Consider the following 230,267-nt stretch of genomic DNA (forward strand, 5'->3'; position numbering starts at 1 on the left):
CAGCTCTGTTTTACTTTTGCAGCAGAACTTCTAAGCCATAACGTCAAACACGGCCCCCATGCATCTTCTGGTAAAGATAAACTGTCCGCTCACAAACCCGCTGACCTCGCCGCAAATTCAGGTGGCGGTGCCAGTATTGAGGAAGCCTCAGTGGCTGGTATTGAGAGGGAAGAGAGGCAAACGGAAAAGCACTGGGCTGGGAATCGATCGCGGGGAGGACAGAAGGCCGATGCAATCAAGGCAGCCAAATGAAGCGGACTAAAAAAGCAGCTGAGCCAGCAGAAAGAGTGTCATTTGGAACCCAACGCCTTCGACCAAACACCCGCCTGCAAAGGCAACAAAGCTTCACGCATCGCAGGATTCCTCCCAAAGTTTATCTCTGGCAAGCACATGCGCTTTCCTCATAGTTGCTCTCAGCCTGTGCCCAGCCTGTATTTATTAATAAGAGCCCCTGAGACAGAGATGGATGAGCTCCATTTTGATTTCAATGCTATTTTGTTTCAGGGCTAAAGGACCTCAGCAGGAATGGAAGTAATGTCTCCATTAAATAATAACAACCCTGAGGTCGTTTGCTTGTTGATGTCGTTTGGGTTTTGTAATTTGTGAGCATTGGCCTCTTTGCATGTTTGAGGGACCATAAACGTCGCTACAATGGTGCTAGCGTTTCTCTTCTGGAATGTCAGGCACATTATTCTTCAAACTCACGTTTTTTTTTCGCAGTGCTTTCTTTATGGTGGTTCCTTCAAGTAGGGTGAGGTCACAACTTTCATTTTTGTCCAATGAAAGCAGGGAGGCGTTGTTGTTGTGGACAGTAGAAGTTGCTGTAAAATGAAACATGCCAACCAAACTGAACAGGCAAAAAGAGCCAAAGTCGGCTCCCCTGGTTTAAATAATACTGCTCGTTTTCTTTGTGAGACCTCTGATGGCTGCCCAAAAACGCTGCTATGCTGTTTTCCTGTTAAATCTCCTGCCCGCTGGCTCCATTGTGTACACGCCTCATCTGGGAGCACAGTTGGAGATTTTTGTGAGCTATGTGTGCGCCACTGAGATTCCAGGTGACCTTCACAATTTGCATGTGCGGGGAAACCACAGAGTTTGCTGTAGGACCAAACCTGACCCTTTGTAGGAAGCCCCATTGTTGTTTTGACATTTTCTACGGAAAATTCTTTAAGCCAGATGGATGACTAATAGTAATAAAAAAAAATAAAAAACTGTCACTAATTTTAACTTAGTACCTCACACTTGGCAAGCTTTTTCCATGGGGGAAAATCTGTCACTTTGGCCTGTGACAACTGCTGTCAGGACATCCAGTGACAGTACGTTTAGTACTAACACACAAGAGCAGCACGCAAAGTTGAATTTAAGCATGGGGAAAATTTGACTTCTTGTCTCGGAGTTGCAAAAATATGCAATTCGCATGTACCCGTACTCCCACAAGAAGGACATTCTTCATGTGGTGCCAGCTTAAACAAATCCTAACTGTGTGTTTCATTTCCCTTCACGAAGGCTTTTTGATGGGATGCCACTTTGCTGCAAGGAGGAAATTAAAGCAAGGGGGTAGGAACATAAGGTTTATCCGATTTCAAGTTCAGAATGGGCACTTTTCGGCCCAATCAGAAAGCATAAAGACAGATTGTATTATTTAAGATTTGGTTGGTTGCCCCAGCCTTCATTCCATCACCGTGGGGTAAGCCCGCTTTTCTGCCCGTTTGTCTGCCCCAGCCCTGTTTGATCAGCGCTCTTGCTTTGCAGCGCCTCATTCTCAATCAGTGATTCTGGCTTTGATTTGTCTGCCTGATGTTGCCCCTTATACACCCAGGTGTTTCTCATCAGGAGTTTACCGCTCACCTAAACCTTTCCATACGTGAAGGTGCCCTTTTTTCCCCCACAGCTCAGGTTTCGGCTTAACGGGGCTGATGAACCTCGGACAGAAAGAAAACTCCTCTCTCTCTCTCTCTATCTGACCTGGAAAAAAAATATTAGCATGAAAATAAGAGACAACATTACTCAGTTGGCTCAGAACAATTGCTAATGGTCCGCACATTACGATCTCAAGTGTTATTATGCTGAGCAGACCCATGCAGATTTGGTTATTGTGCAAATGCCCGGTAGACACTCAGCGTATTAGTACACTTGCCAGTATTGCAAAGCCTGGCTGGATTTTCCGTTTTAACAGCTCTTGGACCCCAGGGTTAGGAAAAGCATCCTGTCCTTTTCATTGGTGCACCTGGAACGGTTTTATTTGGCGCTGCTGGAAATTGTTGGTGCTGCAAAATGAAAGGGGACATTTGTGGGGCACTGATGAAATGAGTCTCTTGGCCAAATGTTATTGTGAGCAATACCAGAGCACTTCTATTATGACCCTCAAAAGCGACTATTTTCGATGACTCCATATGGTTACATGTTCATTGTCAGGCCGGGTTGTTCCCAGCACAATTGAAAATATAAAGCTGCAGGCCATCCTTGAGATTTGAGCCGCGTCTGTTGTTAACGCTGACGTGTATTCAGGATGTCATGTCTTGACACATTCACCTCTCAAGTGTGGCCGGTTTTTGGAGTACCGTCAGTTTTTTTTTTTGCTTTGTGATTTTTTTTTCAAACTGCTGTTTCCTGTCCCACCATGAGTGTCATTCGATTAACTGTAGAAAATATATCTTGGAATACAGCTACAAAGTATTTGTGCGCACATGTTGGGCACACATGTGGTTTCAGTTTCAAACGCGTCTCCTTTTATGTATATTGCTCCTTGTTCATCCTCACACGCACACTTGTGTTTTTGTTCCGTCTAAAATCTGCTCCCACTCCACCAGGACCATCACTAGCCCAATGACCCGCACGCCATCAGTATAACTAAGCGTATTTAGTGAATTTAGAGCCGAATAGATTATGCATTCAGTATGACTTGGCCTTCTCCACTCGAAGCATTTTAGTTGCTCTATATGAAAGTCTCGACAGGAAGTATAAAGTCCTGAGCGGCCGTGACGTTTCAGTCAAGGCAATTACCATCAATCACACAAGATTCTTTGTCACGGCGGCCTGGAATTGATTCCTGTACTTGGGAGTGCTTTGACAGTGACATAGAACCCTGCCCTGGCCCACGAGCAGGAACTTACAAAGATGAAAGATCCCATTGGACCTAATGGGGGCCGTGTTCCCAAGTGTAATGCACGGTCATTGTCTGTCATTATGCCCTTGAAGAGCCGATGAACTGCTGCTCCGACACGGGCCATTTCGTGGCATTAGAATTTCGCTCATAGCTTCCATCTGCAGATGTCGTGAAGCAGCCAGCTGAAGATTAACTTTTGATCTTGATGGAGGGACTCGAACGGGAATGCTTCTTTCATTTCACCCCATTAGTGCTCTCGCAAGGAGTGTATGAGCACACATCATAATCACCTGTTTCCAAGTTTCTTCCTGTGAGTGTTTACAGTTCCAGTCCAGGGAATTGTCAGATCCTTCTTCGCCGCGTTTCCTCGGCATGTAGAATACCACAACACCTCGTAGGTGCTTGCTAATTAGCTTCCTGACCTTTGGGGCCATGGGTCACTGGTTCATCCACCCTCAAGGGAGCCTGGTGATATTTTAAGGAGTTTTTATTTTGGATACTTAAAGCAGAGAAATACCCCCGAGGGCCCAGCAGAGGACCTTCATAAAAGCACCGCCTGGGTCATCTAATGACGGGTGATTAATATCAAGATGGATATTATCAAGGACTTTTCTGACGAACTCCTCACCCTCCAAAATGCTCAAAGGAAATTCTATTTCATTATCCAGAGTCCTTCAAAAACGTTCTGAGCTTCAAATTTGTCCACTTTGGAAAATTGCATCAGGTTGCTCTTGGACTGTGGCGGCTCAGGGGAGCAAAGAGATAATAGCTTACCACAACCTAATCGTCTTCCAGAAACTTTTGTGTACGAGGCCCCTGCAGCAATGCATGCCTCGATACACTTAGAGATAATTGAGTTTTACTGGGCCATCTCTGTGAGCTTCGATTGCCCTCAGAGGTGGCCTTGCAATGGTCTTGGTTTGTTAATTAACTGCTGACATTGACCACTGGCTTAAATTATATATAGCAACATCTCATTAGAATGTCATTGTGATGGATAAATGATAGCTTTCACAACAAGCCCAGTCTCAGAAACCTTGTTTTTATCAACTGCTACCTGTACCTAAAACACGCATATAATTCACATTCCAGTTCCCAGCCAGGTGCGATATATTGGTGGTCTCGGAACAAGTGCACTCTTCACCCCTGCTGCGTTGTTTGAACATGCAGATGACCCGCCACATTGTTAAACTCAGGTGCAGGACGTGAACGCACACCTTATGATTTACTCTACCTCCGGTGTGGAGCTTGCGGCCAAGGCGGCTGTGGCTCATACCACGATATTAACGCAGACATTTGTCAACCATTGAGTCATGTGGGAAATGTGCACTCAGGAGTGAGGAGGAGAGATAGCTTAATTTGTGGTAACCTTGATGGTTGCGCTTGGATGCATCTTAATGTAATGATAGCACGTGTTGTATGAAGGCCTGGTCACTATCCTAGCCACTGGAATTGAAAACTCTGATCTGGTTTCCATATTTGGTACTCTCGTAGATCCATTTTGCAGCAGAATTGTCAAAGGTGTTACTTAAATCTACCCAAGATATACGTTCTAAAATCGCTTGGTCTCATGTCTTGCATCCCTTGGGGCGGCGTGGCTCAGTGCTCGAGAGGTTGTCTCCCAACCCATTGGTTGTGGGTTCGATTCCATGCTATTGTGAACAGGTCGAAGTATCCTTGAGCAACATACTGAACCCCCCAGTTGATCCTGATGCTGCGTCATCAGTCGGTGAATGAGTAAAGCACTTTGAGAGCCTTGTAAGGTGGAAAAGTGCTATACAAATGAAGTACCATTTACCATCTACCTGAACAGCTTACAATAACGAACAAGACCTTTTCATTTTTCCAACCCGCCGCAACAAGTGAACTGATGACCCTCCGGCCACATACTTGTCTTTAACCTTTAGGGCACACTTCAATGTGCATCACCTCAACTGTTATTTATGACCATGCTACGCCCAACACGGATTGCAATTTTCCTGAAAATGGTCGTCTTTTGCAATATTTTGCCACAGGCCGTTCGCCAGGCACGACCGCCAAGCTGGGGGTTTGCCTCCCGCTGTTCCTAAATCCACGTGTTAAGCATCTGCGCTTTGCACAGTGAGCAGGGCCAGCCGAGGTTTACGGAGTGCATGAAGCATCAGGAGGGCCACACAGACAGTAATTTGCTCGCTCCAATCCTGACTGATAGGTTCACTTTATTGCCGCGGCCGCTGAGTGCTGAAGTCCCCTTGAGGGACACATACCTATCGGCATGATGGATGGAGACTTGACTCACAACGGCACCACTGTTCACTTTGGGGGTTAACAAAGAAAGTTTTTAACTGCGCTACTGGGCCAGCAGACTTGCATTTTACAGTGAGTGCTTGCAACTGTTTCCTCCTGTCTGTTCTTCGCTGTGCTCGGACGCCGGCCACTTAAGAAGTTTGGAAAGTGTGAAAGTAAGTGGAAGGTGCTAAGTTGTCAAGCAGCCATCAGGCAGCAGGGTGGATGTAATGAGCTCTGTGTGTGTAAGCCGGCCCCATTTTTACTGTGTTTGTTGAGTTCGACAAGGGGGGGAGAACATTTTCCCTAAACGTCGGAAGCAAAAAATTGCTTTTTCGGGGTTAAATTAGCTGTACCGCTGAGGCTAGGGTTAAGTTAAAGCTTGACAATTGGCTTTGAAGCAGGACATATTTTGCAAATCAGTTGTCATCATGAATGTAATACAGTTTTGTTTTTTTTCCATGGTCTTTGAATGTTAGGTCGTTGCATGTGTTTGAAAAGGTATCGATTCATACGAGGTGGTCGGGTTTATAGCGGTCAACCCCTGATGGATCGTGCTGTTTGGCTCCAAAGCATGTCAGCCGGCCTGATGGATGCTCGGCTTGGGTAGCATGTTAGTATTGATAAGCAGGGATCGAGGGATTCTGTGCTCAAACATGCCCACGTATTGATTAGCCAATGCAGATGAAGTGTGAGGGTCAGACTGGGCCCTCGAGGGTCCGCTGATATATCGGAATGAATGTCAACCAAGGTTGCATTGAGTCATGTCTTTGTGTGCGTGGTCTTCGTTCATGTTAAAATGTTTTAAGTAGGGGTGTCAGGCGATTAAAATTTTTAATCATAATTAATCGCATGACTTAAATAATTAAACCACGATTAATCACAAAAATTTACATCTGTTCTAAATGTATAATAAAATATACAGTATTTTTTTTTCCAAAGTTTTCATACTATTAACATAAAAGTGGAAAAAAAATGTCAAACTAATAGAAATATGGCTGCATCTTTTAGTCATACAGTAGTTTCATAATAATTCTTAAAATTGAAAAAAATGTACTGTACTGTAATAAACGAGTGTGATTGATTTGTGTTTAGGTCATTTTTCTGCCAGATGAAGATGTCATAATTGCATTTGTAAGACGTTTGTGACAGTTGCATTTTTCTTTTCATATTAAGAGCTATCTAATCTTTAAGATGAAGTAACTTGTGAAATTCTGCACATTTTAAAAATTGTAAAATGCAATTTGACCGCAGTCTCCACAAATAAATGCATTATTATTAAATGACTGCTAAATTTTGACGTGGACGTATCTGCTGCGTTGCGACTGGAATTTCCCGCAGTGTAGGTTTACCAAGTAAGGGGTGATCATTAATCACACATTAAAAAAAAAATTGTGGCGTTAAAGGAACTTTAAATTAACTCAAAATTAACACACTCATTTTGACAGCCCTACTTTTAAGTGATTGTTTCTGACTTAGCTTATGAAGACCTGTGCTCAATAACGAATGACACCCAACATTTAATAAGCCCGTGTTTTGCGGCCACGAGCTATGCAAAAACACACCTAAAACAACAGCTTTGAAACACCCTTGGCTAACTTTTTCAGCTCTTTTTAAGATGTTTTGCATAAGACACCTGCCTTGACTGCCTCTCGTTATCTCGGCCTCCAGATCTTCAGTGTCCATTTCCCCTTGATATTCATTCTGTAATTGCTAATATCCTCCTCAACACTAATGTCACCTCTTTTTTTCCTGTGAGTTTTGTCGCTGCGATGCAATTAATCTTATCTCGGCAATCCTCCGGGCCGCACCGCCCCGCAGGCGCTCGTCATTTGATCCCGGTGAGCTCACAGTCTGGCCTGTCGTCGCCGGAGAGGAAAGGTTAATAGACTTTCCAGTGAATACAGTTCCTCTTTGGCTCGGCCACGATAGACATGCAGCAAGCTGCAACCGTTTGGCAATATTGTGACAGCCGGTGTTTGTTAAAGTAGCCGCTCTGGTCGACGCTCGGGATACTCGATCCTTAGCTTTCATTAATCACTGTAAATTAATTTTTTGACGAAAAGAACCAGGAACCTGCATTGTGTCATGTTTTATTGCATCTTCAGACTTTCTGAGATAACGCCGTGTACCTAAAACATGATTCTCACACTTGAGAGCAACCGATCATGTCTTCATGGCTGTCCAACAGTAAATGAAAACAAGGAGCAATTTCCTGAATCCCAATTAGCAGAAAATTGGTGCTGTCTCTCTTTGAGTGGGAGGAAAGTTGGCTTGTGGGAGGGGAGGGGGGTTTATCGTAGGGTCTTCTTAGGAGAAAGTCCGAGGATTGTTTCATGAATAAGATTGACTGATGTGATAACCAAACCTGACGTGAACATCAGGAAACCATTTCTCGTGATATTTGTTTCTATTTGACGATAAAGCGGACGCATCTTCTATCAGCGTTATCAGGCTGTTTAATAGCTCTTGTCAGTTGTCAGCACCATCCCCACATATACTTCACACTGCACTTAACGCTAGGCCAGAAGGTGCATATCTACGGGTATTATCATAAACCCTGAGACTGTCTCCTAAAAGTGTTTATTCTATACTCCTCAGTTGACGTACTCTTGAGTGGCATTTCCAGTGTTCCAGAACGGAGATGTGACGAGCGGCCTCGCGGAATAGTTGATAAAGCTCTTTGCTTAGATGCTACAGTTTTATTTTGACAGGCTTGCCTGCATTATATGTTCTTGTATGGCAAGAAATTTATTGCTTGTTTAAAGGGGCTTAATGAAACAAAAACTGTATGGTTTGTTTTAAACTACTATTTATCTTCATAACGTAAGACCATCATTTTTTTTTCTCTAAATGTAACCAAGCACTGATGGCTTAAATATCATCATAAAATAAACTTGGTGGTAGCTGCCATGAGAACGTTTTATAACAGCAAGAGCAGACGTTGTAGGAAATTGATAGCCATGAGCTTCATTCAGGAAAGCAGGCGTTCATCCCAACTTTTACAGTACAACTTAATTTTGGCGCAATTCTACCAAAAGGTTTGTTCCATTGTCATTTGTACAAGTCCACTGTGTCTACACTGATATCGACCACGTGACCACGATGCCATTGATCTTTAAATGAACTCTAATGGAGAATAGACACGAGTTGTAATGGATGTGGGTTTTTGACAAGGTTCAGTGCCTCGGGACGTGCTGCTCTGCACGTGCGCCCGTGATCGATTTTGCCTCCAAGGGCTTGACTATTGATGGTGGTGGTGTTGACGACCCGGGTCAAGGCTGGGGGGTAACTTGGGCAATATTGGTTTTGGTTTGCCATCGACTCGTCATGGGTGTTAAGGCATCTATAGATAGTATTCGTTGACGTCATGGGATCGCGAGTCGGCCTCTTCTGGTGGGTCAACTTTCCAGCGGACTCAGCTGTGTTTCTATTGTGTTTATAGCAAATGTTGTTTTGTTTTTGATGAATGTCACCCTTAGTTTCCTCGAACGTTACTTGTGTAAGCACGACGTATGCGGAAGGTTTAGCTCATTCCATGCAGTGGTTGAAACGTTTGATTAGTGGATTACAAATATTTGCCAATATTACTGCCCGGACCGGACTACATGGCAACATCATGTATTCGCTGAGGTCGGATGGGTCCATCCCAAAACACGTCATTCTTTATTTTGCTTCTCAGCAAAAATTGTGCAACGAGTTTTAACACTATGCAACACTAATAATAATAATAATAATAATAATAATAAGAAGAATAATAGTAATAATAATATACAAAAAATTCTGTGTGCATCAGGGCAATGATGCTGGAGATGCTTCTTTATGTTGCTCGTGTTTGCTTTAACCCATTTTGGCCAGGAGCGAATTGCAGTGGGATCTTATAACTTTTACCACGCTTTTCAAAAATGTTCCTTGTTCCTAACCCTAAACATGACTTTAAACTTCAAACGTGGAAGAAAACCGAAAAAAAAACATTAACATTCATTAGTCGTTTGAGCTTTTTCTATGTTTCTATGCTTTTGGCCAGTAAATTGTGCTCTTTTGTCCATTCAATATTAAAAGATGTTTTGGTATTTTCTCTTGCACTGCTGCCTTTTTTTTTTTTTTGCTTGCTTGCATGTGGCGCTTTGTTTACATTTATTGAACCAATTATACAGTATACTAGATTTTTAACTCACTCTTGGCCATCCCAGACCAGTTGACAAACGTGGAACGGGGCGGAGCCGATGTTGGGTCACATAAACTCAATGCGGCTGAAAAGGCGGACAAACCAGCGTCCGGCTCAGGGTTGTGCAGGACGCAGGACACATCACTGAAAATCCAGACGTGTGGCCAGCCAGTATTAAGCACCACTTAGATTGAATACATGACTGCCTTTTTAATGACTTTCTGCGGATCAAATAATCGTCAAGATCTTACCATGAACATCTTATTTTGTTCTCCTGGCATTGAAGCCGCAGCAGCAACCCGAATGTTCCTTATTTGCCTCAAAATCATTCTTTCTGTAGCTGATTGTGTCGGCCTGTTGTTCCTTGCTGATAAGATTCAGTTTTCTATCAAGCCATCCATCTAATTGTCTGTCTGCCTGCCTGCCTGCCTCCGTCCGTCACCACTGCGTTCTATTGTTATTCATTCCAGGCAGGACAAACATGACACGCTGACCTCCAGGGCATTAGAAACCTTTCAAGCTAAGAAAACGCAGGGGAAATAGACGGTGACCCTTTTTACCTGCAGCTCATCGGACGCCACTGTTTCAATGCAACATGTCATTGTGGCGTTTAAAAAGAACGGAATGGCAGTTCGCTCTCACCGGTAGCCTCAACTTCCACAAAACAGGACAATAGCGAGATCAGCCCCACCCCAAGTGGAAAACCGTTTTCAACATCACTGAGTGTGAGGCCCCATCTGATCCTCCCCTTGGAGGTTAATGTATAATCACACACACGCAAGTTTTCTTTCCAGATCTTAAAGACACGGGAGGAGCTTGACCTGGATTTGCGACTCTTTAAGGCTGTTGAGTCTTATACTTTTTTTTCTTTCTTTCTTTTTTTTTTTAAGTAGGATTGGCAAGTTTCTTAAAAAGCTCTCCACAAAAGGTGTCTTGATTTCTTGGAAGGTAATTTCATGGCTGCTTTCCTGCAGACAGGTATCAGACACAGTGCCCCATTATCAAGGCCAGGGGGTGGGAGGTATTAAGCCTGCTAGTGTGTAGCCAGGTCGAAAGCTCTCGAGTATATGTGGTCTACGTGCAATGTAGTCGGAATGTCAGCAGGTCTGGAGCGCATTGTGGACTATGTATCACGTTGCTCTGTGGCCGCTGTCACCATATTAAAGAACAAAGGGGTGTTTATGTCTACCTGACTAATTTAGTTTTTATTCATGTTGCACCTCACTTCACGGCTCCTTCACCTCATTCCCTTTGGATTACTTTAGCATTTGTCTTCCATCTTACTATATAAGGCTCTCGCGAATTTGAGGCCCCTTTCAAATCGTGCCTCGAACTCTCCCAAATGAGTTCCCCTTTCTCTCCCCGAGCCATTTAAACAGTGGGAAAGGTTAATTGCTTGAAAGACCTGCACTGTTATTTCAGCTGATTCCAGGAGGGCCCACATTTGTTACCAAACCTGGATGACTTTAATGCAAATAAACGCTATGTCATCCTCCATGTTTCGTACACAGGACAAAATGGTGGACTGTATTCTAGAGTTAGAACTGCTATTCCCTCCACATGAGTGACGGGAGCATGTGCAGAAACCTGCACTAATCCCAAATGACCAAACTGCTTACAGTATTGTCACCCCATGAAGGCTATTAGCGCCATAGCTGCGGCTCAGATCCGGGTCGATTGTGGCTTTACTTAGCAGCAACAGGAACAGGAGGATGTTTGTGGGGGGATCACAGATCCAAAACAGAGAGGGGGTGGTTACCTGTGAAGTCTTTGTGAGACATCTACAGAATTAGTTTTGTCTTCTAGGAACAAATTCTCCAAATGGTAAAAAGTGTCACTCACCCTCAGCAGGACATTAACTCATTCACTCCCAGCCATTTTCACAGAAGCAACCCCGTTCGCTCCCGGCCGTTTTACTGGATTTTGACTGATTTTGCAAGGCCCACAGAATATTGTGTTCTATTGCTATAAAAGCATGGAACCTAACAAAAGAAAGATTAAAGTCTCTTCTTTCATCAGGAAAAAAAGTATGTTTCTATCTGTTTCCGTTTTGCAGCAATTAGCATTAGAAGAGAGCTAAGTTTCATCAGTTTTCACAAATCTATTTAAAATTGTAAGTGAGCTTTTTTTCTCTTTGGCCCTGGTTGATCTCCTTTGCTCTGCTGCCACCTGTGTAATAACTACCATTTCTGCAACCGTTCTTTGCAGTTTAGAGGCTGCATCAAAGCCTTCTGTATGCTCTAGCATAAAAAAAAAAACAAAACAAAAACATAAATACGTCTTTGGGACACTTAGAACACTGAAAAAAACGTATTTACACGTTATTGGGAGTAAATGAGTTAAAAGCCACATGCCACATACCAAATGGACTCAATGTCATTTAAGTGGGAACAGAAAAATGTCCGCTTTAGATGACAACCATGAGTGACTTCCAAACTGTATCTATCAAATCAAATGTGAAGCAAGCCCACAATGCGCAGCAGCTGCAGTCTGGAACAACTAGAGGTAGTACAATATTCCTCCTGCTGGAGTCTTATCAGATAGACTTGCCTCCGATGTCAAATCCAATCATTAAAACGACCTTCAAAGTCTTTTCTTGGCCTTGTTTTCGTCCCCATCTGTCTTTAGGATAACACACATGTTCGCACTTTTTCAATGCTGTAGTTTTTTTTGGGGTGAGTGGGTGTTTTTACAGCATAACAGGAACGAAAGACGATTTTTATCAACAGGTAGTGTCTTTTGTCAGTGAATCTTAGCTGTAGTTTATTTCTACATCCATTAGTCTCGAGCGAAACACATGAAGCATGAGGGGCGTCGGGGAGGCGAGCGCGGTCAAACAAATGACCCGGCGAGAGCCGTTGCTTGCGCTCACACTGATTGAGCGCGAGAGGCGGCGTGTGGCATTCTTTATACCGGTCATGTTAAGGCGGAGGTGGCGTATTCAAACACATTATGGATCGGAGAGATGGGGGTTGGGAGTGGGGGTTGGCGTCGCTAAATGCATTAAAGAGTCGACGAGGACGCAGGAGTTCAGCGTTTCGAAACGCATTATTGCGGGGGAACGAGGGCGTGCTTAAATCGTGTTGATGGGGGGCGGAGAGAGACTGTGCTGGGGTCAAGAGAGTTTCTGTTTAATTTCAGTGAGGTGTGTATGCGCTTTGTCGGCCCTCTGAGTGCTGACTGAGTTTTGACATGCATATACAAGCTTACCGTCTCAATGGCACACATACTGTACATGCAGGAACTTTTTTCTCAAGGTCTCCAATAGAAGCCGCTCATTGGTGGACTGTGACCCTGCCAATAAAGCCCGCCGTGAAAGATTAAGCTCAAACCTAGCAAAACACTTCAGCACTTGTTCCCCACTACTTCATCCTGGCACCGAGTCCAGCCCAATTAACCTTACAAGAAGAGACTTTTCAAGCTTGCATCTCCGAGGCAGCGGGGCTACTACCTCTTCCCCGCTGAATTCCTCTTTGCCTGACAACAAAACACCTTGAAGTCGAAGAGGAGGACCCCTCTGCACTCCTGTGGCGGTACTTTGGTTGAATCTTTTCAATCAAACAGGTTGACTTTGCATGGCTAATTAAGTCCTCATCCTTGACGAGCTGTCTGACTTCTCGGGCAAGCGCCTTACCCGGTCCGGGGCTTACATCCCCACGGGGACCACTGGCCAGACGGATTGTTGTCCATCTGGAATAGGATTAGCAGCGCGCCAGGGGCCCATGGCCCTCAGCTCCTGATCCTTTGTTTGAGTCTGAAGTGTTGAGTTGGATGGGGCCAAGCACAGAGGATTGAGGTAATCCCCCAACCTCTTCGGGAGGATGGAACCCACCCACCCAACTGCAACCAACAGTAAACCATAAAATGCTGCAGACCACCAACCACCGTCAGACCCACTGTTGACTCATCACAACACAGCAGGTAGAGGGCTAAAGTGGGGGACCCCCCCTGCCCCCGACATGGAGTGATGTGTGTTGGACGGATAATTTCCACTCACCCTAATCAAAACATGCTGTTCCTGGCCAAGCTTAAACGACAGGAGGATTTAACTGCCGCTTGCGACCACCACCCAGCCCACTGTCTTCTTGTTTTTTTTTACACCCAGTGCTGATATTCATGTAAAAAAAAAAAAAATGTAGATAAGATGAATTTCAAAATTCTGACAAAATCTTAAATTCCGAGTCGGAGCATGTAGATGTTGTGCGTCTCCTGTACACGGCAGATGAGCTGAAATGAAAGCATCCCTTCGTGTTTTGTCACGTCGTAAGTTTTGCCCCGGCAAATTGTTGTTTCGGGTAATCCTCCGTACAGATGAGGAAAGATGAGTTGATCACAAATAGCTGCGCTGCCGAGGCAGAACTTGTCAAGTGTGCAATGTTCCACCACAAAAGAAGGCATTTTGTTTGATTTAAAAGGCTACACCCTTTTTAAGGGATTAGGGAGCAAAAACAGCACAATTCCACCGACTTCTAAGGTCGTCCCTGTGTATAGCTTCTGTGCATTACTGCTTTATGAGGTTGTCTCTTGTTTGTTGGACCAACACTTCAACTATTAATCAGGCTTAAAAGTTGCACCGTAAGGCTTGTGTGTTGTGACCTGACCTCTCCCATGGTGCACCTGTGTATCGGCCTCCAGCCAATAGCAACAGGCCGTCTTTCTTTCATCACCATGTGACACAAGCACACCAGATTAGAGCGGAATCCCGCCAAAAACAACTCTGCTGAGCCCAGGGATAATCCAGAGCCCAAACATCAGAGGGGAGCAGGCGGACACTGCTTCATGTAGAGATGCGTCACTATTGTCCCACCTCGGCGACACAGGAAAAACAGGATGTGATGCTTGAGGTGACGGGGGAGTAACAGTCCCATTAGCTTGGACAAAAACGGGGTTGGTGTCGGAGCCAACAATATAGCACGCCATTATGCGTCACTCAACTTTGTGCTACTTTTGATGTAGCACTATGCAAAAAAAAAATAAAAAATCAAATTCACAGAACCTGTCCCTTACGCAATATCTTCAATGTGGGAACTCTGAATGTTCATTTCCAACAAGTTTACGCCCCGCTGCCGCACTGTACTGTGTGTGTGGAGTGCGTTATATCATATAATTGAGTACGTGTGCAGCTAACTGCCCGGTTTCTCACCAGCAGGACCTGCGGCTTTTCATTTATCTTTAAAGCTGCTCGACTTGCATCAACTCCCTCAGATTCCAACATTGACGGGCTGAAGAAAAGGAGCCTCCGACCGGTGAGGAATGAGACTGATCCTTTGCCAAGCAGTCTCAGCAAGGGGGAACATTGTTGTTCCAGAGAATGTTCCCCATTTTGTAAGGATGCTAGAAATGAAGATAAAACCACCTGTTGAAATCAGATGGAAAATAAAGTTTGATAGTGTGAAAATTCCATATCTGGCCAAGACGCACTTCCATCTACTTTACAAGACTGTAAAGACCAATGGAGTGTTTCATATGCCATAGTGGCATCAAGGCACCAAGTGCACAAGTATTTGAAGTGTTAGTGTAAATGCAGTAGCCGTGAGAACAATGGTGTCTGCGTTTGGATTTAGCCTTAACTGTGCAATTCTGAAGTCTGCCAGCAAGCTCAGTGGCAAGGAGGTGCCATTTACGACGTTTTAACCGCGTTCTCCTCGCGTAAAAGAAGGGCATAAAAGCAAGCACGCTACAGTTTCCACACGCAATTGACTTCTCATTTGGTGCCTGGTTAATTTGTAAAGACTTGTGAGAGGCCAGTTTATTTCACGAGGGCAACCGCAAAATTGTCCTGGATTGAGAGGATGGAGCTAACAGAATTATAACAAGTTGCTACTGTCGATGCGACATTACTTTCTTTGTACAGCCTATTTGGGGAATGTGTAATTCCCTGTCTGGTTTATCCATACGTCGACCTGTATTTTAAATGCATGATATCAACATAATAGTGTCAAAAACATTGTGCAAACTTTGTCAAAAAGTATTGTGAAGGAGGTAAATGTATTCTGTTTGTATCCAAGAGAGCAGACTATCAAAATGTCAATGTTTGGTTTGGCCTGTGACGAATGTAAAAGCTTTGGCAAAGGTTTGCGCTATGTTGAATGATCTTGCAACCCAGCTTGTTGCTTGATTTCCAAAACTTCCCCCCACATGTGAGGAAGACTTTTCAGTATCTGGCCGACAACGCTGCTCACCAGCCAAGTGTGAAAGATAATTGGCCACCTCGGAGCTTTTAATGGAGCCGCTCTGATGGAGTCATTTGCTCGCACCACTTTGCATTTCATCATTCCCCGTCTGTCAATTAGACTTGATTTACAAGGCGTCCGAGGTACAGCCAATGTGAAGCATCAATTTGTGCCGCGGCTGATTGCGCCGGAGTGAGGGGAGATGGCGGGATATATCATTCATTAACACGGCAGAATGTCCTTCAATTATCCCGCGTCGGATTGAAGTGAGTCATCCGGGTCATTAGTCTTATCAGAAGCTCTCTCAGGTATGGAGTCAGAGTCGTGCACTGCGGCATAGATTTTTCAACTATTTTCTGCTTCAGTACAGGCGGGACTCATCGCTCATGAAGTTTGTGTTGACACAGATGGTTTGCATCCACCTTTGGGCCCCGCATGAAGGCTTTAACAGACTGGAAAAGAAGAGCATGTGACTGTTTATTCTTTTTCTCTTTCAGTTACACGACGCAAGGTCTTAAAAGTGACAGACAAAAGCCAGGCAGAGGTGATAACGTGTTAATGAGCACCCCTTGGATAACAAATAAAAGGACGTAATCACGCTATTAAAAATGGGCGCGATGACGCCGTTGATGAGTGATGTCTTTTTAAAGACGGGAGTTGACAAACGGTGCGATGCAAGTATTTTCCCTTGGAAGCGTCTGCAGCCGCAAATCACGGCGAGAACGCATTGAGGTTTCCTCGCCAAAACGCATCATTTATGTTATTTGTTTTCAAAAGGAGATGACATTCAGCAACTATAAGATGGAATACATAATCAAATCTTTCCAAGGCTTACTGCGACATGGCAGGGATGGATGTAAACGTCTTCAAGGTCACTTCATCTTTTATTATTTGCAGATGACTGGTGTTGCTTGTAATTTTTTTGTACTGCAATGCAATACCGACGCATGCGGCGCTCACTTCCTCAGTTGGAGCAATTCAATCCGACGTATTGGCCAGCACACTCAAGAGGCGCTCGGCCGTGATGAGAAATGATAGGATTTCCATACGGCCGCGTTATCGTCTTTCAAACTGAATGGACCTCATGCATGCGGCAGCGTTGAGACCTCAAATGGAGGCGACCGTCAAACAGAAACTGATGTGCAACACACTTTCATTGTATGTAGTTCAGACTCAGCAGGTGGAATGTTCTACCATACAAATAGAACTTTCCAGGGAGGGAAAATGGAGGAAAATACGATTTAATTGGCAAGAACATCAACAGCATTAGTTCCATCGCTTCTCCACCATGCCATCAAATGTCTGCCATTGAAATTCTTTAGCACTTTGATTTTTAAAGCTCTTTCGAGACCTCTCAGAGGTCCTTTTCAATCTGACGCTGGGTGGGTGGAGATGGGAGGCAATGGGTGAGGCTTTGCCGATTCCTCCAAGGGCCCATAAGCTCTTAAATTTGACTCTGAAGAGGGAATAATGAGCTTCTCTGCTGTTGTCTCTGCCTCTCTAAACCTCCTTTCACAGCCAGTATGTTCTTGCATTGACACATACGTTGGCTTTTAAAGGACTCTAGGATTAGGCCGCACCCCCGTTCCTTATAAGTTCCAATTGGTTCTTTCCGCATCAGTTGATGAGCCTCCTTTGGACTCCCACATCTCGGCAGTCTTTTATCTCGTAGTTTGAAGTTGCTTAGTCACTCGGTGCATTGTGTTTGCTTGTTAGTTGCTCTCATTAAAATATCTTTGTGAAAAATATGCGGGTTGCCAAGCACCCAGAAAATAGGCTTTTTATTTAAATGTCTGCAAATGTTATGAAACCTACCGAGTCTGACACAACCTAGGTCAGGTCAAGACAATTGTTTGGATTCTTTTTCCTGGTCACTGATTGCTAGGCAGAGTTCAAAGAGCTCATCTGACCCATAGACCAACGAAAACAATTGGCCAAGTAGACGAGACATATTTATTCTAACATATTGATATCTCTTTTGAAATTAAAAACACCTTCAGCCTGTAATGCAGAGTCACCACTGTCATTTATTGTGATGGTATCTAACCCTTCACCTCTACCAACGTCAGCAACAAGTTGCAGCTGGAAGTCTTCCAACTTGTGAATCAGTGTGTGTGTGTGTGTTACCATCACATTTCCCTCACATCCTGTAAATGCTTCCCGATTACCACCGTCATCTCGCACACGTGTGCGTGAGCCAGAGATCCCCACGGGGGACGTCCAGCCGGGCCCAGAAGACACAGATGAAAATGCAGTGAATAAATTCACCTCGGCAACTTCCTCATCCATTGAGTCACTGCTCCAGATGGTTCACTGCACAAGCAACGCGCTTCCACTTTGATTTAATATTGTGGTAATGCTTCTGAGTGGATGCGCACACGGGATGTGCCAAATTCAGTGGTAAAGGAGATTATCCTGTGCATGACGGGGTTATGTGACCCCATTGTAAACGCGGAGGCTGACCTTTGAACTCTCGGGAAAACGATGAAACCTCCCATTTCCCTCTGTTAGATCTCATGGCATACAGAAGAAATCTTACAAGACTCTTTGAGGCATACTTTCCAAGAGATTAAGTCATTTTAATTTTGTTAATTAATATGCACCATTTCCAAAAGTGACTTTGTGCAAGTCTCTGATTAGCTAAAAATTGTCTTGCAAGAAAGGGTTTTTGCAGTTCCACCTTTTGCTAATACATACAATTATCTGCCTTCTTTCTTTAATTATATTTGTGTGTGCAAGTGGATTTCTCCCCTGGAGTTAATGGGAATAAGAGAGGGCATAAATTAGCGACCCAAAGTTGAGCTTTCACATGCTTCTACACTGAATATGTGTGGGTGTAACTGGTTGAGAGTTGAGACATTTACTTTTTTATCAGGATAATTGCTCAACCATATGTTTCCCCCCCCCTTGTCTACAAGTGCAGGTAAATGTTTGCATGCGGCCGGTTTGGTCGCTGATGTATTAGGTGATACGCCCGCTCGTCAGCAGACACATGCGATGCGTGATGAAAAAAAATCCAGACTTACACAATTACCTCCTGGACCCTCACTCCCTCCCTGGTCAGTCATAGTCACTCATTTTTGTTATCCCATTCCGCCCCCTCCCTTGTTGCCGATGGCGTAATCGGAGCAGGATACATCCTGGTGCGCATACCGGTGTCCGAGCCAATCACTCACGTCTTTTCCGCACCTTCTGACACAGAAAGCTGCCTTGTGGCCTGAGTTGATCATAACTTCTTTCACTGTATACTTTGCTGCTGGTCTTCCTCTGGTGTCATTCCACCTTTTTCCCGGATGTGTCTTTTTCTGATGCGTGACCTGCTGTAACCCAAATTTAGAGGTTTAGCAAGGGTGAGTGAGCAGGATGTGGCGTAAAGGAAGTGGAGGACTGCTCGTACCTTGAACCTGATGAGGTGTTATGGAGGGTATGATTTAAGATGGGTGGGTTTCCGGTTGCAGAGGTGAAAGGTGATAGGACAGCTCGGGTGGGACGTTTCCGATTCTTTGTCATGTAGTGTCTTGTTACGTAATCATTTTTTTTCTGAATTGCCACCAAATGAAGACATATTGAGTGCATACAGATTTTGACACGCATAATCCCACCCGGTCCACCACGTTCTCATAAACAGGGTGTCTGGTATCCTCTCCTATTTTTACTAGCGGGCGCTGAAAGCCTCTGGAAGCCCCTCGTCAATGCCCATCTCGTTCCCCCCGCCAGCACAGTGTCACCATTTATTAAGTCGTCATTACTCAGGCCCGCCTCGGCCCGCTGGAGGGTGTCTGAAATGGACGGGTGAGAATAGGTCGGCCTGTTGCCGCGCTCCCTAAAGGGCAAGCCCGCTAAAGGCGTGTTGCAGCAGATCGATGCAGGTAGCCGAGCAGCCATTAGCCGGGATAATGCAGACAGATAGGGGGAGGCAGAGGTCGATGGATGGAGAGGACACTTTCATATGTCTGTCTGCACATCGCCTTGTTTTGGGTAAACAGCCAAAAAGGCTTTTTGGACTGAAAGGGTGATGAGATATGAGAGGTGATGGACACCATGGTGGTGGAAACCAATGTTACAAAGGAAAATGCTGAAAGACTTTTGACAGCCTTAACAAAAAGTTTGATGATTCTGGCAAAATTCTAATTGGGAAATCTTTGGATACTTTGATTCAGGTAGTGGGGCTACCAAAACATGATGGTACCCTTAGGAGGAGGCTTGGTCCTTTCCCGTTGTTTTCTTTAGACCGTCTCGAGGTGTGCCAGTTGACACATCAGCACCCATGTTTATCAAAGCTTTTATCACCTCAACACCGCAACCCAAGCATCCACCCCCACTGCACGGGAAGGAAGCAGGAGGTGCCCACACGCATACGCGCAAGTATACCAACCACTTGCGGGGACGTCTGTGGGTGTTGGTTTCGTGGACCCGCAATCCCTCATGTGAATGACTTTCCCCAAGACGGGGTCTGTCACAGACAGGTTGACTACCAACATGTTTTCACAAGCCAATATAAAACTGAATAATCAAATTGGATGAAACTCCCAATGCTCATGCAGAGTACTTTTTATATTGTCACAAGGTTTGTCCGCTTACTTCCCTTCCTTTTCAGAGGTCCACGTGCATCTCTAAAAATAAAATCCCTTTCAAAGAAAGCGGAAAATGCTGAGCATGTCATGACTGAAACAAAAAAAAAAAACACGAGGAAATGTGGGCAAATGAGACAAGGCGATTCATGTTAGTGTTTCATCGTCGCTCTCAAGTTATCCCGCCCCCGTCGCTCTCTCTCCCATCTCTCACTCCCCTCCCCTCCCTTTGCTCTCTCTCTCTTCCTCTCTCGCTCCAGCAGTCTGCTGGAGCTCCACGCCAGGATTAGAAGATTGCCGCCAGTGTCTGCTCATAGGAAAAAGGACAGAAGACTCGAAAAAAAATCGGGAATATAAGACAGCCTTCACTTGACACATTTTGGTAGTTCAAGTCTTTCCCAAGTGTCCTGCGAATACCTCACCTGGGGCGTAGATTGATCACCACAGGGACTACCGTCTGGACCTCCATACGGAGAGCCATGTGAGCTGCACCCCACCTCAAACTGTCCAACACTCCTAAGGTAAAGGGAGCACACCTTGGATTCTTGCCTTTCTCTGGATCCTTCACTTGCGTACGCGCCGAGAGGGATTCTCCGGGCTCGTCGCTGTGCCCCTTGGAGCCACTCGTCTTGGGGTGCTGGTAGGGCTGTGAGTGCCCCCCTGGTCTGGAGGCCAGCCGGCAGCACTCCAGCACCATGGATTACCTGTTCGGCGTTGTGGTGCTGCTGTCCTGGGCGGTGCAGCCGGGAAGTGGACTTGAGCCCAAGCACAATGTGCCCAGGCTAAAGCTGTCATATAAGGGTAAGCCCGTTCTCGTTTCACCATCCAATCTCCTGGTTAATGCGTGACCTTAGCAGAACAAGGCTGGTCTAGTCTCTTTTTCTTGCCCACGGGCACTCTTTCATTCTTTTCTTTTCATCTATTTTTTGCTCACAAGAATTTTTCCCTCCTCTAATTCTGCGTGGCTATTTCAGTCGCTGGTTACCTCCAAGAACATCTCCCATTAACTTCTCTGTTACTTTGCCTCTCTCTTGCTTAGAATTTGCTATTCACATTACAAATGTCCAGATTGGTTCCATATGCTGAAGTAGAGTTCTTGCCTGAAGTTAAATGTATATATTGGCCCCTGTCCTCACTGTGCCGCCCTGTTAAGTGCCCTGGACAACCAGTAGAGCCTTTCTTCCATTAAATAAGGTTTCAGTGTTGACGCAGAGCCATTCTTTAAATCAAAGCTGTGCCCAGAATGGCAGAATATTTTGACTAAATACATTTACCATAGTTTTATTTTTAATGTTGAGTTGTGCATGTACGTAGACGGCAAACGTGTCATTGCCTCCTGCTGCGTTATTTTGTGGGGCGGCTGCCGAGTGCTGTTTCTTCCGACCCTCGTGCCTCCTCCCTCCCGCTAAAATCCCGCTCTTTCCAATAGCAAACTTTTCCTCTTTGCTCGGAATAATAACATTTTCGGCATACTTTTGAGAGGTTAGGAGGGAGGTTGTTGTGGTTCTCGCCCTAAAACATGCTCCAGAGAGTGTGGTCTCTTTATTTTAGTCTCTCTCGTAAAATGTTTCCCTGGAAAATTTATGATCAATCGCCGTCAATTTGCAAGTGACAACAGGATTTTGTGGTAGAAGGTTGCCTTGTGTGCTCGACTGTGCAGACCAAAGTTTTGGTCCCTGGGATAATTTTGCTCTAGTTGAGAAATATATTTAGAAATCTTACGAAGGGGGTGAATGTGATGTTTGCCACTCTAATTGATGTTCTATCTTTGGCCGACTTGTTTGCTGTAACTTATGTTTAGCGGCCTGCTATATGACATGTTTCATCCTTCCGACGAAGCCCAGGTTGTAATTTTGGTGTGATATATTTCCCATTATCACAGTTTGCGTCCACTCTCACCCTGTGCTTGGGCCCCAATTCTCAGTAGGCAGAGACGAGATGACGACTTTTATTGAGTCTATATAATCGCGGGTGGTACAAAGTGGGCGGTCGCCAAGGTGAAGTCTGTGCGGCTTGATTGGAAGAGAAGGAGCCGATTCCTGACAGTGGACAGTGATCAGTTGCGCGCTGTAGAGATGTACATGAAGCGTTACCTGGGCAACCGAAGCCTGGAAAGCTGAAGAATGAAGGGCTTCAAGCGTGCATCTCAGAGGACGCAAATAAATCTGCCAGGACTCACCTGATCCGAGTCAGACCTCCCCTGGGTGCCATAGTGGGGGCCAGCCTGCAGGCGTGATGAGGGGAAAAATGTCATCCCTCCCTCAGCCATCTGTGTGAAGAATGCTAGAATGGTACTACTCAAGAGGAATACACTGTCATCCAGTATCTGTATTAAGTGCACGAGTGATGAATTAGAGAGTACAACCTCTTTGTTCATGTGCGATGGGACTTGACACACTCCCTGGTGACTTGCCAGCATGTTTTTTTTTTGTGTGTGTGTGTAAAAAAAAAAAAAAAAAAGTGTCCGGTCTTATAATTAGACACCTGGTTGTGTGCGTGTGCATCTGCCAACAAATCTGTCGTTGATTGTGTGCATCGGCGCTTGCGTTGTCTGGAGCCCCACAGGTGTCTCAAGGCGCTCTTGATGCCTGTCACAGGACTGGAGGAAGGGTTGCTGGCACGAATTGGCAGCAAGACGGTCACAGACGGAAGCGAGGCTGGCCGCGGAGTGAGGTGTCACTCATCCCTTCTTCCTGCATAGTAATTAAGTCAAATAAACGACAAGGCGGAATCCTCTCGAGCGAGACGACCACACGGGTGCTGAGTGATGCCTCAGCACGGTGGATGGAATAAGCGGGGCCTGTGATTTTGGGACTGTCAAATAAACAAGCCAGCACACGAAGAGAGACCGGCCGACAACACCCATTCAGGGAGTTGGACAGCGTCTCTGATTTAGCTCATGTGGAAAGGACGCGGTGACGAGCAGGCAGTTGGCCGCGCAGGATGGCCGACAGATAAAATGAGCCCTCGCGGGACAGCTGGCGCAGCAAGTGCAGAGTGAATGATTTCCCAGAGGGGCCAGTTGGGACGTTGGGAAAAAAAAAATGGCCCCGCTTCTCAGACAGGAAGATCGCAGGAGTTAATGATTTTCTCTCTTCGTGGAATAAATACTTTTACTTCTGCTGACAAGTACACGAGGGAGGTGAATGGAGAAAGCCAACTCCAAGCGAAGTTGATCTTGGGGATAGTAAAGATAATCATGGGCTTCCTGCTGTAATTAGTGACGGGTAGGTGAGGATGGAGGTTGGAATAGAAAGACGGCTCTGAGCTTAAACCCTTTCTCGTTCAGTGTGCCAACAGTAACAACCTCGACATACTAATTATTGTTAAGAAAAATGTGCAGCAGTTCATCCTAATGATAACAAAATTGTAACGCTAAGTCCTCAAACTAAGGGAACCTCACTCCATCCGCTTTGCTGCACATGTGGACAACATTGCTCTATTTACAACAAAATGTAGGCTTGAAATCTTCTTCTTTTCTTCCTCTTTGGAAAAGTGCATCATTACTTTTTGTGACTTTTGGTTGCGCACGCATGCTTCTAAAAGCAACAATGCTTTGCTCCCACGGTTCGATGCACTCGTGCATTCCTCAACACAATGCCTGCACAAGCCTCTTGCACGGCGAGCAGCTACCAGGAGGAACACTGACTCCTATAGGTCAAGCTGTGTATATGTGCATAATAGAAAAGCAGTGTGACCCCCTAGTGATCCCAAGACTAAAACACTTTGGGAACCTGATAATTTCTGTCAGCTTGGGTAATTATGGAGTCCACTGTGAAGTGAAGAAGGCTGGGAATCTGGATCAGACTTGCAGAGCTTCAAATAGACTCTCGGTGTGGAACCGCATTCACTGTAGTCTGGACTCCATAATAAGCCTGTCTCTGTGATTTGGTCCTCGTCGGCCCCAAAAAGAGTCGAGCGTACGTTTTGGGCTCCCGGCTAATCAGCGAGCATCTTCTGTCTGTCTCCTCCCGTCTACCCTACCGTGCCGGATGTGGATAATTACAAGGTGTTCATATTCACCAGCTTTGGAGACGCCGGCCTCCGTGTCATTCCTCTCGGCGGAGCTCCTCCTCCGCACAAACCACAATCACGCCGAATTTAAGTACAATCTTAAAGCATGTTTTGACTTCAGTCTCCTTGATACGCTTCACTGTCCTCTTGAGCGACCCTCATTTTTAAACATTCCATGAGACCAAGCCCATGTTTTGCCGCGGCTTTGTTGTATTTATTTGAAACATGCTCAGTGTTAAACCCAAAATATATCACGGTCCCACTCTGATTCACTCGTGTGTGTTTGGCGAGCATGTGCCACATATTCAACAAGAATCTACTCGCGATGACTAAGAGAAGCAATGTGGAGCCCAGTGGAAGCGCATTATTTGGAAGTGTGCAAAGTGGTTTATTTTGGTCCACAGGGAATGGCTTGCATCTTAATTCATGCCAAACAATTTTTGGGGGAATGCTCCCATGAGAATTTTTAGGTTTTCGATCACCTGAAAATATTATATGTCTGTTTTGTACTCAAAATTAACTGCATTAATTTTTGTACAAAGATCCTGCTACTAGTTAGCAATTTGGTATTCATACATTTCATAAAATAATTACTTTTTGTGTAGTTTGTACACTAATAATTATTTGCATTGATTCATTAAAAAAAAATAAAATAAAAATGCTTGAAGCCCGACTGCTTGAATGGTGCCGATTTGCATCAACAACCAGGATGCGGGCTGGGCGTTCGCCGTGACAATATCGCGCAGAACGAACGAGACCGCCCGACGAGTCGCTCGGAGACCATCCACCTCGCCGCCGTCTTTGCATCTGCCGTGAGGCGCTCGGGTTACGGCCGAGGTGCAGATTTGCTGAACCGCGGATATGAACGGGTTCTGCCACCTGCTCAGGCTCGTCAGTCACAGCGGAGAGGAGGGCGCACCGCTCGGTCCCAGTAGAATCGGGTTACAAATTAGTGGACGACGGATTGATGGAGAACACGAGGACACATGCTTGATGGGAGGAAAAAGTTCAACTGCTTTTTCGTGGCGAATACTTGACTTCTTCGTCAAGCGTTTGATTCCATGCTCGGCTACATTCAATGCAAAGATAGCTTTCGGAATTTGGTGTTCGTACCTGCTTCCAATTGGGCCTCATTTGAACAAACTTCCTAGAACAGGGTTCACAAATTCTGGTCCTCGGGAGTCCTGTAGGTTTTAGATGTTTCCCCCTACCAACACACCTGATACTGAAGATCAGGATCGTTATCAGGCATGCTGATGAGCTGATTATATGAATTAGGTGTGCTAGTAGGTGGAAACATCTCAAACCTGCAGGACTCCAGACCTCGAGGATCGGAATTGGTGTACCCTGCCTTAGGAAGGTGCTCCCAAAATACGTGTTTCAAACCAAAATCCTACCTCATCCTTCAGACTTTTTTGTGCATCCTGTCATGAGATGGGTCCACCAAATCTGTGCTGCTCAGTAAAAAAAAAAATTGGTCTAACAAAGTACCAGCCCTTCAGTTCACTTAAATCCAAAATGGCATCTTTCCTGTTCGGTTTTAGGCATGGGTCCTTGAGACTTTTTGGGGTGTCCTTTCATGATAGATGGTTCCACCAAATTCCATGTTGCTCAGTGAGACTGGTGGAGGGGGCTGATTTTTTTTTCTTCCCTTTTTCTTAAGTCCCTAACAAGATACTAGACTTGCAAAATTGTGCAGAATGGCTTCTTCAAACCAAAACTGCAGACTTCCTGTGCAATTGTGGGCATGAGTCCTTGAGTCTTTTTCATGCGTCCTGTTATGCTAGTATGCATGTCCACCCAATTATGTGTCATTTTCCGAAACTGCTGTCCATGGCTACCTTCGAACTTTCTATGTTTTCCTGTTTGAATTAATTAGCGTGTGTTGCTATTTTGTCTCTCTGGGGCGCCGAGCGCCATTGTGTTCGCCATCCACACTTTGCCCTCTCGCTTTCTGCAGCCTCGCCTCATTAGTCTGGAATAAAATGTCAGTGGCGACACGAAGCAGACACACGTGACCGCGCTTGTAACCGCAGCCTCCGCGTTTGATTCATCTGCAGAGCAGCTCCACGCCACGCCGGCATTTGCATACAAGCTGTGTGTGTTAAATGAGAAGCAGAGAGTGTGCGTGTCGCATGAACGTTTAGCGGCGTGCACGTGCGGGCTCGCTGCGGTGGGCGCCTTCGGGCCTCCAGCCTGTCTGTGGTCGGCGCGCTCGCTGTGGTCCCGCCGCGCAGTGACAGGAGGAGACGCACTAATCAAATGCTTCCATATTCAACCACTATTTACAACGTGTGTGTGTCTGGGTGTGTGCTTGCCTGCATTTTTCAGTTCCTCTCCTGTTGAGTTGTCTCTCGTTTGCCCGTATTTGCCACACCAACGAATACTTGGTGTAGTGCAATACAGTATGAATGCAGTGTAAAACATTATACACTATACTGAAGGTGGTGTTCCTAATGTTGTGGCCATCCCATTCATGAGTATGGGAGTGAACTAAATACAGTAATAGGAACATCACTCAACTTTTTGAAATAAACTCAAAAAAACATACAGAATTACTTTTACTTGTATGTTAGTACGATTAAATTATATATTTTTTCCAATAATGGAATTCTGTGGTAATACAGTAAGAGGAAATAATCAAAAAATTATACAGTGAAATCTAAAATTAAAGTCAAATCGTTGTTTTGAAAGTAAAAACGTGTAAAGTGAAAAAAAAATAACTGCATAAAAAACAGAGTGAAAGCATTAAGTAAAATAAAATATTTAAAGTAGTAAACTAATACAGTGATAAATAAAACATAAAAAGGAAAATGTAATTGAAAAATAAAAATGTTTTTAAAACGGGGGAAATATGTGAATAACAGTGAAATAATAATCAAAAAATTATACAGTGAAATCTAAAATTCAAGTGAAATAGTTATTATGAAAGTAAAATTATGTAAAGTGACAAAAATAACTACAAATAAAAATGTAATACAGTGAAAGCATTAAGTAAAGTAAAAATATTTAAATTTAAAGTAATACAGTGATGAATAAAACATAAAAAGGAAAATCAAATAATACAAGACAAACGTTTTTAAAAGGGGAAAATCTGTGAATAACAGCAAAGTAAAATCTACATAAAATAAAAGTATTGTTAAAAATAGAATTAAAAAAACATAAAAATTAAATTAAAAAATAAAAATATTTTTAAAGGGGGAAAAATATGTGAATAACAGTGAAATCAAAACTCCACAAAATAAAGTAAAAGTAGTTTTAAAAAATAGAATTAAAAAAAAAAAAAAAAGATGGGAAAGAATTAGATGGGAAAGCATTATTTAAAAATTGTTTTATCGTAACCGGAAATTGATTTTGTATTTTGCATCACACAAATGAATATGATCATTAAAAAATAAAAACATACAGTAATCAGTAATTTCCTTGGCAACTGGCGTGAACTACTCGATATTATTATTATTATTTAATTTTATTTTTTTTGCCAATTATTAGAAAGTGTGTCACAACCAATGCATTGTAAGTGCACTTGCTTTTAACTGCGTGTGCAAATGGAACGCTGTGGGCCGAAGGTTTCATTTCTTTTGTTCCGCTCTTCACTCGTCCAAGCCCTCGAGCCCTGATGAGCGAGCTCGCCGTTTCGGCACGCTGACATTCGACACACGCTTGAGCTGCTCTTGGAAAGTCCAACACTCCAAAAATATGAGAACCATTTCAAATGTGGCAACAGAGACGAGAGTTGTGTGCAAACTGTCATCTTTGTACCTGGCACCTGGTCGTGTTGTTCCCCGCGTCGCCACGGCAACAGGCCCACACCTGCTACTGTGCTCTTGCAGGGAAGGCGAGAGGAAGAAAAGCCAGAGAGGGAGGAGAACTTTGTGTGGATATCCTTGAGCTTAGGATAATATTTGAACACATTGTGGAGCGCCGCATTCATTTTCCATGCCTCCTTTTTTTTTTTTTTTTTTTTTGCCGCCTTCCTGCACCTGCGTTTTGAGCCCCGAGTCTCGGCGAACACACACCGAGAAGAAAAGGAAAGGGCGGAGTTGGAACACGCCAAACAAAACGTTCAAGAACGACACATCTTTGCTTTTATAAAGATCAAATCGCGCTTGAAGGACGCCAACTCCCTTTTTTCCATCCTCATCAAGACACTCCTTTCACGTGATTGAGTCGTACCACTCAAAATGTCACAAATATTCCATATGAAGGCCTTTATGGGATCTGATGCAGTATCCGTCGTCTTATTTGTTGTTTTCAGAAATTCCACACACAAGAAGAGTCCGGTCGCTTGCATGACCTGGTGACCCACATTTGGATTTTACATTCAAATAAGTTCATAATGACTTGGGCAGTTAGTTATGTTATTAGGCTAACAATACGTTTGTGTGGCGTGATGACGTATCTGACAAAAAGATGAAGGGGATCACACTGAAATGAAAACGTGAATAAACGTAAAATACAAACGTAATATGAACATTCAAAATAATTTACAAGCATATAAAGCAATTGTGAAAATATATACAAATATTGTACATCACAAAAAAATAAATAAATTGTGAAACATCTTTAATTTCTGATACTGAGAAAGTTCTAACAATAAAACTTCTATTTCAAGAATTTATGATTTATTTATAAATGAGGGAAAAGGTTTTTACATGAATAATTCTGTAATGTGAAAATATGTAAAGTTGTATATGTCGAGTGTAAAGGCTTAATAATATAATATGACACAAATAACACAAGTTGTAATTTCAAGTCTATTTTTTTATTTTAATTTATTTTATAATAATGGTCTGAATATTTTACAAAAATAAAATGGTAATTTCAAGTAAATTATTAAAGGGAAACTTGACTCATTGAACAATTTTCAGGAATGAAAGCTAATATTTTGTCCAGAATGAATTTGATAACTTCATTATTTTTCATGTAGAATTAATACATTTAAAAAGTAATTTTTCTACTTACTGTCGACTGATGATGACATCACCTGTGCTGACCTGACCAATCATGGCTCACCTGTTTTCTGGGTTTGTGCATTTTTAAATGTACAAATTGTACATAAAAATAATTACCACATTAATTATAGACAAAATATTAACTTTTTACTGCAGAAAATGGCTCAATGAGTCAAGTATCCCTTTAAAGGAGAAAACAAGACACAAAAATCAAACTAAAATTCATCGAAAAATGTACCCGTTTGTTGAACCCCATGCCGCCATTCCACACGATAACGCACACACTCACGCAGCTGAGCTCCTGTGACGTCGTAAAAAGAAAACAAAAAAGTGAAATCCCGCCTGTGGCTCGTCTTTGATTACGGCGCGGCATGTGGGTGTCGACGCCTGTTTGGCAAATGGACGATCGTCCTCCAATTCATTGTTTGCTCTTCAGTCAAGTGCGTGTGTGTGATTTGAGAATAGAACAATGGAACAACAACACTGTGGTTCACACTCAATGTCAACCATGTGCGTGTTTTGCTACTGTTTTTTTTTTTTTTTTTTTTTTTTTTGCACTCTCAATTAAGTACGTCAGAAGGTAAAAGATGTGACACAAACACGCACACACTTGTATAGAGTTCATAGGTGAGTGTGTGACTTTGAAGCTGCTGAGTGTGCACTTGCCGCTCCAAGAGTTTGCGCTGCGTAAGCAAAAATGCCGATTGGATGAGACTGGAACAAACTTTGTGTGTGTGTTTGTAGTTTTGTAAACATGCACAAGAGCTCGACTTGTCTTCTGGTGCGAACGTTGAGTGTAGTGTGTCCATGTTTAGGTTGGAGGTCACTTTCTCCTATTTTGACTTTCTCCAAACACAATAGAAACACTGTTGCAATTGCTACGACGTTAGCGTTAGCATCGCAGCTAACTGGATGGAAGGGAGGTTTTGCTGGTATGCTTCAGATTTAATGGATTGTTTTCCCGTTTTATAGATAGACATAGACGATGGTTACGACTGCTGTGAGTATTGTTCTATGTCTACTGTTTACTGAAATGTTTGTGGCTTATAAAAGGATATCGACACTGCGGCATTAATGTTGTTTTTTAGCGTGTATATGGTATTTTGTATTGTGTGTAGCATTAAGCTAGTGGACTTTCCGAAATTAGGTTTTTGTTTTAAACACACAAAATCTTTAGTTTAATGCAGTGGTGTCTAAACTACGGCCCGGGGGCCATTTGCGGCCCGCCGTCCATTTTTCAGTGGCCCGCAACATATGCTAAAAATGGCATTTGACTCAGTTCAAATAAAATAAACAAAACACAAATGTTTGGAGATGGTCAAAGTAAGAAGGGAGGGTATCGAAAAACAGGTGCCATTAAAGTTTATTTTAGTTAACTAAAACTAATAAAAGAACTAAAACTAAAATTCAAAAAACAATATTGTTACAGGTATAAAATAAAAACGAAAATGCTTTTTAAAAAATGAAAACTAACTGAAACTACATTTTATGTTTACAAAACTAACCAAAACTAACTATAATTATAGCAAACATGTCCTTCGTTAAACCGGAATAATGACGTTTGAAAAGTCGTGACGTCAGTGAAGTGACGTCATCTAGCAGCAGCCAATAGAAAAGCACCAAAAGATGACGTCACTCCCATGGTGTGTTTTAAATATTGCGCACAAGTAATACACATTAAAAAAATAATAATTAAAAAAAAAAAAAAAACTAATACTAATACTGAAACTAACAAACATTTTTTAAAGAACTAAACTACTAAAAACTAACAGAACCACCCTGAAAACTAATAAAAAACAACTAAAATGAAAAATTCCAAAACTATAATAACCCTACTGCCATATTACAAATAAATTGTTTTATATACTGTAGCATTTTTCTAAACATGCAAAAGCACAAAAAAAATTATTTGTACAATTTTTCGGACGAAACACAATTTCTCTTGATAACATTATGTGGCCCTTGTGTCCTTCTGATTTTCTGTATGTGGCCCTCAAATGAAAAAGTTTGGACACCTCTGGTTCAATGGTTTTTGTGTTGCCTTCATTAATCAGCCCTTTTAGTTCAGTTTTCCGGCTCTTTATTTCACATGCACATGTCCACTTCTCGCGGTTCATTCTCTACTACTTACTGTTCTAGAAAGTTTCTTTTTGAAGAATTTTTCACTGTCTGGCAAACATTTTTGCTTGCAATTGATTTTTTTTTTCCCATCACAAAATTTGGACTTAATTGTTTTCTTTCATTGGATGGCGATAACATGCGCCACTCCCACTTCCTGCCGCATCTTTCCCATCGTGAAACCCAAGACGATCTCCTCGGGTTCCGTTGACTGGAAATGGCATTTCCTTCCACTTCCTCCCTCCGACTCATTTCCTGTGTGTACATCAATGACCACAGCGTCCTTCAGCTGAGTGTCGGTGCGCATGGAATGTCCATTGTGGGAGAAAAAGCCACAAACGCACACGCAAGCCCACACACATACGCTCAAGTCATCTGCGCTGGAGTACAAGCCCTCTTACACGCACACACACATGAGCTGCAAGCACCTTTCCGGGGTGATCCACCTCCTCCATCGTCCTCCAGCGTGCTCTTGACGGTCGTCTGGCGTAACGTGGACGCAGATGTCCAAGTGGGTGCAGATGGGCCCTACAGCGGCCCGTCAATCACGCGGCCATGCGCATTTGGAAATGCGTGCGTGTGCGTGCCATTCTTCCATACGTGACGCTGATGATGATGGATGATGTTTCGCTGCAGAATCAAAAGCAGGCGCAAGCCACTACGCTTATTTGATTTATTCAGGCAAGCTCGGGTTTTTGATGTTGACATCGCAGGGCACGATCAGGAACCACATTTGGTTGCCAGCCAGGCAGCTTGCAAAGGGTTAAAAAAGTGAACTGATTTTTTTTTTTCGTATTATTATTATTATTATTATTATTATTATTATTATTATTATTATTATTATTTTATTTATTTACTTATTTAGTTATTTATTTTTATGGTCGATGTGTTGTGGGGGAGATTTTTTTTTATTTCTTCAATCCTAAAAAGAGTTCATTTTTAAATGAATATGATTCATCTTCTGACTCTGTTATATGGTTTGTGTGCTGTGTAAAACATGAAACTCTCAATGTATTTAAAAAAAAATACTTTATCCAAGTTTTTTCGTTTTTTTGTTTTTTTCAATATATATATATATATATATAAAGGATTTTTATAGTAGTTTTCCCCCCCAATGTTTCTCAAAGGACAGCCACAATGTGCGATTTTTAATAAAATATGATTTAACAAATGGGGTATATGCCACGGAAGAGGCGGGACTGTTTTTGCACATCAGTTTGGTTCCGGTTCGGTTTGTGACGTGTGGGTTGCGTCAAAATACTTGTGCTTCCAACTTTGTGCCCCTCGGTTGCGCGTTTGCAACTTGGACCGGAACCAAACTGATGTGCAAAATCACGTCCCGTCTCTTCCGTGGCATATACCCCAGTTAATGTCGTATCTCACCTTACAGAAGGCTGGCATGTTTCACTCCCAACTTTTTGCTGCTGATACCTGAAGAAGGTAGTGATGGACAAATGAAGCTTCATGAAACACTTGTGATTTTTTTGACTCCTCTAGGTGGCACTCACGCATTTAAAGATGCAGTGAAAGTCGATCAATTTCCATTGTACTAGCTATTGTCTTTAAAAAAAAAAAAAAAAAAACTTCTCAAAGTGTAAAAAGTTATTGCAAGTGCTTCATGAAGCTTCATTTTCCCATCGCTATCTGAAGGAGACAAACTTAGTGAACATAGTAGTAAATTTATTATGAAGCCTATCCAAATATAATGCAATAAATACAAAATGATAATATCATTGGTTATTATTCAGATTTTCTTTGTTAATTGAGTGTAGTATTAGTGTTTATTTGAGGGTATAAACATCCACGCTTGACATGAATTGACTCTCCATAATTAGTTGGTGAAGTAGATTCAAAACGTTGATGCATAATGTATTTTTGCGACACTTGCATGCACTCCAGTCATTTCTTGTGTTGTCTGAAGGTTTCTTTTGTTCATCAAATCCTCTCCACGCTCGGCCAGCCTCGTCTTTTAAAATGTTAATTGAATGCTATGTAATAATGTTGTGTCACGCCGAGCATTCAGTCACGCTCTGCTTTGTCTTCATTTGCATAATGCCGCCTTTACACACACATACACACAGAATGATTGTGTATGAATTATTCAAGCAATCACACAGATGAACACACTGAACCGTGATTGGGCCTTGCTGGGATGTGACAGACCGTACCTGACTGCTGTGTGTCACCACTGGTGATTGAAGGCTAATATTGAAAACGTCAACGATTCGCCATTAGCTGCTTGAAAGGCACGTTTGGGACTTTTCATATTTAATAGAATGCAATCTAAAGCATAATTCTACTTGCTTTGTGTTTGCAGAGATGTTAGAGTCCAGCAACCTGGTGAGCTTTGCGGGGCTGTCCAACAGCTCCGGCTACGACACCTTCCTGCTGGACGAGGAGCGAGGCAGGCTGCTGGTCGGCGCCGAGGACCACATTTTCTCCTTCGACCTCGTCAACATCAACAGAGACCGCAAACAGGTACCCGACGTACTGGACTGTACTCAACTCAGGACGATTACACAAAAACATAACTTTGCCCTTAAAGTCTGCTCGCTTAATCGTAACACGCTATTGAAAACATTATGGATGGGGCTAATGAATTGCATCTATATGTTGGTCTTTGGAAGACTTTAACACTTTTCCTGCCGTCAACGTTAATTAACGTTCATGGAAATCCCGACGAATACCGCCATTGACGTTAATTGACGTCAACTCCTTTTTTTGTTTTCGTTTTGTTTTGTTTATTCAATGGGCAGCGCAACATCTTGGGCAGCTCTGGTTTCATGAATGAGCTGAAAAAATCTAAACACCCACTAACTATGGCCAGCAGATGACAGCTTTGTATCTCTTTACAATGTGATCCCCTGGACCAAATGACATGACAACATGGCGGAACTTAGGAAATACGTTTTCAAGGATGTCATGAATGATAAAAGCTTTTGTCACATTTAATATTATTCACAGAGCGTCACTAAACACAAAATATTAGTATCAAAGTCACTGTACTAAAGAAAATGTATCTTTTCTCCTTATTTTTTCCATTATAGCTTGGTCACTCAAATAGCCTTTTTTCAAATAGTGATTACAAAAGAACGTAATAAGATCGAATCACACTTTTTTTTTCCTTATAATTAAAGAATGGAATTCAATCTTTCATATGGCAACCAACCATGTTTATGTAGTCATAGCACACAATATTCTGTTTGCCTTGAAAGGTGAGTGAAAATGCTCGAAATCGGCTGGCACTCTCGGGGTTGTCTTTTTGGCAGTAAAAGAGTTACACATAACAATAAAAGCACATGATAAAGATGAGGGCTATTTTATGGGGAGGCTGGAACAAGTTGTGGCATTTTCACTCATTTTAGTAGAGGAAGATGATTTGAGCCTTAAAGTCTCTTCCACTTCCTCCGTAATTCCATGAACCCACCTGCTGGAGATTAACAGTCATTTTATCTGATTTCAGCCACTGGAGTAGATCAGACCGACACTTTTATTTCATTTTTGCCTGTAGGCTGCACGTTGATGAACAGGGGAATGAAACAAGTGTACTTCCTTTCCTCTTTCTCTTTCTAGTTGTCATCTGTGCGCCATTACAATTGAAATGTCCAGAAATTTGCAATGCAGATTCTCAACTCAGCTGAAAGCCTGCTTGGATAAAACGGCTTCTCTGCCATTTGTTGGCCACCTAATTAGATAATTTGGCATCTTGTAGCAATGAAAAATGAAATGAATTGAAGGCGAGATATACGGATATGCATGGAGATGGTCACCAATCATCACCAAGATGCAGTAATAGTAGTCCTTCAAATAATGTATTCTTTCAAATGCATTATTTTATATTATTTGTTGATATTTGCTATGTGAATAAGAAACTGTCGGAATATTCTTCTTTTTATATCTGATAGTAACATGCCTCAGCATTCAACACACATAGCTATGCTACGCTAATATGCTAGGCCATGTGCAAACAATTTTCGGTTTCTCTAAGTACATAAAGAGTCGGCTAACATCTCACTCGCGGCCTGTTTATAATCTGTGTGTTTATAATTCATGTGCACACATATGGATTTGCCAAGAGAACAATTTGAATGCATTATTCATACTTTGTATATTGTCTCTTCCGAGGCGCTCGCTCGCTCGCTCGTCTCTTCTCACGTCAGACGCCAGGCTGCAGCAAAGTGCACCCATATGTTACACTTGGGTATAGAAACTTTCATAACAAGCATGCATACTGTACGCACTGCGTGTATGAGGAGATTTTTCGGAGGTCTAACAGAAAGCAAACAAGCTCAGCTTGAACTCCAAATTTTTCTTGAATTATACAAACGTGACTCACGGCGTTCCTGTTTCATGAAACATTCAAGCGCTCCCTCCTTCCGTCCTTTCTTCCTTCCCTCCCCGTCTTGTCTTTCGCTCTCTTTTTTCGCTCCACTTTGGGCGCCGAGTGACTTTGTGCACTTTGTCATTTGCTCAGATCGCGTGGCCCGCCACCCCCTCCAAGCGGGACGAGTGCAAGTGGGCGGGGAAGGACCTCGGGGTAAGTCGTCTTTTGGCTTCTTTTGCCCACCGCAATGAAACGTCTGCCTTGTCATTTGCCCGCTTTGATTTGGGCTTTCAAGTGCGCTTCCGGGACACAACATTAGGTACACACTACACAAGCGCTTTGGATGGAGAAATAAAACGACACCTTTTCCAAAGATGCTCACGATTCATCGGGGTTATTTTTGTGGCGGGTTAAGACAGAGCTGTTTGTAATCATTGGTCCCAAATAATCATAGCAATCATTCACGACTAATGCAATCATACACTGATCAGTCAGTCAGTCAGTAAAAATTCAACCCGATTGTTTTTAAACATTTTTTTCTTGCATTTGATCATTTTTTGGATATTTTTTTTTTTTTATGTCAATAGGAAAACGATAATTATAATCATATAAATTATAAAGGGGCGAGTGTTTTTTTTTTATGAGAAAAAATATTTTTTAATTAAAAGAAAATAGTAATATGGTCAGTGAGTGTATATTTTGGAAAACTGATTTTCATATAAATGTTGACAGAAATTAAAAATGACATAATTGAAATAAGTGGCCAGCAAGTGTCTTTATTTTAATAAAAAATTATCATCATCATCATCATCATATGAAATGGGACCAGTGAATGTATTTGTGTGCAAAAATGTTTATTCAAAAACATATTCAAATACAAATTATGACATGGCCAGTGAGTTTACATTTTGGAAAAGGATGATTTTATTTTTATCACTTTTATTTTGGTTTTAAGATCTAAGTAAAATAAAGATTCCAAACAAATAATACACAAAAGCCACGCATTGTATAAAATATGTTTTGTGTTATTTCAATGAAAAATAAGTTATTTAAATTTTTTAAAAAAAAGCGTAACAATTATCATCATAATTCTGTGGGAAAAAAAATCACCCCTCACAAATACTGTACTGTAACGCCAAAATCAAATTGATGCAACATTGTATTTGGTAGTTTTGTTTTTTCATTTTTAAGTTTTTTCATATAGTATGTTGTTAGCCTGATAGCATAATTGCCCAAGTCGTATTTTATTTTATTTTTTTTTTAAAACAGGAAAAGAAATTCAACAAACAAAAGTGTCTTTGCCTGGATTTAACTTTTACGGACCACCATACCATCACTACAATGACTGAAGTCTACACAGCCTTCAATTTAAAAAAAATAATAAAAATTTAGCAAGCCAAAAAAAATAATGTAATTGCAATTCAAAAATGACTTAAGCAATTATGCTACTAGTTTAACAATATTTCATTTTTATTATGTGGATGCGTGAACAAAGCCCTGTTTCCATGCATGACCACAATAAGTCAAAGCATGTACTTATCAAGCACTAAGTTTTTTTTGTACGTTTGATTTGAGAATAATTACATCTCCCTTTTTGTGTATCGTGCATGTGTGTATAATTCATACAAGTGTCACAAGTGATGTGGTATAGTTCAAGCTAGTGCAGCAAAACAGATGTTGTTTGTCAGTATTTAAATGACGAGAGGACGTTGCACGCATGCACTCCCACGCAAGTTATTTATCGCTTTTGTTTGCGTGCGCTTGTTTCAAGTGGGAGTGTGTTATTCCACTCACAAGTCCGACCAACACATTTACAGGCGCTGGCTTTGTTTGCGTCGTGTGTTTGGATAGCTCGTCTCGCTGTGCGCGAACGTGATCTTAATTTCACGCCTGGTTCGCGCGTCATCCGCCGTTACTTTGGGCTTCAAAGCTCACGTCGGAGAAAAGTTGTCGGCACCTCTGCGGCCGCTTGCGCCGTCGTCTGTTAGCGAAGCGATGAGGCGTTTGTGTGCCGCCTCAAAATGTGTACCCTTGAGAGGCGGCCAGCGAGAGCAGATGGAGCGGAACGCACCAGCCAGGCCTCCATCGGGACAATACTCCCAATGTTCACACTTTTCCAAAAACAATCCTGGACCGGCAGAACAGCTGCGGAAAATTGAGAGTGCTCATCCCAATATATACAAAATGATTCCCCTTAATAGGACATTTTCATATACTGTAGACCGTCAAGTCATTCCATGAGGATTTGAAATTCCCAATCAAAATAATGGAAACTTCCATCATTGTCAAACTTTTAAATTGTGTCCACATCATGTTTGAAGCAACGACTTAGCCTAGTTGAGTGGAAAATAAGTTCAACTGCTTTGGATGCAAATGAAGGGGAATAGGTTCCCCCCTAAAAATCCACAAATGCCGAACAGTGATTTCAGTTGAAAATATTTTAATTCAGACAAATTTTCATTGAACTAAATCTGTTTTCATGAATGGCTTAAGTGTAAATACTGTATCTGTCTGTACTGTATATCCACCTCCAAGACGGATTGACTCGTTTTTGGTCAGGACTGCCTCCCACGTCGCTAATGAGTCCAACCTGAAGACAGCTGCGTCAAATTTTTAGAGGGGTCGATTTTGAGCGCTCTAGGGGAGGTTTGACTTTTAAACGACGGCGTGAGCATGATGTCGTGTGCAGTAGGAAACACAGAGGGGGAAATCATTAAAGTGTAGGCTGTATGTTCTGCACTATATGCACGGATGAGGTCAGCCACAATTCACCAAGTAAGATCTCAGTAGTGATCCTCTGGGTGAACTGGCCAAACGTTTAGTGCACTAGTCGCTGGTTAAAATGTAAAAAAAAAAATGTCAGTCTTGCAGTGGAAGATTTTTTTTTTTTCCCCATTCATTCATTGTTTACTTTGAGCTGTGGCTAGCACCACATAGCTAAATGGCAACAGAGACATATTCTTTTTCCTTCCAATGCTAATGTATTCTGTCTGTCCATCAAAAGATTTCCAGTCTCATGTTCACACTTTTTTTTATTAATGACCTACAAAGTTCAAATGACCTTAAGGAATCTGTGGGTAGTACACAATTACCTGAATGATACACACACGAACCTATCATTACTAATCTTGGGCTAACCTCTAGCATCATCCAGTTAGTTAAAAAAACAACAACAACGCCAGCAGGCCAGTCTATTCTTTTTCTTTTAAAAACTACCACATTGTGTCCATCTTAAAGTTGTGTTTCCAAGCATCTTATCAAATATTCACTCTTTGTTTACAGGAACACTGTATGTGATGCAAAGACAAATGACCATTAGCAACTTGTGGCTAGCACCCAGCTAGCATTTTAGCTAAAAGATCAGCAAATGGGGAATGCTACTTTTAGTCCTAGTTGTTTACAAAACTAGCACATTCTTTTTTTTTTTCCTTCTTTTTTTTTTCTTTTCTAAGAATTGGTGCCATATAGATGAATGACCATTAGCAACTTGTGGCGAGCTCCGAGTTAACTCTGTCCCTCAAAAATGATAAAACAGGGAACGCAAACATAATATTGTGCATTTAAAACATCCTGTCTGACTAAAATTTTCACTTTACAAGAATTGGTGTCATGTACAAAGATAAGCAACCACTATATGGAAACATGGCTAACACCATGTTAGCGTTATTGCTTTAAAAAAAGGACATGCAACGCTAGCCTAATTCTGTCCAACGCTAACATAAAACGGTTGCGGTTGAAAGTGTTCTGTCTCCACATCTAGACCCTGAAGGCTTCCTTGTGCACTTTAAACAAACGGTCCTGTGGTCGGTTTCTGTTACCATTCAGAGACTGGTGCTAGCGTTCATGCAAAGCTAAGGCGGCTGTCTGTCTATATTTACATTACAGATGTTGTATTTTCATAAACGAGGGCGAATAAGTACAACCTGAATGTCTTGAACACATGTGCCCAAATGTTCTGCATTAATAACTTTCCTCGAACGACAGTCCTGCTGATTAGCATGGCGCTAAACGGCCTTGCGCCGTTGGGAATGTCTCTGTGTGCTCTAGCGCCAAGCCAAATACCCCCAACATGTGGAATATTCCCCATCTGAAGTGCCTGATTTCTCTCACAGGTGGGATTTGCTTAAAAGGGAGCGGAAATTTCAGGACTATTATTTTTTTCTTTCTTGGAAAGTTAACACACACACACACACTCTTGAACGGAATCCCACCTGAGTGTTTTAGGCCTCTGCATATTCTATATTAGGCTCCATTTTCTAACGTCACGCTCGTTTCAATTAGCCTCCATGTTGTTTTTAGAAAGGGTGATATTTTATGACTTGAAAATGTTCCCTGTTGCGCCATTTGCAGAAAGAGTGCTCCAACTTCATCCGCGTGCTCCAACCCTACAACCAGACCCACTTGTTTGTCTGCGGCACTGGAGCCTTCCATCCCATCTGCTCTTACCTGGAAATGGGCAAGAAAGCCGAGGTATTACAATACAATAGAATACATATTAATCAAGTCGTTTCCTGATATTTCATCAATTGCACTTATTGACGCTTTCCTTCCACAGGACAACATCTTCCGGCTGGCCTCGCTTTTCGAGAACGGCCGCGGTAAAAGCCCCTACGACCCCAAAATGCTCTCGGCGTCGCTCTTAATCGGTGAGTCGGGTTTTCGAGTGACGATGGCGAACCGAGAAGTCCCTAACCGCCGCTCTTTTTCCTCACCAGACGGGGAGCTCTACTCGGGCACGTCGGCCGACTTCATGGGTCGGGACTTTGCCATTTTTCGAACGCTGGGGGATCAGCATCCCGTCAGGACGGAGCAGCACGACTCCAGGTGGCTCAACGGTAAGCAAAGCGGAAACAGAAGCCGGCATCAGGAGGATTATTGTCCGTTATCTCTCAGCATCGTGAACCTTTTCCTCGAGCCGTGGCAGACCCCCCCCCTCCCCTCCCTCCCGTCTTTTTACTTTCCCACACTGCTAATCCACTCTCAGCTGTTTTCCTGTTGTGGGGTCAAATTGCACTTCTTCTTCTTCACTGCCTTCAACGATCATACACTCCAGAAGCTTCTGCACCGCTGATGACATATTGTCCTGACGTTAATCCTCCATCCATCTTTCACCCCGTAATGGTGGGGATTACGGAAGTAGAGGATATTGAATTTGCCATTTATCAACGGAGGGTTCGCATGTCACAAGAGGGAAGGGATCAGTCCAACTACAGGTGCTGAAAATAAAAATAAAAACAGCCCGCTTTTTGCCTTTATGGAGCGCTTGTTAAAGTCGTTTTGCATTTTACTGTATGGTCAAATCTTTTCATATGAAAAAGTCATCTCTCATTGTGCAATTTCCCTCTGTGCCTTCCAGTTTGTAATTCCACGCAGCGAACTGCGCGACCTCGGCCTGTAATTTATGAAAGTGTCGATTTAATGGCGCGTATTCGCTACGGGGGCTTGATTCATCGCAGAGGTCTCGCACCTTCCTCCAGCAGGGGCCTATAAATCCACGTCCCATTTGAAGAGTCCGCCGCTCGCCCGCCCCGCCCGTCTTTTTTCACAGCTCCTCTGAATCCTCGGAGAGGCGTAACATGGCACCGCTTGTTTCGTTCCAGCGCGCCACGCCGGCCGCTTACGAGCGGAAATCTCCGGCCCTGGACTTTGATTTCCTCCCACTCTTTAAATGGAAGGTACAGGGCGCAATCACAACCATGTGTCTTTTGAGTGGATGTGGTTTTTAGCAAGGATTTGGAAAGGGGGATCACTTTCAGAGGTGTAAAATGGAGGTGAACTGCGTCCCTGGAACAGAGCTGGCCTTGTTTGACTCCTTCTAATGGCCGCTTTGTTCACTTTTTCCACGTTCAGACCCGAGATTCGTCGGCATGCACTTGGTCCCGGAGAGCGACAACCCCGAGGACGACAAGATCTTCCTGTTCTTCAAAGAGAACGCCATGGATGGCGAGCATACGGGCAAGGCCACCATCGCCCGGATAGGACAACTGTGTAAGGTAACAAAACGGAGTCAACACGGCGTCTGCGTCAACATTTGCCCTTTGACCTTTCAAAGAACTTGCAGTTGAATGTTCCTGCGGGAACCCGGACAGTTCTCGGGACTGTTTCAAATTACCTCGCGAACACCATCCCGTAAAAAAATAAAATAAAAAATGCACATATACTCATGACTTGGACGTTTTTACAGTTTCAAAATTCCCTCATGACCCTTCAAGGACAACATCTGCAAATGTGGTGGGAACCAGTGTTAATTTCGTCAACGAAAACTAAAACAAAGATTATTTTGTCAACACATATTTTTCACCAGACTAAAACTAGACTAGACTAAAACCCTCCTTCATAAACAATAACTGGGACTAAATCACGATGCATTTTTGTCGACTAATGAAGATGAGACGGAAATGTACTTCACGTAATAAAACCTGGACTAAAATCTATGGACATTTTAGTTCATGAGCAAAAACGAGACGAAAATTATCTGATTTTGTAAAATCTTGTCTCTGCTAATTTGTCACCGTGACACTGTCATGTGACGCATAGTGACACACCCGCTTTCAAAACTGCAGCTAACGAGTGCAAAACGGACAACCACATGGAACAGACAGAAGGTTACAAAAAAATAAGTAAATTATAGTTATAACTTATCATTGATCCAACGGCGAAAACATTCCAACAATGTTAATGCGACCACTAACATATGCTGGCTAACTTACTAGCTCATAGCATGGAGCCATAGTAGCCACTGTAATTATGGGTGAAGTTGTTTTTCATCAAAAAGATTAGAGAAAATTGTCTGTGAAATAGTTTTAGATCCAAAATCTTCACCATAATTTGCTATCAAAAAAAAATTACAGGGGAAAAAAATATTGTCCTGACAAAAACTAGACTAAAATGTTGACAGTTTTTGTTGACTAAAACGAGATGAATAAAATTGTTTTCTTGGACTAAAATAAAGACTAAAATGGTAGTTTTGTAGTTGACTAAAAATGGACTAAATAAAAACGGGATGACTCACGAGCATGATTGAAACTGGACTAAAGCTGAGACTAAATTTAATAATGGTGGATAAAATTAACACTAGTGGGAACACAGATAGTTCTACAGCATGTACAATTTCCCAGTTCCAAGATTCGCACAAAATTATTTCATTGAACAAGCAGTGGTAAATCTAAATCTATTTTAGTAGACATGAACACACAAACTTTGTGTATTTTGGTGATCAAATTTCAGTCAAATGAGCATGAAAATGTTTGTGTGCAGAACGACATGGGAGGCCACCGCAGCCTGGTCAACAAATGGACCACCTTCCTCAAGGCCCGGCTCATGTGTTCCGTGCCGGGCGTCAACGGCATCGACACGCATTTCGATGAGCTGCGTGAGTTTCCCCACGTCAAGAAAAATGCCGGGGAAAATTCTTCAAGAAAACATTTTCACGTCTTTGTGTTGCCGTTTTCAGAGGACGTTTTCTTAATGAGCTCCAAGGACCCCAAGAATCCGCTCATCTACGCCGTTTTCACCACGTCCAGGTATACATTCCGGATCTTCTCCCTCCACAAGGAGGCGCAAACTCCCCACACGCACGTTCATGATTTACATGTTATTGAAAACCTTGTAGAATTTTGCTTGTATATTTCACACTGAGTGTTTGTTTTGTTGATGTGTTGCTAGGCGACCAGTAGGAACTGACATTTTTTGGACAAAATATTTCCAGAAGGATTCTTCACATTCTTTTAACCCATCCACTAATTCACTTACAGGCAGGAGATCCCGGTTTGTCTGCACCCCCCCGCAATCAGATTAGAAGCAAATATGAATAGCCCAGCTGGTTGTACTTAGCGTCATGCACTCATTTGCATATGTCGGAAACAGGAGTCCAAACACTTACGATCAATCCCCGCTAATGATACAATGCGGACCGGCGGCAGCGGCGGATGGCTTTTGTCAGTTTTCTGGCTTGTATTCAAGATGAGCGGTCAAGACGCACACACAAACACGCACGCGAGCGCACATTAAATTCAATTAAGGGGCACTGGGGAGTACAAGAGACTTAATTGGTTTTCTAAGCGGCCAGTTTCCCGAGATGAATAGAGCGCAGCTTCTTTTAATATGGCTGCTTAATGGGGCGCCGCCATTGATAGATCAATGTTTGATTGTGTGTGTGGAATTTCTGCACAAACAGATGTTACAGATGTTCCTCTCAAGCAAAGGCGCCTTTTGCTTTAATTGAATTTCCGTTGAATTAGCACCTCGGCGCGCCCGTCCATTCGTCTTCCGCGCTTTGCCGACTCGACGCGCACTCGGACGCAACTTGGAAACAAAAGAAGGACGCCGCAACGTTTGCGTTCCTGACATCAAATTTGATGGACGACGTCCACGGGAAGAAACCACATTTGGAATATTCCCATTCCGACACGCAGCGTCTTCTTGGATAACCTGGGTCGGACCGTAAATTCGCAAGCAGCGCTTCCACTTTGTTTTGTTTTTTTATAAGATTGATTGATCTCACGGCTTTCTGGAGCAAGTGGAAGCCACCGCCACGACTTCCAGGGATGCTCTGGAAAGTTCCAGGCCAAGATTCCAGTTCGCAAAAACCTGGAAGCAATCAGAGACGTTCCGATCCGTCGCTGTTTTGTCTCCTGTATTCACCGCGGCGCTTTCTCCCCTTGCAGCAACATCTTCAAAGGCTCGGCGGTGTGCATGTACAACATGGCCGACATCCGGAGGGTCTTCCTGGGCCCCTACGCCCACAGGGACGGACCCACATACCAGTGGGTGCCCTTCCAAGGCAGGGTGCCTTACCCACGGCCTGGAACTGTGAGTATCTTGTCTAGAATGCGAACATTTTATACGTGAAAAGATATTACATAAAAATATATAAAAAATATATAAAATATATAAATAAAACATATATATATATATATATATATATATATATATATATTAGGGGTGTGAATTGCCTAGTACCTGACGATTCGATTCGTATCACGATTCACAGGTCACGATTCGATTCGATACCGATTAATCCCGATACGAATTTATAAGTCGATTGTTGCGATTTTTTTTCATTCAAATTTAGAAAATACTAATCAGTAAGCTTGTAGAGTGTAAGATTTATATGAAAATGTATTATTTATTGATCTGAAATTTCAGTCTTATAGAGGTTGTAATCTGTTTCATGTTTGAACAGCATTAAAATAAAATATTAAGGCTTAATGTTAATGTTAACATTCTTCCATGCTCAAGGTGTGAATCCTAAAAAAAAAAAAAAAAAAAAAAAAAAAAAATCGATTTTGCCTATTATTGAATCGATTCGAGAATCGCGCGATGTAGTATCGCGATATATCGCCGAATCGATTTTTTTTAACACCCCTAATATATATATATATATATATATATAAAGACATTGGCTGAGCATTTTAGCCAATCAGAAGCTAGAAGAAAGCCATTTTAGGAAAAGGCTAAATTATAATAATCAAAAAAAGTGAGTGATCATGTGTGCTATATCGGGGTGTCAGGCGATTAAAATTTGTAATCGTAATTAATCCCATGACTTCAAAAGTTAACTCACGATTAATCACTAATTTTATATCTGTTCTCAGTGTACAATAAAATGTTCATTCTCTTGTTAACATAAAAGTGGGGGAAAAAATAAATAGAAATCTAGATGCAACTTTTAGTCATTGATACAGTAATTTCATAATAATTCCAAAAATTGAGTTAAAATGAAAAAGATGTACTGTAAAAAACGAGTGTGATACTGATTTGTGTTGTCATTTTTCTGCCACTAGATGGCATAATTGCATTTGTAAGACATTGCTGACAGCTCAATACACTTTTCTTTTCATATTAAGAGATATAAACTCTTTAACATGAAGTAACTTGTGAAACTGTGCACATTTTTAAAATTATAAAATACAACTTGACCCCAGTCTCCACAAATATATGCATTATTATTACATTTATTACTGCTAAATTTTGACGTGAACATGCCAGCTGCATCGCGACTGAAATTCCCCCACTAAAGGCTTTCCAAATAAGGGGCGGCCATTAATTATGCGTTAAAAAAATTAGTGGCATTAAAGGAACTTTAAATTAACTCAAAATTAACATACTGATTTTGACATCCCTAGTGCTAAACTTGACGAGACTCTACAAAATCCTTAACCTGACTCCAAAAACTTCCAAACTTCTTGAAAAACGTCTTCCTGCGTCTCGCCCTCAGTGCCCGAGCAAAACATTCGGTGGCTTCGACTCCACCAAAGACCTCCCGGACGACGTGATCACGTTCGCCCGGGGCCACCCGGCCATGTACAACCCGGTGCACCCCATCGGCGGGCGCCCCATCATGGTGCGCACCGACGTGGATTACCAGTTCTCGCAGCTGGTGGTGGACCGCGTGGAGGCCGAGGACGGCCAATACGACGTCATGTTCATCGGCACGGGTATGATCAACATCGTAGTTGCCATATGTCATCAAATGGTGACGAGAAAAGCAAGTGGGGGTGGTTCAAATACAATGATGATGATTTCCTTGTAGATGTGGGCACCGTGCTCAAGGTGGTGACCATCCCCAGGGAGAGTTGGCATGACCTGGAAGAAGTTGTGTTGGAAGAAATGACCGTTTTCAGGGTAGGATTTATAAATAATAGGGGTGTCAGGCGATTAAATATTTTAATTGTAATTAATTGCATGACTTCAATAGTTAACTCACGATTATTTGCACATGTTATATCTATTATAAATGTGCAATAAAATGTATGATATTTTTTTCTACATTTCCATACTCTTCTAAATATAAAATTGGGGGAAAAAAAAATCTTAAACTAGAAAAATTGTCTGAATCTTTTAGTCGATACAGTAATTCCATAATCATAAAATTTTGTTAAAATTAAAAGATGTGCTGTACTGTAAAAACGAGTGTGAAATTGATTTATGTAAGGTCATTTTTCTGCCACTAGATGGCACAAATGCATTGTTGACAGCTCAATGCAATCTAATCTTGTGAAATTCTGCACATTTTTAAAATTGTAAAAATGTAGCAGTAATTATATATATATATATATATATATATATATATATATATATATTACATAATTACTGCTACATTTTGACGTGGCCTTAAAGGAACTTTAAATTAACTCAAAATTAACGCAGTAATTTTGACAACCCTAATAAATAATAATTGTTGCGAAGCCGTGTATATTGAATGACAATGTGTATTGTTTTATCTCAGGAGCCGACCACCATCACCGCAATGGAGTTGTCAACCAAGCAGGTAAATTGCACAAAGTCCGATTGAATTGTCTGTTGCAAAAAAAAAAGGCAAAAATCCTTCTGAGTTGATCATGTAATATTCACAAAAAGTCCCATGGACCTATGCCCAAATATAAACAGGAAGTTGGCCATCTAGGTTTCAGGCAGCCATTCTGTAGGGAAATTCCATGAAAAAGAAGCCTTGAGAGTATAAAATAAAATAAATAAAATACAAATAAAAATATCTGCCCCCTTTTCACTAGCTTGACTGATTGACACAAAATGGGGTAGACATGACCATCATAGCAAGAGGCACAAAATTGAACAGGATGTCAGCCATTTTGATCAGAAGCGGCCATTTTGGGTCCACTTCCTGGGAAATTCTTACTACAACAGCCGCAATCTCGTTTTTTCAAATCAATAGCAGAATTCTGCTGAGAACTACATAAATACTCAGCCACCATTCTTGCCTCCTCCGTCCCACAGCAACAGTTGTATTTGGGCTCGTCGTTGGGCGTGTCGCAGATGTCCCTGCACCGCTGCGAGGTGTACGGGAAGGCCTGCGCCGAGTGCTGCCTGGCCCGGGACCCGTACTGCGCCTGGGACGGCACCGAGTGCTCCAGATACTTCCCCACCGCCAAGAGGTACCGGATCAGCTCGCTTTCCACACCACACTTGGGAGTTATCAGCGCCACAGGAAAAAGTGCTACAAACGCAAAGCACGGCCAGAACATCTCGGTACTTGTAATGAGGTGTTGGGACATTGCACAGGAGCATCCTGACATTCTTCTGCTCTGCAAAGAAATCACAATGAGAAGCAGATGGGGCCAAGGAAGGCACAAAAGTGTGCAATTGCAAAAAGATCAGTAGAAATTTGAAGAACAAATATAGTAAAATAAGAAAATTATTTCTTTAAATAAGCAAAATTATCTGCCAACAGAATGAGAAAATTTTACTTAAATTTACCTGTAAGATTTTGAAAAACAAGAAAATATTAGCCCCCTATCAATGACTGCGGTCTTGAAAATAGTATTTTTAGACTCAAAGCAACCAATACTGACTCTTTTTCACGGTATAATATATCAAAATATTTTTCTTAAAATACAGACTTCATTTTGACAAACTTAGCCTGAGTGTCGAGCAAGTAAGTAACGTCCCATTTTTATCATCTGTGGTATGACCCAGTCAGGGATTGAACCCACAACCTCCTAGCCTGAGGGTAGACACGCTACCACTAGACCACTGAACTGGTGGTATAAAAGAGGAAAAATTAGATTAGTAAATAATGAAACGAAACACTACAATGATTTTTAATGACCATGTATAGTAAGGCGTGTTTTTTTTTTTTTTTTTTTTTTAAACGACCATGTATACTAAGGCGTTTTTTTTTTTAATAAAAAAAATACGACCATACATAGTAAGGCGTGTTTTGTTTTTTGTTTTTTTGTTTTTTTGTTTTTTTAAACGACCATGTATATATAGTATGGCGTTTTAAAAAACAAACAAAAAAAATGACCATGTATAGTAAGGCGTTTTTGTTGTTGTTGTTGTTGTTGTTGTTGTTTTTAAAAAAACGACCATGTATAGTAAGACGTTTTTTTTTTTTTTTTACCAACCACGTATAGTCAGGCTTTTTTTTTTTTTTGTTAAAAAAAAACGACCATGTATACTAAAGCGTGTTTTTTTTTTTTTTTTTTTTTTTTTTTTTTTAAACGACCATGTATAGTAAGGCATTTATTTTTTTTTTTTAAACGAAAGGCGTCTTTTTTGTTTAAAAAAAAAAAACGACCATGTATACTAAGGCTTTTTTTTTTTTTTTTTTTTTTTTAAACGACCATGTATAGTAGGGGTGTGAATTGCCTAGTACCTGACGATTCGATTCGTATCACGATTCACAGGTCACGATTCGATTCGATACCGATTAATCCCGATACGAATTTCGTCGATTGTTGCGATTTTTTTTCATTCAAATTTAGAAAATACTAATCAGTAAGCTTGTAGAGTGTAAGATTTATATGAAAATGTATTATTTATTGATCTGAAATTTCAGTCTTATAGAGGTTGTAATCTGTTTCATGTTTGAACAGCATTAAAATAAAATATTAAGGCTTAATGTTAATGTTAACATTCTTCCATGCTCAAGGTGTGAATCCTAAAAAAAAAAAAAAAAAAAAAAAAAAAAATCGATTTTGCCTATTATTGAATCGATTCGAGAATCGCGCGATGTAGTATCGCGATATATCGCCGAATCGATTTTTTTTTAACACCCCTAATGTATAGTAAGGCGTTTTATTTATTTATTTATTTATTTTAACGACCATGTATAGTAAGGCGTGTTTTTTTTTTTTTTATGTTTAAAAAAAAACGACCATGTATACTAAGGCGTTTTTTTTTTTTTTTTTTTTTTTTTAAACGACCATGTATAGTAAGGCTTTTTTTTTTTAAACGACCATGTATATAGTAAGGCATTTGTTTTAAAAAACGACCATGTATACTAAGGCGTTTTTTTGTTGTTGTTGTTGTTTTGTTTTGTTTTTAAAAACGACCATGTTTAGTAAGGCGTTTTTTTTTTGTTTTTTTGTTTTTTTTTTAAAACCCGACCACATATAGTCAGGCTTTTTTTTGTTTTTTTTGTTTTTTCAAGGCCCTGCTCAGTGGTCTAGTGGTAGAGTGTCCAACCAATGACTGGGAGGTCGTGGGTTCAATCCCCCGGCCGGGTCACACCAAAGACTATAGAAATAAACGACCGATATAGTAAGCCTTTTTTTTTTTTTTTTTTTTTGTTAAAAAAAAAACGACCATGTATACTAAGGCGGGTTTTTTTTTGTTTTTTTTTTAAACGACTATGTATAGTAAGGCATTTCTTTTAAAACGACCATGTATAGTCAGGCGTGTTTTTTGTTTTTTTTTTTGTTAAAAAAAAAACGACCATGTATACTAAGGCGTTTTTTTTTTTTTTTTTTTTTTTAAACGAAAAAAAAAAAACGACCATGTATACTAAGGCTTTTTTTTTTTTTTTTTTTTTTAACGACCATGTATAGTAAGGCGTTTTTTTTTGTTTTTTTTTAAATGACCATATATAGTAAGGCATTTCCTTTAAAACGACCATGTATAGTCAGGCGTGTTATTTTTTATTTATTTATTTTTATTTTTTTTTAAACGACCATGTATAGTAAGGCATTTGTTTTAAAAAACGACCATGTATAGTAAGGCGTTTTTTTTTTTTTTTTTTTTTTTTAAGAAAAAAAACAAAAAAAAACGACCATGTATAGTAAGCCGTTTTATTTATTTATTTATTTATTTATTTAAACGACCATGTATAGTAAGGCGTGTTTTTGTTTTTTTTAAACGAAAAAAAACAAAAACGACCATGTATACTAAGGCGTTTTTTTTTGTTTTGTTTTTTTTAAACGACCATGTATAGTAAGGCATTTGTTTTAAAAAACGACCATGTATGCTAAGGCATTTTTTTGTTGTTGTTGTTGTTTTGTTTTGTTTTAAAAACGACCATGTTTAGTAAGGCGTTTTTTTTTTTTTTTTTTTTTTAAACCCAACCACATATAGTAAGGCTTTTTTTTTTTTTTTCTTTTTACAAGGAACTGCTCAGTGGTCTAGTGGTAGAATGTCCACCCTATGACTGGAAGGTCGTGGGTTCAATCCCCTGGCCGGGTCACACCAAAGACTATAGAAACGACCATGGAAATAGTAAAAAAGTAAGGCGTCTTTTTTGTTAAAAAAAAAAACAAAAAACGACCATGTATACTAAGGCTTTTTTTTTTTTTTTTTAAACCATGTATAGTAAGGCGTTTTATTTATTTATTTATTTTTTTAAACGACCATGTATAGTAAGGCGTGTTTTTTTTTTTTTTGTTCAAAAAAAACGACCATGTATACTAAGGCGTTTTTTTGTTTTTTTTTTTTGTTTGTTTTTTTAAACGACCATGTATACTAAGGCGTTTTTTTGTTGTTGTTGTTTTTTTGTTTTTTTTAAACGACCATGTTTAGTAAGGCGTTTTTTGTTTTTTTTTTTTGTTTTTTTTAAAACCCGACCACATATAGTCAGGCTTTTTTTTGTTTTTTTGTTTCTTCAAGGACCTGCTCAGTGGTCTAGTGGTAGAATGTCCACCCTATGACTGGGAGGTCGTGGGTTCAATCCCCTGGCCGGGTCACACCAAAGACTATAGAAATTAGAAATAAACGACCATGTATACTAAGGCGTTTTTTTTGTTGTTGTTGTTGTTGTTTTTTAAAAAACGACCATGTATAGTAAGGTGTGTTTTTTTTTTTTTTAACGAAAAAAAAGACACCTTACTATAGTAAGGCGTCTTTTTTGTTTAAAAAAAAACGACCATGTATACTAAGGCGTTTTTTTTTTTTTTGTTTTTTAAACGACCATGTATAGTAAGGCGTTTTTTTGTTGTTGTTGTTTTTTTTTTTTTTAAAAACGACCATGTTTAGTAAGGCGTTTTTTTTTTTTTTGTTGTTTTTTTTTAAAACCCGACCACATATAGTCAGGCTTTTTTTTGTTTTTTTCTTTCTTCAAGGACCTGCTCAGTGGTCTAGTGGTAGAATGTCCGCCCTATGACTGGGAGGTCGTGAGTTCAATCCCCTGGCCGGGTCACACCAAAGACTATAGAAATTAGAAATAAACGACCATGTATACTAAGGCGTTTTTTTTGTTGTTGTTGTTGTTGTTTTTTAAAAAACGACCATGTATAGTAAGGTGTGTTTTTTTTTTTTTTTACGAAAAAAAAGACACCTTACTATAGTAAGGCGTCTTTTTTGTTTAAAAAAAAACGACCATGTATACTAAGGCGTTTTTTTTTTTTTTTTGTTTTTTAAACGACCATGTATAGTAAGGCGTTTTATTCATTTATTTATTTTTTTAAACGACCATGTATAGTAAGGCGTGTTTTTTTTTTTTTTTTTTTTTAAACGACCATGTATACTAAGGCTTTTTTTTTTTTTTTAAACGACCATGTAAGGCATTTGTTTTAAAAAAACAACCATGTATAGTAAGGCGTTTTTTTTTGTTTTTTTTTGTTTTTTTTTTGTTTTTTTTTGTTTTTTTAGAAAAAAAACGACAATGTATACTACGGCGTTTTTTTTTTTTGTTTTTTTTTTTAAACGACCATGTTTAGTAAAGCGTTTTTTTTTTTGTTTTTTTTTTTAAAACCCGACCACATATAGTCAGGCTTTTTTTTGTTTTTTTGTTTCTTCAAGGACCTGCTCAGTGGTCTAGTGGTAGAATGTCCGCCCTATGACTGGGAGGTCGTGAGTTCAATCCCCTGGCCGGGTCACACCAAAGACTATAGAAATTAGAAATAAACGACCATGTATACTAAGGCGTTTTTTTTGTTGTTGTTGTTGTTGTTTTTTAAAAAACGACCATGTATAGTAAGGTGTGTTTTTTTTTTTTTTTTACGAAAAAAAAGACACCTTACTATAGTAAGGCGTCTTTTTTGTTTAAAAAAAAACGACCATGTATACTAAGGCGTTTTTTTTGTTTGTTTGTTTTTTAAACGACCATGTATAGTAAGGCGTTTTATTCATTTATTTATTTTTTTAAACGACCATGTATAGTAAGGCGTGTTTTTTTTTTTTTTTTTTTTTAAACGACCATGTATACTAAGGCTTTTTTTTTTTTTTTTTAAACGACCATGTAAGGCATTTGTTTTAAAAAACAACCATGTATAGTAAGGCGTTTTTTTTGTTTTTTTTTGTTTTTTTTTGTTTTTTTAGAAAAAAAACGACAATGTATACTAAGGCGTTTTTTTTTTTTTTTTTTTTTTTAAACGAAAAAAAAACGCCTTACTCTTCTAGTAAGGCGTCTTTTTTTGTTAAAAAAAACAAAAAACGACCATGTATACTAAGGCTTTTTTTATTTTTTTATTTTTTTTAAACGACCATGTATAGTAAGGCATTTTTTTTTAAAACGACCATGTATAGTCAGGCGTGTTTTTTTTTTTTTTTTTTTTTTTTTTTAGAAAAAAAATGACAATGTATACTAAGGCGTTTTTTTTTTTTTTTTTGTTTTTAAACGAAAAAAAAACGCCTTACTATAGTAAGGCGTCTTTTTTGTTAAAAAAAAAAAAAAAACGGCCATGTATACTAAGGCTTTTTTTTTTTTTTTTTTTAAACGACCATGTATAGTAAGGCATTTGTTTTAAAACGACCATGTATAGTAAGGCGTGTTTTTTTTTTTTTTTTTTTAAACGACCATGTATAGTAAGGCATTTGTTTTAAAACGACCATGTATAGTAAGGCGTGTTTTTTTTTTTTTTTTTTTAAACGACCATGTATAGTAAGGCATTTTTAAAAAAAAAAAACGACCATGTATAGTAAGGCGTGTTTTTTTTTTGTTTTTTTTTAAACGAAAAAAAAGACGCCTTACTATAGTAAGGCGTCTTTTTTGTTTAAAAAAAAAACGACCATGTATACTAAGGCGTTTTTTTGTTTTTTTGTTTTTTTTTAAACGACCATGTATAGTAAGGCGTTTTATTTATTTATTTATTTTTTTAAACGACCATGTATAGTAAGGCGTGTTTTTTTTTTTTTTGTTAAAAAAAAACGACCATGTATACTAAGGCGTTTTTTTGTTTTTTGTTTTTTTTGTTTTTTTAAACGACCATGTATAGTAAGGCATTTGTTTTAAAAAACGACCATGTATAGTAAGGCGTTTTTTTTGTTTGTTTTTTTTTTGTTTTTTTAAACGACCATGTATACTAAGGCGTTTTTTTGTTGTTGTTGTTGTTTTGTTTTGTTTTAAAAACGACCATGTTTAGTAAGGCGTTTTTTTTTTTTTTTTTTTTTTTTAAACCCAACCACATATAGTAAGGCTTTTTTTTGTTTTTTTCTTTTTACAAGGACCTGCTCAGTGGTCTAGTGGTAGAATGTCCACCCTATGACTGGAAGGTCGTGGGTTCAATCCCCTGGCCGGGACACACCAAAGACTATAGAAACGAACATGGAAATAGTAAAAAAGTAAGGTGTCTTTTTTGTTAAAAAAAAAACAAAAAACGACCATGTATACTAAGGCTTTTTTTTTTTTTAAACGACCATGTATAGTAAGGCGTTTTATTTATTTATTTATTTTTTTAAACGACCATGGTGTGTTTTTTTTTGTTTTTTTTTAAATGACCATATATAGTAAGGCATTTCCTTTAAAACGACCATGTATAGTCAGGCGTGTTTTTTTTTTTTGTTTGTTTGTTTTTTAAACGACCATGTATAGTAAGGCGTTTTTTTGTTGTTGTTGTTGTTTTGTTTTGTTTTAAAAACGACCATGTTTAGTAAGGCGTTTTTTTTTTGTTTTTTTTTTAAAAACCCAACCACATATAGTAAGGCTTTTTTTTGTTTTTTTCTTTTTACAAGGACCTGCTCAGTGGTCTAGTGGTAGAATGTCCACCCTATGACTGGAAGGTCGTGGGTTCAATCCCCCGGCCGGGTCACACCAAAGACTATAGAAATAAACGACCGATATAGTAAGCCTTTTTTTTTTTTTTTTTTTTTTTTTTTTTTTTTTTTTTTTTTCTTTTTTTTTTTTTTTTAAAAACGACCATGTATACTAAGGCGTTTTTTTGTTTTTTTGTTTTTTTTTAAACGACCATGTATAGTAAGGCGTCTTATTTATTTATTTATTTTTTTAAACGACCATGTATAGTAAGGCGTGTTTTTTTTTTTTTTGTTAAAAAAAAACGACCATGTATACTAAGGCGTTTTTTTTTTTTGTTTTTTTTGGGTTTTTTTTAAACGACCATGTATACTAAGGCGTTTTTTTGTTGTTGTTGTTGTTTTTTTTTAAAACGACCATGTTTAGTAAGGCGTTTTTTTTTTTTTTTTTTTTTTTTTTTTTTTAAACCCGACCACATATAGTCAGGCTTTTTTTTGTTTTTTTGTTTCTTCAAGGACCTGCTCAGTGGTCTAGTGGTAGAATGTCCACCCTATGACTGGGAGGTCGTTGGTTCAATCCCCTGGCCGGGTCACACCAAAGACTATAGAAATTAGAAATAAACGACCATGTATACTTAGGCGTTTTTTTTGTTTTTGTTGTTGTTGTTGTTGTTTTTTTAAAAACGACCATGTATAGTAAGGCGTGTTTTTTTTTTTAAACGAAAAAAAAGACACCTTACTATAGTAAGGCGTCTTTTTTGTTTAAAAAAAAACGACCATGTATACTAAGGCGTTTTTTTTTTTTGTTTGTTTTTAAACGACCATGTATAGTAAGGCGTTTTATTCATTTATTTATTTTTTTAAACGACCATGTATAGTAAGGCGTGTTTGTTTTTTTTTTGTTAAAAAAAAAACGACCATGTATACTAAGGCTTTTTTTTTTTTTTTTAAACGACCATGTAAGGCATTTGTTTTAAAAAACAAACATGTATAGTAAGGCGTGTTTTTTTGTTTGTTTTTTTTTTAAACGAAAAAAAAAACGCCTTACTATAGTAAGGCGTCTTTTTTGTTAAAATAAAAAAAAACGACCATGTATACTAAGGCTTTTTTTATTTTTATTTTTTTTTTAAACGACCATGTATAGTAAGGCTTTTTTTTTTTTAAACGACCATGTATAATAAGGCTTTTTTTTTTTTAAACGACCATGTATAGTCAGGCGTGTTTTTTTTTTTTTTTTTTTTTTTTTAGAAAAAAAACGACAATGTATACTAAGGCGTTTTTTTTTTTTTTTTTTTTAAACGAAAAAAAAACGCCTTACTATATATAGTAAGGCGTCTTTTTTGTTAAAAAAAAAACAAAAAAACGACCATGTATACTAAGGCTTTTTTTTTTTTTTTTTTTTAAACGACCATGTATAGTAAGGCATTTTTTTAAAACGACCATGTATAGTAAGGCGTGTTTTTTTTTTGTTTTTTTTAAACGAAAAAAAAGACGCCTTACTATAGTAAGGCGTCTTTTTTGTTTAAAAAAAAAACGACCATGTATACTAAGGCGTTTTTTTTGTTTTTTTTTGTTTTTTTAAACGACCATGTATAGTAAGGCGTTTTATTTATTTATTTATTTTTTTAAACGACCATGTATAGTAAGGCATTTTTTTTTTAAACGACCATGTATAGTAAGGCGTGTTTTTTTTATTTTTTATTTTTTAAACGACCATGTATAGTAAGGCATTTTTTTTTTAAAAACGACCATGTATAGTAAGGCGTGTTTTTTTTTGTTTTTTTTTAACGAAAAAAAAGATGCCTTACTATAGTAAGGCGTCTTTTTTGTTTAAAAAAAAAACCGACCATGTATACTAAGGCGTTTTTTTTGGTTTTTTTTTTTTTAAACGACCATGTATAGTAAGGCGTTTTATTTATTTATTTATTTATTTAAACGACCATGTATAGTAAGGCGTGGTTTTTTTTTTTTTGTTAAAAAAAAACCGACCATGTATACTAAGGCGTTTTTTGTTTTTTTTTAAAACGACCATGTATAGTAAGGCATTTGTTTTAAAACGACCATGTATAGTAAGGCGTGGTTTTTTTTTTTTAAACGAAAAAAAAGACGCCTTACTATAGTAAGGCGTCTTTTTTGTTTAAAAAAAAAACGACCATGTATACTAAGGCTTTTTTTTTTTTTTTTTTTTTTTAACGACCATGTATAGTAAGGCGTTTTTTTTATTTATTTATTTTTTTAAACGACCATGTATAGTAAGGCATTTTTTTTTTAAACGACCATGTATAGTAAGGCGTGGTTTTTTTTGTTTTTTTTTTAAACGAAAAAAAAAGACGCCTTACTATAGTAAGGCGTCTTTTTTGTTTAAAAAAAAAAACGACCATGTATACTAAGGCGTTTTTTTTTTTTTGTTTTTTTTTTTAGAAAAAAAACGACAATGTATACTAAGGCGTTTTTTTTTTTTTTTTTTTTTAAACGAAAAAAAAACGCCTTACTATATATAGTAAGGCGTCTTTTTTGTTAAAAAAAAAACAAAAAAACGACCATGTATACTAAGGCTTTTTTTTTTTTTTTTTTTTAAACGACCATGTATAGTAAGGCATTTTTTTAAAACGACCATGTATAGTAAGGCGTGTTTTTTTTTTGTTTTTTTTAAACGAAAAAAAAGACGCCTTACTATAGTAAGGCGTCTTTTTTGTTTAAAAAAAAACGACCATGTATACTAAGGCGTTTTTTTTGTTTTTTTTTGTTTTTTTAAACGACCATGTATAGTAAGGCGTTTTATTTATTTATTTATTTTTTTAAACGACCATGTATAGTAAGGCATTTTTTTTTTAAACGACCATGTATAGTAAGGCGTGTTTTTTTTATTTTTTATTTTTTAAACGACCATGTATAGTAAGGCATTTTTTTTTTTAAAAACGACCATGTATAGTAAGGCGTGTTTTTTTTTGTTTTTTTTTAACGAAAAAAAAGATGCCTTACTATAGTAAGGCGTCTTTTTTGTTTAAAAAAAAAACCGACCATGTATACTAAGGCGTTTTTTTTGGTTTTTTTTTTTTTAAACGACCATGTATAGTAAGGCGTTTTATTTATTTATTTATTTATTTAAACGACCATGTATAGTAAGGCGTGTTTTTTTTTTTTTTGTTAAAAAAAAACCGACCATGTATACTAAGGCGTTTTTTGTTTTTTTTTAAAACGACCATGTATAGTAAGGCATTTGTTTTAAAACGACCATGTATAGTAAGGCGTGGTTTTTTTTTTTTAAACGAAAAAAAAGACGCCTTACTATAGTAAGGCGTCTTTTTTGTTTAAAAAAAAAACGACCATGTATACTAAGGCTTTTTTTTTTTTTTTTTTTTTTTAACGACCATGTATAGTAAGGCGTTTTTTTTATTTATTTATTTTTTTAAACGACCATGTATAGTAAGGCATTTTTTTTTTAAACGACCATGTATAGTAAGGCGTGGTTTTTTTTGTTTTTTTTTTAAACGAAAAAAAAAGACGCCTTACTATAGTAAGGCGTCTTTTTTGTTTAAAAAAAAAAACGACCATGTATACTAAGGCGTTTTTTTTTTTTTTTTTTTTTTTTAAACGACCATGTATAGTAAGGCGTTTTATTTATTTATTTATTTATTTAAACGACCATGTATAGTAAGGCGTGTTTTTTTTTTTTGTTGTTAAAAAAAAAACGACCATGTATACTAAGGCGTTTTTTTTTTTTTTTTTAAACGACCATGTATAGTAAGGCTTTTTTTTTTTTAAACGACCATGTATAGTAAGGCATTTGTTTTAAAACGACCATGTATAGTAAGGCGTGTTTTTTTTTTTTAAACGAAAAAAAAGACACCTTACTATAGTAAGGCGTCTTTTTTGTTTAAAAAAAAACCGACCATGTATACTAAGGCTTTTTTTTTTTGTTTTGTTTTTTTAAACGACCATGTATAGTAAGGCGTTTTATTTATTTATTTATTTATTTAAACGACCATGTATAGTAAGGCGTGTTTTTTTTTTTTGTTGTTAAAAAAAAAACGACCATGTATACTAAGGCGTTTTTTTTTTTTTTTTTTAACGACCATGTATAGTAAGGCTTTTTTTTTTTAAACGACCATGTATAGTAAGGCATTTGTTTTAAAACGACCATGTATAGTAAGGCGTGTTTTTCTTTTTTTTAAACGAAAAAAAAGACACCTTACTATAGTAAGGCGTCTTTTTTGTTTAAAAAAAAAACGACCATGTATACTAAGGCTTTTTTTTTTTTTTTTTTTTTAACGACCATGTATAGTAAGGCGTTTTTTTTTCCCGACAAAAAAACTACCATGTATAGTAAGGCTTTTTTTTCCGACGAAAAAACGACCATGTATAGTAAGGCTTTTTTTTCCGACAAAAAAACGACCATGTATAGTAAGGCTTTTTTTTTTCTGACAAAAAAACGACCATGTATACTAAGGCTTTTTTTTTCGACAAAAAAACGACCATGTATAGTAAGGCTTTTTATTTCGACAAAAAAACGACCATGTATAGTAAGGCGTGTTTTTTTTTGTTTTTTTTTTAAACGAAAAAAAAGATGCCTTACTATAGTAAGGCGTCTTTTTTGTTTAAAAAAAAAAACGACCATGTATACTAAGGCGTTTTTTTTTTTTTGTTTGTTTTTTTAAACGACCATGTATAGTAAGGCTTTTTTTTTAAAACGACCATGTATAGTAAGGCGTGTTTTTTTTATTTTTTATTTTTTAAACGACCATGTATAGTAAGGCATTTTTTTTTTAAACGACCATGTATAGTAAGGCGTGTTTTTTTTTGTTTTTTTTTTAAACGAAAAAAAAGATGCCTTACTATAGTAAGGCGTCTTTTTTGTTTAAAAAAAAAAACGACCATGTATACTAAGGCGTTTTTTTTTTTTTGTTTGTTTTTTTAAACGACCATGTATAGTAAGGCTTTTTTTTTAAAACGACCATGTATAGTAAGGCGTGTTTTTTTTATTTTTTATTTTTTAAACGACCATGTATAGTAAGGCATTTTTTTTTTTAAAAACCGACCATGTATACTAAGGCGTTTTTTTTTTTTTTTTTTTTTTAAACGACCATGTATAGTAAGGCGTTTTATTTATTTATTTATTTATTTAAACGACCATGTATAGTAAGGCGTGTTTTTTTTTTTTTGTTAAAAAAAAACGACCATGTATACTAAGGCGTTTTTTGGTTTTTTTTAAAACGACCATGTATAGTAAGGCATTTGTTTTAAAACGACCATGTATAGTAAGGCGTGTTTTTTTTTTTTTAAACGAAAAAAAAGACACCTTACTATAGTAAGGCGTCTTTTTTGTTTAAAAAAAAAACGACCATGTATACTAAGGCGTTTTTTTTTTTTTTTTTTTTTTAAACGACCATGTATAGTAAGGCGTTTTATTTATTTATTTATTTATTTAAACGACCATGTATAGTAAGGCGTGTTTTTTTTTTTTTGTTAAAAAAAAAACGACCATGTATACTAAGGCGTTTTTTTTTTTTTTTTTAAACGACCATGTATAGTAAGGCTTTTTTTTTTTAAACGACCATGTATAGTAAGGCATTTGTTTTAAAACGACCATGTATAGTAAGGCGTGTTTTTTTTTTTTAAACGAAAAAAAAGACACCTTACTATAGTAAGGCGTCTTTTTTGTTTAAAAAAAAAACGACCATGTATACTAAGGCTTTTTTTTTTGTTTTGTTTTTTTAAACGACCATGTATAGTAAGGCGTTTTATTTATTTATTTATTTATTTATTTAAACGACCATGTATAGTAAGGCGTGTTTTTTTTTTTTGTTGTTAAAAAAAAAACGACCATGTATACTAAGGCGTTTTTTTTTTTTTTTTTTAACGACCATGTATAGTAAGGCATTTTTTTTTTAAACGAGCATGTATAGTAAGGCATTTGTTTTAAAACGACCATGTATAGTAAGGCGTGTTTTTTTTTTTTTTTTTTTTTTTAAACGACCATGTATAGTAAGGCGTTTTATTTATTTATTTATTTTTTTAAACGACCATGTATAGTAAGGCGTGTTTTTTTTTATTTTTTATTTTTTAAACGACCATGTATAGTAAGGCATTTTTTTTTTTAAAAACGACCATTTATAGTAAGGCGTGTTTTTTTTTGTTTTTTTTTAAACGAAAAAAAAGTAAGGCGTGTTTTTTTTTTTTGTTAAAAAAAAAACGACCATGTATACTAAGGCGTTTTTTTTTTTTTTTTTTTTTTTTTTTTTTTTTAAACGACCATGTATAGTAAGGCATTTGTTTTAAAAAACAAACATGTATACTAAGGCGTTTTTTTTGTTGTTGTTGTTTTTTAAAAAACGACCATGTATAGTAAGGCTTTTTTTTTTTTAAACGACCATGTATAGTAAGGCGTGTTTTTTTTTTTTTGTTTTGTTTAAAAAAAAACGACCATGTATACTAAGGCGTTTTTTTTTTTTTTTTTTTTTTAAACGACCATGTATAGTAAGGCAGTTTTTTTTTTAAACGACCATGTATAGTAAGGCGTTTTATTCATTTATTTATTTTTTTAAACGACCATGTATAGTAAGGCGTGTTTTTTTTTTTTTTTGTTAAAAAAAAAACGACCATGTATACTAAGGCGTTTTTTTGTTTTTTTTTAAACGACCATGTATAGTAAGGCTTTTTTTTTTTAAACGACCATGTATAGTAAGGCATTTGTTTTAAAACGACCATGTATAGTAAGGCATTTGTTTTAAAAAACAAACATGTATACTAAGGCGTTTTTTTTGTTGTTGTTGTTTTTTAAAAAACGACCATGTATAGTAAGGCTTTTTTTTTTTTTTAACGACCATGTATAGTAAGGCATTTTTTTTAAAACGACCATGTATAGTGAGGCTTTTTTTTTTTAAACGACCATGTATAGTAAGGCGTGGTTTTTTTTGTTTTTTTTTTAAACGAAAAAAAAGATGCCTTACTATAGTAAGGCGTCTTTTTTGTTTAAAAAAAAAACCGACCATGTATACTAAGGCGTTTTTTTTTTTTTTTTTTTTAAACGACCATGTATAGTAAGTCGTTTTATTTATTTATTTATTTATTTAAACGACCATGTATAGTAAGGCGTGTTTTTTTTTTTTTTTGTTAAAAAAAAAACGACCATGTATACTAAGGCGTTTTTTGTTTTTTTTTAAAACGACCATGTATAGTAAGGCTTTTTTTTTTTAAACGACCATGTATAGTAAGGCATTTGTTTTAAAACGACCATGTATAGTAAGGCGTGTTTTTTTTTTTTTTAACGAAAAAAAAACGCCTTACTATAGTAAGGCGTCTTTTTTGTTAAAAAAAAAAAAAAAAAACGACCATGTATACTAAGGCTTTTTTTATTTTTTATTTTTTTTTAAACGACCATGTATAGTAAGGCATTTTTTTTTTAAACGACCATGTATAGTCAGGCGTGTTTTTTTTTTTGTTTTTTTTAAAACGACCATGTATAGTAAGGCGTGTTTTTTTTTTGTTTTTTTTTAAACGAAAAAAAAGACGCCTTACTATATATAGTAAGGCGTCTTTTTTGTTTAAAAAAAAAACGACCATGTATACTAAGGCGTGTTTTTTTTTTTGTTAAAAAAAAACGACCATGTATAGTAAGGCTTTTTTTTTTAAACGACCATGTATAGTAAGGCGTGGTTTTTTTTGTTTTGTTTTTTAAACGAAAAAAAAAGATGCCTTACTATAGTAAGGTGTCTTTTTTGTTTAAAAAAAAAAAACAACCATGTATACTAAGGCGTTTTTTTTTTTTTTTTTTTAAACGACCATGTATAGTAAGGCGTTTTATTTATTTATTTATTTATTTAAACGACCATGTATAGTAAGGCGTGTTTTTTTTTTTTGTTGTTAAAAAAAAAACGACCATGTATACTAAGGCGTTTTTTTTTGTTTTTTTTAAACGACCATGTATAGTAAGGCATTTTTTTTTTTAAACGACCATGTATAGTAAGGCGTTTTATTTATTTATTTATTTATTTATTTAAACGACCATGTATAGTAAGGCGTGTTTTTTTTTTTTTTTTGTTAAAAAAAAAACGACCATGTATACTAAGGCGTTTTTTGTTTTTTTTTTAAACGACCATGTATAGTAAGGCTTTTTTTTTTTAAACGACCATGTATAGTAAGGCATTTGTTTTAAAACGACCATGTATAGTAAGGCGTGTTTTTTTTTTTTAAACGAAAAAAAAGACACCTTACTATAGTAAGGCGTCTTTTTTGTTTAAAAAAAAACGACCATGTATACTAAGGCGTTTTTTTTTTTTTTTTTTTTTTTAAACGACCATGTATTGTAAGGCGTTTTATTCATTTATTTATTTTTTAAACGACCATGTATAGTAAGGCGTGTTTTTTTTTTTTTGTTAAAAAAAAAACGACCATGTATACTAAGGCGTTTTTTTTTTTTTTTTTTTTTTTTTTTTTAAACGACCATGTATAGTAAGGCATTTGTTTTAAAAAACAAACATGTATACTAAGGCGTTTTTTTTGTTGTTGTTGTTTTTTAAAAAACGACCATGTATAGTAAGGCATTTGTTTTAAAACGACCATGTATAGTAAGGCGTGTTTTTTTTTTTTAACGAAAAAAAAGACACCTTACTATAGTAAGGCGTCTTTTTTGTTTAAAAAAAAACGACCATGTATACTAAGGCGTTTTTTTTTTTTTTTTTTTTTAAACGACCATGTATAGTAAGGCAGTTTTTTTTTTAAACGACCATGTATAGTAAGGCGTTTTATTCATTTATTTATTTTTTTAAACGACCATGTATAGTAAGGCGTGTTTTTTTTTTTGTTAAAAAAAAAACGACCATGTATACTAAGGCGTTTTTTTATTTTTTTTATTTTATTTTTTTTAAACGACCATGTATAGTAAGGCATTTGTTTTAAAAAACAAACATGTATACTAAGGCGTTTTTTTTGTTGTTGTTGTTTTTTAAAAAACGACCATGTATAGTAAGGCATTTTTTTTAAAACGACCATGTATAGTAAGGCTTTTTTTTTTTAAACGACCATGTATAGTAAGGCGTTGTTTTTTTTGTTGTTTTTTTAAACGAAAAAAAAAGATGCCTTACTATAGTAAGGCGTCTTTTTTGTTTAAAAAAAAAACCGACCATGTATACTAAGGCGTTTTTTTTTTTTTTTTTCTTAAACGACCATGTATAGTAAGGCGTTTTATTTATTTATTTATTTATTTAAACGACCATGTATAGTAAGGCGTGTTTTTTTTTTTGTTAAAAAAAAAACGACCATGTATACTAAGGCGTTTTTTGTTTTTTTTTAAAACGACCATGTATAGTAAGGCTTTTTTTTTTATTTTTATTTTTATTTTTATTTTTTTTTTTTTTTTTTTAAGAGCTCAGAATTGTTCATTCGGTAGTCTTACCGATTCAACGTCTTGTCATCATTGCTCTTTTCTTTTTTTTTTTTTTTTTTTTTTTTTGTGTGTGTGTATGTGTGCGTGCGTTTGCGTGCGTGCGTTTGCGTGCGTGCGTGCGTTTGCGTGTGTGCGTTTGCGTGCGTTTGCGTGCGTGCGTGTGCGTGCGTGCAAATACTTATAAATTTATACTCATTCATTCACCTAAAACCTTATAAATATCCCATTACCCTTCGCCTTAACCAGGTACTTCAGAATCTTGCCAGAGTCGTGAGATTTAAATGGTCAGGAGACCAGAGAAAAGGTCAGAAAAAAAAAGAAATAAAGAGAAAAGAAAGGTAAATCAAAGTGACATCCAGCACCGACCAAACACTTCCTGCCTTCCCCATGATTACAAAATCAAAGTCTTACGCCAACCCCGGAAGCCTCTAAATTCCAGCAAATTTAGCGAGATCTCAAGAGCCCAGAGGAAAAACTAAAGAGAGGAAGGAGGGAAGGATCGATAAGGCAGAGTGAGATCAATAGAAGCCAGTACATCCAATCCATCAAAGTGAAGTCCAGCACCAACAAGACCCCTCCTGCGTGGTTACAAAACCGGAGTCTTATGCCAACCCCAGAAACCTCAAACTTCCAATAAATTGAGATCTCAAGTGACCAGAGGAAAAACTAAAGAGAGGAAGGAGGGAAGGATAGATAAAGCAAAGTGAGATCCACAGACACCAGCACCCACTGATTCAAGGGGCTGTGGGAGGGAGAGGCAACTTCTGTTTGAGTTTCAGTAGATGCTGGTGCGATGGATCTGGCATGCATAAGGACCACCACCAAAGAAAGAAGCCGTCAACCGCGGTCCAGCAAAGCGAGCACCCCCCCCCCCCCCCCCCCCCCCGGAATCCCCAGGCCGCGGCAGCACCAAGGCCACCCCCAAGCCACCCGAGCGGACACCGGTCGGCGAGCCGACCCAGACACCCGGAACACCCCCGCCCCAGCCCCGGCCCACACCCCCGAGCCCAAGGCCGCAGAACGAGGCCCAGCGGGCCCCCACAGCGCCCCACCGGTCCCCAGCCCCCATCCCCCCACGACCCCCCCGCACCCCACCCAAACCCGCCATCCACCACGACCCAGGCCCCACCACCCCCGACCCCCAAACCCCCGAACACACCCCGACCCCCAGCACCCAACCCCCCACCCACCCATACCTCCACCCCCCCCCCAAACAAGCCGCCCCCCCCCGACGGCCGCCACCCCCCCCCGCGAACCCGGCCCCCCGCGAGAACCCCCCACCCCCCCCGGAAACCGGCACCGGGCAGCAGCGCAGAGAGGGAAGATGTGCCCACCCCACCTCCAGCCGCGCGAGATTTGCACAGCGGCGGGAGGGGGGAAGCAGAGGAGGAAGCACCAGGGGAGAAGGCGGAACACCAGAACACCGAGCCCGGTGGGGAGAGGCCCCGGTCGTCACGCCAGAGTACAAGTGACACCTAACCCTGTTACTGAGTCCGCCAGCTCGCCGACTGGCGAGCTCTACCCTACACCGTGAATGTGGCCCCACCCAGTGTATATACAAGTGTGTGCGTGTGGTGCATTAAAATTGGGAGCAGGTGAGTCGGAGCAGAGGGAAAAATTTTCCCCTATTCCGACACACCCGTATCCCCCCCCAAAAAATGAATATGTATATGTGTGGTGCATTAAAAAAGGGAATGGAGGGACAAAGTGGTGGGGCAGGGACACAAATGGGGGGGACCACAGCGCTGCCAGGCACTGCAGTCCATCCCCTCTGATGGCTCCCCGCCCCAACTCACCCCTCCCCTTGGACGTGAGGTCGACCATGTATAGTCGACCATGTATAGTAAGGCATTTGTTTTAAAAAACAAACATGTATACTAAGGCGTTTTTTTTGTTGTTGTTGTTTTTTAAAAAACGACCATGTATAGTAAGGCATTTTTTTTAAAACGACCATGTATAGTAAGGCTTTTTTTTTTTAAACGACCATGTATAGTAAGGCGTTGTTTTTTTTGTTGTTTTTTTAAACGAAAAAAAAAGATGCCTTACTATAGTAAGGCGTCTTTTTTGTTTAAAAAAAAAACCGACCATGTATACTAAGGCGTTTTTTTTTTTTTTTTTCTTAAACGACCATGTATAGTAAGGCGTTTTATTTATTTATTTATTTATTTAAACGACCATGTATAGTAAGGCGTGTTTTTTTTTTTGTTAAAAAAAAAACGACCATGTATACTAAGGCGTTTTTTGTTTTTTTTTAAAACGACCATGTATAGTGAGGCTTTTTTTTTTTAAACGACCATGTATAGTAAGGCATTTGTTTTAAAACGACCATGTATAGTAAGGCGTGTTTTTTTTTTTTTTTTTGTTAAAAAAAAAACGACCATGTATACTAAGGCGTTTTTTGTTTTGTTTTGTTTTTTAAACGACTATGTATAGTAAGGCATTTCTTTTAAAACGACCATGTATAGTCAGGCGTGTTTTTTGTTTTTTTTTTTGTTAAAAAAAAAACGACCATGTATACTAAGGCGTTTTTTTTTTTTTGGGTTTTTTTAAACGAAAAAAAAACGCCTTACTATAGTAAGGCGTCTTTTTTTGTTAAAAAATAAAAAAAAAACGACCATGTATACTAAGGCTTTTTTTTTTTTTTTTTTTAAACGACCATGTATAGTAAGGCGTTTTTTTTTGTTTTTTTTTAAATGACCATATATAGTAAGGCATTTCCTTTAAAACGACCATGTATAGTCAGGCGTGTTTTTTTTTGTTTTGTTTTGTTTTTTAAACGACCATGTATAGTAAGGCATTTGTTTTAAAAAACGACAATGTATAGTAAGGCGTTTTTTTTGTTTGTTTTGTTTTTGTTTTTTTAAACGACCATGTATACTAAGGCGTTTTTTTGTTGTTGTTGTTTTGTTTTGTTTTAAAAACGACCATGTTTAGTAAGGCGTTTTTTTTTTTTTTTTGTTTTTTTTTAAAACCCGACCACATATAGTCAGGCTTTTTTTTGTTTTTTTGTTTCTTCAAGGACCTGCTCAGTGGTCTAGTGGTAGAATGTCCACCCTATGACTGGGAGGTCGTGAGTTCAATCCCATGACCGGGTCACACCAAAGACTATAGAAATTAGAAATAAACGACCATGTATACTAAGGCGTTGTTGTTGTTGTTGTTTTTTAAACGACCATGTATAGTAAGGCGTTTTATTCATTTATTTATTTTTTTAAACGACCATGTATAGTAAGGCGTGTTTTTTTTTTTTTTTAAAAACCCAACCACATATAGTAAGGCTTTTTTTTGTTTTTTTCTTTTTACAAGGACCTGCTCAGTGGTCTAGTGGTAGAATGTCCACCCTATGACTGGAAGGTCGTGGGTTCAATCCCCTGGCCGGGTCACACCAAAGACTATAGAAATGACCATGGAAATAGTAAAAAAGTAAGGCGTCTTTTTTGTTAAAAAAAAAACAAAAAACGACCATGTATACTAAGGCTATATATTTATTTTTTTTAAACGACCATGTATAGTAAGGCGTTTTATTTATTTATTTATTTTTTTAAACGACCAAGTATAGTAAGGCGTGTTTTTTTTTTTTTTTTTTTTAAACGACCATGTATAGTAAGGCATTTTTTTTTAAAAAAACGACCATGTTTTTTTTTTGTTTTTTTTTAAACGAAAAAAAAGACGCCTTACTATAGTAAGGCGTCTTTTTTGTTTAAAAAAAAAACGACTATGTATACTAAGGCGTTTTTTTGTTTTTTTGTTTTTTTTTAAACGACCATGTATAGTAAGGCGTTTTATTTATTTATTTATTTTTTTAAACGACCATGTATAGTAAGGCGTGTTTTTTTTTTTTTTGTTAAAAAAAAACGACCATGTATACTAAGGCGTTTTTTTGTTGTTGTTGTTTTTTTTTTTAAAACGACCATGTTTATTTATAGTAAGGCGTTTTTTTTTTTTTTTTTTTTTTTTTTTTTTTTAAAACCCGACCACATATAGTCAGGCTTTTTATTGTTTTTTTGTTTCTTCAAGGACCTGCTCAGTGGTCTAGTGGTAGAATGTCCACCCTATGACTGGGAGGTCGTTGGTTCAATCCCCTGGCCGGGTCACACCAAAGACTATAGAAATTAGAAATAAACGACCATGTATACTAAGGCGTTTTTTTTGTTGTTGTTGTTGTTGTTTTTTAAAAAACGACCATGTATAGTAAGGCGTGTTTTTTTTTTTTAAACGAAAAAAAAGACACCTTACTATATAGTAAGGCGTCTTTTTTGTTTAAAAAAAAACGACCATGTATACTAAGGCGTTTTTTTTTTGTTTTTGTTTTTAAACGACCATGTATAGTAAGGCGTTTTATTCATTTATTTATTTTTTTAAACGACCATGTATAGTAAGGCGTGTTTTTTTTTTTTGTTAAAAAAAAAACGACCATGTATACTAAGGCTTTTTTTTTTTTTTTAAACGACCATGTAAGGCATTTGTTTTAAAAAACAACCATGTATAGTAAGGCGTGTTTTTTTGTTTGTTTTTTTTTTAAACGAAAAAAAAACGCCTTACTATAGTAAGGCGTCTTTTTTGTTAAAAAAAAAAAAACGACCATGTATACTAAGGCTTTTTTTTTTTTTTTTTTTTAAACGACCATGTATAGTAAGGCATTTTTTTTAAAACGACCAAGTATAGTAAGGCGTGTTTTTTTTTTGTTTTTTTTTAAACGACCATGTATAGTAAGGCATTTTTTTTTAAAAAAACGACCATGTTTTTTTTTTGTTTTTTTTTAAACGAAAAAAAAACGCCTTACTATAGTAAGGCGTCTTTTTTGTTAAAAAAAAAAAAAAAACGACCATGTATACTAAGGCTTTTTTTATTTTTATTTTTTTTTTAAACGACCATGTATAGTAAGGCATTTTTTTTTTAAACGACCATGTATAGTCAGGCGTGTTTTTTTTTTTTTTTGTTTTTTTTAGAAAAAAAACGACAATGAATACTAAGGCGTTTTTTTTTTTTTTTTTTTTTTTAAACGAAAAAAAAACGCCTTACTATATATAGTAAGGCGTCTTTTTTGTTAAAAAAAAAAAAAAAAACGACCATGTATACTAAGGCTTTTTTTTTTTTTTTTTTAAACGACCATGTATAGTAAGGCATTTTTTTTAAAACGACCATGTATAGTAAGGCGTGTTTTTTTTTTTGTTTTTTTTTAAACGACCATGTATAGTAAGGCATTTTTTTTTAAAAAACGACCATGTATAGTAAGGCGTGTTTTTTTTTTGTTTTTTTTAAACGAAAAAAAAGACGCCTTACTATAGTAAGGCGTCTTTTTTGTTTAAAAAAAAAACGACCATGTATACTAAGGCGTTTTTTTTGTTTTTTTTTGTTTTTTTAAACGACCATGTATAGTAAGGCGTTTTATTTATTTATTAATTTTTTTAAACGACCATGTATAGTAAGGCGTGTTTTTTTTTTGTTAAAAAAAAACGACCATGTATACTAAGGCGTTTTTTTTTTTGTTTTTTTTTTAACGACCATGTATAGTAAGGCGTTTTTTTTATTTATTTATTTTTTTAAACGACCATGTATAGTAAGGCGTGTTTTTTTTTTTTTTTTTTAACGAAAAAAAAAGACGCCTTACTATAGTAAGGCGTCTTTTTTGTTTAAAAAAAAAAACGACCATGTATACTAAGGCGTTTTTTTTTTGTTTGTTTGTTTTTTTAAACGACCATGTATCGTAAGGCATTTTTTTTTTTAAAAACGACCATGTATAGTAAGGCGTGTTTTTTTTTGGTTTTTTTTAAACGAAAAAAAAGATGCCTTACTATAGTAAGGCGTCTTTTTTGTTTAAAAAAAAAAACGACCATGTATACTAAGGCGTTTTTTTTTTTTTTTTTTTTTAAACGACCATGTATAGTAAGGCGTTTTATTTATTTATTTATTTATTTAAACGACCATGTATAGTAAGGCGTGTTTTTTTTTTTTTTGTTAAAAAAAAACGACCATGTATACTAAGGCGTTTTTTGTTTTTTTTTAAAACGACCATGTATAGTAAGGCATTTGTTTTAAAACGACCATGTATAGTAAGGCGTGTTTTTTTTTTTTTTTTTTTAACGACCATGTATAGTAAGGCGTTTTTTTTATTTATTTATTTTTTTAAACGACCATGTATAGTAAGGCATTTTTTTTTTTAAAAACGACCATGTATAGTAAGGCGTGTTTTTTTTTGGTTTTTTTTAAACGAAAAAAAAGATGCCTTACTATAGTAAGGCGTCTTTTTTGTTTAAAAAAAAAAACGACCATGTATACTAAGGCGTTTTTTTTTTTTGTTTTTTTTTTAAACGACCATGTATAGTAAGGCGTGTTTTTTTTTTTTGTTGTTAAAAAAAAAACGACCATGTATACTATACATGGTCGTTTAAATAAATAAATAAATAAATAAAACGCCTTACTATACATGGTCGTTTAAAAAAAAAAAAAAAAACGCCTTAGTAAGGCGTGTTTTTTTGTTTTTTTGTTAAAAAAAAAACGACCATATATACTAAGGCGTTTTTTTGTTTTTTTTTAAACGACCATGTATAGTAAGGCGTTTTATTTATTTATTTATTTATTTAAACGACCATGTATAGTAAGGCGTGTTTTTTTTTTTTGTTGTTAAAAAAAACACGACCATGTATACTAAGGCGTTTTTTTTTGTTTTTTTTAAACGACCATGTATAGTAAGGCATTTTTTTTTAAACGACCATGTATAGTAAGGCGTTTTATTTATTTATTTATTTATTTAAACGACCATGTATAGTAAGGCATTTAAAAAAAAAAAAACGACCATGTATACAGGCGTATTTTTTTCGTTAAAAAAAAAACAAAAAAAACACGCCTTACTATAGTAAGGCGTCTTTTTTGTTTAAAAAAAAACGACCATGTATACTAAGGCGTTTTTTTTTGTTTTGTTTTTTTAAACGACCATGTATAGTAAGGCGTTTTATTTATTTATTTATTTTTTTAAACGACCATGTATAGTAAGGCATTTTTTTTTTAAAAAACGACCATGTATAGTAAGGCGTGTTTTTTTTTTCTTTTTTTTTAAACAAAAAAAAAGACGCCTTACTATAGTAAGGCGTCTTTTTTGTTTAAAAAAAAACGACCATGTATACTAAGGCGTTTTTTTGTTTTTTTGTTTTTTTTTAAACGACGATGTATAGTAAGGCGTTTTATTTATTTATTTATTTTTTTAAACGACCATGTATAGTAAGGCGTGTTTTTTTTTTTTGTTAAAAAAAAACGACCATGTATACTAAGGCGTTTTTTTGTTTTGTTTTTTTTTTGTTTTTTTAAACGACCATGTATACTAAGGCGTTTTTTTGTTGTTGTTGTTTTGTTTTGTTTTAAAAACGACCATGTTTAGTAAGGCGTTTTTTTTTTTTTTTTTTTTTTTTAAAACCCGACCACATATAGTCAGGCTTTTTTTTGTTTTTTTGTTTCTTCAAGGACCTGCTCAGTGGTCTAGTGGTAGAATGTCCACCCTATGACTGGGAGGTCGTGGGTTCAATCCTCTGGCCGGGTCACACCAAAGACTATAGAAATTAGAAATAAACGACCATGTATACTAAGGCGTTTTTGTTGTTGTTGTTGTTGTTGTTGTTTTTTAAAAAACGACCATGTATAGTAAGGCGTGTTTTTTTTTTTTAAACGAAAAAAAAGACACCTTACTATAGTAAGGCGTCTTTTTTGTTTAAAAAAAAACGACCATGTATACTAAGGCGTTTTTTTTTTGTTTTGTTTTTTTAAACGACCATGTATTGTAAGGCGTTTTATTCATTTATTTATTTTTTTAAACGACCATGTATAGTAAGGCGTGTTTTTTTTTTTTGTTAAAAAAAAAACGACCATGTATACTAAGGCGTTTTTTATTTTTTTTATTTTTATTTTTTTTAAACGACCATGTATAGTAAGGCATTTGTTTTAAAAAACAAACATGTATACTAAGGCGTTTTTTTTGTTGTTGTTGTTTTTTAAAAAACGACCATGTATAGTAAGGCATGTTTTTTTTTGTTTTTTTTAAACGACCATGTATAGTAAGGCATTTAAAAAAAAAAAAAACGACCATGTATACAGGCGTATTTTTTTCGCTTAAAAAAAAACAAAAAAAACACGCCTTACTTTAGTAAGGCGTCTTTTTTGTTTAAAAAAAAAACGACCATGTGTACTAAGGCGTTTTTTTTTGTTTTGTTTTTTTAAACGACCATGTATAGTAAGGCGTTTTATTTATTTATTTATTTTTTTAAACGACCATGTATAGTAAGGCGTGTTTTGTTTTTTTTTTTGTTTAAAAAAAAACGACCATGTATACTAAGGCGTTTTTTTTTTGTTTTTTTTTTAAACGACCATGTATAGTAAGGCAGGTTTTTTTTTAAACGACCATGTATAGTAAGGCGTTTTATTCATTTATTTATTTTTTTAAACAACCATGTATAGTCAGGCGTGTTTTTTTTTTTGTTAAAAAAAAAACGACCATGTATTCTAAGGCGTTTTTTTTTTTTTTTTTTTTTTTTTTTTTAAACGACCATGTATAGTAAGGCATTTGTTTTAAAAAACAAACATGTATACTAAGGCGTTTTTTTTGTTGTTGTTGTTTTTTAAAAAACGACCATGTATAGTAAGGCATTTTTTTTAAAACGACCATGTATAGTAAGGCATTTTTTTTTAAACGACCATGTATAGTAAGGCGTTGTTTTTTTTGGGTTTTTTTTAAACGAAAAAAAAAGATGCCTTACTAGCGTAAGGCATCTTTTTTTTTAAGGCGTCTTTTTTGTTTAAAAAAAAAACCGACCATGTATACTAAGGCGTTTTTTTTTTGTTTTTTTTTAAACGACCATGTATAGTAAGGCGTTTTATTTATTTATTTATTTATTTAAACGACCATGTATAGTAAGGCGTGTTTTTTTTTTTTTGTTAAAAAAAAAACGACCATGTATACTAAGGCGTTTTTTTTGTTTTTTTTAAACGACCATGTATAGTAAGGCTTTTTTTTTTTAAACGACCATGTATATAGTAAGGCGTGTTTTTTTTTTTTAAACGAAAAAAAAAGACGCCTTACTATAGTAAGGCGTCTTTTTTGTTTAAAAAAAAAAACGACCATGTATACTAAGGCTTTTTTTTTGTTTTTTGTTTTTTTAAACGACCATGTATAGTAAGGCGTTTTATTTATTTATTTATTTATTTAAACGACCATGTATAGTAAGGCGTGTTTTTTTTTTTTTTGTTAAAAAAAAAACGACCATGTATACTAAGGCGTTTTTTGTTTTTTTTTTAAACGACCATGTATAGTAAGGCTTTTTTTTTTTTAAACGACCATGTATAGTAAGGCATTTTATTTATTTATTTATTTATTTAAACGACCATGTATAGTAAGGCGTGTTTTTTTTTTTTTTGTTAAAAAAAAAACGACCATGTATACTAAGGCGTTTTTTTTTGTTTTTTTTAAACGACCATGTATAGTAAGGCGTTTTATTTTATTTTTTTTAAACGACCATGTATAGTAAGGCATTTGTTTTAAAACGACCATGTATAGTAAGGCGTGTTGTTTTTTTTTAAACGAAAAAAAAGACACCTTACTATAGTAAGGCGTCTTTTTTGTTAAAAAAAAAAACGACCATGTATACTAAGGCTTTTTTTTTTGTTTTGTTTTTTTAAACGACCATGTATAGTAAGGTGTTTTATTTATTTATTTATTTATTTAAACGACCATGTATACTAAGGCGTTTTTTTTTTTTTTTTTTAAACGACCATGTATAGTAAGGCATTTGTTTTAAAACGACCATGTATAGTAAGGCGTGTTTTTTTTTTTTTTTTTTTTTTTTTAAACGACCATGTATAGTAAGGCATTTAAAAAAAAAAAAAAACGACCATGTATACAGGCGTATTTTTTTCGTTTAAAAAAAAACAAAAAAAACACGCCTTACTATAGTAAGGCGTCTTTTTTGTTTAAAAAAAAAACGACCATGTATACTAAGGCGTTTTTTTTGTTTTGTTTTTTTAAACGACCATGTATAGTAAGGCGTGTTTTTTTTTTGTTTTGTTTAAAAAAAAACGACCATGTATACTAAGGCGTTTTTTTTTTTTTTTTTTTTTTAAACGACCATGTATATAGTAAGGCAGTTTTTTTTTTTAAACGACCATGTATAGTAAGGCGGTTTTTTTGTTTGTTTGTTTTTTAAACGACCATGTATAGTAAGGCGTTTTTTTTTTTTTTTTTTTTTAAACGACCATGTATAGTAAGGTATTTTAAAAAAGACGATCACGTATCGTAAAGCATTTTTTTTTTTTTTTAAACAACCGGGTATAGTAAGGCGTTTTTTTTTGGGTTTTTTGTTTTTTTTAAAGACCATGCGATTAGTAATTTTATTCTCCTGTTTTCTGACTCACTAAGAAGGATTTTTGCAAAGTTAAGCAAATTATAAAAAACAAAAAAAAAAACGTCACTTGAATGTAGCACAATGGTGATTGTTTATTAATAAAGATACAGATGTGCAATTTTAAAATGACGTACTATGTATTCTACAAAAGACCACTGGGGCACCCAATCCCTTCTTGCTTGGGCCCCTGGAGAATGTTGCTACGCCACTGGCAGTTGTAACCCTATTTCTGAGCAGCTCTGACTTTATTTTCATCACCTTTGGCTCACCCCTCCTTTTCATTTCTACTTTTTTACGAGAGGAACAGGAACAGTGCGGCAAAAGCTTGACGATGACATTTCTCGCTCTTGTCGTTAAAAGAAAAAAGAAAGGCGACTTTCATGGAAATGGCTCATCGGAGGCCACTGAAGGTTTACAGTGATTACATTCAGCCCCCATTTCACACGAGTGGGGAGAACAAAATGACACGTTCTAGTTGAGATCCTGCTTTGGGTAACATTGCCCCCTAGAGGCTGAAAGGCAGCAGTACAGGATTCCACTGATTGGGCTTTGTGTTGTGTCTTCACAGGCGCACTCGACGGCAGGACATCAGGAATGGAGATCCACTTTCTCAGTGCTCGGATCTTCAGCATCATGGTATGTGAGGAAAAACACACACGTTTGTAGTACTATCTTTGGGGGGCCATCCCAGTGACATAATGCATTTTCTAGCCCCTTACCCTAACCAACACCAGATGTGTACTTAGCCCATTTTTTTTTTTTTTTGCTTCACCCCCAAAGTGAACAATAGCACCCCCAAAATTTTAGTGTATATAGATATATTTTTACTGTGTTCTTTTAAACAAGCTACAAACATAGCTATAATATATATATATATATATATATATATATATATATATATATATATATATATATATATATATATATATATATATATATAACATAGTTTAAAAGTAATATAATAAACAACAAAAATACAGTATACCCCCCATTTGTTTGAAAATGGTTTGTTCCACCTTGACCCCTCCCACTTGTGCTTTTGCTTACAAGCGCAGATGAGCACATGTGGGTCCCCACAATGGTAGTTAAACTAGGAAAAACACATGTGCACACAATAAATTCTGTAGAGTCAATTTGACCAAATAGACTCAGTTTAACAGTAATATTTGCATTTGGAACAACATAAAATAAAGAATTGGAAAAAACAAAATTGCCTCAAGGTAGGAACGAACGCACAACCTTCAGCTTGGGAAACCGCCGATATACTCCCTGAGCCACGCGGCTTCTGCTTCCTGCTAGTATATCTCACGTCAGCTGGAGCTGATTCTGTGATTGCATGGAATCTTCCTAATTTCAAGACCAAAAATGATCTTTGGTCTCTTGGAGAAAAGCAAACAGTAGGAGGGGCATAGCTCAGGCGGTAGTGTGGCAGTATCCCAAGCTGAAGGTCATGAGTTCAAACCTTTAACCCTTGAGTGAGTTTTATTTTATTTATTTTTTTCAATATTTATATTTTACTCTCTTCCTAGTGTAAATCTTAGTTTACTCTAAAAGTGAGTCTATTTGGTCCCTATCTAAATAGTCAAATTTGACTCTAATAAAGTTCATTTTACACTACAAAATTTACTGTGTATGGGCCCCACAATGTAGCAAAGACAAAGGCGCGTACCCCCCCCCCCCCCCCCACACACACACACAGATGTTTGGTCTCACGTTGAGTTCCCTCCAGATGACGTTGATGGCCCGGGTGGCGGTGCAGGCAGCGGCGGCGTGGAGGACCGCGCGGTCTACGGCGTGGAGAACAGCAGCATGTTCCTGGAGTGCAGCCCCAAGTCTCAGCGGGCGCTCATCTACTGGCAGCTGCAGACGCCCGCCGGCGAACGCAAACACGAGGTGCGCGCCGATATTCGGCGTCATTTGTGCTTTTGGAGTCTTTAGTCGTCTCACTGTCCCCGCGCCGTCTTCCCCAGATCAAGATGGACGAGCGTGTCCTGCGCACGGATCAGGGCCTGCTCATCCGCAGCCTGTCCCCGTCGGACGCGGGCGTCTACCACTGCCAGGCGGTGGAGCACGGCTTCATCCAGCCGCTGCTCCGCCTCAGCCTGCAGGTCATCCCCGCCCACAGGCTGGGCGACATCCTGGCCGGGCCCGGGGCGCCGCCCGCCGGCAAGCAGCGCGTGTGGTACCGGGACTTCCTGTCCCTGCTGGACCACCCGGACCTCAACAGCGTGGAGGAGTTCTGCGACCGCGTCTGGAAGAAGGAGCGCAAGCCCAAGAAGGCGAAGGCGCCCAACGGCCAGGCGAGCCCACCGCTGCGGCCCAAAGCGCCGGCGCCCAATGCGCAGAAGCTGCAGGCCGGTCCGCCGCAGGGCAAAGCTTGGCTCCAGGTCGGAGCGGAGAATGCCAAAAGCATGCTGACGCCCAAGAACCAAGCCAAGACGCAGAGCGGTCCCAAGGGGCAGGCGGCGGCCCGGGCGGGGGCCCAGCACGCCGCCAAGTGGCGACGCGTGCAGGACAACAAGAAGGGTCGCAACAGGAGAACCCACGAGCTGCAAAGACCCCCAAGGAGCGTTTGAGCGGGGTGGGGGCACCATAAAACACCAAAAGAAGCACAAAGACGAGCACATACACACACACAAGCACGCACATTCTGTAGATTGTATCTCCAGTGTAGGATTCCGTGACCTCGCACATCAAGAAATGCGCACGAGCTGTGAATATCGGCAGCGGGAAAGCAACGTGTGAGGACGTGGCCGGTCGCCATGGATACGGCCCGGCAGACTGGTGAGCCTCCTTGTACATACCTAAGCTAGTCCACACGGTTGAAGATGGCGGACAATTCCGGAAGGAAAAAGCTCCACATTCTCCGCCGAACTGGAGCATGTGATGACCCCCGTCAAATGGAACAAACTCTCGTTTCCTGAAAAGGAGCAAAGAACATTTCATGTGGCCATGAACGCATCACATGCAGTGGGAAGCATTGTGCATGTTGTTGTCCATCCATAAGCTACTTATGTTACAGATTTTTTTCTTTTTTTTTTTTTTTTTTCCTTCACAGCATACCTGAAACAAGTAACATGATTGCGGTGTCCCCCCGTGTAACTTATTACATCCGCAACTTGTTTAGTGTACATATATACGACAAACTTCTCTGTGTGTATATACAGTACAGGAAACACCATGTGATCTTTATTTATTGCTCGTTTTGTGAAAGGGTTGCATTTATTTTTTTATATTATGCTATATTGGGGGAAACAACAGCAATTAAAAAATGTTTGGACCAACTGGCTGGAATTATGTCAAGGATTCATTTTGGGATAGATACAGAAATAGAGACGTATAAATAATAAGGCCAAGTGACGATAAGCACAATTTAGTTTGATTTTCAGTACTTTTTCCCCCTTCCACATCCATGTACATCATTCTATTACATGTAAGATACCCCCTTACACTAAGAAAACCAGTTCTAGCTGTGAATCTCTGTAAGAAATAGTGCAGACAAATGTCCAGTTAAAATAAGAAGACATGTTAAATTGCATGTGAATGCTGCATCTTTTTTTTTCTTTTTCTTTTTTAACTGTCTCAAGTGTTTTGTGTGACACTTCCCTTCAGATGTCAACAACATAAGTGATGTTAATAATATTATGAAGCTCCCACCAGACCCAAAATCTAGGACTTTTAATGTATCCCTAATGGTTTTCAGTTGGACACACTGAAAGTGACTGCAGCTGCTGTGACACAATTCTTTATGGCATGCATTCGGTTGTCTAAATAAACATCTCTGTTACCCAAAAAAATGTATCTTTTTGTCCTCATACTTATGAAAGGCGTTAATATGCTATATGTTAATTACCTTGTTTGTATTTGTATTAAAATTAGAACGTTTTAGTCAAGGAGCTCAACGCAAGATTTGCGATGCAATGTCGCCCTCGTGTGGCTACATGACACAAGTGCATCTCGTGTTTTTGAGATTCACAAATACTGTACATCCGTGATTTTCACGTTTTTCAAATCCACAAACATTTCTCGATTTTCACGTGTTTTTTAGATCCACAAACATATTTGTAATTTTCACTATCCACAGGTTCTTGATTTTCACGTCTTTTTACATTTTGTGTATGCATTTTCCTTGACGGATTATGCTTGCGACTCGTCGAATGTGCGTTTGTGGATCGTCGCGCACGCGTTTATTTTTTAGACAAACGTCACGCTGTTTCGAGATACACAATTCCTCAGACATTCACATGTGCTGCCTTCATGCGAAATTATGGTAAATACCACCAGTCGAGTTGAAAATTGCACGTGAACGCCCCCTCATGGCGTATTTTCCACTGGACAACTGGAAATTTATTTTGACACCCGAGTTGAGAGAACTATTCAAGTTTCGACATGGCGGAGAGCGCAGAAGTGAATGGCAAGAAATATTAACACTTATAAGGGCGTTATCGTCCGCTAACAAGTTGTTTTAGAATCTACATAATTACGTAGCATACACAAGTCAATGCCCTGTCCGTTACAATTCATTATTTGCCGTAATTGTTTAGTTTTACGAGCAAAGAGTACGTCAGCTTCCGTGTATATTTTTGTTGCTACAACATCAAAGCACATGAACAGAACTCGGTCGTTCCCAAGTGGTAACGTCCATCTTCCCCATAGCACATGAAAGCAGATTAAGGCCCGTTCCTCCTCCATCCACGGGGAGGCGGTGTTTTTATTTTACGCAATCGGGAAACAAAATGCAACCTTAGTTTTTTCCCCCTTGAGCTTTTTTGCCTTAGCACGAAAGACACTCTTCTTCTGTCTACGGTCACTTTAACTGAAGCGTCCACAAATCTGTGAGCGAGGCATCCAAGTTTCCCGCCGGAGCATTTATTTAACGGCCCAGTTCCTGACTCACCCACATTGTGGTGTCGTTTCCTGGTGGTGGCAGGCAGACAGGCGGCAAGTGAGACTCATCCAGGCAAGCCGACGTTATCCCGACGCTATAAACAAAAGTTAACTCAACGGTCCGCGCTCAACGACACTTTTGGCAAAAAGACATGCATATCAAGACAGGTTTGTGCGTTTGACTCGTCGATATATTACACGGAATTGACTCATTCGATGAGTTATTTTGGGTGCTCGCCGACATTGCTAGCGCCGCTAACTCAAGGAGCCTGGCTGGCTACTCCCCGCTTTGCATTCAATGGGTTACGAAACTTTGACGAGCGCGACTAGCTTAGCGCACGCTTTTATTTCTTCTGAGGAAAAATCTTCGTCAACTGAAACTCGATCTTACACACGATTTGGAATTTCGAACGTGGCGTGTTTATCACATATCGTGACGCCGCTAATAAAGCCTCGCTAACTGGGTCTCTCTTGGAGACTGTAGCAACCTCGTCGCCGTGTCAACTGCTACTTTCTCACGTGGCGTTCTCGAATGTTCGGTTGGACTATACGGTAAAATGTTTAGTTATTTTTGTGTGTGCGTGTTTGTAAGTGGTACCTGGCGACATGAGGTAACTGGGCCAATGTTTTAACCGTCAAATCTCTTATGACCTCACTCATTTTCCCTTTCCAAAGCTAAGTGGGTGACATCACCATTTTAACCTCAACTCTACGTGGTATGGGCGGTTATTTTCTTAAAATGGTGGCCTGAAAAACTGCACTTCTAAATTAGCAACTTGTTTTGACACCCAGTCGTAATTATCTGTTCATTATTTTATTTTTTTTAGTCACTTTGGTTAGCTCTAATTGGTGAATGATTTGTGTTCCTTCAGGTTCATGGGAAGCCAGTAACACTGTGTGTGAGTCAGATACCTTGTGCGACCCAGCAGTCCTCGTTGCAACCACCAACCCAGAGCCACACATCCGAAACCGCCGCCTGTCACCCGGTTCCGGCAACTGCGGAGGCGGCGGGGGAGGAGGCGGCGGCTGCATCTCTGGAGGGGAGTCCCGGCATCTCTCCCCAGACGCGGACCCAAACGGACCGGGCCACGTGCACGCCTTGGGCAGGCAAAAGGAGCGCACGGGCCTGCAGCACAAGGGCCGCAGCCTTCGCCGAGAGGTCAGCCAGAAGGGGCTCAGCCGTTTCCCGAAGGTGAACCAGAAGGAGCGGTGGGTGGAGGACAGTCTGTTGCTGCTCAGGCCCCCACCTGCCTTCCCAGTGCAGGACAGCCCCGCCAAGCTGCAGCCGGCCGTCAGCTACGCCTCCAAGGTGAAGGCCAAAACGGCGAGTGGCATTCTGGAGGACGACCGCCCCGCCATCGGCGTTCTGCTCCAGAACCAATGGGGGCTCAGTTTCATCAGCGAGACCAGGCCCGCTTCGGAGAGCGCCAACCCTCATCCCGGCGCCGCCGGCTCTCCCGCACCTCAACCTACAGACACACAGGCACCAGTAGAAGCACCACTCGCGATCCAGTCCCCTGAAGAACCCCCCAGGCCCTTCACTACCTCCACCTCTATTGCCCCTGCTCCACACCCTGAGCTGAATGAGCACAACGGGGAGCTGCTACTCAGTTGTCGCCACCTTGTGGAGGCTCTCAACTTCCACAATAGAGGTAATGGACCCACTTTTTAATAGTAGCTATCACTTTGATTCGAGAACGACTTGTGGTTTAATTTGAACTGGAAAACCAGAGTTGATGTTTGTCGAAGTCTTTGTTTAGGAAAAATGAACATGCTTGAATTTAGTTTTGTAATGTTTTCTGTTTGTTTCTCTGCAGAATGGAATGCAATCTGTAACCAACAGAAACAAGGTACATTGGCTTGAATTTTAACTTGATCACAATAAATCCAACTCCATTAAATATTCATACAAAAAATGTACATTTTATATATATATATATATATATATATATATATATATATATATATATATATATATATATATATATAATTAATTAGAGGTATCAAAATTAGTGCATTAATTTCGAGTTAATTTAAAGTTCCTTTAACGCCACTAAAAAAATGTTTTTGTTTACCGCACGCTTACTTGTTAAGTAAAAATTCCACTCGTAATGTGGTCAAAAATTAGCAGTAATACATTTATTAATAATGCATATATTTGTGGAGACTGGGGTAAATTTTTTTTTGCAATTTTAAAAATGTACAGAATTTCACAAGTTACTTCATGTTAAAGATTAGATTGCTGTTATTATGAAAAGAAAAATGCATTGAACTATCACCAATGTCTTAGAAATCCAATGATGCCATCTAGTGGCAGAAAAATGACCTCAACACAAATCAATATTACACTCGTTTTTTACAGTACAGTACACCTTTTTAATTTCAAATCAATTTTACTAATTATTATGAAATTGATGTATCAATGACTAAAGGATGCAGCCATATTTCTATTTAACTTTTTTTTTCATATTTGTGAACGAGTATGAAAACTTATAAATAATTTATATTATAAAAATTTCTTGTACATTTAGAACAGATATAAAATTTGCGATTAATTGAGTTAACTATTGAAGTTATGCGATTAATTACGATTAAAAAATTTGTGGACTACTTTTAAAAGGGGGCTCACGTTACATTTTTCTTAGCTGTTTCTCTTCTCTTTTTAGATCCAAAAAGAGTTGTGTGGTACAAGGACTTCCAGGAGCACCCGGTCTAGCAACGCATGGAACCCCAAAGCGTATCCAGATTGACACACACGAAATCAACATGCGCCTTCATGCACATTAAGACACCGAACGACGGACAATTCTTGGAGTCCCCTCTCACGCTGCACTCAGGATGATGTCTTCATGCAAAGCCACACTGAGACACTTTGGACTAACTCCTTTTTGAGATCTTACAGCAAGCAATGAACATTTGTTGTTTTTAATCGCCTTATTAAAAGTCTGCCTTAAGTAATAAGACAGTTACCCCTTTTTTGAAAGTTGTTTTAACAAACTGTCCCATGTTAAGCGTGTGGTCAATCAAGCACTTTGTTAAAGATGAATCTTATTAGTGATGGCCATACGGTGACGTTTTTTCACCCCCTCTGCAATTCCATTTGAGGTGTGGCGTCTTATACCTGCTAAAGTTTTACTGTTGATGTCTCTTCAGTTTAGAGAGGGGTGCGTTCAAAGGCACAGTAGAATTCCCCCTTTAGCCCTGTCAGATCTTAATGCTGTCCACCCCACCCAACCCCCTGTTTGTTCTGTTTCTTGTTCGCTTCCTAATCAGGTGAATGTTGCTCAAGAATTCATAAGGGAGCTCAGTGTTCAATATGTTGATTTTTGAAAAAGAATTTGGAAAAATTACACTGGAGGAGGAATGTACGTGAACAGTATTGCTTAATAAAAGTGAATAAACTTGAACTGTAGCTTTTATTGGAAATTAGTGACTGGATTAATATATTTTAACCACAATTGCAAAGGAAAACCATCAAATGAAGCAGTATACCGTGCAAGACATTTGATGTACAATAAGCCTCCCACGACTGTTCAAACACATTTTCTTGACAGGTCTCAAGTGCGCTGGAGATGAAGAGAGGCCCATTCAAGAAAAGCAAACCACTTCCTCACCACACTCGACAACTGGCTGCACTTCCCCTAAAACAACTTGATACGTGTGCAATAAATATATCAGAAGCTACCTGAGAGAAGCTTTTGCAAGCGTGCCTGTGGGAAGGAGTCCACGTTTTACCAAAACTGGAACATGAGTCAAACGTTCCCTTTCAGTGCCAGCTCTTTGCTCATTAGTCTCTCCATGTCACCTCCACTTCATCTGTTCTGTACCTGCAACACAAGCAATCCTCAGAAATGTAGAAAAGCAACCAAGTAGGACTGAAATATTTAAAAAAAAAAAAAGTGTGCGCTACCTCTGTGTGATCCACGAGTCCTCCAGCTCGGTCACTTGGCCGGATCGAAACATTTCCCAGCCCGCTTGCGCAATCATGGCGCCGTTGTCAATACAGAATCTACAGTTGTATATCAATCCAAAGTGAACTTGCATGAAATACGTTCAGGACTAGTAACGACAAACTGGTCTACCTTTCATCTGTGGCGAAAAGTTTGGCTCCTCTTTCCTTACACATGACGCCCATCATCTCCTGTAGACGCAGGTTACCTGCGAATACAACGCTCGTTTAATGTTCAAACTTTTTTTTTTTGCGCACTTCCTGACGTACTTACAACCAACACCACCAACAATGAGAACCTCTTGAGAGCCGCAGTGAGCCATGGCCCGCTCTGTGATTTCCACCAGCATTGAGAACACCGTCTCCTGAAAGAACAAACCACAAATAAGTCTCGACATAATAAATGTACTGTATAATATTTGATGACAATGTTTATAAGTCATTTTAACCTGTAGGGAGAAGCACAAGTCCTCTGCTGTACACTGACCGGATCCAAGCATTTTATTAGCAGCGTCCTATTATTATAATAGCATAACATGTGAATCATTTACTCAGTGTTCTCTTAAAAATAATTATTTCAACCAGTGACCTCAACGTAGGACAGTATCCCAGAAAATGAGACATCCATTCCTTTCACAGTATATGGCAGCTCAACAAACTGACTGCCTCTGTATAAAAGAATTAAAACGTAAGCAACGCTAAGAACTTTAACAACAAAAACAGTAGTGTGCTATCACTTACTTCTTGGCCATCTGTTCGATGTTGTAGCCTGGACTGGGATCGTTTGAAATCTGCACAGAAAAATAATTCATGTGAAGTGAAGTACACTGAAAATAAATTTGACATAACACAAACCTTGATAACTCTGGCAAATCTGTCCAAACAGTTCCCAACAGCGATGTCGATGGTCTCCCCAAATATTCTGTACCGCCGCTCAGAGTATGCAATCACCTGAACAGGAGTGAACACGCAAATGTTCAGCAATTATTTGACATGAAAACATGTTGCTGCACAACAAGATCTGGCCACAAACCTGCGTATTCCCTCCGCTGACATAAAGCACGGTGGGGTTGTTGGCTTTGGTGATGAGTCGGCCCATCTCGATGTGGCCAATGCAGTGGTTGACACCGACGAGGGGTTTGCCCCACAACTGGGCCACTGTGCGAGCCACCAGAGCCACTATGACCAAGGGGGCACCCATCCCAGGACCTGATGTGAAAGAAACCAATACAAACATCAATAACAAATCAACTTTGTTCACAATGTCAACATGCTGAGCAACCTTTAGTATACGCCACACAGTCTATGTCGGAAGGTTTTAACCCTGCTTGCTCCAGAGCCTCCTTTAAGACCGTCAGTATAACAGCGCGATGATGTCTGGCTGTGTCACTGGGCTGGAAGCCTGTTTCGAGGGGGGGACATAAAAAAAAATGTCTTAATTTAGTTAGTGCAGCGGTGGTCTTATAGTGCCATGTTAAAAAAAAAAAAAAAAAAAAAAGTATCTTGCCTTCTCCAGGAGGTGTAATGTATGTCCGTCTAGGGTTGGAAAGTACTTCTCCATCCCTGATGATCCCAATGCCAATCTTATTGGCACTGCCCTCGAATCCAATTACAACAGTCATTGCAGCTAGAAACAAACGTAAAGGAAAATAGATGAATGGTTTGTAATGAGAATTTTAACGCTTACGCTACTGTTGTTTTGCACTTCGCTATATAACGTTGACCGGGCTAAAAGGACAACAAAAAAAATACTCCACTTTCAAGATCGCTCAACTGTATATTTCATATTTCTGTATGCCTGTAAGCTTCATTTGTTGAAAAATAAATGGTAAAAAAAAAAGATTGAGTCAAAACATGAGCATACTTTACAGCTAATCACGTAGCTAATATGCTACAACGGAATGCCAAGTAGTTTATTTTGTCACCCAGGGAACTTACATGAATATCAACCAACAACTTGCTCACATTAAGCTCATTTGCTCTTTTATAAACTCACATTAGTCCAGTTTCGGTGTTTTTATTTTAATTTTTTTTAATTCACTTCCTCGACTCGTCCATGCGAAAATCCCGAGGACCCAAAAACTTAAGATTTGCCTGACTCCTTAATTTAAACAAATGTATTTACATCTTTTAAATATTCCACCCTATTTCATTGTACAGTTTATTAGTACATGAACTGGTGGTTATATATGTGCTTGTATGTGTTTTTAAAAATATAAATGGAATCGTTTGTAAAAATCTCTATCAGGCACTGAGGTGGGCAAATTGGAGGAGCACGTGGGAAAAATAGCTTAATGTAGGTGTGCGCATGCGCGGGTTTGTATGTAATATGTAAAAACTACACTAATGTAAAGACTATTTCACACATACTGCAGTATAAAACATTAACCACTTTAGCATTTTCTAAAGTTACATTGGGTTTTTATTACCGTCACAATAACCACATTAGCCGCTTCTTCCGCGTTATAGTTCCTGTTACTCTGTATTGTGCGTGTTTGCATGTGGGGGAGTGACTGTCGGCGAGTGAGCTCTTGCAGCGTGTCCGGGACTTTGCATCCTGCGTAAAGTGCGAGTAAGAATATTTGCATGCTGCGAAAATCAGTATTTGTTTGCGGCCACCTCAGAGAATGCATAAAGTTTAAGCATTTGATCTCGGTGTTAGCCAATGGAAGCTAGACTGGCAGAAATCGAATGTAAATGGCTTTCTCTGCGGGAGGCCTCAAGTCGCTGTCTTTGTTACAATGAAATGCTAACTTAGCATGATGGCTAACATGCTAATGAATTGTTAAGTTGCGATTAGTGTGTCAATGGTTGAATTTAGCAACGTGCTTCCTGGAGTATTTGCGCAACCTGCAACGAAGCGTATCAAATGTTGCTGTAAAATGGTTATAACAATGCATTTTGGATTGGCAGTTAGTATTATTACTGTTGCAATTTTCGTAATACTTGGATGTTGTTGGAAACATAATGTGCATTTCCCCCCCAAAGCAATAAATAAATAAATTTGCAGAAATGCAGTTGCATTTGTAAAGCTTGTATTTTGCAAGCACTGCCAGAAGAAGAAAGAACAATGTTGCAAATTGCAATCGATTATATATGTATATATATATATATATATATATATATATTAAACGCTTTCCCCCTCCACTTTTTCCCAGCGACGCTTGTGCTGCGGCGTGTGTGTGTTGCGGGTCTGCAAAGTGTGTTTTCTGCCGTTCGAGCAAGTTCAAGCATGAAGAGAGGCAAGAAGGCAGAGGAGGCGACAGCAGAAGGGGACAATGAAGCCGCCTCAGGTTAGTAGAGGATGCACACAGCGCCCTTTTCCAAAATCCATTCTCTTACGATCATGGCCAATTTACAGAAAGTACAACAAAGAAGGCGAAGAAAACGAAGGAACCAGAAGCCCCCGTTTTGTATGAAGACCCCCCTGACAAAATAACCAGCAAAGATGGACGTGATGCCAACATGAAGATCACCTCCTGGAATGTGGATGGGCTCAGGGCTTGGGTGAAGAAGAATGGCCTTGATGTAAGAATCTAGACAGCACATGCAAAGTAAGGCTCTCCCCCAACCCTCCTTCACCTGTTGACGCTTGTGTTGGTCCCTTCTAGTGGGTGCGAGAGGAGAATCCAGATGTCCTGTGCCTGCAGGAAACTAAGTGTGCAGAGAAAGACCTGCCCGCTGACATCAAGTCCATGCCCGAGTACCCGCACAAGTACTGGTGTGTGTCGGACGACAAGGAGGGCTACAGCGGTGTGGCAATGCTGTGCAAAACGGAGCCCACCAAAGTGACATATGGCATCGGTGAGTGCTATTCGAAGAATTATGTGGATTATGGAAAAGTAGATAAGTTTGCTTAGCTAAATGCTAACAACAAGCCAAAACGAAGCACATTGTCTGAAAGGGGAAGTAAGTCAAAAAAGAAAAAAATTATCTTGACAACATGTTATGTGACCTCACTAGTTTAAACATGACAATCTGATTATGAAATTTGTGGAATATGAGTTAAGCAGCAAAATCTAGCTTTATTTATCAAACTCAAGGGGCGGCCATTTTTCCACTTGCTGTCGACTGAAGATGACATCAATGTTGCTCAGGCAACAACCAATCACAGCTCACATATTATCTGAAGCTGACCTGTGATTGGTTGTTACCTGAGCCCCGAGCAACATTATCATCTTCAGTCGACAGCACGTGGCAAAATGGCCGCCCCTTGAGTTTGATAAATACGGCTGGATTTGTGTTTACACATTTTTGGGTTAGAATGAGTTAAGAGGGATTTCTTCCATCCCTCAGGTAAAGAGGAACACGACAAGGAAGGCCGCGTCATCACGGCCGAGTTCCCCACGTTCTACCTGGTGACGGCTTACGTACCCAACTCCGGCCGAGGCCTGGTGCGCTTAGATTACCGCAAGACCTGGGACGTTGATTTCCGCGCCTACTTGAGCGAGCTGGACATGCAGAAGCCCCTCGTGCTGTGCGGCGACCTCAACGTCGCCCACCAGGAGATCGACCTGAAGAACCCGAAGGGGAACAAGAAGAACGCCGGCTTCACCCCCGAGGAGCGCGAGGGCTTCGGCCAGCTGCTGGAGGCCGGTTTCGTCGACAGCTTCCGCGAGCTCTACCCCGAGCAGGCCAACGCGTACACCTTCTGGACCTACATGATGAATTCCAGGTCAAAGAACGTGGGCTGGCGGCTCGATTACTTTGTGCTGTCGTCCTCCCTGGTGTCCGCTCTGTGCGACAGCAAGATCCGCAACAAAGCTATGGGGAGCGACCACTGCCCGATTACACTGCACATTGTGGCGTAGTCTCCTTTGATGCACATTCACTAGTAGCTTAGGTGCGAAGTTTAGAAATGCCCTTTTGGCCTTTTTCTGTTTGTTAGCCGAATGCAAGCTATCTAAAAAAAAAAATTCCTCTTTGAAGTATAATTTTAAGCTATTGAGATAAGACTAGTGTGGCCCATCTGTTCAACAGTTGTCTCAAAAAAGATGTTATGACACAAAAGCTTTGGAAACTTGTCCTGCCACCACAAAATGTGCAAAGCTTCAATTAAAAAAAAAAAAAGTTTTGTATTTTGTCCTGCAATGTTGTATCACACTAATAAAAACCTGATTTCTAGCGCAAACATCTTGGTTATTATTGCACTGTAAAACCTGGAAAAAAATATATATATATTCAGTTTCATATTCAGTTTAGTGGGGAAAATGTATGTATCCCATTGTGGAAGAACGCCAAACTTAAAAAAAAAAAAAAAAAAAAAAGGAAAAACAGAAGTACTGTGAATATAGTACATGGTAATTTCTTCCCTCAACATTAAAGGGATATTTGACTGGTTGAGCCATTTTCAGCAGTGAAAATAATTAATCTTTTGCACTTTATTTTAATGATAAACATGCCAAAATTTCACCTATGGGACGATATGTGAAGTTTTTTTTTTTTTTTTAATTTGCAATAACAATGCAAGTTCTACATAAGTTCTACTTCTTTCTGTCCCCTTTTCATTTCTTTTTTTTTTAAGAATAAAATAAAAAATTGAATCGAATTTTAAAAAAAGGGGAAGTGCTGTGAATGATTTCCCCATACGTTGTGTGCATGTATATAATGTGCCCTGCAAAAATATTATGCGCACCTATAAAATTTAAAGTGGATTTTAGGTTCAACCTGAAATTTCACCCAAAAATCTAACTTTTTTGTGAATATCATACATATGCTTCCATACATTAATAGGGATGTAACAATAACGGCAATATTGTGATATTCCGATATTAAAACTGCCACAATACATCATCGTCGTCATGTCACGATATTGAAACCAGCACATCTATTAAAAAAAGTCAAGTTAATTTTCTTTTGTGCAGTTCTAGCACCCTCTGGTGGCTAGTTTTATTTAAGTTTCACAAGGCATGTTTTGGCCTTTACATGTTTAAATTTCACGCTAATGGTCAGACGAAGGGGGACGTAATATGTTTGTGATTGTAGGTGGTTTATATGCATTCCTGTAATGTACAAATACTACAAAAACAATATATATATATTTATTTTATTTATTTTTTGGGGGGGGGGTTAGTATGAGCTCGTTTTTGTTTTTTGTTTTTTTTGTTTTTTACAAAACTGACCCTTTTTTGTATTGCTAACCTTCCCTCAATATCGTGATATCATATTGTGATATTTGGATATTGTTACATCCCTATACATTAATGAGGTAACCAAATGTTATTGAAGTTCCAGAGGAGGTTTAATAACAACCAACATGAGTTTCCTCTTTGCACAAGCCATTTTGAATTTGCCTTTCGTACGGTGGGCTCGTTCGTCTTCATGTTATCTTATGTGCCCGCTGATGCATTTTGAGGTTATAGGCCTGCTTGAATGTCTTACCGCACTCGCCACAGCAGAAGGGCTTCTCTCCGCTGTGCGTTTGCTTGTGTCGCTTCAGCCGGGAGGCGCTGAAGAAGCTCTTGTCGCACTCGCCGCAGGAGTACGGCCGCACGCCCGTGTGGTAGCGCAGGTGGATGGTCAGGTAGCACGACTGGGTGAACTTCTTGTCGCAGAACGGGCACTGGAAGGGCTTGTGGCCCGTGTGGAAGCGCTCGTGCTTGAGCAGCTCGCCGTGCGAGAAGAAGCCCTTGCCGCAGTCGGAGCAGAGGTACGGCCTCTCGCCCGAGTGCGTCAGCTCGTGTCGGATCAGCGTGGCCTTGTACACGAAACTCTTGTCGCACTGCGCGCAGCTGTAGACGTTCTCCCTCGTGTGGCAGCGCTCGTGCTTCCTCATGTTGCGCTCCCGCTTGAAGCACTTGCCGCAGAAGGAGCACATGAAGGGCATCTCCGACGAGTGGATCTTCATGTGGTTGAGCAGGCCGCCCTTGTAGAGGAAGCCCTTGCCGCACTGCGCGCACACGTGCGGCCGCTCTTTTTGGTGGATGCGCTGGTGGGTGGTGAGCGCCGTCCGGTAGGCGAAGCTCTTGCCGCACCCGCAGGCGTACGCCCGCTCTTCCAGGTGAGTGCGCAGGTGCCGGGCCAGGTAGCTGGCGCAGCCGAAGCTCAGCTCGCACTGAGGGCATTTCAGCGAAGCCCTGTCGGCGTTGGCGCCGTGCGTCTTGAGGTGCCTCACCAGCGCCGACTTCCACGCAAACTTGCGGCCGCACTCGGAGCACACGAACTGGCCGCCCTCCACATGGGCGCTCGCGTGCGCCCTCTGAGCGGCCAAGGACTTTGAGACCTGGCCGCAGATGGCGCACTCGAACCTGCATCCGGACTTGTGCGTCTGCTTGTGTCTCTCCAGAGACTGCTTGAAGGAGAAACGTCGGCCGCACTGCGAGCAGAGGAACGGCTGCTCGCCCGTGTGGATGCGCTGGTGGGATTTGAGCAAGGACAGGAACTTGAAGCGCTTGCCGCAGTCTTGGCAGTTGAAAGGACTCTCTTCAATGGCGACGGCCATCTTGTCATCCTCAGAGTCAGCACGCGGAATGTGCTGCTGTTTCTCTGCCATTGAAGCGCCATCTGACACAAACACACTCAATCTGTCTGTATGTTTCATCTTAGAATAAAGATGAAACATAAAATGTGGAAAAAGTGAATGAATGTACACAAAAAAAAAAAAAAACACTCACTTTGATCAGCGTCATTCGTTGAGTCAGATGGTGACCAGTACGAATGCTCCAAACTGTTCAAGAGAAATCAAACAAGTATTTCAATAAGAAGTGCTTAACACATTAAGGGTTCTTAAACTTTTGGGGTCCCAATGATACTCTAAGGCTCCTAAACAGTAAACATCACTACCAGTCGTATCCTATATGACATGGAAATTTAAAAATTTCCTTTTTTGAACAGAACAAACCCACAGTAACGTTACGATAACAAATCTGTAATAAAAAAATAAAAAAAATTAAACCATGTGAAATTAAATTTGTACTTTTCCAAGATAAAATATGCCTCTAATAATGTCTAAAAATGACAACTTTTGAAAAATCAACATTCATCAGCTTTTCCCATAAGGTATAATATTCACAAGATGATAATAAAGACAGAAGGAAACTGACCAAGTGGAGGTGAAATTCTTCGATACTGGTGACCTCTCCGTGATGACTTCCTGTTTGGTCTTGTTCATGCGTTTCTGCAAGTTGATGACTTGGATCTTCATGGTGGGTCTGCGTTTGCGCCGGCTTGCGCGCACGTTAACGAGAGAAACGACTTCGTTGACGAGCTCGGGGGTCAAGTTTTCCGGCAACTCCGCCGCATCGCGCGTGGCATCCCCCTCGCCCGCCGCCAACCTGATGCCGTGAGTTTTCAGGTGCCTCGAGAGCTCCGGCTCGCAGGTGAATTTCCTCTCGCACTGCGGGCACTGCTTGTGCTCGGAAGGAAGAATCTCCCCGCTGATGTCTCGGTCGTACCTACGTCCGGTTTTGTGCGTGTTTCTGTGCCGCTTCAGGGCCTGCCGGAAAGAGAAGCAGCGGCCGCAATCGGAGCAGCGGTGGGGGCGCTCACCTGTGTGGATGACCCGGTGGGCTATCAGCGCAGAGGCAAACTTAAATTTCTTGTCACAGTCCGGACAGTCGTGAGGGCCCGAAGAGATCCGAGTCCGAACGGAAGGGGGCTCCTCGTTAACAACCGCCTGGGGCGTCCTCGTGAGGTCATTTGTTGGCTTTTCATCCATTCCTTCCACGTCCGTGCTCGACTCTCGTGCTTGTTCAACCTCGCCATCTTCTTCCAAACTGACATTTTCTCCCATCATCACCTCGTGCGATTCGACTTCTACCTCTGCAATGATCTCAATTGTCATCTCATCCGCTGTGGGTACATGTATGTGACTGCTTGGTTGGTTAGCCTGCTCTTCAGCTTTTGGCACTCTACAAGTGGGAAAGGCAGAAAGCGAGGAAAGGATGCTGTCCCCCATGCTTGTGGCTGGAACTATTTTTTTTTTTTTAATGGAAACACATTGGTTAGTTAATAACTGCCAAATAACATCATACATTTCTTAGGAAACATACACTACCATGTGGTTCTAAACATCTGAAGTGTTTTTGGTGCTGGAGCAAAACCTTGAGGTCATTCGCTTCGGTGAGTGAATGCACATTTGCATCCAATATCGAAGCGCCAAGCCAGGAAACAGTCTGCAATCAATACACCATACGGATAATTACACAGAATCTGCATCATAATGAGTTTGTGCCTCTTAATATTTTGGTTACAGCTCTACCACAAAAACATCAGATTTCTTTTTCCATCTTGTATTAGATCTTATTGGAATATACACCAACAGTCTGTAAATATTAACCAATCTCTAACATGGACACTCTAATTGAAAATGCATTTTAATTCCCAGAGATATTTTTCTCATATTTTGCTCACCTAATATAGCTAAATAAGGTAACCTAACAACTACATGAATAAACATATTGCTGAATTTCTATACCCGAGGAACAGTGACGGTGAGCCTGCTATGCTGTTGCTGTATCAGATTTTTGTCTCTGGTGAAACAGTTCACTGTGCAAGTTTTAAAAGGTCAGCATATTATTCTACTGGTGATTGTGAAGAGACATACACCCTCTAGTGGTGCAATTGGTCTTGCTGTAACAATATACTGTACATTTGTTTTAATCCAAACATCATAAAGGTGTTCCTCACCTGTTTGAGATCAGGAACAGGTAACAACTGAGCAAGTCGGCCAAGAAACTCCCAAAACAGCGACTTTAAATCCATGTCATACTCAGGACCATAATGAGAAGGGAAGACCTCCTTAGCGATGAGAAAATGTCACAAGTCAAATTCTTTTACCTCTATGAATCAAAAATGATATTGGTGATGCCTTACCATAAAGAATTGTTGTCTCTCTTCAGGATCCTTGAGCAGAACCTGAATTAACTCCAGAAAGCGCATTATGGCTTCCTCTTCTTCATTCACCTGCAACTTAGGGACACACAGCATGTTTCAACTGGCAGTGAAATGATAAGAGGCAGAAATTGGAATTAAAGGAGCACTTACATCTATTTCTGAGGTCTTTTGTTGTTTAATTTTGTCCAGTAGAGACAAGATGAAATCACATTCCAACAGCTGTTCACTCCGGCATAATTCAAGGATATACTGTAGAAAAGGTGTAATGATACTACTCGGTCACAATACTTTTGACCTCCTCTCTAAAGTGGTACTCACCCTGGCTCTTAAACCCAGGTTGAGTTGCATCCTGTGCTTGCACACGAGCAGCTCCGGGACCATCTCCACAGCCAGAGAGACAAAGTCGGCTAGTTCCCAGTAGTTCAGAACTTCTTGTTTCTTCAGGGTCTGCCACATGGAGGCAGACAGGAGCTGCAGAGGTGGCACCAGTAGGCGGAGTGAAGCCAGAGGTAATGGACTACCTAAAAAAAACATGTATTACATACAAGTTAGGATAACTGTAGTTAAGTGGTTCTCAAATTAGGGTCCATCATTTCATTTCTAAAGTGGTTAACTCCATGATTGTCTTACACTGGGCTTATTTTTTCTTGTGATAAGAGAAATGTAAAATGGATTGCAACAATGGATACATTTTTAATTTTACTCGGCGGAACATCTATTGACAATTCTGAGGTCTCCACTCGTTGAAAAGCATTTGACTTAGGATCGTTGGAATTTGATTTGTGATGATTATTTTGATTTCCAAATTTGCCTACTATAAAATTTTGCCTTGTTTGTATGCTAGGCACCGGCTTTACACGGCTTTGTAAATGAAGCATTTGCACCGCGTTGCATTATTAGGGGGGAAAAAAATCAGAAATGCCCGAATTGTAAATTGAAGATGCCATGAATATGTATTAATGGCATCTTAATAACGCTAGCTGGCGAGTTGCCGGTCACGGCAAAATAACCACTTCGAACTTCAGCTAAATTTGCTTACATTGTAGCTCTAATGGAAATATAATTTGACCGCTTAACAAAAAGCCCCAGCTTGAATTCGTTCATTCACTAACAACAAACAAACCTTGGGAAATCGTTGAAAAAACACACGACTCCATCTTCTTGATGAAAAATTGCCGATCACCATTAGCCAGTTAGCGAGCCACTCAAACACTGCAATAACATACGGTTTCCTTCACAACAGAGCCTTTCACGGCTATTCATTAACAAATACCCAAGATCTGAACCTATGAACACAGAATGAGACTAATTTCATGAAAACACTAGTTTTAAACACAACAAGATGCACTAAATTGTTTGGTATGTTTTGCTCTGTCGCTCTTCTTTGCTGGTAGCCAACGACAACACTCGATGTTATTTCTTGTATTACTACCACCCGCTGGCGGTTCTTGGAACTACACCCACGAGCGCCGCATAAACCTGCTGTACAGTTCACGAAACAAACATCCATCCATCCATTTTCTCGACCGCTTACTCCTCACAAGTGTCGCGGGGGTGCTGGAGCCCATTCCAGCCAGCTTCGTGCAGTAGGCGGGGTACACTCTGAACAATCCAGGACGAAACAAACAAACAAACAAACAAACAAACAAACAAACAAATACATAAATAAGTACAATATGGACATTGTGTAATTACATGTCAAGTCAATGGTGAAGACAAGATAAAATGAACTACAGTAATTTGTGATTGTGTATTGCTTTTATTAGATGGTGCAGGCACATTGTGATTGTGGCCACTGAGGCAATACCAATACTGTACTTCTTGTTGCTAAGCAAGGAAGAGACAATAAAACAACAATCAACAGTAATCAATACTGTTCAATGAAAATCAAGTACATACAAATACTGTACAATATTTTAGGCTCATACTGTATAATGTTTGCTTCATTTACAATGCTACAAACATATTAGATTTAAGCCATTGACCTTATTCTGTGTCCTTTACAGCATGTGGCCATTAATACACCTATCTGGCAACTAAACTTATTCTTTATCATGTATACATGTTACAGTCAGTGTTTTTGGCAGCCAATTATACTCAAACACATCATAAACATTTATATAAAAAAGAAAAATGCTGCAGTGACAATTACATCACGAGATTAACTATATTATCTTCAACTTTGAGGTGATTCCACCTTTAACAATTCACATTTTCAGCGCTGAACCAGGTCCCAGGGTATAGAAGGTCCAAAGAGACAGTTTGTGGCTGTTGCAGTTGGATAGCATCCTTCGACAGCTACAGATGATAAAGAGTCATAAGGCTGATAAGGAATCTGCCTGGAAACATCTTGCTGGTAGGGCGAGGGATCTTGAGGGGGGAGGGAAAAAAAAAAACATTTTACGTGAAGCAATTTAATGAGCGCCTAATTAAAATATGCACATAGACCAGCAGGCCTGGTTGATTAAGCAGAAGGTAAATATTGAAAATGTTAATATACAGTTGCACTTGAATGTTTACATACCCTAAGGGTATGTATGCAATTTCTGAGGAATCAACTGCAGTTAGTTATTATTTATTAATTCAATTCTGACCAAGAAAACTTCAAAGCTACAATGCAGTGATGCAGTCAACACCCACCCATCTGGAGTTTCTGCAAAGTCTGCGGGTGCTCCACAGCCTCTCTGATTTTGTTGTCCAAGTTCATACATCTCCGCATGACAAGGAGAGCCAAACACAGCTGCAGGACGAACGTCAACGCGCCCAGCACGATGACGACGTTATTTTCTGTAGACGGGAAAACAGGGAGAGAAATGTTGCCTTTTGCTTAGATACATAAATGCATGAAATATATGTCAGAGGGTTGCAGTGTCCATAAGAAAAGTTCTGAAAATGGGGAACAACAATTGAGTTTGTCGGGTGTGTCTATAAAGTATTTTCGTGGGTATATAAAGTTGAGGAAAAAGTCTACACACCCCTATTTGACCCTTTGGTTTCAGACCATAATATATCTTCCCATTTTTGTTATTGCTTGACCAAAACAAACAGTTAAATGAATCCAAGAATGTGCTGTGAATAATCTGTGGATAAATACTCAATATTTCTAGCGGCTCTTATAATGGGTGTCTTAATCAAGTCAAAATATGTATACAGTACAAGACCGTGCAAAATGTGCAATGTCGTTAGCGACCATATGATGTTTGTGGCATCGACTCCCAGCGGGAGACAACAAGGTCCGAGAAGCCCAGGGTGGAGTTCTGGTTCTGGATGAGCCCCATTTGGCACCAGCGAGAGCGACAGATGGAACCTTGAAGACCTTTACAGAAATGAAATTAGGAAGGGAGAGGGCAAATCAATTGCAACATATTTCACTCCAAACCAGCAACTCAGAATATCACTCAAAAAAAAAAAAAAATGGATTATACATACTGTGAAAAAAAATGTTTACCATCCGATTGGTGATTCTTATAAGAATCCCAATAATCTCATTTAGACTGTTTAACATGCTAATTAATTTAGTGTATTACTATCAAACTAAAACAATGAAATTCACATTCATTATTTAATCTTTAACATTTCTATTGTTAATTATTAATCCAATCAAATTAAGATGTCCTCATGAAAAGGCTGGATTTATTGTGAGTGAATCATTTTTTGAAAATCTCATCAGGAAAAAAACAAAACACATTATAATCATTATTATTATTATTATTATTATAATCAATAATTTCTGATTACGTTCATTTCTTTGTCTTTTTTATTTACAATTTAATGAGACAGAGCTGTCACAAACTTTTAACAGTGTTTTCCAAAGTGTTTCATTATATTTGATGACACTGCCATGCAGCTATTTGAATGCACACAGTGAGCAGGTCAAAGGTCAATGAACTTTGGCCCTTACTGAGTTAGATAATACACTATCAGAATTCACACAAAACCACAGATACACATTGACAAGTATTTGATTGACTTAAAACATCTTAAGTACAAATTGTGTATTGTAGCTAGATGATGAATCGATAATGAAGAGAATTGTTTTAACAGCTGCACACACACAGAGAATCCGGTTTCGTCACATGTATTATTGATTGCAAAAATGTGCAACTTTACTAACCTTGCTAATGATGGAAGTTGCAGTAGTTGTTGTCCCTCCTGTCCCAAGCGTGTCGTTTGGAGTTTAACCCCAGCAGAGAAGCCACTCAAATCGCCTCATTAAAGTTCACGGGAAGTTTGTTTTCCTGCTCACTCCACATGAGCTCCCTTTTTTCTTCTTTTTTGGAGCAGGCAGCTGTGGCCTCGCATTCATTGCACGCATTCAGTCAGCTGTTTCAAATGAATTGCAAAAAATAAATAAAATAGAACATCTGAGAGGCAGGTACACTTGATGGCAATGAGTAAACTATCCAGAGGACCTTGTTCAGTTTCCCTCAGGGTTGGGCACAATGCCGAGTAACAAGTGTTGTAAACACCAGAGGAGAACCCTCACTGTCACTTTGCCCACGTTCACACTTTCAACACATTGGTCAACATATTATTGGTATTAATTAAGTATGTAGTTTATTAATCTTTGATTGAAGGTTATTAGAATTAGAAAAGGTGTGTCAAATGTACGATACAAGACTACTGTTTTTCACACTTGGCTTTCTCGCCTCTGGGAACTCCTTAATGACTGTTAGAAAACCATTTCAGGTGATGACTTTTGCTCATTGAGGGAATGCCAAGAGTGTGCAAAAAAAATCATCAGAGAAAAGAGTGACTATTTTGAAGAAACTAGAATAGAAAATTTGTTTTCAATCATTTCACGTTTTTTTAAGTACATAACTCCACATGTGTTCATTCATAGTTTTGATGCTTTCAGTGAGAATCTACAATGTAACGTAATGGAAATAAAGAAAATGCATTGCCTGAGAAGGTGTGTCCAAACAAATAAATCATGTATCCATGTCGACTGGTTGGGAAACACTGGCCCAAGTCACTAATCCTGTACAAGGCTGTTATAACCAGCAGAGGGCATCAGAGAGCTTAGCTACTAAAGTCTACTCGAGAAATAAAAATATATTTAGAATATATTTGTACAAAGCCTTATATTTATTTTTACTGAATAAAATATACTTTATTTTCGGTATTGCACAGGCCTGCAAAACAACCAACTTTTTTTTTTTTTTTATCACACTTAACACATAAGAAGGGTTGTAGAAGTGTTACAATAAATATCTTCCACTATGAAAATGAAGCTTTTTCATATAATGAAGGTTTCACCCTGAGCATAGAACACAACTATGTCCATCAAAACAATTGTGCTTGTGTTGACATCCTTAACGCTGGACACATCTGTTAATCTGATGTCTATTGCTCCCTTTTAACACAGAATAAAACAAAGTATATACTGGGACCACAGTCGTGTCCTCTAGCAAGGATTACTCCTACACATGCAGCGGCGGCCGTCATGCAAATTCCATTTTGATTATTAAAAGCAGAGGACAGAAGAGGCAAACTGTTTTGTTTCCCATTAAGGCGACCCCTTCTCCCACTAAGAGGATTATCCCTGACACACGCGCGGCGGGACTTACATAAGGCTGTCAGGGGAGGATCATATCTGACATTTCTGCAATATCCTACATTTTGGCAGATTGAGAAACGAGTCGATGTGAGGTGTGGCGGGAGCAGCGAGCCAGCAAAAGGCAACGGCGCCTCAACTTGCCACCAGGAGAATATGCAAACTTTCTCCCACTGTGTCAACAATGTGCCCCGTTGAACTCAAAAATCCCACCATCATCGATCTTATTGTCCGGTGGTTAATTATGTGGTGATTTTTAAATGAGCAGTAATTGCAGCCTCTTCCATTAAAACATAATTATCATTCTTCAGTTTAACATCTCAAGGGCACTGCAATAATTAATGCACTGTTTGACACTAGGTGACATTTTCCTGTTTATCCAAAACAAAATGTTTACACCAGGTACCACCTACAACAATATTTAGGAGTCAAACTTTGCTCCACCATTTTCCTTGGTGCAGTAAATGATACAGAAATATTAAATGTTGTTAAACCATTAAAAAATAAAAAGTCCACAGTGAGTACAATGGCACGGTGGACAAAAGAGTTCTTTAGTCTGTTGGTCCGGCACTAAAAAAAACAATAATAAGAACACAACCCAAAGCAAATGTGTATTTCTGTTAAGTGGTGGAGGCGAACAACGAATGGAACTCAAATCAAACGCAAAAAGGTTGTATTCAATCCACTTGCCACCAGGGCACAAAGCCAACGTTTTGCATCAAACACCGTCTCTCGTTACTCGGACGTTTCTCTGGTCAGTTTCCACAACGACCCCGAGCCACGTTCTCGTATGGATCACGTGTGTTCACGAGACGAGTTTTCTTCCCCGTCTAATCCGAGCACAGCGCAAATGTATCACAGGCGTGGAACAAAGCTTCCTCTTTTAAATGTCAAGGCACCAGCTGCCTGATAACAAGCGCTTGTAAACGGGCGGCCTTGCAGGATTGTTTGCACACGTGTACAGTAAGTTATTAGACAGTCAGGTGTTACATCACCGATCAAAATTAAGATAAATTATATAGGTGGACACGGCGCTATTCCTCACTTTCACATGCATAAATGTCATCCATCACCTTCCTGTTTCATAATACTGGAATAATTGTCAATGGGATTTTTTTTTTCAAGAATAATAACTTCTTTACTGTTACTTTCACACTGCATTAAAGGTAAATTGGCACATCAGAAGCGTAACAGCACAGCCGGGATTTATTTAACATGCCGAAACGAGACATTGTGAATTCACACAGCCGCCGCGACGCCCTAATGAATATAATTAGACGTGACAATTGCTTTCAGCACAAAGCAGTGACGAAACTTCAAATTCTGTTTCGCCTTTGATACTAAATCGGAGTCCTGCAAATTCCCGGGTCGACTTCAAGCCTGACAATCCCACAAAACAGAACCTCACACAGCACAATGGGCCAGTAACAAGGTGGGGGAAAGCCATTCAATTGAGTAAGGTGCTATTAACTCAATATTCAAGGTCATGTTATTCAATATAAAGGCACATTTTAGTCAAAACAATAGAAAAGTGGCACAACTGGAGTAAATCACTGTTCCGTGCACTGGCTGGGCAGCTAATATAATTTTGTAAGGTTCAATTGGTTTTGATTCTTATGCATGCACACGCACACGCAGCGGTGCATCAGAGTGGCAAGGAAATATGGTAATAACATCTTGAGGATGCAGCTAGATACTCAAGCGCGGCCCCGACTGTGACCCGCCAGCCCTGCCGAAATACTGGATCAAACCATTTTTAAGGGCACAGACAAGCCCCAGAGCAACAGAAAGGAAATGACTCCACACACGTCCAATCACCTTCTTTATTATGGAACGCGTCCGCATCTGTGCCCTGCACGTTTGCTCTTTAAGAATTTAGATTCAGGATGAGAAAGATGCATTGCTACCGGATTTCAATGAGTGGCCGCAAATGCTGGATGAATACTAAATCTCCATTAAGGGTTTGATTACACAGTATAGTATTATGTATTGTATCTTAATCTCTTGGGGGGGGAATCACGAGACAACAAAAAAACAAATACAAAAACAAATGAACCTTTTTTCTGGTATTTTGGCTTTTTTTTTTTTTTCTAAATGACATTTGTAGTTAGAATTTGGGATGAAGGTTTACAAGTGTCAGGAACAAAAAAAAAAAAAAAAAGGAAAGTAACAAACAAAATATACTAGACGAACCCGAGAGGAATGACAGAGACTCAATGATGCAAACGAATGATCCAACAACGAGCGCAGGGAAGGAGGGAACTAAATAGGAGCAGACAAATTAGACAATGACAAAAATGACACACAGAGGGTGCTGATTGGAAGACAAAGGGACTGGGATGATGAGCTCAATGACAACAAGGAGACATGAAACGAAGACCAAACCAAAACCGAACCAAACAAAACACAGATCATGACATAACAAGACCCAAGCCAAAACAAAAATGTAAATAAAACACAGTAAAAAGTTTACAAACCCTTGTTCTTTTTCATCTTTTTACCACCATGTGACAGGAACAGGAAGTGACCTGTTTCAACAGGAAGTGACTCAGAAGTGACCTAATATCAACAGGAAGTGACCCAATTTCAACAGGAAGTGACTTGATTTCAACAGGAAATGACCCAGGAGTGCTAATGCTAATGCTATGTTAACATGCTAATGACCTAAAACTTTCAAAAGAAAAAAAAAGTCAAGAAAGCCAACTAGTACATCTGAACTTTGTTTGAGGATAGTAAGAGACACTTTAAATGTTACAAGAGGATGTGCGTACTTGTGTAACCACATTATCGCATTTGTTTATTTCTACATCCCCTGTTGAAAAGCTAAATGCCACATAAATGGTTTTTAAATGATGTATCTTGGTCTCTTGTTGATATTACAAAATCTGAACTTGAGCAGGGACGTGTAAACCTTTTACTGTATAGCCACTGTACCTATAAATAGCAAAATCAGAGAAACCAATATAATCATTTTAAAGAGGTCTCTTTTTTTTCCCCCACTTTTTTTTCACTGGCTTGCTTGAAAGAAGCATACGATTGAGTCGATAATAGAACATTTGGAAGACCTTTAAGAGCATTTTGATTAAATTTAATATCAATGTGATGACTCATTGTGAAGCTTTATGATATGTCAAGCTCATACGGACACGCAGTCGTTACATTTCCAGCAAATGTGATGGATTGCATTGTAAATGGCTGTTAAGTCAAGTATCACTGACGATAACAGTGGACAAGTGGACTATGGCACACTGTACACGCACTTACAATTTAATTAAAATGATATTATGAATCCCCAGTGGAGCAATTATAAAGTCCGCATAGAAAACATTACTTATTCATTCTTTTGCACAAATAGACACAAAGCAGCACACTTGTATTTACCAAGGCTGAGCAGCACCAATGGCACATTAAATTGCTGGAATTGGTTCAATATTCTGACAGGATCCAGCGCTTTTTGCAAAGAACAGAAGAAGTTAATGAATCAAGGCCATTAAAAAACAAAAAACAAAAAAAAACTGCGTCCAAGCGTCCAAGATGCAGACGCTTTGTGCAGTGCAATGGAATTGCTAAACTGATTCATAAGCATGAAACGCTCGCTGCTTATGTTTTGCCTAGAACAGCACAAGTATAATCTAATGAAGGACACTCATTTGCATGAACTTCCGCCTTTACAAAGATAATAATGCTCAATTTGTATTGCTTGCGTGATGCGTCTTAGAGTAATTGACTCTAAAATGCTATAGATATCGGTAATGGGTGAATGAAAATAAAAATAAATAAAAATCATGTCACCAAGTACCCTAATGAGATTTAATGCATTCATTCATTCATTCATTAAATCTCATTAGGGTACTTGGTGACATGATTTTTATTTATTTTTATTATTCTCGAAATGTGGAGTTAGTAACACTATTGGAATGAGGGCTCCCTCTAGTGGTACGTAAATTGCTGCCCAAGTACAGTTCAGTGATGCGATGCCAGTGGGAGTATGTGTAACCACAACAGTTATTTACTTATTTATTTATTTACTTATTTTTATAATAACTAAAATAAAGTGTAATTGCACATCCACTGCAGTAGTTGGCAGTGGCGATCTCATTGTCAGAGTGTGTGCAATGTTTGAAAACCACCGCTTTAGACAAATGGAGTGAAGTAGATTTAATTTAAAAACAAAAGACCAAATATGATTGCATATAGAAAAATAAATCAACACATATTTGATATCTTATATCATATATTCATATTTTAACAAGTGTAGGACATTTCAAAAACCAGCAATTTTCATTTTGACACTTGGCCCCTGTTTATAAGTAAAAAAAAGAAAAAAAAAGACCAAATATGTTTGCACATATGCATAAATAAATAAATAAATAAATAAATAAATAAATATATATACATATACATAAATTAACTCGGCCCCTGTTTTTAAGTAACCTACTTAGTGCACACTTACAGTACATGTGAATTTGCTTCCCCACTGAGGCTCCTGATTATATAAACACAGCAAGGACTTGTTTGGTCTCAATCCAGTCCTGGAACATGAAAAGACGCGACTTCTTGTCCTTCATCTCCTTTCATAACTGATAACTATCAGCCTGAAAAGTCTCAGCTTGGCCTCAGCCGCAGCTGTTACAAAAATTAAATTCTCGCCAAGGAACATGTCAAATGTGAATGTTGGGAAGCGTATTTCAAACAAGGTGGATCAGGAGTAGCGAATTTGGGTCCTTATAGATCCGCCTCTTCACCTAATAAGATTGCTCTGCATGGCAATTTCACAGACGACGCGCTTGTGTTTATCCCACTGAATGTCACTCGCAACAAACAACCCCCAATTCTCGGGTTGCTTTTCCCACATTTTAATGAAGTGCTGCGTCAGCTCAAATCTTCCCATTTGTGCCATTTACAGTGTGTAAATAGATTCAACATATTCCCAAATGTGTCACGCGACATTCTCATATTCTGTTTCAGTGTGGCAGGGTTCTACCGAAAGCCTTCCAATTACGAGCCGACAGTCATTCAGGAGCTGCCGTGCAGCATCGGCGTTTCCAAGGGAGCGAGTGACAAAGAAGGAAGCTGCTCGCACAGTTGTTAGATGAGGTTTCTGCGGGTGATAGACGGCAGGTGTCCAGCTCGTCTGCACGGGGGCTAACTACATTTACAGCTGCGGAAGAGGCACAGCGGGCTCGTTTGTTTGCTTGTACAAATCTGGCATCTGCATACCATATTAGTAGTACACTGAACAAAACTAATTTAACGACTACATGTTTTTTACAGCTAAATTTGTCATAAAATATATTTATGATTGAGTTTAAACGTTAACTCATTGACTGCCATTGACGGAAAAAGACGTCAAATAATGCATTTTTGCTGGGCTGGCAGTGAATGTGTTAAATGGCAACAGATTGCCACTTGTGCCATAGTGAAAGAGTATTTAATTGGATTGTTATGTTGACATGCCACCTCTGTAAGGTGGATGGATTTGTGTATGCTACATCTTTGAGCTTAGCTCGTGAAAAATGAGAACAAACACAAAAGTGTCGAGATTATCTTTTTGTTAAGTGAAGTCAAAATATTTAAAATAAATGAGATTCATTATTTGTGTTATAATGTCAAGTATAGGATTGATTGGTCAACTCAAAAATGAACACATTCACTGCCAGCCCAGCAAAAATGCATGATTTGACGTCTTTTTCCGTCAATGGCAGTCAATGAGTTAAAGACGAAGTCAACCCCCAAAAATGTTTTTTGACAATAACATGTACTATGCAGCCCCACTAGTAAATATGGTATTGTGGTTAATATTGCATTAGTGGAATATGAGTTAAGCAGCAAAATCCAGACGTTTTTATCCCTCTCAGGGGACGGCCATTTTGTCACTTACTGTCAACTGAAGATGACAGGTCTCTGGTAGTAACCAATCACAGCTTAGCTTCAGAAAACAGGTGACCTCTGATTGGCTGTTGCCTGAACCCTGAGCAACTGTGATGTCATTTTCAGTCGACAGCAGGTGTCAAAATGGCCGTCCCCTTGAGATGGACCAAAACGGGTGGATTTTGCTTCATAACTCATATTCCACAAATGTGATATTAACCAGAATGTCGTGTTTAGACCAGCGAGGTCACATATAACATATTATTGTCAAGATGTGTTTAAGGTTGACTTCCACTTTAACAAAATAAAAGCTTTGTGATCGACTAGACAAAAATAAAGTCGGTACTTGAGGGTAAACTGAGAAGACCTAATGAATATTTTAGCATACTTGTGACATTTTTGTTTAATGTTGTTCTGGCTCAATAAATTTGGGGTATGGGGGAACATTATGTACTAATAACTGCATCTGTTACTGCCATGGTTTGGGTTGGGGTTGTTACTTTTGTCATGGCTTAGGTTTAATTTTGGTTTAGTTTGATGTTGTCCTCATGTTTCTTTAAGTTCAGTCATGATGTATGTTTTGCGTTGCTGTTCTTTTGTGCTCTGGTCTAGTCTTGTCAAGCGTTGTCATGTCCACCTGTGTTTGCCTGCCCCTCCTCATGTTTCAACCAATCAGCATCCTCTGCCACTTGTGTCTTGCCCAGCTGTGTCTAATTGTCAATTAGTGTGTGAGTGTATTTAATCTCTTGTCTCCTGTCTGTCTGTGTTCGTTTTTGTTTTGGCTTCATTAAATTTCCATTTCCTGCTTCTCTGCCTTTGGGTCCGCAACCACACCTCAAAACCTGACAGTTATGAATTTTCTGTACTATATTCTACTGAGGTTTGCTCGTGCAAGCTCCACATAGCAGAATATTACGGTAGAGTTGTTAACACGGGTTTCTATCATGTGCTATTAATTTTTGATGCATGTTTGACAAGCTTTCATTCATTTGTCCAACACGTGAGGCGTCTGATTTCCAAGGATCAGGAAAAGGAAACACAAAGGCTTCTCTTAATAAGCAAGTCGGCCCAAAAAAAAACACACAAAAAAAAACAGGTAAATGAACTCCTTTTTGATTACACTATTCCGGGGTAACTGTCAGAACAAGATGAATGGACCATATAAGCTCAGAAGGCAGGTTAATTAAACAGTGGGAACCATTTGCCAAATGGTGCCATTATACTGAACGTGTTCACATTAATTTTGCTATTTTAGCAATACGACTCCCACTTTCATTAGACTTTCTCCAACGTTTGACTTATGAGCAGTCAGGAAATTATTACATTTTAGACTCGGCACTGAGAAGATGAATGCGTCCTAGTGGATATTGATCAAAGTGGTATTCATTAAAGCTAATAAGCGGGGTGGTCATGCGCCTTCATGTTATGACCCTGCTAAAATGTTGTCTCATAGAATCTTTCATGTTTTAGCACCCGTCATAACTCTAAAAACGATGCTCCTGCTCGCATATTACAGAACTGCAAGTCAGCAGTAGGTGCAGTGAAGCAAATGCACACTTCAAAATTAGAAGAGTGTATCTGAAGATTGCTGCGATATGTCAGCCAAAATGATAGTCCTTGATTTATTTCTTTGATTGTTATATTTGACTTTCCATTTTTCAGCCTGCATATGCAATTTTTAAGAGAAACTCATCCAGTCAGGTTGACATAACAATACAATAAAATACAACTGCTTGAATGTGTAGTAGATATAACACTCCATTAATATGAACAAAAAATCCATGAATCCATTTTTTGAGCATGTGCACCTTCTAATGCGTGTGCAACGATCATATCTTGATTTGTTGCTCGCAAGTCAAAGCAGCAACTCATAAGTCAAGGCACAACTGTACCACTACAATATCCTGACATGAAAATATTTCACTTTTGTTCAAGCTACTACTAATAAATAACCTGAAAATAGCCAGATCTACACACTAATTTCGTCGGGAAAAGGCGGGACATTCCGTACAATAATAATAATAATAATAATGAATCTTCCGACTTCACAAGTGGAATTTCCGAGTTCAAGGGGGCATTCCCTTACGCACTTCCTGGTTTGAACTTGGAAAAGTCAGACTTCCGACCATCCTCGAATGCAGCATTAGCTCCGGCGTCTGCGCTGGCTTCCTGGTTTTGTCACAGTTGCATATCCCGCCCCCCTAAACACAATGCCGCTCTGTGATTGGTCCGAACCACTGGGCGGTTATCAACAGGAAGCGGCACAAGATGTAAGATGTATTGTCAGAAGTTTGTGTACTCACAAATACTGCGAGAATTCATCTTGCGAGAGCAAAGTTAACTAATAATAGGGGGGTTTATTAGTGCAAATACAAATTGGAGGCTTTAATTAAACCCAAACTGAGAATGCATCATATACAATAGTGAGAATATTATGGGAGCCAGTCATTAAAAGTCACCGTGTTAAGATGTGAAAAACACCTCGTCCCATTGGACTGGCGGCATTTCCAGATTGGTCCCGATGGGAACCATCAGCAGCACGTCTCCATTCAACAAAGGCCAATTTCCCCGTCACTTCTGAAAGCACCGCACTTTTACAAAAGGCTCCTTGTGTCCTGTCTTCCTCTGAAATGACCGACTGTACAATCATGTCAAGTGTTCCAAAAAAATAATACTAAAAAAGCGTGCAAAAAATAGGCTTTAAGGTTTCACTTTTTCACTAGCAAATGAAAAGGCCTTAAGAGGATTTTTTTGGAAATTGTGATTTGCTGACTCACTAAGAGGTTATTCGCCATGCTTTAAATCCTTCTGATGTAACCCTACTTTTCATTTTATCACCCAAACTGACTTTATTTCCACATGGTGCCTAAAATAATGACTTCTTGGAGGCAGAAAACAACACACAAGCTCGAAAAGTCGACGTTTTATTTGAAAAATGCGCAATACGCACTCTTGACGGAACACTTGAATATGTCTATGTGCATTCTAATGCGACATCAAAACGAAAAGATGTAATATGATGTGGACAGGACACGTGTAGAAGCAACACACGCTTCTTGGCACCTTGGAAACGACACCACAGAGCTAAAAATATCAGACAAAAGGGAGAATGTAGGTCACACCTTTCCCCATTGGCTGACACCAATATGGCCTGAATGACACTTCGCTACTCAGGCGATCAGGGTCAATCCTTCCAACAGTTGCTTGCGTACCTCTCGCTCCGTAAATGCGGCTAGAGATGAGAAAGGGCGTAAAAGCACTTTTTATTCTCAAGAAAGAGCGACTGGAAATATGAATCTGCCATGTGCCTGCCATTATTGACCTTCAAAAGCTCAAACTGAAAAGCAAATGTTGAATATAATTTCAAAGTCTGCTATCGCATCATCTCACCAGAGAAGTTAGGTGACATTTTGAGACATGCGGTGTGTATAAAAAGTCTACACACCCCTGCTCAAATGCCAGGTGTTAATGGTATAAAAAAATGTGACCAAGGTGAATTATTTCAAATGTTTTTGCACTGTTATTGCAAGCCAGAAAGATTAGCTTTGATTTCATCAGACCATAAAGTATGTTCCTGCGTGTGTTTGCGAAATTTTGTTATGGTATGATGAAACCAAAATTACCATAGTATAACATTTTATTTACTTATATAGCACATTTACAACAACACAGTTGAACCCATAGAAGAGAGACAAATAACATAAAAACGCCAGATACACGATCTCACCCTCAGGCTAGAGAATAAAAATATGACTTTAGGCGTGATTTCAACCAAAAAACGATGTAACGATAAGCGCAATATCGTGATATTAAAACTGACACAATATCGTCGTCGTCATGTTCACGATATTTAAATGCAACACATCTGTTCAAAAAGTCGGGTTGATTTCCATTTGTGCAGTTCAAGCACCCTCTGGTGGCTAGTTTTTTTTAGTGTAATTTAATTTTCATTAGGGATGTTTTGGCCCTTCTATGTTTCAAGGTTCCAACAGGTTGTAGAGATAGTCAGGTGCTAGGCCGTTTAGGCACTACAAATAAAATTTTAAAATCAATCCTAACAGGTGCAGGAAGCCAGTGGAGGGGGACCAGTAAAGAGCTGTGAGTTGAAACATTTAGACAACATTGTGGCCTTACACGAGGTGTGGTGAATTGCAAATAAGCCACATTAAAGGTGGAAAATGTTTTGAAATGATTTACCTTGGTCTCATTTTTTATGTCAGAAAACCAAGCATTTAAAGCTTTTAATATCAACTGTATCGTGAGTTGGTTTACAGCCTTGAGTGCAAATAATATATGTGGTATGTGCATCCTGCACGAGGCTTTTTAATATGCTTTGTGAGTGTATATCTCTGTATTGTCAAGTTAGCTTTGAGTACATATTAACATTTTTAATGATAATGCACTCAGTTGAAATGGCGATGTTAGCAAGCCTTTGGAAGTCAACCTTAAACATTTCTTGACAAATAATATGTTATATGTAACCTCACTAGTCTAAACATGACATTCTGATTAATATTACATTTGTGGAATATGAGCCATGCAGCATAAACCAGCTATTTTTATCCATCTCAGGGGGCGGGCATTTTGCCACTTGCTGTCGACTGAAGATGACATCACAGTTACTTGGGCAAGGACCAATCACAGCTCACCTGTTTTCTGAAGCTGAGCTATGATTGGTTGTTAGCTGAGACCTGAGCAAGTGGCAAAATGGCCGGCTTCTGATTAAAAAAAAACAAAAAACTGGATTTAACTGCTTAGCTCATATTTCACTAACGCAATATTAACCAGAATACTGTATTTAGACTAGTGGGACTGAAATTACAGTAATGTTTATGAGGGTATTACAAAGAGCTGTTAGCATGCTAATATGTGCATTCCGATCAGACCTCTTTTAATGCCATATTCTTACAGCAGTGGGTTGCTACTAAGACACCTCACTAAACAATTACACTATTATACATATATAAATGTGCATGAATTAACGCTTTGAGAAAATTCCGTTACGATACATGCATTCATTTCATTCTTACTGGCAATTAAGTGCTGCATTGCTCCAACTCACCGAAACAGTCATACACGTTACAGTAGCTGAACCGAGAATTGCTCCCTTGCCATGTAAAATACAGCAGACAATACAGTAGACACACTTTGATCTATAATAAAACAAAGTTGGATTGGTTTCCGTGGTGGCGTTTGAACAGCACGACATGTCTCTTAATTAATTACCGGGAGCCAGTCAGACTTGACAATAAGCTTCAACGCAGCAGCGCTTTATCGATTTGAGTGCGACGGTTCCGCCGCTCGCATTTGTATAATCTTTGAGATCTCGGCCGCGGCATACGTCAAGTTTCCATATGGCGTCTTTATAAAAACACAGTCAGGATATTAGTGATATTATGGATATTGGACTTCCGGGTGACATTTCAGGATGAACCTAAAAATACTGCATATGAGTCTCAGGCTAAAACTATGAATTCATTACAAGTAAGGTGGAAAGATTACATAAAAAGTAGGACTGGGTATCAATTCGAATTTCCTTGATTTGATTTCAATTCACAAGAGTTCAGTTCGATTCGATTTTTCCCAATTCAAGTTAATTTGAAACAAAAATTGACATCAAGGATGAGAAGAAAATATTTTTATAATTCGAATTTAATAATTGTAAATATAAACGTAACATTTTCTGAATTGTCTTAACACATTCACTGCCATAGACGGTTTTAGACGTCAAAGAATTTTTTTTTTCTCCTGGACTGGCAGTGAATGAGTTAATTAAAGTCCAATAAGTCAGGTCTTTCATAAATGCAAGAAAATACTTTTAAAGTCATGTGAACAGTCAATTTCAAGATTCAAAAAAAAAATAATGGCCTTTAAAATTCAATTTACTTCAGAATTTATTGGGAACTTATGGCTATTGAGCTCAAAAAGGAAAATCAATTTGATATCGATTATTCGATTTTTTAAAACCCATCCCTAATAAAAAAAAAAGACATTTTAGGTTCATCCTGAAATTTCACCCGACTATCTCTCACGTTTTCTGACTACTTAAAATCTTCAGCTTCGATGATGTTTTGTTATACCATGAGGGCCGTGTCTGTGAGGGTCTGTCCCACTGTCCTGCTTCCGTTTTTCAGAATTCCCTCAGTGGTAGCATGACTCGTGTTGATAACTGGCGACTTTGCACCAGCGCTATCACAGTCCTCCACTTGGGGCTCTAAGAACGCTACTCTTTTCCCATTGGACCTCCGCTGCCCCGACTCAACTTCCCTGGGGTCCGAACAGAGGATGAGCGCTCGTCCTCCGCACCCTCCCGGGGCTCCGCCCCTGTTTTCCCTGCACCGGCACGGCGTCAGGTACAGGTAGAGGAGCACCAGTATGATGCTGACCACGCAGGAAGCCAGGGTGGTGAACGCCGTGTTGAAATGCTCGCCTCCGCCTCGATGGGCCGAACCGCTGGCGGCGACGGAGCTCATGTTCCCCACCACCACGGTGACCTCGGGGGACGCGTCCGGGCGGTACGGACGCTCGCGGGCCGCCACGCACGCGTACGCGCCAGAGTCCTCCATTAGCGCTCCTCGTATCTCCAGGGTGCCATTAGGGAGGACTGCCAGGCGAGCGCTTGGATCGTGCGCTGATAAATTGAGCACTGCTGTGGGGGTCACCCAGAAAACTGCCGGATCCGTCATCGGCGGCGAGGCAAAGCCGGGACATGTCAGCCACAACCATTTACCGGGATCCGTTTGGTAGCTTCCCGCCTCACTGGACATCTCGTCGTCCAGGCTGCAATTCAGCTTGCGGCCTACGTCGTCCCGACATGGGTAGTCATCTTTAAAGTCCACCAGGGGGCGATACTGCCTCCACACCCAGTACTGGAGCAGCGCCAGTAAAGCGCAGTCGCACGTTAGAGGGTTTCCCTGCAAATAAATTCCACCATGTTGGCTCAGAGAAAGCAGCGTGTCAACACGCACACTGGCGAGCCTGTTGGATGACACGTCCAGAAAGGTCAGGTTGAGAGGACCTCCTCCATCCCAGAGACTTACAGGGAGCGATGTCAGCCTGTTCCCAGACAAGTAGAGCTTGGCCAGGCTGCGGAGACCACTAAAGGAGTTAGGATTGATCTGGGCAATCAGGTTACCAAACAGCAGCAGCTCTCTCAGCTCAGCGAGGCCGGTAAAGATGGAGGAATTGAGCACTGATAGCTTGTTGGATGAGAGGTCCAAGTGGAGGAGATGAGGCGTCGCCGTGAAGGCGTTCGCCTCGATTCGGACGATGCGATTACGACCGACGAGCAGAGCGGCGAGCCGGTCAAACGGACGCCGTAGCCAATCGGCGGGCAGCGCAGTCAGGGAATTGTGGCTCAGGTCTAAGCGTGCGGCGTAGTCGGGGAGGTCAAGGGGCGGCGCGGACAGATTGCAGCCGCTGCAGGAAATGATATCGCTGGCGCAAATGCAGCCAGGCGGGCACGTGAGCGCCCGGGGAGGGAAGCCCAGGCACAAGGAGAGGAGCAGGGCCGCGGCCGCGGGGTTGACGCCGCCCCGGCTCAAGAGATGCCACGCGATGGGACGCATCCTGCTGTTCCCGCGGGGCCGAGTCTCAGCTTGCCGTCTGACGTGGCTTGCACATGTCAGCTATAGGTGTTAGAAGGAGAGCTGAGGAAGAAACACACCAAGTTGGATGTCATTGTTTTCATTTTGTCCTAGTGTTCTTCAAAATTAACTCGGTGGTCACATAGCAACAACACCTGCACATTTCTGGCAATTATAACATGCTGTCAGGCTGTGTTTATTGCAGCCGACATTCATGTTTACAGTAGCAGTCACGCAACGGCTGCGTTCAGGTGCACTTTGTAAATGAAAGTGAATGTGTTTACTTCTTTCGGTGCAGTATTATGAAACGGATTACGCAGGGAATTAACACTTGAGTTGGATACTGTATCATCACAGCTGTAATGATTCATTTTGTTTTGTAACATGGGTTCTATTTGTGACAATTTTGGTTTAATATGAAGTCTAATGACAAATTGTTACCCTCAAGACGCAAAGGCATTATCAAGTTATCAGTACTCTGTATAGTGAGTACTTGTTCTGAAAAAAAAAAGAAAAAAAAAAGCAATATCTAACTACACCCATATGAGAGGTAAAAAGTAAAATGACTATGAGTAAATGAGTATAAGGACTATTTTTCATACATCTGGATTAGAGCTGTCAAAATTAATCTATTAATCGACAACTATTTTTATAATCAAGTAATCGGTTGGAGCCATTTGTAAATTTAAAATTGTCCAAATACTCTGAACAGTAATTGTTCACTGATTTCTGTAGTCCTTCATGAAAAAGGACTGATTATCTTCTGTGTTTATTTAATCAGGCATTATTAATAAGGCATTTGCAAACATTTTTTTTCTACTTTGGAAAACAATGACCAAACCGATAACATAGTACAACATCAACACCCCCCCCCCCCCCCCCCCTTGTTGGTTTTAATCACTATATGAATAGGAAGTACGAAATGTTTATATGTTCAATAAAAAAAAATCAATAAATCCAAATTAAATTAATTAATTAAATTAAATTAAATTAAATCAAGTACGAAATCAACCCCAATCACGAGTTAACAAACAGTAATGGGGGGGCTCTTTACACTACAAGAACTGTTTTAAAAGTGCTTTCCAAAACGCATTTGAAATCCAACTGTGAGAGAAAGAAAATAAATGTTGGGATGAAGTCAACCACCAAGTGCGCTATCGGCTTATAAGGGAAATAAAGAGCAAAGAATAAACACGCTGCCTGCTCACCTTGACGCCCACGCAGCTGCCGCCTGTTCAAACAGACACGCTCTCTTGTCCACGTTCGCTTCTGCATCCACGTTCGCCCGTGCTCGGACCGCGTGCAATCCTCCCTTTTGTGGGTCTTCAAAGCGCAACCCGGCTCGGTTTCGCCGCGCCGTGCACCATCTTGCAAGCCGAAAAAGCAGACAGCTGGCCTGGCTGACTGGCTGGCTGGCTGGCTGGTGTGCGCGCGCCTCAAGGAGCGACGGGGAGGAGAGGGAAACTGCGAATGAACTGTTCACCTGCAGGTCGAGTTGCGTGACGCCAGTGGGAGGGGACAGAGGCGATGGGAAGACGGAAGCCACCGCAGCACAACAACTAGATACGCACGCACGCACGCACGCGAGTGGAATGGAGGAAAAGCTGCAGCTGCACAACGCTGCCACGTTTCCAACAACTGATGAAATGCAAGACGACCACATGGACTTTCTACAATTATGACAGCACTTCGTAAACTTTTGACACCAAGCATCATTAGCTTTCCAAGTAGGCTACGTAGAAACTCTGAAAAACCATTCGTGGAGAAAGAAAAATGTTTGAGGACAAGTTTGAAATCTGAAGCTTCATTGCTCATAAATTACATCGACCAGTTGATTGTAAAGGTCCTGGAGCAGATTACATTAACATGGCAACACATAGAAATCTAATTGGACAAAAATAAAAGATGGATGGATTTAAATTAAAAAGCGTCCACTGCCACAATTTTAGTGGTTACATCAATCTGTATGTATTAGTGAGCTACATTCTATTGGAAAAACCTGTCCCCAGAGAAATCCAAATAATGATTCCAATGTAAGGGCATGGATCCGAAACCCTCAACCCCGTGACAGTGAATGATGCCATTGTTACAGCAAGTCAAAGTGATGCAACCCTGCAGTGATGACCCAGAGTGATAAACAGCCATGCCTGGCAATTCCCGAGCCTCGCGGTAGTAAATCGCATTATACACTTAATGGTGTCTTTTCAGGGGGGATTTGCCCCATTAAAGATCGCATCATCACAATTAAATGTATGCCCTTGAAGATGCCTTTTTCCATTTCCCCTTGCAGTGCCACAGCAGCCTCATTATTTACACTCGAGGTTACACAATGAAGTCTATAGGGCCTTGGGCAAAACGACAGCCAAGTGTAAGCTAATGGGATTTTTGGTGAGAACTGCCTGGAGAAAGAACATCTCAAAAGTCATGTATCAACATTGGAGTACAGAAGTGGTGCATTCATTTATGGGAGCTGCGTATCTTTTGTTTGTGTCAAATGGCAGACGGCAGCATTCATAAACTGCATTTGCATGTGTTCAATTAATCACAGTTTGAAGCCTTGTTAACTGTCTGCTTTTCTCCTCTTAACCCCTGTTGCGAGTCTGTGAGTCCTCGACACAAACAGAAACCGGAACGAGGAGAGAGAGAGAAAAAAAATCAATCATATAATTGTCCTTGCAGAAAGACAAGTCCGTTTCATTAGGCTGGAAGCGATGTGAGAACGAGGCTGATGCCTTATTACTGACTTCAGTCTAATCACAATGCACTGCTAATTACGAGCTTTCCACCCAGGACACCGTGATAGACAAATCGGTGTATGTTTCCATGGCGCCGGCCATCAAAGGGGAAGGCCATTGGGGATAATGCTCGAATGTCTGTCTTTGCCAGCAAAATCCGACTGCCAGCTTGCTGAGACATCTCGATTTCCTCTTTATTACTTGCCAGTGGCACCAATAATCAACTGTTTGAAATGCTGGAGGTAGCTGTATTCTAAAAATACTGAAAATCAGACGTCTCTGCGACTTTTATCACTGCAAGCACGTCAGTCGCAATCAGTGGGCATGTGACCACTTCAGAGACACGTTCACATCCCTGCAAAACACACACTGATAATCACGCAGTAGAGAATGACAGCCGTGTAGTGTAAGATGCAAGATTTTAGACGATCTCCACGTCTTTCAAGGTGTCATTCGACCTGTAAAATCACGCCTCATCCCCACCCCCTTCCTCTGAAAGTGACAGTTGCTGCACGCTGAGATTGAAGTTCTCCACGAGCAGCTCTCTGCACGACCTCACTCTGTGACTCTCCTCCGGCTTCCAAAAAAAGCCTCTTGATGGCACGCTCGAAACGCTTTATTTATAGTTTGTCTAAAGTATAAACAATCTTGGGATGACAACGTTTTCTTCCCGGCAGATATAAACTGGCTTTGCTGGTGCACGACTGGACATGTAGGACACTTAATACTGCAATACACTGACTTCAAATGGAAAGCAGGACAGCACATCGTGGAAGAACGCATGCATCAGTGTAAAATAATGATAATAATAATAATAATAATAATAATAATAATAATAATAATAATAATAATAATGTAGAATAATCCACGAATAATGGCAAATAACGTGAGTGTAGGAATGGACAGGAGGGAAAACAACTCTGAGATGAAAGGAAGAAATTAAGTCAGAAAGCAGGTACAAGCAACATAATGATGTAAGGATACATAAATTAAAACAGGTGTGAAGTAAGGAAGACTAAAAGAAGGATGAAAGGTAGGTGGAAAGCAGGTTTAATTAATTTAATGAGGGATTAAAGGAAACGTAAATAAATACAGGAAGGAAGGAACCAAGGGAGAGAGAGGGAGGGAGGGAGGGAAGGAAGGAGGAAGGAAGGAAGGAAAGAAAGAAGGAATGAAGGTAGGAAGGAAGAAAGAGAGGGAGGGGGGATTTAGGAAGGAAGGTTAGAGTAGCACAATGAAGGTGAGAAGGATGCATGAATTGAAACAGGTTTGAAGGAAGGAAGAAAGGAAGGACGGACGGACGGACGGAAGGAAGGGATGAGAGGGAAGGCAGGATGAAGGAAGGAAGGCAGGAAGGAAGGAAGGAAGGAAGGAAGGAAGGAAGGAAGGAGATCAGGAAGCAAAAAGCATGTCTAAGGGCAGGGAAGGTGAGAAGAGGTGAGAAAGGAAGCAGAAACAAAGAAAGGACAGCTGAGAAGTAAAAAGGATGGAAGGAAAAAAACGCAACACTGAGGGAAGGAGGACAAAAAAAAACGTGTATGTACTTTTGACCCACTTTTGTACACAACGCAAAGCGGGTATAAAGAATTACCACAGATGATGTAACGTTCCACGTGTTTCAAATTATTGTTCGCTTCAGCGCACAGAGCTGCTGTGGCTATAAGGCATTTTTGTGCTGTGTTTGAGTGTGTGTGTATGTGTGTCTACATCAAACGGCACTTCTTTCAATACAGTCGCTGACCTTTTGACCCCAAAGCAATACTTCTCCATTCAAAAGCTTTCTGCCACCTGCTGTGAGCTCTTGTGTGTAAGATATTTTGTGCGCAGAAATAATGTACAATGCTCCTTGTTTGTGCATGGCGGCTTTGTTCAATGTGATAGTCAACATCACAACTTTGGTGACAATTTGGAAACAAATTATAGTACTGGTGAACATTATTATAGTTAACGACAACTAAGGAAAAAAACAAACTACGTAAAAACTAAAATGCTTTTAAAAAGAAATGAAAACAAACTCAAAACACATTTTACTAAGTAAAGTGAAAATTTATTCATTAATGAACTTTTGGGGTTCATTTTAAATGTATTTATTCCGGTATTACTGTTCGGCCATGCAGAAGGAGGAAGTTAAACAGTCAATTTGGAATTATACTTTACTTTATTAATCAAAGAACATTCAATGGTCTTTTTTTTCTTGCACTCAACAAATATTCCAAATATTGTATAAGATCTGACAGCTGCTGCTATTATTAAACTTGATAGATTTATGTTAACATGATAGCGGCTGCATGTGAAAATTATTTCATTGAGACCAATTATGTTCTAAAAAATAAAATAAAAAATCTATACATAAAATATGTCATGGTTCGGTTCTCAGCCCTGTTGTGCTTGTCTCTTTCAGTGCCTGTAACGAGGGGGGCGTTCCCCAGCGTCGCACCTGCAACGCGTTGGTAATCAAGGCTTTAAAAGGACTCCGAACAGCACTGACAGCTGTCGGATTATTATTTGCTCACCTCCGTGTCCAAGTGTTCTCCGCGTTTCCCGGTTGGTAAAAGTTTTTTGAATCTGCCGTCGTCTTTAGTTTACTTGTATTCACGTGTGTGTTTCCGCGTCGCCTTTTGTTTGATATACTCGTGTTGATTGATACCGTGTACATTTCGTGTCGTCCTTGCCGGTTGCAAGTGAGTTATGTTTTTCTTGTCCTTGCTGTTAGCAAGTGTTTTTTGTTACGTTAGTTCTCCTTGCCGTTTGCAAGCGATTTTGGTTATGTTAGTTTTCCTTGCAGTTGCAAGCGCTTTTTGTTACATTCGTGTTCCCTGCCTTTTGCAGGAGATTTGTGTTTCCCAATTCCTCCTTGCCTTTTGCAAGTGCCTTTTGTTACTTCCGTGTTCCTCGCCTGTGTGCAGGGACACCTCTGTAAATTTCGCCTACTTGCCTGCGAGCAAGCTTTGTGCAATCGGTCTATCAAAAAGAATAAATCGAGATTGTTTTCCTGCTCTGAGCCTGCATTTTTGGGATCTGTTGTTCATCGACTCTGCTGAGTCGTCACAGAATAATCCGACCATGGATCCCGCAGACTCAGAGAAGGTGAGAAGGGCGTTGGCCAGCCAGGGGCAACGGGTTGGGCAAACCGAAACTGTATTAGCCGGTCTACAAGAGGTCGTGGACAGGCTAGCTCACCAGTGTGAGGAAATGTTTGCTAGGCTCGTGCAGCTCGGTTCTCGCGAAGTGCCAAACCCGGAACTGTCGCGTTCAGACACTGCCACGTCGGCGCTCCCTGAACCCGTTTTGCCCCACCCGTCACGCTACGAAGGACAGCCCGGAGGTTGCGGTCAGTTTTTGCACCAGTGTTCTCTCATTTTCGACGAAGGATAAAACTCTCCGTCCATGCGTCGACTATCGCGGCTTGAATGATATTACCGTGAAAAATAAATATCCGCTCCCCCTGTTAGACTCAGCATTCGCCCCGTTACAGTCCGCAAGAATTTTTACTAAGTTAGACCTACGAAGCGCCTATCATCTGGTGAGGATACGGGAAGGGGACGAGTGGAAGACTGCCTTTAAGACACCACTCGGACATTTTGAGTACTGTGTAATGCCTTTTGGTCTGACTAACGCCCCTGCAGTGTTTCAATGTCTGATTAATGATGTACTCAGGGATATGCTGAATATCTTTTGTTTTGTTTATTTAGACGACATCCTAATCTTCTCCCGCGATGAGCACGAGCACAGGCAACATGTCCGCCTGGTTCTCCAGCGTCTCTTAGAGAACCGACTCTATGTTAAGGCGGAGAAGTGCGAATTCCACGCTAAGTCGGTGCAATTCCTTGGTTTTATTATTGAGGGAGGGCAATTACGAGCAGATCCAGTAAAGACTCAGGCCGTGGTTGAGTGGCCGAGTCCCAAAAGTCGTAAACAGCTACAACGATTTTTGGGATTCGCCAATTTCTATCGTCGCTTTATTAAGGATTATAGTTCACGGGCAGCCCCCCTTACGAAACTGACGTCGAGCAAGGTTCCTTTTAAGTGGTCACCTGGTGCCGAAAATGCATTTTTGAAACTAAAACAGCAGTTTGTAAACCCACCAGTACTCATCCACTCTAATACGGATTTGCCTTTTGTGGTCGAGGTTGACGCATCGGATTCAGGAGTGGGGGCGGTCCTGTCCCAGCGGTCGCCAGAAGACGGGAAGCTCCATCCCTGCGCCTTCTTCTCCCGGCGACTAAGCCCCGCAGAGGCCAACTACGACGTCGGGAATCGGGAACTGCTGGCGATTGTCTTGGCGCTGCAAGAATGGCGACACTGGCTGGAGGGCGCCAAGGAGCCGTTCAAGGTTTTGACGGACCACAAGAACCTGGCGTACCTTCGGTCCGCCAAAAGACTCAACTCTCGACAAGCGCGATGGGCATTGCTGTTCACCAGGTTCAACTTTGTCGTGGACTACCGCCAGGGATCCCGGAACCAGAAACCAGATGCCTTGTCCCGGATGCACGATGCTGCCACTCCTGAGACCGGGACGGAACCGGTCTTACCTGAACGTTGTTTCTTGGGTGCGGTACGTTGGGAGGTCGAGAAGAGGGTCATGGACGCGCTGGAAGGAATTGCCATTCCTCCGGAATGCCCGACCGAGAGACTCTTTGTTCCCAATCAATTGCGTGCCGAGGTCCTACGGTGGGGGCATACCTCTCGAGTTGCCTGTCATCCAGGGATTAACAGGACCCTAGCCCTAATCGGCCAGCGATTCTGGTGGCCAGACATGAAGAAAGACACTACTGAATTCATCAAGGCATGTACGGCTTGTGCGTGTGGGAAAGCCTCCCACCAGCCGCCGATGGGCTTATTAAGGCCGCTACCCATTCCGTCGCGGCCGTGGTCGCACGTCTCCCTGGACTTCATCACCGGCCTTCCTAAGTCAAGAGGAAACACGGTTATCATGACCGTGGTCGACCGGTTCTCCAAGCTGTCTCACTTTGTTGCCCTCTCCAAACTGCCGTCATCCTGGGAGACTGCACAACTCCTCGTCCGTCATGTATTCAGGCTCCACGGCATCCCGGTGGACTTGGTGTCCGACCGTGGACCACAATTCATCTCCCAGGTCTGGAAGAAGTTCTGCAAGCTGTTGGGCGCCACAGCCAGTTTGTCGTCTGGGTATCATCCCCAGACCAACGGCCAGACAGAGAGGGCCAACCAGGACCTCGAGGCTGCCCTCCGATGTGTTTGCCTACACAACCCTGAATCCTGGTCTTCGCACCTCTCCTGGATCGAGTACGCCACGAACACTCTGCCATCATCGGCGACGGGACACTCACCCTTTAGGGCGGCATACGGCTATCAGCCACCCCTGTTCCCGTCTCAGGAGAGTTCCATCGAACTACCCACCGTTCAGCACCACTTACGGCGGGCCCACAAGGTATGGCGGGAGACCCGAGCGGCGCTATCCCGCTCAGCAGCCCGTAACAAAGAGATTGCGGATCGGCGGCGGCGTCCGGAACCCACTTACCGGCCCGGGGACAAGGTCTGGCTCTCGTCCCGGGACATGCGCCTGGCGGGGTGCTCCAAGAAATTGGGTCCGCGCTACATCGGTCCCTTCGAGATTCTTACCGTCATCAATCCGGTGACTGTAAAGCTCCGTCTTCCACCCTCACTCAAGGTGCATCCAGTGTTCCACGTTTCCCTCCTCAAGCCAGAGACTCCTAGTCCGTTGAATCCACCTGCACCAGCTCCGCCTCCTCCCCGATTGGTCGACGGGGACCCTGTCTACACTGTGAAAGAGATTTTGGACTCAAGGTGCAGGGGCCGGGGCTTCCAGTACCTGGTCGACTGGGAGGGCTACGGACCTGAAGAGCGGCAGTGGGTCCCCCGCTCCTGGATCCTGGACCCGTCATTATTGACCACCTTTCATACAGCACACCCAGAGAAACCAGGTGGTCCGCCAAGGGGCGTCCGTTAAGGGGGGGGTACTGTCATGGTTCGGTTCTCAGCCCTGTTGTGCTTGTCTCTTTCAGTGCCTGTAACGAGGGGGGCGTTCCCCAGCGTCGCACCTGCAACGCGTTGGTAATCAAGGCTTTAAAAGGACTCCGAACAGCACTGACAGCTGTCGGATTATTATTTGCTCACCTCCGTGTCCAAGTGTTCTCCGCGTTTCCCGGTTGGTAAAAGTTTTTTGAATCTGCCGTCGTCTTTAGTTTACTTGTATTCACGTGTGTGTTTCCGCGTCGCCTTTTGTTTGATATACTCGTGTTGATTGATACCGTGTACATTTCGTGTCGTCCTTGCCGGTTGCAAGTGAGTTATGTTTTTCTTGTCCTTGCTGTTAGCAAGTGTTTTTTGTTACGTTAGTTCTCCTTGCCGTTTGCAAGCGATTTTGGTTATGTTAGTTTTCCTTGCAGTTGCAAGCGCTTTTTGTTACATTCGTGTTCCCTGCCTTTTGCAGGAGATTTGTGTTTCCCAATTCCTCCTTGCCTTTTGCAAGTGCCTTTTGTTACTTCCGTGTTCCTCGCCTGTGTGCAGGGACACCTCTGTAAATTTCGCCTACTTGCCTGCGAGCAAGCTTTGTGCAATCGGTCTATCAAAAAGAATAAATCGAGATTGTTTTCCTGCTCTGAGCCTGCATTTTTGGGATCTGTTGTTCATCGACTCTGCTGAGTCGTCACAAAATACGTGTGTTATGGTAAAAAGATGTTCTAATAAATCCTAGCCATGAGCTCCTTCTGTTGCTGAATTGACTTTGTGTATCTGCCCAACGAGCAACACAATGTGGTAATTGCTCTAAACTTAAGGGCCTACTATCATTAAGTTTAAGGATTTAATAGGTGATGCTATACCGCCCTCATCTGGAGATTGAAGGTATTGCTACCGCACTTGTGGGTTCTACTCACAAATAGTTATTTGCGGAATCCAATGCAGCCATAAATACTTGGGGAAAAAAAAACTTGCTTATCTTTATGTATTGAATTTTATGAATGCATATGAAAATGACATTTTTCTTAAATTTTTCTCCTTTGGATTGCAAAGTGGAATTATGTTTGCCACCCACTGCTTGTGGTCGTCCGCAGGGTGAAAGGGTCAAAGCCAAAAATACTGTGTTGACAGGAAAGTGAAGGTGGCCCAGTTGCACGAGGTGGGAGTTGAGACCCCCATTGGTCAGATCCTCACTCGTCCTGTTAAGAAGCGTATCATCTGAAAACTCAGGAAACAATAGCATTCTTGCTTGGGGAGGGGGACTGACCCCCTCTTAACTATGCAGACAAAAGCTGAAGGAGGAAGAAAAAAAACAAACATTCTTGATAAGACATGGACGCTAAAAACCTTCCAGAGGCCCTCTTCAATTGTTCAGCGGCGCGGTGGAAAAGTACAGGGTCTTGGCTGGACAGCAAAGCGCCCACATGAACGGAAGTATCTCGTCCTCTATAGCGGCAATGCAATTTGTGCAAACAACTGGCGCATGACGCCCCATCTGACAAATCCCCGTTTGTGTGCTTGACAGGGGAAATTTTCACATTGAAGAGCGGCGGCGTGTTGGAAATCTACAGTCTCATCACAGCAAATGTCAGAAAAAACGCATTTCATCAGGATTTTGATGAGAAATGCCACTGAGACATAATTTTATGCTAGTAAAGACAATAAAATTTATGAGCCAACATTATGCAAATAGGAGCAATGTGTGTAGTGTCCAGTAATTGCTTTGACAAAATGCCATGGACTTTTCGGTCCAATATTTTAGGATTTAATAATTTCATTTCTTTTTAGCAGAATCTATGGTCCCCCCTTTTAGATGTTAATATATATATATATATATATATATATATATATATATATATATATATATATATATATATATATATATATATATATATATATATATATATATGTATATGTTCTTTTCTACTTACAGGACTGAGATATTGTGATTAAAGCGCATTATAAATAAACTGTACTATTATTATTATTAGTAGTAGTAGTATTAGTAGTAGTAGTAGTAGTAGTGGTAGTAATAATAATAATAATAATAATAATTATTATTATTATTATTATTATTATTATTGCTATTATTGTCAATAATAAATCAATAATCATTAAATAATTAAATCAATAATAATTAATACAAATTATAATAATAACAATAACAATAATAATACTAATACTAATAATAATAATAATAATTTTCTGAGACTGAACAACTATTATTATTATTATTAATAATAATAATAATAATAATAATAATAATAATAATAATAATAATAATAATAATAATAATAATATTTGTTCAGTCTCAGAAAAATAGAGATTAATGGTCTGAAAATGATGCCCCTTACAGACTGATGTGCTGCATTACACGTCTGTGTCTGTCAAGTTGACACCTTCAGCACAAATGTGTATTGAGATCGTCACATATTCCATAGAATAATGCCTACACTGAATTATTTGCAGTCTTCCTAAAATGTCTTAGTCTGCGTATTATTGTCATCACGTTAATATCGCTGTCCATATGACAAGAAGGAAACCTGACAAATACTAATAGCTCACATGACAAGCCAGTCACATGACGGCTATTTTTGCATTTGAAATTGGTCGACTTGTTGGGCTAATATTTCATGTCTGGGCTCTGATTTTATGCCGTCATTTATAAGTTGTTATCCTTGACCTTGAATATATCATCTTCACTCTTCCAATGACAATCATCACGTAACGAGCCAGCGTATGCAGTATATGCTTACAAACATTTTTGTCCAAATGATAGCTTTTGATGACTTTTGGGACACTCGTGAATTTAATGAAACAAAGTACTTTATCACCTTTTCACTTGCTGTTAATATGTTGTACAACTGATTTTTTTTTTTTTAATGGAAATGTTCAAATCTAAACAAAACTTGTTCAGTGTCCCAACACACGGCACGTGAATCCTGCTCTCTCTGCTGTGTTTTCCAAAGAATAAAGCAAACAATAACAAAGCTGGCAACAGTGTGGTTCAGGACGACTCAAGCTGTGTAGTAACTGACAAACAACTTTCTCCACACATGTCGTGCAAACTTTTAGGGACACGTGCGCACCGTGCCGGTGGTCCTTCTAAACCGGATGAGCGTTGGGCGCCTGTTTGGGGTTGAGGCTGGGGCGGGTGGCCGCCACCGCCGCCGAGCTGCCCCCAGACCCATTAACGTGGAGAAAAACGGCCCGAAAAACACATTGCGTAATAGCCTTATGTAAGGGGCTTCAGAAATTAATAGCTGAAGCAGAGAAGCGGAAGAATTGACAAATTATGTCGAGGCCTAGCATGAGGGGCGCCCCGGATGGCTTGGGGGCGGGGTTATCACTGTCTAACGTGCCCTGAAAGGACTGCTAATGAACTTAAAAATGTGATTGAGCAAAAGATGAAAGAGTTGAAAATAGAAATTAGCTATGTAAACCTCCACTGTTCAAATAAGATCAACAAAAACAACAGCAGGGAGCAACGACACACTACAACAATGAAGTGTAATTTGGCAACTACATTGCTAACTAGCAAACAAACATTCCCCCCCCCATTGAAATGTCACCTAATGCAATGATCTCAAACCACTGGTCAAATCCAGCCATTTTTATCCATCTCAGGGGGCGGCCAATATACCACTTGCTGTCGACTGAAGATGACATCAACGTTGCTCAGGGCTTAGGCAACGACCAATCATAGCTCACGAGTTTTCTGAAGCTTCGCTGTGGTTGGTTGTTGCCTAAGACCTGACTAACTGTGACGTCATCTTCGTCGACAGCAAGTGGCAAAATGGCCACCCCCTGAGATGGATTAAAAAATGGCTGGATTTGGCTGCTTAACTCATATTCTACTAACACAATATTAACCAGAATACAATATTTAGACTGCATAGAACATAATATTGTCCAGATAAAAAATGGGTTGACTTCCTCTTTAAATGTATTTTGGGTGTAGAAACAAATAAACAAACAAGTCATAAAGCTGAGCAATCAACTCACTGCTCGCTTTAAACTGCTGGGACAAAAGTAACCCAAATTGGGTGAAATAGCCCAGCCCATTGGGTTGATAATTTGACCCAGGTCAAGATTTTGATCCAACAAGGTAGGTAGGTAGGTAAGAAGAAGAAGCAACTTTCCCCTGTTAGGTGTTGCCATGGAACCGTTTTCAGTGTCTATGAATGATTTATAGCAGAGGAAAAACTACAGTATAAAAAAAATATAAACCATTTTTTCTCACAGGAATTAGCACATCTACATCCTGTAGCAGTTGTGCCTATTTTGAAAGCTATTTTTAGAAGGTCACCCATCTGGACAAACAGTGACTTGCCATAGGTGGCGAGTCTTTGTTGGGGTCTGTGATCTGTAGGAGAGTCAAACAGATGTCGGAGAGAAGAAAAACATCAATTGCTTGCACGGATGGGCCCTCGCTAAAACAGCCACAAAACACAGATGTGCTTATTTGGCCGAAAAGCATCAGGTGAGCACAGCACAATACTGTAAGATTTTTAAATGCTGAAGGCCGGAAATTGTTTAATGCGAGAAATCCATGCGTTCAAGAGATCAACGGCTTGTCACGGTTGGTGGTGCCGGAGTGAATGTGGTGGAAGGACCCAATGGCGGAGACACATGACAGAGGGAGGAACGTGAGGTTTTTAACGAGAGAACGCAATGCAATCTGTACCCAAAGTTTCAGGGAGGAGTGGGAGATTGCTGCTAAAGTCTACAGTTTAAGATGAAAAGAAGCAGCCGTTCGCTGCCAATACTGCTGTCAAGCAACCACTGGAACGTTGCGTGCGCATGCGTATTACGTAACGCCACAGAAGTGCTAAACCGTGGGTACGGTTTACTAAACTGTGGGTAGAGATTAGTAAACTGTGGGTACAGATTGTTAAACTGTGGGTACAGATTGTTAAACTGCGGGTACAGTTTACTAAACTGTGGATACAGATTGTTAAACTGTGGGTACAGATTGTTAAACTGTGGGTACAGATTACTAAACTGTGAGTACAGATTACTAAACTGTGAGTACAGATTACTAAACTGTGGGTACATATTACTAAACTGTGGGTACAGATTACTAAACTGTGGGTAGAGATTAGTAAACTGTGGGTACAGATTGTTAAACTGTGGGTACAGATTGTTAAACTGTGGGTACAGTTTACTAAACTGTGGATACAGATTGTTAAACTGTGGGTACAGATTGTTAAACTGTGGGTACAGATTACTAAACTGTGAGTACAGATTACTAAACTGTGAGTACAGATTACTAAACTGTGGGTACAGATTACTAAACTGTGGGTACAGATTACTAAACTGTGGGTACAGATTGTTAAACTGTGGGTACAGTTTACTAAACTGTGGGAACAGATTACTAAACTGTGAGTACAGATTACTAAACTGTGGGTACAGATTACTAAACTGTGGGTACAGATTACTAAACTGTGGGTACAGATTACTAAAGTGTGGGTACAGATTGTTAAACTGTGGGTACAGTTTACTAAACTGTGGGAACAGATTGCTACGGTGGACGAGGTTAACTATGACGAGACAAGGAGAGACAAACGACAACGTAAACACCCAAAAACTAAAGCAAATCTAACTTCCCAAAACCGAAACATGACACGACTGAGGAGTCAGTTGTGTCCAAGTTATATAATGGCAACTTTTGTTTGACTGGTTTACTCAACAGAGGTTATATCACATGGCGTAAAATCACAGGTACTATGTTCTGCTCTCAAGTTTATGCAAACAATATGTCAGTATTACATATGATGGGGTTTAGTTCATTCTGTATTTGCACACTTTGGACATGATTGCTGCCGCTTCTGGTGAACTGATGTGTGTGTTTCAATATGAGAGGCATTTATTGAGTTGTAGTAATTTTCAACTGGATTTCAATTTGGAATTTGGAATACTTTCAGGCCAGATGGGTGGTACAACTGATTTTAGCTAAGGAATGTAATATGGGAGAAAAAAAAAAAGATTGTGGGGGTGGCATTGCTATTTCCAAATTCAGTTTTTATCTCCATGAAAACTAAAACAGTGTCCACCTATAATGGTATGATTGTGTATAGCACACGCAGAGGGATGCACATTTATTACAAATGGCGAGTGAATTTCTTTCTGGTGACCTTGAATGCCCTGGTGACCATATCTGCTGCATCAGAATATTTAATCGCTGTCATCTGAAAGAGTTGCGCTCTCATGTGAAATGTTTTTTGAGCATGAACACGAGTCTTCGTCTTTTGACACCCAAAGATGACAGCAGAAATTCCCGCGGGTCCCGAGAACTGTTTGTCCTTCCCTATTTTTAGGTTTAGAAATATATCAACAATATTTATGTTAAAAGTTCACAGTTTGCGAGCATGTGTTTGTCTCTTTAGTGATGTTTTGCAGCTCAGAAATGTTAAACTCGTGGGATCTTAACCTTATATTGTCAATACTTTTTCACTATTAAAAATAGCGTGGCATTGTCACATCTCTAAACACTCCCAAATCATATTTCCCTTTTGAAATGAATGGAAATGCCATTAATCTGTTGCAGCCTCACACAAAACATATTTTTGGAATGTGCCCCCCCCCCCCCCCCCCCCCCTCGGTAGAATTCAACAGTAGGCCTATCATAAACATTACCGGTCCACAAATAAGAGTATGAAGAACTTACTAGTTAGTGCATCATAATTTCATGCATTAATTCAATGGGCATTTTGTGTCTGGTGCCTTCACCACAAGGGTGTTGATTTGATGATGACAGACAGAAGACTGTCACAACTGCAGTAACTTTGGTCATTTCTTGTAGATGATGAAGAATATACGCCTGTGAGTTGTATGTATTGCTACCGCTTCTGTTCAAATACAAGTTGTTAAAAGGTCAATACCGCAACATCAAAGAATGTTTTATTAGGCTGTCTATTAACTCCCATCATGCATTAGCATTAAGCTAGCAGACAAAGCTATGTGATTTAGTTAAGTACACAGATGTAATTCTCTTTGTTTTATGTTTAGTTTTGCAATAAACTTCAACTGGGAGCAGCAATAAACAGTTTACAACAAGCACTTGGTCTCTCGCTCTGTTTTTTTTTTTTTTTTTTTTTGAAGAAGAAGAATTTTGCCAAACAGCTGTTTGCTATGACATCACAAATTTTTCCGTGAAAGGCTAGAAAAAAAAAAAGTGTCCAAGTGATGGTATCTCGTAAAACTTGTTAGTCGGGTCATTCGTAAGTTGAGGTATCTCTGTAAGTCATGACAATGTTCATACAAATTAGGATTTAACACTGAGTTCTGTTTATTAAAAGCAAATTTACTAAGTAGTAACCGCTTTTTCCTGTTTGTATTATTCTTCTCATAAACTTCAATCTTAAACAACTGAAACCACAAGATGAGTTCCTTATGTACTTCAGTGGAGAAGCCCCAAGCCTTTGAGTCATCCTTCCTTAATTTTCCTTTCCGGAATGTCAACTTTCCTCCAATTTGGCCAGACAGAATGTAAACAAAGACAACCTCCAATCTTTGGATTGGATAATCCAAAACAACAATTAACAACAGTTAAGATCACACTTGAGACAACAACAAGGGGGCTTTGCTCATCGCAGGGGTGGGCGGGGAGTAAATGTTGGGGTGTCAGGTTGGGACCCCCTCCACCCACCCACCACCCAGCAGTGTAACATGAAGCTTCACTAGCTGCCGTCATCACATGGCACATGGAAATTTCCACTCAGTCTTCCTTGCTTGTTAAATGGGAAGGGTCTCCATCTCTTGCTTCCAGTAGTCCTCCTCCTCCTCCTGCTTGCTGCTACTTCCAACTGCCTTCGACTCACACACTTGGTAAGCCCATTTATCCTCTTACTTGTTTTCAAATTCACTTTTATCCAGCATGCAATCACCGCGTCTTCAAATTGATCGTCGACAGTTGTGGTGTTAAAATTCTTATCGTTTTAATTGACTTGATCATGGAGGGCTTTTGCAGGTCTTGTGACATTGAGGTTCGCTTTACATATGCATTTGATTAAATTTACTTTTAATATATTTTTATTTGACGATTTCACATTCGTATTTGTTTTAAACGCCGTTTAAAATAGTAACGTTTCCTGCAGGGAGTCGCCGCGCGTAAAAACGCCGAAAAGGGCGTCTCAATTGAGCCACGCAAATTATTTCTAATCTCTCAATTCGGAGGTTAAAACCTCAGTTAACATTTCTACTTTAAGGCGTAAAAGTGCGCGTGTTACTGCTCGTATTATTGCACGTTCATTACCGTCGTGTTTTTTTTTCCCTTTTCCTCCACGCGTTGCGGAACCAAACAAAAAGGGTCTGCCTCTGCCTCACATGGCGTGGGGCCGAACACGCTTCTGTCGCCGATTCATGGCGATAACGAGAGAAGATTGAGACATGTAAGTGCATGGCTAGTTTGTATGCAACAGGAGAGCTCACCACGAGCTAATAATTATGTTGTGACTGCAAATTGGTCTCGGATGGTGGAGCTCGAGCTATTAGCTCAAATACAGACCGCAAATTCAACATAGTGCCGTCTTAAACTGGAGTTTTTGTTGCATTGTGCAGTAGAAGTGTCTTAATTTAGCACACGAGAATGATTATTGGACTCAAGGTAATTTTTACGGAGTCAAAAATGTGCACAAACTGCATATATGTAGCTAGTAGGACCACTTGTAGGCCTACTACAAATTCTCCACTAGAAAACACAGTAAACATGTAATTTAATTCTACAAATAACTACAAATGCAAAGGTATCCACGACCACAATTTATCCTAATGACATTTAATTTCTCATGCTTACTGTACAATTATTTTATTTTGAGTGTTTACTGAACATGTGGTCCAAGAGTTGATACTTGGGCAAAAATGCATAAATTCCAAATTGCTTTTAACAACAAGACAAATAGCATCAACGCCACAATGTGTCTACAACACTAGAACAAACTGGGGAATTAATATCTCAAACCAAAAGTGTGCCTTATTATATTTGTTAAATCAAAATGATGAACTAAATGTCTAAAAAAACAACAACATACTTTTGTATGGATTTTCCACTGCATACTTTTGGCCTACACTTTCAAAAGTGTTTCATTCTGTTGCTTATCTGCACTTTTCTGCAGTTTGTTTACCCTGGTCGTAAGACAGCCTGCAGTATGAAGCAACACACCCTGACCACACAAAGACGAGATTCAGTTTGGAGAATGTAAGGGACATCTTGGGCATATTTGAGTGGCATGTTCAGCCTGTCATTGCCCTGTTTGACTGCTATTAATACATAGTGACCACTTGGCCACATATATTTCTTCCAACCAGCAGTGACCTAAAAGATTTTTCTTCTTTAATGAAACATCTGGAGCAGCACATCAGTGATATTTGTTTAATTCAGTTTGAGAAAGCAACACAAAAAGGCAGCAAAAAGTCAAGTATTGAAATGACTTTTAGTAGGAATGGAGTTTTATCTCGCTGTGGTAAATCGATTCGATGTAATACTGTACTGGTCAACAAAATTATGTAATAATGCCTCATGAACTGTGGGTTCATACTCTTTTTCAGTTATGCAATTGGATACATAGTCTTTTCATACGTATAGAACAGCTTTAAGATGAAGGAAATGGAATTAATTATTATATTAATGGGCACCTTAAGCATAAATAAACTTTTTTCCATATTTCAAAATAGCATCAAACAGCGACAGCACAGTTTTTATACACTGTTGCTTTTAAGCTGACTGTTTATTGGTGATATTGGCGGTGTGGGGTTGGTGGTATCCAAAATGGAAAGCGTCTCTTAAGAAGTATTTACAAAAAAATAAATAAATCAAATTTGTCTAACAAAATGACTTAGTTACACAATATGCAATATTGGCGGGCTGATTACAATTCATGTAAAAAAATAACAAATAATTTTTTTTTAAAAAGCATTTAAAATGCTATACCTGCCTTTCATCCAACTTGTAAGTATTATTAAATGCAGAAGTAATAATTGCTTGGGCTAAAGTTGTCGTATTAAGTGTTGTGGTAACACCTCAGCAATGAATTTAGCAGCGCGGCGCCAAGCCGATTCATCTGGGGACAAATGCACAACTTGTCAAGACCCGCGTTGAACTGATACGTCTCCGTTTCCACCCCCCGATGGTGGGCCACCCTATACGAGGGACCGTCTTTTCTTGTTTTAGTGACAAGCAGCGTTAGAGCTCGCGAGGGGGGAATTTGTTTTCCTCTTTTCCACATGGTGGTCAGAGGTCACAGGTCAACCACAAGGGCTCAGTGTCTCCTTTGAGATCTTGTAAACACGGTGGGATGTTTGCCCACACAGCTGCTTGGACCCTTTGCCGGTCCTACAATTAAGCAATGTGACGCAAGAGCAGGTGATGTAAAGGTTATCGTCACCGGCTTTAGCTAATGGTAACATCACAATCGCGACTTTGAGTGTGATATTGATTAGTTGACAGTAATTAGTTACAATAAATTATGAGTTTATTATTTATTAAATCAGTTATTCAGCTGTGGCAATACAAATAGCAAACCCTGGCATTAGCCGTTTGCTAACTAGCCAAAGCATCATCAACATTGACAAGAAAGTTAAGCAGAAAATGAAATGAAGCTACTTTCACTCCTTCTCTTCTACGTAATGAGTTGGACTTTTGTTAACTTCACATACTTTAAATCAAATGTTGGTGAGCTTTCTGTAAAAGCAATGTCTAAAATAGAATCCGTGTTTGCTTTTACAGCACTCTGCTTATGCATTTATACAAAGCGCCCCAGCAGATTGAATTGGAAAAAGCATTTCAAGTCATTCTTCAACCCTCTTGACAGGCCAAGGAAAACAGGGCTGGACAGCTGCCTGAGCCTCGTGCAGCAAAGTGAAGGAGTCTACCGCCATAAATAATACGCAATATGACTAACGCACAAGACTGACCACAAGTTACATAATAAGAGACAAAAGAGACCTGGCAATTGCCAAATGACATTAAGCCTGCAAACATTGAGAGGTTATAAGGAACATATAAAAACATATAGGGTCTAGTTATTCCAATAAACACATTGAAAATAACGTAAGCAAGAAAATGACAACTTTCTTGTGGCGCAAACTGAACAGTCAAACCCTTCTGTTCCTCTATTCAAGCACACAAGCAAGGGAGTAAAAGCACGTCACTGCCGTCACGCACAAATTTGTGGATCAATGCAAAGCGATAAGAAAGAGGAACAGGTCACAAACAAGGTTAGAACACACGAGGTGCTCGTACAAAAGGCCAAGTTTAGATGGCTGCCGCCGCCGTCATGTGACGCCATTGGTGGCGTGTCTATATGTTTTGGCGTACACTTTGTTATGGATGCGTTCATCACAACGTGCGCTGCAGTAATGCAAGAAGTGAGGTGGGAACGCAGACAGGCTCGAGATGCTTGTGAGGCGGTCGTGAGCTCCGCACAAGTTTTGTGTTTGTGTAGCTCCTTTTTGAGGACGTGGCACTTGGAAATTCGGACAGACCAACACAAATAAATGGGAGCTGCATGACTCAGCCAGATGTGTTGAAACAAAAAGTGCTTCAATGTCTAGTAAAGCTCAGATTTTGCTTAATGTAGCAGTATATTTTTGGCTCCAGGATGAACGAGTGGTTGAGTGACTAAATATCTTTTGTAGTTGACAATAATGTGATGGAAGTCAAGCCGGATTAATCAGATTAATTACATTTATTCAGCACAGTTTCACATATTATTTTTGCACACTCGACTTGCACAGATTTATTAAAACATTTCTTGGCAGCAGATGGGCAAGTGAAAAGTCTTCCGGAAATTAGCCATTTGGAAGACGAGAAGCCAGAAACACGATTATAGCGATTAGTGGACTAAAGTATAGTCAACTAGTTTGTTGGACCCCTAGCATAAACCATAACGCAAGTATGAATGGTCAAAACAGGTTTCAAAGATATGCCATTGGCATTCCAAGATATCACATTTCACGGATCGACGTAGGACTAAAAATAGCTCAGAATCTTCTGAGTCCCGTTTCCATAATGCTAATGAAGGGTACTACACATATGGTGCATCCCAATGTCTTTGCTCACATATCATGCTGTTATGTCATACGGAATAGCAGTGGCTTAGCAAGCGCATTCATGGAACACAGAAGCCAGAAATATACGTCGTCTCAGACCTGTGAAATTCTTAGAGGCCCAACGGGGACTGTCAAATCTTCGATAGAGCTCTCAAGGATTTTAACAGCCTACTGAAGAATTATTCCTAAAATCAATTTCCTTTTGTGTTTGAAATTCTCCATACAATTTCTCTTATATTTACCATATTATATTTGGGTTTTCTCTGTCACGATCACATTCTAATGAGAGTTTTCGACTTAATTTAGCACTTTCCAATTCTAGCTGTTAATGATCACTGTGGACACATGGCTGTGGGCGGGACTGTCCCATTTACCGTATACTGTATGGGTGTAGACTGACTTGAATTAGTCATGCTGGAGGGGCTTTGATGAAAAGGGGAAGGTGAACAACACTTTGCTATTGATGATGATGGTGGCACAAACATGCCCCACTTGGCATGTTGTTAATGGACTTTGGAAATTGCTTGTATCAAGTAAACTAGATTAAGTGAGAAGCTAGCAAATTCAAGTAAAGAAGCTGAAAGCTCGTTTCGACGATGATCATTATCGTTGGTTGGGGACAGTTGGTTAGGTCTGCAAAAAATGAAAGAAGAGGAAGCGGTCGACACAAACTGCATGGTGTTCAAGGATGAATTGTTTTTCTCATGGCACTTTTTTTTTTTTTTTTGGCTGTAGTAATAAGTAATGCCACAGCTGATGCACATTTTGAATGACAGGGTTCCTGCTATCGCTTAAAATATAAAATATAACATTTAGATAATAAAACTAGAGAGAATCCAATGTAAAGAAGTGTTAGGGTTTGCATTATTCAAAAATTTGATGCCAACATTTGAACTTTTACTGCAAATGAATATCGGCTTCAAATATCAGTTATCATCCTCCTTGACTACCGATAATCGGTATCGGCCCTGAAAAAAGCATATCGGTCTAGCTCTGCTTTAAATAATTCAAATGTACCATTCCCAGAGGCTTGTAATGTCAATCAACTATATTTTTTGGCAACTAGTCCATCCCCCATTCTTCCTCTAGCTTTCCTCTAGTATTACAGCTTTCTGGTCACAGGTGATTGGCTGAGCATTTGTTGAAGTTATCTAAGGAATGTTGGTGGAACCACTTTTGGTGTAAATTGCCTCCGTGTGTCACTTTTATGACTTTTTTTTGTTGTTAATATACTCCAACAGAGGCTGTTAGGAGGTTAAGGCATCTTTTGCTCATTCAGAGCAATAGCTAACAATTTTTAAGATGAGCATTATTTAAATCAAATAATTTTAGTAATAATAGTAATTTAATAAGGAATATTTAAAAAAAAGTCTCTCGGCATATTGTGGATTTTCACTTCTAATTTGGAAGGACAAATCCAGAGGATTCTAAAAGTTCACGTTGGTGGAGCATGTATTGCATGTTCTCTTATTTGAACAATTACGAAGCGACGAGATAACGCCTCATCCCTGACATGTACACGACCTTGGGCACAGCGACATCCCCCGCCGCTGCGTTCTGATTGGCGGAGCGGCGGCACAGCCTACTCTGGCTAGTGCCGAGCAGTGCAGTTGGCATTGTGTGTGTGTGTGTGTGTGTGTGTGTGGTTACTTAGTACGTTAGTTTATGAAGTAAGGTCATGTGACTTGTCATGTGATCACTTTACAAAGTGGTATTTAATTGTCAGACACGACAGAGCTCACGAGTGTGTGATGCCGTCAGACATAACAATAAAAAGTTAACATAATGTTTTATTTATTTTCTGTAGAGGCAGTTTGTGCAAGTGTGTGATTGTGTGTGCATTGGGGGCAGGGGGGGGATTCTTATGAGCATGCTCTCAAAAGAGAGCCCAGTCCTGATTGGGTGACCGAAGTCCTCCCTCCCCTCTTTTAAAATCGTCCCTTCTCACCTGAGTTACAAAATAGTCGCAGCTCCTCGACCCTTCGCTTCTCTGTTACCGTCCGACTACTAAAACCTATTTTTGGCTAAGAAATAAGGAGCGGTCAAGATTTATTTCCTTCCATAGGAATCTTCTGCATAAGTAAGTACGTTTGCTACGTTTTCAAATATGTTAGGAATTTGCTTTTTTTTGTCTTTCATCTTTCAGTCTTATTTGAAAGTATGCAAATGCACAATTTTGAGGCTTATGTTGATGCATGATCCGGTTGCGGTGAGTATTTGGCAAAACGAGGCTGCTGTCTACTTTCTGCACTTCTCTGCAGTCTTTGCTTGGAAGAATTTTGCGCTCAAATGGTTGGTTGGCTGATGCAAGACATGGCTTGGGCGGAGGAGGAGGAATAGGGTCAGGATTGAAACCAAAAGAAGAAGGATTGTATATCATTGCAATTTTAAATGGTAATCTTGTGACTTGATCAAATTTGGCTCATTTAGTTTTGAGAGGTTTTGTTGCGATGCAGCCCAGGGTCGCAGCTGACTATTTATTTATGCTTGCGTGTTATATAAAACCCGTCTCAACAAATTAGGTCAGTGAGAGACCCTGTTGACATTTAACATAAAACACAGTGGCTAAAAATTTGAGTGGAAAGTTTCCAGGATACAAGGATTGTCACATCTTATGTTTCTTGGACACGTTTACGAGTATGTGGGTTTCCCCAGGAATCCTCCACAGCGCCTCTGTGGCTTGATGCACATGGTTTGATGTGTATTCCAGATGTGGCCACTCAAAATGCATTCAAATGCTACATGTCAATTAGTTTGTCACGGCTAGGGAAGCTTAAAAATAAAAGCAGCATGTGTTCCATACAAGCCTATACTGTATCATAACAGGGTTTCTCGACAGGGGCATGTAAGTCCAAGTGACAAGTCAGACAGGTTCGTCCTCTTTGCGATGAAAAGTCAACATGCAGGTATTCAAAAAGCAACGTAAATAGTTATTAGGCGGACTTATGGGTACGGGATATGGTTGTTAGAGGTAAAATACACGCGCAATCGCCATTGGCTTAAACACATGTCAGGTTTCCAGCCGGAGAGGCAAAACAAAAGTATATGACTAACTGTGTGTCAAATCAAGTCAGCAGTGAGGGTCAGGCGGTTTGTTTTTCACATCTCTGACGTCAATTCACGAGAGCCGATTGACTGTAAACATACAAAGTGTATTGTGATGTAAAGATACTTCTGCTCAGCAGCTTCTTTTAGTACAGAGTCGCTAAACAAGTAGTCAGGGCATTTTGGTTGTGTAATATGGAAATTTTACGGTAAGAGGTGTTAACTACCACAAAAAGTCGCAGCATAGACGGCCTAACTCAAGACTCAGCTGTCTGTCTACCTGCACTTCAAAATCACATCCTTTCCAATTATCAATTATCAAATTACTGTTGTTGGCGGACAGACACCGTTCATGGCTTGGGGCGTGCTTCGAGCGTAGGAGATAAATAGTTGGATTTCCGCAGCAACACTTAGATAAAAGCTTTCATATTGAGACAAAGTGCATCATTGGTTGTGAAAGAATGTGTTTACAAAGTGTGTTTTAGTAAGTTTAAATGTGTTCAAAGCATGTCGGAGGTGTGTTCTAAGGCCAAAAGGGGAAGTCAACCTTAAACATTTCTTGACAATAATATTATATGTAACCTCACTAAACATCCATCCATCCATCCATTTTCTTGACCGCTTATTCCACATAAGTGTCGCGGGGGGTGCTGGAGCCTATCCCAGCTGGCTTTGGGCAGTAGGCGGGGTACACCAAGGAACTGGTTAACAGCCAATTGCAGGGCATAGTTTAAACATGACATTCAATAATAGTACATTTGTGGAATAAAGCGTTATGAAGCAAAAATACAGCCATCTCAGACATTACATTACGTAATAATGATGTTAACGTGGAAAATGTGAAGCACGCCTCCTCCCCCGTGAGTCGGCGAGGCCTGCGATGGGAACAAGGGGGCCCCTTGATGGCCAAAGAACTCCTTGCATCCGTGGCTTAATGACCGTTTGTTGTTTTGACTCAGACCAAATCTCGATGGACCGTATGTCACCTTTGGCATGCTACAGAATATATGCACAAAGACAATCTACTATATGGTACACTTACACTTATGGTATATAGTTTGTACATTTGCAATGAAGAGTGATGTGCAAGTGTCGCACATGTTGTGTCGATCGAACCGTTTCCACTGTGAGGTAACAGAACAAACAGTTCCAGGAAATGGTACAGACTCATTTGCAATGGCAACATGTTTCAGTCAAAAAGGCATCTATAAGAACGATGCATTATTTAAGCATCTCTAACATCAATTTTGTTTCTTTCAGATTACATTAGGGGGAAAAGCATTCAAACAGGAATAAAAGGAGCGCATTAGTGTCTGGTGACCGCCGAAACTGTCGTAAGAATTGGAAAACTCATCCCGCTGTGAACCACTATGCCGGGAATTGTGGATCACATCGAGCTGAGGAAAGTCTCCGTGGTGGCCGACGATGAGAGCGCCGACAGTTTGGACCGTTTCGACGAGACCATTGATTCCGAAAAGGCCACCATCAACAGGTATGCACATAATGCAAACCTTGAAGAGAACGATTCCTCTCCACATTCTTAAAATCGCTGTGTGTTTAATTTGTGCTTTTTGTAGTCAATTCCTGGATGACATGGATGATGGCGAGAGCCAGAAGTTCCTCACTAATGGAATGATGAAGAAGAAGAAATATGAAGACTACCACGAAGAATATGTAAGAACACAAAATTGTCATATTCCATCTTTGCACAGAATTGCACAAGAGTTATGCATCTATTTGTTATTGTCTCTTCTTAATACACATAATGTGATTCCCCTCTCTCCCCCTCTCTCTCTTAAAATCCGAGCAGCATCCTGGCCATACATCCTTTGGAATGTCTGTCTTTAACTTAAGTAATGCCATAATGGGCAGCGGGATCCTGGGCCTGTCGTATGCCATGGCCAACACTGGCATTATATTGTTTACGTGAGTACCAACACAACTCGTCAACAGTCAATAACAGAGTAGAAGAAACTCTAGTAGCAGTTGTTGTCAATCAAATATACCACTCACTCACTCACTCACTCACTCACTCACTCACTCACTCTGTAACCTCCCCAATTTCATAGAGGTCAGCTCCTGAACTGACGATGATTGTGTCACTTCTTTAATATAATACGGAATGCATCATTAGACTAACAAGACTAAGTGCAATTTCTGGAGAAATTGCGTGGGAATGCTGAAAGCAAAGCTGAATGCTAAGATTTGAATGCATGTGAAATGCTTATGAAGTAAATTGAGAGATATATTGTGAAATTCTGACGTCCTGGTGACTGGACAATGCACTTTACCAACTGTGCCACCGAGCAGCATCAGACACCTGCTAATGATGATAAGTTATATGTATGGAAGTGGGCGTGGAAAGTGTACTTAGGAAAAGTTCAATGTCTGTCCCATTGAAAATTAATGGGGAAAAGGTTATTTAAAACGTTAAATTGTGCAAATACTGTAAGTAATGTGGAGTCAGACGATATATACCCCGGGAGGCATTATGTGACAGTTGTTACGCGGCAAAAAAGTGTGGAGTATAAAAAATCACAATAACATATGTGGGAATGCTTCCCACAATGAGAATTCCAGGGCATTCATAGCCAATGTTAATAATGAGCTTCTCTTCTTCCCTGCATATAGACTCCTCCTGATTGGTGTTGCCGTCCTCTCCTTATATTCTGTGCATCTGCTCCTTATGACAGCAAAAGAAGGAGGTTGGTGTTGAGATTTTCTTTCAAAACAAGGGATTCCATGTTGGTGAAGCTAATTGTGATTTTTCAGGATCACTCATCTATGAAAAACTGGGAGAAAGGGCATTTGGCTGGCCTGGAAAATTGGCAGCTTTTGTATCTATCATAATGCAAAACATTGGCGGTAAGGAGCAGGTTTTAGAATATATGACTCGAAAAAAAAATCCTTTTAAATCTTTGACTAAATTTCACATCTGATGTCATTTTGCAGCCATGTCTAGCTACCTCTTTATTGTGAAATACGAGCTGCCAGAAGTGATTCGGGCTTTCATGGGTTTGGAAGAAAGTACCGGGTGAGTACGTGTTATAATTTTGCAAGTATGGCTGGAATATTTTCAGCCTCTAAACAATTTTTGGGCCATTGTGTTTGTAGTGAGTGGTACCTGAACGGAAACTACCTGGTGATATTTGTGTCCCTTGGAATTATTTTCCCCTTGTCGCTGCTTAAAAATCTGGGTAAGTATGCACCCTGCTCAGACTGAAGAGATTGTGAATGGGTTCCTAATGTTCTGGCCAGTGACGTATATCATTGCCTGGTTTACAAGCTGTTAGTTATTCGCCTTGGACTTGTCAGAGATCCATGTCACATCCTTGCAGCTGTCTATAGTCAGCCAAAAGTAATTTAACACCGTTTCTCAGTCAGCTCTGTCAAATGGGACTTAAGGCAAAGTATCATTAAGGCCTTTAGTCAGCTCAATCACTCACATGGAGTTTTATGGCGCAGGATCAGCGCTCAAATGGCTCAAGTCCAACAAAACCTGCTCCGGAATGACGGCAGAGCCAGATACGTATCTGTCTGCATGACAGACAGGGACACTTGCGAACTTCCCCTCACATCTTTTATCCATCTATTTTTGGCTATTCGACCTACATCTGTGACCCATATCCTTGAGTCCCATATCCATTCAAACGAATTTCCAGCTGTTTATAGGACGAGCATAGCAAAAAATAGCAACAATATCCACTGCACCTTTTCTTTCTGTATGTCGATGATTCAGTCATTTGATTTTCATTGCAGGTTATCTGGGCTACACCAGTGGTTTTTCGCTTTCCTGCATGGTGTTCTTCCTGGGAGTCGTAAGTTCATTTTTGTTAAAAATAAATAAAATAGACAAGGATTTGGATATTTAACTCAGGTTCCTTAAGGATAGCTTTAGCATAAAGGTTACTGTCACTGTTTTGTATCCTGCCAAGCACCATTTCAGAAAAATCTTCTGACGACAATATTCTCGGAACCTGAGGTTTCATATTTAAAAGTACATTCCAACTTTCAGAAATAAATGAAACCCAGTCAACTGAGAAATACGACCATGGTAACCGAAAAGCAGCCGTGCGATGATCAGTCCAGCAGATGGGAATTCAAAAATAGAAAACGGAGAAAAGATTCTTCTTAAATTTCTAAGAAGACGTTGGGCTTAATTTTCCTAAATCGTTGATTTAGAGTCAAATCAATTGGCCTGAAATTGCTTCGAAACATAAACATGACATTCTGATTAATCTTACATTTGTGGAATATGAGTTGTGAAGCAAAAATCCAGCCGTTTTTATCCATCTCAGGGGGCGGCCATTTTGCCACTTGCTGTCGATTGAAAATGACATCACAGTTGCTCTGGGCTCAGACAACGACCAATCACAGCTCACCTGTTTTCTGAAGCTGAGTTGTGATTGGTTGCTACCTGAGACCTGAACAATTGTGATGTCATCTTCACTCGACTGCAAGTGGCAAAATAGCCGCCCCGAGAAGGATAGAACGAATTTGATAACTTCATTATTTTTCTTGTACAATGAATAACTTTTAAAACAAAATTTATCCACTTGCTGTCGACTGAAGATGGCATCACCTGTGCTGAGGAAATAGGTAACGATCAAGCATGGCTCACCTGTTTTCTGGCTTTGGTCAGCAAACTGAGCCATGATTGGTCATTACCTACTTCCTCAGCACAGATGATGTCATCTTCAGTCGACAGCAAGTGGAAAATTTTGTATTTAAAGGTATTAATTGTACATGGAAAAAGTTAGCAAATTCATTCTGGACAAAATATGACCTTTTTGCTGCTGGAAATAGCTCAATGAGTCAAGTATCCATTTGATGCCCACCATGTCTGCGACCATACCTAACTGGGCTTGCCGTTAATTCCCAGGTGATCTACAAGAAAACCCAGCTCCCATGTCCGCTTCCGTTCCTGGACCACCCGTCAGCCAACCTAAGCATGAATGCCTCGCACATGCCGGGCGTGTACGCATTACACAACCGCTCGGAGCAGATGGACTTCTCCCGGGCGGACGTGTCCCCGGCCGTCACGGACAGCCACGGCGCTCACGCCTCCGCCGGCGTCCACTTTGAGCCACACCACAACGACGAGGACATGTGCACGCCCAAATACTTTATCTTCAACTCACAGGTAGGCCTGAAACTGGTTGCTTGCTCAAATATGAGGGTGTGCTATTTGAAAACCATTTTTGGTGAAAAGAAACAAAAGGCTTGCGAACTAGAATGTTTGGTTAAGGTGGTTTTGAAGGGTGTGTCACGTCTTTTGTACACATGTAGGATTTGCGGGCTTTGTGTTCCACTGAGAACCTAAACTGGGATATAAATTAAAAACAGCCTTTCACAGTGAGTCACAATGAACCTTAATGCCAATTTAATTAAAGCGTCATTGTGTTTCCTTCTCAGGCAGAATGTAGATGTTACTTTTGCATATAGGGAACTCCTGCCCATTAGCCATGTTTTTCATTCTACATCCCAAAAGCCGTCATAGGAATGTAATAATTGGTGTAAAGGAAGTATTGCTGAAGTGAAAAGTCGTAACTGAGAGACGAAAAGAGACTTAGATGAAACTTCCAGTTGAAGTTTACTACCACACTACGCAACAAACTACAAACACAATTACATGTTGCATAATCAAAATAACTTTTACATTTAGCTTAATGCTAACACACATTGCAAAAGACATTTAAGCAACAGCAACATTTATAGACAGACAATATAACAGGCATATATTTATCCTTTGAAGAAAAACAACAAATATTACTGCATCTCAGTAATTTACTTAGTTGTGAAACTCTTCTTTGTTTGTCTCCATGTCTACCCTATACTGCCCCCTGGTGGATGCAAGGATCACAACGTGCGGCTAGAACATATACAGTACATGACATTTCCATCTATTTGAATGGAAGTTCTGTGTTTTTTTTTGTTTGTTTTTTGTTTTGTTTTTTAAATCAAATTGGTCTGTAATTGCCGATAATTATCGGCAGATTTCTTTATTATCCGTTTTATCTGTTTGATGTCAAATTCGTCGATAATTATCGGACACCGATATTATCGTGCATCCCTAGTTTGTGGTATATTTCATTTTACGCTGTCAATGTAAGCAATTCCATACACTTTTAAGGGTGACATCAATTACTCAAACTGCATTTTTTTTTGTATTTTTTTTTTTGTAGTAGTGTTCAGTCCACATCCCCCATGAATAGTAGGGTTTTACTGTCGATTATATCAGGAAAATGACAGACGTTCCACTTTTTTGAAAGCAATAACAGTAAAAGTAGTGTGGCCAAGGCCAAATGCTTGGGAACAGATGTGCTGAAACTTAATGACACATTTTTCTCCAGTTGCTGTGCCTCCTTACACTTGGAAAACCATTGACTCATCGTATCACTAAAACAAGATAAATAGCCTCTCATAACTCTACAATATCTTTTCCAGACGGCGTACACCGTGCCCATCCTTGCCTTTGCCTTTGTGTGCCACCCCGAGGTGCTTCCCATCTACAGTGAGCTGAAAGAGTAAGTGTTATTGTTTTCTTTCCAAAAGTGACAGTCTATATTTTTGAAACTAAATATCAAATACGTGGGCTATTTCTGCAGTCGCAGCAGGAAGAAGATGCAGAACGTCTCCAACCTGTCCATCTTGGCTATGCTCATCATGTATATGTTGTCAGCACTATTTGGCTACCTCACCTTTTATGGTAAGACAACTCAACAATTGACTTATTTAGACGTGAAGACGACGGATTGATATTCAAAATTTCTATTGTACTTTTAAGTTCAGACATGACAGAGGAAGCTTTACATCGGCTTCTGTACTGCACTTAATGTGTCTGGAGTGGGTGGCATTTTGCAAAGATTGTTTTGAACTGGTGGGAACCAGCAAAGTACATCCAAACATAACATCTTGCATTAGCATTGTCCAAGTTCAACAACCAAAGACTGAGACAAAGATATCAGAGGCACCAGTGACACGACCTGAATGTCAAACATTGTCTAATAATACTAACATGACACAGTTGGCCTGCAAACGAGTGTTTATTTTCAGTCGGTGTGAATTGCGCTGATAAAAGAAGACAGCCTCGCAACCCACACCGCCTCCAAACATGGTCCAAGCCATCAGATTTCCCTCTCTCATGTGGGTCCACGCATGCACCTGCATGTAAATGGACTCGTGCTAGGATTCAGTGTCATGTCTTAAACAGGAACAAGAGTTTGTTCCCATGCAGAACGTGTTCTTTTGTGACGTGTTTCACAAGTGGCCGTTTTCCGTTGCAAATCACAGAAAACGTGGAGGCGGAGCTGCTTCACACCTTTACCAAGGTTTACAAGTTTGACACGCTGCTACAGCTGGTGCGTTTGGCTGTCCTCACCGCCGTCACGCTGACTGTCCCCATTGTGCTCTTTCCTGTAAGTATCTCGTGTTAAAAAGATACACATCACTGATTTGTTTTATCGTTTTTAGCTAGCTTGTTTGTAACAGCTGCCACTCAATGAAATGAAAAGATAAGAAAAATGATTCTTAGAGTCCATATTGAACAATAGTATCCAAGAATGCCGTCAAATGCTAATCACTTCAAAGTAAAATAGTCATTACTGTGTGTACATATTAAACACGTCTTCAAATCTTCACTTCTTGTGTGACTCACAGAAATAGAAAAACTATAAATACTACTTAAGAGAATTGCTGCTCAGGATGTGATTTTTGTGTCATAATCAGGACGCCACTGATGTTCTCTTCCCTGCAGAACACTGTGCAGTTCACATTTGCTTCTGCTAGTTGCTGAAATGCCTCAACAAACCGACAGGGGGCGCAATTGCCTACATACATGCTATCAGCACTCATTCCTAGCTTCAGTGTCTGATTGCATGTTGAGTAAGAAGTAAGCCTGCGATTGTGCTGCCCATAGAAAACCCCCCGGATATATTCATTCACATAATTCCTTCCCAAATATGGTCAGGGGCTAAATTTAGCTTGGTCTTGATCTGACACAAGAGGACAAATTTGGCTGCTGACCAAAGAGACGTGTCATGCCCTCATTTTAGCCTCGGGAACATGATCACAACTTCTGTAGAAGCTGTGAGCAGCCACCAGGTGGCAGCAGCAGTCTTGTTGTCATTGAGTCATAAAATGCAGCAGCCATTGTTATGAAAACACACCTCCACTGTTTTACATTGTGACTGAATGAGTCATAGATCAAGCTTATGTTTACATTTTCTCCCTGTGACTGATCACTCTCACGTACACATTAACACAAAAGCTCATTCACATTCAGACACACTCCTTGCATGACACTGTGGATACAACTGGAGATAATGTGACTGAAAGGAGGGGCAGGGGGAGGGAGAGGATCCCCACCGCCCTTTTCGCAATGGAAGTTTACTGGATCGGAGTGGACAGTGGAAAAACCCTCACCTTGACCACTGCTTGCAGGGCGAGTCGGGGGCGCTACGCAACAATGCCACCATACTAAAAACTGTTCCGAATATTGTAGTTGCCGTATTTATGCTAAATTTCATTTGAAGCGAACATTTTTAAAGTTAAAATGATAAAATCACATATTTTCAACTACAACTAAAAAGCACATTATTTGTTGTAAATTAATAATGCAGTGTTCCCTCGTTTTTGGCAGCCTCGCTGTTTCAAGGATTTTTTTTTTGTGTCTTTTTTTTTTTTTTTTTTTTTTTACATGCTTTTTGGTTTGTTTATTTATTTATTTTTGTCTTTGCGTGGCCGTATCTCTTGAAACCTACGTCCGACCGGGTACTGCGTCTGTCCCGTCACTCCACGACATTGCATTCCGGAGATGAACAAATACTGTGCTGTATAACTGGTCAATTTAAAAAACAACAACAACAACAACAACAACAACATAGTTTTAATTGGAAAAAAATCATCACTGTAAATGGAAAAAAGAAAAAAGAAAAAGAAAAAAGGTGAATGAAAAAGCATTCATAATAAACTAAAAATCATACCAAAACAAAAAACATATAATAAATGAAAAAAAAATAATATATAATTACTGTGCTGTATACTGTAATAAGTAAATTTAAAAAAACGTACTTTTAATGGAAAAAAATGAGTACAAATGGAAAAAGAACATATATGATAAATGGAAAAAGCATTTATAATAAACTAAAAATCATACCAAAATGAAAAAACACAAATGAAAAATGACATACTGTAATAAGTAAACAATTAAAAACATAATTTTAATGGAAAAAATTAACATAAATGGAAAAAGAACATATATGAAGAAGCATTTATAATTAAGTAAAAATCATACCAAAATGAAAAAAACAAACGAAAAAAAAATATATATATATATATATATATATAATTAATGGGAATTTAAAAAATAAAATTTGAATTTTTAAAAAAGTGAATTTTTAAAGATTTCCATTATCGCGGGTAGTTTTTTGAACGTAACACGATAAACGAGGGAACACTGTAATCGGATTGGATAATTTCCCACGGTAAACCAGATGATAACATAGGACACAATGCTTGGGAATAACTGATTAGGGTACATTGCTAATGTACTAGAACTGCACTAAAATACACAAGAACATATTCTGATCAGTGTTTGAAAAAAGAACTGGGCATGAACAAAGGTAGGACTACATGTCCAAATTGCTCTGCACCAGCGGTAAGGAAATATGTTGGCCTGAGGCGCTCTTGGAGGGAGCCAATACTTAAGTATTAACCAAATAGAAGGTGTTGTGTTCAATATACCTTACGTCTTAAAGAGATAACATTGATATGCACAAACGCTCCTATCACAAATTGAAATTGATCAACGCGCATTTGTTGGCAGTAGCCGTGCCTGCAGTATTTCGTGCTGCATTCACTGTACCATGACAGTGACAACCTTGGCTTCAGGTGAGACGTCGGATGGAAAGCGGCCGCTGTCCCTCTGCCAAGTTTCCACCTGACATTTGAGAATCTCGCCTTGAATCCTCGCCGACCTTTATTTTGGTTGTCGACCTTCAGCTGGAGATTAACGTTAGCTTTGTCTGCGGCCGTCTGCCCTCGGCCCCCGCCGAGAAGTCGTACATACGCGAGAGCACAAAGAATGTGCGCGCGGACGCGTGTTTAGACGGCACAATGTGCCTTAGGGTGCAGTCACGTGAGGGGAGATAGAAAACGGAGGCCGGATCACACAGGGCTTTGCCAGGATTCAGTGCATTATGAAGGGGCTTTACATGGAGGTAGACGCGTCCCAGTTCTCAGGCTCGTATTGAAGATATGCTTAACAGTAATCTTTATGTACTAAACATCAAATTAAAAATGTGATGACGTCTCAGCTTCAAGGCTTCCTATTATGGCTACGGATAAAAATGAATGGTTAAGAGTTTTTCGAAAAATAGCTGGAACACACAACTTGCCTAATGACAGACTCACTAAAGTTTGCATCAGCTTTTAACGGTAATCCACGCCCCAATTTACTGATTAGTCATGAGAGTCTAATTACGGTGACTAATGGACCTCTAAACAAGTTTTATTGTTGAACATTCGAGGATATGTCAAGAACATAATGTTAACCGCTTATCGTGTCCAACATAACTAATCATTCTAAACATTTTAAGTCCCTGTAAAGTGAAAATAAATGTCGTTTAAATTTGTTCAAAGTCTCCGGTGCCACACCGTGACAACGGGGCACTCTAAAGTGGCCACACCCGGCCGAGTGGCCGAGGTCCTGATCCACACGCTGACTGTTAAGTCAGCCCCTCCTCATTCTTCTTTCTCTGTTTGACGTGCACACTCAAGTAGGGCTGCTTGATTATGGAAAAAAAATCATAATCCAGATTATTTGGGCAATAATTGAAATTATTTATTTTTTGGTACAAAACAAGACAATGTTTAAAACATTTAAAAATATTAAGACCAACTATAAAAAATATTTTATTATTATTATTATAATTATTATTATAATGATATTTATTTATTTGTGTTGGCAAAAACTTGGAGTGCAGCATGTGCACTGTGCAGTAGGACGATCATTTATTTTTTGGTACAAAACAAGAACATTTTTAAATGTGAAAAACAAATACAAATATTAAAATAAAAAAAAATGTGCAAATGTATAAATTTAACAATTCAAAAATTTGTATTTTTTTTTTACGATTATGCTGGTTTTGTAATTGTGGAGTGTAATAATTGAACTTGTAATTGAATTTCCTTTAATTACACAGCCCTACACTCAAGGCCAACAATGAGGCACTCTAGCCTTGCCACAATAACGGACTATCACATTTTCTTGAATATTTGCTGCTAAAGTGACTTGAGGTTGGTTGCAGGACTCAAAACGGCCACTAGAGCCCCTGTTGAGCACTACGTTTAGGAGCTACTACTAGGTTGTATTTTGGCTGCAAAAGATGAAGTGAAAATTCGCTTCTTGTGTTTCATATATTTTGACAAGAAAGGGGAATTTCTGGGCTATTCATTTCTGCTGAAATGAAAATTGCCTCGGTATATTTACTTGGCACCAGTACAACTTCTGCTTTTTGTCTCTAGATCTGAATGCAGGTGTGCAAGTTTACGATGTTTAAGTCAGCGTGAGGTTTGCAAATACTTAATGAGTAATCCTGCAAAATCTAGTTGTGACTGGTCATTCTGCATGTCTTACCAGTTCATCCACATTCTCACTGTGTGTGCTTTTGGAAGGGCGGGGGCAGCGGGGGTGTCTGACAGGTAAATAGCAAGAGTCAAAAGTGTACAAATATCACACGGTGCACTCCAAAGGCTTCGCGCCAGGTAACAGTTGGGCGCCGAATAGTTTGGAGCCTCGGAGAGAAATGCCCCGTCCCGGTTCGAGTTTTCCGAGCCTCGTTATGCAACAGCTGCTGGGAGAGTTTTAAGGGGGATGCAGTTAAATTCTTGTCAGTGTCTCAGCTGGCTCTTCATGATGACAACTTTTTGGCTGTGATCCCAGAAAACTCCATGACAATGAAGGTCACCTGGTTTGGACTGGCACGTTTTTGCCTTTTTCAAGGATGATTATTAGAAATACATCTGTCAACATAGGCGACATAAAGATTTTCTCTTGCGCCTTGTGGAGGTGAAATATGAAACAAAAGGAAGTAAGGGCGGTTGTTCAAATAATCAACCGTCAACTACAAGTGACACACCTCCCCCTTTCCTGCATAGGCATCCGCCTTGCTCTCACTGGCTGGCTGATGCAACCTCCGGGTTGCCTTGCGAGACATCCTTTGGCCTTTTTGAATGGGCGCCCTCAAGTTCTGTCTCTCTTAACCGCTCTGTGTAGCCAGCTTGCCGTCGGGCTACACTGGATACAGGCGACCTTTTACCTACTTCAGGCTGTGGCTCAAGCAGTACCAGGCGTCCCAGCAGGGTTCTGTGGGCTCACTGTTTCTCTTAACATTTTAACTTGTTTCCTTTGCGCAAATGTACACACAGCATTTGGCACACTTCGGTCAACTCCAAGCGTGGGAATGAGGCTTGGGACTGTTGTTGTTGTTACTAACACATAACGTGGGCTCAAGACAAGTGTGGCTTGCTTTAATTTCGATTTCTTATCCTGTCGAGCTAAATCCTGATAAATAGAAAGTCAAAACAACAGGTGCGACCAACCACGGCTCACCTCCCCAATAGGAACAATGCATTCCATGCTGTTTGTTTACATTGCAACAGCATTTTGGAGCATGTCTCCAATTGGACATTTTTGTTATTATTTACATGTCCTTCCTTGTCGCTAATGACGTTTACATGTTTTGTTTATTTATGTTTATATGTTCAGTAAACAAAACATGTAAACGTCATGAGCGACAATTAAATGAATTGCACGTGTGTGCTAACCGGTGTATGTCATGATGGCAAATTTGCACTCTGTGCATATGTCAAATGATACACCCACACACTTAAATTATGCCTTTAGATAAGACTTGGATAACCAGTTTTTGTGCATGTCTGTGGTGCGTCTATAATTTTCTGCTTTATGAGGAACTGAAAGTGGACTACCGTATTTTCCGGACTATAAGTCGCACTTTTTTCATAGGTTGGCTGATCCTGCGACTAATACTGCGACGGCGTATTAGGGCCACGTAGAAATTTTATATATATACATATATATATATATATATATATATATATATATATATATATATATATATATACACATACATATTAGGGATGTGAATTGCCTCGTACCTGACGATTCAATTCGTAACACGATTCACAGGTCACGATTCAATTCAATTAAAAGTCGATTGTTTTCATTCAAATTTAGAAAATTTTATATTTAAAAAACATATTTAAAAGAATTGAATGATTTGTGGTGAAGCGTTTAGCTGAATCCATGTAGTCCGACACTATATGGCAATTCCTCCAACAACCATTATCCTGCTCAATGCAACATGGAAACCATTGAGCGTCTCATCTATTCAAAATATTCTCTAATCATTTTCCTAATTTGATGTGAAAATCCGGTTTTGTTTTATTCTCCAGATCCGCTCCTCCATCACCACTTTGCTGTTCAGCGGCCGAAGTTTCAGTTGGCCTCGCCACATGCTCATCGCCGCCTGCATCTTGATCTTCAACAACATGTTGGTCATCTTCGTCCCAACCATTCGAGACATCTTCGGATTTATCGGTAAGTGGACGATAAAAAAAAAAAAAGAAAAAAAAAAAGAAAATCATCCATGGGAATCCCACATGGGACCATGTGAAGATCGGCCGTTGAAGTCCGATTAGCGGCTTCGGGTCAGAGGTTGTTTTAGTTCAGTAAAGAAAAAGTGCACAAGCTTAAAGTGTCAAGTCGTGTCAGCTGGCCGGTCGCGTGAGAAAATCGTGACCACTCGGTTTAAAGATTCTTGCCACTTTAACACCACAACGTTTTCAAACATAGCTTTTTTTCAGATTATTCAAAGTTAATATGTATTAAGCAATCGATGTGGCTAATTTCGGGGGGAAAAAATCTAGCTTTGATTGAAAATTAGCTACAACTACAATCATTTGAACTTACCCATAACATGACATATGTCACAAGTTCCTAACAACGTAATTAGCATTGGCCTGTGATTAGCTTAACTCATTCACTCCCAGCCATTTTCACAGAAGCAATCCCGTTCGCTCCCGGCTGTTTTACTGGATTTTGACTGATTTTGCAAGGCCCACAGAATATTGTGTTCTAGTGCTATAAAAACATGGTACCTACCAAAAGAAAGATTAAAGTCTCTTCTTTCTTCAGGATAAAAAAGTAAATTTCTATCTGTTTCTGTCTGGCAGCAATTAGCAATGGAATATAGATAAGTTTTAATTATTCACAAATCTATTTAGAATTGAGTAATTTAGCTTTTTTTTCCAACATGGCCCTGGTTTATCGCCTTTGCTCTGCTGTCACCCACTGGCCGTTTGTGTAATAACTACCATTGCTTCAACCGTTCTTCCCAGTTGAGAGGCTGCATCAAAGCCTTCTGTATACTCTAGCATTTAAAAAAAAACAAAAAAACAACAACAACAACAAAACATATAAATACGTTTTTCGGACACTAAAACATTTAAACTAGAACGTATTTAACCGTTTTTGGCAGCAAATGAGTTAAATGGAGATGACAATACCTGCAATAAAATAAATATATTTAACAAGTTTTGCCAAGTATTTGTTTAGTTTTGCCGTTTGATAATGCACCATTGTATGCTAGTAAGTATTTTATTTTTTATTATATTTACTGCTTGACGGCTTCTGCGTTTGAACTCTTCGTTTACCCGACGTGTTATATTATGCAACAATAATAGGTTGTGTGTGCATAAAAATGTTATGCAATCAAGTGACATTGCTGGCATTTGTGGGTTTTTTAAACACACAGTCTCATTTAAATTTTAAGCCGCAGAGAATTATTTTATTATACTGCCGTAACAGTGGCTGTCAAGTTAAATAAAATTGTATGTAAATGTTGGTCAGGTTCCTCGGCAGCCACCATGCTCATCTTCATCCTCCCTGCGGCCTTTTACCTCCGCCTGGTGAAGACGGTACCGCTTCGCTCCCCGCAGAAGATCGGGGTGAGTCCACACATACGCACTTTCTCAACATATCAGCTTCCCCGATTTCAAAATGTGACTCGGCAGAAAATTCACCAGAATCCCGCGGCGCGTCCTCCCCTCACCCGAAAGCAACGACTTATTATTTTGTTCTCGTCTCGCTCCCCAGGCCGCCGTCTTCCTGGTCGTGGGAATCGTCTTCATGATTGGCAGCCTGTCACTCATAGTTCTCGACTGGATCCACAATCCACCAGGTTCCAGCGGGGGGCACTAAGCGCACCATCTCTGGTGCAACATCTGCCCCTCCTCAAAGATATATTTGCCACGATAAGCCCGACATATCAAGATGTTTCTATGACTTTTCAGACGAGTTTTGCTGTATTTTTTGTTGGGTTCTGTTGTAAAAAGTTCTGGAAGTGCGAAAGGCAAGCAGACGCCGGAAAGCATCGTCGTGGCGGTTCTTCCCGAGCCGCGAGGAAACTGAAACGAACGCACGTTTGCCGCCCGCTTCTGCGCACCTGAATGTGACATTTGAGGTCGGAGTGCGCGGCCCTGCCGGAAAAAACGCAGCACTTCTTCGCATTACTTTTGTGTACACTCGCAGCCAGCCAAGTGTCATTTGCTGCTCTCTTTAATTAATGTGAACAAATCGAGAAACGGAGGCTCGCCAAAGTCTGCATGCACAAACAGAAACAATAACGCTTGTCGACTGGTTTTAGTTTGACACGATCAACCAGTCTGAAGTTGCGTCTCTGACTACATGAAGCATTGGAGATGCTTCCAGTATTACCGTCACGAGGGGATTGAACAGTATATGTATATAATTGTCTACTGAATAGGTGAATGTACATAACACGGAGAATATGCTTCAGGCACTTGTATGGCTAGTCAACTAAAAAGGATGTTATTTTTATAAACTTTTTTTTTTTTTAAGATGCAGTACACAAAAGACGAGTCAATCATGACACTCATGTGATGAGTATTGTAGAAAAACATTTTGATTTCGTGCCATATGCTCATTAGGGACACTTGACTCAATGAGCCATTTTCAGCAGTAAAAAGTTTATATTTTGTCCAGAATTTATTTGATATCATCCCTTTAACGACTAATCGTGGCTCACCTGTTTTCAAGGTTTGGTTAGCAGCCATGATTCGTTGTTTCATACTACCTCAGCACAGGTGAGGTCATTTTCAGTCAACAGCAAGTTAACTGTACACGAAAAATAATGGTTATCAAATTAATTATGGACAAAATATTAACTTTTTACTGCTGAAAATGGCTCAATGAGTCAAGTATCCCCTTTTGGCAAAAAAAAAATGCCATTTTGATACCACGCAAAGTATATGACCCGTTTGTAAAAAGGTCAAATAAGTTGAATGTGCTTTGAAGCTGAATCTGTTACTTGATTTGACAGCCGGTGCCTTCGTTGACATAATCAGCATTTTGAACCTCACGACTGTGGGTAATCTTTTGAAATTGTGCCTTTAATTAGAACGTCGATGACGATGTTCAATTCTCCGCTTTGTGTCACATCCAGCCAAAGTGGACAACATTTACAGATCCTTTGTGGATCTAAATACATGAAGCAAAGAGATATTTCAAGTGAAATATTGCTTATGTGCATGTTTCTTTTTGGTGGATTAAGGTCTTTTTGGACGACTGTATATGCTATGTAAATCTTTATTTTATTGTACACTGACTCAGTGTCGGCGTGTGCATTGTTGAGAGAATCTTCTGCAATCCTATGTTTTAGTATACATAAATATTAATGTGTATAACATGCGTTTAGACTTTTTTTTTTTTTTTTTGGCTGTATGACAGAAGTTATTTTTTTGTGTGTATTTGTAGAAATATTGTTCTGTTCATGTCTATTTTCATGTCGTCAGACTGCAAAGATATTTCAAGTGAAATATGTGCATGTTTCTTTTGGGGGGATTAAGGTCTTTTTGGACAACTGTATATGCTTTGTAAATAATTATTTTATTGTACACTGACTCAGTGTCGGTGTGTGCATTGTTGAGTAACTTCTGCAATCCTGTTTGTTTTAGTATACATAAATATAAATGTGTATAACATGTGTTGAAACTTTTTTTTTTTTTTTTTTTTTGCTGTATGACAGTTCTTATTTTTTTTGTGTGTATTTGTAGAAATATTGTTATGTTCATATCTATTTTCATGTCGTCAGACTGTCACATCGGAATGATAAGAATAAGTTTTCACGAAACAGCGCACATTCTGTAGCTTATTATTTCTTGCTGGCCAACACTGGGTTCAAGATTAGTCTACCTGTGAGAAATACTGAGGCGGGAAAAACAACTAAAACGGCCATCAGGCTCCGCCTGGACAATCAAGTGCTCTGATCTCACTGTGCATCAACTGCTGCCATAGAAACACTTTTGGGGAGGTATTACTTGAACCTTGGAAAGCTTTCCACAGGCCTTTGAAAGTTAACCAGCATCGTGATTGAAAGGCCCAACTGATGGGTACAATCTCCTAATTGTGACTCTTTATTTTTCAAGAATCTCCCGACAAATTTTGTTATTGTACCCATTCAGAGGGAATGTTTTTGTTTCCATGGTGCTGTTTCAATATTGTTGACGAATAAAAATGTGAAAAACATTTTCGTGCAAATCATTTCATGCATGATCTTTTACATTGGCAACATTCCGGTTACATAAAGGGCTGACATAAAATATTAACGCCGTTTGCCATCATTGCCATATTTCTGACATAACCATTCAACGTCATCAGGCCTTTGGAAATCAGTGTGCACGTCTAGGTTGCATACACCCATGACTTGTAGCACCAACTCGTAAACTTTCCAAACAGGAGGTGGAAAAGTTGGAGGTAGATAATCTCTCATTGGATTAACTCAGTGCTTCTCAATTATTTTATGTCATGCTCCCCCCTAGGAAGAAGAAAACATCTTGCACTTTATTCTAAGACAGTAAAAAAAATTAAAAATAAAAATAAATAAATAAAAAAGCATGTTCCCTGAGGTCAAACGCGCCCCCCTTGACGAAGCCTCTGGATTAACTCAACTCGAGGAATTGCATTGCACGTTCTTGGAATTAGTCTGATTCGTCTTTAAGTGCAAAACTCCGGGAGTCCTTTGCGCAATGTGACTTGAATGAGATGTCACTGTTGCCGGAGAACATGCTGTAACTTACTCTCCCATTACACGGGTGCAAGATGACACCGGGCTGAGCTGGCAAAAGGCGAGCGCGCAGGCCTGATGTAAATTACACGAAGGTCGTTTATGAATTTAACCTTCTGCGTTAAAGTCACAGCTGTGAGTACATTTAAATGACAATAACCAAGTGAAAAATGGTCAAGTAAGGGCTGCTCGCTTATGGGGAAAAAATAATCCCGATTATTTTGGCAATAATTATAATCACGATTATGCAAATTATTATTTATTTTTTGGTACAAAACAAGAACTAAAAATGTTTAAGTAGTTAAAAATATTAAGACCAATTTAAAAAAATAGTAACATTAATTGTGTAAGTTCCTTTTGGACCAAAATTTATAATATTTATTTATTTATTTATTTATTTATGTTGGCAAAAATTTGAAGTTGGAGTGCAGATTGTGCACTGTGCAGTAGGACGATCATTCTTTTTTTTTTGGCACATTTTAACACATTTCAAAGTATTAAGACAAATTTAAAAAAAAATAGAAACACTATAATTATGTAAGTTCCTTTTGGACCAAACAGAATTTATAACAACATTGATTTATTTTTTTTATATTTTTTTATGTATTTATGTTGGCAAAAATTTTAAGTTGGAGTGCAGTTTGTGCACTGTGCAGTAGGACAATCATTTCAAGAAAATGTTTACACATTTCAAAATATTAAGACAAATTTAAAAAAAAAACAGAATTATGTAAGTTCCTTTTGGACCAAACGATTTATGATAAAATTTATTTATTTATTTATGTTGGTAAAAACAGCATGTGCATTGTACAGTAGGATTTTTTCATCCAAAACAAGAAAATAAACATTTAAAAAAAAAAAAAAAAAAAATATTAAGACAAATACAATTCTTTGAAACTCAAATTTGCAAGTCCCTTTTGGATAAAACAAAATGTATTAAATTATTTTAAAATAGTTGCAAATGTATACATTTAAACAACTCAAAAAATTGTATTAATAATGTTTTTTTTTAATGATTATGCTGATTTTGTAAATGTGGAGTGTAATAATTAAAATTGTAATTGAATTTCAATTGCAAAGCCCAAGGTGAAGTTGTTCCGAAAGCGAATGAACTGGACAATTGCGATATAATAGTTGAAAATTGACACTCATACAAAAATAAAGGCGACATTGTGGATATTTATGAATCTGTTACATGAACCTTGTGATTTGCACAACAGCCTCTCCACACTTTGCTTTTTCAATCACATGTACAAACACTAATTACAAATATAGATAGCAACATTCACCAAGCTGACACTATTCCTTTACAAATATCTACACGACCCAGTTTGCCATAAAAGGAAATATGCGTAACATTATTTTTGAACCAACTTCCACACTCCTCGATCAGCCATTTTGCCCTAACTTATCCCCCCCAAAAATGCTCACATTTTACCAAAGCACAATGCTTGTGTCTCAAGCATGGCTGCACCTGTTGAGCACTGCCAACACTTCCAAATAATCGTAGCTCACATATTAAATTATCGTGACCTATATTCCCAAACTCTTGGCTGCTTCACGTGCGACAGCTGCCCAAGCGAGCGAAATGCCTCGGAAGGTCATCTTGACTTACTTGGATGCGCAATTGCCAAAATGTTTTCGCACCTCATCAATTGAGGAAGAAGAAAATATTTTGTGCCCCCAACCTTAATCCCTACCGCATCATGTGTCTAGAAATTGTTTTAAGTACACATCTGCAGAGAATCTAATCCTCCTTGCGCAATCTGACGATGAGAGCGCCACTGCCACCTACTGTAGTGGATGTCCAATTACAATTTATTCGAGTCCGGTCTAATGACAATATAAATATGCGTGTAGGCAAACTGTGATGCCATCAACATTATTAAACACACTATCAACACTCATGCATATTAATTAAACAGCTTCCATATTGCATCACTGTTTACATCAAGAATGTGCCGTATGTCCTTATGGGACTGACTGAAGGCGCATTTGTTATTGGTGTGTTTGTACGCGGCGTCATCAGCGAATGCAGGTCGCATGCCACTACGGGCTTTTGTCATAAATCTGATTACACAACATCGAGACGACGTCGACCTCCAGATATTAATATGCAGCTTTGTATGCGCCAGCCAAGTGAGCACCGTTTGTGTTCCATTTCCGTGTCGTCGAGATTTCTGAGTTCCTCTCTGAACACGGATAAAATGCATGCATAATGTGGGTTGTTTTTTTAATCGCACAGACACATTTTGCAGCACTAAAACTCTGGAATCTGAAAAACGGAAAAAAATATTCAGAAAAACAGAGGGAAAAAAAACATTTAAAAAATAAATGAATAAGAAAGAAAAAAAAAAAATTTGTATTATTCGTGCCGTTTTTTTCCCCCCTTGTTAAAAAATAGTGACCACCCCAGCACAACCCCCCCCCCCAACCCCGCCTCCGTTCCTATACTGCCTATGAGCTGTATATGTCTCATCTGTTCGTATACCGTGTAGTTTAAGTTTATACAGTAGTCTGCTCGCGAGGTGGGAGGAGCAAGATGGCCGCCCTGTCGCTTCAACGGCTTGCACTGGCATGTATGGGCTATCGGCTATCCAGTCATATATACAGGTCAGTCGTCTGCAACAAGTCACTTGGAGTTCAGAGGTAAAATAAATAAATAAATAAATAACATATACTCAAAAGAAGTTGGTGCTCTGTTTTTTGGAATTTTTTTATTTTATTTTATTTTATTATTTATTTATTTATTTTTACAATAATGTTTTTCCTCCTGTTTTTCTGAATATTTTTGCCTGTTTTTTGGATTATTTTTTTTTTGACAGAAAAAAAAATTAGTCAGAAAAACCGGAGTTTTTTTTTTTCTCTTCTCAAGTGAATGCAATATACTTCCGTACACTCAAACGTCAGCATCTTTTTTCTATTATCTTCCAACAAAAGGCTACCAAAGCTGGTCAAACATTGATTCTTAGTCATGTGTTTATTTCAATTCAGGAACAATTAAACCTGAGAAGTCATTAAATAAACACTTGTTAAGTTGTATTTTTAGTGCAAATACCTGAAACAAAAAAACAACAAACACAATTTACCTAGCGCTACACTCGGGGCATGCCGGCAGGTCACATAAAGCAAGCAAACAGTTGCTGCCTCCTGACCTCAATTTGGGTAGCAACAATAAAAACAATTCGGAGCACCCAATTAACCGGCCATGCATGTCTTTGGAATGTGGGAGGAGACCGGAGTACCCAGAGAAGACCCACGCGGGCACGGGGAGAACATGCAAACTCCACCCAGGAAGGCCGGAGACTGGACTTGAACCGGAGTCCGCAGAACTGGGAGGCGGACGTGCTAACCACTAGACCACCGAGGGCCAAAACATCCCTAATGAAAATTAAATTGTACTAAAAAACGAGCCACCAGAGGGTGCTATAACTGCACAAATGGAAATCAACCTGACTTTTTTTTTTTTTTTTTTTAAACAGATGTGTGGCATTTAAATATCGCGAACATGACGCCGACGACATTGTGGCAGTTTTAATATCACGATATCGTGCTTATCGTTACATCCCTAGTCATCATCAGACAAATGACAAATGTGTTCATCAATGACCCATCTACATTTATTAAAGCTGCTTAACTTGGATGCTTTTTAATGCGATCGACATTTGTATTTTCAAGGTCGAATACCAGCGTGACGAAAACGTATGCCTCAGTGGCTTACTTAAAAAAAAAAAAAAAAAAACTCTGCACCTACCAAAAATAGTTACATTTCGATATCTGAGCTCATGTACAGTAAAGGATGAGTCGAGAGGCTATTTACAACTGCTCCTATCAGCAACACATTCATTTCTGATGAGAATACTCTACAATGGCCAATAAGGTTCTAAGATGAATCATGAGTTGATAGCCTAATCAGAAGAACTTGTGTAATATGATCCACTAAAATAACAGTAAGTAAAAAAAATAAAATAATCTAGCTCGTGTGGCTCAGCTAGGTGTCTGGTGCATACCCATAAATGTCAATGCCATTGAACAGCAGCATGACATCGCAAGGATCGGATTTAGTTTTCAAAGAAAATGTGCAAGTGTTTGTGTGTGTGCGTGTGAGAGAGATTACATAAGGTGCAAGCATATGGTTGGCTCACATCTCCTCTGCGGCTAACATCCTACATACATTAATACAGTAAATAGGGTCATGTGACACATACGTGAGCCAAGGCATACCTATGTACGCAAGAGGGTGAAAAACATATTCCTTGTCACTGGAGGAACAGGTTAAGTGTGTTTCGATTCTGGCCTTGTTTTATAAGGTTAACTAAACAAACAGGGGGGGAATATCATGGCCAAGACAAGCACTTGTTGCATAATATGATCCTCAACAGAGATGACAGTGTGCCTTTTCTCCAAATGGCTTTGCTGGATGTCTACTTTCAAATCTAATTCCGTTTCCAAAGTGACTCACGTCCCGTCAGGTACGTGGCAGCTGCTCCGGCTCGGCGGGTGTCAGAGATCACAGCTCGGGGTTGGATGTGACTCGCCCGACCGTGAGGAGCGGCCAAGCCACACACCAAAGGGGAACATGTCGACACTGTGAGAGAAACAGCGTTTTGCTGTGAGGGGGTAACCTTGCCGAGAACCGAGGCAGACACACAAAGAGGATGGTCTTGACCCACAGAAGAGTGAAAAGACTTTACATACTATCCAGAAAGTTATTGTTGTAGATTACAACACTTGCCTTGAGCATACCTAGAATAGCCTTATTTATGAAAAAATTCCATTTATTTCGCCTCTGCATGGCAAGTGAGAGACAGCCAGCCTTCTTATATAACAAACAGTGTTGTACTCAGGTATTACAATTTGTGATAAAAAATGTGCTATGGTATGCATAAACAAACATACAGGCAGTGGGAAGGTGCATTTAAGCACAAAAGGTCAGCATAATCAAGTACAGATAAAAATGTAGCAGATATCTTTTGGCTTCAGAGAACGTTTTTATTGAAGCGCGATCCAACCAAACACAGAGATACTTGTAACGTGACAATTTTTTATTGTCTCTGACCTCCCAGTTAAGTTCCAATGAGCATCCTTGAAATGCATAATACCATTTAAAGCATTATTTTTTCAACCTGTAGCTGTTGTATTTCATTTGTATGTCTGCTAGATTTCTGTCATTATATTTAACTATAACTATACATGTAATATTGTTTTCTTTTGTTATAATTATAACTTGCATTATGAGACTTGACCTATATTTCTTGCTCTGATTACAGTTAGATGTCACTTCCTAATGTTATTTCCTGTTTAGAAGATAAGATCTAAAGTGTCCATAAAAAAATGTGTGACTCATGTGAACTTTCTTTTAAATGACAATTGTTTAACTGGTATTCATCGCTGTAGTAACACACTGTTCTGAGCTAATAGGACTATCGACGGACGTGATAATTTGAGGAGGGAAGGTTACAGGATGACCAATCCCCAGGAGAAAAATGAGCAACCATTTCCTAATACTGGAAAAGTATTGACACAGTGTACAGTCTGTCCTCATTGACGATATCCACACTTGTTTCTTTGACTGTGCAGACGCTGCGACGCTGCATGGTGTGAACTGCATGTCTAACAAAGCTATTTGCACACTTCCATCCGTCGTCGGTGAGAGTGGGCGAAAGGCAGCTACGATTCTATCAATGGTTGCATGAGTGGCGGGACAACAGGCCATTCCAAAACAATAATGTTTGGAAATTCCTAAATGTAGAGCAGGGATTTAAAATGTCATTTAAAACAGCTTACCTGGGTTATTTTAATAAAGCAAACAATCACAGCCAGGAAGAAATATGTACATTATTGTACAAGTGGGGTCCACAAAATAAGGTTGGGCCGGAATTCATAATAAAATGCTCATAAAAATACGTTCCAGTCTGGCTTCAAAGTAAACAGCAATAATACAGTCCTCTGAATTTATGTTTACTCAGCTGTTGGCCCCTATCAGCTTTGGATGGTGTTGTTAACGCAAATGTACCCACAAGGTGATTTGATCAATCCTGAGTCAATTGGATAGTAATTGGAGTGAAGAATAGTGCATATGCCTCATTTTGTTGCCAACGTAATTGCTGCATTTTATTGCGTACATTCTGACTTCCAATTCTGCATACACAAGAATGCATAATTCATTGAATGTATTTGCCGCAGAATTTCCCCTGGAGGCCTGTCTGGGTGCACATTGGGATAGTCATGCTGCTGGTCAGCGGGTTGTTTTGTCTATATACAGGATTGTCTCAGAAAATTAGAATATTGTTATAAAGTCCTTTATTTTCTGTAATGCAATTAAAAAAAACAAAAATGTCATACATTCTGGATTTTTTACAAATCAACTGAAATATTGCAAGCCTTTTATCGATCCATCCATTTTCTTGACCGCTTATTCCTCACAAGGGTCGCGGGGGGTGCTGGAGCCTATCTCAGCTGGCTTTAGGCAGTAGGCGGGGTACACCCTGGACTGGTTGCCAATCGCAGTGCAAGCCTTTTATTGTTTTAATATTGCTGATTATGGCTTTTTTTTTTTTTTTACCTGGTCTGAGCAAATATTCTAATATTTTGAGATAGGATACTTGAGTTTTCTTAAGCTGTAAGCCATAATCAGCAATATTAAAATAATACAAGGCTTGCAATATTTCAGTTGATTTGTAATGAATCCAGAATGTATGACATTTTTGTTTTTTTAATTGCACTACAGAAAATAAAGAACTTTATCACAATATTCTAATTTTCTGAGACAATCCTGTACACACACCGCAACTAAAATCATACAAATGTGACGTAAACGAGCACAGATGCGATAAGACAAATATAGGAAAATTCCACTATAAATGCGATTTACTCTTATATAAAATGTAAAAGAAACATCACATTTTTCAATTTCAATTCCCTAAAGAGGAAAAGTCTTTTTCATTTTTTTTTAACTCTTCGAGGGTCTGAAGCTGCACTGCAGTTAGACGTCAGAAAGACTGGAAAGAGATTAGCATGTTGGCCAAATTTCTTTCGGCTTAACTCCAGTTAATCGCTATCAGGAAGCCAGCTCACTATAGTCGGAGTTGCCATGGTAACCTGCCATTTCACACCGGGTTCAATTGAGAGTTCATCAAAAGCAATCTGATTTGTCACAATGCTTGCTTATATATTGTGCGCATGAGTTACTGTTTTTTTTCCCCCCATGCCGCCATGTGGCTAGCCGGATAAGAACATTATGATAATGTTTCCAAGCAAAGTGAAGGTGAGTCGGGAAACCAAAGACACGAAGCAGAACATGCTGAGGGTTGCAGACTTGCATAACAGCAAGGTCGCTGGCAGCCACAGTGACAGCACAGATAAACATAAAGAAAGGTTTGCAAACAAACAGCTACCCTACCCTACAAACACCCCCAAATATAATAAAACTACATTTTTGAGAGGCCATTTATTGTGGGTAGCCTAAGGCACACCTGTGTGATAATCACGCTGTCTAATTAGCAACTTGATATGCATTATTTGGGTAAAGGAGAAGTGCATTTTATGTAATTTAAACATGTTTTTTTTTTTCCCCCTATATTTCGTATCTATTACATAGCGGGTATTTTTTTTGTTTTGCTTTTGCTATGTGATCTAACACTTGGTTCTAATTCTCACTTCAACGCCTTGTTTCATGTTTAAGGGTCGACTATCTGCTTTAAATGTGTAAGACTGTCTTGTATTAAGACACTTTGAGCCTGTCATGACTCGAGTCATGCAGGAGTAATGTTTGGGTCTTGTCTCATGTCTGGGATCACGCCTGGGTTAAGCTTGAGTAGAGTTCATGACCGTGCGCCAGAGTTCACGACCCGTTATGTGTTTGTTTTGGTATTGATGTAACATCATCCAGTTTCAACTAGTTTTCGGCTATATGATGTCTGGACGATATGATGTCAAGGATCTTTTATGCTATATGATGTTTGTTGATGTCAGGAACTGTAATTACGGAGTCAACAGCCAATCAGAGAATTCCATGTCTGTACTAGTACTCACATGTCTAGCCACAACCAATGAGATTGATTGACTGTCTATTTAAGGGTCTGAGAATTGTGTGTGTTTTGCCGGATTATTGCTCAACTGTTCCTGTGTACCGCTCTCTTAGTTTCTGCCTCTCAATGTGAATAAATAGATAAAGATTTATTTGTGTCTGCGTTTGGGATCATACCTCTCAGCACACAACAGAGCCCATTACAGTACACATTGCCTGCCTCAGCACACACAAAGTCAGCGAACCTTCTCTATTTTTTACAGCGCAGGTATGCAAAGTTTGACTAGTGTGAAGTTATGGTATGAGGGTCGTGAGAATGTCAGCACGTGTTCATCGGCAAGCAAGCACCGCTGTATCCTGTTTGCGAGCAGCTAAGAACCACAATAATAATCAGGAACTGTATTTATTCAATATGTTTCTCAATTGCTGTGGATTAAAAGTTATTCTATTATTACAATTCTGAGCTCTCGAAAAAAAAAAATTCTATTAGAGCATTTAAGATTTAGAGCATTTCAGTTTGGTAGTGAAATGAATGCACAGGACAAGGAGGCGCTCGGTCACAGTTGTTGCAGTTTGCAAAAGTGTGTGATGCATGCTTGAGCTTCTGAGAAGAGAAACAATACACCGCTATGATGCCTCAGCCTTATGTAAGTCAAGCCACTTTCATTAGGATGCGGTAGATGCGGTTCCTAGAAGGTAAGATGTAGTTCTCAGTGTATTTGCGCCAAATTGAAATGAGGTCAAAATGAAGAAAAATGAAATGAAATAAATGAACTATTATGAATATTTAACTCCGCTGGTGGTGTTTTAAATAAAGTACGCTATGCCAACTGTAACATAAAATGAATGGATTTAGTTCCCATAATTATGTAACTATTACATGAGCCTATATTATAAGAGGTTACATGAAAACTTGTACTTTTACGTCCTTCTACTTTCAGTTCCTGACATACCGTACATTGTGTTCATTCATATCAAGTTTCCAAATATGGTTCCTTTGTAAATTGCAGCTACACTGGATGAAAAACACATGACCCATCATCATTTAATATTTAACTAGAATTTTTCGATTTATTTATTTTAATACTGAGACAATTATGCTTTCATTGGTTGTTACACTGTGGAGGATTAAATTGTCAAAATAAATAAATACAAATGCAAAAAAATATATACAATAATATAAATATATGAATGAAATAAAACAAAATATATTTACAGAGGAAAATAAATTTTATATATATATATATATATATGGGTTACATTTTTTTCTAATATAATGTAATAATGTCACTTTTATTTATTTGTTTTCTATTTTGGCAGATTTGGTCCTCCATACTATACAACTTACGTAATTTCCACGAAAGTGGGACTTAGTTTTTGGTGTCTGTATGGGAAGAAAATTGCATAACATAACATCAGTGTCCAGCTGCACTTGAGCGAAATTGTAGTGCGTCCAATCCTTGGATTGAAAGTATATCGTTAGTGGAAGAAAATTGCATAACACGGGGTCAGTGTCCAGCGGAACCACAGTGTCTCCGATGCGTGTACGTAAGAAGCGCAGGTTAGCGAACACACGAGAAGTCAATCAGTCAAAATGTGCTGTCTCGCTTGCGCGTCGAATGCCTGAACACTGGCATACAAAACAAACTGACGTGACTGCAGGGTCAGAGAGTAATTTTCCAGAATCACAGAAATGTAAGGCATCATAAATGTACTGTAACCATGTCTGGACGATTAGAGCGGAAATGAGGCGTTACTACAAGGAAGTTGATGTCCGCAGTTACATTCACTGTAAAAACCACAACTTCCCTACTGAATTTCACTTTTAAACTGAATGAAAATACTGAAGATGTGCATTTTTGTCTTAATTTCATTTCTCTTCCATAGTTTTTCTACACAATCAAAATATGTAGAGAGGAGCAGTCCAAAAAAGTAACCATGGTTGAGCATATAGACTCTATTTTGCACGTATCCAACATTTATCTTGTGAAAATAATAGCAGTCTACTATTAAGCTACTTCTAAGAGTGTATACTACAATGACATTGTGGGTGTAGGTGTTGAATCTAATGTACAGTACGCTGTATGTTTTGTGTAACATTACACAAACATAATAACATAGGAACATTGTCAACCAGAAAGATAACAATGCTAATCACTGAGATCCAAAACAAGGTTGTATCAACAGCCTTTGCAGAAGTAACAGTTTTGGACTGATGCTGTGGAATGAACTGAATAGGTTTGATGACGTAGTCTCAGTTTTGCACTGGAAACTGTTTGTAATATATATGATAATTATAAGAAGGGGCAACAGTAGAGAAATCGCCATGAGAAACTATACAGTTTGTAAAATTGCCAGAACATACGTGGATATTAAAAGTCTACACACCCCGGTTGAAATGTCAGGTCTTTGACATAAAGTCAAGATATGAAGATGTCATCTGAAAACATTTTCCACCATCAATGTGACCTTTAATGAGTACAGCTCAATAGAAATATGTCAAATTTAAGATAATGTGCACACCCTCTTAAAGGGATACTTCACTCGCTGAGCCATTTCCAGCAGTAAAACATTAATATTTTGTTCAGAATAAATTTGATAACATTATTTTCCATGTACAATTAATACCTTTAAAAACCATTTTCCCCACTTGCTGTCAACTGAAAATGACATCACCTGTGCAAAGGAAGCAGGTAATGACCAATTATGGCTCCGTTTGCTGAGCAAACCCAGAAAACAGGTGAGCCATGATTGGTCGTTACCTACTTCCTCAGCACAGGTGATGTTGTCAGTCGACAGCAAGAGGAAAAAAAATATAGTCTTTAAAGGTATTAATTGTACATGAAAAATAATGAAGTTATCAAATTCATTCTGGACAAAACTTTTGACTGCTGAAAATGGCTGAATGAGTCAAGTAATCCCTCAAACTGGGATGTGGCTGTGTTTACATTCTGACTCATGTTAATGGAAGTCAACACACACCTACAACTAGTGCCTCTGATTAAACTCAAATTGGAGCTATAGTATTTTTGTTTTTTTGTGCGTCTTAGCAGATGCCTGAAGGTTCTGCGCCAACACCGATTGCTATTTTGAACTGTTCTTAATTCCCATGCTTTGTTGCAGGTACGTTGTTCTTTTTTGTTCCTCAACCAGGAAGAATTTAATTTTTCAACTGACACCAAGCCACATTGTGAACATATTTTGGTGCTGCCTTACCGGTTATGACGCTTGGTTTGGCGCGGTGGCACCTCCTCTTCCCGCCAGCAGACCCCGCTTTTGTTATTTTGTGTCCTCTTCACCTCCAACTGCAGTCAAAGAGGAAACTGTCATAGTAAAGGCATGTTGTTGTACTTCCTGTATCAATGTAGTACTAGTACATACTAGAGACAAGTGGAGACAAGACAAAAGCGCACAGGAACTCTGAGCTGCTGTCACGGGCCGATGACAATCAATATTATGACTGGGTGCACAATTTCGTCAAATAATGGATGGATGGACCATGGAATATGCTGTCTTTACAGAGATAATAAAGTTCTGTTTGGATTTGACACCGTCAGAGCAGAGGAAAGAGACAAGCCTTAAACGGATGTATTGTCACTAGTAAGCAAATCAAATGATGCTTTGTCATTATTACGCTGCATGATTATGATAGAGACGTGGTTGACAGGCCAAAAAAGAACAAGTACAGGGAAGGGAGGGGAGGGGAAACTCCCACATCAGATACTAGGAGGCCCGGAGGAGTAAATGAACGCTAATAGCAAGTCACGAGTCTCACTGCCTTTTAAGTACTGTGTGTGTTTAAGTGAGAGTGCGTGTCTGAATCCTCCGGGTCACTACAGCACTATAATGCTATAGCCGTGCCCTAACATTACCCTGGACAGTAAACTAAATTACCCCCACGCAGCGTCTGCATCTGAAACGTTCTCACCACTAGTTGTGTTCATGCAGAGCAACTGGAGCCATGAAATTAATCTGACCTGACTCACCTCTATGCAGAGCCACTTAAGTCAATGTTATAATAAATACATAAATAATTACATAAATAAATGTAGATGCAAAAAATAAAAAATAAAAAAATCTAATCAGACAAAAAAAATAAAAATATATTGACAAATAAATTATATTTATATTTTTTATTGTATTTTAACTTTTATTTATTTGTTTGTTCTCTATTTTGGCAGTTTTGCTCCTCCATGCTATAGTTCCACTTATCCTAGCTATTCTAGTAGGCTTTTCGTGACTTTTTTTTTTTTTGCCCTGTAGCAGAAACATGAATGTTTTGTGCTAACACTGCAATTTAGAACTGTTCAGAATTGCCTTTTATAAGAGGATTTGTACACTTGTGCAACCACATTATGTCAGTAATTCAATGTTTAGTGAAATTATTCATCACAAAATCCAAAGGTTGAATGCCTTGCACTTTTAACTGTATATTCACTGTATACTAAATGTCCAATTCAGTGGGCACGTGCACATTTTAATGACATACACCAAAGACTTTTAAAGATAATGCTCATTGACTGACATTGTCAGAGTGAGACGTATTCATCCCACTCGTGTTTATTACTGTGGGTGGGTGTAGTTTGCAGTGGGACATTGCAACAAAAAAATGCCTCTTAGTCAAATCCTGGATCCATTCCAAAATGTAATGAATCCTTTCTTCAATTTGTCTTTTTAATCTACTTTTGCTCACTGAGGGCAAATGTAATCATAAAATTTAATGGCAGTGCAATCAAAGCCGAGAATTCTGAAAGAATTTTTGATAACTGCATGAAACTACTGTATCTATAACAAGACAATATTTTGGCACAAATATTGCAACATACTAAATAAATAATCATAGTTGCAGTGTGACCTCTGACACAATTTTCCCTCCTTTTTGTCTGAGCTTCACTGTATAAAGCTCCACGGCAGAGGGGAGCAGGGAGTCAGCAGGTTCACGGGGCGGCTCTAGGACCAAAAGTTTTCGGAGAACGAGATGGGCGGCCTCCCTTACCCCGCTGGGGCCCCTCAGGCTAACACGATCCCCACCCGACACCCTCCCATTTGTGCTCCTGTCATAAAGAATGCGCCCGCTAAACCACTTTCCCACCACTAAGAGGATTACTAAGGTAATGCCCCACATATCAAGAGATGCTCTGGCACATTTGGACACAGGGCAAGCTTAATTTAATAACTCATGTAGAAAACTGCGCGAGATTTTTTTTTTTGTGCGTCCGCTGGGCGCCGCAATGAGATACCATTTGGTTGGAGGACGCAGGTTTAAAAACGGAAGCATCTCTTTCTGTGAACTAGGAGACATTTCCTTGGAACTGGTTTCAAAGACATGTAATTTACTTTTTACTAATTAAAATGCTGCTGTCCTAAGTAGAATGATGAGTCATGTAAACTCATACACCAGGACAACAGACTATGCTTTATTTTCAGTATATTATATATTTTGTGACATTTTTCCAAACAATTTGGCAAAACACGGCTCAACAAGGTTTCGAAACACCGCTTCCGATGCAAACATATTGACACCAACATGTCAGTTTACTCCCGACGGCTCCAAACACGGCAGCTAATCCTGTGATGCTTGTTTAACTCCACGGGCTTTCTCACCTACGTTACACGGCCATGTTTAGTTAACGAATGTTTACGTAGCGACCATGGGATTCACATCCCATCAGGATCATCCAAGCGTCCGTGTGAGTGTGTGCGTACGTGCGTGAGCGGCGGGATGTGCGACGTGACAAGGTTTCCAAAAGATAACCTACTTCCTCTATGGCGACTTGTTTGTTTTACAGTCTGTTGCCCACCAGCCTCCTTTGTGTCCCCCGTGGAAAGAAAAAAATGGCGGGCGTGTTCCTGTGGCTTGATGCAGAGCCTAAAACCAGATGCACACAGACAAGATACAGTAAAACATATGGGCACAGCACAATAAAAACAGCTGGGTCAAATATAACCCAAATTGGGTCAAAAAGGAACTAACCCAACTTTTTGTGTTAGTCATTTAAATGAATTAAACCCAATATTTTTTGTACAAAAATTCCCCCCAAAAAATGGGTTAATTTTTTTCGGGTTATTTATTTGATCCAACTTTTTGGGTTATTCATGAAACCGTCGTAGGGTTATTGGTTTGACCCAAAATATTAGGTCAAAGCAATGACCCAAAATTGGGTTGTTTTGCAGGTTGTTGATTTGACCCAATTTTATGGGTGAAATGAACAACCCAATTAATTTCAGTCATTTAACCCAATTCATGAATTGGGTTACTCATTAAACAGTCATTTGGTTATTCATTTAACCCATAAAGTTGGGTCAAATCAATAACCCAAAACTGGGTTGTCTTGCAGATTATTCATTTGACCCAACTTTATGGGATGAACAACCCAATTTATTTCACCGTCATTTAGCCCAATTCATGAATTGGGTTATTCATTACTCAATTCATGAATTGGGTTATTCACTACACTGTCATTGGATTACTCATTTAACCCATAAAGTTGGGTCAAATAGATAACCCACAAAACAGCCCAATTTTTGGGGCCATCTTTGTACAGAACAACCCAATTCATTTAATCCAAGATTTTTTATTTATTTTTTTTAACACAATTTGGGTTATTTTTGACCCAACTGTTAGAGTGTAGAAATTTGTCATAAATGAGTACAATTATCCAAGTAGCAATGTTTCATCTTCATTTATATGTCACTGGGTTCCTCTCGCAAGCTGTACTTAAGTACCTTTCCCTACATATTAGCCCACACCTTGTACAAATACAAACCCAACAACCTCTATTTTCCTAATAAAGCCTGGAGATCATGAGACCTTTGCTGTCTATATTGTAATGAAAATCCTCAGTAGAGGTGCAGTGTTCCAAGAAAGCTCACAGTTGAGGCAGGGTGACTAAGGTTGAAGAGCAAGAAAATCCCTCGTCTTGTGCTCGAAAGAGAATGCATTACAGTCCGGGCTGGTGTGCTGGTGTTGTGTTATTGGGATGGTGGTGATAAAGTGATCTGTGCTGATACAGCAGGGGGGTCTTAGTGGGAGAGAGAGAGACGATATTCCAGGAAGTATTTATCGGCTCAGCGTAGTTATGCAACGTAATTGCATCGCAGGAAGTGATTGGCTGTGAGGCTAATCAAAGCAAAATGAACACACACTCATGAGCCACACCATTAGGTACTAGGGATGCAACGATATCCAAAAATCACGATACTTTATCACGATATAAAGTTCACGATTCGATAATTATCACGATATCGCTATATAAATAAAGCTGCATTGCCTTGCATTGAATCCCCGCTAGCTAACAGTGGTGTGTTCAGCTTAGCATGTAGGCTAACACCCAGTAGCTAATTCGCTACTTCAAGCACTAGGGGAGGGAATCACACACATTTTCACTTAATAAAATAAACAATGTTTGTTAGAAAGGTTCCAAATATTAACAGTTATTATTATATTGTCTAGTTCTGTGTTAAGAGTAGAGTGAAGTCATTATATTTACCTCTCGTGACGCACGCATTACATTCTGGGTCACGTCCACTATTAGTTGCATAGTGGTTATTATGCAGTTTGATGCCGCAGTAACTCAACTCAACTCAACTCAAGTTTATTTATATAGCGCTTTCAAACAGCCTGAACTGTCACAAAGCGCTTTACAGAAAGACAAAAAAAAAAAACATATAAAACATTAACACCAATACAATACAATCACAACAAATCAACATTCTTCCATCCCTACATACGCTTTGATGTTTGAAGCAGTTTTTAGATGAAAGAGGACAGTCAGCCTCCTTTCAGCAGTTGATCAGACGTGATCTCAGCATGCATGACGTCACACACATTTGCTACAAGCTAAGTTTGCTTATAAGCTAACATGCTTCGTACATTTGTTTGTATCTATCTGGTCAATATTGTGTACATGTGTTTTACACGAGACTGTTCACAAGTTTCTGTTCCACAGTACAAGTCCAGAGACTCCTCAACATGATGAGCGTCATTCGTCTCCCTATTGTGGAAATGCTTTGAAGCTAATGACAATGCAAAGCCCAGGGCACACCCATAAGTCAGTTGAGCCGCATTGTTGTGCGCCAGCGGACTGAAGGCATTCCTTATCCCCGTCACGGCTTCCGCATGATCATTTGCATCCATGCGACATTTCGCTAAAATGTTTGTTAATAAACTTCGCCAGGGAGAGAACGTCAGCATTATTAGCTCAAAGGTGCAGACGCGGCACTTGTATTGCTCGCAAGGGATCAGTCACAAAAAGAACAGCAGAGTTGATGAAAAAGGAAGTAGTAAAATCTGCACGGGTGGAAGAGCGTTTGACTTTCACTCACTTTTACTGCTTTGTTATCAACTCTCACCTGTTGATATTTTGATATGTGGGTGAAAGGGTAGCGGTACCAAGTGGTCTTAACCCTGCTCCTCTTTTTTTTTAATTTTTTTTTTTATCCGACTTAGTTGTTGTACTGGGTCGGAGAGATAAAGTCCCAAACAAAGCCCTTTACACAGCAAGCAGACACATTTGTGGGCTATAAAATTAATAATAGCTGCAAGGGACAGAATTGTGCTTGTGGATCATCTTGATCATATTTGCTTTGCCATGCCGTTTTCCATGACCAAATTGTGCATCACGGGTGTAACATGTAAATAATTAACACGTTTTCAACTGTTTACTATTTTACTACTCGAGGAGGGGAACAAACCTTTCCGATGTGGTAAGGGTTCCTGTAATATACAGTACGGAACTGCGCAGAGGGGTGTCACAGCACAGGACATTGTGTCATCATTTCAACATCATTCTTGGGGCTCAGAGCAAAGTTAATTTGTTCTATAATCTGTATCGTGATCCGTTGTTACTGCATGTAGCAAAAAAAATTGTGTACAGAAAAAAATGCGCAACCTTTGAACATTAAGAGACAAATAATTACATTGGCAAAATACACAGTACAGTCTATCCGGGCTGTGGAAGCTTTCCAGACACCCGAGACTCAAGAGGAGCAGAAGAGAGTGTGTGAATGAGGATCAGGATGACCGACGTCACATGACAGCGTTTGTGCCTAATCTGCTTCTGACTGGGAGGTCTGCTTTGAAGCGCCACGCTTGCAGACCTAATGTGGACCGACAGCCACCCCGGCCTCTTGGGTCAGTCCTTACTTTTAATATGGGGCTAATCTATCAGGGGGGGAATGTAACCTAATTCTCATTTTTTGGAATTGAATTCCGCCTACTGACTAGGGTTAGGGTTAGGTTTATGAACATTCTAATTAAATAAAAAAATAAAAAATAAAAAATTGGATACCTGTGTTCTTATTCAACATTTTTTTCCCCATGATTTAAACACATGAATGCCATTGTGTTAAAGTGCACTACAACATTCCTGTCGTTTGCCAAAAGGGGAGTGTATACAGGTCACAGTGTGTTCTGTTTGTATACAGAACCGACGTCACAGGCCGTGCGTAAAATGCCTCCTCTCTCCCTCCTCCTTCCGAGTGCAGTCGCCCCTCCTTTTTTCCCTCACTCGCCCTCACCCGACCACCTCCTCCACTGTTTCGTGGCTGATGCAATGCTTTATAAAAGGGTGAGTCCACATCCCTCGCTTTAGCAGAACACTCATCCTTTTTCTGTGCGCATCGATTTTGGGGGTTATTTTGGTTCATTTTGACCTAAGAAAACCTCAGTTTTACACATCAGTCTGTATTTTAATAGTAAATTTTACTATTTGAATTATTTAATTTGTGTTGTCCATCAAATTTTCTGATTATAACCTAACATCTTCAGTTTTATTTAATTTATTTCCAAGGATCAGACAGCTCTTGGAGTCTTTTTTTGTGTGATCATTCCAATCAAATTCACCGGATTTTTTTTTTAAAAGGGATTTTACTGGCACCCAGCCACATCTTTTCAAAAGGTAAGAATGCCGGCATGTCATGCTCTTGACGGGAAGGAAGACAATGGTTAAAAGTCAGATGTTTATAATTAACTTTAAAGTCATTATTATTATTATTTAACTTAAAGGCATCATTTTGGTGTCATTTTGAATTAAACCGGTCGGGAAAATTAGAATATTTCCATTTGAATGCCTCTTATGTATTACTGGGTCAGCCTCGGAACAAATGAATAAATAATAAGACGTCAATGCGGTGTTAAAAATGATGACATACACTGCAGATATGACTTAATACATATTATTAGATACATGTTAAGGGGGAAATCAGTGTGATGTTGCATCAGGGTTCAAGTGGTTGGAAAGAAAAAAAAAAAAAAAAAAAGAGCGAGACGAGGGCCATGCCCATAAACGGACAACACGTGCCATTGTTTCCATTGGAGTCAGTCATTACACATAATGCGATTTAAATGATCTGGGCACGCAATTTGTGGCCTACTTGGGTTGGATGCACAAATGTGTATTTTATTAATTAATATACTGTATAAATTGGCCTATTTTTAAAATGAAATTAACCTTATAGGTTTAGTCACCACATTGTAATTTGACTCCTGATTATGTGTTGAAATGACTTAGACACACCCTGATACTTTTTTTTTACATTTTTTTTTAAAAATGCTTCCAAAGAATTTTGCGCAAAATCTACAATGCGGCTTTTTGTCATTGAGCGTCTATAAGAGGGGCTGAGGTGATGTCGGGTGGACTCAGATGCCGGTCTGGTATTTTTCCACTGCCGGTGCGTCAACTCACCCCCTCCCCCGCGCTCTTCCTCCTCCCCCCCTCCCTTCGCTGATAAGTCACATGACCCAGCAGTGAGCGGGCACACTATAATATTGATTATTCTCAGGCCTGTGGTGCACATGATTGGAATCAAATGAGTCATTTCTTCCCTTGCAGCATGAAACAAACCGAGATGAGCCGTTTGCCTCGTGAAGAAGACGACAGCAGCACCAACAGCAACGACTACGCAGAGTGCCCGAGGAAGGTCCCACTGAATGAGTGAGGAATACTTCCAAACACAAAAATAAATCAAATACAGGTGTCAGCGTAAATGACGCTAAATGTCTTTTTTTTTTTTTTTTGGGGTGTGCCCTTTAAAGGCAATACGCAGACTTAGATCCAGAGAGTGAAAACTTCCTCCCGGACAAAAACCCTGGCAAGAAGAAATATGAGACAGAATATGTAAGACTCATTTGATGTGAAAAGTAAAAAGTCCACATGTTTTTTTTTCCCTTCTAATTTTGAGAGTTTGTTTTCCTTACACAGCACCAAGGAAATGCCTCCTTTGGCATGTCCGTCTTCAACCTGGGCAACGCCATCATGGGAAGTGGCATCTTGGGTCTGTCCTACGCCATGGCCAACACTGGCATTGCGCTATTTGTGTGAGTAGATGACCTTTATGGACTCTCTTTGCCATCAAAAGTAGGAACATACACTTGCCACGACTTCCTTTTTTTTTTTTTTTTTTTTAAATAACAGTTTTTGTAAAAGGTCACAGCTCAGTGCATTGCAGGTGCTTTTTTCCCCAGTGTGCATGACCCTGAGCGGCAGATCAATGCAACAGTCAGTGTACAAATATTACTATCATGTTTGCACTAGATAAAATAGAGGAAACGCAGTGTTGAGACATGTCATTTTGTACTCGAACAATCAGGGAGAAGTTGCATGTCATTTCCCGGGTGCGTGAATTTTTTTGCAATCAAAGGGAGTGGCCTCAACTTGAGCAGTACTAATGCGGCTGAGTAAAGGCAGCCATCTATCGGGGCGTGCTTCTGTACACAGCGGGGATTACAAAAAGCGGCTGATGCAATAGGATAACGCGTGCTATATAACAGGAGGTACAAATGCGGTTGCAAAATCTGGGTAATTTTCAAAATCCTTTCATCATTCACTGTCATTGAATGTGAAAGATGCCACATTTGCAGTGCCAACTTGGAGAGATGGCAGTGAATGACTTGGCGGAATGTATTTCAGTACAGTGCTTGTTGAACACTAATTACAGGATGGAACCAAAATTGAACCTAAAACAAACAGTTCGTAACTCATTCACTGCCAGCCCAGTAAAAATGGATCTTTGACGTAGGGTTGCTCGATTATGGGGAAAAATAATAATCAGGATTATTTTGGCAATAGTTGAAATCATGATAATTCAAATGGTTATTTATGTTTTGGCGCAAAACAAGAAAATGTTTAAGCGTTTAAAAATATTAGGACCAAATTTAAAAAAAAATAGAAACACTATAATTAAGTTTTGGTAATTTGGACCAAACAGAATTTAAAATAATATATATTTATTTATGTTGGCAAAAACGTGAAAGTTGGAGTGCAGCATATGCACTGTGCAGTAGGGCAATATTTTGTTTATTTTTGGTACAAAACAAGAAAATTTTTAAACATAAAAAAATATTAAGACAACTAAAATTATTTGAAACACTATTTATGCAAATTCCTATTGGATGAAACAAAATTGATCAAATTAGTTATTTTAAAATTTTAAAAAAGGGCGCAAATGTATAAATTTAAACAACTCAATAATCTTTTTACTTTGTGATTATGCTGATATTGTAATTGTGGAGTGTAATAATTGAAATTATAATTGAATTTCAATGAATTGCACAGCCCTACTTTGACGTGTATAGCCGTCAATGGCACTAAACGAGTTCAAGATTAAATGCAAATATAGTGTACTAAAAAGTTAATTAAACTACACTGTTCTTAGGAATTGCAAAAGAGTTTTCCGAGTTACTAGCAGTTGGTTAGTTTTGGGGTTTTTTTTTTTACTTTGTGTTGTGAGTGAAAGTGCGCCATACGCAAAAGCTTTAGACATGTTGCCACTTGAGTAAAGTGGAAAAAAAATGGAGAAAATAAGGTACTGGAATGTGCTCATATATGGACAAGGAGAGTTATGTATTTTTGTATTGATGTTGGGTACATTTCCATAATTCACCATGGAAATTTACTAGAAATGTTCCACCCCTATGCACAATCTAAAGATGGTCACATGCCAGTCGGGAGTTCTGCCTCTCAAGTGACCTGCAGATTAATTTCCATATCCTATTAATACCCCGACAGTCCTCGGAGAATTCCAATACAGGAAGATGCAACTTGCTAATATGACACACTCTCGCCATCCTCAAAATCTGTGCTGACGCCGAAGTAAAAAATAAAGAATGAGACCAAGTCACGCAAAAGTCACTAAAATAGATATAAAACTCATTTGTACCCAAACATACTAAATATTCCTTTCTATTTACAGCATCCTCCTTGTGTCAGTCACCATCTTCTCGTTATATTCTGTGCATTTGCTGCTGAAGACAGCCAATGAAGGAGGTGAGTCCGCAGTTCACAATCCAGATGTTACATCCTGACCGCGGTTTTAACTCCGCCCCTTCCCATTGCCTCTCAAGGTGCGCTGGTGTATGAGCAACTGGGCTACAAAGCCTTCGGCATGCCCGGGAAACTGGCCGCTTCCTGCTCCATCACCATGCAGAATATCGGAGGTGAGCATCACTACTGTCTTGATCGTGTAAAGGAAAAAGAAGTGGGGGAAAGGCAGCCGCTTCCAGTAATAACTTGAGTCACTCTGCAAGCATGTGCCAATTCCAGGGAAAGCCAAACATGTGGCAAATATTTGCACAACGCTAAATCTGTCTTGGAATCCTCTCACTTGAAGGCTAAACTAATAAAAAAACAAAAACGCTTTATTTTTGTCGTTTCAGCAATGTCAAGCTACCTCTACATCGTCAAGTACGAGCTGCCCATTGTCATTCAGGCTTTTGCAGGAAGCAATGGGTGAGTACGTTTTCAATGCAAAAATGAAGTTTTAATATTATTATAATGCACCTGTGTTTCTCAAGCTTTAAAAAAAAAAAAAGTGGCAAAAGTGTTTTTTATTGGCCTACTAGGTGAAATTATTAGACCACGTCAACACAGTGGTTATGAATTACTCGAGTGCACAAAATTCACTTTTCTAATTCACACTTACTTCAATATTAAGGCCTAATGAATGGACAAATAGCACATATGAACACTACTGGCTATGTATTATGTGTTTTTAAAATAAAATTGTTATTTACTGTCACTTTTAGATATATTTTTTAAATTAAGTCACTTTGCTACATTAAATAGCTAGTTCATTTCTACATTACTGCTAAGTGTCAATCAAAGGTGAAGAAAAGCTTGTGTGCACTTTAAGGTGACGAGGCGTATGGCTAGTGGGGGGGGGGGGGGAGAGTCTTTCCAAGTTAGTCCTTGAAAGGGCCCTTTTAGTCATCTGCAGCTGGTGCCGCATGGAGACAAGGGCGTGTGTATCTGTGTGCGTGGGATTGGCTGGCTCAGCGTGACCTTGCCTCGCACCTCTCCCGCAGTGGATGATGGATACGTTATTTTTGCCGGTAGATGCATTTGTGCATACATCAGAGTAGTGTTTCTTAGTGTGCCTATGATGGTGTGTGAAAGAATTGTTGCCTAAGTACAGTTTAGTTATATTTAACGATTTAGTGCATTACCGTTTTGTTTAATGATTAAAATATGTTTTTATGTACCTTCTCCTACAGCCACAATAATTACGTAACATATTACCTTTTTCAGTGTCAATGAGTTGGATAAAATCAACTAATATTGGTGCAAATTGTGTTGTCTTTTCCAGTGAATGGTACACTAATGGAGACTACTTGGTGCTGCTTGTGTCACTCTTCATTATTCTGCCCCTCTCGCTGCTCAGGAACTTAGGTAAGTATCACCATACTAATAAAACAAAGCGAGCATTCTGCAGTTTTTTTGTTTTGTTTAGTTTTTTTAAAATAGACTGTGCTTCTCATTAGGTTACCTTGGATACACGAGTGGCCTGTCCCTCCTCTGCATGGTGTTCTTCCTCATTGTGGTGAGTAGAAAATGCGCCGTTTCCACACTGGAAAGCCCATAAACAAGAATGATTTACCAGTGTTAATCACAAATTGGCTTTGAACCGTAACGCACGAGTCATACCTTAAACAATGACTTGCTCCTGCAGGTGATCATCAAGAAGTTCCAGATCCCATGCCCACTTCCTGAAGATGTCCACGCTGCGAACAACACATCTAGTAAACTCCCCAACGCCACTGTGTCTCACAACAACGACACCGCAGTGGATTACAGTGATGCCTGCACACCCAAATACTTTGTCTTCAACTCTCAGGTAAAAAAAAAAAAAAAAAAAAAAGTTAATAACAAGTAAACCTATTTCAACACTTATAAGACTGGAATTTTTAACATGCTTTTTGTTCCCACCTCCCTAGACTGTTTACGCTGTTCCCATCCTGACCTTCGCCTTTGTGTGCCACCCAGCTATCCTGCCCATGTACGAGGAGCTCAAAGAGTAAGTTTTTTTCACGTTGAGTAGCAAAAAACGCAGCTGTTCCCTTATCTAACCACACAGGTCGATTTGTTCTTGTTTTCAAAAATTGGTTGAAACATGGCCCTTTCCCTCCCGTCCGCACAGCCGTTCCCAGAGAAGGATGCAAGGAGTCGCCAACGTGTCCTTCCTGGCTATGTTCATCATGTACCTCTTGGCAGCCCTCTTCGGATACCTGACCTTCAACGGTGAGTTGCTACAACGGGCTGAACCCGAGTACTGGCAACAGATTAGCTAATACAGACAAAATTTGATTTGAATTGGCAAATTGATCACATTTCTTCAATCTATAAAACAACAAATTCAATTTGAAATAGTTACATAAGAATAATGGGCTGTTTTCGATATAACTCAGCTCTTAAGGACACAGAATACCTTAAGAAAATACTTTCTCTCTCTCTCATTGGAACGTGTCAACTTTTTCACCTTGGAAACCTCGTTATCCTTATAAGCCAGGTGGTCTACTGCTGTAGTGTGTACAAATTAAACTACAATTACTGCAATAGTTACCTAATGAAAGGAGTCAAAGACAATTATCCATTAAATAATGATTTTGACTACGGGTAATAATTATAGTAAAAGTAGCTAAAGCGCCGCGTTTTGTCCCTCCAAAGCCACCGTCAACAGGAGTTTCGACGGCTAAGCTAATACGCTAGCGAGCTAAGTAGCCGGTATTTTTCGACAAGATACTATTTCAAGACATAATGGCGATGAATTGCTAAAGACTCAGTGTCATAACTACGTCTTGAAACCCAATTAAACGGGCGACATGAGCGAAAACGGATGACTTACCAACAAAAGCGAACAGCCGCTCAGCTGCTAACTACGCAAGCGTTCACAATGCATTCTGGGACCTGTAGTTTCGACTGTGCATTTTTTAAAAATACAAACTTGGCCGGTTGCTTGTCATTGTTTAAATTTTGAAATATCGTTTAGAATACTACTAGGTTCGAGTATAATAGGTCCAATGGGGTAAACGCGAGTTGAAGAACATAATGTATGTTTTGAATAGCTGTCAACGGGAAGTTAATTAATGCCAGGTTAAGTGTACAAAAGGTCGACGTCCCAAATGCCAAATATCCAAAGTTTAAGGGGAGTCGCTGCCTCGTCAATCCAAATTAAATAAAACAAGTATGACAGTGGAACCAGATTATCAAGAGTTACGCAACAATGTGAAAAATGCCACCTGATGCGGCCAAACCACTGTTATATTTGTGTTCCTATTCAACGTATACTATGTGTATATGTATATATATATATATATATATATATATATATATATATATATATATATATATATATATATATATATGTGTATGTATGTATGTATATATGTGTATATATATATATATATATATATATATATATATATATATATATAACTTGGATTATATATATCATTTATTATTATTTTTTTTTTATTTTTATTTTTTTAATAATTAGTAAATTAAAATTGCATTAATAATGAAATAAGTTTAAATATATTGGGTAAAAGGGGTAGGACTAGATAAGTTTTTAACTTCTTCCTACTCCCTTTTGAACATGTAAGTTATGATTGATTGTATGATTATTTTATTGGGATTTTCTTCTCTTTTGATTGTTGTTGTTTTCTGTTTTATTTCTGCTGTTCATCTGTTTATATGTTCAAAAAAATAATAAAAGGAAAAAAAAAAAAAAAAAAAAAAAGGAAAGGAAGGATAGTACATGTACGCTCAAGCTGGTTATACAAGACAGCTTGAAGAAATGTCTGTGGAACTAAAAGCTGAGATGTCACAGCATGTAGTAGAGCAACGTTTCCTAACCTTTATTGAGCCTAAATGTGTATTTTCCTTGCTTAAAATCTCACGCCACGTCACCAAACAAAGTGTTATCTATGGAAATAATGATTTAGTCTTAATTTAAAATTAAACGCGGCCTTTCGCCATCAAACTCTCAAATGCATTGCAAAACTTGCTTATTGAGTACCTTGCTTATTTCAAAATACATGATGATCCATTCTTTATTCCATACTCTTCTTTTTCTCTTTTAGTACTCACATATTTTAAATACATTTTTCAAATCCCATGTCGACTATAGTAATTAATCTTGCTCTTTTGTGCTCCCTTCACTCGCAGTGCACGTGGAGCCCGAGCTGCTGCACACTTACTCCAAAGTTTACAAGTTCGACGTGATCCTGCTGATAGTTCGCCTGGCCGTGCTCACCGCCGTCACCCTCACCGTCCCCGTGGTACTCTTCCCTGTAAGTGTTCAAAAACAACAACAAAAAACGTCAACAATTGTTCAGTTTTCGGACACCTGTGAACGCATCTCATCTTCCTGCAGATCCGTACCTCCATCAACCAGTTCTTGTGCGCGACCAAGTTCAGCTGGATCCGCCACACCATCATTACCGTGGGACTGCTTGCTGGCACCAACATCCTGGTCATCTTCGTGCCCACCATTAGGGACATTTTCGGCTTTATTGGTGAGTTTTTATGAGATTCAATTATCACAATAAAGATTTCAACTGCAGTTGATTTTATGTTTTTATTTGCAAAAAAAAAAGCCTACTATAGTATCTGAACTTTATTTGGGTTAAAGAGTGGCAGATCAACTACATTATAACTATTTTTCAAATAAGTTGTTAAATTTTTTTTATTTAGAAGCATTATTGAATTCTAAATCTCTGTATTCTTGCTGACACAGGTGCATCTGCTGCCGCCATGCTCATCTTCATCTTGCCCTCGGCTTTCTACATCAAACTTGTGAAGAAGGAGTCAATGAAATCCGTGCAAAAGATCGGGGTAGGTTTGCGAAACTCCTTTCTTTGGTCCTTTGTATGTGAAGTGCAAACAAGCTCAACTGGAATTTTTTTTTTGTCCCTCGCTTAGGCCACCGCCTTCCTGCTGTGCGGCTTCGTGGTCATGATCGGCAGCATGAGCCTCATCATCCTCGACTGGGTGCATAATGCCAATGAGGAGCACCCCGACGGACACTAAGGGTCTGGACTGAGGTCTAAAAACTAAGGAAGGTCACGTTTTGAAACAAAGACTTGATGCTTGGTTTTGACTGAGAAAAAGACTGTCATTCCAAGAGAATGTATACCCGGATTTGTACAGTTTGCTGTTTTTTCACACCACAAGTATGGTGGGTTTTCTCCTCGCTTTTTTTTTTTTTTTTTTTACTAAAGGGGCCACGTCTCACTTCGTGCTTACCCTTAATTGCATTGTTTTTTGTAGTTCTGTTGCAGTTGAAAAATATAACGTGCCTCAAAGCAACGACGAAATACAGTTTGAGGTTGTCGGGAAAGTTGAAACCGAAAAAACAATTAGCAGCTGACACTCAGGTACGGTTTTCTTTTTGCGCAAGTGCGGCTGTGAGCTCACACAAGTCCTGCTGACACAACGGTGCGAACCGGATCGGAATTATTATTTTTTTTGCCAAATGTATACCCGTAAAGCGTGTTTGTATACTGTACTGAAAAGCACTTATTGTTCAGCACACTGGTGGAAAACCAGACTTGTTTCCATACACAGACGAGGGCCTATTGACACCGCGTACCCAGTATTTGTGACTTTTCCTTGTACACAAAAAAGGGGGGAAAGAAATTAGCAAAAGACAACACAACCTCCCTTTTTATAGCATACAACACTGTACTCGATAAAAAAAAACCAAAAAAAAACTACTCTTTAAGAACTGCTGATATTGGAGTAGCATGCACACTTGAGGAGAGGTGGCCAAAATATATTTTTTTTCTTCCTGGGAGAATACTTTGAATTTGACCATATACAGTGGTCGTAAAAACACCTGTCAAACTTGCAAACGTAAAAACAAAAACATCACGCTGACAAGCAAACATACCAAAAGAAAAAGTCTTGTGCACGTACGGCGGCGGACTGTGCTTCCAACACTAACTCAACACCAAAGTGTTGTTGTCCAACATCTATTTATGGAAGACCATGAAATCAATGTAATTTAAACTATTTTACTATATTTATATGATATTGTATCTGTATATATATGTATATATATCTATTAAGTTCAACTGTATATATATATATGTTTGTTTTTTTACGAAGCATTGTAGCTGTAAAACAAAATCCACGCTGGGGAATTTGACAAAGCTTCAACTGTTCATCTGTCAAGACTGACTGAAATGTTCTACTGTCAATTTTGTGCAACTTCTGTTACATGTCAAGGCCACTGAGAACGTAAAAGCCACCTTGTACCCCTTACTGACCCCCAGTTGGAGTCTGTCAACCACCTGTGGGCCTCAGGGGCAAAGAGGGCTTTGCCCACCAGTGTTACATTCTTGTTTCAATGAAACACCATGTATATCCTTGTAATTAATGTCCAATTAAATTCAGTTACTCTATATCAAGCCCTGTTATGTTTTGTTTTTCCACTTGCATTATTCTAATGGCTCTTAGTTTTCCAATTGACCAAAAAACATAATGGTCACTATTTTTTTATTGGGAGAAACTCCAGTTACCTGAATAGAATAGAATAATTATATTTCCTCTCATACTAATTAGCCATACCAATCATCAATATTTGTGCCTAGATAAATATATCCTAGACTAGCAGCACTAAATAAGTTTTTGGTGAAATGTTGCCCCCTTGTGGTCAACAGAGAAGCTTCATTGTCATTATACAGTACAGCGGCGCGTTGAGAAGTTGGATGTAAGTTTAAATCATTCCGTGACCTAAAGAAAAAAAAAAAAAAAAAAAAATCCCCATTCAAATAAATGTAAAAGCCATTAATCCGTTTCTACCTGCCAATAAAAATGTTTGTACTGAGAATTGTAGTGATAAAAAATAGCCGTCAATTTAGTGCTTTATAAAAACAAAATAACAGAATTAAATAGAATTTGAAAGTTTTTGCCACATTTTTCGCTTCAGTTCAAGACAATGCGCTGCTGCGCCTCCTGTTGTTTGCACCCGGGCCACCAGGGTGCAGTATAATACAGTTTTGTTTTTTGTTTTTGTATATTTATAATTTTGTTCATGTAGCTATGCCAATGCTGTCGTGACAAGCTGCACAATTAAAAAAAAAAAATGCTCTTCTACTAGACATAAGAATTATAATTTAACAGTAGTGGATATCCACCTTTGCCATTTTTTAAACTTCTAATACACGCGAGTTGGCTCAATAACAGCTGGGAAACACTCAACTTGGCTACAATCTATTGAACGGAAGTAAAACTCACAACCAAACAGGAAGCAGCTACTTTATTTCACTACTCTCTGGATACTTTGCACAGTTCATCTTAATTCATTGATATTCACTACACATTCAGGTGGAGTTCACTTAACCCCAGGACGTACGTTTTATATTACAGACTCGCTATCTTGACACATCCACAGCCAATAATGAATCAGTCATAACTCATAATGTCAGAACTAGTCTTTTATCTGAAATATAGATTATTTTTTTTTAAAGATCATAATTAATTGGCTGTGTAATCAGGATTCCATAAAGGAAAATCTCATTGTACCAGCCAGAACATTATCTCAATGATAGTAGTAGTAGCAGACATGACATTGCTTTTTTTTTTTTTTTTTTTTGGTAATCAAAGCTCCCTTCTGTCCAACCCCACCAACTCATAACCCTGCTCCAATTCCAGTTCTTTTGCACCTCAGTATCTATATCTATGCAATATAAAGGTCTCTTGCATTCCAATTTCAGATTGGATCTTTTTTTCTAACAAAATATGAAAATCTATAGAAAAAAAATCTATAGCTCATTAAAAGATATATATATATATATATATATTTAAAAAAAAAATCATGGCTCTCTGTCATAGTCGAGATTGAAGACTAAATTCCAGCTAGAGGAAATTGCACTTGATCTGCACATTGGGTCTGTGACGCTTCACGTCGTGTCAAGTTGCCAATTCACTTTTTGCGCGCGTGCTTGTATTTGTCTACGTAGGCCTTCACCAGGTTGGCCACCTTACTTGAGTTCACCTCGCCGCTCTTGCTGTGACACACCTGGGCATATAAAACAACAAATATTAAATTAAATAAGATAAGTTCTACATTTCTTCTGCAGTATGGAGGACCAAAACTGCCAAAATTGAAAATAAAAGGAAAATAAAAATGGATATAAAAAATATAATTTGAAAATTATATACAAAAACAAATAAATATAAATGGAAATAAAAAGAGCAAAAAATATATACTGGTATATACAGAATACATTTGTATTTAATTATTGAAATATTTTTTATAGTTTAGTTTTTTTTTTAAACTTTTAGTCATTTATATTTATTTACTTAGTAATTTATTTGTCGTTTATTTATTTAGTCATTTATTTATTAATTTTGAATTTTGGGCCATAGATAATAAATAAATAAATGACTAAATAAATAAATGACAACATAAATAAATGGCTAAATAAATAAATGACTAAAAGTGGAAAAAAAAGATATAATATATTAAAAAAATTATATTATATTGAAAATTATATAAAAAAATAAAAAAATAAATATAAATGGAAATAAATTATATAAAAAATAAATAAATAAATATAAATGGAAATAAAAAGAGAAAAAAATATATAACGGTATATACATAAATACATTTGTATTTAATTTTTGAAAAAATATTTTATATATTTATATCCATTTTTATTTTCACTTTTAGTCATTTATTTATTACATACGGACCAAAATTCAAAATAAATAAATTACTAAATAAATAAATGACATAAATAAATGACTAAGTAAATAAATATAAATGACTAAAAGCAAAAATAAAAACTGATATAAAAAAATATATTTCAATAATTAAATACAAATGTATTTACGTATATTCCGGTATAAGTTTTTTGCTCTTTTTATTTCCATTTATATTTATATATATTTTTTTTATATAATTTTCAAATTAGATATATTTTTTATATCCATTTTCTTTTCACTTTTAGTCATTTATTTATTTTGAATTGTGGCAGTTTTGGTCCTCCATATTGCAGGAGTCGCAACATCCATAAACGTGCACCTTCTCTACTGCTTTGCGGACAATCTCCTTGTACTCCTCCTTTGTGATTTCCTTCTTTTGGTAATAAGGTTTGATGGCCGTCTTCACTTCATTTATGGCCTTCTCCTGGATCTGTTGTTTCTGAAGCAAAAAAACAAACAAAAAAACAACAACAGGATTGCATTACAGTATAGAAATCCGCATCAAATAAAAGCGAGAAACACAAAAGGGAGATGTCGAGTTGCCTTTTCTTTTTTGGAGCTGTCAGCTTGCGCCTTGTGATGCTGAGCTGGCTGCGTTGTCGAAGAAGGCAGCACCTGGCTGATGGCGGCTTGCTGGCCTACTTTGGTCGGAGTGGGAAGCAGGCCCGATTTTCCATAAGCGCTCATAGTGCTCACCATCTAGGAGAAGCCAGCAAATATAAACGGATCAGGGACATTGTTGCAGGTCATTATTCAGTGCATTCCAAAGTTTCACTCCACATATAGGTATGCAAAAACTTTCCATTGTTGCCCGTGAATACTTTTTTTTTTTAATTTATGTATCCCCCTTAGATTATAACCGTTTTGATTCAACATAGAAGATAATCAGTCTTGTTTCATGATTTTCATGCCCGAGGATGTTCCAACTGCAGTTTAAGGCATCAACATTAAAAAGCATCATACCGTACCTGTGTTGTTTGCCCATCAGGCTGAGCTGCTGCCGTCTGGCCCCCTTGCTGCATAGGAGGGGGCGGCGGGGGAGGCGGCGGCAGGCCCTGGGCGCCGACGGCGGGCACCTGCAGCAGCGGCACGGCGGGATGGAGGTGCACGGGGATGGGAGGGGGCATGACGTATGGCGCCGAGGGCTGCAAGCTGACCGGCAGGGGGCCGCGGGGGCCCTGCAGGGGGAAGTGATGATGAAGGACATTCAGCTGCGGCGGTGGCGGCGGAGGCATCGCGGTTAGCACGGGTGCAGGAGCGTTGTCCGGTACGGTCGGAAGTGCAGGTTCAGTCTTAGCGGGATCTACAAATAAAAGATAAAGGCTTTGAGGAGGCATTTTCAATTCAGACATTGATTTGGAGTATGGTGGTACCTTGATTTACAAGTTTCAATTGTTCAGTGACCGTGCTTGTATCTCAAATTAAACTTTCCCCGTTAAAATGAACGCAGATCCCATTTATTCATTCCAGCCTCACCAACTTTCTTTTTGTATTGGATTTTTTAAATATAGAAATTAGCACCGACTCTGCTACAATAATATAAATATAATACTATAATAGAATTTGTTTTACCGGTAACTGTTTTCCCTTTGTAGCTATTTATTAACCTGTTAGCTCCCTTTTTCGCCACAATTTCCTCACTTTCAGTAGCTTACATTTTAAAACCCGCAGCCAGTGTTTATCGACTCATTCTGCTTGCACAGAATCGCAGAAGTACGGCACTAACCCCGGGTTTTCACCGGATGCGGTTGCGGTGCGGTTGCGGTGCGGTCCGGCGACGCAAGCAATTAGATTCCATTCATTCGAATGGTGCAGTTTACACCGCTTGCGGGTGCGTTGCGTGTCGACTGCGTCTCAGCTGCGGCGTGCCGCAGGCCTTCCGCAAGGTTAGACCTATTTTCTATTTTTTCCGGACGCTGCAGCGGTAGGCCTCCGGCAAATGGCAAGCTAGCACAAAACACATCGAGCGGGACAGGAAGACCGACGCAGTTTCAAAATAAATTTCCGGCTACCTTTCAGAATAAAACACTCGCCAGCTCCTATTTCGCAAGCTTTTCAGCAAAACGTGACGTGGGCGTCGCCGGGCCATGTGCTCATTCACGGTTTAGACACCAGCGAACATGGACGAGGAGAGGTTTATATTGGAGGTGGAAAACCACAAAATAATACATGACACATCCTTTTTATAAGGACAACCAAAAAAAGGATGCTGCATGGAATCTCATAGCAGAAGAAGAAGAAAAGGTTAAATCAAAAGAAGTCCACCTCTCTTTCTGCTTCTCTGTTGAGCACAGACTTTCTGTATGTTTGTCGTTGTGAAATGCCACATGATCGCGCGCGCGCGGTCCCACGAGACACGTTGGGAAGTGGGCGGCGACGGAGCTGCCGGACCGCAGCTGTGCGGAGCCGGTGTGGATTGACAAAAAAATTGACCCGTCCGGAGCACGCAGTCAAGACGCACCGCACCGCAACCGCATCCGGTGAAAACCCGGGGTAAGTCAACGATACTTACACCTTAGTCATGTTTAAATGTAACAATCTTATCAGCCACTTAAATCTGTCAGGGCCGAGTTGCAACCCTCATTATTTCAAAAGATGTGCATCAGGTCGAGGACATCTCACTTTACCTGCGGCAGGTTGCTCCTCTTCAGATCGAGTCCAGCTTCCTGCTCCCCCTCTTTCCCTTTTGGAATAATAATCCTGAACATCAGCAGGAAGTGTCCTCCGCACGGCCCAGCTGGACGCTGACGACCAGCCTGAGCGGTCCAGCATAGAGTCGCCTGCGTCCGACTCCTGTTTCCTGCGACCGCCACCGCGGTTCTCGTTAAAGCGGCTGTAGGCGTCATTCCCTGAATTGTTGCCCATTCCTGAGTTGTTCCGAGGCTGCCTACGGTTGTCGTCGTCCTGCTGCTGGTTGTGGAAACCGCGGTTGCCGCCTCCCCAGCCTGCGCCGCGGCCTTGCTCGTAGCCGCCACGGGCTTCCCAGCGGGAGCCGCCGCCGCCGCCGCCAAGGTCCCAATTCCTGCCCTCAACTTCGCTGTGAGTTTTTTCCGTAACCCAGTCGGGATTCTCCGACCAACCTTGGCGTTCCGGTGAAGTTTCTGAAGGGACGCCGTTCTCAAAGCGACCAGCGCCTCCATGACACCGCCGTCCCTCGCCGCCCTGCCCCGCCCTCCAGCCACCCCTTCGCTCATTCCCCCAGGGAGACCGATCTCTGGACGGCGTTCGCTCGGGGCTGTGTCCTCGTCTGTGTGACCTCGTTCGAGATGGAGACCGTGATTTGGATCTGGAGCAACTCCTGGATCGTCTCCTCTGCCTCTCGCGGCTACGCTCCCTCCTGGTGTAGTCCCTCCCCTTGTCTCGATCACGTTCTCGTTCTCTGCTGCGAGCGCGGGAGGAGTGGCTGGAGGGCGGGCTCTTGGCCCGCTCTCGTTCGCGCCTGGAAACTTCTCGGCTGGAGTCCCTCTTAGGTGACCAGGAGGAGGTCGGGGAGTGGAAGCGAGAGCGTCGTTCTCTGCCATTCCTCCTCTCGTGGCTTGGATCTCTCGCCGCTTGGTCTTTGGACCTCTCGTGGGTAACGGGGACAGAAGTTTCTGCAGCGGTGCACTCTAAAATTGTGCTGCTAATAGCCTCACTCATGGGTGAACTGCAGTCCATCGGAACAACATTAGTATCATCTTTGGATAGATCGTCATTTTGGATTACTACTAAAGGCGCTTCTGTTGCAGTTGTTTTAGACTCCTCGGTTGCTTTTGCTTCTTGGTCAGCTACCTTCTCCTCCGTGGGTTCACATGATTCTGTCTGCAAGTCCTGCGACGCTTCCTCGTCGTTTTTTTCCAACCCTTCTTCACCAGTGTCCATTTTACAGTCCTGTTCAATCACATTGTCGCAATCAGGAGACATGAGGTTATCCAGAATCTTCTCTGGTTCAGATGGCGGCGATGTGATGATCTCAACATCTCCAACTGAAATTGAGATGACAGCGGGTTGCTCTTCTTCCGTGCTAGGTTTGTCAGAGCACTCAGACTCTGGGCTCTTTGGAGGGGAGTCCAAAGAACAAGACAGGTGACTGTTGTCCTCATCAGGTTGTGGTTGTTCATTAGAGTCTTTATCTAGTGTGTCGTTAGTGTCGTGCTCCACATTGCTGCTTAAAGATTCTGCAGTTTGTTGCCCATCAAGTGAATCAATATCAATGTTCTCTGCATTCAGACTTCCTTCTGCATCAGAAGGCTGATCCGAGTTGTTCATCTCAAGCTTTGCTTCGCCGTTCTCCTCTTTCTCGTCAGTGTTGTTAACACCATCACTCTCGTCATCCTCACTCGCCGACGGGCTCTCAAGTTCGGATGACTGCTTTTTTCTTGCGTTTTTCCGCTTCCCGCTGGCCTTTCGGTTTGTTACCCGTTTACCCTTCCTTTTGGCCGGCACCTGAGATGCCATGCCAGGCTCGGAGGCGTGGCTGGCAGATGAGTCGGAGTCAGACACACTGGACTGCGGCGGCGATGGAGGGTCGGACACCGAAGAATCCGTCTGGGTTTTGCTGCTACGTCCTGACCGTCTGGACGGCAGAGATTCGGATGTTTTGATGGGCGCTTTGGAGTTTGAAGCTCTTCCGCCTCGCTTTTCACCTCCTTTAGGACAGGTAATGGCGCAGACCACACCCTGGAAAACTGTAATAACACAAATTACGTGAAATAATAAACACATAATATAAAAATAATGGTAAATTCAGACACTAATTAAATTGGTTCCATGACCACACTTAAACTGGTTCATCCTCCTAAAAGTCAAATAGCACTCTCTAATATTATTAAGGATATACACCAAACGGTCAGACATACTCACCAAAATGACGAGGCTCAAATGATGAAGTGGTGGTAACTGGAGATGAACAGAGTCCAAATGTCAATGGACTGTGGTTGCTATTAGCAGGGACGAACCTGCAGGAAAAGGTGTTATCAGTTGTAAATGAGCTCTGATAAGCATTTACACACCCTAAAGAAAGTCTATAATAATAATAATAATAATAATAATAATAATAATATTCAGGGGTGTCAGGCGATTAATTTTTTTAATCGTAAGTAATCGCATGACTTCAACAGTTTACTCACGATTATTCGCAAAATTAAATGTACAATAAAAAATGTACACTCATAAGTTTTCATACTCGTTAAGATAAAAGTGGAAAACAACGTTAAACTAAGAGAAATATGGCTGTATGCTTTAGTCATTGATACAGTAATTTCACAATAATTCATAAAATTGAGTTAAAAAAAAAAAAGTACTGTACTGTAAAAAATGAGTGTGATACTGATTTGTGTTGAGGGCATTTTTTCTGCCACTAGATGGCATAATTGCATTTGTAAGATGTTGGTGACAACTCATTACATTTTTCTTTTCATTTTAAGAGCTATTTAATCTTTAACACGAAGCAACTTATGAAATTCAACACATTTTTTAAAATTGTAAAATACAACTTGACCCCAGTCTCCACAAATATATGCATTATTATTATATTTATTACTGCTCAATTTTGACGTGGATGTGTCTGCAGCAATGCGACTGGAATTACACAAGTACTACAGGCTTTTCAAGTAAGGGGTGGTCATTAACTCATTCACTGTCAGTCATTATAGAAAATTTTTACATTTCCAATACTCACGTGATATTACATTCAATAATTATATATAAACCGAATCTACCAAATAACAGAATAGACTCCCTACTTTTTGTCCCGTCCCGTTCTTTTATAATTGACAGCAGAAAAATGTAGGTTTGCCAAAATACAGCCATTTCTCCCATGGACTCTGAAACTGTGTTTATTTCCTATAAAATGGGGCAATGATGTCATCTACCGGTGGTTGGGCATCAGTAAAGTTGTTTCCAAGTTTGATATTTACAGTGGAGCATGCTCAGATTCGCCCCCATTTAGCACCGCTCTAAAAAATACAATTGACAAGTATACTTGTCAAAGGCAGTGAATGAGTTAATCACGCGTTAAAAAAAATTTGTGGCGTTAAAGGAACTTGAAATTAACTCAAAATTAACACACTAATTTTCACACCTCTAATATTAAAAGGAGAGTCGTAGGTGAAATTCCATTACCTTGATGTTCCATTCGCAGTAATGGGAGCAGCAGGAGAGAACCACGGGCACTTTTGTGCCTGCCGTTTGCACTGTTCTGTTTCATACAATATGTCTTCCGTCACTAACACTGGCTCTGTACTGCAAGAGAATGATCATGTCAGGATTCATTAATATTTCATCAGGGGTGTCAAACTCATTTTTATCACACGGCCCTTTGCAGTTACAGCTTCCCTCGGAGGGCCGTTCTGACGGAGAAACCTAGTAAATGTTTAATCGTCTCATCGCATTATTAAATATACACAACAAATTGATGGATTACTCGTTTGGAAATCAGAAGTCAAGGATAACATTTTGTTAAATTCTTATTCGAGTTTCTGTAAAATAGGTAGGAAAGATTTCTTGCAAAATCTCAACTTTATGTTTTACACATGACAATCAGAAATGTTATCAATTTTCAGAAGGATCATGGAAGTTGACACACATGAATGATGTGGCTGACCGGACCTGGCCCCCAGGCCTTGAGTTTGAAACATGTATTTACATAGCGAAGTCAATAGAATCTTGAGAGAAAACAGGATATTATAGAGTATTTTCTATACTCTTGTATTGTCATTTATTTATTGTCATTTATAATGGAAACATGACTTACATGTCCTGTGTTGATGTTTCTAATGAAAGAAATGGAGCTGATGGCCAAGCACATTGCTCTGTTCCTCTCACCTGAAAACGATATAGCAAGTTTTTTTTGTTTTTTTTTTAAATGGGGGCAAATAACAGCACAGTACAATCAAAAGCCTACCCTTTTCTGACTTATTGATGATGGGGCATCAGCATTGCCTGGTGGAGGAATTGACAGATTACAAATGGATGAAAATCAAGCTGGAATATTATGTATAATGAAGGCAGAATGTACATTTCCGCACAAGCCCTTTTGTTTTCGAATTGGCCATCTTCTCTGCCCTTTGCCATCTGGACCGTTTTCTGAGTTTGCTTCTGGGAGAGGGAAAAACATTCCAAAAGTTCAAATTTTGTCGAAAAACATTTAGATGAATGAGATTTAAAAAAAATTATAAGAATACTCACTTGAGACAGACACTATGACCCGGATTTCTACAGACGCAACTTTCAGTTTCAGTTTCAGCCACACGCCGCCTCACTGGAATCTTTAAACAACACGAACACCAACGTCAAATTACTGCACCAATATTAGCTCAGTATTAGTAACCCATCTTGCAAGATAAAAGGAAGGAAAGAGTCAGAGGAAATGTGGTGTCAACTGAGGATAAACAGACCTGTACACAGCGCAGGCTTCCATCCCATCTGTAAACATTCCTGAATGGTCGTCTGTCCACTGGACAAGAAGGGACAATCTGCAGCTGAGAGGAACATAATCATCTTATGAATATGGTATATAAATAAGAATAGCAAGCTTAAAGCACTCAGAATACTCTACAATACACCCATTTTCCAAACACTAATTCCTCACAAGGGTCGTGGTAAACATTTTCATTACAATTTGCATTAAGTGCAATTTTATGAAGCCAGGATAATATAAGATGGTAGTGGCTGGATTACGGTTGGTTTGTACCCAGAAACATAATTTCTGTTGTGAAAGCTTGCAAGAATTTGGCAAAAGAGACTCACTTTCTCATCCACGGTTACATATGAAATTATAAATATAATTCTGAAAGCTCACGTAACACGACATGGTGGATTAGTTGCTAGATTTGGGTACAATTTTTTGCTGTGTGTTGTGAGCAAAAATGTGACAAAACGAGCTAAATCCGCATCTTTTCTACCCTTGGAAATTTACCACCATTTTGCATCCTTTTGTTGTAACGGAAACGTAACAGTGTTAAACGTCACCTCTGCCCAGGTGAGGAGGCATCCAAGGCAGAACACATGACAGCAGCTGTCCGGCATGGCGATCTCTTCTCCGGCCGGGACGCCCAAGCAGATTGGACATCGCTCAGCCTCCTCGCCGTCACTCCCATCAGGGGGTGACCCCTGGCCACCTACACGAGAACACATGATGACATCAGAACGTATACAAAAATTCATCACACGGCTCTGTCAAGAGACTCACCGCTTTCAGCTCCAGTCATGTCCAGCCCCGGGCTGTCCGAATCACTGCTACAAGAAACAAAAGGGTCAGCTATCAACAACAATTACAAGTCAATATGATTTTTTTATGTAATGTCTACTACTTAATAATCAATAATGCCAAAAGTGACAATCAGTCATGTATTTTCGATGAATTACAAACATGTTTGTGAAAGTAAGCATTTTTCCATTTCTTCCCTTCAATTAGATATGGTGGTTCGAAACATCTTCCATTTAACGGACAATGAAGGCCACTGTGGTCAGATTTGTGCCTCACGACAATCCTGTCTCAGATGTCTACAGACATTTCCTTTGACTTCATACTTTGTCATTTGCGGGGCCTTACTGTATTATAGACAGATATGTGCCTTTCCACATCATGTCCTATCAACTAAATTTACCACAAGTGAGCTCCATTTCAAATTCAGGAATCTCTCTAGGATGATGAATGGAAACATGATGCACCTGAGCTCAATTCTGAGCTTTGCGGCAAAGACTGTATAAATACTAGAAGATGTCTTCTTTTTTTTTCTTTTTTTTTGCAAAAAAACAAACAAAAAAAACAATTCACATTGACAAAAGTCTGTTTATGCTAGATTTTGCAAAGTTCTCCACACAACACCCCATAATGACAAATTGCCAACTGCAATGGATCCATATCAGGCAAATATATTTGAACTGGTCAAAAATGTGTGAATGTGTCAGATCATCTCCTTCAATTATATAAAATAATGTGATATAAAATAATACGATTAGAATTAATGTGCGTGTAATGAGTGTAATATATTTAATAATAATAATAATAATAATAGGTAAAATTCATGTATTTAATGATACAGTCAAGTTGAAAAAGTCAATTACACACAAACATATTGTAGTTTATAATAGTACAGTGATGGCAAGAAGTGACAGGACAACCTCGAATTATCACACTTAAAATAAACTTATATTAATGAGGCTTTTATGGCAACAATGAACACAGTTGTTAAACTAATTAGTTTTCGTTTATTCCGCTACCTTCACAACACGAAGAGCAAACATTACAATTAATTTTAACAAATAAAACATGCCTGATTCATGCCTATTTGGGGCTCCGGTTTTTTTCGTACCAATGTCGAAATTAGCATGCTTGTTTGTTATTGGTTAGTAAGTGAGCTAATGCTATCAGAAACCAAAAATAGATACTAAATAGCTTCGTGCTATTAGCACAGTTAGCAACTCCAGGCTAAATCGCGGCTATTATTAGCGACTCTCAATGCAGCGAAGGTTGTAGGTTGGCTAGGTGGCTAGTAGCGATCTTAGCTTAAGTTTGCCTCCTCGAGCTAACTAGCTGCTTTGGGATAACAACACAACACCTGCTTACGTCGTTATAACAAGCTAACACTTGAGGCTAGTTAGCAAAAGAAGCCAAGCCAGTGTCTTACTCACCTCTAAAGTGCCCCCGTGCCGTGTTTTTACGCGTCGAACCGCTTCCTTGGTGTAATCTTTTTACCCCCAAGTAAATGCTAACGGATCGGTAAACTACTCGTTGAATTGCGGTACTTGTTTGAGGCTAAAAACCAAGCAGAGATTACATATATTCTCGGCCACATGTCTCGCGGTGCGGTCCGTAGTTTTCACGATTAGCTCCCCCGAATGGAGACAGCGCGCATTGCACAGAAAGGACCTAATTTCATGCATAAACTAAAGAATACCTGACTTGTGTAAATTATAGTCATCCCGAGACAAACTAAAAACTTAAAATAGCTCTTGATGCCCACCCAGCAAATTGCTTTCAATGGACAATCATCTTTTGGATTTTGTTTATTTCTTCCGAGTCATTTTTTTTTAGTCATGGACATAGTTTAATTGTAGCCTATAGCTAAGTTCTTGAATCAAATTATAATTTGATTCCACCATTTTTTTTGGTTAGAAACCAATCCTGTATTAAACGAGGGACAGAACTATAAAGCTTTTTTTTTTTTTTAATAGTTAAAATATTTTTCTGACAACTCCTTAAGACATTAACACTTAAGTACAATTTATAGCCTTTAATTTAACATGCATGTTTGTGTAATGTGGAAGCCAGTGGAAACGCACGCTAGCACTGGGAGAAGATAACATTCCACAAAAGAACCAAGATTCAAACTCCGGCTCTCAAAATTGGAGGCAGACATGCTAACCACTCACCATGCTGCCTATATTAATAATTAAAAACAAATACGTTAGCTGAATCTGAAACTGTGCCAAATGTATTTTAGGAGCTGCAAGAATTGGAGCATGAAGTCATTAATTCAATTATCAAAAAGAAGCCAACCAGACAATGGAAAATCAAGTTCTGTACATTAGAATTTAATATTCCATCCATAACCTAAGTAAAAGTATCAAAGGTCCATGTTTCTTTTAAGTTATTAAACAGGTGCTGATTTTTTTTTTTCAAATTGAAAAACTCATCTTCCGTGTAGCAACGATGCACATTCTTTCAAGTGAATGTGGGATCATTAGCGCAATAGTGTTTACATTCTAAAAAAAAAAACGTACGAATAAGAAATCAGAAAATGCTAAATGTTCAGTGTTTTTATTTAAAAACTATAAACAGTCACCAAAGTAAATAAAGCCAATCTCTAACAGACTGTTAGGTCTATGTTTAGTCACACATCCTACAGACACGGCAGAAATGAGGATGGTTGGGTGGCCCCCGGTCAGATGCTAATAGGACAGGCAGTCATAAATGGTACACAACACACGGTAGAGAGGACAGTCTTGAGGACGTGAGCCGGAATGTGGCATGGTATTAAGAATGAAAAAATAGTACAATAAAACTCCACACTATATTAAGATAGAAAAAAGTAGTGAAGAAAATATTATACCTGCACGTAAAGCAAAGAACACAGGAGAAAACCTGTATAAAAACTCCATGTATTTAAACCAATTTACAAATACAAAAAAACTTTTGGTACGCGCACTGTGCCCGTACAATGACAAAACACTTACAGTGGATAGATATATGTCACTTGTTTTTGTGTGTGTGTGCACATTGAGGGGAAGGTGTGAGGAACAGAAAGGGAAAATACCTTCAATATTTTTTTTTCTTCTACAAAATGACGATATATTATTCCATACTCTTTCAGCCAGCAAAATGAGTTCTACAAGGTATTATAATACAAAATGTCACAGTTCCACAAAAAACTGTTTTTTTTTCCTCTCCCTAGGCTTTACAGCATCAGTACCTTTGCAGAAGTATTTACAGGGTTTAAAGTACATTCATCCACTGCTGAGTATAGAATCACATTAGATACAAGTGACCAGGGATCATTTAAAAAAAAAAAAAGCAAACAAACAAAAAACATACTACTTTATTCAATCCTACCAAAGTAATGCTTCTATTAACCCCACAGAGCAAGTTCTCCAGTGGCTGCATCATGATGAAAGAGGATCTTCTTTATATATATTCACAACATATTTACAAGATTTATTTCATTAATTGTAATGGTATTCATTTCAATAATAAATAAGTGAAAATATATCGACTCAAGTAAGAAAACCAAGCTACCAAGTTCGAAAGAAAAACAACAACAACAAAAAATCTGCGCCAGTTGCCAGCCGAGTCCTCCTCCATCCCAACCTTGTGGGACGCCTTCCAAAGCGGACCCCCTCTCACATGGGGACCCCAAAAACCCAATGGTCTTCATTCAGTCGGAACTTGTCAGTTTCATGGGGCGAAAAAGAAAAAAAAACTTTGACAAAATGTGCTCGTGTTTGGTGCTCATTTTTGGGGGGCTTTCGTCGGTGGAGTCCCTCAGGGAAGCGGTCGGAAATAGCTCCCCTGTGATGGGCAGCTGGTGGAGGACCCCGTGGCAGTTTTTGAGTGTGTTTTGAGGGCACGTGGCGGGGTTTCAAACACAGGTTGAAGGGGTTGAGGACCGATCCGGCGGCAGAAGGAGGTTCTTCAGTCCTGCGCTCTGCTTCTTTCCAGACCCGCTTACGGCTCACCGGCGGCTTGCTCCTCTCGCCTCAGTGGACGCGCGAGGATGACTGGAGGGGGTTTCTCGAGGTTGTCCTTTTGGCGTTAGGCCTGGAGCGAACGTGTCAGTTCATAAAGGCATTTGGCGAGCGTGGTGGACACCTCCATGTTACTTAGTGCGAGCACGGACAAGTGCGGCTCGTGCTTCTTTACCAGCCTGAAAACAGAAATGCATCAGTCTTTGGATCCCAGCTGCAATGGTACCTTGACTTAGCCCAATTTCTTCCATACCCATATAACCACAGAATTTGAGTATATCTTTGGCACCACATTGTGACTTCTTGGTGCCAAGTACCTGTGTTGAAGGAGCTTCATGTAGTGCCTTGCTGCCATTTTGTGCTATCTACTTACGGCCGCCCAAAGACCAGGAGAGCAATGATTTTCAAAAACTTTGCCCGCCTGCGATGGTTCCTATTCCGGGTAAAAATCACGCGTTTGTCAGACCTTTATCTCCGGAACGGAACGCCGTGGAGCGACGGGACATACACCGTTGAAAAGCTCTCGGTCAGAGCATTCGGGCTATGTGGGTCCCAAGTGGCTCCGGGGCTGCTATCGGACCCGGGGGTTCGCCTGAAGTTTCCCCCCCGCCTGTAGGAGACTGTACAGCTCCCGCTACATTCTGACACGAAACTGACAGTAATTTCGTAATCGTAGAGTGTAATAATTGAAATTGGATTGAATTTTGATTAATTGCACAGCCCTAGTTTTTGTGCTCAGGTCATCTGTTGTCACCTTTCTGCATTCAATCCCACAGACACACATGGCTTGTAAGTTGAGGGCACTCAGAAGTCAAGGTACCATTTTTATTCAGTCTTCAAACATGGATCCAAGCAGCATTATCAAGTAGACTCGATACTCACATGCGACCACAGTCCGAGTGCTTGGCGATGTTCTTTAACGTTAAGGCAGCAGTTAGTCTTATGTGTTTGGTCACTGGTCCCTCCTTCTCATCCTAGGAAGAGGAAATAGGCATAGGAACACTAATAGTTTGACATGTTTTCAGTTATTTTGCAGGGTATGTGCAGTTTTATGGAAAACTAATTTAAGACATTCAAGATCCCTCAGTCACATATTTTTGATATAGTAAAAAGTATGCTAAGAAGTAGTAGACTAATAGTACAAAAAAGTATTTACAGTGATTGTGGCTTGCAGGTAGCATGTATGTACGGTTTAATGTCAATTGCATCTCATCTGTATAATGTTGAATTTACTATTGTTATTTACAAAGACTGGGACTCTGACAAAGGAATTTGAAAAGCCTTATTAAGTAAGGCAGGGGTCTGTAACCTGCGGCTCTGGAGCCACATGTGGCTCTTTCGGCACTCTCCTGCCTGGGGATCTAAAGTTTTTTTGTTTGTTTGTTTGTTTTTTTTAAGACAAAATCTGTAAATTAATTATTTAGATTTAAAAATGAATAATTAAATATTCAAATACCAGACAATTTCTAAGTTTTAAGTAAAAAAGAGAGACAAAAAGGCGGATAAAAAAAGAAAAAACGTTCAAAAAAAATTACCTAAAAATATCAAAGTGGCCCTAAAATGTCCCAAATGGAAGAGGAAAAGCAGAAAAAATATCACGTCAATTAAATTGCCAAAAATGGCAGAGAATTTAATAGAAAAGGCAGAAAAGTTCATGTTTAAAATGTAACCATAAAATGTCCAAAAACAAAAGAAGAAATCCTGAAAATGACCATAAAGAAGAAATCCTGAAAACTACCATAAAATGTCCGTAAAATTGCCAGAAAATTGATAGCAAAAAAAAATTTAAAAAAATAAGCCATATGTCTGAAAAAGGAAGGGAGGCAGAAAATTACCATAAGTCCATAAAATTGCAAAATAATGTCAGACATTTGACAGAAAGGCAGAAAAGTCTAAAAATGTATGAAAAACGAAGTATGAAAAATTACAAAAACAAATTCATAAACGAAAGGTACAAGAAAATGACATATTGGATGCTGGTCTCATATTTTTCTGCGATGGTACAGCTTGAAGCAGCTCTTGGGCCCAGTAAGTTACACTAACTTCCAATAACACCAACACACTGTTCATCACAAAGTTCAGATGTGTGGCTCCATATTTTTTGTTGTAAAATGGCTCTTCTCAGTAAAAGTTGCTGACCCCTGAAGTCAGGGATGAGGGTCACGCTGATCCCACTCACCGTGAAGTCCCTGAAGACCAGGTTTCGAGAACCTCTGCGGAGGGCCATGAGAGCTGCGCTCGGATGATTGACGATTGCTTTCGGTGGCCGCGCTGTCGGAGTACTGCCTGCCGCTGGCGGCGTCCTTGAAAAGCACACATTTCAAATTTCAAATCTGTCATTCAAATGACATAATGTAAGCGTTATACATACTGGGAAGAAGTTTGGTTGGCGCTTTGAGCCTGCTGTTCCTCCAGTTTGAGTCCAGCCAGCAAAGCCTCCCGAGAACAGTGCTTATCCTGGAAATAAGGGGAAGGGAAAAAAATGTTTTAATGTTAAAACTATCATACTATTACAGTGCATCGTCCCCAGGTTTGTTTAAGAGACTCAATTTTGTGCTGCTAAAACTGATCGTACCTGTAGATGCGTGATGAAAGACAGTCTCTGTCGCGGGAAAGGATCACATCCTTCCCACTGACATTGGCCTCCATAAACATCCTTTCCACCATGTTGGGTTGCGGCGTGGTAAAACACTTGGGATGGCGTCTCAAACCACCTAGAGGAGAAAAACACGAACAATTAGAAGGCATTTTGAAGCAGGACAATCAAAAGTCTATTCCTCATATTACCGTTTACAGGATTGCCAAAGACATTTGAAGTTCTGTCCCGCTTTCCGACTTTGCTCGGGCGGTGCTGTGGGGGCTTGTTGCGTTGAGGGGAGTTGAGGACTGTTGCTGTCTGATGTTGCAGGCGGGGTCATGGGGGGCGGGGACGGGGTAACAGTGGGCTATAGAAGAGATGCAGCCAACATAACATTAGGGAAGTCCATGTAAAAAAAATGCTACATTAGCACAAAAATGAGGGCTATTCAGCAGTTTAGAGAAAGTGAAAAGTTCACCCGTGAGGGTTCGAGTGCATTTTAGGTACATCCGGAAACAACCATATATTTGCGGTCTCCTGAAAAATGACATTTTTTTTTCTAATTTGATGCCTCATTTTTGATATAATTAATCCTGAATTTAAGTTTAAATTTATATCAATTTGAAATTGTCCCACTGAAAAATGTTTTTAGACAATAAAATATAGTCTGCTGCTATGCACAAATTGAATTTAAGAAATAAATAGCACAACAAAAAGGAAACCAATTAGTTGTTACGGAGGGAAATGTATTAAGTAAAAAATATAGTTTACACAAGCATTCTATGGAATTTTCCGTAGGCTATTTGACCGTTACATATGAAACACATTTGAGTAGTCTTGTTTATGAAATGCGCTATATCAATAAAATTGCCTTGCCTACATTCAACCGCCTTACTGTATTGTCATATTTTGTTTAATAAAACTATTGTCCCTGGGATTAAAAACGGAGGTTGAAAAAAAAAAAAAAAAAAAAAAGCTCATCAAAATTAAATTTTTTTCCTCAAATACAATTGGTTAGTTTGTTTAGTTAAGTTATTTTGAGTCTTGACGTTTGCTATTCTACATGGTCTTTAAGTAGTGCTGTCACTCTCTAATATTTTTAGAATCGATACATCTATTGATTATTCAATCAATTAATCGACCAATTATTATTATTTTTTTTAAGATTTGAGATTGAATTAATCGACCAATCTGATTCATTTTATCCATCCATCCATTTTCTTGACCGCTTATTCCTCACAAGGGTCGCGGGGGGTGCTGGAGCCTCTCTCAGCTGGCTCGTACTTCGTATTCGTATAGTGATGAAAAAATGGGGATTGATGTACAGTTACTGATTCAGTCATTGTTTTCCAAAGTAAAAACAGAAGTTTGCAAATGTCTTATGTTGATTAAACACAGATGATAATCAGTCTTCTTTTATGAAGCACTACATAAATCAGTGAACAATTACTGTTGATATACTGAAATCAGAGGATTTGGACAATTTTACATTAAAAATTGGCTCCAAACTCGATTATTAAATTAGTTTATTAATTTGATAGTCGATTGCTTGTCGATTAATGGATTTGACAGCTCTATATTCAAGTGTCTTGTACGCTGAGATGTAACCTAAGCTCTCTCTGGAGGCATAAGTTGTTCTCTCAGCTGTTTTGCTGTAGGAGGTTTGTATCGGTGAGAGCCAAATGGTCTGAACTGGCCTCACCTTCTTAACCTCCACATCACATCGACTGCCTGTGTACTTGAGCTGTCTTGCAACCTCAAATGATTTTATAATCACGCTGAATGCGTAATTTGCCTGTCGGCAAGTGCTTTTAGAAAGACTGCCAAACACACAGAAATACTCAAACTGTGTGAGACAGGAATGTGACACCAAATAACACCAGAAGACCAAACTGACATGACATTTCCTTCCCACCGACTCACCGTTGAGCCAGCTGCCTGCGTGGGCGAGCAGTTCCTCTGCTGACTGGCGTTCTCGATTGCTACTTTGGCTACTGTGCTTGGGTCGGTTCCGGCGGGCACGGCCACCATCGTGGAACTGCTGCCCGCGTTGTTGGGGTCACTGATGGTGATTATCCGCACTCCCACCTTGTTGGGGATTCCCGAGGATGCCGCCGCCGTGCGGTCCTCGCTCTCTGCGGGCCTCTTGACGCCCCGGGCTTCCGAGGCGACGCCGTTTGCGGGGGAGGCCGACGCCATCTGGGAGGTGACGGGGATGGAATTGGGGAGCAGTTGCTGCCTTAGCACGGGCGCGGCGTGGCCAGGCCCTAAAGGTCCATTTGTTAATTCCGAGGGCGGTCTGGTGCCGACCGCCTGAGGTCCATTGGCCAGGCGTTCCGCCTGCTGGGCTTTGGCAGTGTCCTGCTGGAGGGGAGGACTGGGAGCGGAGGGACTTGAGCTGTGGCTCTTCTCAGTGGAGCCCACCTCCCCATTCCCAAAGTACTGCTTGGAAGCAATATGATTTGGAATGTTTTTGCTGACGACGCCACCGTCGCCCCGATCAACGTCGCACACCCCGTTGACCAGTGTCCTTTTAGGGTCGGGGTCCCCCTCCAGGGCCTGCTTCCCATTCGCGGGAGGGCTCTCCACTGCCGGACCATTTGGTGTCCCCTGGCTGTTCCCTGAGTGGTATGGAGGTAGATTCGACTCCATGCACTTGCGACCGTTTAGCAGCTTGGCGCCTACTCCGACGTCGCCATTACTGGTTTTCCCGTTGGCGGAGTCTCCGTCTGACATCGAGGAGTTCTCCATCACCTCGATTTTCCGCTCATGGATGTGCAACCCGGTGGCGTCCTTGGCCTCCTCCTCCTTTTGACAAATGATCTTGTCGCCTCTGAGAGGAGCCGGCGGAACCGCGGGAGCCTGTTGGGGCGCGGTTACCGCCGACAACGGAGGTGACGGGACGCTCGGGGCCCCGGCGCCGTGGCTGACCGCGGCCACAGCTGCGGTGGAGGTGTTGAAGCCAGTGTTGGGGACCACAGTAAAGGTAACTTGCCCAGTCGCCATGGGCGCCTGGATGATTGCGGCGGAGCTACTCGTGGAGATGAGTTGGCCGGGCAGGAGCTGGACCTGGCCGGGGACCAGCTGAACGTTCAGTTGCTGAGGCTGCGGAGGGGCCACCTGGGGGCTGTAGGCCGTTTGGTAGACGACCTGCGAACTCGTGCTGTTGGGAGGGGGCACCTGTGGCGCGGGAAGGATGAGCTTCCCGCCTGGCGTGGAAGGCCCTCGCTTTGGAAGCAGAAGCTGTTTGATCAAGCTGGACTCGGAGGAGGTAGGTTGAGAGGGAGGAGCTTGTTGATGTCGTTTGATGGACAGTGCGTGGCTGACGGTTTGATTGGGCTGGATTTGGGGAGTCGGGTGAGAAGCGGCAGGCGGGCACGGACTGGGAGGGGCTCCGGGCGGCGCAGCTATTTGAATAGACTGGGCACCAGATATGGCGGCAGGGTTGGCAAGAACAATTTGGTGTATGGCGGGGGTGTACGCTTGGTTTTGTTGAGGACTGACTATTACCACGCTCTGTGCCTGAGGCTGCTGGTTGGCTATGGTGGCTGCTGGGCCAGTGGACTGGTTTGGCGGTGGTTTGGGGGCAATATTCTGAAATGCCACGCGTGACCCCGTGGACGTGGCCACTTGGATGGAAGAGGTGAGTGCGGATGAAGCCACAACGCATTGCGGGTCGACATGGGGCGAGGCCCCCTGCAGTGCCGACAGAGGTGGCGATGGAGTGAGGGACGGGTGCTGGGAAATTGCGGGGCAGACACCTTGCACCCTAGCGGTGAGGATGTGGCCCTGGGGCACCTGCTGAAAAAGCGTGACTGGGGTTCCGGTGGGGATCATGGGGGGGTGCTGCTGAACCGCAGATGGGACAGTGGCGGTTTGGGGGCTGTGGTTCTGGGAGGCCGGCGCAGATGTTGGAATCTGGACCACTGGACCAGGCCGGACTTGCTGCTGCTGCACTACTGCCTGAGTATTTGAAGGTAGTTGCAGAGGCACGTGCGGGGCCACCGGGTGTTGGGGAATAGCTGGCTGGCTTGCATTTGGGGTCTCTTTCACATTGGTGGCACCAGATGGAGTTGCGCCATCTACGCTCGAACCTGGTGGCCGGCCTAATTGAGGTGGATTACCAGGAGACAGAGTTGCACCTAACCACACAAAACACAAACAGAGCTGGTTTGTCAGGTTTGCTTATTTTCCTTCATACTATTTAGTCATCAATTTACAACAACAACAAATCTATGCATAAAGTTGAGTTGAGAATTCCTCCCACACCGTCGTCAATTGAGTCATTTATTTCATAAATCCCGCTATTCTGCGTAAGCCATAAATGCTCAAATAAAATTCCAGCACATGCTACGAGGTCCACGTCACCCTCTCGTGTATTTGCTGATGCATTTCATCGGCTAAGAGACCAAGAATTGGTCAAAACAAAACAGCACTGGAGCACTCCCGGCTCTAACGGTAGAAACGCGTCCGCGCGCTCCTGGCCTTAATGGGTTAATTATGATTAAGAAATTAATTGCCTGACTTCCCTATTTTTTTTTTTTTTTTTGCTTTTTTATTTCTTAAAAAAAATAAATGAAAAAAAATCTGACTTCATTTAACAGAATCTTTCAAAGTTATGAATGTCAAAGTGGCCCTTTTGTTTTGAATCACCGTGCTAAGCGGCCGGAAATATGAAATATATTTTTTTGCATTACACTTTCTGGTCTACCTGGAGGTGGAGCTTGGGAGTCCGCAGGGGCTTCTGTTCGAACTGCAGGAGAGGGAGTCGCACCTGGCACCTGCTGTTGTTGAGGCTGCTGGTAGTACAGCTGGATGGGCAGCGGTATTGACCTCCGCCTTATCCCCACCAGGAGGATGTGAACTGGGCCATTGGCTTTGGTCTCATCCTGCCGCCGCATCGTATGATTTGGAAACACAGTCCTGCAATGGGCGACGTAAAAGGGCTCCAATGTTAAATAGTCCTGGGAGGAGCTTCATTTCAAATATGCATTTGCTCTCCATTGTAAAGTTTAATTAGATAGTGAATAATTCAGTTTTACTTCCAATAGTTTTACGCTATTGCTTGTTTTTAACCTTAAGTAAGAGTGTGTGGAAGATTTGGATTTTTCTTTCTCACTTTATGGCACAACCACTTATTTGGACACGATACAAACAGTAAATAAAAGACCGACCGTAGACATTTGAGGAAGCCAGTGGAGTTCAAGATGTTACTTCGTCCCATTTTGCTGCACGTGGAAAGGTACTCGGAATACATATCCGACCGGGAGACAGAGCCCTCAGTGTTTGTCTCAAAGTGTGCGTTTAGCCTATTGGAGAAAAAAAAAACAGAGTATTGTTTACATTTGCAATGCATATACATGCTACAAGCATGTGCAAACATATCAATTCTATTTATTATAAGCAGTGCAATAATTCTAAAGATGACTCACCATTGCAATGTAAATTTTTCTCCATCCAGTTCAACTATGCCAGGTGGTGGCTGTGTGGACTGAACGGGAGCCCGTGATGCTGAAGAGCACAAAAACAAAAAGGCAAAAATGTTTATGCTTATGTACAACCAATTTAATGATGAAAGAGTTTGCTATAAACAGTGTTGCCGGTAACGCGTTACTTAGTAACGCGTTACTCAAAAAAGTTGCTTTCTAAAGTAACTAATAGTCTAACGCGTTACTTTATTCTACAAAGTAGTCTGATTAAAGTTACTGTCCAGAGAATCAATGCGTTACTCCACATTTTCATGAAGAAGGCAAACTATCTCACTGTTGTAACAGTCACAAACAACTACTGCTAACTATGAAGATGAGGCAGAAGTCATTGATCACCACACTGAATTCAGCCATGGTCTGGTCATGAATGGTTTGCACATTCAAAACAAAAGTGATGATACTTTTACTACTAGTTTTATTAACCAACAGGCACACAACACAACAAAAAAATTGTGCATTATGGACCATAAAAGTGGTAAAAAAAATAATTTATTTCCATCCTCAACTGGTCCGTGAAGCATTATGGGATGAGGTCGTCTCCGCCCTCTCGCCAGGGGGAGTGACGTCAGACAAGTTACGTTTTCAGTAGGGGTGGAACAAAAAAACGATTCGACCGAACCATCGTTCGTCAAGGGGAGCTAAACGACCGTATCGGTTGCGAGTGAGGCTTTATGGTTTTCATAACAATAGCAAGAGTTCTGCGCCGTGCTCTACTTGTTTTGTTTACATTTCAGTAGCATCACCATTCAAGCGACTTCCGTGTTTCCGTGCTCGCGACACGGCGCGCGCGCGCGCAACGAGTGACAACATACAAATGGAGACAGTTAGCAGAAGCCGGTGCCGTACATCTCGGTATTTCCCATGGCTATCGAGTCCTCTCGGTGCACTCGGCGTTGGTACTGCGCGCGAGCCAAAAAGAATAACTCCCGTGACGATCCAATGCATGGATTCAAACGACACAGGTATGTCCCACAGCCAACACACCAGCTAAGCTAAAAGCACACTGCAAGTATCTCATTTCTCAGTTTGTGGCTCCCTGTCAATGTCTACAACTAGCATGAGCAGCAGATAGGAGAACTGAGACGTGCCCGCGATTACGACAGCCCAAAAAACAAAATATAAACAGTAGTGATTCTGTGGTCATCATCGTGTCTCAGATTAAAAAAACAAAAAAAGATGTCATACATTAACCAAAAATGAAAGTGATGACAAAAGAAAAAACAATTGTTAAATACAAAAATTGTTGATTAAAAAGGGAAATGAACTTTTGGAAATATTTTTGCATATATTAAGTTGTTAAAATGTGTGATAGATTTATTGTTCCATAAGGTGGCTTCATATTTCTTTTGGCTGGACGGTAGGTTTATTTCATGTCTTAAATTTATGTTTCTGAAATACTTCACAATGTGCAAATATTCTGTTTAATTGTGTTGGTGTCTGTCTAAAGGTTAAATATTTATATTTAACATGAAATTATCAACCTTTTGTTTTCCTGATCCTTATTTTGAAGAGAAAAAACAAACAAACCAAAAAACAATTATAACTGTCAATAACTACTAATAAATATTTAAACTGATACATGTGTACACACTGGAATAGCGGAACAAACAAACAGAGGAATTTAGGGGATTTTCATTTTCAACCTGGATAGATTTTTATTTTTTGTTTTATAAAAAGTATTTACGTTACAAGAAGTCAAGAGAGACTGCCTATTTTGTTTTTCATAAAAAAAACCTTTATTTTCATGTTAAAAATGCACTTTCAATAAAGTATTTGGAACTCCGTTTCTACTGCATTATTTTTATGTTGAGATGGTGTTATCGGCAGCTGCTGAAAGTAACTAAAAAAGTAACTTTTAATCTAACTTAGTTACTTTTAAAATCAAGTAATCAGTAACGCAATTTAGTTACTTTTAAAACCAAGTAATCAGTAAAGTAACTAAGTTACTTTTTCAAGGTAACTGTGGCAACACTGGCTATAAATAAAAAGTCAGTATGCTGATTCAATTAAACCGCCAAAAATAGCCATCCCTAGACTGTCCACTAGATGTCAGATAAACTAATAACTTCATTAGTTTGTGTTAGAACTAAGATTAGTAGGACTCAGTCACTGGAAGCAATTTTTACATTTAAACACTTGCAAAGTGATTAGTTTAAATCTTATTATGTGACTGCTGCCCGCAAAGCAGTAGCGAAGCTATTTTTATTAGTTTCCAGAAAACTTGGCAAAAAAAATTCAGAATGTAATTTATAAAAGTAAAATGGTCTACTGCCTGGTAAACTGGAAGGAATTCGGCCTGTATGACTTTGAAATCAGATTATTAAAAATCTCATCAAGCTTCAACATAAAAAGTTGTGCCTTTTTAATTATTGTGCACCAAAATTCCTCTTGCATGCTGACATCTGGACTTTAATGAGCAACCGTTAAATAAACAGGCTATATTTTATGTTTGTTCAATCTTTAGTGTCACACTTTATGGGTGAAGGACACTCACTAGTGGCTGGCGCTCCCTGCGCGGCCGCAGGTACCTGCTCGACCAGCTGCGGTCGAACTTCTGTAGCCTGTTCGGCATTGGCCTGATGCTCGATCAGCCGCACTGCTGTCAGGGCATCTGGTCCAAACGTATGAAGGTCGAGAGAAACTAACCTCACGAGCAGATCTGACCAGGGAGGGAGAGGAAAATTGACACGTTTTAGTACAACAAAGTCAATCTGGCGGATCAAGCACGACTAATTCCTCCAAGTAAGAAGTCAATCCAAAATACTTCGAGGGTAGTAGTTTTCCCAGTTGGGATGGAAATTAGTCCAACAAAACTTGCATACAAAATAACCACAAGTCTGCTAAGATTTGAAACCTCCTGTTTGATAAAGTGAAATGATCAATAACAGAGCAATGGTTGTAATGAATACGATTAAGTCAACTGAAAAACAAGGAAAAAAGGAACACAGCAATTCCCAGTTATTTGTGGGGTATAGGGGCCCAGTCCTGCCACGAATAGTGGAAAAATATAAGTAATAAATTCCACACTTCACAAAAAAAAAGGAGGAAAAAAAAACATTTAGAATTGCCTACCGGTATATTAATAGTTTAAACTGTAAATCAGGGTAAATCATGAGTATTTCAGGGACTTGTTCTAATAATAGCTCACTAGGGATGAGACATTGTGATTTCCTGGAAATGTCGTCAAAGGGGCCATTTGAAAATATAAACACCTGCAGACATTTATGCAACCATTATCTGTCTCCTATCTTATTAAATCAATGCTGAAAGTGTTTTTCAGCAAAAAGCAGAAGATTTAAAAAAAAAAAAAAAAAGCAAATACAGTAAGTGTATCTGTGAATAGTTTGTTGCCTACCTATGCTACGGTCCACAGAGGCAATCTTGCTGCAGGGAACCTCTCCAAGCTGAGCCAACAAGTAGAGCACCTCCAACGAGGCCATGAGGAGCATGAGGTCAGGCAGGGTGAGGAGCATCATTACCTCCCTGTACGAGTCCTGGTCCACATACTCACAGATGAGCACGCCGTTGTCCTCTGCTTTGCTCAGGTTGCCCAGGATCTCCATGGCTACATGACAAAAAAAAAACATTCCACGGAAGATGCTTCCATCGCTGTAGCTACAACAGATTTACATTAACTAGTGAAAGAGAAGCCCCACCTCTCATTTTGAGGAACCTGTCTCTGGACATTAAGCATTTGGTGATTGTGTGAAAGATCAGATGGGTCATCCGAAAGTCAACCGGATCTAGTTGGAGCTGGAAGGCAAAAACAAAACACACACACACACACAAAAAAAAAGATCTCAGAAACAAAATAAGAACACATGGCTAAATGCCACAGCTCAAAACGACAAATGTTTTCCATAAAACAACCATTTCATTAGCATTCATTGGCACTATATGTTGTTCAGAACAAATAAGCAGCACGCTTTAATGTGTCTTATGGATGCAAAAATTGCCACTCTAGTTACTGGCGACAAAGCTCTAAATGATTGCATCGGGGGCTCTTTGCATACATTTTCTTGAAATAGCACTTTGATGAGGAGTTATTTCCCTGCATAGCAGTAAATTAACATACATAAATCATTCACTAAGGCTCCGGAAAGTGTCGAAATAATAGTTTTGGACTGCTTGGTTTCAAGATGTGAGGGTTTCCGATTGGCTGCATGTGAGAATGTGACGGCACCCATCAGTTGAGCACCATTTGTTCTTTAAAACGTGCAGATGACATGGATTTAATTTTTGTGTTCTCTCATGATAGCATTATTTATTCAGGAATTGCTTGGGTTTTAGGGCATAATACTCTGATTCCCATTTCCTACCAGAACATTGTGGCTGTTCAGCTAATTATGACAGCGATTTTGCCAACGCTGCATATTTCCAAAGCAACACAGGCTTGTTTTCTTCATTACTGCGCAAGTATTATCACACATCTCCTACTTGAAGTGATAATATCATTTCACTAGAAGTTTGTGAACCGACTGCAAATGAACTTCCCTTTATTGCTGGGAAGCAGCAGCCAAATTGCAACGACCCAACAACAGACTCACCTCGGCTGCCACGTTGCCCAACGTGTCGAGCCCGAGTTGTCGGAGTGAGATGAGGTTACAGTGGGCACAGAGCAAAAGGAAGCGCAGGCACGTTCGGTTGGCCGCCAGCAGCTTAACGTTGGCCTCCTCGAAGGAGAGGTTTCGTAGGATGACGGCAACCTGCAGCACCCGCTGGGCCTCCATGTCGCTGATGCCCAGATTCCGCGGCGGGTGGAAGAGGCTTTGCCAACGTTCCGCTACTGATGTACCATCTGAAGAAAGATCCAGGAAAAACATCAATGGCAAGAAAGAACAGGTGTTGAAGCAATAAAAATTAAATGAATGCACATAAAGTCAGGTTGACAGTCCAGGGAGTCAGGATTCTGGCAGCTTGTATGACGTTACAGCAGGGGGTAAAAAAAATGATACAGTATCATGTGGACTGGATATTTTGAGCAGAAACTAGGGATGCGATATGGTGCAATAATAAAATACTTTGCAAGACTGACTGCTTTTGTGAACTAGCTCCTCCCTGGTCAACTACACAAGCAGCATTAAAAAAAAAAAAAAACCTCTCTCAACCTTGACAGACTTTGAACTGCTGCAGGCCACGAAGCTGATTGCACTATTTTGAAAAACCAAATGGATGCAACATCAATAAATCAGAGGATAAAGTAAATGACAATCTACGTCACACTGGAAAAAAACAACAACTTATTATTAGCATAATGCTTTAGAGAAGGAGTGATCATTACGTTGATCACAATCCAGTACTGGTCGATCGCGGCGTGACATTAAAAAAAAATATCAGCCTATCATTCATCCTATCACTTGATTTTTAGAACTGAGTTTGACATTCGGGTGACCAATCAAGCGCAAACAACGGCGCTAAGTGCAGCAGAACTTACGATGTCAGCCTATCATCAATCCCGTTAGTTGATTGACATACAGGGCAAACAGTCAGATGACAACTGAATTTTGACCTTTAGGTCATCGCTCATGCGCAAACAACGGCGCTAAGCGCTAAGCTAGTCAGCGAATTACCTCTGAATTTAAGCCCAAAAAAAAAAAAAAAAAGACCTGAACTATAAACAATAAAATCACACAGCACTAGTAGATTTTTATTTATTTATTTATTTATTTTTAACTGCAGTCCCCCTTATTTGTTCTTTTGTACGACCACAATGTGGAAGGCAGTTTTCCGTAATTCCAAGGTAAGGCTCTGACCAGAATGAGGCAGCAGGTGGCAAAGAATTCCCTTAATTGTGAAGCAACTTGCAAATGAAAGATGGGATCTGTCATTTTAGCACAATATAAGTAATTAACAACAGCGTTATGTAGCACCACAAATCAGAACGTATGTAAGAAGCAGAAAATGACGAGCATCACATTTTTTATTCTGCTGTGGAGGATGCAAAATAAGAAGTAATATCAAATTGATTTTTTTTTTTGTCTTTATGTAATCAACTTAAAAATTAAAAATCATCACGAACATCTTTACCAGCTATTTGTTCATTTGCCCTGAAGCCAGTCTCACTAGTCCATCAGTTCTTCACAAAAAAAAAAAAAAAAAAAAGGATCGGTAAACAGTCACACGTGCTGGGCACAGCATCTGTCAGATGGTTCAATAATGTGGCTCAGTCTGAACAGGGCCAGATCGGATTTACTAAAAACTGCCTGGACAGTCACCCCTAAAAATCGGATTTGAGGAGGAATCCGACTGGAGTCAGATATGCCTGCAATCACAGTCTGCTTTACCTTGTACAGTGCTGCTCTTGTCCCAGATCAGCTCCCTGACTTCAGCATCCTGCACCACCTCCTTCCAAAACTGAGACAGAGTACAAAAAAACATGTTAGCCAAGCATCAAAATGTATAATGAAGCTATTTCTAACAAAATGACTCATGCTTTGAGACATGAGCTTTGTAATATCATGTGGACTTGTGTTGTGATGTTATTATTCCTTTTCCCTCATTTTCAGTCAGTAATTATAAAAAACATTACCCTGATAAAATCCCGGGACGTTTTCGCCTTCCAGTCGGTACCAAACACCCCAGAGTAGCTGCCTAGCGCTACAAAAGAAAAAAAAAGAAAGCATGTGGTTATTAATTGTTTCTATACATCCAAAAGTTGGAATGGCGGGAGAGATGACGGTGCAAACGTACAGTCGTCAAAGACACCAGTGTGGGCCAATAGCAAAGTGACCAATTTGGGGTCCTTGTCCAGCTGCATGGCATGCTTGCTCTCGTTGGAGAGCAGAGTGCAAACGTTGACAGCGAAGTCCACTTCATTAGGCAGGCCCGATAGGAGAGACAGCACCAGTTTGTTGTAGTCGCACGGCGGAATAAAATCAGTAAACAGCCCGTAGCTTTGGCGGAGATAATCTGGGGACGAGGGTAAAAAAGAAAAAGATGTTTCATATTCCTCTGATGAGGATGCAATTTGGCACCAGAAATAAACAGTTTGAGCCCAAGATTTCCAACATGCAAGAGCACCTTACTGACACAAGCCTTGAAATGCAAATTTCAAACCAAAACGAATGGAGTGTAGCACAGATGGATTGGCTTTTGTTTGTGGCTATAAAGCTGGAGGAAGAAAAAAGGCACTGTGTCACCTCAACGTGTAACTTCCGCTTCAGCCAGCTATTCAAGCACTGATTTATTTTCCTTATCCAAGTTTAATGCTCCCCTTCAACAACAACAAAAAATAAAGTTTTAACCTTGTTCACAGGTCAGTGCGTTTGTAAGCCAAGGCGGCAGCAGCAAACAAAGTACAGCTGAGTCTTTTTTTATTCTTTATGCTTTTAGCTGCAGAGGACATCTAAAGGAACTGATCTCGTCAGCTGGTGGCTTTGAGCATTTACATATTATCAACAGAGGGCAAGATTTTATCAGTGTTATTATTTAGCAGCCTCAGCTTCAAAGAAAGTCTTTTTTTGATTTACATTAAAAGCAAACGTGTCAGTCAGGGATGTTAATCGCAAACGAAAAACATTTTTAGATGATTGAGAGGGGCTGAATAGAGGGAAGGCTTTAGCTGTTAATGTAAATCATCAGAGCTCCTTTTACAGCTACAACTGCTCTATTCAATTCCTGCGAGTTGCTGTTCGACCCTGAACACCTGCATCGGACTGGAACAAAAGAGGGACTGTACAACATGGCTTCATGCAAAGGGCTAGCAAAGTTCTTGCAGGGCTATGACTAAAACAGATTTCCTTTTGCATGATTTTCTTTTACATTTAGGGTTTAACGTAATGCCGGGAAAAAAACTAACTCCCCAGTCCCCATATTTATGTGTCATTTGGATACACTTTCTGATCATCAAGCAAAAACACGACCATTACACCCCTCACACCTCCTTTCAAGCATCCATTAACAGTCACCTGTGAGGAAAATACTCATCATTGAGCAAAATCCTCAGTGTTAAAAAAATATATACAGCTAATATCACCCGCTCAACAGAAATGCACAGCCAATACTGCATTTAGGGAAACCTCCAAAACCTGCAGGACTTCGGCCCTCGAGGTCCGCCCCTCGTCTTCAATGAATTTGATAAATTCATTTTTCATGTAGAATTAAAACCTTTAAAAACAAATTTTTCTTCTTGCTGTCGACTGAAGATGACATCACCTGTGCTGAGGAAGTAGGTAACAACCAATCATGGCACAGTTTGCTGACCAAACCCAGAAAACAAGTGAGCCATGATTGGTCGTTATCTACTTCCTCAGCGCAGGTGATGTCATCTTCAGTCAACAACAAGTGGAAAAATTAGTTTTTAAAAGTATTAATTGTAGACAAAAAATAATGTAGGTGATGAACTTTTTACTGCTGAAAATGGGTCAATGAGTCAATTTCCCCTTTAAATTCCTTTTGTGTGTGTGTGTGTGTGTGTGTGTGTGTTTTTTATATATATATATAAAATGAAGGGCTGTTTCCTAGCAATAAACACAGTGCTAATACCACCAACATTCAAAATAAAAAAGTAAGACTTCCAACAATAAGTTCATCTTAAATGAAACCATCAACTGGCTGTCATAAAATCTATCAGGAGTCAAAATGTCAGAACAGAACAAATGGGTTACTTTTGGGGATACTGTGTGGAGAAAATTTGTTCTTCATATAATATTAAAAAACTAATAAAAAAAAAAAAAGCCATGAGCATAGGCTAATGACCTAAAATATGGAAGGCACCAATCTGAACTGAAGCAAGCCAAAAATCAACAAGCACTTCCCCTCGTCCTTTCATCATTAATGTCTGTCAGTCCCCTCAGAGCTGCTCAGCGGGAGCCAAAGTACCGGATTGTGTGTGTCTGTGTGAAACATTGCAGTTTTAGCCTCAGCCAACAAAGTGTAACGTTTAGTTAGAAATATGTGTTCTCTCAGATGTGCTTTTACCCTGAGGATGCATGTTTTTCGCTCTTCTAAAAAAAATAAAACAAAATAAAATAAAAAGATTTATCAATGTTAATGCAGAAGCGACTTCCACCAAACACTCGCTCACTTAACGCGTGCCTCTCAGGCGCTGGTCCAACACAGCAAAAGCAGTGAGGTGAAATGTGGAGTAAACAGCATGCTGCAATAAAGGTGATAAGCAACATTCAATATGTTGCCTCATGAGCTGCACAGAGGACAACAAAGTGTACCTGGGAGACATTATTCAACTTGAAATTGACAATAAAAGCACTCTTGCAAAAAAAAGTTGAGACAGGTTTCATCAAATTGCATTGGTAGTGAGATTACCCAAAAAAAGTAATCTCTATCGAGAATGTTGGGTAAAACAAGTGGATATGGAATAGGATGCCATGTTTTGTTGTGAAAATGCTACACTCCAGTGCACAATACATTTCACAGCGCTCCAATGCAGTGATGCGACACTGTAATCATATCAGCATGAGGATTAAACGTTTTTTTTTTTTTTTAGAAGGATGTTCAGACAAAAACGATTTTTTAATCCATCTACCTTATAAAACATCGCAAGCCCAGTGACGGACGCTAAGCTCGACTGAGCTTGCTAAGCATAAGGTGAAAACCCTCTTAAGAGCGAGTGCGTTGGTCCTACCTGATACAACATGTTGCTGGTAGTTGTAAGAAGTGGGAATCGCGCCGACAGGAAGAAAGGTCTTGGTGTTCCCTGGCTGCGCTTCGTCATCATCCTCGCCGAAGTGGTGGACTCGCTCATACTTTTCCAAGTATCTGCGCAGAAAAGAAAGTGGTAAGCCAAGTGTGCCCTGCTGTCTTTCCAAGCCTGAGTGTCACACGTCGCGACTGGAAGAAAAGTCATAGTAGACCAGCGGTGAGCAGGTTTTGGATCTTTCCCTTCTCCAAGACAGCTGATATATCGGGATTAATCGGTATCGAATCGAATCGTGACCTATGAATGAATATATATATATATGATACCTTTCCCACTGATTAATTTTTTAGAAATATCAATGATTTATAAATCTATGTAGCGCAAATACGTTCAAAGCTGCAATCACGAGCGCTTTGTTGAAGATGTACATTTACTGATTTACTGTAAATGTAATTTTGTTTACACCCAGAGGAGGAACATATACTGTATTTGACCATTTAAAATGGAGTGCATAAGTGTTTGTACAGTACTTGAGTGTGCTAAAATGTAGGGATGTAACGATATCCAAACGTCACGATACGATATCACAATATGAAGGTCACGATACGATGATTATCACGATATTGTGGTGGGGTTGGCGATATTTAAAAAAGGTCACAATATTGTTTTAAAAAAAACAAAACAAAAAAAAAACAAGCACAATATTGTGCTTTTGTACATAACAGCAATGCATATAAACCACCTAACAATCTCTAATAACAATATCGAGGCACTTACTTGCAAATGCAAGCACACATTGAGCGCTTCACGAGCAAATTAGGTTCCCCTTCATCTGACAATTAGCATAGATTTTAAACATAGAAGGCCAAAACATCCCCAGTTAAAATTAAATTGCACTAATAAAATAGCCACTAGAGGGTGCTAGAACTGCACAATTTGAAATCAACCTGACTTTTTTAACAGATGTGTTCCTTTTGAATATTGTGAACATGGCGACGATATTGTGGCAGTTTTAATATCACGATATTGTGCTTATCGTTACATCCCTACTAAAATTAGTTAAAATCCTCTTTAGTTTAAATCCAAGACAGCGTGTGATGAGCCTGAACGATTTTGGAAAAATCATCTAAAATGTTGCAACCCCCAACCCCCCCTCTCAATTATTGTGATTACGATTTAATGTGCAATTTTTATTTCAAAGTCCTCTTCCATTCCCATGTATTTTTAACAAATACAAACAAATTCATCTGGATTACAATAATCAATATCAGAGGTAATTTACAAAAATGTTCTGGTCTTACAGGTTAGGCTTAAGACAGTTTTAGAGTTGATAACTTACTCAACACTTTGACTTGCAGCCTTTTAAGTGTTTATGAGGGAATTAAAAAAAAATTTGTGGACAAGTGTGGTGTAAACATAAGTCAACAGATCACAAATCAGATTACAATAATGCAAACAAATTTGGGCTTTACCGCTTCAATTTTTCATGTTTTATTCAACAATGTGTAAATGTGTACTGTACTTCTTAAGCATTGAACTGATCTAGACATTATATAAATAAATAAATAATATCTACATATGTACAAAAATAAAGCATTTTCTTCCCTGCCAAATTACAGCCTTTGCGATTTGAAAACTGCATTCTACCACATTGCAATGCCCATTTGAATTTGATTAACTGTTCCGCGCTAGTATTTGAGCAACACTCCTTCCAATCCGAACATCCTTTACAAACTTCAGGCAAGTAATGCAACCTCCAAACATTTGCAAGGAACTTGGCAAACATGAGCAATTAAGTCATTCCTTTGCTGTGATAACGCAACATGTCTTCCGTCATACCAACATGCACACACACACACACACACACACAACAAAATACCTCTGCGGTGAAAGTGTGGTGAACCCTGCCTGTGTGGCCGTGAGTCACCGACCGGGCCAGCCAGTGGCTGTTACTGAATGAAGCCCCCGCTTGTTCATCATGGCCGAGGTAATCCCCCGTCCGCTGGCTGCCGGGTGACACGCTCGACTATAAATACACCGTGTTCGCCGCTCGTGGGGAGGAAAGAGCGAGCGAACAAGGCGAGCGGGAGAGATAGGGCCCTGCTCCTGAATGCAGCGTCATCAACTGCTGTCTGGCCAAAAGCAGATAATGACTATAGATGGGTGGGAGCCATTTTTAAGAGAGGGGATCCATACCCTTTTCTACTAGATACATGTATTCATGATGAGAATAAACCATTGGTCCAGACTCCAAGTTACACTTGTTTTCCAAGTGTTTTATGTGGAGAAAGAGCAGCAACCAGATGTAAAAATGGGTCGATCAGAGGAGGGGCCATGAATCAGAGAATCTGTTCTAAATGTCCAATAAAATGTACATTACAGGCTTTCCAAGTAAGGGGTGGTCATTAATCCTGCTTTATAGCAATATAAAGTTAATATTTTGTCTATAATTAATTTGATGCTTTCATTATTTTTCACATACAATTAGTATCTTTAAAAACACATTTTGCAACTTGCTGTCGACTGAAAATGACATCACAAGGGCTCAGGTAACCAATCACAGCTCACCTGTTTTCTAGGTTTGGTCATGTGACAGTCACAAGCTGAGCTGTGATTGGTTACCTGAGCCCTTGTGATATCATTTTCAGTTGACAGCAAATTGCAAAATGTGTTTTTAAAAGGTACTAATTGGACAGAAAAAAATAATGAAAATATCTACGGAAATTTATTATAGGCAAAATATTCATGTTTGACTGCCAAAAAATGGCTAAATAAGTAAAGTATCCTTTTAATAATTTTCCAGTATTGGATTAGGCATTGTGTACAAAGACTAAAAGTACAAATAACTTTGACATCTTATTCCCTGAATTTTAGTTTAAACCACTCTGTGATTGGTCCGAACCACCAGTGGTTCAGGAATGGCAGTTATCTGCGTTAGCGGCACAAGATGGTATTCTCCGGAGTTTGTGAACTCACAAATACCGCGAGAATTCATCTTGTGAGAGCAAGGTTAGCCCGATACAGTATTTGATGCAAAAATATTCATAAAAAGTGCTATAAAATCAACATAAATTGGCTTTTTTTTTTTCAGGGAAGAGTTGAAATTAACCATTTCTCAGATCAGCTGGTCAGTTTTTCACAAGTCTCGTGTTCCTTTAAAGGAACTTAACTGAAAATTAAACGCACTAATAATTTTGACACCACTAGTTTTTAAAGGAACAGTAATGTGAAAAAGCAACTTTTTGGAACTTTTAGCCATGTTAAAATTCTAATTCCTTACCAAAAAAAAAGTGTTTTCCTCTATTCGCCCCTCTATGAGAATGTTTAGGGCATTCTGCTCTCCAAACACCAGCCCCTCCCAACCTGAGAAAACGAGCCGGTGCTCATGTTATGATGTCATTAGGTGCGGACCCACCCCCACAATGCGTATGCGGACTAAACACGCCCACTTTCTCTGAGCCCTCCAAACTCGTAGGATAGTGATAATTATTTGTATTGCATTCAATAGAGAACATGGTTGTAGTGAAATAAAAGGAACCTTTATAGAGTGTGGGACAAGGGTCAGTTAAAGAAAGGATTTTAATTTTCCTTTCTTGTATAAACATAGCAGAATCAGGCTCCCATTTTCCATTAATTTAAGTGAACAATGCATGACTATCAGCAAAGCTGGTAAATAAAACTAAAATTAGGATTTTTACCCCATTGTGAGTGGACCATAGCGGTGAAATGTAAGCAGATCCTCCATTTAGACTTTTATCAAAAATTTTAAACCGACCAATAGCACAGGCATAACCTTATATTTGGCATATTTCTCATATAAATAAAGCACGAATGAATGAATGAATATCACCAAAGTGTTGCAATTTAAAGAAATGGATTTCTGGTATCCAACAGCAAAGAAAGAGCTGCACTTTACTTCCAATTCTCACCAAAAATGTCACGGATGCTTGCTCAGCGCGTTCATAGAAATTTTCTGGGGTACGCGGCGGTATGCAAAAACTACACAACCATAAATAACCTTTCATGCTAAAACTATATGCACAAAGTGTTAAATTTGATTGCATTGCCTTGGCGAAGGTGCCAGTCTACTGATTTTAATGCTTCTAGGGTGAAGGGTCAAAAACAGGAAACACGAGCTTCACACCATGCTCTAGATCAAAGAGGCTAACAGGAAGCCTGGCTGAGAGAAGATCATATCACCTAGATTCAGTTAGAGTGGCGAACACCTAGACTTTTAAACGATTTTCTGGTCTCGTCTCGAGTGGCGAGGGAAAAAAACACCATCCCTCCCACCACAGGTAGCATGTGACGTCAGCATCATGAGAAAACTGCAGCTAGCTAATAAACAATACAGCTGCTTTGTTGCTATGTGGATGAACATGAATGGAAGAATAGGTTAATTTCACTTTATAAACTGAATAGAATTACTGGTTTCTCATGGGTGTGGTAATGATGTAAAAGTCACCTGCTCGTTTTCCCTGTCTTTAAAAAAAAAAAAAAAAAAAAAAAAAAAAAAAAAAAGAAGTGAAGTGAAAGGTGGGCAGCAACAAGCAAAAATAAAACATTTTGTTCAAATGACCAAAACTAAGTCTTGACCATCTTATTGCCCCTGGTGTGTTTGAGTCCACTGCCCCCTGCTGGACGTGGATGAAGACATGCAAAAACTCTGGAGAGTCTGATTGGTCAATAATCCCAGGATGACTTTCATGCACCAAACTGGAATAACACTTTAGATTGTAGATGATTGACAGCACAGAGTAAAACTGTAAAGACACTTTTGGCACAGCCAGAATGTAGCTGGCAAAACATTACTCTAAGGACTAAAATACTGATTTGGTGCTCTAAATGCAGCCCCCGCGGCATCCACTGATAATGTATGACAGGCGCATACACATAGAAAGGTCAGCGCACAAGACGGCGCAATAATACCACTAAAATCTTTTACAGCTGCAAACATCTGCATGTGAGTGAGCCGATCTAAAAAAGGCTTTCACAATGATGTGAGTTCCTCTGCAGTACTGAGAACATAGAGATTGTTGACAACAGGGGGAAAAAGTATTTTTTCTTCCTTTTGAGCCCAAAGCTGGTGCATGTTGTCAGACATAAAAGCAAGTGCTGACAATTGCGTTTTCTAAAAATGATCCTTTTCCTTCCATACAGTCAGACTTTAACAAGGCTGATTCACAACAGAGTGGAGCTGACCTTCTCCTTGACAGCATAACTGTTGGACCACAGCAGTCTTCTGCCATCGAATTTATTGCTATTGTTTATTAAAAGCCCCTGAACAAAAGTCCCCGCCGATGATTTGTGCATTTAGCCATAGCAACAAAAAGTGGTAACCCGAGCTTCACTTCAAGGCAGCTCTGTCAATCTTGGCCCAGCGAGGAGACAAGAGGGAGAGATGAGGCTGTCAGTGGTGGATGACACCGCCTGTGGGCAGGTCAAAAATACAAACACAAAGTCTTAAAAGCCCTCAGGTTGTCCATGATCGATAGATCTCAAGCCATACTCGTGAACGAGGGCTTAACTTTATCCATAGATGGTCGTCAAAGCTCCTGTGTGGTTGAGCCTCATGATGTTTGGGGGGTCGCCAATGATACAGTAGCAGCCAGTTTGTGGCGATGTTTCGTACATCGCAGGCAAGTGTATGGTTAAAAAAATGTTTTTCCCACTGCGATTCTTTTGGCAGTGGTTATTTTTGCCACACTAATTGAACATTAGTATGTTTTTCGACGTTTATACCATTGAATTTGGCACCAGGGATATCATTCTCGGATAGAATTAGTAGATTTAGCGCAGTAGACATCACGCTAGTAGACTGTTTCCGTCCGTCTAGCATGACTAGCTCGCCGAGTTTGACGCTCCTCGCTAGACTCATGAATATTAATTAAGTGTGGTGACGTATATTGTGCGGTTCCCCATTGAAAATGGAAAGTACGTAATGACACTGAAGTACATCTAACAAGCACGATCGAATGACCATGTAACCTGTTGCAATTAACATGCTGACAATCAGAAAAGGTCACGAAAGGTGTCCGTCCGGTGGGGGAAAGCTCGTAAATTGCTTTTGTCAAGTCAATAGAACACGGAACAACAAATTAGCCTCTTTTTTTTCAACAGAAGGACGGCTACGTCGGCTTAAGAGAGTCAAATGGTTGACACTCAGCTTCTTTACACCTGAGTAAGCTGGTTTGCTAAGCAATACGCAGCCATGACTGCTTCTCCCACTTAATAGTAAAATAATTCGCTAAGAAACCATCTGTGAGCCAAAAGTGTGAAACTCTTCTTTGCTACGCGCACACAAGGTGGCTTAGAATGGCCACGATCATGACAGTTCACCAAGTCATTTGGGATGAAAATTTATCATAAAAACTTGCTCCGTTGCTATTTGGGAACACTTTTCGGTAGTCACCACAAGCAAACACACCTGCTGAGTGGCTGTTTTCAGGTCAACTGTCGCATGTGCGCTTATCAAAAGGATACGTTCATTCGTAGGCAGGCTTGCTGTTTGTTTGTGCAACACTGGCAGATTTGTATATGCCTCACGGTCCTAGATGGGGCTGTGTAATTAATAAAAATTCAATTACAAGTTTGATTATCACACACCTCAATTACAAAATCATAAACAAAGCTAATTAATTATTAATATTAATTTTGAGTTGCTTAAATTTATATATGTGCACCTTTTTATTTAATTTAATAAATCTTGTTTGGTCCAAAAGGAACTTGAATAATTATAGTGTTTCAAAGAAATTTGTCATTTTCTTGTTTTGTACCAAAAAAACAAATGGTTGTCCTGAAATCGTGATTTCAATTATTACCAAATTAATTGTGATTAATATTCTCTTCATAACCAAGCAACCCTAGTCGCAGATTACCCCAAGGTATGCCATGTTCAAATTGTTATGGCACTGTGTGGATGACGGTTGCAAAAGCCTCGATTGACCAATTTTTTTTGTTTTTGTTTTTTTGTTTTTTTTTTTATCCGTGGTGGGTTGTGTCAGGAAGTGCCAAACAAATTATGGGAACAACTAGCTGTAGCTACCCCCAAGGGGACAATAGTCGCAAAGACAACAACAACAACAACAACAACAACAGATTATTTGACTAATCGATGGAATAAACGATAGATTCCATTTTAAAGATTTGATAGTGACCGACAGCATTACATACAAAAATCTTACAACAGCTGGGATCATTTAACAATTAGCACTCTTATTAGCCAAGTCTTTGGCTGTTTTTTGTCACATCTCAGGGAGTTACAGAAAGAGAATAAAAATTGCTTTTTTCAGCCAACTGTTAAGATCGACACCACAGAACAAAACGCAACAAGGTACAAGGTGAAACTGTGAAAAGGAAAACAGTGTAAGGTGAAGCCATGGAGGTTCACTATAAACTCATTGTGGTTGAAACAACAGCAGAGCAGGTCTGTTCAAACTGTTTACTGGCCTACAAAAACAATCAATGTTGCAGAAAATGTCTAAATAATGATTTCTCTCATTTTTGGCAGAGTAGAGCTGAAAGCAATTATCATATTTTTCCATTTTATAAATAGTAGTTTAAAATGTCACATTTTCCTCACATGCTCCATTCGACATGTGAGGCTACTACATAGCAAAATACTTCATCTTAGCCTTACTTACTAAGGAAACCTTTAATCATGGGCTCCATCAGTATGAACAATGAGCTACCAATAGATTGTGCAAGAGGTTCCTAGATGTCAGTGCCTCCTGGACCCGCGGCCCTCCCGCTGGGGAAGCGGCAGCGAGGGCAAACTGAGGTTAACCCGCGTCACCTGACTTGTCCACAAGTTTACAATTGGGAGAGACCGTGGCGACGCAGACGAGCTCATTTCCCCAGCATGTTTTATTCATTTTCAAATGAAGGTGTGTTCCCATGTCTGGATGATTATGGGGAGGTTTCACTGAAAAATCAGGGCATGAGGGTGGGGATCTCAGCACGATATCACATTTTAAAATCATGTGAAAAGAATTACAGAAGACAAAACTGAGGACATGTGAAACATTTTGGCAGAAATATGTCCATATCAGTGTAGCCAAATGAAAACTATCAAACTATTAGTTTATAGAGGGGTGAGCTACTCCGCAGCTGCTGCAGCAGTCACAGGGGAGAGAACTTGAGGAAACAGATTGGTCCAAATAAACCAACCATATAGGAGGAGTTAGTATTTGCAATGTTATACAGTCATACCTTAAACGCTGAATCATTAAAAAAACATGGCTTGTGGTCATTGCACTACAGCTGTGATCAGGTTTATTAGGGCTTTAAAACGTGCAGCTCTGGTGGGAAACGTTTTATTTGATGGTCAGTTTTTTCCTAGTTCTTTAATTTTGATAATGAATCTGAAACGATAGAAAAAGCCAACGTTTTGAACCGCATTGCGAGTTCAGCCGCTTCGAAACGGACGCCGCACCTTCACTGGCTTCGATGTTAACGTAGCGCTTCAACGACTTGAAAACGAGCTGTAGAAATGTCTCTGGCACGCGTCTCCGCTTATTACCGCTGACATTCAGATATCAAATGGACACTGAACTCGTGCGCTGCTTATTGCTCTGCGGCGAGTGAGAGGCTGCGGCGCATTGTGCGATTGACCATTCAAAACTTTGGCAACAAGCATCACTGTAACAAAAATGTCACGGGTCTATTTTTGACTGAATCTTTTTAAAAGGAGGAATAAAGAAAAGCATACAAGGATCAGCATGGGCGTACTAACCAAGTAACATTAAGAATTCCAGATTCTTTTTTCTTGAAGTAGTTGGGGCAAAATTAAATACACAACATCATTGCGTGGAGTGGACAATCCGACAGAAGGAAGTTGAGGTCTGTTCCATTCATCACTAATTTGCTGATATGACCCGAAAACAAGAGTTCAATGCATTAATTTTCTATAGTGATTATCCTCACTGGGGTCACAGCTATAAAGGAACCTAGCCAAGCTGACTATAGGTGGGCCATGGGACACACCCTGGACTAGTCAACCAGCCAATCACAGGACACACACACAAAATTTGAGTCTTGAATGAACCTGCCATGCATTGTGGAATGTGAGAGGAAGCCAGACTACCGGAGAAAACCCAAACAAGCGTGGTAAAAGCATGCAAACGTCTCACAAGAGGAGTTCAAGAGGACCTGTCCTGAGCAGACATTTTAACCGGAGACCTTGACTGTAAGGTCCACATCAGCCGATGTGCTAACCACTACATGTGTTGAAGTTCACAACTTTGTGCATATAAAATTTTGAGTAATGTGTCTTTTAGCTGGAAGTTGAACAAATCATTTTCAAAAATGGAAGCAATGATTCAAATGTCCAGCATCTCAACTGCACGGATCTTTCATTTCATCCCTATCAATTTACAGTTGTAAATGAACCCAACATAGATAATTGTAGAACGTAGGAGGGAGCCGGAGCACCCAAATAGAAAGGCCGGAGCCAAGATTTGAACAAAGAAAGAAACCATATCATAAAACACATTCAAAAAGATCAAATGATGATCTAATTCTCAAAACGAGGAACTCCCTGAAGCTAACTTGATCAACTTGTAAAGAATTCTAAAAGTCTTGAAAGATTCCAGTGTGGCTAAATGTCAATGCAGTCAGGAGCTACACGTGGTCGTTCAACTGATTCACCCAGTTTAACACCTAATGTTGGCAAATATCAACAAAGTATTCATGTCTTTCAGCTAGAAACTTCCTGTATGCCCGTCTACAACCTCCGACCTGGATGAAGGCCAAGAGGAAACCTTCACCCTGCGGCGATCACATTAAAAAGGTAAAAAAAATATATAATTTCCCCCTTCATCCAATAAGCGAACATACACGGTCAGCAAAAACGGGTGGCGAGCATCGCCGTGTTCACTCAGAGCCGCTCACTGCCTGTGACATCCACTACGCCGAACTTCCTTTGATAAAATCAACAAATTAGTTCCAATGGCTGTTGTGACATGAGAATGATATATTCTGCATGCAGCCTCCCTCAGCTGTCACCCTGTGTTTGCTGCTCCCTATTTCACCATCACCGAGTATTTAAGGAGGGACATCATTTGAAAAATGAGTTTGTTACCGTGTTACAGCTAAGGTCGGTTATTCTTTTAAATCAGTCTTAAAAAGAGAGCCGTAATTCTGCGCGGACCAGTTCTGCACATGCAAAACTGGAATTCTGCATATTTGCCGAGCCTACGAGTTAGACAGCTTCCCACCATCACTGCATGCATGCACTGTAAAGGCTGGCAAAAAGCACAACAGACCGTCTTGTCATCCGCCATTCTGCCAACTTGTATGCTCTAGTCTCTCGTTCAAAATACTGTCAATCACACAAAACAGAAAGACTTTTACTAGAGGTTTGTCTCGCTAATAAAAGCTGATGGGTATCCATCTGTGAGCTTAAAAGGAACTGAGAGCATCAGCCGCAAGAGGAGGGAAAATAGCTGTTACACTTGGCCACCTTGCAGCGTTAACTAGGTAAAAATACAAAGACAGTTGCCTCTGAAGCAATTAGAGTTGCATAAGTGGCTGCATGGGTCTCCCTGCTTGCAAAGGTGCATTTTCCTGCAGATGCTGGACGCCTATGATGGGAACTAACGTTGTATATAATGCAAGCACATTGCTTAAGTTGCTGGGAGCCAGTCTCCCATCACTAGCAGCTGACAAGTGGTATGAATCTCTGCAGCATGACAACAAAACAGACAAAAAAAAGTGAAGGGCTCATTACAAATGTGATCCAAAAACACGCATGCCATATTGTTTTCCAAAAGGGCACATTATGTCACTGCACAATAAAGCCACTGGTAACAAGCGAGGGGGAGAAAAACGCCTGTTGATTGCATCCTAACACTTGTAAACACTTCCCACATGCTGCCTGGGAGGCACAGAGCCGCATAACCGTGCTACTCACCTAAGGTAGTACTGTTTTAAAGCGAATGCAGCGTTGGAGCAACTCCTTGGAAAATTAAACTCTTCCCCAAGTTCATTCCATTGGTTTTTGTCAGACACCTGCAAACAAAGGAAAGATGTTAGAGGAAAAACACAAAACATAATAAAAGCACACCTGTGAGAGAGGGAAAAGAGCGGCAATGATGGAACCATCTGGTTTTCTATCTACAGGTCCCTCCGTAAGGAGTGCTGAAAAATCAATAACTTTGTTTAAAAATAATACACATGGTTAATATCCGCGTAAATGACGACGTGAATGAACACACCGCGCGGTAGAATGTCGCATATGTGTTCGTGTCCCGCTGTTATTTACATTTGACACATAAGTGTGTGTGTACAAGTGTTGGAAGACTTAAACGTTTCAGTTGAAGCTAGTTAGCAATATGGCTAACAGGCTAAGTTGACTTTTCCCACGCTAGCCTAACACGCAAACGACGCCAAACTCACAACAAACTGTGCCCACTGACAGGAGGAATGTGTTAGTTGGTGGTAAGGCGTTTATTCAGGGTTCGGTGTGGTGCCGTTTACAGTATTCACTATGCGGGCCTACGAGGCCTGCATTTTGCGAGCAGCCATGAAGCCGAGGAAAATGGCGAGGAAAGAGGGGGGAAACGAAGTCTTTTCCCGGCCAGCCGAGCGCCGAGCGGCGGCCCGGCGGCACGGTTCGCCTTCCGTGGGGTTTTCCGAGTGGCGATAATCGATGTTAAACGTGCCCGCTAATTTTGAGTGGCTCCCGAGTGCGCTCTGGCTCGCAGCGCTCGGCACTCAATGGAAAGCGCACAACAACACAAGGCAGCACATTGCAATAGAGATAGATGGCAAACTAGCACAAGGCCAACACCGACCCACTAAAGGCTTGTCTGCGGGGGGATCCACTCGTCCCACTTGCCCACACGGGAGTCGCAAAGTGGTCCACACGCCGCACAGAGCGGGGTGGAAAAAAATCCACTTTTGGTTCCCACTCACCTTAGCAAATCCACCTAAAGAGACGACTCTGAAATAGAGAGCGTTCAGGTCCAGCTCTTTCCCACCCACGATAGGAATCTTCTTGAACGGCGATCTAGGGAGATAACGTCACAAATGAGCACAAATGTCTCTCAATAACAGTTCGGCGCAAGTCAGAGTGCCGTTCGACGTGAATCGAAAGTTGCATTTGGTGTGAATAAAGGCGCCCGAATCTCACCCTCTGCTTTGGTGAAATTGCCGCAGCTCGTCCAGGAAAGCCTGTCCCTTCCTTCGCTGATCTGGAAGATTTTTCCCCGTCGAATTTGCCATTGTTTTTGCATGCAAAAACGGTTAAAGCCCACTTCGGTTGCTTCCTAAGACACCAACGATCCCATACTCCGCCGGCGCTCAGTCATTCGTGAGGCTGAGTGTTTAAAAAGTTAAAGAAATAGCTGGTAGCAAGAAGAGCGGCAGCTCGCTAATAAAGACTGATGCACACAGCGAGCGAGCCCGATTCAAACCCGGACTAAGTTCCAAACGAACAGTCCCAAATACGAGCGACCTACCGGCGGATTAGGCACGCCATGGCGGGACGTGTTCGATTAATGCTTTTTGGTCGCGGTTGTACTCGTTTGGAGTGGTTTGACAGTGTGTTACGGACGCGGCTCCGAGGCTATCGCACACACTGTAGAGCGGCAGAGGGATCCTGTTCTCAGACAAAAAGATGAGAAGGCCGCGGTGGCTGGCCTGCCGTGCGTGCAGCGCCCTCTGTGGCCGAGCCCCGCACTGCACCCCTCCGTCTGTCGAGGGCAGAGCGGCTGCTGGAACAATAGACTGTTTTCTTTTTTAGGGACCGTCTGACAAATTATCTGAAAAACGGGTCAGGAGGTACTTGTAAATGTCCCGTGGGGGGTAGGGTATAACACTATTAACCTTATTAGTTGTTATTACAAACGCCATAAAAAAGGTAGGACCACCCCCTCTCCCCCAAACATCCTAATTAAGTTCAGAACGAAAACTACTAATAAACTATGCCAAATAAATAAATAAAAAACTTGTAAACATCCAATGGGGAATAGGATTAACAAGAACAGAGGCTGCATGATCTATAAAAAAAAAAAAATGTCAACTGTTATACATCCTAATTTGGGATAACCCTGAAAACTAAAGCTAAACTGTGTCCAAAAGGTATGTCTCATTATTGTAAATATATAACACTAACTGGGATCTTCCCAGTCAGCTGTTCGAATCATAATTGTAAATATTACGCAGGACATAGAGTATGTAACACTAATTAACATAGGATATTATTATTGCATAGTTTTGTAAAATTGCATATTTTCTACTCTGGAAAGTAGACTCATACATCCTAATTTAGGATACAACAGGAAAAAAAACAAAACAAACTGGAACAAGTTAAAATTGAGGGTCATCATCATCATCATCATCATCACCCCTATAAACACCTGAATCTTCATGCATAGATGTGGTTGAACAATCTTTGATTGCATCCTTGTAGTAACTGCAAAAAAAATACAAATCAAATAAAAAATAATAAGTTCAACCAATATTAAATCTGTCTTGTTTAGGAAATTTCTTTTTACCAGGTAGCATTTAATTTATTTCTGTCACATACATACCCCCTCACTTGTTATTGATATTGGCTATGAGCTCAAAATAAGATTTCTATGTGTATAGATATTATAAAGTCATTTTAAGATATCAGTGTTTTTTAGGAGAGGTATTTGTTTTAAGAAACCTCGCCAAGTCAATTTTGTAGTTATTAAATTGTAATATATTCCCTAATTCCAATTACTTTTTTTCTTGTTTCCTCAAACCCTGTTTTTGCAGTGTAGGTCTTCGGGTATCCATGGAGTGAATTACTTGTTGTTATTACTTGTTAACGTATTACAAGTGTCTTAATTGTCCCTTCGTGGCCCACTTAAAAACTTGCATCTCACGGGGGAGTGGTTTGAACCCACCCCTACTCCCTTCCGAGTGTAACTGCCAAACGACGTATGTTCTTGACGGGGTTACATTCAACCATTACGCGTACCCCCTTTACTCAATGAAAAAAAAACCTGTCACAAAATGGCGGAGATGTAAGTTAACAGACCCCATTTTGAGGAATTGACAAGCACACGATGGAAAAGGTTATGTTTGGGCTGCGTGGCACCCTCGTCCGCTCGTGTTTTTGACTTTGCAAAGCGCACCGGATTACATCTCGGCCGCCGCCCGGTTGGACTCCCCACGCCCGTCAACCGAATTCGGAGCTCATGAATTCGTCGCTTGCTACTTAGCAAGGTAGCTTAGCGTGTTATTGCTAACTTTACGAGATGCTGTAAAGACTTTGGGTTAATCCTATTAGCTGCTACCAGGTGTTATCTACGAGTGTATTAATGTTACTAGCGGAGCAATTGTAAATAACATTGCGAAACAGCGTTGAAACATAATTTAGTTGAACCGACTAGACGCTCTTCGGTCGTTTTCCACCACAGACTCCCAACTTTTTTTTTTCTCTCTCTCGCTAATATGGTTACATTTTAATACTCAACTAGTTGATTAAACAACCCCCAGCGTAAGGTTATGACGTTGAAATAAGATTGAAGTGTAGCGTTAATATGAGGTAGTAACGCTAATGATATAGCTTTCAAGCTAACGTGCTAGTTAGCGAATGTTTTCTTTTTTACATGCTTCCAAGAACAACGCTATTGGATCATCTGTTAATGCAGACATGTTGGAATTAATATAATAACAACAGGACGGGCCGTTTGGGCTAGTTATTAACAAATAATGAACTAACGTTAGCTAGTCTGCTCACTTTATTTTAGCGTTAGTACGGCGCCTTGCTGGTTAATTTGTGCAAGAAAGAACAGTTAATAAAACACCTGCAACGCGAATCTGAGGTCCTACCTGAGATTGACAAGATAATTAAATATACAAAATTTTCGTCATTTAGTCGTTGACATGTCTGTCAGGGTATGACGTAGTAGGCCTAGTTCATAACGGACATTTGTACAGAACTGTACACGTAATTTAGTGTATTCTTTATGCTTAGTCAAATAAATAATCATTGTTCCATCACTAAACAAAGAGAAAAAAATATTAAATGAACTGTGATGTGTTGTCTAATGTAATATCTTACCCTTGAAAATGTGTTTGTATATTGGTTCTCGCGTTACAGTAATTTAATGTGTACTTACTTTTAGTTCATAATACTCTATTCATTTGAGAATATTTCAAGTTTTGTATTGGCTCTCACCATGTGACCTGTGAGTAATGAATGAATGAAAGTTTTTTTTATATATATGCCTAAAATGTCATAAACAGTATGTGTTTAATTTTTGCGTATGCATTCAAATAAACAATTTTGAATATTTTTGCACATTTCTTGACTCATTTGTCAACGCACTACACGTTTGCCATGTGCCATAATTGGCAACAAGTTCTGCCATGTAATGGAAGAATATTTGATTCTGTAATCACTCAACGTTACTGGAATAGATTTTATGAAAACAGTTTGCAAATAATACAGAAGTCAGTCTGTGTCGTCAAGCTAGGCTGTTACGAAGCAAGTACCACATACCATAAAGTTATACATTATAAGAAAGGGGAGATTCCAATCCCAACACGTGACAATCGTGTAAAACGTACACAGCACAGCTTTAGTGAATGTGCAAGCCATCGCACACGAGAAGTCCTCATGTGATGTGATAGCTTCGCCCCTAGTGGCATATGGCGCACAGGGAGCAAAGTGTGGGCCAAGCACCAAGACAAAAGAACCCAGTGTGACGCTAACTGCGTGTAACGTCCTTACACCTCCCTCGGGAGTCCTCAACTCAAGCTATGGTTCAGTTTACTAGGAAACGACAGAAGAGGAGTCATATAGTGGATTCTGGCTCCACCTTGTGGCAGACTGGGAAAATGCATACTGCAACACGCTTATCAATCGTTTATGTACAGGACACTGTATGCTTTTTGTTTTAAACTCCCCACAGGAAGCACAAAAAGTATGATTGATCATAACATGTTGCAGATTCAACATATATTATTTCTGCCCACCTTCCCCCAGATTCGCGCAATTAAAGTTATGCAGCATTTCATAATTTAGAGCAGTGGTTCTCAACCTTTTGTTTTCCAGTGACGTAACCCCTGTGATATATATATTTTTTTATATAGCCAAGTACCCCTAAAAAAAGCGCAAAGCATTGCTGATTGAAGAAAAAATAAAATAAATACATAAATAAAATAAAACCGAGTGCTGTGCCATCATTGTCTAATATATTATTAAACTTTGGAACTCTATTTGTATTTATTTGATCTCTTGAGCTATTTGGAAATGAAAAATACCTAACTAAAAAAATAATAATAAATAAATAATTTAATTATAAATAAAGATTTGTGCACATACAGATTATTATCAACATAAAGTGTCATCTTTTGGGATCATAGTATAGCTCTGTTCTCAAATAGAAAAAAATAACTAAATTTTAAATAAAGTTTTCAAGTGATTGACAGGTGGCATACAAGTTGGGCCAAACCATTCTGGTATGGGGGAAATGCTGGGTTTTTAGGACACTGAAATTCAATTGCCTAATGAATATAAAACTACTTTGATTAACTTATATATATGTATTATTATTATTATTATTATTATTTTTAAAGAATCATTTACACATACTTTTTAAATATATTTTAAAATCTCATGTAGCCCCTGGAGTGCCTTCACGTACCCCCAGGGGTACAAGTTACACCCATTTGAGAACCCCTGA

At 39.9% G+C, this 230,267-nt stretch overlaps 10 protein-coding genes across 32 annotated transcripts; 5 read left to right on the plus strand and 5 right to left on the minus strand.

Annotated features, from left to right (window-relative positions):
• Positions 1 to 20,542: 20,542 nt before the first annotated feature.
• On the plus strand, positions 20,543 to 77,904 carry sema3aa (sema domain, immunoglobulin domain (Ig), short basic domain, secreted, (semaphorin) 3Aa). 2 transcript variants are annotated; one of them, XM_077501401.1, is made up of 17 exons: positions 20,543 to 21,084; positions 33,688 to 33,848; positions 35,845 to 35,907; positions 40,045 to 40,164; positions 40,250 to 40,340; positions 40,410 to 40,529; positions 41,545 to 41,687; positions 42,952 to 43,066; positions 43,148 to 43,217; positions 44,361 to 44,505; positions 45,914 to 46,133; positions 46,229 to 46,320; positions 46,925 to 46,966; positions 47,431 to 47,588; positions 74,675 to 74,742; positions 75,836 to 75,999; positions 76,077 to 77,904. In XM_077501401.1, exons 1-17 carry the CDS (start codon positions 20,979 to 20,981, stop codon positions 76,680 to 76,682), a joined length of 2,484 nt encoding a protein of 827 aa, XP_077357527.1. In that variant the 5' UTR covers positions 20,543 to 20,978; the 3' UTR covers positions 76,683 to 77,904. The 2 variants fall into 2 exon arrangements, with proteins under 2 accessions (XP_077357527.1, XP_077357526.1); XM_077501400.1 differs by having other exon boundaries at positions 42,952 to 43,217.
• osgep (O-sialoglycoprotein endopeptidase) lies at positions 74,179 to 177,970 on the minus strand. 16 transcript variants are annotated; one of them, XM_077501392.1, is made up of 26 exons: positions 177,898 to 177,970; positions 176,700 to 176,776; positions 176,542 to 176,622; positions 167,538 to 167,647; positions 164,995 to 165,083; positions 93,095 to 93,297; positions 92,927 to 93,025; positions 92,756 to 92,851; positions 92,570 to 92,680; positions 91,938 to 92,055; positions 90,985 to 91,852; positions 90,556 to 90,608; positions 89,324 to 90,445; positions 84,450 to 84,569; positions 84,225 to 84,344; positions 83,976 to 84,151; positions 83,798 to 83,893; positions 83,684 to 83,733; positions 83,532 to 83,610; positions 83,392 to 83,457; positions 83,217 to 83,307; positions 83,076 to 83,151; positions 82,904 to 83,002; positions 79,906 to 82,820; positions 75,820 to 77,026; positions 74,179 to 74,729 (listed from the first exon to the last, which is right to left on the minus strand). In XM_077501392.1, exons 6-24 carry the CDS (start codon positions 93,230 to 93,232, stop codon positions 82,781 to 82,783), a joined length of 3,618 nt encoding a protein of 1,205 aa, XP_077357518.1. In that variant the 5' UTR covers positions 93,233 to 93,297; positions 164,995 to 165,083; positions 167,538 to 167,647; positions 176,542 to 176,622; positions 176,700 to 176,776; positions 177,898 to 177,970; the 3' UTR covers positions 74,179 to 74,729; positions 75,820 to 77,026; positions 79,906 to 82,780. The 16 variants fall into 16 exon arrangements, with proteins under 16 accessions (XP_077357518.1, XP_077357520.1, XP_077357519.1 ...); XM_077501394.1 differs by lacking the exon at positions 177,898 to 177,970 and adding an exon at positions 177,616 to 177,840; XM_077501393.1 differs by lacking the exon at positions 177,898 to 177,970 and having other exon boundaries at positions 176,700 to 176,836.
• LOC144004289 (uncharacterized) lies at positions 78,809 to 82,400 on the plus strand. Its single transcript, XM_077501409.1, has 4 exons — positions 78,809 to 79,161; positions 79,866 to 80,645; positions 80,811 to 80,843; positions 81,660 to 82,400. The coding sequence occupies exons 1-4, from the start codon at positions 79,146 to 79,148 to the stop codon at positions 81,707 to 81,709; spliced, it is 879 nt and encodes a 292-aa protein (XP_077357535.1). The 5' UTR covers positions 78,809 to 79,145; the 3' UTR covers positions 81,710 to 82,400.
• Positions 85,249 to 88,073, plus strand: apex1 (APEX nuclease (multifunctional DNA repair enzyme) 1). Of its 2 annotated transcripts, none has more exons than XM_077501407.1 (5): positions 85,249 to 85,514; positions 86,101 to 86,235; positions 86,304 to 86,470; positions 86,554 to 86,746; positions 87,239 to 88,073. In XM_077501407.1, the coding sequence occupies exons 2-5, from the start codon at positions 86,175 to 86,177 to the stop codon at positions 87,751 to 87,753; spliced, it is 936 nt and encodes a 311-aa protein (XP_077357533.1). In that variant the 5' UTR covers positions 85,249 to 85,514; positions 86,101 to 86,174; the 3' UTR covers positions 87,754 to 88,073. The 2 variants fall into 2 exon arrangements, with proteins under 2 accessions (XP_077357533.1, XP_077357534.1); XM_077501408.1 differs by having other exon boundaries at positions 85,249 to 85,508.
• Positions 94,516 to 98,423, minus strand: LOC144004290 (uncharacterized). Its single transcript, XM_077501410.1, has 5 exons — positions 98,347 to 98,423; positions 96,891 to 97,099; positions 95,967 to 96,092; positions 95,417 to 95,563; positions 94,516 to 95,146 (listed from the first exon to the last, which is right to left on the minus strand). The coding sequence occupies exons 3-5, from the start codon at positions 96,052 to 96,054 to the stop codon at positions 94,992 to 94,994; spliced, it is 390 nt and encodes a 129-aa protein (XP_077357536.1). The 5' UTR covers positions 96,055 to 96,092; positions 96,891 to 97,099; positions 98,347 to 98,423; the 3' UTR covers positions 94,516 to 94,991.
• Positions 107,116 to 113,994, minus strand: LOC144004286 (amphoterin-induced protein 2-like). The gene is made up of 3 exons (XM_077501405.1): positions 112,999 to 113,994; positions 110,285 to 111,853; positions 107,116 to 109,565 (listed from the first exon to the last, which is right to left on the minus strand). The coding sequence occupies exons 2-3, from the start codon at positions 111,770 to 111,772 to the stop codon at positions 109,476 to 109,478; spliced, it is 1,578 nt and encodes a 525-aa protein (XP_077357531.1). The 5' UTR covers positions 111,773 to 111,853; positions 112,999 to 113,994; the 3' UTR covers positions 107,116 to 109,475.
• slc38a4 (solute carrier family 38 member 4) lies at positions 128,168 to 153,211 on the plus strand. 3 transcript variants are annotated; one of them, XM_077501403.1, is made up of 16 exons: positions 128,168 to 128,316; positions 136,843 to 137,074; positions 137,160 to 137,256; positions 137,393 to 137,508; positions 138,214 to 138,287; positions 138,355 to 138,447; positions 138,535 to 138,616; positions 138,697 to 138,779; positions 139,342 to 139,400; positions 140,465 to 140,725; positions 142,030 to 142,109; positions 142,191 to 142,291; positions 142,876 to 143,000; positions 149,059 to 149,203; positions 150,515 to 150,612; positions 150,761 to 153,211. In XM_077501403.1, the coding sequence occupies exons 2-16, from the start codon at positions 136,953 to 136,955 to the stop codon at positions 150,863 to 150,865; spliced, it is 1,641 nt and encodes a 546-aa protein (XP_077357529.1). In that variant the 5' UTR covers positions 128,168 to 128,316; positions 136,843 to 136,952; the 3' UTR covers positions 150,866 to 153,211. The 3 variants fall into 3 exon arrangements, with proteins under 3 accessions (XP_077357529.1, XP_077357530.1, XP_077357528.1); XM_077501404.1 differs by lacking the exon at positions 128,168 to 128,316 and adding an exon at positions 128,863 to 128,879; XM_077501402.1 differs by lacking the exon at positions 128,168 to 128,316 and adding an exon at positions 134,307 to 134,617.
• Positions 171,319 to 181,459, plus strand: slc38a2 (solute carrier family 38 member 2). The gene is made up of 16 exons (XM_077501406.1): positions 171,319 to 171,677; positions 172,611 to 172,712; positions 172,814 to 172,895; positions 172,980 to 173,095; positions 174,970 to 175,043; positions 175,121 to 175,213; positions 175,433 to 175,505; positions 176,362 to 176,444; positions 176,537 to 176,595; positions 176,725 to 176,889; positions 176,990 to 177,069; positions 177,193 to 177,293; positions 179,220 to 179,344; positions 179,428 to 179,569; positions 179,791 to 179,888; positions 179,976 to 181,459. The coding sequence occupies exons 2-16, from the start codon at positions 172,612 to 172,614 to the stop codon at positions 180,081 to 180,083; spliced, it is 1,500 nt and encodes a 499-aa protein (XP_077357532.1). The 5' UTR covers positions 171,319 to 171,677; position 172,611; the 3' UTR covers positions 180,084 to 181,459.
• Positions 181,460 to 182,301: 842 nt separating this feature from the next.
• On the minus strand, positions 182,302 to 193,595 carry scaf11 (SR-related CTD-associated factor 11). 4 transcript variants are annotated; one of them, XM_077500672.1, is made up of 15 exons: positions 193,383 to 193,595; positions 191,938 to 191,981; positions 191,718 to 191,866; positions 191,144 to 191,227; positions 190,935 to 191,014; positions 190,765 to 190,844; positions 190,651 to 190,688; positions 190,501 to 190,571; positions 189,870 to 189,989; positions 188,610 to 188,704; positions 186,395 to 188,434; positions 184,736 to 185,070; positions 184,311 to 184,466; positions 184,087 to 184,206; positions 182,302 to 183,078 (listed from the first exon to the last, which is right to left on the minus strand). In XM_077500672.1, the coding sequence occupies exons 2-15, from the start codon at positions 191,954 to 191,956 to the stop codon at positions 182,983 to 182,985; spliced, it is 3,483 nt and encodes a 1,160-aa protein (XP_077356798.1). In that variant the 5' UTR covers positions 191,957 to 191,981; positions 193,383 to 193,595; the 3' UTR covers positions 182,302 to 182,982. The 4 variants fall into 4 exon arrangements, with proteins under 4 accessions (XP_077356798.1, XP_077356799.1, XP_077356800.1 ...); XM_077500673.1 differs by having other exon boundaries at positions 191,144 to 191,221; positions 191,938 to 191,984; XM_077500674.1 differs by having other exon boundaries at positions 184,087 to 184,197; positions 191,938 to 191,984.
• Positions 193,596 to 194,495: 900 nt separating this feature from the next.
• On the minus strand, positions 194,496 to 226,982 carry arid2 (AT-rich interactive domain 2). The gene is made up of 22 exons (XM_077499981.1): positions 226,879 to 226,982; positions 225,734 to 225,919; positions 225,517 to 225,610; positions 224,513 to 224,610; positions 213,586 to 213,719; positions 210,693 to 210,911; positions 210,532 to 210,599; positions 210,287 to 210,356; positions 208,550 to 208,800; positions 207,659 to 207,755; positions 207,358 to 207,567; positions 206,497 to 206,661; positions 203,946 to 204,024; positions 203,688 to 203,822; positions 203,225 to 203,436; positions 200,437 to 202,655; positions 198,723 to 198,880; positions 198,511 to 198,649; positions 198,307 to 198,392; positions 198,115 to 198,238; positions 196,818 to 196,909; positions 194,496 to 196,114 (listed from the first exon to the last, which is right to left on the minus strand). Exons 2-22 carry the CDS (start codon positions 225,823 to 225,825, stop codon positions 196,003 to 196,005), a joined length of 4,854 nt encoding a protein of 1,617 aa, XP_077356107.1. The 5' UTR covers positions 225,826 to 225,919; positions 226,879 to 226,982; the 3' UTR covers positions 194,496 to 196,002.
• Positions 226,983 to 230,267: the final 3,285 nt, after the last annotated feature.

The sequence above is a fragment of the Festucalex cinctus genome, chromosome 16 (genome assembly GCF_051991245.1).
Source record: "Festucalex cinctus isolate MCC-2025b chromosome 16, RoL_Fcin_1.0, whole genome shotgun sequence".
Lineage (NCBI taxonomy): Eukaryota > Metazoa > Chordata > Actinopteri > Syngnathiformes > Syngnathidae > Festucalex > Festucalex cinctus.

Excerpts from the sequence above, each read along its gene's own strand:
- sema3aa (XM_077501400.1), top strand. The coding sequence starts at position 20,979 with ATGGATTACCTGTTCGGCGTTGTGGTGCTGCTGTCCTGGGCGGTGCAG. Across the intron at positions 41,688-42,951 it reads GGATAGGACAACTGTGTAAG|AACGACATGGGAGGCCACCG; the intron begins GTAACAAAACGG and ends GTTTGTGTGCAG. Across the intron at positions 46,134-46,228 it reads CGTCATGTTCATCGGCACGG|ATGTGGGCACCGTGCTCAAG; the intron begins GTATGATCAACA and ends ATTTCCTTGTAG.
- LOC144004289 (XM_077501409.1), top strand. Across the intron at positions 80,646-80,810 it reads TCTCAACTTCCACAATAGAG|AATGGAATGCAATCTGTAAC; the intron begins GTAATGGACCCA and ends GTTTCTCTGCAG. Across the intron at positions 80,844-81,659 it reads CTGTAACCAACAGAAACAAG|ATCCAAAAAGAGTTGTGTGG; the intron begins GTACATTGGCTT and ends TTCTCTTTTTAG.
- apex1 (XM_077501407.1), top strand. The coding sequence starts at position 86,175 with ATGAAGAGAGGCAAGAAGGCAGAGGAGGCGACAGCAGAAGGGGACAAT. Across the intron at positions 86,236-86,303 it reads GGACAATGAAGCCGCCTCAG|AAAGTACAACAAAGAAGGCG; the intron begins GTTAGTAGAGGA and ends GCCAATTTACAG. Across the intron at positions 86,471-86,553 it reads TGAAGAAGAATGGCCTTGAT|TGGGTGCGAGAGGAGAATCC; the intron begins GTAAGAATCTAG and ends GGTCCCTTCTAG.
- osgep (XM_077501387.1), bottom strand. The coding sequence starts at position 93,933 with ATGGAGTCGTGTGTTTTTTCAACGATTTCCCAAG. Across the intron at positions 93,026-93,094 it reads ACCTGGGTTTAAGAGCCAGG|TATATCCTTGAATTATGCCG; the intron begins GTGAGTACCACT and ends CCTTTTCTACAG. Across the intron at positions 82,821-82,903 it reads GACTCGTGGATCACACAGAG|GTACAGAACAGATGAAGTGG; the intron begins GTAGCGCACACT and ends CTTGTGTTGCAG.
- LOC144004290 (XM_077501410.1), bottom strand. The coding sequence starts at position 96,054 with ATGGGGCTCATCCAGAACCAGAACTCCACCCTGGGCTTCTCGGACCTT. Across the intron at positions 95,564-95,966 it reads GATGCCACAAACATCATATG|AAAATAACGTCGTCATCGTG; the intron begins GTCGCTAACGAC and ends TCCCGTCTACAG. Across the intron at positions 95,147-95,416 it reads TTTGCAGAAACTCCAGATGG|ATCCCTCGCCCTACCAGCAA; the intron begins GTGGGTGTTGAC and ends TCCCCCCTCAAG.
- LOC144004286 (XM_077501405.1), bottom strand. The coding sequence starts at position 111,772 with ATGCGTCCCATCGCGTGGCATCTCTTGAGCCGGGGCGGCGTCAACCCC. Across the intron at positions 109,566-110,284 it reads TCACAGACACGGCCCTCATG|ACGCCATATGGAAACTTGAC; the intron begins GTATAACAAAAC and ends GTTTTTATAAAG.
- slc38a4 (XM_077501403.1), top strand. The coding sequence starts at position 136,953 with ATGCCGGGAATTGTGGATCACATCGAGCTGAGGAAAGTCTCCGTGGTG. Across the intron at positions 140,726-142,029 it reads ACTTTATCTTCAACTCACAG|ACGGCGTACACCGTGCCCAT; the intron begins GTAGGCCTGAAA and ends TATCTTTTCCAG. Across the intron at positions 143,001-149,058 it reads TCCCCATTGTGCTCTTTCCT|ATCCGCTCCTCCATCACCAC; the intron begins GTAAGTATCTCG and ends TTTATTCTCCAG.
- slc38a2 (XM_077501406.1), top strand. The coding sequence starts at position 172,612 with ATGAAACAAACCGAGATGAGCCGTTTGCCTCGTGAAGAAGACGACAGC. Across the intron at positions 172,896-172,979 it reads AGAAATATGAGACAGAATAT|CACCAAGGAAATGCCTCCTT; the intron begins GTAAGACTCATT and ends TTCCTTACACAG. Across the intron at positions 177,294-179,219 it reads CGGATACCTGACCTTCAACG|TGCACGTGGAGCCCGAGCTG; the intron begins GTGAGTTGCTAC and ends CTTCACTCGCAG.
- scaf11 (XM_077500672.1), bottom strand. Across the intron at positions 188,705-189,869 it reads ACTGCGAATGGAACATCAAG|GTTCGTCCCTGCTAATAGCA; the intron begins GTAATGGAATTT and ends CTTTTCCTGCAG. Across the intron at positions 183,079-184,086 it reads TCCGCAAAGCAGTAGAGAAG|GTGTGTCACAGCAAGAGCGG; the intron begins GTGCACGTTTAT and ends TTATATGCCCAG.
- arid2 (XM_077499981.1), bottom strand. The coding sequence starts at position 225,825 with ATGGCAAATTCGACGGGGAAAAATCTTCCAGATCAGCGAAGGAAGGGA. Across the intron at positions 225,611-225,733 it reads CAATTTCACCAAAGCAGAGG|ATCGCCGTTCAAGAAGATTC; the intron begins GTGAGATTCGGG and ends TTATCTCCCTAG. Across the intron at positions 210,600-210,692 it reads CACTGGTGTCTTTGACGACT|CGCTAGGCAGCTACTCTGGG; the intron begins GTACGTTTGCAC and ends TTTCTTTTGTAG.